This window comes from Salmo salar, chromosome ssa09 (assembly GCF_905237065.1).
Source record: "Salmo salar chromosome ssa09, Ssal_v3.1, whole genome shotgun sequence".
Lineage (NCBI taxonomy): Eukaryota > Metazoa > Chordata > Actinopteri > Salmoniformes > Salmonidae > Salmo > Salmo salar.
Window position 1 is genome coordinate 105,514,858 of NC_059450.1, and position 243,793 is coordinate 105,758,650.

Sequence of the window (243,793 nt, forward strand, 5' to 3'; positions counted from 1 at the left end):
GTAGAGTAGAGTAGAGAACAGTAGAGTAGAGAACTGTAGAGTAGAGAACAGTAAAGTGGAGAACTGTAGAGGACAGTGGAGTAGAGTAGAGAACAGTAGAGTAGAGAACTGTAGAGTAGAGAATAGCAAAGTGGAGAACAGTAGAGTAGACAACAGTAGAGTAGAGAATAGTAGACTAGAGAACAGTAAAGTAGAGAACTGTAGAGTAGAGAACAGTAGATAACAGTAGAGTAGAGAACAGTAGAGAACAGTAGAGTAGAGAACAGTAGAGAACAATAGAGTAGAGAACAGTAAAGTAGAGAACTGTAGAGTAGAGAACAGTAGATAACAGTAGAGTAGAGAACAGTAGAGTAGAGAACAGTAGAGAACAGTAGAGTAGAGAACAGTAGAGAACAGTAAAGTAGAGAACAGTAGAGTAGAGAACTGTAGAGTAGAGAATAGTAGACTAGAGAACAGTAAAGTAGAGAACTGTAGAGTAGAGAACAGTAGATAACAGTAGAGTAGAGAACAGTAGAGAACAGTAGAGTAGAGAACAGTAGAGAACATTAGAGTAGAGAACAGTAGAGTAGAGAACATTAGAGAATAGTAGAGAACATTAAAGAATAGTAGAGAACATTAGAGAACAATAGAGTAGAGTAGAGTAGAGAACATTAGAGTAGAGAACAGTAGAGTAGAGAACATTAGAGAATAGTAGAGAACATTAGAGAATAGTAGAGAACGTTAGAGTAGAGAGTATCATGCTGATAAACCAGTTGAAGCCTTCTTAATAACCAATCTTTCCAGCTCTCCTCAGTCACGTCCTTTAAGCTGACCTGATAAATAAACCGTTACAAAGAAAACAGTGTCCATTTCCACCTAACCCTAATCCAGTCTTTAACACAGCCTGTACACAGACAGGACTATGGGGCATGGACCAGTGTGTGTGTATGTTAATCTAATGAGGAACCTGTATATTTACACTCTGTCAGTCTGCTGCAGGTCTCTGCTCCACCATGTAGTCAATGGAACCCTATTCCCTATATAGTGCACTACTTTAGACCAGAGCCCTATAGAACCCTATTCCCTAATAGTGCACTACTTTAGACCAGAGCCCTATAGAACCCTATTCCCTATTTAGTGCACTACATTTGACTATTGCCCAGAGCGAATAGACCACTTTAATTCCCTGTGGATTTATATATAAATTCTGTATCTCCACACGGTTTAAATGAAGATTTAGATTTCACCTCCTTTCTATCAGCCACATTTAGACTGTTAACCTCTTACATCTAGACGTTCCGCTAGCGGAACACCTGCTCCAATATCCAATGATGGGCGTGGCGCGAAATACAAACTCCTCTAAAATCCGAAAACTTCAATTTTTCAAACATATGACTATTTTACAGCATTTTAAAGAAAAGACTCTCGTTAATCTAACCACACTGTCCGATTTCAAAAAGGCTTTACAGCGAAAGCAAAACATTAGATTATGTCAGCAGAGTACCCAGCCAGAAATAATCAGACACCCATTTTTCAAGCTAGCATATAATGTCACAAAAACCAAAACCACAGCTAAATGCAGCACTAACCTTTGATGATCTTCATCAGATGACAACCCTAGGACATTATGTTATACAATACATGCATGTTTTGTTCAATCAAGTTCATATTTATATAAAAAACCAGCTTTTTACATTAGCATGTGACGTTCAGAACTAGCATACCCCCGCAAACATCCGGTGAATTTACTAAATTACTCACGATAAACGTTCACAAAAAACATAACAATTATTTTAAGAATTATAGATACAGAACTCCTCTATGCACTCGATATGTCCGATTTTAAAATAGCTTTTCAGTGAAAGCACATTTTGCAATATTCTCAGTAGATAGCCCAGCCATCACGGCTAGCTATTTAGACACCGACCAAGTTTAGCCCTGACCAAACTCCGATTTACTATTACAAAAGTTTGATTACCTTTGTTGTCTTCGTCAGAATGCACTCCCAGGACTGCTACTTCAATAACAAATGTTGGTTTGGTCCAAAATAATCCATCGTGATATCCAAATAGCGGCGTTTTGTTCGTATGCGTTCAAGACACTATCCGAAGTGTAAATAAGGGTCACGAGCATGGCGCAATTCGTGACAAAAGATTTCTAAATATTCCATTACCGTACTTCGAAGCATGTCAACCGCTGTTTAAAATCAATTTTTATGCCATTTTTCTCGTAAAAAAGCGATAATATTCCAACCGGGAATCTGCGTTTAGGTAAACAGACGAAAGAAAACAAAGCATTCTGTCGACGTGGGCACGAGCCTGAGTCTCACAGTACTGTAACCAGCCACTACCCAAACGCGCTACTTTTTTTCAACCAGAGCCTGCAAAGCCACGATTCAGCTTTTTGCCCCCTTCTGAGAGCCCATGGGAGCCGTAGGATGTGTCACGTAACAGCAGAGATCCTCTGTAATGGATAGAGATAATCAAGAATGGCAAGAAATTGTCAGACAGGCCACTTCCTGCATGGAATCTTCTCAGATTTTGGCCTGCCAAATGAGTTCTGTTATACTCACAGACACCATTCAAACAGTTTTAGAAACTTTGGAGTGTTGTCTATCCAAAGCTAATAATTATATGCATATTCTAGTTTCTGGGCAGGAGTAATAATCAGATTAAATCGGGTACGTTTTTTATCCGGCTGTGAAAATACTGCCCCCTAGCCATAACAGGTTAAACAAGAACACTGTCCGTATCAGATTTTTCATATAGTTTATGGCCCAACATATTTATGACGGCTTTGCCTGATGTCCTTTCTGGTGGGCTATCTCATGAATTTATGTATGTAGGTGAGCGGACACCTGGGGTGATTGATTTGTGAGTTGCCCTTCATGCATAATCCCATACACTGCCTTGGGGTGGCAGGTAGCCTAGGGGTTAGAGTGTTAGACCAGTAACTGAAAGGTTCTTGGATCAAATCCCCAAGCTGACAAGGCACTGTTCCCCGGTAGGCCGTCATTGTAAATAAGAATTTGTTCTTAACTGACTTGCCTAGTTAAATAAAGGTTAAATAATAATGTGCCTAATTTGTATATAGGTAGGCCAGAGGGGCAGTGCTGATGAGTGGCAACACTCATTAGAAGCACTGGCTTCTCATAGGTTTTTCTTTACAAATGCTGTTTTGAATGAAATAACATTATACATACATGCTGTAAATCCAAAACGTCTGTGTACGGTATCCCTGAGGCAGTAAAACATTTAAGGACATGATTGTACACTCGCAAAGCCGACTGTCACGACTTCCACCTAAGTCGTTTCCGCTCCTTGTTCGGGCGGCGTTCGGCGGTCCACTTTTCATTTTCAATATGTTTTGTCTTGTTTTCCTACACAACTGGTTTCCATTTCCCTCATTATTTGTTGTGTATTTAACCCTCTGTTCCCCCATGTCTTTGTGTGGGATTGTTTGTTGTAAGTGCTTGCGCGTCGGGTTTTTTTGTACCCATATTCTGTTGTATTTTTATGCCGTTGGTTTTTTGGATTAAACTGCTCCGGCTACTACCTAGTTCTGCTCTCCTGCGTCTGACTTCCCTGCCACCAGTTACCCCTTTACAGAATCCCACACCACCATATGGAGTCAGCAGGAGCAGGTGCCCCTGGTATAGGGGTCGAGGAGCGCGTCCAGAAGCAAGTGGCGATGATCCACCATCTCGGCGCCGCCATGGACCGCGTTGTCCAAACCATGGACCACTGGGAGAGTCAGGGAGGTCCTCCAGTGCCTCCACCAGCACAACCAGGGCCTCCACTACTCGCCTCCCCTTCACCCGGTCCCAGTGAGATTCGTCTCGCCCTTCCCCGAGAGTACGACGGGACGGCTGCACGCTGCCAGGGTTACCTATTGCAGCTAGAGCTCTACCTGGCAACCGTCGACCTGGCTCCTTCAGGCCGTGAGAGGGTGTCCGCCCCTCGTCTCATGCCTCTCAGAGGAAGCCTTGGAGTGGGCCAACGCCGTGTGGGGAGAAGGAGACGGGGCGCTGGACCATTTCGAGGATTTCACCCGCCGTTTCCGGGCAGTCTTCGACCACCCGCACGAAGGTAGAGCGGCGGGTGAACGTCTCTACCACCTGAGGCAGGGGACGAGGAGCGTCCAGGACTTTCGGACCCTGGCCGCCGGCACGGGATGGAACGACAGGGCCCTGATCGACCACTATCGCTGCAGTTTGCGTGAGGACGCCCGTCGGGAGTTGGCCTGCAGGGACACCACCTCAACTTCGACCAGCTGGTGGACCTGTCTATTCGGTTGCATAACCTGCTGGCTACTCGCGGAAGTCCAGAGCGGGGTCTGTCGGTTCCATCCCCCAGCACCACCGCTCCGATGCCCATGGAGCTGGAAGGGGCTGTGCACAGGGAGACCGGAGGAGGTTCCATCTCATGCACCATCTGTGGCCGCAGAGGTCACACTGCTGGTCGGTGCCGGGTTGGTTCCACTGGGGATCGAGGCAGTAGGCAGGGTACTCTGGTGTCACCCCAGGTGAGCCGGCACCATTCTCACCCAGAGCCCTCTGTTGCACACATGTTTTTGTATGTCACTTTTCCGGAATTTTCCCCGCATTCCCAGCATAAGGCGCTCGTTGATTCAGGCGCGACTGGGAATTTTATAGACAAATCGTTCGCCCATAGTTTAGGGATCCCCATTGTTCCCGTGGCTGTGCCCTTCCCCGTTCACGCCTTAGACAGTCAACCATTAGGGTCAGGGTTGATTAGGGAGGCCACCGCTCCCCTGGGCATGGTGACGCAGGGGGATCACAAGGAGAGAATCAGTCTCTTTCTTATTGACTCTCCTGCATTTCCCGTGGTGCTAAGCCTACCCTGGTTAGCCTGTCATGACCCCACTGTCTCGTGGCAACAGAGGGCTCTCACAGGGTGGTCGCAAGAGTGCTCGGGTAGATGTTTAGGGGTTTCCGTTGGTGCTACTACGGTGGAGAGTCCAGACCAGGTTTCCACCGTGCGCATCCCCTCTGAATATGCCGATTTGGCTCTCGCCTTCTCCAAAAAGAAGGCAACCCAATTACAACCCCATCGATGGGGGTATTGTACGATAAATCTCCTGATAGACGCCGCACTTCTCAGGAGTCACGTGTATCCCCTGTCACAGGCGGAGATGGCGGCTATGGCAACATATGTCTCCGAATCCCTGCGTCAGGGGTACATTCGGTCATCCACTTCACCCGCCTCCTAGAGTTTATTTTATGTGAAGAAGAAGGAGAGAGGTCTGCGCCCGTGTATTGACTATCGAGGTATAAACCAGATCACTGTGAGGTACAGTTACCCGCTACCTCTCATAGCCATAGTGATTGAGTCAATGCACGGGGCGCGCTTCTTCACCAAACTAGATCTCAGGAGCGCTTACAACCTGGTGCATATCTGGGAGGGAGACAAGTGGAAGACGGCTTTCAGTGCTACCTCAGGGCATTATGAGTACCCCGTCATGCCGTACGGGTTGATGAATGCTCCATCAGACTTCCAAGCCTTTGTAGACGAGATTTTCAGGGACCTCCACGGGCAGGGTGTAGTGGTGTATATTGATGACATTCTGATATACTCCTCTACACGCGCCGAGCATGTGTCCCTGGTGCGCAGGGTGTTTGGTCGTCTGTTGGAGCATGACATGTATGTCAAGGCTGAGAAATGCCTGTTCTTCCAACAGTCCGTCTCCTTCCTAGGGTACCACATTTCCACCTCAGGGGTGGCGATGGAGAGTGACCGCATTTCAGCCGTGCGTAATTGGCCGACTCCCACCACGGTAAAGGAGGTGCAGCAGTTTCTAGGGTTTGCCAATTACTACCGGAGGTTTATTCAGGGTTTTGGTCAGGTGGCGGCTCCCATTACCTCACTGCTGAAGGGGGGGACCGGTGCGTTTGCAGTGGTCGGCTGAGGCAGACAGGGCTTTTGGTCACCTGAGGGCTCTGTTTACCTCGGCTCCCGTGCTGACTCATCCGGATCCCTCTTTGGAGTTCATAGTGGAGGTGGACGCGTCCTTGGCTAGGATAGGAGCCGTGCTCTCTCAGCGCTCAGGTACGCCACCAATGCTCCACCCCTGTGCCTTCTTCTCGAGGAGGCATAACCCCCTCAGAGCGAAACTATGACGTGGGGGACCGGGAGCTGTTGGCTGTCGTCAAGGCTCTGAAGGCGTGGAGACATTGGCTTGAGGGGGCGAAACACCCTTTTTTCATCTGGACTGACCTCCGCAATCTGGAGTACATCCGGGCAGCGAGGAGACTGAACCCTCGCCAGGCAAGGCGGGCCATGTTTTTCACCCGTTTTGTTTTCACCCTCTCTTACAGACCAGGTTCCCAGAACGCCAAGGCAGACGCACTGTCCCGGCTGTATGACACAGAGGAGCGGACCATGGATCCCACCCCCATACTCCCGGCCTCCTGCCTGGTGGCGCCGGTAGTGTGGGAGCTGGACGCGGACATTGAGCAGGCGCTACGTGCAGAGCCCACTCTCCTCCAGTGTCCCGCTGGGCATCTGTACGTTCCGTCTGCAGTCCGTGACCGGCTGATCTATTGGGCCCACACGTCACCCTCCTCTGGTCATCCAGGCATCGGTCGGACGGTGCGCTGTCTGAGTGGGAAGTACTGGTGGCCCACTTTGGCTAAGGTTGTGAGGGTTTATGTTTCCTCCTGCTCGGTGTGCGCCCAGTGTAAGGCTCCTAGGCACCTGCCCAGAGGTAAGTTACACCCCTTACCCGTTCCACAACGGCCATGGTCGCACCTGTCGGTGGATTTCCTTACTGATCTTCCTCCCTCACAGGGTAAAACCACAATCCTGGTTGTTGTGGACCGTTTTTCTAAGTCCTGCCGTCTCCTCCCTCTGCCCGGTCTCCCTACGGCCCTACAGACTGCGGAGGCCTTGTTTACACACGTCTTCCGGCACTATGGGGTGCCTGAGGACATAGTGTCTGATTGGGGTTCCCAGTTCACGTCGAGGGTCTGGAGGGCGTTCAATGAACATCTGGGGGGTCACGATCAGCCTTACCTCAGGTTTTCACCCTGAGAGTAACGGGCAGGCGGAGAGAGTTAACCAGGATGTGGGTAGGTTTCTGAGGTCTTATTGCCAGACCGGCCGGGGGAGTGGGCGGTGTTCGTGCCCTGGGCAGAGATGACCCAGAGCTCACTCCACCACTCCTCCACTAACCTCTCCCCCTTCCAGTGCGTACTGGGGTATCAGCCAGTTTTGGCTCCTTGGCATCAAAGTCAGACCGAGGCTTCTGCGGTGGATGACTGGTTTCGGCACGCGGAGGAGACATGGGACGCCGCTCATGTTCACCTTCAGCGCGCCGTGCTGCGCCAGAAAGCCAGCGCAGACCGTCACCGCAGTGAGGCCCCCCGAACACCGAGGGACCGGGTCTGGCTCTCGACCCGAAACCTGCCCCTCCGCCTGCCCTGCTGGAAGCTGGGTCCACGGTTTGTGGGGCCATTTAAAGTCCTGAGGAGACTGAACAAGGTGAGTTACAGGTTACAGCTTCCCCCCGATTACCGTATTAACCCCTTGTTCCATCTGTCTCTCCTCAGGCCGGTGGTGGCTGGCCCGCTCCAGGAGTCTGAGGTGCCGGAGGTACTTCCGCCCCCACTAGACATCGAGGGGGCCCCAGCATACTCCGTTCGATCCATACTGGATTCGAGACATCGGGCGAGGGGCCTTCAGTACCTCCTGGACTGGGAGTGGTACGGTCCGAAGGAGAGATGCTGGGTTCCGGTGGAGGACGTGTTGGACCCTTAAATGCTGCGGGAGTTCCACCGTCTCCGTCCGGATCGCCCTGCACCTCACCCTCCGGGTCGTCTCCAAGGCCGGTGTCGGCACGCTGCTGGAGCCGCGCGTCAAGGGGGGGTACTGTCACGACTTCCACCGAAGTCGTTTCCTCTTTTTGTTCGGGCGGCGTTCGGCAGTCGGCGTCACCGGTCTCTAGCCATTGTCGATCCACTTTTCATTTTCCATTTGTTTTGTCTTGTTTTCCTACACACCTGGTTTCCATTTCCCTCATTATTTGTTGTGCATTTAACCCTCTGTTCCCCCCATGTCTTTGTGTGGGATTGTTTGTTGTAAGTGCTTGTGCACTTGTTTACTGGTGCGCGTCGGGTTTTTTGTACCCATATTCTGTTGTATTTTTATGCCATTGGTTTTTGGGATTAAACTGCTCCGGCTACTACAGTGAGGGAAAAAAGTATTTGATCCCCTGCTGATTTTGTACGTTTGCCTGCTGACAAAGAAATGATCAGTCTATAATTTTAATGGTAGGTTTATTTGAACAGTGAGAGACAGAATAACAACAACAAAATACAGAAAAACGCATGTCAAAAATGTTATAAATTGATTTGCATTTTAATTAGGGGAAATAAGTATTTGACCTCTTCTCAATCAGAAAGATTTCTGGCTCCTAGGTGCCTTTTATACAGGTAACGAGCTGAGATTAGGAGCACACTCTTATTAAAGGGAGTGCTCCTAATCTCAGTTTGTTACCTGTATAAAAGCACCTTTCCACAGAAGCAATCAATCAATCAGATTCCAAACTCTCCACCATGGCCAAGACCAAAGAGCTCTCCAAGGATGTCAGGGACAAGATTGTAGACCTACACAAGGCTGGAATGGGCTACAAGACCATCACCAAGCAGCTTGGTGAGGAGATGACAACAGTTGGTGCCATTATTCGCAAATGGAAGAAACACAAAATAACTGTCAATCTCCCTCGCCCTGGGGCTCCATGCAAGATCTCACCTCGTGGAGTTGCAATGATCATGAGAACGGTGAGGAATCAGCCCAGAACTACACGGGAGGATCTTGTCAATGATCTCAAGGCAGCTGGGACCATAGTCACCAAGAAAACAATTGGTAACACACTACGCTGTGAAGGACTGAAATCCTGCAGCGGCAGCAAGGTCCCCCCTGCTTAAGAAAGCACATATACATACCCGTCTGAAGTTTGCCAATGAACATCTGAATGATTCAGAGGACAACTGGGTGAAAGTGTTGTGGTCAGAGGAAACCAAAATGGAGCTCTTTGGTAACAACTCAACTCGCCGTGTTTGGAGGAGGAGGAATGCTGCCTATGACCCCAAGAACACGATCCCCACCGCCAAACATGGAGGTGGAAACATTATGCTTTGGGGGGTTTTCTCTGCTAAGGAGACAGGACAACTTCACAGCATCAAAGGGACGATGGACGGGGCCATGTATCGTCAAATCTTGGGAGAGAACCTCCTTCCCTCAGCCAGGGCATTGAAAATGGGTCGTGGATGTGTATTCCAGCATGACAATGACCCAAAACACACGGCCAAGGCAACAAAGGAGTGGCTCAAGAAGAAGCACATTAAGGTCCTGGAGTGGCCTAGTCAGTCTCCAGACCTTAATCCCATAGAAAATCTGTGGAGGGAGCTGAAGGTTCGAGTTGCCAAACATCAGCCTCGAAACCTTAATGACTTGGAGAAGATCTGCAAAGAGGAGTGGGACAAAATCCCTCCTGAGATGTGTGCAAACCTAGTGGCCAACTTCAAGAAACGTCTGATCTCTGTGATTGCCAACAAGGGTTTTGCCACCAAGTACTAAGTCATGTTTTGCAGAGGGGTCAAATACTTATTTCCCTCATTAAAATGCAAATCATTTGATAACATTTTTGATATGTGTTTTTCTGGATTTTTTTGTTGTTATTCTGTCTCTCTGTCACATCCTGACCCGTGAAAAGGGTCATTTTGCCATAGTAGTATGGTCAGGCATGGCAGGGGGGTTGTTTTGTGTGTTTTGGGGTTGGTTTGTTTCTAGGGGAATGTGTTCTAGTTTTCTGTTTCTATGTTTCATTTTCCATGTGTGGCCGAGTATGGTTTCCAATCAGAGGCAGGTGTCTTTCGTTGTCTCTGATTGGAAGCCATACTTAGGGAGCTTGTTTTCCTTTGGGTTTTGTGGTTGGTTGTTTTCTGTTTAGTATGTTAGGATACTTGACAGAACTGTTTGGCTGTCATTTATTTTTCTTTGTGAAGTGCTTATTTGGTTAAAAATAAAAGATGAGCACTCAACACGCTGTGCCTTGGTCTGTTCACTATGACGCCTGTGACACTCTCACTGTTCAAATAAACCTACCATTAAAATTATAGACTGATCATTTCTTTGTCAGTGGGCAAACGTACAAAATCAGCAGCTGTATCTTTTCAGGGGAATGCAATTTAAATTATAGCCAGCTCTGCAATGCTTGTTTGAAAAGGAGAGATACTTTGAAAAAGCATCATTTTCAATTCATTGAAAGGCATAAAGGCAATTTTTAAACAATGGATGAGCTTTTCTTAGTAATCTACTTGAGAACCATTTAGGGTTCAAGAAAAACTTTTGAATAAGTGAAGATTTTAGAGAGAGGTTTAGTGCTTTTATATTTAATAATCTCAACCCACCCAATTCCTATTCATTATATAGATAAGCATGCTTTATTTTGTCTGGTGTAGCGTCCCAGATAAAGCAAAATATTCTTTGCTCATATGATTTGAAAAACAAATCATCAGGAGTAGGCAGCACCATAAGTAAGTGAGTCAACTGAGATATGACTAAGGAGTTCGTCAGGGCAATTTTTCCATAAATAGACAGGTATTTACCTCTCCGTGGTTGCAGGATCTTGTCTATTTTTACAAGTTTTCTATTGAAATTCATTGTGGAGAGCTCATTTATATCTTTTATGACATGTTTACCAAGTATGTCTACTTCACCGTCAGCCCATTTTATAGGTAAACTGCAGGGTAATGTAAAAGTTGTATTTTTTAAAGATCCAATACGTAATATTGTACACTTATCATAATTGGGTTTTAGTCCAGAGAGTCCAGAAAAGTTATCTAGATATTCAATGAGACATTGCAGGGATATAGCTTGCGGACTTAATATAAAACTTGAGTCATCGGCATACATGGACACCTTTGTTTTTAAGCCTTGGATTTCTAATCCTATAATGTTGTTACTGGATCTGATTTTAATAGCTAGCATTTCGTTGGCCATAACAAATAAATATGGTGACAGCGGACACCCTTGTTTAACTCCTCTTGACAATTCAAAACTCTCTGAGAAGTAGCCGCTATTTACTATTTTAGATCTGGGGTTGCTATACATTACTTTTGCCCATTTTATAAGAGACTCACCGAAAAAAAAAAATCCAGGCATTTATAAATAAAATCCAGTCTTACTTTATAAACGGCCTTTTCATAACCCACTTCACCAGGCCTGGCTTCTTAGATGTTTCATGATGTTCTATTATTTCTAGTAGTTGTCGTATATTATCTTCAATGTATCGTCCATGTAAAAACCAGTCTGATCAGGACGAACAATACCTGGTAAAACCCTTTTAATTCTGAGTGCTATGCATTTCGCTTGTATTTTTGCATCACAACATTGAAGTGTAAGGGGCCTCCAGTTTTTTAGATAGACTGGGTCTTTATATTTGCCATCTGGGTATTGTTTTAATAATAGTGAAATCAGACCTTCCTGCTGAGTACCTGACAGACTACCATTTCTATAGGAGTAGTTAAAACAATCTAACAATGGAGCTTTTAGTATATCAAAAATACTTGATATACCTCTACCGGTATGCCATCAAGCCCTGGGGTTTTTCCAGACTGAAAGTTATTTTTGTTTTTACTCTAACTTATTTTGTATCTCTGTAGTATCGTATTTATTGCTATCTACCTATACTATTAGTTAATGTATTTCCCTTGTCAGTCTTGTCTCTTTAGCCAGAAACTGCTTTTTAATTATTGATGAATATTGAATTGAATGACCTCTGAAGGTACATTTAAAGGTATCCCAAACATTAACGGGATTTGCTGAACCTATTTTATACTGGAAAAATACAATTATAAATGTTTTTGTCTTAGTTAAAAATAAGTTGTCCTCTAGTAAACTTTGATAAAATGTCCAATATCTCCGTCCACGTGGAAATTCTTTAAGTTATGTGATGATGATCCGAGTCATACCTTGTGGGATTGGTAATAATCTGAGAAAGATTTAGGGAGTCCCATTGCTTTAGGACTTAGTCAGGTTGTTTAAGCATGTCCCAGTTTGATCACCTAGCAGGACAAATTCAGACTTAGTGTAAGGGGCCAGGAGAGAACTTAGGGCAGGTTGTGTACAGGCCGGTGCTGATAGAGGACGATAGCACCCAGCAATAGTCAACAAAGAGCTATTTGAAAGTTGAGAACTTAAAACCAGCAAATCAAATTGTTTGGGGACAGACTTGGTGGAGACACCCAAGCACTGAAGGTGACCCTTGGTAAAGATTTCCACTCCCCCACCTTTGGAAGATCTGTCTTGCCCGAAAATGGTTATAACCAGAAAGGTTAAAATCAGTATTCAAAACACTCTTCCTTAACCACATCTCAGTAATGATCAACACATATGGATCGGAGCTGTGAACCCACACTTTCAATTGATCCATTTTAGGTTGTGAAGAGGTGCCCTCTTCACGACTGTCTTGGTGTGTTTGGACCATGATAGTTTGTTGGTGATGTGGACAACAAGGAACTTGAAACTCTCAAACCACTCCACTACAGCCACTACAGCGATGTTAATGGGGGCCTGTTCACCCTTCCTTTTCCTGTAGTCCACGATCAGCTCCTTTGTCTTGCTCACATTGAGGGAGAGGTTGGCACCACAATGCCAGGTCTCTGACCTCCTCCCTATAGGCTGTCTCATCATTGTCGGTGATCAGGCCTACCACTGTTGTTGTCAGGAAATTCAATGATGGTGTTGGAGTCGTGTTTGGCCACGCAGTCATGGGTGAACAGGGAGTACAGGAGGGGACTAAGCACACACCCCTGAGGGGGCCCCAGTGTTGAGGATTAGCGTGGCAGATGTGCTGTTGCCTACCCTTACCACTTGGATCCTGGACTTCCGGACCGTCAGTTAGTCCAGGATCCAGTTGCAGTGGGAGGTGTTTAGTCCCAGGGTCCTTAGCTTAGTGATGAGCTTTATGGGTACTATGGTGTTGAACACTGAGCTATAGTCAATGAACAGCATTCTCACATAGGTGTTCCTTATGTCCAGGTGGGAAAGGAAGGTGTGAAGTGCAATTAAGATTGCGTCATCTGTGGATCTTTTGAAGCGGTATGCAAATTGGAGTATTTGTATTTATTATGAATCCCCATTAGCTGCTGCCAAGGCAGTAGCTACTCTTCCTGGGGTCCAGCAAAATTAAGGCAGTTTATACAATTTTAAAAACATTACAATACATTCACAGACTGTGTGCCCTCAGGCCCCTACTCCACCACTACCACATATCTACAGTACTAAATCCATGTGTACGTGTGTGTATAGTGCGTATGCTATCGTATGTGTGTGTGTGTGTGTGTGTGTGTGTGTGTGTGTGTGTGTGTGTGTGTGTGTGTGTGTGTGTGTGTGTGTGTGTGTGTGTGTGTGTGTGTGTGTGTGTGTGTGTGTGTGTGTGTGGTGTATGCATGTGTCTGTGTTCGCATTGCTTCACAGTCCCCGCTGTTCCATAAGGTGTTTTTTAATCTGTTTTTTACATCTGATTCTACTGCTTGCATCAGTTACCTGATGTGGAATAGAGTTCCATGTAGTCATGGCTTTATGTAGTACAGTCCATAGTCTGTTCTGGACTTGGGGACTGTGAAGAGACCTCTGGTGGCATGTCTTGTGGGGTATGCATGGGTGTCCGAGCTGTGTGCCAGTAGTTCAAACAGACAGCTCGGTACATTCAGCTTGTCAACACTTACAAATACAAGTAATGATAAAGTCAATCTCTCTTCCACTTTGAGCCAGGAGAGATTGACACGCATATCATGTGTACTTTTAAGGTCCAGCCGTGCTGCCCTGTTCTGAGCCAACTGCAATTTTCGCAAGTCCCTCTTTGTGGCACCTGACCAAACTACTGAACAGTAGTCTAGATGTGACACAACCAGGACCTGTAGGACCTGCCTTGTTGATATTGTTGTTGAGAAGGTAGAGCAGCGCTTTATTATGGACAGACTTCTCTCCATATTAGCTACTTTTGACCATCACAGTTTAAAATCCAGGGTTACTCCAAGCAGTTTAGTCACCTCAACTTGCTCAATTTCCACATTATTCATTATGAGATGTAGTTGAGGTTTAGGGTTTGGTGAATGATTTGTCCCAAAAACGAAGCTTTTAGTTTAGGAAATATTTAGGACTAACTTATTCCTTGCTACCAATTCCAAAACTAACTGCAGCTCTTGGTTAAGTGTTTCAGTCATTTCAGTCGCTGTAGTAGCTAACGTGTACAGTATAGTCATTCGCATGCATAGACACACTGTCAGGCCCTGATCTGTTTCACCTGTCTTTGTGCTTGTCTCCACCCTCCTCCAGGTATCGCCCATCTTCCCAATTATCCCCTGGGTACTTATACCTGTGTTCTCTGTTTGTACATAGCCAGTTCGTCTTGTTTGTCAAGTCAACCAGCGTTTTGTCACTGCTCCTGCTTTTCCCCAGTCTCTCTTTTTCTCGCTCTCTTGGTTTTGACCTATCCTGACTCTGAGCCCGCCTGCCTGACCACTCTGCCTGAGCCTGCCTGGCGTCCTGTGCCTTTGCCTCTACTCTGGATTATCGACCCCTGCCTGACTTGACCTGTCGTTTGCCTGCCCCTGTTGCTGTAATAAACATTGTTACTTCAACACAGTCTGCATTTGGGTCTTACCTTGATTCCTGATACACACTGGCCTTACTCAAAGCCAGTGGTATGTCATTAGTAGAGATGGAAAAAAGCAAGGGGCCTAAACAGCTACCCTGGGGATTTCCTGATTCTACCTGGATTATGTTTGAGAGGCTTCCATTAAAGAACACCCTCTGTCTTCTGTTAGACAGGTAACTCTTTATCCACATTATAGCAGGGGGTGTAAAGCCATAACACATACATTGTGCCAGCAGCAGACTATGATCGATAATGTCAAAAGCCGCACTGAAGTCTAACAAAGCAGTCCCCACAATATTTTTATCATCAATTTCTCTCAACCAATCATCAGTCATTTGTGTAAGTGCTGTGCTTGTTGAATGTCCTTCTCTATAAGCATGCTGAAAGTCTGTCAATTTGTTTACTGTAAAATAGCATTGTATCTGGTCAAACAATTTTTGACTAAGGGTTGGTAGCAGGCTGATCAGTTGGCTATTTGAGCCAGTATAGGGGGCGTTACTATTCTTAGGTAGCAGAATTACTTTTGCTTCCCTCCAAGCCAGAGGGCACACAGTCTCTAGTAGGCTTAAATTGAAGATGTGGCAAATAGGAGTGACAATATCGTCCGCTATTATCCTCAGTAATTTTCCATCCAAGTTGTCAGACTCCGGTGGTTTGTCATTGTTGATAGACAACAATAATTCCACACTAACTGTACAGAACTTAAAATTACAATGCTTGTCTTTCATAATTTGGTCAGATATACTTGGATGTGTAGTGTCAGCATTTGTTGCTGGCATGTTATGCCTAAATTTGCTAATCTTGCCAATGAAAAAATTATTAAAGTAGTTGGCAATATCAGTTGGTTTTGTGATGAATGAGCCACCTGTTTCAATGAATGATGGAGCTGAGTTTGCTTTTTATCCCATAATTTCAGTTAAGGTGCTCCAAAGCTTTTTACTATCATTCTTTATGTAATTTATCTTGGTTTCATAGTGTAGTTTCTTCTTTTATTTAGTTTAGACACATGATGTCTCAATTTGCAATAAGTTTGCCAATCGATTGTGCAGCCAGACTTATTTGCCATTCCTTTTGCCTCATCCCTCTCAACCATAAAATTTTTCAATTCCTTATCAATCCACGGGGATTTAACCGTTTTTACAGTAATTTTCAGCAATTTCATAAATGTGACAAGTGCAGTGTTTGTTTTCTCCTTATTACACACCACGGACCAACAGATATTATTTACATCATCAACATAGGAATCACCACAAAACGTATTGTATGACCTCTGTCATGATGTGGCCCTTTCTGGGTATAGATCGTGGCTTCCCTCTCTCACTCTCTCCTACACCGAGGTTCTGTTATCTCAGGTCGTAAATTCCTGGCGGAGACTCTCTCCCCCCTTGGCCATGTAGTATGGAGAGAGAGTTTCACAGTGAACAAAGGATTTCACATGTCCGAACTCCTAAATCCCCAAAATTGAAAAAATGAAACAAAATGCCCACTTGTGAGGTGGGAATGGTCCGTGGACACTTAAGGGATGGGTATGACGAGTGTGTTTCATTTGGTGACCTCAGAGAGAACAGGAAGCAAACAACTATATCTCTGAATGTGTACATTTATCAATTATGGGGATTGCATCTAATTCTTGTATAAAATGAATTAGTAAAGATTAAACTATTTGTTAAATGATGTAATGTGATGTTAAACCTTTAATGTGAGAGAATTGTATTCCCTTTAAAGTTTATTTAAGTAATTGGCCCGGCCCCCTGAGCACAGACATGATCAGGCATCATAGAACCGCCTTTTCTACTGTTACGAATAAAAATCACTCCTGAGGAAATCCTCTTCAGACCACGCGTGCCTCGGTGTAAACTGAGGTGGCACTGGCTTGAGTACCAAGACTAGGCAAACCCACAGTGGGAGCTGTGATTGCGAATAGTTATTGAATTCCTAACCATACCACGTGGGGCATTGGCTTCACGACTGGAAATGGTTAAACTCTGAGACTATCAATCCCGACAGAATAAGAGCAAATCTTAGATACTAATTACTAGTCTGCAGCTAGAAATTATGTAAATCTGAGACGAGAATACCGACAACCGCTGAAACATCTATTCTATGAGAACATTTCTGATTGGTACTCTGAATTATCCATTCTAACCACGATCTTCAGGGAAACAGAGAGAGAGAGAGAGACTCGGATGAACTCTCCAGCAGACGGACCGACGATTCCAACAGAGATCACGACAACACATGGGCGTAAATATATATTGATTGCAATTATTGCTGAATTAGGGAGCGCATTTGAATTAATATAATTATGAACTGTGTGTAGTGATCCCTTTTGTCTTTCCCGCTCTTTCTCAGTCCACAACCACTTCCCTTTGTCCACCAGTCCGTCATATCGGCATAACACACTAGGGAATCTTCCCTATCATTTGTTAGTAACATATCTACTGTTCGTTTGTTTATGCATTTCTGTGATTATTTAGTTAGTTAGTAAATAAATGATTAAGCCAATTGGTGTAAGGATGATTCATAGTAAAGGCTGGGTTCATGCAGATAACCAACAATTTACGACGTTTGGAATGAGACTGACGTGAGGTAAAGAATAATTCATTAATTAGAATACTAATTTATCAGATATTAAAATATTATATTCGGAAAATTATAACTTTGTAATCTGAAGATTTTCCGTGGTGCCTTGACTTCCTAGTTAATTACATTTACATTATTAGTTTAATCACGTAATAATAATTACAGAGAATTGATTTGATAAAATAAGTCTTCACTTTTAATTATGCCAAAGACACGACGCCTCTTATACACTATATTAGGCCCAGCCTTTGGAACTTTGGTTTTCCTAGATATGGCTATTATATTGTGATCACTACATCCTATGGATCTGGATACTGCATTAAAGCAAATTTCTGCAGCATTAGTAAAGATGTGATCAATACATGTTGATGATTTAATTCCTGTGCTGTTTGTAACTACCCTGGTAGGTTGATTGATAACCTGAACCAGGTAGCAGGCACTGGTTACATTTTGAAGCTTTTTATTGAGTGGGCAGCTTGATGAAAGCCAGTCAACATTTAAAGAACCCAGAAAATATACCTCTCTGTTGATATCACATACATTATCAAGCATTTCACATGTTATCCAGATACTGACTGTTAGCACTTGGTGGTCTATAGCAGCTTCCCACCAGAATGGGCTTTAGGTGAGGCAGATGAACCTGTAGCCATATTACTTCAACAGTATTTGACATGAGATCATCTTTAATCTTTACAGGAATGTGGTTCTGAATATAAACAGCAACACCTCCACCATTGGCATTTCTATCTTTTCTATAAATCTTATAACCTTGTATTGCTACCACTGTATCAAATGTATTATCTAAGTGAGTTTCAGAGATAGTCAGAATATGAATGTCATCTGTTACTAGCAAATGACTGATTTCATGAACCTTGTTTCTTAAGCTACATATGTTAACTTGTTATGGATAGGGGGCAGTATTTTCACGGCCGGATAAAAAACGTACCCGATTTAATCTGGTTATTACTCCTGCCCAGAAACTAGAATATGCATATAATTAGTAGCTTTGGATAGAAAACACTCCAGTTTTTAAAACTGTTTGAATGGTGTCTGTGAGTATAACAGAACTCAAATGGCAGGCCAAAACCTGAGAAGATTCTGTACAGGAAGTACCCTGTCTGACCATTTCTTGGCCTTCTTTGTCATCTCTATCCAAAACAGAGGATCTCTGCTGTAACGTGACACTTTCTAAGGCTCCCATAGGCTCTCAGAAGGCGCCAGAATGTTGAATGATGACTCTGCAGTTACTGGCTGAAAAACAGTAGCGCATTTGGTAAGTGGTCGATCTGAGAACAATGAGACGGGTGTGCGCGCGTGTGAACGTGAAGAGTCCATTTTACTTTTTCAGTCTTTGAACGAAAACAACGACTCCCGGTCGGAATATTATCACTATTTTACGAGAAAAATCGCATAAAAATTGATTTTAAACAGCGTTTGACATGCTTCGAAGTACGGTAATGGAATATTTTTAATTTTTTTGTCACGATACGCGTCCGCGCGTCACCCTTCGTTACCCTTCGGATAGTGTCTTGAACGCACGAACAAAACGCCGCTATTTGGATATAACTATGGATTATTTGGAACCAAACCAACATTTGTTGTTGAAGTAGACGTCCTGGGAGTGCATTCTGACGAAGAACAGCAAAGGTAATCCAATTTTTCTTATAGTAAATCTGAGTTTCGTGAGTACCAAACTTGGTGGGTGTCAAATTAGCTAGCCCGTGATGGCAAGCTATCTACTCAGAATATTGCAAAATGTGCTTTCACCGAAAAGCTATTTTAAAATCGGACACCGCGATTGCATAAAGGAGTTCTGTATCTATAATTCTTAAAATAATTGTTATGCTTTTTGTGAACGTTTATCGTGAGTAATTTAGTAAATTCACCGGAAGTGTTCGGTGGGAATGCTAGTTCTGAACGTCACATGCTAATGTAAAAAGCTGTTTTTTGATATAAATATGTACTTGATTGAACAAAACATGCATGTATTGTATAACATAATGTCCTAGGAGTGTCATCTGATGAAGATCATCAAAGGTTAGTGCTGCATTTAGCTGTGGTTTTGGTTTTTGTGACATTATATGCTAGCTTGAAAAATGGGTGTCTGATTATTTCTGGCTGGGTACTCTGCTGACATAATCTAATATTTTGCTTGAAGTTTTCTGATTTTTGAGGAGTTTGTATTTCGCGCCACGCCCTATCATTGGATATTGGAGTGGTGTTCCGCTAGCGTAACGTCTAGATGTAAGAGGTTTTAACGTTGGCTATTTTGAGCACTTTTCTTCTGGGATGATTACTTGTTTTCGTTGCTTTACTGGGAAGCTTAGCAGCAGTAGATGTGCTCATGTTATTTATGTTAGTGGAGGATGAGCTGCTCAGTGGATTTCCTCCTAGAGCACAACGGCTCAGTGCTGACAGTATAATTGGTTCATAGGCACATGATTACTGCATACAATAGCTGTTGGATCAGTAGAGGCATTCTGGGCAGTTAAAGGGGCATTCGGGATCGGTGTGTCCCTTCCACGGGATGGTTGAGCTAACGAAGGCTAATGCGATTAGCATGAGATTGTAAGTAACAAGAAAATTTCCCAGGACATAGACATATCTGATATAGTCAGAAAGCTTAAATTCTTGTTAATCTAACTGCACTGTCCAATTTACAGTAGCTATTACAGTGAAAGAATACCATGCTATTGTTTGAAGAGAGTGCACAATTTTGAACATGAAAGTTATTAATAAACAAATTAGGCACATTTGGGCAGTCTTGATACAAAATCTTGAACAGACATGCAATGGTTTATTGATCAGTCTAAAACTTTGCACATACACTGATGCCATCTAGTGGCCAAAATCTAAATTGCACCTGGGCTGGAATAATACATTATGGCCTTTCTCTTGCATTTCAAAGATGGAACAAAAAAAATACAAAAGAACGGTTGTTTTTTTCTTCGTATTATCTTTTACCAGATCTATTGTGTTATATTATACAACATTCCATTTCCATAAACTTCAAAGTGTTTCCTTTCAAATGGTACCAAGAATATGCATATCGTTGCTTCAGGGCCTGAGCTACAGGCAGTTCAAATCAAATATATAGCCCTTCGTACATCAGCTGATATCTCAAAGTGCTGTACAGAAACCCAGCCTAAAACCCCAAACAGCAAGCAATGCATGTGAAAGAAGCACGGTGGCTAGGAAAAACTCCCTAGGAAAAACTCCCTAGAAAGGCCAAAAACCTAGGAAGAAACCTAGAGAGGAACCAGGCTACAGCAAGGAGTCATCATACCAGGTAGTCCTGAGGCATGGTCCTAGGGCTCAGGTCCTCCGAGAGAAAGACAGAAAGAGAGAAAGAGAGAATTAGAGAGAGCATATTTAAATTCACACAGGACACCGGATAAGACAAGAGAAATACTCCAGATGTAACAGACTGACCCTAGCCCCCCGACACATAAACTACTGCAGCATAAATACTGGAGGCTGAGACAGGAGGGATCAGAAGACACTCTGGCCCCATCCGATGATACCCCCGGACAGGGCCAAACAGGCAGGATATAACCCCACCCACTTTGCCAAAGCACAGCCCCCACACCACTAGAGGGATGTCTCCAACCACCAACTTACCGTCCTAAGACAAGGCCGAGTATAGCCCACAACGATCTCCGCCATGGCACAACCCAAGGGGGGGCGCCAACCCAGACAGGAAGACCACGTCAGTGACTCAACCCACTCAAGTGACGCACCCCTCCCATGGACGGCATGGAAGAACACCAGTAAGCCAGTGACTCAGCCCCTGTAAAAGGGTTAGAGGCAGAGAATCCCAGTGGAAAGAGGGGAACCGGCAAGGCAGAGACAGCAAGGGCGGTTCGTTGCTCCAGCCTTTCCGTTCACCTTCACACTCCTGGGCCAGACTATACTTAATCATAGGACCTACTGAAGAGATAAGTCTTCAGTAAAGACTTAAAGGTTGAGACTGAGTCTGCGTCTCTCACATTGGTAGGCAGACCATTCCATAAAAATGGAGCTCTATAGGAGAAAGCCCTACCTCCAGCCGTTTGCTTAGAAATTCTAGGGACAATTAGGAGGCCTGCGTCTTGTGACCGTAGCGTACGTGTAGGTATGTACGGCAGGACCAAATCAGAAAGATAGGTAGGAGCAAGCCCATGTAATGCTTTGTAGGTTAGCAGTAAAACCTTGAAATCAGCCCTTGCCTTAACAGGAAGCCAGTGTAGGGAGGCTAGCACTGGAGTAATATGATACATTTTTTTGGTTCTAGTCAGGATTCTAGCAGCCGTATTTAGCACTAACTGAAGTTTGTTTAGTTGTTTAGTGCTTTATCCGGGTAGCCGGAAAGTAGAGCATTGCAGTAGTCCAGCCTAGAAGTAACAAAAGCATGGATTAATTTTTCTGCGTCATTTTTGGACAGAAAGTTTCTGATTTTTGCAATGTTACGTAGATGGAAAAAAGCTGTCCTTGAAACAGTCTTGATGTGTTCTTCAAAAGAGAGATCAGGGTCCAGAGTAACGCCGAGGTCCTTCACAGTTTTATTGAGACGACTGTACAACCATCCAGATTAATTGTCAGATTCAACAGAAGATCTCTTTGTTTCTTGGGACCTAGAACAAGCATCTCTGTTTTGTCCGAGTTTAAAAGTAGAAAGTTTGCAGCCATCCACTTCTTTATGTCTGAAACACAGGCTTCTAGCGAGGGAAATGTTGGGGCTTCACCATGTTTCATTGAAATGTACAGCTGTGTGTCGTCCGCATAGCAGTGAAATGTAACATTATGTTTTCGAAAGACATCCCCAAGAGGTAAAATATATAGTGAAAACAATAGTGGTCCTAAAACGGAACCTTGAGGAACACCAAAATTTACAATTGATTTGTCAGAGGACAAACCATTCACAGAGACAAACTGATATCTTTCCGACAGATAAGATCTAAACCAGGCCAGAACTTGTCCATGTGCCTTCCCTGTAGCTCAGTTGGTAGAGCATGGTGTTTGCAACGCCAGGGTTGTGGGTTCGATTCCCACGGGGGGCCAGCACAGAAAAAGAAATGTATGAAATGTATGCATTCACTACTGTAAGTCGCTCTGGATAAGAGTGTCTGCTAAATGACTAAAAAATGTAAAAATGTAGACCAATTTGGGTTTCCAATCTCTCCAAAAGAATCTGGTGATCGATGGTATCAAAAGCGGCACTAAGATCTAGGAGCACGAGGACAGATGCAGAGCCTCGGTCTGACGTCATTAAAAGGTCATTTACCACCTTCACAAGTGCAGTCTCAGTGCTATGATGGGGTCTAAAACCAGACTGAAGCGTTTCGTATACATTGTTTGTCTTCAGGAAGGCAGTGAGTTGCTGTGCAACAGCTTTTTCTAAAAAAATTTGAGAGGAATGGAAGATTCGATATAGGCCGATAGTTTTTTATAATTTCTGGGTCAAGATTCGGCTTTTTCAAGAGAGGCTTTATTACTGCCACTTTTAGTGAGCTTGGTACACATCCGGTGGATAGAGAGCCGTTTATTATGTTCAACATAGGAGGGCCAAGCACAGGAAGCAGCTCTTTCAGTAGTTTAGTTGGAATAGGGTCCAGTATGCAGCTTGAGGGTTTGGAGGCCATGATTATTTTCATCATTGTGTCAAGAGATATAGTACTAAAACACTTTAGTATCTCCCTTGATCCTAGGTCCTGGCAGAGTTGTGTAGACTCAGGACAATTGAGCTTTGGAGGAATACCCAGATTTAAAGAGGAGTCTGTAATTTGCTTTCTAATGATCATGATCTTTTCCTCAAAGAAGTTCATAAATGTATTACTGCTGAAGTGAAAGCCATCCTCCATTTGCGAAGGCTGCTTTTTAGTTAGCTTTGCGACAGTATCAAAAATAAATTTCGGATTGTTCTTATTTTCCTCAATTAAGTTGGAAAAATAGGATGGCTCTTCGATACTGCACGGTACTGTCTTTCCAAGCTAGTCGGAAGACTTCCAGTTTGGTGTGGCGCCATTTCCGTTCCAATTTTCTGGAAGCTTGCTTCAGAGCTCGTGTATTTTCTGTATACCAGGGGGCTAGTTTCTTATGACAGATGTTTTTAGTTTTTAGGGGTGCAACTGCATCTAGGGTATTGCGCAAGGTTAAATTGAGTTCCTCGGTTAGGTGGTTAACTGATTTTTGTCCTCTGACGTCCTTGGGTAGGCAGAGGGAGTCTGGAAGGGCGTCAAGGAATCTTTGGGTTGTCTGAGAATTTATAGCACGACTTTTAATGCTCCTTGGTTGGGGTCTGAGCAGATTATTTGCTGCGATTGCAAACGTAATAAAATGGTGGTCCGATAGTCCAGGATTATGAGGAAAAACATTAAGATCCACAACATTTATTCCATGGGACAAAACTAGGTCCAGAGTATGACTGTGGCAGTGAGTAGGTCCAGAGACATGTTGGACAAAACCCACTGAGTCGATGATGGCTCCGAAAGCCTTTTGGAGTGGGTCTGTGGACTTTTCCATGTGAATGTTAAAGTCACCAAAAATTAGAATATTATCTGCTATGACTACAAGATCCGATAGGAATTCAGGGAACTCAGTTAGATTTGGGTATGTCATTTTAGGTGAAAATTGAAAAAAAGGGGCCAATCCTTGTGTCTACTGACGCCCCTGGTATAGTGTACAATTGCTGAAGCGTTATGACAACTCTGCGTCACAATGGTAGGGATTAGCTGAGCTGTGTAACGGTCGTCGTAGGAGGTGGAACAAAATGCAGCGGGTACGTGAATGCTCATGTTTATTTTATTACGAACACCACACAAAAACAACAAAACGAAAAAACGAACGACAGCTAACAGTTCTGCAGGCTAAACATAGCAGTGCACGAATACAACTTCCCACAAAGGAACAGGTGAAAACAGGCTACCTAAGTATGACTCTCAATCAGCAACAACAGTGTACAGCTGTTCCTGATTGAGAGCCATACCAGGCCAACACAAAGAAATACACAACATAAATAGAACCTAGAATACGACACATAGAACATAACCCAAAAACCCCGGAATACTCAAACCAAACACCCCTCTACATAAACACACACCCCGAACCACATAAAACAAATACCCCCCTGCCACGTCCTGACCAAACTACAATAACAATGACCCCTTTACTGGTCAGAACGTGACAAGCTGGACTTGGGTCATTGATAAGTCATTGTCTCAACGCAGCCTTATATTGCTGTGAAAGGATCCAGGAGCACACATGACTTGGGTGGATCCCATCCTCCTTATAAAACATGTTTTGTTTCCAAAAAGTATAAAAAATGTCAACAAAAGTTACACCCATTGATCTACAATAATCACGTAGCCAGTTGTGAAGAGAAAGAACCCTGCTAAAGCATTCAAAGCCACGATTCAGAGAGGGCACAGGGCCATATATGATGGGTCTTTTGTTAGTGTTTAGCAGAGTCAATTAACTCTTTAAAATCCAGTTATAACTTTTCAGAACTGCCCTTCATAATGTCATTAAAACCCTGGCATAGTACATTCGGGAGCAGCTTAGTAATGTTATTTACTTGAGCTCCATGAAAGGACATTGTTTTTGCACCAGGAACGATCACATTTCTTACCATGGAGCTGCCCAGAATCACGGCTGGCAAGAAGGACGAGGAAATCCGCCCAGGATTCGGAGAACCCTTTATGGACGAGTGAGAGGCAGGAAAACTTGAGCCCGTTGCTCCCAGTGCCTGTGGCAGACCTCAGACAGATGGAGAAGCCCCGCTCGATCCAGAGCAGGGACGGAAGGTTGTTGACGTTGACTTCGTAGTTGTAGGCACTGCGGCCGCAGACACAGCACCCCCAGCGACGAAGATGCAGGAAGATTAAGCTCCAGGACTGCAAAACTATTCGTTGTTTGTCTCTTCTCCGGGCCTCTCGTTGGGAGTGTAGACTGCTTTGAGAGTTGTCGCTGTCTTCGGTTTCCACGGCTCGTGACATGCGACCATCGTTGATTGTCTTGCTCCTCTTGCTGTGGTCCTTTGACTCCGCTGGAGTGGGTTAGGGTATCCGATATGATGCTGTTGATGTGAGACCAGCCTTTCAAAACACTTCATGGCTACTGACTTGAGTGCTACTGATGTGAGTGCTACTGACGTGAGTGCTACGGACGTGAGTGCTACTGACGTGAGTGCTACTGACGTGAGTGCTACGGGACGGGTAATCATTTAGGCAGGTTACGTTCGCTTCCTTGGGCACAGGAACTATGGTGGTCTGTGTCGTGTCTTTGGCATCATTAAACTGAAGACTTATTTTTCTCAAATCAATTCTCTGTAATTATTATTACGTGATTATTCTAATCATGTAAATGTAATTAACTAGGAAGTCGGGGCACCAAGGGAAATATTCAGATTACAAAGTTATAATTTTCCAAATACAACTTTTCAGATATTTTAATATCTGATCAATTAGTCTTCAAATTAATGAGTTATTCTTTACCTTACGTTAGTCTCATTCCAAACATCGTAAATTGTTGGATATCTGCACGAACCCAGGCTTCACTATGAATCATCCATACATCAATTGTCTCAATCATTTATTTATTAACTATCTAAATAATCACAGAAATGCACATACAAACAAAGTAGATATGGTTACAAGGAAATGATAGGGGATGTGCCCTAGTGGTCTAAACCGGCATGGCGGCTTGGTAGACAAAGAGACTGAGAAGGGCGTGAAAGATAAAAGACACTACAAAGTTGAGAATTATAACCATTGAAATGCTAAACCTTTGCACATGAACGCTCACTCATTTGGGAATAATTGCAATCAATATATATATTTACGCTCAGTGTGTCGTCGTGATCTCTGTTGGAAGTTCATCCGCCGCTCTCTCTGTGTCCCTGGAGTCTTTGGTTAAAATGGCTACTTCAGAGTAACATTCAGAAATGTTGTTATAGAATAGATGTTTTGGCGGTTGTCGGCCTTCGCATTCGATGGTATTGAATTCCTAGCTGCAGACTAGTAATTACTATCAAAGATTTGCTCTTATTCTGTCGGATCGATAGTCTTTGTTTAACCACGTGGTATGGTTAAAAGATTCAGCAATCTACTCAAACCTTAGCTCCCTCTGTGATGAGGTACTGGTCTCTACTCAAACCTTAGCCCTCTCGTGGTAATCAAGGTAAGCTGGTCCGAAGGGAATTCCTCCAGGTGGGGGTTATATTCGTAACAGTAGAAAGGGGCTGTCCCATGATGCCAGACCAATGTCTGTGCTCATGGGGTGGGACAATGATTTAGTTAAACTTTAAAGGGAATTGGATTCTCTTTCATTAAACAGTTTAAAATCACATTACATAATTTCACAAATAGTTTTATCTTTACTCATTCATTTTATATAACAATTAGATGCAAGCTTCACAACGGAGACTCTTGTATAAACAGAGTTATGGTAATGTGGCTGTATTGTCTCTCATGAGTTTCACAAAATTGTACAAAACGGACCAGTTTGTAGCTGGATTCTCCCCCGACCGTGTACACATACTCCAAAACATGGACATTGTTCAGTTCTCAAGTTCTGTGAAACCTTCTCTCTCTACACTACCTGGCCATGAGGAGAGAAACTCCTCTAGGAATTTATGACCTGCCTAACAGAGCCTGGGTGTAGGGGGAAGAGAGAGAGGTGTGAGAGAGAGAGAGGGGGATGGTGCAGAGCGAGGGGGATGGTGCTCGCTGTACCCAAAGAGGGCCACGTCGTGACATCTGCTTGAAACAAGTAGACATTACAGACTCTGTCAGGGAGAGGTCGAAAATGTCAGTTTAGACACTTGCCAGTTGGTCCGCGCATGCTTTGAGTACAAGTCCTTGTAATCCGTCTGGCCCCGCGGCTTTGTGGATGTTGACATGATTAAAGGTCTTGCTCACATCAGCTACCGAAAGCGTTATCACACAGTCGTCCGGAACAGCTGGTGCTCTCATGCATGCTTCAGTGTTGCTTGCCTCGAAACAGGCATAAAAGGCATTTAGCTCATCTGGTAGGATCGCATCACTGTGGAGCTCACGGCTGGCTTTCCCTTTGTAGTCCGTAATAGTTTTCCAAGCCCTGCCACATCCGACGAGCGTAAGGCGGAGTGATTTCTGCATAGCGCATCTTTAACCTCTCTAGGCTAGGCGGGACAAATTCGTCCCACCTACGTAACAGCCACTGCCAGCCTGTGGCGCGATTTTCAAAACCTTAAAAATCCTATTACTTCAATTTCTCAAACATATGACTATTTTACAGCCATTTAAAGACAAGACTCTCGTTAATCTAACCACACTGTCCGATTTCAAAAAGGCTTTACAACGAAAGCAAAACATTAGATTATGTCAGCAGAGTACCAAGCCAGAAATAATCAGACACCCATTTTTCAAGCCAGCATATAATGTCACCAAAACCCAGAAGACAGCTAAATGCAGCACTCACCTTTGATGATCTTCATCAGATGACAACCCTAGGACATTATGTTATACAATACATGCATGTTTTGTTCAATCAAGTTCATATTTATATCAAAAACCAGCTTTTTACATTAGCATGTGACGTTCAGAACTAGCATACCCCCGCAAACTTCCGGGAATTCGCTAACATTTTACTAAATTACTCACGATAAACGTTCACAAAAAGCATAACAATTATTTTAAGAATTATAGATACAGACCTCCTCTATGCACTCGATATGTCCGATTTTAAAATAGCTTTTGGTGAAAGCACATTTTGCAATATTCTAAGTACATAGCCCAGGCATCACGGGCTCGCTATTTAGACACCCGGCAAGTTTAGCACTCACCATAATCATATTTACTATTATAAAAGTTTGATTACCTTTTGTTGTCTTCGTCAGAATGCACACCCAGGACTGCTACTTCAATAACAAATGTTGGTTTGGTCCAAAATAATCCATCGTTATATCCGAATAGCGGCGTTTTGTTCGTATGCGTTCCAGACACTATCCGAAATAGTAAAGAAGTGTCGCGCGCATGGCGCAATTCGTGACAATAAAATTCTAAATATTCCATTACCGTACTTCGAAGCATGTCAACCGCTGTTTAAAATAAATTTTTACGACATTTTTCGTAGAAAAGCGATAATATTCCGACAGGGAATCTCCTTTTCGGCAAACAGAGGAAAAAATCCCAAAGGCGGGGCGGTCGGGGTCACGCGCATAAGCCCAGTGTCCCTTGATCGGCCACTTGAGAAAGGCGATAATGTGTTTCAGCCTGGGGCTGGAATGACGACATTCTGTTTTTTCCCGGGCTCTGAGCGCCTATGGACGACGTGGGAAGTGTCACGTTAGAGCAGAGATCCTTAGTAAATGATAGAGATGGAAAAGAAGTTCAAGAAATGGTCAGACAGGCCACTTCCTGTAAAGGAATCTCTCAGGTTTTGACCTGCCATTTGAGTTCTGTTATACTCACAGACACCATTCAAACAGTTTTAGAAAATTTAGTGTGTTTTCTATCCATATGTAATAAGTATATGCATATTCTAGTTACTGGGTAGGAGTGGTAACCAGATTAAATCGGGTATGTTTTTTATCCAGCCGTGTCAATACTGCCCCCTATCCTAAACAGGTTAAGGCTTGCTTTAGTGTATCTTAACTTCTTCCAGTAGGAAGTAATTGGTCAACTATACTTTCAGAGTAGCTTCACCAACTCTATTAACTAGTAATTCTATGTATATGGCTTCCTCATTCTAACTCAACTGTGTCAGTGTGGGTGCAGGATTTTGTTCCAGCCAAGCAGTCACACAACTAATATATTCCTCATTGATGAACAGGATTTGATGATTAGTTGAATCAGGTGTCATTGTTTGTTTGGCTGGCCTGCTGCCACACTAGTGCTGCCACACTAATTCTTAGCCCTCTGCAGAGAAAATTGGCACTGTTCTCACAGCTAGCTGATACAGGACAATGCTGACACCTAGTGATCATAAATATAACTACACTCTTCACAACCAAGAGACAAAATGGAGCCTGCTCTTCAAATAATCGTTTACAATGCAATACTTCCTTCAGTTTCTTCTTCCTTCCCTATTTTTATTTATTTTGTCAAAGGTATCAGTTGGTAGATTTATCTCAGAGGTAAAGTATTCATGTTATAAATGCGTTGAGCCAGCGACCCAGGCTTTTCTCTGTCTATACACCGCCATAGAGCATTTCACCTAACAGAGCAGCTGTGAGGTAAAATGGGGTTAACATTAACACTGTAGGTCCTAGTCCTGGACTAAACAGCATGATCAATGGAGAATCCAGGAGTAGGATTAATGTGTTTCCTGCTGGATTAGTCAGGAGCTAGTTCCACACTTGTGAGTGAAGCCACAACAGAACTACAACAGAACTAAAACACAATTGCAACAGCCTTCACACATAATAAAAACTAGAATTAAGACCCAACTAGAACGGGGGATGTAATAACGACAACAAAGTTTTGAGGAAAATTCACAGGACTTGTTTTATTGAAGAATTCCAGAACATCAGAGGGACAGACACGTCAGAGAACCGCTCATCTAAAAAAACATGTGTTAGAAAACCAGCAAGATGGAGAGCTGTCACACACTACTGCTGTGGTCGCCTAGGAGACACGCATGTCACTGTTACCGGATCGTCTAGGAGACACGCATGTCACTGTTACAGGGTCGCCTAGGAGACACACGCATGTCACTGTTACAGGGTCGCCTAGGAGACACACGCATGTCACTGTTACAGGGTCGCCTAGGAGACACACGCATGTCACTGTTACAGGGTCGCCTAGGAGACACAAGCATGTCACTCTGTCCAGAATGTTTCTCATGATCCTCTTCCTCTTTCTTATTGGACAACACACTTTCAACACGCTTAGAACATGTTTAATGTAAAAACAGGAACATTTAGACAAAGCAAGGGAACGTCAGGGAGAACCGTTAATTAACCAGGAATAAGGTAGAACCCTAGGAGAACCAACTGTGGAGGAGGGGGGCACAGGAACACAAGTCACTATGGGACGGGACGCGCTTTGCTTCCTACACAATCATGAAATGCTGTTTAATTAAAAAAGATTTTAGTGTGTTCATCTTGCCTGCAGACACTTTGTTGATATGACCACTGCAGATCTACATTATATTACTCAGCTTTGCTTTGTGCTAAAAATCTGTACGGATAGTAGATAGTATACTTATAAAATCACTGATAAAAATATTCCTCTGTTAACAATATGTCTTGGAGGGGGACCACGAACACTGGGGCAGGCTGGTGGGAAGGGTTGGGGTCGGAGGTCAGGGGTTGGCAGTGTTGCTACTCAGACTTGGCTTCCTCCTTCTCTGCCTCGGGAGCATCCTCAATCTGCAGGGTCAGAGGTTAGAGGTCAGTATAACAACCTGACATTCCTGTTGGTAGTTTCTCATCCTAAGCAGGAGCTTATCTCTGCCATCAAGCTGACCAATGTCTTCTAATGTCCCTTTATGACCAGCCTCATGTCCCCTACAGTCCATGATGTCTTTCTAGTTCCTCCTAGTAGTGTACATAAGCAATAAGGCCCGAGGGGTGTGATATACGGCCAATATACCACGGCTAAGGGCTGTTCTTATGCATGACGCATCGCGGAGTGCCTGGATACAGCCCTTAGCCGTGGTATATTGGCCATATATCACAAACCCCGAGGTGCCTTATTGCTATTATAAACTGGTTACCAACGTAATTAGAGCAGTAAAATAAATGTTCTCATACCTATGGTATAGGTCTGACATACCATGGATGTCAGCCAATCAGCATTCAAGGGTCAAAACACCCAGTTTATAAAGTAGTGTATAGTATAGTAGTGTATAGCAGTGTATAGTATAGTAGTGTATAGTATAGTCATGTATGGTAGTGTATAGTCATGTATAGTAGTGTATAGTATAGTCATGTATAGTATAGTAGTGTATAGTAGAGTAATGTATAGTAGTGTATAGTATAGTAGTGTATAGTATAGTAGTGTATAGTAGTGTATAGTATAGTAATGTATAGTAGTGTATAGTATAGTAGTGTATAGTAATGTATAGTATAGTAGTGTATAGTAATAGTGTATAGATGTGAATAGTATAGCAGAGTATAGCGCAGTAGTGTATAGCAGTGTGTAGTATAGTAGTGTATAGAATAGAAGTGTACAGTATAGAAGTGTATAGCAGTGTGTAGTATAGTAGTGTATAGAATAGAAGTGTATAGTATAGTAGTGTATAGTATAGAGGTGTATAGCATAGTAGTGTATAGCAGTGTGTAGTATAGTAGTGTATAGAAGTGTACAGTATAGAAGTGTATAGCAGTGTGTAGTATAGTAGTGTATAGAATAGAAGTGTATAGTACAGTAGTGTATAGAAGTGTACAGTATAGAAGTGTATAGTATAGTAGTGTATAGTACAGTAGTGTATATTATAGTAGTGTATAGTACAGTAGTGTATAGTAGTGTACAGTAGTGCATAGTATCGTATAGTAGTGTATGGTAGAGTAGTGTATGGTAGAGTATAGTACAGTGTATAGTAGTGTACAGTATAGTAGTGTATAGTATAGTAGTGAATAGAATAGAAGTGTATAGTAGTGTATAGAAGTGTATAATATAGTAGTGTATAGTATAGAAGTGTATAGTTGTGTACAGTAGTGCACAGTACAGTAGTGTAAAGCATAGTGTATAGTAGTGTACTGTAGTCTAGTGTAGTAGTGTACAGTATAGTAGTGTATAGTGTACAGTAGAGTAATATATAGAGCAGTAGTGTATAGTATATAGTATAGTCATATATAGTACAGTAGTACAGCAGTACAGCACCAGTCAAAAGCTCACACGCCTACTCATTCCAGGGTTTCTTTATTTTTACTATTTTCTACATTGTAGAATAATAGTGAAGACATCAAAACTATGAAATAACACATGAAATCATGTACTAACCCCAAAAACCATTTTATATTACAGATTCTTCATAGTAGCCACCCTTTGCCTTGATGACAGCTTTGCACACTCTGGAATGCATTTGAATTAACAGGTGTGCCTTGTTGAAAGTTCATTTGTGGATTTTTTCCCCTTCTTAATGTGTTTGAGCCAATCAGCATGGAACACCGTTTGGGTCTTTGCATGTCAAAAAAGATACACGTCAAATAACGCAATTCTATTCTAGAATGTTGTGTGTGCTGAATTTGCATGTGCAAGCCATGCGCCACCATTACGATCACTGTCAAAGCTGTACAATAGGGCGTTGGTAATAAGGCATTATTTATTCCACCGAATGGGAAAACGTCCTTGTGAGCATTTGAAATTAGATCAGGATCAAATGAGCAGGATCAAACATGTTTGCTAATATCTTTGATACAGATGTTATCAGCAACTTCTGGGGTAATTAGCTAGCTTTAGCTTGGTACATAGCTAGCGCCAATGCAACCAGTCTGAAAACAATGACCAGTAGAAACTAGTCATTTTCATTATTCTTAGCATTGATTTAGGAATCCTTGTGAGTAAGTATAAGCTAGGTAGCCACTTGTTGTTCTCCTATTGAAATAACAAGCTAACCAGCTACTTAATCCTGTTGCCCAAAACTAACGTTATAAGCAGCCAGCTAGCGTCATCTGGCTACAATGGCTTTACCGGACTGGGTTATGTGTTATGAAGCTAGCCACAATGAGGAATAACCACAACAGTGGACTTTGCTGTTCGCCTTCAAAATAAAAGTTTATCTTTAAAAGTGACGTAGAAGGGTACAATTGGTGGAATCATGCCATATTTATACTAGATAATGTTAAACAAGGTTGGTGTTGGAATGTGGAGCAATGAAATGGGGTGTCAGTCTACTCGGTGACACCCACAGAACACAATTGTGAAGAGTTTAGGCAAATATTAGCGTCATAGCTCTTATTGCGGGACTTTGACCGTGGGAAATCACCTCCCCAGTCAGCCTATTATGGGTAATGACATTGGTACAGCCTTAACTAACAATTGGGGATGATCAATGAAATGGGGTATTACATTTACATTTTAGTCATTTAGCAGACACTCTTATCCAGAGCGACTTACAGTAGTGAATGCATACATTTCATAATTTTTTTCTCCGTACTGGTCCCTCGTGGGAATCGAACCCACAACCCTGGCGTTGCAAACACCATGCTCTACCAACTGAGCCACACGGGACCACGGTTATCAGTCTACTCAGTACCCAGGTGATTATTTTCCCCAAAGTTCCCCAAAGGCACCAAAACATCCACCTTGTAGTTTTTCTCCTGGAATAGTGTTCAATACACTTAGTAGGTTGACTGATACAATAAACGTAGCTCAATTCATAGTGGTTTCAGAGTCCTGCAACAAGAGCTACGACACCAATGTTCTCTGGGTGTCACTGAGTAGACTGATACCCCATGTCATTGATCCACAATCCATAGGTAAGGCTGTACAGTGAAATAAGTATGCCCCCAATGCAATTCTAAAGTATAATATATCCAGTGTGATTTCAATAGATTTGTCAAATTATTGTCTTTTGTTGAATTTATATAAGGATATTCCAACCTTGTTTAGCATGATCTATTCAATTATGTCATGATTCCACTATTTGTATTATTTGCATTACTTTCATTGAGAGACGTTTATTTTGAAAGTAAACCGCAAATCGCACTATTGTGGTTAGTCCTTATTGTGGCTAGCTTCACATTAGGTGGGTCCGACCACCATTAATCAAATAACAACTGTCTTATTAATTAGGGGTATTTTAGATGACACCCGGCTAGATAGTTAGCTAACTATAGCTACTGAAACAGATGTCGTTTTGCTATGTTTTTGGGGAAGAACGTTGTTTGCATCCATCAGCTAGCTAGCTTTTTATGACCAGCACTGTCCAGAGCTAGGGGAAGTGTGTCTGCGCTCGTGCGGCAGCGGCAGGTGTGCGAGACAAAACTTTACCAGCATCATAGCATACGTATCGGTGAATCATTGTGACATATGAAACACGAGTGAGTGTAATCAATGTGTAATAACTACGTCAAAAATGTATGAACGTGTTCAATTATTGTGACGTGCAGTCATATCAGGTCCTGATTGGTCAATAAGCTTCTTTGACACGTCAAATAGTGTTATTTGACGTGTATCTTTTTTGACATGCAAAGACCCAAACGGAGTTCCATAGCAAAGACCCCAAACGGAGTTCCATAGCAAAGACCCCAAACGGAGTTCCATAGCAAAGACCCCAAACGGCGTTCCATAGCAAAGACCCAAACGGAGTTCCATAGCAAAGACCCCAAACGGAGTTCCATAGCAAAGACCCCAAACGGAGTTCCATAGCAAAGACCCAAACGGAGTTCCATAGCAAAGACCCAAACGGAGTTCCATAGCAAAGACCCCAAACGGAGTTCCATAGCAAAGACCCCAAACGGAGTTCCATAGCAAAGACCCCAAACGGAGTTCCATAGCAAAGACCCAAATGGCGTTCCATAGCAAAGACCCAAACGGCGTTCCATAGCAAAGACCCAAACGGCGTTCCATAGCAAAGACCCAAACGGCATTCCATAAATCAGTTGTGTTGTGACAGGTAGGGGTGGTATACAGAAGAGCCCTATTTGGTAAAAGACCAAGTCCATATTATGGCAACAACAGCTCAAATAAGCAAAGAGAAACGACAGTCCATCATTACTTTAAGACAGGGTGGGCAAACATTTTGGCTCGAGGGCCACATCGGGATTTTGAAATTCAACTGAGGGACGCATTTTTTGGGGGACCAATTGTTTGTTAATATCAATTTGCGGGGGCCTCCCGAGTGCCGCAGTGGTTTAAGGCACTACATCGCAGTGCTTGAGGCGTCACTACAGACCCGGGTTTGATCTCAGGCTGTGTCACAGCTAGCCGTGACTTGGAGACCCATGAGGCGGTGAACAATTGGCCCAACGTCGTCCGGGTTAGGCAGGCCGAGATTTCCTTGTCCCATCGAACTCCAGCGACTACTGTGGCTGGCCAGGCGCATGCACACTGACACGGTCGCCAGGTGTACGGTGTTTCCACTGACACATTGGTGCGGCTGGCTTTTGGGTTAAGCGGGGATTGTGTCAAGAAGCAGTGCGGCTGGGTCGTGTTTCGGAGGACGCACGGCTCTCCCGAGTCCGTACAGGAGTTGTAGCGATGGGATAAGACTAACTACCAATTGGATACCATGAAATTGGGGAGATTTAAAAAAAAAAATTATGCGTAAAAATAAAATGTTTTATGTCTCTCGGGCCGGACTGAAGTGCCCGGCAGGATGCTCTTTCCCCCCCCTTGCTTTAAGACATGGTTAGTCAATCCGGAAAATTTCTGAAACTTGAAAGTTTCTTCAAGTGCAGTCGCGAAAACCATCAAGCGCTATGATGAAACTGGCTCTCATGAGGACCGCCACAGGAAAGTAAGACCCAGAGTTACCTCTGCTGCAGAGGATAAGTTCATTAGTTACCAGCCTCAGAAATTGCAACCCAAATAAATGCTTCACAGAGTTCAAGTAACAGACACATCTCAACATCAACTGATCAGAAGAGACTGTGTGAATCAGGCCTTCATGGTCGAATTGCTGCAAAGAAACCACTACTAAAGGGCATCAATAAGAAGAACAGACTTGCTTGGTCCAAGAAACACAAGCAAAGGCCATTAGACCGGTGGAAATCTGTCCTTTGATCTGATGAGTCCAAATTTGAGATTTTTGGTTCCAACCGCCGTGTCTTTGTGAGACGCAGAGTAGGTGAATGGATGATCTCAGCATGTGTGGTTCCCACCGTGAAGCATGGAGGACGTGGTGTAATGGTTTTTGCTGGTGACACTGTTAGTGATTTATTTAGAATTCAAGGCACACTTAACCAGCATGGCTACCACAGCATTCTGCAGTGATATGCCATCCCATCTGGTTTGGGCTTAGTGGGACTACAATTTGTTATTCAACAGGACAATGACCCAACACACCTCCAGGCTGTGTAAGGGCTATTTGACCAAGAAGGAGAGTGATGGACTGCTGCATCACATGACCTGGCCTCCACAATCACCCAACCTCAATCCAAATGCGATGGTTTGGGATGAGTTGGACCGCAGAAGGTGGCTACTTAGGAGAATCTAAAATATATTTTGATTTGTTTAACACTTTTTTGGTTACTACATGATTGCTTATGTGTTATTTAATAGTTTTGATGTCTTTACTATTATTCTACAATGTAGAAAATAATACAAATAAAGAAAAACCCTTGAATGAGTAGGTGTCCAAACTTTAGTACAGTTGTGTACAGTACAGTGGTGTACAGTATAGCAGTGTACAGTAGTGTACAGTATAGTAATGTATATTACCTGGTTGGTCTTAGCGCCTCCGTTCTCAGAGTGGTTCTCCTCAGCGGCCTCTGCGTTCTCCTTCGCTGCTGCCTTCTTAGTTTTCTTCTCCTCCTTCTTGTCATTCACAGCCTTCTCTTTCTGGATGGGGGGATAACAGACATTATCCTCATCTATACTGGGCTCCCGAATGGCACAGTGGTCTAAGGCACTGTATCTCAGTGCTTGAGGCGTCACTACAGACCCTGGTTCGATTCCAGGCTGTATCACAACTGGCCGTGATTGGGAGTCCCATAGGGCGGCGCATAATTGATCCAGCTTCGTCCGGTTTTGGCCAGTGTAGGACGTCATTGTAAATAAGAAATTGTTCTTAACTGACTTGCCTAGTTAAACAAAGGTTACGCTTAAAAATGTAAAAAATATGTACCATGACTACTATATGCCTGCTCTTTCTAGAGAGTGGGTTTATAGTTCTGTTTTTTGCGATGCTTCTGGGGTTTGTAGTTCTGTAATGCGATTGCTCTAGAGTTCTATACTGAACAAAAATATAAACACAACATGTAAAGTCCAATGTTTCATGAGCTGAAATAAAATGTCCTAGAAATGTTCCATACGCACAAAAAGCTTATTTATCTCAAAACAGCATGATAATTACATAGGTGAGCCTTGTGCTGGTGACAATAAAAGGGCACCTTTTTATTTTGGTCACACAACAATACCACAGATGTCTCAAGTTGAGGGAGCGTGCAAATGGCATGCTGACTCCAGGAATGTCCAACAGAGTTGTTGCCAGAGAATTTCTCTACCATAAGCCGTTTTAGAGAATTTGTCAGTACGCCCAACCGGTCTCACAACTGCAGACCACATGTAACCACACCAGCCCAGGACCTCCACATCCGGCTTCTTCACCTGCGGGATCATCTGAGGAGTGGAAGGAGGGTGCTGAGGAGTATTTCTGTCTGTAATAAAGACCTTTTTGGGGGAAAAACAAATTCTGATTGGCTGGACCTGACTCCCAAGTGGGTGGACCTAGCTCCCAAGTGGGTGGGCTTATGCTCTCCCAGGCCCACCCATGCCTGCGCCACTGCCCAGTCATGTGAAATCAATAGATTAGGGCATAATGAATATATTTCAATTGACTGATTTCCTTCTATGAACTGTAACTGTAAAATCTTTTGAATTGTTCCATGTTGTGTTTATATTTTGGTTCAGTATATTATGTGCAACCCTGGAGTTTGAAGTTCTGTAATATGATTGCTCTAGCGATTGTAGTTCTATTATGTGCAACCCTGGGGTTTGTAGTTCTGTTCTCTTACCTTTGCTGGTTTCTCCTTCTTGGCCTTGGGTTCAGCCTTGGCTGGGGCTGGCTTCTGGAGAGAGAGAACAAACATCAGTCTCATGTGTTCTACAACCACTGATCATTCCTAGTTCTACTGACCAATAGGAGCTAGGGCTTCAGTGGGACTTTACTGAGAGTTATAAACTGGTTCAGAGTTCTGTAACCTGTTAAATATGTAATACATGTGGAATTAGCTGGTTTAGAGGTGATAAGTGTAGTAGTGTATGATGCTTTAAGAAGGGTTCGTATGTAATACATGTGGAATTAGCTGCCATGTCAAATCAAATTGTATTCGTCACATGTGCCGAATACAACAGGACAGTGAAATGCTTACTTTCAAGCCTTTAACCAACAATGCTTTAAGAAGTTAAGAAAAAATAGAAAATAAAAAGTAACAAATAATTTAACAGCAGCAGTAAAATAACAATAGTGAGGCTATATACAGCGGGTACCGGTACAGAGTCAATGTGCGGGGGTACACTGTCACGTCCTGACCAGAAAAAGGGGTTATTTGTTATTGTAGTTTGGTCAGGGTGTGGCAGGGGGTGTTTGTTTTGTGTGTTTCGGGGTTTATGTTCTATGTTTTCTATTTCTATGTGGGTTTTCTATTTTTTCTATTTCTATGTTAGTTTTGGGAACGACCTCCAATTAGAAGCAGCAGGTTGTCGTTGCTTCTAATTGGAGGCCATATTTAAGTGAGTTTATTTTCTCTTGTGTTTGTGGGTGGTTGTTCCATGTATAGTCTATGTACCTTACAGGACTGTTTTTCGTCGTTCTTTTGTTCAGTGTTCATTTCTTTAATAAATCAAGAAGATGATTCACATCCCAGCTGCAGTTTGGTCCGATCATTACGACGCTTATGACATACGTTACTGAGGTTAGTTGAGGAAATTGAGGTAATATGTACATGTAGGTAGAGTTAAAGTGATTATGCATTGATAATAAACAGAGAGTAGCAGCAGCGTAAAAGAGGGGTCTGGGTAGCCCTTTGATTAGCTGTTCAGGAGTCTTATGGCTTGAAGCTGTTAAGAAGCCCTTTGGACCTAGACTTGGCGCTCCGGTACCGCTTGCCGTGCGGTAGCAGAGAGAACAGTCTATGACTAGGGTGGCTGGAGTCTTTGAACGTTTTTAGGGCCTTCCTCTGACACCGCCTGGTATAGTGGTCCTGGATGGCAGGAAGCTTGGCCCCATGGATGTACTGGGCCATTCGCACTACCCTCTGTAGTGCCTTGCGGTCGGAGGCCGAACAGTTGCCATACCAGGCAGTGATGCAACCAGTCAGGATGCTCTCGATGGTGCAGCTATAGAACCTTTTGAGGATCTGAGGACCCATGCCAAATCTTTTCAGTCTCCTGAGGGGGAATAGGCTTTGTCGTGCCCTCTTCACGACTGTCTTGGTGTGTTTGGACCATGATAGTTTGTTGGTGATGTGGACACCAAGGAAAATTTTGCTCCCAACCTGCTCCACAGCAGCCCCATCGTGGAGGGAGAAGTTGTTGTCCTTGCACCATACGATCAGATCTGACCTCTTCCCTATAGGCTGTCTCGTCGTTGTCTGTGATCAGGCCTACCACTGTTGTCATCGGCAAACTTAATGATGGTGTTGGAGTCGTGCCTGGCCATGCAGTCATGAGTGAACAGGGAGTACAGGAGGGGACTGAGCACGCACCCCTGAGGGACCCCTGTGTTGAGGATCAGCGTGGCGGATGTGTTGTTACCTACCCTTACCACCTGGGGGCAGCCAGTCAGGAAGTCCAGGATCCAGTTGCAGAGAGAGGTGTTTAGTCCCAGGTTCCTTAGCTTATTGATGAGTTTTGAGGGCACTAAGCTGAGGTGAACACTAAGCTGTAGTCAATGAAAAGCATTCTCACATAGGTGTTCCTTTTGTCCAGGTGGGAAAGAGCTGTGTGGATTGCAATAGAGATTGCATCATTTGTAGATCTGTTGGGGCGGTGTGCAAATTGGAGTGGGTCTAGGGTTTCTGGGATAATGGTGTTGATGTGACCCATGACCAGCCTTTCAAAGCACTTCATGGCGGCAGACGTGAGTGCTACGGGTCGGTAGTCATTTAGGCAGGTTACCTTGGTGTTCTTGGGCACAGGGACTATGGTGGTCTGCTTGAAACATGTTGGTATTACAGACTCAGTCAGGGACAGGTTGAAAATGTCAGTGAAGACACTTGCCAGTTGGTCAGCACATGCTTGGAGTACACATCCTGGTAATCCGTCTGGCCGTGCGGCATTGTGAATGTTGACCTGTTTAAAGGTCTTACATCGGCTGTGGATGTGAGTACGTATGGTCACTGTGGGGACGACGTCGTCGATGCACTTAATTTGTAAGTCGCTCTGGATAAGAGCGTCTGCTAAATGACTTAAATGTAAATGTATTGATGAAGCCAGTGACTGATGTGGTGTACTCCTCAATGCCATTGGATGAATACCGGAACATATTCCAGTATGTGCTAGCAAAACAGTCCTGTAGCTTAGCATCTGCTTCATCTGACCACTTTCTTATTGACTGAGTCACTGGTGCTCCCTGCTTCCTATTTTTTACTTGTCAGCAGGAATCAGGAGGATACAATTATGGTCAGATTTGCCAAATGGAGGGTGAGCTTTGTATGCGTCTCTGTGTGTGGAGTAAAAGTGGTCCAGAGTTTTTTCCCCTCTGGTTGCACATTTAACATGTTGGTAGAAATGAGATAAAACGGATTTGAGTTTCCCTGCATTAAAGTCCCCAGCCACTAGGAGCGCCACCTCTGGATAAGCGTTTTCCTGTTTGCTTATGGTCGTATACAGATCATAAAGCAGGTCTACAGTGATAATGTGGTTTAGTGATTGTAGCAGAGATTATAACGGTTTCATAAAATGGATATTAGCTGGTTGTAGCTGAGTTTGGTTTATATTGATAGATGTTATGAAGTTATAAATGTGAAATACTAGGGTGTAGTATATTATCAGGTTATAAAGGTTATAAGCTAGTACATGGCTAATAGATGCATAATAAGGAATCTATCAGTATATAATACCCTGGGGTATAGTTATAAAGCATGTGTAATACCCTGGGGTATAGTTATAAAGCATGTGTAATACCCTGAGGTATAGTTATAAAGCATGTGTAATACCCTGGGGTATAGTTATAAAGCATGTGTAATACCCTGGGGTATAGTTATAAAGCATGTGTAACACCCTGGGGTATAGTTATAAAGCATGTGTAACAACCTGGTGTATAGTTATAAAACATGTCTAATAATATGGTCTAGTTATTGTAGCAGATGTTATTAAGGTGTACATGCTGTTGGAGCGGAGTTTAATTTAGCATGTGTAATTGCCCGGTGTATACAGAGACAATACATGTGTAATTGCCCGGTGTATACAGAGACAATACATGTGTAATTGCCCGGTGTATACAGAGACAATACATGTGTAATTGCCCGGTGTATATAGAGACAATACATGTGTAATTACCCGGTGTATATAGAGACAATACATGTGTAATTACCCGTTATATAGGGTGACAATACATGTGTAACTACCTGCTATATATAGAGACAATACATGTGTAATTACCCGGTGTATATATAGAGACAATACATGTGTAATTACCTGCTGTATATAGAGACAGTACATGTGTATAAGTGTAAAATGATTGTATAGTGATTGTAGCTGAGGATATGGATGTGTCATAAGGTAGTGTACAGGTCATATGATACATCATCAGGCAGTGTACAGGATATATGATGCGTCATAAGGCAGTGTACAGGTCATATGATGCATCATCACGCAGTGTACAGGTCATATGACGCGTCATAAGGTAGTGTACAGGTCATATGACGCGTCATAAGGTAGTGTATAGGTTATATGACACATCATAAGGTAGTGTATAGGTTATATGACGCGTCATAAGGTAGTGTATAGGTTATATGACGCGTCATAAGGTAGTGTATATGTTATATGATGCATGATAAGGTAGTGTATAGGTTATATGACACGTCATAAGGTAGTGTACAGGTTATATGACGCGTCATAAGGTAGTGTATATGTTATATGATGCATGATAAGGTAGTGTATAGGTTATGTGATGCGTCATAAGGTAGTGTATAGGTTATATGATGCATGATAAGGTAGTGTATAGGTTATATGATGCGTCATAAGGTAGTGTATAATGTCTCTATCGTAGCTGGTCTCACCGCTGATAACCGGGCGGATCTCCTCTGGGGCTGCAACAGGAAGAGGAAGAGAAAACATATCACCACAGAAAAACACACGCTGTCAGAGATCAACTATGATGAAACTGAGCTGACAATACGAGTTCATTTATTGAATAGTAATTATAGGGGATGAGTTGTAGTCGAGGATCTCGGTCTCACCTCCTCCTTGGTGTCCCCAGCGGCTCCCTGCTGAGGACAAACACAAACAACGACAAATAAACAACTTTTATCACAACAACAACACTTTATTGGCTTTTATAAGAGCAAGTAACAGTCTACTGTGGCTCAAATTACATATTTCTTCACTGTCAAGGAAGACCCCAGATAACTTTTCAATTTCAAGAAAAAAGTAAAAATGTCATAGATAATGTTCAAATAAATGTGTTTTTAGAACCATTAGATTGAACTGTAATGTAATATTTGAGTTTTGTTAACAGTTTATATGTTTTGGGACCAGTAACAGTGAAAGTTGGGGTCCTAAAGTATCTGTCTGTCTTTCTCCACTCCATCTCTCTCTTCTCTCTATGAGCTCAGGCAGGATTTGAAAAGTGGCGCGGGACGGGATAAGCAAGAGGGAGGAGCAGAGTTAAGCCTCCGCAGCGCCGCCCGGCGGTAGAGACGCGACACTGCAGCCACCTGGGACCATGAACAAAGAGAAAAAATATACATTTTTATCGAAATACGACGACGATTGCATCTTTTAACGATCAGAATTGAAACTAGAGATACGAACGAGAATTCTCGGGGCCATTTTGGGAGGATTGAGGTGAAAATGGCGGTAACTGAAGCGTTTCTGTTCGGTAGGTCGAAGAAGAGAGGGAGACTTGGGCTGCAAAGCATGGCTGCTAGTTGTGCTTTAACTACATGGAGACAGAGAGCGACTTCTGGCTTCCCAAAGGACAGCGACTGCCGGGGGAAAGCAGCCTTTTAAGCCCACAAGCAATCAGAAAAAATATCCATTTAAAACACACAAAAATACATTATTTTTAGAAAATACCCTCCAAATAAATACCGTAAATTCTCCAAAGAAATAGGTTTATAATTAACTAATCGTTGAAGGGATGGTTCTCTACATTCATTTGCACGCTATCAATAGCTACCTGCTTTTCTTATTCCACAATCCTCTCTAAATAGTCACCAAACTACGTACCTTTCTCTTGGGCATGTTGGATTGTTGGAGATTCTCTTTCAGATGGAACTATAAAGTGTTTAGCTCGCTAGCTATTGTGAGTTAGGTGCATGTGAAACCAAGTGTCTGCTGCTGCGTGGTCCGTGTAGTAAACACACAGGAACAGCCACCAGACTGGCTGAATGGGGGGAGGGGTGCGGCTAAACGCATGATTGATGTGCTCTCCGCCAATTACCGAGCGATATTCGCAGCTGCAGAACACGGACAATTTGGGAACCGGTGCTGTTCTTTACGCGCGAAGTGCTTCCAGCTTAGCGAGGGAAGAAAAACCTTGCTAAAATCAAAAACATCTCCATGAAAGAATAGTGAGCGCTTGATTAGTACTGCCCCTGCGAACAGAGAACATGATTTGATGGGGTCTAGAGGTTGGGTTTAATTGATGTCTTATTTCAATGGAACTCAAAGAAAAATAATCTCCCTCTATTCCAAGCATCATAGAACGACTGTCTTTTTATATATTTTATTTTTTATTTAACCTTTATTTTACTAGGAAAGTCACCATCTACTACACCATTTTAACCTCTGCCCAAAATAAGACGAAAAATACATCAACATTTGGCTTCGTGCTTGTGGCCAACATGGCGCCCTTCTAGCTCGACACATTTTTGTTTGTCGGCTTTTCTAAATTCATCTGAGGAGAGGGAATGCATACGTCGCATCGGCCGGGCGCCTGTAGGTGGCTTCAGCTACAAAGCCCAGTGTGAATGAATGGGCTGGTCTCCCTGCACCCCCGGCGGCCGAGGACAGACAGCACACCTCACTAAAACATCCTCAGTCTTCCTCTCTTTTCTCGTCAGACACAGCGAATAGAGATAGAAAGGGCGGAATATGAATGATCACCTTCAAATGTGACCAACTAGCCTTGCATTATATGCTTCTATTAACTATTGTAATTCACAGCCATTATCTCTAACTGGACTAAAATCCCAGAAGGGCCAGATGTACCGGTATTGTAGTGGGAATGCAGTGTTTCATGTATACCACTGGAGGGCCAGATGTACCGGTATTGTAGTGGGGATGCAGTGTTTCATGTATACCACTGGAGGGCCAGATGTACCGGTATTGTAGTGGGGATGCAGTGTTTCATGTATACCACTGGAGGGCGCTCTGAGACGCCCTTTGACCGCCACCTGGTGCGACGTTGTAACCAACTGGAACTGGGTTCGATTATGACGTCATTCTAATGGATGCTTCTTCTTGATACATTGTTGCATTCAGACACAAAGTGGAGCTCAAGAGGGAATTCAATCAGACGGTGAAAATAGACATCCCATTGACAGGACAGACTACAACTAGAAGGTTATATATTTTTCTGGAAAGTTACAGTTCCTGGCTCTTTACGTCCACGCATTTAGGCTGTTGAGTCTGTGGTCGACTTTTTGCCACTGATCAAGTCACGGTGACATGATTCAACGAGAAACGGACGGTGTGAAAGAATAGAAAGAGAACGAGAGGGAGTGAAGAGAAGAGGGGCGGATCGTTCAGACCAGGACTGGAGGAAGTTGTTTTGTGAGTCATCGCTGTGAAACTCACATTATTACTTTTGGAACAGAGCAGAGCAAAGCATCATTCTGTCTGACTGGAGCCTCGGCGACAACGCACTCAACATGGTGATCAAAGTCTATATAGCAACCTCCTCCGGTTCCACCTCGGTAAGAACTGAACGACTTTTACACTTTTCATACGATTTGCAGGGGTCGGGGTTCTGATGATGATGGTTTACTACATGTGGGGGGTCTGGTATAGAGAAGGTAGGCTGCCACAGCTGTAGACTCTAGCTGGGCTGTTTCTTTACCAGACGGAGCTACTGTATATAATAACGATGTGCAGATACTATGTATTTGTAATCAGTAATAAGACATTATTCTCTGACGAGCCTCAGTTGGTCACCCAGTTTGAACTGACACACTGGAGAGCTGGAGCAGGGGCGGAAATCCCGGGGGGGACAGGGGGGACACTGAGCTGGAGACATGACGTCTTTCATATTGTATCAGTCATGTGTTTTAGCCAATAGCAGCCAGAACAGTAGGAGGGTGTGGGCTATACCAGACAGTTATATATAGACTATACCAGCCAGTTATATGTCGGGTATACCAACCATTTGTATATAGGCTATACCAGCCAGTTATATGTAGGCTATACCAGCCAGTTATATGTTGTAAATATGGGGGACAGAGGAAGTGGTAGGCATTCATCATTATTACTATTTCACACACAGTGAGTCCATATAACATTGTCGTCTGTTAAGCCAAATCTTACATCTGAACTAATTTATTCTTGCCTCAACAATGTATAGCCAAAACAAAACACACTGTCCCAATACTTTGAGCTCACTGTATCTCTGCTAGAGCTGACCTTATCTGCTATTGTCCCTTCTCAGTGTACAGGGCTTGAGAGGGATGCCTAAGGTAAAGCCAAACATGTTTAATGTTCAAATCTGCTACTCTTTTGGAATGCAGTATTGTCAAGATAACTACTTTTTACCGTGTGTAAAATTGCTTGTTTCATTTGAAAGCTTTTATAAAAATACAAAAAATGCATGAAATGAAATGTATGCATTCACTACTGTAAGTCGCTCTGGATAAGAGCGTCTGCTAAATGACAAATGTAAATGTAAATGTAAATATGTAGACTATACCAGCCAGTTATATATAGACTATACCAGCCAGTTAAATGTAGGGTATACCAGCCAGTTATATATAGGGTATACCAGCCAGTTATATATAGACTATACCAGCCAGTTATATATAGGCTATACCAGCCAGTTATATATAGGCTATACCAGCCAGTTATATGTAGGGTATACCAGCCAGTTATATATATAGGCTATACCAGCCAGTTATATATAGGCTATACCAGCCAGTTATATATAGACTATACCAGCCAGTTATATATAGGCTAAACCAGCCAGTTATAAATAGGCTATACCAGCCAGTTATATATAGGGTATACCAGCCAGTTATATGTAGGGTATACCAGCCAGTTATATGTATGGTATACCAGCCAGTTATATATAGGGAATACCAGCCAGTTATATATAGGCTATACCAGCCAGGTATATATAGGCTATACCAGCCAGTTATATATAGGGTATATCAGCCAGTTATATGTAGGCTATACCAGCCAGTTATATATAGGGTATACCAGCCAGTTATATGTAGGGTATACCAGCCAGTTATATATAGGGTATACCAGCCAGTTATATGTAGGGTATACCAGCCAGTTATATGTTTGGTATACCAGCCAGTTATATATAGGGAATACCAGCCAGTTATATATAGGCTATACCAGCCAGGTATATATAGGCTATACCAGCCAGTTATATATAGGGTATACCAGCCAGTTATATGTAGGCTATACCAGCCAGTTATATATAGAGTATACCAGCCAGTTATATATATATATAGGGTATACCAGCCAGTTATATATAGGGTATATCATCCAGTTATATATAGGCTATACCAGCCAGTTATATATAGGCTATACCAGCCAGTTATATATAGGGTATACCAACAAGTTATATATGTAGGGTATACCAGCCAGTTATATATAGGCTATACCAGCCAGTTATATGAAGGCTATACCAGCCAGTTATATGTAGGGTATACCAGCCAGTTATATATAGGGTATACCAGCCAGTTATATATAGGGTATACCAGCCAGTTATATATAGGCTATACCAGCCAGTTATATATAGGCTATACCAGCCAGTTATATATAGGGTATACCAGCCAGTTATATATAGGCTATACCAGCCAGTTATATATAGGGTATACCAGCCAGTTATATATAGGGTATACCAGCCAGTTATATATATAGGGTATACCAGCCAGTTATATATAGGGTATACCAGCCAGTTATATATAGGGTATACCAGCCAGTTATATATAGGCTATACCAGCCAGTTATATATAGGGTATACCAGCCAGTTATATATAGGGTATACCAGCCAGTTATATATAGGGTATACCAGCCAGTTATATATATAGGGTATACCAGCCAGTTATATATATAGGGTATACCAGCCAGTTATATATAGGGTATACCATCCAGTTATATATAGGCTATACCAGCCAGTTATATATAGGCTATACCAGCCAGTTATATATAGGGTATACCAGCAAGTTGTATATGTAGGGTATACCAGCCAGTTATATATAGGGTATACCAGCCAGTTATTTAACCTCTATGGGCTAGAGTGTACCCTAGAGTGTATGTAGAGTGTCAGTAGAGTTTTAATAGTATCAGTAGTGTCAGTAGAGTGTCAGTAGAGTTTTAATAGTATCAGTAGTGTCAGTAGAGTGTCAGTAGAGTGTCAGTAGAGTTTTAATAGTATCAGTAGTGTTAGTAGAGTGTAAGTAGAGTGTCAGTAGAGTGTTTGTAGAGTGTTTGTAGATTGTCAGTAGAGTTTTAATAGTATCAGTAGTGTCAGTTAAGTGTCAGTAGAGTGCCAGAAGAGTGTCAGTACAATTACAGTAGGGTTTTAGTAGAGTGTAAGTAGATTGTCAGTAGAATTACAGTAGATTTTTTGTAGAGTGTCAGTAGAATTACAGTAGACTGTCAGTAGACTGTCAGTAGAATTACAGTAGAGTTTTAGTAGAGTGTCAGTAGAGTGCCATTAGAATTACAGTAGAGTGGCAGTAGAGTGCCAGTAGAGTGTCAGTAGAATTACAGTAGAGTTTTTGTAGCATGCCAGTAGTTTCAGTAGAATGTCAGTACAATTACAGTAGTGTAAGTAGAGTGTCAGTAAAATTACAGTAGAGTTTTAGTAGAGTGTCAGTAGAGTTTTAGTAGAGTGTCAGTAGAATTACAGTGGAGTGTCAGTACAGTGTCAATAAAGTGTTAGTAGAGTGCCAGTAGAGTGTCAGTAGAATTACAGTAGAGTTTTTGTAGCATGCCAGTAGTTTCAGTAGAATGTCAGTACAATTACAGTAGTGTAAGTAGAGTGTCAGTAAAATTACAGTAGAGTTTTAGTAGAGTGTCAGTAGAGTTTTAGTAGAGTGTCAGTAGAATTACAGTGGAGTGTCAGTACAGTGTCAATAAAGTGTTAGTAGAGTGCCAGTAGAGTGCCAGTAGAATTACAGTAGAGTTTTAGTAGTGTCAGGAGACTGTCAGTGGAGTGCCAGTAGAATTACAGTAGAGTTTTAGTAGAGTGTCAGTAGAGTGTTAGTAGAGTGCCAGTACAGTGTCAGTAGAGTGCCAGTAGAGTGTTGTAGAATTACAGTAGAGTTTTAGCAGAGTGTCAGCAGAGTGTCAGTTGAGTTTCAGTAGAATTACAGTAGAGTTTTTGTTGAGAATCAGTAGAGTTTCAGTACAGTGTTAGTCGAGTTTTAGTAGAGTGTCAGTAGGGTTTTAGTAGAGTGTCAGTAGAGTGCCAGTAGAGTTTTAATATATCAGTAGAGTGCCAGTAGTTTCGGTAGAATGCCAGTAGAGTTTTAGTAGAGTGCCAATAGAGTGTCAGTAGAGTGTCAGTAGAATTACAGTAGAGTTTTAGTAGAGTGTCAGTAGAGTGTCTGTGGAGTGCCAGTACAATGTCAGTAGAGTGCCAGTAGAATGTTGTATAATTACAGTAGAGTTTTAGCAGAGTGTCAGCAGAATTTCAGTAGAGTGCCAGTAGAGTGCCAGTAGAGTGCCAGTAGAGTGTCAGTAGAGTGTCAGTAGAGTGCCAGTAGAATTACAGTGGAGTGTCAGTACAGTGTCAATAAAGTGTTAGTAGAGTGCCAGTAGAGTGCCGGTAGAATTACAGTAGAGTTTTAGTAGTGTCAGGAGACTGTCAGTGGAGTGCCAGTAGAATTACAGTAGAGTTTTAGTAGAGTGTCAGTAGAGTGTTAGTAGAGTGCCAGTACAGTGTCAGCAGAGTGCCAGTAGAGTGTTGTAGAATTACAGTAGAGTTTTTGTTGAGAATCAGTAGAGTTTCAGTACAGTGTTAGTCGAGTTTTAGTAGAGTGTCAGTAGGGTTTTAGTAGAGTGTCAGTAGAGTGCCAGTAGAGTTTTAATATATCAGTAGAGTGCCAGTAGTTTCAGTAGAATGCCAGTAGAGTTTTAGTAGAGTGCCAATAGAGTGTCAGTAGAGTGTCAGTAGATTTACAGTAGAGTTTTAGTAGAGTGTCAGTAGAGTGTCTGTGGAGTGCCAGTACAATGTCAGTAGAGTGCCAGTAGACTGTTGTATAATTACAGTAGAGTTTTATCAGAGTGTCAGCAGAATTTCAGTAGAGTGCCAGTAGAGTGTCAGTAGAGTGCCAGTAGAGTGTCAGTAGAATTACAGTAGAGTTTTAGTAGAGTGTCAGTAGAGTGTCAGTAGAGTCTTAGTAGAGTGTCATTAGAATTACAGTAGAGTGTCAGTAGAGTGTCAGTAGTGTGTAAGTAGTGTTTTAATAGTATCAGTAGTGTCAGTAGATTGTCAGTAGAATTACAGTAGAGTGTCAGTAGAGTGTCAGTAGAATTACAGTACAGTGCCATTAGAGTGTCAGTGGAGTGTCAATAAAGTGTTAGTAGAGTGCCAGTAGAGTGTCAGTAGAGTGTTTGTCGAGTGTCAGTAGAATTACAGTAGAGTTTTAGTAGAGTGCCAGTACAGTGTCAGTAGAGTGCCAGTAGGGTGTTGTAGATTTACAGTAGAATTTTAGTAGAGTGTCAGCAGAGTGTGAGTAGAGTTTCAGTAGAATTACAGTAGTGTGTCAGTAGAGTGTCAGTAGTGTCAGTAGAGTGTCAGTAGAGTTTTAGTAGAGTGTCAGTAGAGTGTCAGTAGAATTACAGTAGAGTGTCAATAAAGTGTCAGTAGAGTGTTTGTCTAGTGTCGAGTGTCAGTAGAATTACAGTAGAGTTTTAGTAGTGTCAGTAGAGTGTCAGTAGAGTGCCAGTACAGTGCCAGTAGAGTGCCTGTAGAGTGTTGTAGAATTACAGTAGAGTTTTAGTAGAGTTACAGCAGAGTGTCAGTAGAGTTTCAGTAGAATTACAGCTGAGTGTCAGTAGACTGTCAGTAGAGTGTCAGTAGAGTTTAAATATATCAGTAGAGTGCCAGTAATGTCAGTAGAGTGCCAGTAGAGTTTTAGTAGAGTGCCAGTAGAGTGTCAGTAGAATTACAGTAGAGTTTTAGTAGAGTGTCAGTAGAGTGTCAGTACTGTGTCAGTAGAGTGCCAGTAGAGTGTTGTAGAATTACAGTAGAGTTTTAGTAGAGTGTCAGCATAATTTCAGTAGAATTACAGTAGAGTTTTAGTAGAGTGTTAGTAGAGTGCCAGTAGAGTGTCAGTAGAATTACAGTAGAGTGTCAGTAGAGTCTTAGTAGAGTGTCATTAGAATTACAGTAGAGTGTCTGTATAGTGTCAGTAGTGTGTAAGTAGAGTGTCAGTAGAGTTTTAATAGTATCAGTAGTGTCAGTAGTGTCAGTAGAATTACAGTAGAGTTTTTGTAGAGTGCCAGTAGTGTCAGTAGAGTGTCAGTAGAAATACAGTAGAGTGTCAGTAGTGTCAGTAGGGTGTCAGAAGAGTGTCAGTAGTGTGCCAGTAGAGTGCCAGTAGAGTGTCCGTGGAGTGTCAATAAAGTGTTAGTAGAGGGCCAGTAGAGTGTTTGTCGAGTGTCAGTAGAATTACAGTAGAGTTTTAGTAGTTTCAGTTGAGTGTCAGTAGAATTACAGTAGAGTTTTAGTAGAGTGTCAGTAGAGTTTTAGAGTGCCAGTACAGTGTCAGTAGAGTGCCAGTAGAGTGTTTGTAGAATTACAGTAGAGTAGGTTTAGTAGAGTGTCAGTAGAATTACAGCAGAGTGTCAGTAGAGTTTCAGTAGAATTACAGTAGAGTGTCAGTCGAATTTTAATAGCATCAGTAGTGTCAGTAGTGTCAGTAGAATTACAGTAGAGTTTTTGTAAGAGGCCAGTAGTGTCAGTAGAGGTCAGTAGAAATACAGTAGGAGGCTGTCAGGCTGAAGAGGTGTCAGTAGGCCAGTAGAGTGCCAGTAGAGTGTCCGTGGAGGCCAATAAAGTGTTGGTAGAGGGCCAGTAGGGAGTGTTTGCTGAAAGTCAGTAGAATTCAGTAGAGTTTAAGTAGTTTCAGTTGAGTGTCAGTAGAATTACAGTAGAGTTTTAGTAGAGTGTCAGTAGAGTTTTAGAGTGCCAGTACAGTGTCAGTAGAGTGCCAGTAGAGTGTTGTAGAATTACAGTAGAGTTTTAGTAGAGTGTCAGTAGAATTACAGCAGAGTGTCAGTAGAGTTTCAGTAGAATTACAGTAGAGTGTCAGTCGAATTACAGTAGAGTTTTTGTAGAGTGCCAGTAGTGTCAGTAGAGAGCCAGTAAAATTACAGTAGGAAGTCAGTAGAGTGTCAGTAGAATTACAGTAGAGTGTCAGTAGAGTGTCAATAAAGTGTCAGTAGAGTGTTTGTCGAGTGTTGTAGAGTTTTAGTAGAGTGTCAGTAGAGTTTCAGTAGAATTACAGTAGAGTTTTAGTAGTGTTAGTAGAGGGCCAGTACAGTGTCAGTAGAGTGCCAGTAGAGTGCCAGTAGAGTGTCAGTAGTGTCAGTAGAATTACAGTAGAGTGCCAGTAGAGTATCAGTAGAGTGTCAGTAGAGTTCCAGTATATCAGTAGAGAAACAGTAGTGTCAGTAGAGTGTTTGTCGAGTGTTGTAGAGTTTTAGTAGAGTGTCAGTAGAGTTTCAGTAGAATTACAGTAGAGTTTTAGTAGTGGTAGTAGAGGGCCAGTACAGTGTCAGTAGAGTGCCAGTAGAGTGCCAGTAGAGTGCCAGTAGAGTGTCAGTAGAGTGTCAGTAGTGTCAGTAGAATTACAGTAGAGTGCCAGTAGAGTATCAGTAGAGTGTCAGTAGAGTTCCAGTATATCAGTAGAGTAACAGTAGTGTCAGTAGAGTGTTATTAGAGTTTTAATAGTATCAGTAGAGTGCAAGTAGAGTGTCAGTAGACTTATAGTAGAGTGTCAGTAGAGTGCCAGTAGAGTGTCAGTAGAGTTTTAGTAGAGTGTCAGTAGAGTGTCAGTGGAGTGCCAGTAGAATTATAGTAGAGTTTTAGTTGTGTGTCAGTAGAGTGCCAGTAGAGTGTTGTAAAATTACAGTAGAGTTTTAGTAGAGTGTCAGTAGAGTGCCAGTAGAGTGTTGTAAAATTACAGTAGAGTTTTAGTAGTGTCAGTAGAGTGCCAGTAGAGTGTCAGTAGAATTACAGTAGAGGTTTAGAGTGTTCGGTAGAGTGTCAGTACAGTCTTAGTAGAGTATCATTAGAATTACAGTAGAGTGCCAGTAGAGTGTCAGTAGAGTGTCTGTAGAGTGTCAGTAGAGTTTTAATAGTGTCAGTAGTGTCAGTAGAGTGTCAGTAGAATTACAGTAGAGTTTTAGTAGAGTGTCAGTAGAATTACAGTAGAGTTTTTGTAGAGTGCCAGTAGTGTCAGTAGAGTGTCAGTAGAAGTACAGTAGAGTGTCAGTAGAATTACAGTAGAGTGCCAGTAGAGTGTCAGTGGAGTGCCAGTAGAGTGTCAGTAGAGTGTCAGTAGAAATACAGTAGAGTGCCAGTAGAGTGTCAGTGGAGTGTCAATAAAGTGTTAGTAGAGTGCCAGTAGAGTGTCAGTAGATTTTTTGTCAAGTGTCAGTAGATTTACAGTAGAGTTTTAGTAGTGTCAGTAGAGTGTCAGTAGAATTTCAGTTGAATTACAGTAGAGTTTTAGTAGAGTGTCAGTAGAGTGTCTGTAGAGTGTCAGTAGAATTACAGTAGAGTTTTATTAGAGTGCCAGTAGAGTGTCAGTAGAATTACAGTAGAGTGTCAGTAGAGTGTCAGTAGAGTGTCAGTAGAATTACAGTAGAGTTTTAGTAGAATGTCAGTAGAATTACAGTAGAGTTTTAGTAGAGTGTCAGTAGAGTGTCGGTAGAGTGCCAGCTTAGTGTCGGTAAAGTGTTAGTAGAGTTTTAATAGTATAAGTAGAGTGCCAGTAGAGTGTCAGTAGAGTGTTAGTAGAGTTTTAGTAGAGTTTTAATATTATCAGTAGAGTGCCAGTAGTTTTAATTTTATCAGTAGAGTTTTAGTAGAGTGTCAGTAGAGTGTCAGTAGAGTTTTAATATATCAGTGGAGTGCCAGTAGTGTCAGTAGAGTGCCAGTAGAGCATTAGTAGAGTTTTAATAGTATCAGTAGAGTGCCAGTAGTGTGTCAGTAGAGCTTTAGTAGTGTCAGTAGAGTTTTAGTAGAGTGTCAGTAGAGTGTCAGTTGAGTGTTCGTAGAGTTTTAATAGTATCAGTAGAGTGTCAGCAGAGTTTTTCTAGAGAATCAGTAGAGTTTCAGTAGAGTGTTAGTCGAGTTTTAGTAGAGTGTCAGTTGGGTTTTAGTAGAGTTTTAATATATCAGTATATTGCCCGTAGTGTCAGTAGAGTGCCAGTAGAGTGTTAGTAGAGTTTTAATAGGGTTAGGGCAGGTTAGGGTTAGAGGCTAGAAACAGCAAGAGGTTAGGGTTAGGGCAGGTTAGGGTTAGGGCAGGTTAGGTTAGGGTTAGAGGTTAGAATCAGTAGAGTTTTAGTAGAGTGTCAGTAGATTGTCAGTAGAATTACCTTAGAGTTTTTGTAGAGTGCCAGTAGTGTCAGTAGAGTGTCAGTAGAATTACAGTAGAGTGTCAGTAGAGTGTCAGTAGAATTACAGTAGAGTGCCAGTAGAGTGTCAGTAAAGTGCCAGTAGAGTGTCAGTAGAGTGTTTGTCGAGTGTCAAGTGTCAGTAGAATTACAGTAGAGTTTTAGTAGTGTCAGTAGAGTGTCAGTAGAGTGTTAGTACAGTGTCAGTAGAGTGCCTGTAGAGTGTTGTAGAATTACAGTAGAGTTTTAGTAGAGTGTCAGCAGAGTGTCAGTAGAGTGTCAGTAGAATTACAGTAGAGTTTTAGTAGAGTGAAGGTAGAGTGTCAGTAGAGTGTCAGTAGAGTGCCAGTAGAGTGTCAGTAGAATTACAGTAGAGTTTTAGTAGAGTGTCAGTGGGGTGCCAGTTGAATTACAGTAGAGTTTTGGTAGAGTGTCAGTAGAATGTCAGTTGAGTGTTAGTAGAGTGCCAGTACAGTGGCAGTAGAGTGTTGTAGCATTACAGTAGAGTTTTAGTAGAGTGTCAGCAGAGTGTCAGTAGAGTTACAGTAGAGTTTTAGTAGTGTTAGTAGAGTGCCAGTAGAGTGCCAGTAGAGTGTCAGTAGAATTACAGTAGAGTTTTAGTAGTGTCAGTAGAATTACACTAGAGTTTTATTAGAGTGTCAGCAGAGTGTCAGTAGGGTGTTGGTAGATTGTCAGTAGAGTGTCAGTAGAGTGTCAGTAGTGTCAGTAAAGTGTCGGTAGAGTGCCAGCTCAGTGTCGGTAGAGTGTTAGTAGAGTGTCAGTAGAGTTTTAATAGTATCAGTAGAGTGCCAGTAGAGTGTCAGTTGAGTATTAGTAGAGTGTCAGTAGAGTGTTAGTAGAGTTTTAGTAGAGTTTTAATACTATCAGTAGAGTGCCGGTAGAGTTCTAATTTTATCAGTAGTGTGCTAGTAGAGTGTCAGTAGAGTGTCAGTAGAGTGTCAGCAGAGTGTCAGCGGAGTGTCAGCAGAGTTTTAGTAGAGTGTCAGTAGAGTTTTAATATTATCAGTAGAGTGTCAGTAGAGTGTTATTAGAGTTTTAATAGTATCAGTAGAGTGCCAGTAGAGTGTCAGTAGAGTGTCAGTAGAGTGCCAGTAGAGTTTTAATATATCAGTAGAGTGTCAGTCGAGTTTTAGTAGAGTGTCTGAAGAGTCTGTAGAGTGTCTGTAGAGTGTTTGTAGAGTGGTCCCTGACTGGTCCCGTGTGGCTCAGTTGGTAGAGCATGGTGTTTGCAACGCCAGGGTTGTGGGTTCGTTTCCCACGGGGAAAAAAATGTATGAAATATATGAAATGTATACATTCACTACTGTAAGTCGCTCTGGATAAGAGCGTCTGCTAAATGACTAAAATGTAAAATGTAAATGTAAATGTTAGTAGAGTGTTAGTAGTGTCATTAGAGTTGTAGTAGAGTGTCAGTAGAGTTGTAGTAGAGTGTCTGTAGAGTTTTAATAGAGTGACAGAGAGCGTCAGTAGAGGGTCAGTAGAGTTGTTGTAGAGTGTCAGTAGTTTTAGGAGAGTGTCAGTAGAGTGTCAGTAGAGTTGTAGTAGAGTGTTAGTAGAGTGTCAGTAGAGTGTCAGTAGAGTTGTAGCAGTGTATCAGCAGAGTGTCAGCAGTGTCAGCAGAGTGTCAGCAGAGTTTCAGTAGAGTGTCAGCAGAGTGTCAGCAGAGTGTTTGTTGTGTCAGTTTAGTGTGAGCTGAGTCTCACAGCAGTGTGGTTAACAGAGTTCCCCTATACTGCTGACTGACTGAAGAGAGGAGGAGAGCCTGAGAGGAGTTGAACTGACTTAGAGTCACTGCAGCATGCAGGAACCCACCATGAGAACTCTCTGGCGAGAGAGAGAGAGAGAGAGAGAGAGAGAGAACAGAGAGCGACTGAGAAAGAGAGGGAGAGAACAGAGAGCGACTGAGAAAGAGAGGGAGAGAACAGAGAGCAGACTGACTCCCATATTTAGAGTTACTTCCTCTAGTACAGTTCCTCTTTCTATAACTGACTGGTATAATTCTGGGGGGGGTGCTCACAGTGACATTATCGAGTTATAAGTCTGTTATAATGGAGTGAATATATTAGAGACCCACATTAGATGTTTAGGGTCTAACCCTAAACCATATTAGATGTTTGAACTCTTTTCTGTAATGTATACCGTCCACCCACCTCCCCTATCTCCTCTCCTCTCTCCCACCCTCCACTCCACTGCACACCTATCCTCCCTCCACTCCTCTCCACACCCCTCACCCTTCAGTCCCTCCTCTCCACACCACTCCACTCCTCTCCACACCTCTCACCCTTCAGTCCCTCCACTCCTCTCCACACCTCCACTCCTCTCCACACCTCTCACCCTTCAGTCCCTCCACTCCTCTCCACACCTCCCTCCACTCCTCTCCACACCTCCTCTCCACACCTCTCCTCCCTCCACATCTCTCCTCCCTCACCTCCCCTCCACTCCGCTCCACACCTCACCTCCCTCCACTCCTCTCCTCCACACCTCTCCTCCACTCCACACGTCTCCTCCCTCTACTCCTCGCGACCCCTCTCCTCCACTCCTCTCCACACCTCTCCTCCCTCCACACCTCTCCTCCACTCCACACCTCTCCTCCCTCTACTCATCACCCCTCTCCTACACTCCTCTCCATACCTCACCTCCCTCCACTCCTCTCCTCCACTCCTCCTGAGAATTCACTAGTACTTGTTATTATTTAGCCAGCATCCACTATGGGAATTCACTAGTACTTTGTTGGCATTTGTTAGCATAAAGTCATTCCGCCCCTTGTTTGCATTGCCGGTAATACCGTACACCCCAGTATGGTAAAGAAACGGTATGATGGTATGGAAATCTGGATACAGCCCAGCCCTATGACTGGATGACTGACTGACTGGCTGGCTGACTGGCTGACTGACCGGCTGGCTGGCTGGCTGGCTGGCTGGCTGGCTGACTGGCTGGCTAACTGACTGACCGGCTGGCTGACTGACCGGCTGGCTAGCTGGCTGACTGGCTGGCTGACTGACTGGCTGGCTGGCTGACTGACTTGCTGGCTGACTGACTGACTGGCTGGCTGACTGGCTGACTGGCTGGCTGGCTGACTGACCGGCTGGCTGACTGGCAGGCTGACCGACTGGCTTGCTGGCTGACTGGCTGGCTGACTGGCTGACTGGCTGACCGGCTGGCTGGCTGGCTGACTAACTGGCTGGCTGGCTGACTGACTGGCTGGCTGACTGACTGAACGGCTGGCTGGCTGACTGACTGACTGACTGACTGGCTGGCTGGCTGACTGGCCGGCTGGCTGACTGACTGACTGACTGGCAGGCTAGCTGGCTGACCGGCTGGCTGGCTGGCTGGCTGACTGACTGGCTGGCTGGCCGGCTGGCTGACTGACTGGCTTGCCGGCTGGCTGGCTGACTGGCTGGCTGGCTGGCTGGCTGACTGAACGGCTGGCTGGCTGACTGACTGACTGACTGACTGGCTGGCTGACTGGCAGGCTGACTGACTTGCTGGCTGACTGGCTGGCTGACCGGCTGGCTGGCTGACTGACCGGCTGGCTGACTGACTGGCTTGCTGGCTGACTGGCTGGCTGGCTGGCTGACTAACCGGCTGGCTGGCTGACTGACTGGCTGGCTGACTGACTGAACGGCTGGCTGGCTGACTGACTGGCTGGCTGGCTGGTTGACTGACCGGCTGGCTGAATGACTGACTGGCTAGCTGACTGACCGGCTGGCTGGCTGACTGACTGACTGGCAGGCTAGCTGGCTGACCGGCTGGCTGGCTGGCTGACTGACTGGCTGACTGGCCGGTTGACTGACTGGCTGGCCGGCTGGCTGACTGACTGACTGGCTGGCCGGCTGGCTGGATGACTGGCTGGCTGACTGGCTGACCGGCTGGCTGGCTGCAGCTGGACCTCAGAAACTCATTTAGGCCATCTTTAGACCAGTTTGAGACATTATTATTACTACTACTTTACTACATGACATGACATACTACAAGCCACAGTAGAGACTTTAGACCCAGTTTGTCTGTCTGGTCTGGTATATTACTGCTCAGTGGTTAGTTAGGTGATAACAGACCCAGTCTGTCTGTCTGTCTGTCTGTCTGCTCAGTGGTTAGTATCTATCAGTTTGTTGAGTAGACAAGTGTTATATTATTTAATACATCTAATCAGACCTCCTGTTAGACTGATTGACTGCTATGAGTCCTCATATCATATCAGAGATGATTGATCCAGAGTTAACCTGTTGAGGACAGACGTTCCGCTAGCGGAACCCCATTCCGCCTGCAGAACCCCTAGCCAACAGCCAATGGCATCGCACGGCGCGAAATACAAAACCAACTAAAATACCACAATTCAATTTTCTCAAACAATCAACTATTTTACACCATTTTAAAGATAAGACTCTCGTTAATCTAACCACATTGTCCGTTTTTAAAAAGGCTTTACAGCGAAAGCAAAACGTTTGATTATGTTAGGAGAGTACATAGACACAAATAATCACACAGCCATTTTCCAAGCAAGCATATATGTCACATAAACCCAAACCACAGCTAAATGCAGCACTAACCTTTGATGATCTTCATCAGATGACTCTCCTAGGACATTGTCAGACAGGGCACTTCCTGTATGGAATCTTCTCAGGTTTTGGCCTGCCATATGAGTTCTGTTATACTCACAGACACAATTCAAACAGTTTTTGAAACTTTAGGGTGTTTTCTATCCAAATCAAACAATTATATGCATATTCTAGTTTCTGGGCAGGAGTAGTAACCAGATTAAATCAGGTACGTTTTTTATCCGGCCGTGAAAATACTGCTCCCTATCCCAAAGAAGTTAACCCAAGCCAGAGTTTTAATGCCTACACACAGCCAGTGTTTCTACGTCTGTTCTGAGCTGGCTTATCAGGGGACCTGTGTGGAATCACAGCCAATCAGAGTGGCCCTCCCTGCAGACTGATTAAATCATCTTAGAAAATGGAAAGTTCACTTTATTCTGCCATGGTAACACACCCTGTTAACTTATCCTGCCCTAACACTAACCCTATCCTGCCCTACCCTAACCCTAACCTGCCCTAACCTGCCCTAACCCTAACCTGCCCTAACCCTAACCTCTTTCTGTTTCTAACCTCTAACCCTAACCTGCCCTAACCTGCCCTAACCCTAACCTACCCTAACCTTATCCTGCCCTAACCCACCCTAACCTGCCCTATCCCTAACCTCTTGCTGTTTCTAACCTCTAACCCTAACCTGCACTAACCCTAACCTGCCCTAACCCTAACCTGCCCTAACCCTAACCTCTTGCTGTTTCTAACCTCTAACCCTAACCTGCCTTAACCCGCCCTAACCCTAACCCTACCCTAACCTGCCCTAACCCTAACCTCTTGCTGTTTCTAACCTCTAACCCTAACCTGCCCTAACCCTATCCTGCCCTAACCCTATCCTGCCCTAACCCTATCCTGCCCTAACCCTAACCTGCCCTAACCCTAAACTACCCTATCCCTAACCTGCCCTATCCCTAACCTGCCCTAACCCTATCCTACCCTAACCCTATCCTGCCCTAACCCTATCCTGCCCTAACCCTAACCCGCCCTAACCCTAACCTGCCCTTACCCTATCCTACCCTGACCCTATCCTGCCCTAACCCTAAACTACCCTATCCTTAACCTGCCCTAACCCTAACCTGCCCTAACCCTAACCTGCCCTAACCCTATCCTACCCTAACACTATCCTGCCCTAACCCTAAACTACCCTATCCCTAACCTTCCCTAACCCTAACCTGCCCTAACCCTAACATGCCCTAACCCTAACCTGCCCTAACCCTATCCTACCCTAACACTATCCTACCATAACCCTAACCTGCCGTAACCCTATCATGACTATAATGTAATCTTCAGTTGAAGTCAGAAGTTTACATATACCACAGCCAAATACATTTAAACTCAGTTTTTCACAATTCCTGACATTAAATCCTAGTAAAAATTCCCTGTCTTAGGTCAGTTAGGATGACCACTTTATTTTAAGAATGTGAAATGTCAGAATAATAGTAGAGAGAATGATTTATTTCAGCTTTTATTTTGTGGTACCTTCTGGCGTTTGGAAATTGCTCCCAAGGCTGAACCAGATGTGTGGAGGTCTTGGCTGATTTCTTTTGATTTTCCCATGATGTCAAGCAAAGAGGCACTGAGTTTGAAGGTAGGCCTTCTACAGGCACACCTCCAATCGGCTCAAATTATGTCAATTAGCCTATCAGAAGCTTCTAAAGCCATGACATCATTTTCTGGAATTTTCCAAGCCTTGGAACAGTCAACTTAGTGTATGTAAACTTCTGACCCACTGGAATTGTGATACAGTGAATTATAATTGAAATAATCTGTCTGTAAACAATTGTTGGAAAAATTACTTGTGTCATGCACAAAGTAGATGTCCTAACCGACTTGCCAAAACTATAGTTTAACAAGAAATTTGTGGAGTGGTTGAAAAACGAGTTTTAATGACTCCAACCTAAGTGTATGTAAACTTCAGACTTCAACTGTATAAAACCTGGTAACAACCTGTTTACCTAACCTGACCTAACCCTAACCTGCCCTGACCCTAACCTGCCCTAACCCTATCATGACTCTAATGTAATCTATAAAACCTGGTAACACACCCTGTTTACACAATCCTGCCCTAACCCTAACCTACCCTAACCTGCCCTAACCCTATCATGACTCTAATGTAATCTATAAAACCTGGTAACACACCCTGTTTACCTATCCTGCCCTAACCATAACCTGCCCTAACCCACCCTAACCCTATCAGGACTATTATGTAATCTATAATACCTTGGTAACTAACCCTGTTTAACTAACCTACCCTAACCCTCCCCAACCCTATCGTGATTATAATGTTATCGATAAAACCTGGTAACACACCCTGTTTACCTAACCTACCCTAACCATAACCTGCCCTAACCCACCCTAACCCTATCAGGACTATTATGTAATCTATAATACCCTGGTAACTAACCCTGTTTACCAAACCTACCCTAACCATAACCTGCCCTAACCCTAACCCTATCAGGACTATTATGTAATCTATAATACCCTGGTAACTAACCCTGTTTACCTAACCTACCCTAACCCTAACCTGCCCTAACCCTATCAGGACTATAATCTAATCTACTGGATAATAGGACATTCTACAGGGAGGGAGGGAGGGAGGGTGGTAAAAAAATAGAGTAGAAAAAGAGTGAATGTTCAGTCTTCTCTCCCCAGGGCTCTGAACAGGAAGCTTACCCCAGGGCTCTGAACAGGAAGTGATCACAAGTCTTCAAGTTTCAGGGAGAGAGTGGGAGAGGAGGGGAAGAGAGAAGGGAGTGAGAGGAAAGAAGGAGAGAGGTAAGGGAGAGAGAGAGGAAGGGAGGGAGGGAGGGAGAGAGAGAGGGTTTATAAATATTCCGATTTGAAGTAAATGTTTATTGACAGTTGGCCAGTGGAATGCTGCTTCAGATTAAACTGTCAACTCAACGGACCCAGCAACCCACCAGGACAACAGAACAGGGTTGCAACAGGGTTTATAGCTGGAATATCAACCCACTAGATACTATAGGAGCTCACACACAACCCCCTGACCTCTCACCTCTGAACTCTGACCCCTCTCCTCTAACCTCAAGAGGAGCTAGAGAGCAGTCTGGTGGAGTGATGTTATCTGTCTCTTTAGGTGTTGTCCTGGTGTGTCCTCTCCTCTGTCTCCAGAGACCTGACTACTACTACAGCTGACGATGATGTCATCAGACAGGGACACACCTCAGGAACATGAACCTGCCTTCCACTATGCCCGTTAGGCACCTGGTCTATAGGTCGTTTTCAATAAAATGTCCCAATAAGGTGTAGACAAGGAGACCCACAGTCCCGCTAAAACCATTGACAACTGATTATTAAATACATCTGAACTATTTGGTTGTAGAATCATCAACTCTTGAAGAGCATAGTCACACCTACACCATTATTCCATGTAAAACAATAGCACACATTTAGCTTTATCATCAGAGGTATACAGCAAGTGATTGCTGTATAAGGCTCATGGGATTTGTAGTCTTCTAACGTTTTGAATCAAACCTTTAGATCATCAGGCTTCTATTCTCCTGCTGCCTTTTCCTTCATTAGATTACTCTGGCAGTGTTAGACAGTCAGCTGTCTAACAGGTTTACTCTGGCTGTGTTAGACAGTCAGCTGTCTAACAGGTTTACTCTGGCAGTGTTAGACAGTCAGCTGTCTAACAGGTTTACTCTGGCAGTGTTAGACAGTCAGCTGTCTAACAGGTTTACTCTGGCAGTGTTAGAAAGTCGTCTAACAGGTTTACTCTGGCAGTGTTAGAAAGTCAGCTGTCTAACAGGTTTACTCTGGCAGTGTTAGAAAGTCAGCTGTCTAACAGGTTTACTCTGGCAGTGTTAGACAGTCAGCTGTCTAACAGGTTTACTCTGGCAGTGTTAGAAAGTCAGCTGTCTAACAGGTTTACGCTGGCAGTATTAGACAGTCAGCTGTTTTTCTGATTAAAAAGCAATAAAACTGGCCTTTAGACTACTTGAGTATCTGGAGCGTCAGCATTTGTAGGTTCGATTATAGGCTCAAAATGGCCATAAACAAAGAACTTTCTTCTGAAACTCGTCAGTCTATACTTGTTCTGAGAAATGAAGGCTATTCCATGCGAGAAATTGCCAATAAACTGAAAATCTCGTACAACGCTGTGTACTGCCCCTTCACAGAACAGCGCAAACTGGCTCTAACCAGAATAGAAAGAGGAGTGGGAGGCCCTGGTGCACAACTGAGAAAGAGGACAAGTACATTAGAGTGTCTAGTTTGAGAAACAGACGCCTTCCTCAACTGGCAGCTTCATTAAATAGTACCCGCAAAACACCAGTCTCAGCGTCAACAGTGAAGAGACGACTCCGGGATGCTGGCCTTCTAGGCAGAGTTGCAAAGTAAAAGCCATATCTCAGACTGGCCAATAAAAATAAAAGATTAAGATGGGCAAAATAACACAGACACTGGACAGAGGAAGATTGGAAAAAAGTCTTATGGACAGACAAATCTAAGTTTGAGGTGTTCGGATCTCAAAGAAGAACATTCGTGAGATGCAGAAAAAATGAAAAGATGCTGGAGGAGTGCTTGATGCCATCTGTCATCATGGTGGAGGCAATGTGATGGTCTGGGGCTGCTTTGGTGGTGGTAATGTGGGAGATTTGTACAGGGTAAAAGGGATCTTGAAGATGGAAGGCTAATACTCCATTTTGCAATGCCATGCCATACCCTGTGGACGGCGCTTAATTGGAGCCAATTTCCTCCTACAACAGGACAATGACCCAAAGCACAGCTCCAAACAATGCAATAATTATTTAGGGATGAAGCAGTCAGCTGGTATTCTGTCTATAATGGAGTGGCCAGCACAGTCACCGGATCTCAACCCTATTGAGCTGTTGTGGGAGCAGCTTGACCGTATGGTACGTAAGAAGTGCCCATCAAGCCAATCCAATTTGTAGGAGGTGCTTCAGGAAGCATGGGGTAAAATCTCTTCAGATTACCTCAACAAATTGACAACTGGAATGCCAAAGGTCTACAAGGCTGTAATTTCTGCAAATGGAGGATTTTTTGACGAAAGCAAAGTTTGAAGGACACAATTATTATTTCAATTAAAAGTCATTATTTATAACCTTGTCAACGTCTTGACTATATTTCCTATTCATTTTGAAACTAGTTTCATGTATGTTTTCATGGAAAACAAGGACATTTCTAAGTGACCCAAAACTTTTGAATGGTAGTGTAGTTAGAGTTATTAAAGTGACAATGGATAGGTAACAACAGAGAGAAGCAGCAGTGTACAAGGGGTGTGAATAGTCTGGGTAGTCATTTGATTAGATGTTCAGGAGTCTTACGGCTTGGGGGTAGAAGCTGTTTAGAAACCTCTTTGACCTAGACTTGGCGGTACCGCTTGCCATGCGGTAGCAGAGAGAACAGTCTATGACTGGGGTGGCTGGAGTCTTTGACAATTTTTAGGACCTTCCTCTGACACCGCCTGGTATAGAGGTCCTGGATGGCAGGAAGCTTGGCCCCAGTGATGTACTGGGCCGTACGCACTACACTCTGTAGTGCATTGAGGACGGAAGCCGAGCAGTTGCCATACCAGGCAGTGATGCAACCCGTTAGGATGCTCTCGGTGGTGCAGCTGAGGATCTGAGGACCCATTTAAAATTATTTCAGTCTCCTGAGGGGCATAGGTTTTGTTGTGCCCTCTTCACAACTGTCTTGGTGTGCTTGGACCATGTTAGTTTGTTGGTGATGTGGACGCCAAGGAACTTGAAGCTCTCAACCTGCTCCACTGCAGCCCCATCGATGAGAATGGGGGCATGCTCAGTCCTCCTTTTCCTGTAGTCCACAATCATCTCCTTTGTCTTGCTCACTTTGAGGGAGAAGTTGTTGTCCTTGCACCATATGGTCAAGTCTCTGACCTCCTCCCTATAGGCTGTCTCATCGTTGTCGGTGATCAGGCCTACCACTGTTGTGTCATCGGCAAACTTAATGATGGTGTTGGAGTCGTGCCTGGCCATGCAGTCATGATTGAACAGGGAGTACAGGAGGGGACTGAGCACACACCCCTGAGGGGCCCCTGTGTTGAGGATCAGCATGGCGGATGTGTTGTTACCTACCCTTACCACCTGGGGGCGGCCCGTTAGGAAGTCCAGGATCCAGTTGCAGAGGGAGGTGTTAACCTGTTATGGCTAGGGGGAGGTATGTTCACGGCTGGATAAAAAACGTACCCGATTTAATCTGGTTACCACTCCTACCCAGTAACTAGAATATGCATATACTTATTACATATGGATAGAAAACACCCTAAAGTTTCTAAAACTGTTTGAATGGTGTCTGTGAGTATAACAGAACTCATTTGGCAGGCAAAAACCTGACAAGGTTTCAGGCAGGAAGTGGCCTGTCTGACAAGGTGTCGTTCTTCTTGTCTCTGTTTATTGAAGAGTGAGGATCTTAGCTGTCCCGTGACACTTCCTACGGCTGCCATAGGGTCTCAGAAGGCGGTAAAAAGCTGAATCGTGGCTTTGCAGGCTCTGGCTGAAAAAAAGTAGCGCGTTTGGGTAGTGGCTGGTTACAGTACTGTGAGACTCAGGCTCGTGCCCGCGTCGACCGAAAGCTTTGTTTACTTTCCTCTGTTTAGCTAAAAGGAGATTCCCGGTCGGAATATTATCGCTTTTTTACGAGAAAAATGGCATAAAAATGGATTTTAAACAGCGGTTGACATGCTTCGAAGTACGGTAATGGAATATTTAGATTTTTTTTGTCACGAATTGCGCCATGCGCACGACCCAGATTTACCATTTCAGATAGTGTCTGGGACGCACGAACAAAACGCCGCTATTCAGATATAACGATGGATTATTTTGGACCAAACCAACATTTGTTATTGAAGTAGCAGTCCTGGGAGTGCATTCTGACGAAGACAACAAAAGGTAATCAAACTTTTATAATAGTAAACCTGATATTGGTGAGTGCTAAACTTGCCGGGTGTCTAAATAGCTAGCCCGTGATGCCTGGGCTATGTACTTAGAATATTGCAAAATGTGCTTTCACCAAAAAGCTATTTTAAAATCGGACATATCGAGTGCATAGAGGAGTTCTGTATCTATAATTCTTAAAATAATTGTTATGCTTTTTGTGAACGTTTATCGTGAGTAATTTAGTAAATTCTTAGTGTATTCGCCGGAAGTTTGCGGGGGGTATGCTAGTTCTGAACGTCACATGCTAATGTAAACAGCTGGTTTTTGATATAAATATGAACTTGATTGAACAAAACATGCATGTATTGTATAACATAATGTCCTAGGGTTGTCATCTGATGAAGATCATCAAAGGTTAGTGCTGCATTTAGCTGTCTTCTGGGTTTTTGTGACATTATATGCTAGCTTGAAAAATGGGTGTCTGATTATTTCTGGCTTGGTACTCTGCTGACATAATCTAATGTTTTGCTTTCGTTGTAAAGCCTTTTTGAAATCGGACAGTGTGGTTAGATAAAGGAGAGTCTTATCTTTAAAATGCTGTGAAATAGTCATATGTTTGAAAAATGGAAGTTTTTGTATTTTTGAGGAATTTGTAATTCGCGCCACGCCTATCATTGGATATTGGAGCAGGTGTTCCGCTAGCGGAACGTCTAGATGTAAGAGGTTAAGTCCCAGGGTCCCTAGGTTGTTAATGAGTTTTGAGGGCACTATGGTGTTGAACGCTGAGCTGTAGTCAATGAATAGCATTCTCACATAGGTGTTCCTTTTGTCCAGGTGGGAAAGGGCAGTGTGGAGTGCAATAGAGATTGCATCATCTGTGGATCTGTTGGAGCGGTATGCAAATTGGAGTGGGTCTATGGTTTCTGGGACAATGGTGTTGATGTGAGCCATGACCAGCCTTTCAAAGCACTTCATGGCTACAGAAGTGAGTGCTACGGGTCGGTAGTCATTTAGGCAGGTTACATTAGTGTTCTTGGGCACAGGGACTATGGTGGTCTGCTTGAAACATGTTGGCATTACAGACTCAATCAGGGAGAGGTTGGAAATGTCAGTGAAGACACTTGCCAGTTGGTCAGCGCATGCTCGCAGTACACATCCTGGTAAGGCCGCATGGCCACAATATTGTGACAAAGGTTGAGAGAGAGAGAGACACTGGGACCATGAGAGAGAGAAGGGAGAGAAGGAGGGAGAGAGAGGGAGAGAGAGGGAGAGGAATAGGGAGAAATGGAGAGGAAGAGAGAGTGAGGGAGGAAAAGGGAGAGAGAGAGAGAGAGAGATGGAGAGGAAAAGGGAGAGAGAAAGAGATAGAGAGGGAGGAAGAGGAAGGGAGAGGAAGAGGGAGAGATCAGAAAAGAGAGTGGAGAAAGAGAGAGAGGAAGAGGAACTGAGAGAGAAAGGGAGGGAAAGGAAGAGAGCAAGGAAGAGGGAGGGGGAGAGAGGGAGGGATAGGAAGAGAGAGAGATGGAGAGAGAAAGAGATAGAGAGGAAGGAAGAGGAAGGGAGAGGGAGAGATCAGAAAAGAGAGTGGAGAAAGAGAGAGAGGAAGACGAACTGAGAGAGAAAGGGAGGGAGAGGAAGAGGGAGGAAGAGAGAAAGGAAGAGGGAGGGGGAGAGAGGGAGGGATAGGAAAAGAGAGAGAGGAAGGAATAGGGAGAGAGAGCGATGGAGAGGAAGATGGAGAGGAAGAGGGAGAGAGGAGGGAGGGAGGAAAAGGGACAGAGAGAGAGGGAGGGATAGGAAGAGAGAGAGAGAGGGGAAGGAATAGGGAGAGAGAAAGAGAGAAAGAGAGAGAGGAAGAGGGAGAGAGTGAAAGGGAGGGAGAGGAAGAGTGAGAGAGAGTGGGAGGGAGGGAGAGAGGAAGAGTGTGAAAATATGGGACAAAGTCCTTCACAACATCACTACTTTACTGCCTAATTTACCTATAATAAAATGTGTGTCTGTGTTAAGGGAGGGGTTATGTGTTGTCTGAGTCAGCTCTAAGGCTGCTATTTGGTCTGACAATCTGTTCAGTACAGTGGTCCTGTGTTAGAAGAGACCATGTGTGTCTCTCTGTGTGTGTTATGGGTTTTAACCTCTATGGGCTAGGTGGGACGTCCCACCTACTCAACAGCCAGTGGAATCCCGTGGCGCGATTTTCAAATACCTTAGAAATGCTATTACTTCAATTTCTCAAACATATGACTATTTTACACCATTTTAAAGACAAGACTCTCGTTAATCTAACCACACTGTCCGATTTCAAAAAGGCGGTAAAGTCTCATTGTCCTCAGATCGACCAGTATCCAAATGCGCTACTGTTTTTCAGCCATGGCCTGCAAAGTCACCATTCATCGTTCTGGCGCCTTCTGAGAGCCTATGGGAGCGTTAGAAAATGTCACGTTATGCCAGAGATCCCCTGTTTTGGTTAGAGATGATCAAGAAGGCCAAGAAATAGTCAGAGAGAGCGCTTCCTGTTTGGAATCTTCTCAGGTTTTGACCTGCCAAATGAGTTCTGTTATACTCACAGACACCATTCAAACAGTTTTAGAAACTTTAGGGTGTTTTCTATCCAAATCAAACAATTATATGCATATTCTAGTTACTGGGCAGGAGTAGTAACCAGATTAAATCGGGTACGTTTTTTATCCGGCCGTGCAAATACTGCCCCCTATCCCCAACAGGTTAAGAGATACGGTTAAAACAAACAAGTGTCCACCACTCGGATTGAACACACAACCTTCCCCTAACCCTTGAATAACTATTACGGTGGGTCACACGACCTTCCCATAACTCTTCAATAACTAGTACGGTGGGTCACACAACCTTGCTATAACTCTTGAATAACTATTACGGTAGGTCACACAACCTTTCCCTTACACTTGAATAACTATTACGGTGGGTCACATGACCTTTCCCTTACACTTGGATAACTAGTACGGTAGGTCACACGACCTTTCCCTAACCCTTAAATAAATATTACGGTAGGTCACACGACCTTCCCCTAACCCTTGATCACAGGAGTCATGAAAGAGTCAGTCTGCTAGAGAGAGTTGAGTGTTGTGGAGTCAGGAAACCCTTCCCAGATTAATAACCAGGTTTAGAGAGTTAGAAGGCTTTGAAGCTTAGAGTCTGGAGGCTATTGATCTGAAAACTGTGGACTGATGGTCACAGCACGCCAGGTGGAGAGAGAATAACTAACTCCTCTCTGCACCATGCATGCCTCTACCCAGTACTGTTACAGCAGCATGATCATGTCAAGGCAGGCTGCAGCTCCAGGAGTTGAGAAAATGTGTGAGAAAAGGCAGGCTGCAGCTCCAACTGTTCAGAGAAAATGTGTGAGAAAGGAGATGAATAGGTTATTGTACCATAACCCTTCTGTTACAATCAATAAATCAATCAAATGTATTTATAAAGCCCTTTTACATCAGCCGATGTCACAAAGTGCTGTACAGAAACCCAGCCTAAAACCCCAAACAGCAAGCAACGCAGATGTAGAAGCACAGTGGCTAGGAAAAACTCCCTAGAATGGCCAGAACCTAGGAAGAAACCTAGAGAGGAACCAGGCTCTGAGGGGTGGCCAGTCCTCTTCTGGCTGTGCCGGGTGGAGATTATAACAGAACATGGCCAAGATGTTCAAACGTTCATAGATGACCAGCAGGGTCAAATAATAATAATCGTCACAGTGGTTTTAGAGGGTGCAACAGGTCAGCACCTCAGGAGTAAATGTCATTCAGTGTTAGAAACAGTTGGTGCGGTAAAGAAATAGAGTTGAAAACAGCAGGTCTGGGACAGGTAGCACGTCCGGTGAACAGGTCAGGGTTCCATAGCCGCAGGCAGAATAGTTGAAACTGGGGCAGCAGCACGACCAGGTGGACTGGGGACAGCAAGGAGTCATCAGGCCAGGTAGTCCTGAGGCATGGTCCGAGGGCTCAGGTCCTCTGAGAGAAGAGAGAGAGAAAGAGAGTGAGAAAGCGAGAAAGTGAGAGAATTAGGAGGGGTCAGGCGACACTGTGGCCCCTTCCGACTATCCCTCCGGACAGGGCCAACTAGGCAGGATATAACCCCACCCACTTTGCCAAAGCAAAGTCCCCACACCACTAGAGGGATATCTTCAACCACCAATGTAGTACCCTGAGTCAAGGCCGAGTATAGCCCACGAAGATCTCCCCCACGTCACGAACCCAAGGGGGCGCCTACCCGGACTGGAAGATTATGTCAGAGACTCAACCCACTCAAGTGACGCACCCCTCCTAGGGACGGCATGGAAGAGCACCAGTAAGCCAGTGACTCAACCCCCGTAATAGGCTTAGAGGCAGAGAATCCCAGTGGAGAGAGGGGAACCTGCCAGGCAGAGACAGCAAGGGTGGTTCGTCGCTCCAGTGCCTTTCCGTTCACCTTCACACCCCTGGGCCAGACTACACTCAATCATAGGACCTACTGAAGAAATGAGTCTTCAATAAAGACTTAAAGGTTGAGACCAAGTCTGCGCCTCTCATATGGATAGGCAGACCATTCCATAAAAATGGAGCTCTATAGGAGAAAGCCCTGGCTCCAGCTGTTTGCTTAGAAATGCTAGGGACAATAAGGGGGCCTGCATCTTGTGACCGTAGTGTACATGTAGGTATGTTCTAATCCAAGATGGCATAGCAGTCAGACGTCCTTTGTCCTTGTCTTGTCGTGTCCCGTGTATATATATATTTACATATTTTCTTCGCATATCTTTTTAGATATTTTTTTCTAAAAACTCAACTTCAAAACACTCTCCTGCAACCCGCCTCACCAATTTAAAAAAGAATAAGTATTATTTACCTCAAATCTGAAATCCACAACAGAGCTAGCCAGAAGTTAGCCAGTTCACTAGCTAACGTTAGAATTCAGCTAACCACGGTTGGCGGTCATCAGCTATCCCTTAGCTCGAAAAGCTATCGCCAGTTTTGTACAACGCGACTCAGACCAGAGCATACCGGACCTATTTTCTCTCCATATCCCCGAATTTCTACCGCAAGCTCTGGACATTTACACCTGGATCGGTCCCGGAGCTAACATCAGTTATTCCGGAGCTAGCCAGCTGAAGAGTTCCATCAGCCACTCCTGGGCTACAATCACCTATCCGGACCCATTTTACTGCCGATGCGGAGCCCCATCAGGCCTTCATGACTGGACTTCCGATGTTATCTGCCCAAGGGAGTTATCCAACTGGCCCCTCCGTCGCGACGTAACCTGAACGCCCATCTGCGGCCTGCTAATCGTTAGCTGTCTTATCGGCTGCTATCTGAATAGGTCTATCTGACAGTTTTCTTGGGCCACTATAACTATTTTTGCCAATTGGATTGGTCCCCTCTACCACACGGAACCCCACTAATCTACAGACGGAAACGCACGAGGTGGCTAAAAACAGACCTCCCTCCATCTTCTGCCAGCTTGCTACCCATGGCCCGGCTAGCTGTCTGAATCGTCGTGACCGCAACCGACCTCACTACTCACTGGACCCTTTTGATCACTTGGCTAAGCATGCCTCTCCTTAATGTCAATATGCCTTGTCCATTGCTGTTCTGGTTAGTGTTTATTGGCTTATTTCACTGTAGAGCCTCTAGCCCTGCTCATTATACCTTATCCAACCTCTCAGTTCCTCCACCCACACATGCGATGACATCACCTGGTTTCAATGATGTTTCTAGAGACAATATCTCTCTCATCATCACTCAATGCCTAGGTTTACCTCCACTGTATTCACATCCTACCATACCTTTGTCTGCACATTATACCTTGAAGCTATTTTATCGCCCCCAGAAACCTGCTCCTTTTACTCTCTGTTCCAGACGTCCAAGACGACCAATTCTCATAGCTTTTACCCGTACCCTTATCCTACTCCTCCTCTGTTCCTCTGGCGATGTAGAGGTGAATCCAGGCCCTGGAGTGCCTAGCTCCACTCCTATTCCCCAGGCGCTCTCTTTTGATGACTTCTGTAACCGTAATAGCCTTGGTTTCATGCATGTTAACATTAGAAGCCTCCTCCCTAAGTTTGTTTTATTCACTGCTTTAGCACACTCTGCCAACCCGGATGTCCTAGCCGTGTCTGAATCCTGGCTTAGGAAGACCACCAAAAACTCTGAAATCTCCATCCCTAACTACAACATTTTCAGACAAGATAGAACGGCCAAAGGGGGCGGTGTTGCAATCTACTGCAGAGATAGCCTGCAGAGTTCTGTCCTACTATCCAGGTCTGTACCCAAACAATTTGAACTTCTACTTTTAAAAATCCACCTCTCTAAAAACAAGTCAGCGAGCAGGCCTTTCTAATCGACCTGGCCCGGGTATCCTGGAAGGATATTGACCTCATCCCTTCAGTAGAGGATGCCTGGTTATTTTTTTAAATGCCTTCCTCACCAACTTAAATAAGCATGCCCATTCAAGAAATTTAGAACCAGAAACAGATATAGCCCTTGGTTCTCTCCAGACCTGACTGCCCTTAACCAACATAAAAACATCCTGTGGCGTTCTGCATTAACATCCAACAGCCCCCGTGATATGCAACTTTTCAGGGAAGTTAGAAACCAATATACACAGGCAGTTAGAAAAGCCAAGGCTAGCTTTTTCAAGCAGAAATTTGCTTCCTGCAACACAAACTCAAAAAAGTTCTGGGACACTGTAAAGTCCTTGGAGAATAAGAGCACCTCCTCCCAGCTGGCCACTGCACTGAGGATAGGAAACACTGTCACCACCGATAAATCCACTATAATTGAGAATTTCAATAAGCATTTTTCTACGCCTGGCCATGCTTTCCACCTGGCTACCCCTACTCCAATCAACAGCACTGCACTCCTCACAGCAACTCGCCCAAGCCTCCCCCATTTCTCCTTCACCCAAATCCAGATAGCTGATGTTCTGAAAGAGCTGCAAAATCTGGACCCCTGCAAATCAGCCGGGCTAGACAATCTGGACCCTCTCTTTCTAAAATGATCTGCCGAAATTGTTGCAACCCCTATTACTAGCCTGTTCAATCTCTCTTTCGTGTTGTCTGAGATTCCCTAAGATTGGAAAACAGCTGCGGTCATCCCCCTCCTCAAAGGGGGGACACTCTTGACCCAAACTGCTACAGACCTATATCTATCCTACCCTGCCTTTCTAAGGTCTTCAAAAGCCAAGTCAACAAACAGATTACCGACCATTTCGAATCCCACCGCACCTTCTCCGCTATGCAATCTGGTTTCAGAGCTGGTCATGGGTGCACCTCAGCCACGCTCAAGGTCCTAAACGATATCTTAACCACCATCAATAAGAAACAATACTGTGTTGCCGTATTCATTGACCTGGCCAAGACTTTCAACTCTGTCAATCACCACATCCTCATTGGCAGACTCAATAGCCTTGGTTTCTCAAATGATTGTTCACCAACTACTTCTCTGATAGAGTTCAGTGTGTCAAATCGGAGGGCATGTTGTCCGGGCCTCTGGAAGTCTCTATGGGGGTGCCACAGGGTTCAATTCTTGGGCCGACTCTTTTCTCTGTATACATCAATGATATCGCTCTTGCTGCTGGTGAGTCTCTGATCCACCACTACGCTGACGACACCATTCTGTATACTTCTGGCCCTTCTTTGGACACTGTGTTAACTACCCTCCAGAAGAGCTTCAATGCCATACAACTCTCCTTCCGTGGCCTCCAACTGCTCTTAAATACAAGTAAAACTAAATGCATGCTCTTCAACCGATCGCTGCCTGCACCTGCCCGCCCGTCCAGCATCACTACTCTGGACGGTTCTGACTTAGAATATGTGGACAACTACAAATACCTAGGTGTCTGTTTAGACTGTAAACTCTCCTTCCAGACTCACATCAAACATCTCAATCCAAAGTTAAATCTAGAATTGGCTTCCTATTTCGCAACAAAGCATCTTTCACTCATGCTGCCAAACATACCCTCGTAAAACTGACATCAATGATGTCGCTCTTGCTGCTGGTGAGTCCTCGACTTCGGCGATGTCATTTACAAAATAGCCTCCAATACCCTACTCAATAAATTGGATGCAGTCTATCACAGTGCCATCCGTTTTGTCACCAAAGCCCCATATACTACCCACCACTGCGACCTGTATGCTCTCGTTGGCTGGCCCTCGCTTCATACTCGTCGCCAAACCCACTGGCTCCAGGTCATCTACAAGACCCTTCAAGGTAAAGTTCCCCCTTATCTCAGCTCGCTGGTCACCATAGCAGCACCCACCTGTAGCATGCGCTCCAGCAGGTATATCTCTCTGGTCACCCCAAAGCCAATTCCTCCTTTGGCCGCCTCTCCTTCCAGTTCTCTGCTGCCAATGACTGGAACGAACTACAAAAATCTCTAAAACTGGAAACACTTATCTCCCTCACCAACTTTAAGCACCAGCTGTCAGAGCAGCTCACAGATTACTGCACCTGTACATTGCCCATCTATAATTTAGTCCAAACAACTACCTCTTCCCCTACTGTATTTATTTATTTTGCTCCTTTGCACCCATCATTTCTATTTCTACTTTGCACTTTCTTCCACTGCCAATCTACCATTCCAGTGTTTTACTTGCTACATTGTGTTTACTTCGCCACCATGGCCTTTTTTGCCTTTACCTCCCTTATCTCACCTCATTTGCTCACTTTGTATATAGACTTATTTTTCTACTATATTATGGACTGTATGTTTGTTTTACTCCATGTGTAACTCTGTGTTGTTGTATGTGTCAAACTGCTTGCTTTATCTTGGCCAGGTCGCAATTGTAAATGAGAACTTGTTCTCAACTTGCCTACCTGGTTAAATAAAGGTGAAATAAAAAAATAAAAAATGTACGGCAGGACCAAATTGGAAAGATAGGTAGGAGCAAGCTCATGTAATGCTTTGTAGGTTAGCAGTAAACCTTGAAATCAGCCCTAGCCTTAACAGGAAGCCACTGTAGAGAGCACTGGAGTAATATGATACAATTTTTTGGTTCTAGTCAAGATTCTAGCAGCCGTGTTTAGCACTAACTGAAGTCTATTTAGTGCTTTATCCGGGTAGCCGGAAAGTAGAGCATTGCAGTAGTCTAATTTAGAAGTAACAAAAGCATGGATACATTTTTCTGCATCATTTTTGGACAGAAAGCTTCAGATTTTTGCAATGTTACGTAGATGGAAAAAAGCTGTCATTGAAACAGTCTTGATATGTTCATCAAAAGAGAGATCAGGGTCCAGAGTAACGCCGAGGTCCTTCACAGTTTTATTTGAGACGACTGTACAACCATCAAGATTAATTGTCAGATCCAACTTTGTTTCTTGGGGCCGAGAACTAGCATCTCTGTTTTGTCCGAGTTTAAAAGTAAAACGTTTGCCGCCATCCACTTCCTTATGTTTGAAACACAGGCTTCCAGGGAGGACAATTTTGGGGCTTCACCATGTTTCATCGAAATGTACAGCTGTGTGTCGTCCGCATAGCAGTGAAAGTTAACATTATGTTTCCGAATGACATCACCAAGAGGTAAAATATATAGTGAAAACAACAGTGCTCCTAAAATGGAGCCTTGAGGAACACTGAAATGTACAGTTGATTTGTCAGAGGACAAACCATCCACAGAGACAAACTGATATCTCTCCGAGAGATAAGATCTAAACCAGTCCAACCAGTCCAGTTTTTTATATTTTCTGGGTCAATGTTTGGCTTTTTCAAGAGAGGCTTTGTCTGGTAACAGAACATACCCCAGACCTTACCCTTCTGTTACAGTCTGGTTACAGAACATACCTCAGACCTTACCCTTCTGTTATGTTTCAGTCTGGTAACAGGACATACCTCAGACCTTACCCTTCTGTTTCAGTCTGGTTACAGAACATACCTCAAACCTTACCCTTCTGTTATGTTACAGTCTGGTTACAGAACATAACTCAGACCTTACCCTTCTGTTTCAGTCTGGTTACAGGACATACATTACCCTTCTGTTACAGTCTGGTTACAGGACATACATTACCCTTCTGTTACAATCTGGTTAGAGTCTATTAAAAAGCACACCCAGAGAAAATGATTTAGTGTAAAGTTGCTGACTAACTGTAATCTATAAAATAAATTTAAAAACATTGTCGCACGCTGTGTATTAATAAATATATTATGTTACAGTCTGGTTACAGCGAGAATGTTCCAGTTGTAGTTGTGTAATTAGTGTAGTGGAGCAGATGGAGGCTGGAGATCTCATCTAACTTAATTTTGTTTGTCATCTGTACAATAGAGCTCTGTTAACATGGAGAGGAGAGAGGGAAGAGGAGAGGAGAAGGAGTGGAGGAAAGAAAGGGAAAGGAGGAAGTGTGTTTGGTGTTACTGCTGTAGTTTTCCCAGCATGCTCTATGGTCTCTCTCTCTCTCTCTCTCTCTCTCTCTCTCTCTCTCTCTCTCTTTCTCTTTCTCTTTCTTCCCCGCCTTTGGCCCAACAATTCGAACAATCATGTAATGATTCAAACAGCAGAACTGTTCATTTGGAACTCACTCAGCTGAACCAATACTGGATGGAGGAACAGTAGCTGTTATTCTCCTGTTGTGTGGTATGCGTGTGTATGTGGTATGCGTGTGGTTTGCATGTGTGTGTGTTTTGCATGTGTGTGTGTGTGGTTTGCGTGTGGGTGTCTATGTATGTGTGTGTGTGTGTGCATGCCAGCTGTACCAGGCCATATATGGTGTGTGTCTGACCGACAAACTGGTTCCTCTAAAGCCCTTAACTTCCTGACTCCTTATAGGACCATCCTTTCTCCCTAGCCCCACCTATACCGCCCAGGGCTGCTCTGATAGGAACACAGCCTCAGGACCAGCCACTAACCACACCCCCAAACACACACGTGTTTCTCAGTTTGGGATGTTGAAGTGTGGCTTGAAGTCAGTTCCAGTCTAACACATGGATTACAGCATTATCACTAACCCGAACCCAGTCAATACAGCACACAGTACACTACACAGCTCTGAGTGTCTTCACTAACCCAGTCAATACAGTAGACTACACAGCTCTGGGTACCCTCAATAACCCTAACCCAGTCAATACAGTACACTACACAGCGCTGAGTGTCTTCACTAACCCTAACCCAGTCAATACAGCACACAGTACACTACACAGCTCTGAGTGTCTTCACTAACCCTAACCCAGTCAATACAGTACTAACCCAGTCAATACAGCACTAACCCAGTCAATACAGCATGAACTCAGTAAATACAGCACTAACCCAGTCAATACAGCACTAACACAGTCAATACAGTACTAACACAGTCAATACAGTACTAACCTTAACCCAGTAAATACAGTACTAACCCAGTCAATACAGCACTAACCCAGTCAATACAGTACTAACCCAGTCAATACAGTACTTACCCAGTCAAGACAGTACTAACACTAACCCAGTCAATACAGTACTAAGCCAGTCAAAACAGTACTAACACATTCAATACAGTACTAACCCAGTCAAAACAGTACTAACACATTCAATACAGTACTAACCCAGTCAATACAGTACTAACCCAGTCAAGACAGTACTAACACTAACCCAGTCAATACAGTACTAACCCAGTCAAAACAGTACTAACACATTCAATACAGTACTAACCCAGTCAAAACAGTACTAACACATTCAATACAGTACTAACCCAGTACTAACCCAGTCAATACAGTACAATACAGTACTAACTCAGTCAATACAGCACTATCCCAGTCAATACAGTACTAACCCAGTCAATACAGCACTATCCCAGTCAATACAGTACTAACCCAGTCAATACAGTACTAACACTAACCCAGTCAATACAGCACCAACCCAGTAAATACAGTACTAACACTAACCCAGTCAATACAGTACTAACCCAGTCAATAAAGTACTAACACTAACCCAGTCAATAAAGTACTAACCCAGTCAATTCAGCACTAACCCAGTCAATACAGTACTAACCCAGTCAATACATCACTAACCCAGTCAATACAGCACTAACCCAGTCAATACATCACTAACCCAGTCAATACAGCACTAACCCAGTCAATACAGCACTAACCCAGTCAATAAAGTACTAACACTAACCCAGTCAGTTCAGCACTAACCCAGTCAATACAGTACTAACCCAGTCAAAACAGTACTAACCCAGTCAATACATCACTAACCCAGTCAATAAAGTACTAACACTAACCCAGTCAGTTCAGTACTAACCCAGTCAATACAGTACTAACCCAGTCAAAACAGTACTAACCCAGTCAATACATCACTAACCCAGTCAATACAGCACTAACCCAGTCAATACAGCACTAACCCAGTCAATACAGCACTAACCCAGTCAATACAGCATGAACTCAGTAAATACAGCACTAACCCAGTCAATACAGCACTAACACAGTCAATACAGTACTAACACAGTCAATACAGTACTAACCTTAACCCAGTAAATACAGTACTAACCCAGTCAATACAGCACTAACCCAGTCAATACAGTACTAACCCAGTCAATACAGTACTTACCCAGTCAAGACAGTACTAACACTAACCCAGTCAATACAGTACTAACCCAGTCAAAACAGTACTAACACATTCAATACAGTACTAACCCAGTCAAAACAGTACTAACACATTCAATACAGTACTAACCCAGTCAATACAGTACTAACCCAGTCAAAACAGTACTAACCCAGTCAATACATCACTAACCCAGTCAATAAAGTACTAACACTAACCCAGTCAGTTCAGTACTAACCCAGTCAATACAGTACTAACCCAGTCAAAACAGTACTAACCCAGTCAATACATCACTAACCCAGTCAATACAGCACTAACCCAGTCAATACAGCACTAACCCAGTCAATACAGCACTAACCCAGTCAATACAGCATGAACTCAGTAAATACAGCACTAACCCAGTCAATACAGCACTAACACAGTCAATACAGTACTAACACAGTCAATACAGTACTAACCTTAACCCAGTAAATACAGTACTAACCCAGTCAATACAGCACTAACCCAGTCAATACAGTACTAACCCAGTCAATACAGTACTTACCCAGTCAAGACAGTACTAACACTAACCCAGTCAATACAGTACTAACCCAGTCAAAACAGTACTAACACATTCAATACAGTACTAACCCAGTCAAAACAGTACTAACACATTCAATACAGTACTAACCCAGTCAATACAGTACTAACCCAGTCATTACAGTACTAACCCAGTCAAAACAGTACTAACACATTCAATACAGTACTAACCCAGTCAAAACAGTACTAACACATTCAATACAGTACTAACCCAGTCAATACAGTACTAACCCAGTCAATACAGTACAATACAGTACTAACTCAGTCAATACAGCACTATCCCAGTCAATACAGTACTAACCCAGTCAATACAGCACTATCCCAGTCAATACAGTACTAACCCAGTCAATACAGTACTAACACTAACCCAGTCAATACAGCACTAACCCAGTAAATACAGTACTAACACTAACCCAGTCAATACAGTACTAACCCAGTCAATAAAGTACTAACACTAACCCAGTCAATAAAGTACTAACCCAGTCAATACAGCACTAACCCAGTCAATACAGTACTAACCCAGTCAATACATCACTAACCCAGTCAATACAGCACTAACCCAGTCAATACAGCACTAACCCAGTCAATAAAGTACTAACACTAACCCAGTCAGTTCAGCACTAACCCAGTCAATACTGTACTAACCCAGTCAAAACAGTACTAACCCAGTCAATACAGTACTAACCCAGTCAATACAGTACTGACCCAGTCAATACAGTACTAACATTAACCCAGTCAATACAGTACTAACACAGTCAATACAGTACTAACCCTTTCCTACGTCAGCCTTTCTCAATAGCAAGGCTATGCTCACTGAGTCTGTACATAGTCAAAGCTCTCCTTATTTTTAGGTCAGTCACAGTGGTCAGGTATTCTGCCACTCTTTACTCTCTGTTTAGCCAAATAGCATTCTAGTTCGCTCAGTTTTTTTGTTAATTCTTTCTAATGTGTCGAGTAATTATTATTTTGTTTTCTCATGATTTGGTTGGGTCTAATTGTGTTTCTGTCCTGGGGCTCTGTGGTGTCTGTTTGTGTTTGTGAACAGAGTCCCAGGACCAGCTTGCTTAGGGACTCTTCTCCAGGTTCATCTCTCTGTAGCTGATGGCTTTGTTATGGAAGGTTTGGGAATCGCTTTCTTTTAGGTGGTTGTAGAATTTAACGTCTCTTTTCTGGATTTTGATAATTGGCGTGTATCGGCCTAATTCTGCTCTGCATGCATTATTTGGTGTTTTACTTTGTGCACATTTTTTTAAGAATTCTGCAATTTGGTGTTTGTCCCATTTTGTAAATTCTTGGTTGGCGAGCAGACCTCAGACCTCACCACCATAAAGGTCAATGGGTTCTATAACTGATTCAAGTATTTTTTGCCTGATCCTAGTTGGTATGTTGAATTTTATGTTCCTTTTTATATCGTAGAAGGCCCTTCTTGCCTTGTCTCTCAGATCGTTCACAGCTTTGTGGAATTCACCTGTGGTGCTGATGTTTAGGCCGAGGTATGTATAGTTTTTTTGTGTGCTCTAGGGCAATGGCGTCAAGATGGAATTTGTATTTGTTGTCTTGGCAACTGGATCTTTTTTGGAAACCATTATTTTTGTCTTACTGAGATTTACTGTCAGGGCCCAGGAGAAAATGGCCCTTGAATATTTTGTTACACCTGCTGGAGAGCATATCTTTGTCTACACCCATTCAGCATCGTTCACACCCTAAGAAGGTTTAACCCCACCCATCTCTTTAAGGATTCACACGTGATGCCATGTGGTAAACATACAATATGTCAAATCAAATCTAAGTTTATTTGTCACATGCACAGGATACAGAAGGTGTAAACAGTACAATGAAATGGTTACTTGCATAGTAGTAATATCAAAAATAGTGTCCAGATAAAAATATTTGATAAATATTTGATAATTATCAGATTACGCTTACCCCACACACTGGTCTAAATTGAAGGAAACGCTATAACCACCAGCCACATCTAGCTAAGTGGATGAGTCACTATTGTCTAGACATGTACACATGTTCATGAAATACAATAGATGTCTGTAATCACCCCCAGACACACCTGGCTAACTTGATGGGTCATGTAATCACCCCCAGACAGGTTAACTTGATGGGTCATGTAATCACCCCCAGACACCCCTGGCTAACTTGATGGGTCATGTAATCACCCCCAGACACACCTGGCTAACTTGATGGATCATGTAATCACCCCCAGACACACCTGGCTAACTTGATGGGTCATGTAATCACCCCCAGACACATCTGGCTAACTTGATGGGTCATGTAATCACCCCCAGACACACCTGGCTAACTTGATGGATCATGTAATCACCCCCAGACACACCTGGTTAACTTGATGGGTCATGTAATCATCTGGCCAAAGTGAAGTTTTTTGTTTAGACATCTAGCTAGCTAAACAATGAACGAGCATAATCCCAACTCATACTACTACCAATACAAACATTGTTTTAGTTGTAGTATGAATCTGCAGGTAGCTAAAGCTAACAAACTAGATTCAATGTTAGCTAGCTAGCTAACATTAGGCTATACAGTGAGGGAAAAAAGTATTTGATCCCCTGCTGATTTTGTACGTTTGCCCACTGACAAAGAAATGATCAGTCTATAATTTTAATGCTAGGTTTATTTGAATAGTGAGAGACAGAATAACAACAAAAAAATCCAGAAAAACACATGTCAAAAATGTTGTAGACCTACACAAGGCTGGAATGGGCTACAAGACCATCGCCAAGCAGCTTGGTGAGAAGGTGACAACAGTTGGTGCGATTATTCGCAAATGGAAGAAACACAAAAGAACTGTCAATCTCCCTCAGCCTGGGGCTCCATGCAAGATCTCACCTCGTGGAGTTGCAATGATCATGAGAATGGTGAGGAATCAGCCCAGAACTACACAGGAGGATCTTGTTAATGATCTCAAGGCAGCTGGGACCATAGTCACCAAGAAAACAATTGGTAACACACTGCGCCGTGAAGGACTGAAATCCTGCAGCGCCCGCAAGGTCCCCCTGCTCAAGAAAGCACATACATATGCCAGTCTGAAGTTTGCCAATGAACATCTGAATGATTCAGAGGACAACTGAGTGAAAGTGTTGTGGTCAGATGAGACCAAAATGGAGCTCTTTGGCATCAACTCAACTTGCCGTGTTTGGAGGAGGAGGAATGCTGCCTATGACCCCAAGAACACCATCCCCACCGTCAAACATGGAGGTGGAAACATTATGCTTTGGGGGTGTTTTTCTGCTAAGGGGACAGGACAACTTCACCGCATCAAAGGGACAATGGACGGGGCCATGTACCGTCAAATCTTGGGTGAGAACCTCCATCCCTCAGCCAGGGCATTGAAAATGGGTCGTGGATGGGTATTCCAGCATGACAATGACCCAAAACACACAGCCAAGGCAACAAAGGAGTGGCTCAAGAAGAAGCACATTAAGGTCCTGGAGTGGCCTAGCCATCTGTGGAGGGAGCTGAAGGTTCGAGTTGCCAAACGTCAGCCTCGAAACCTTAATGACTTGGAGAAGATCTGCAAAGAGGAGTGGGACAAAATCCCTCCTGAGATGTGTGCAAACCTGGTGGCCAACTACAAGAAATGTCTGACCTCTGTGATTGCCAACAAGGGTTTTGCAACCACGTACTAAGTCATGTTTTGCAGAGGGGTCAAATACTTATTTCCCTCATTAAAATGCAAATCATTTTATAACATTTTTGACATGCGTTTTTCTCGATTTCTTTTGTTGTTATTCTGTCTCTCACTGTTCAAATAAACCTAGCATTAAAACTATAGACTGATAATTTCTTTGTCAGTGGGCAAACGTACAAAATCAGCAGGGGATCAAATACTTTTTCCCTCACTGTAACTAGCAATGCAAATGGATTTCTAATTAGAATAATATTACTACACAGATCAATATTACTACACAGACGTTATCTAGCGAACCAGCTAGCGAACATTCGCTAGCTAACTAACAGTACGCTTTAACTTGAAATAAAAACACATTTCTGACAAAATTAGAAATGTATATCTGAAAATTTAGCTCGACCCTTACCCATATACATGTACATATACATATCTCTCCTAACCCTAACCCTAACCCATATACATGTACATATCTCTCCTAACCCTAACCCATTTACATGTACATATACATATCTCTCCTAACCCTAACCCATATACATGTACATATACATATCTCTCCTAACCCTAACCCATATACATGTACATATACATATCTCTCCTAACCCTAACCCATATACATGGATGAACGCTTCACTACGGACTGGAACCATTTAATTCCGTTCTGTTTGTAGTTACATCTTGTTTGGCCAGCGTTGTGGCATGTCACTCCAGTTCACACTGACTGTGGAAGTAGACCATCAGTTTTTCCAACTGATCTGTTGATAGCACCTGATAAATTCAGGGTATCAATGTTGTTGAGAAAAGTAGAGAAACTTTTGCAATTGTCAATGGCCAATTTTGGTGCGGAAGAAAGAACTATCAACACATACATATTTGGATAACAAAAACAAGTCACATATACTATATATGCTGAAGAGGGTTGGGCTCAAGCTGTATCCCTGTCTCACCCCATGACCCTGTGGAAATAAATGTGTGTTTTTTGCCAATTTTAACTGCACACTTGTTGTTTGTGTACATGGATTTTATAACTTCATATATTTTTTTCCCCAACACTGCTTTCCATCAATTTGTATAGCAGACCCTCATGCCAAATTGAGTCAAAAGCTTTTTGAAATCAACAAAACATGAGAACACTTTTCCTTTGTTTTGGTTTGTTTGTCAATTAGGGTGTGCAGGGGGTGGCAGGTGGTTAGAGCGTTGGCAGAGAGAGATAAAACCCTTATAAACCCTATTGCGGCAGGTAGCCTAGTGGTTAGAGCGTTGGGAGAGAGAGATAAAACCCTTATAAACCCTATAGCGGCAGGTAGCCTAGTGGTTAGAGCGTTGGGAGAGAGAGATAAAACCCTTATAAACCCTATAGCGGCAGGTAGCCTAGTGGTTAGAGCGTTGGGTCCGGTTGCTAGATTGATTCCCCGAGCTGACAAGGACAAAATCTGTCGTTCTGCCCCTGAACAAGGCAGTTAACCTCTTGGCGTTCCCCTAGGATAAAGCGATTTTTGAAAAAAATGAGTGCCCATTTTAAACGGCCTCCTACTCAAACTCAGAAGCTAGGATATGCATATAATTAATACTTGTGGATAGAAAACACCCTAAAGTTTCTAAAACTGTTTGAATGGTGTCTGTGAGTATAACAGAACTCATATGGCAGTCAAAACCCCGAGACAGATGGAAACAGGAAGTGGAATTCTGAATTGCGAACTCAACTTCATCACGTTGCCTATTAATCACACCGTGAGCTATGGTTCATTGAGCACTTCCTATTGCTTCCACTAGATATCCCCAGTCTTCACAAATTGGTTTGAGCCTTCTACTGTTAAAACTGAATGAATGAGACACTGTGGAACGTAGTCACACGGAGAGGGCCATCACCATTATGACGCCGGCGCCCCTGGTTACCCTCCCCTTTCGAAACATTTTGAAACACAATGCAATCGTCCCCCTCGAATCTTATTGGCTCTCTTGTTGAAAAACGCCCTGAAGATTTATGTTATACAACGTTTGACATGTTTGAACGAACCTAAATGAGAAAAAAATGCATTTTCTCGAAATGGCTGTCCCGTGGCCGACGGAAGTTTTGGAGCAGCCTTCAGACGCGCTAACAAGAACAAGTTCTTGGAACATAAAGGAGTCATTTTTTCGAACGAAAATAAATTTGTTGTGGACCTGGGATTCCTGGAAGTGCTTTCTGATGAAGACAACCAAAGGTAAGTGATTATTGACAATAGTATACAAGACTAGATGTGATATGCGATTGTTCCAAGATGGCTAGCCTATTGCTATTGCTAGCCTATTGTTCTGAGTATCGCATCCCCTTTTATCGCAAAGTGTGATTACCCAGTAAAGTTATTTTTAAATCTGGCATTACAGGTGCTTTCAAGAGATATTCATCTATAAATCTTAGAATGACAATATTACATTTTAAAAATGTTTTCGAATAGTAATTTAGTAAATTGTAGCTCTGTTTCATCGGATGCATTTGAGGGAAAATAGTTAGTCAACGTTACGCACCGATGTAAAATGCTGTTTTATATATATAAATATGAACTTTATCGAACAAAAGAATGCATGTATTGTGTAACATGATGTCCTAGGTGTGTCATCTGATGAAGATTGTCAAAGGTTAGTGCTGCATTTAGCTGTTTTTTGGTTATTTGTGATGCATGTGGTTGGTCGGAAAATGGCTATGTGGCTACTTTTACGATATACTCCTCTAACATAATCTAATGTTTTGCTTTTGCTGTAAAGCCTTTTTGAAATCTGACAACGTCGTTTGATTCAGGAGAGGTGTATCTATAAAACGATATAATTAGAAAAAATAATTGAAAAAAAATAATTTATTAAATTTTGTTATGCTCTAATGGCGATATGATTTTTCGCTGGATGTCCGTCCGAGGCCGCACAGGGGTTAACCCACTGATCCTAGGCCGTCATTGTAAATAAGAATTTGTTCTTAACTGACTTGCCTAGTTAAATCAAATGAATACGTGGTCTGTCGTACGGTAATTTGGTATAAAGCCAATTTGACATTTGCTCAGTACATTGTTTTCACTGAGGAAATGTACGAGTCTGCTGTTAATGATAATGCAGAGGATTTTCCCAAGGTTGCTGTTGACACATATGCCATGGTACAGTAGTTATTGGGGTCAAATTTCCCTCCACTTTTGTGGATTGGGGTTGGTTCCAAATATTGGGGAAGATGCCCAAGCTGAGGATGATGTTAAAGAGTTTAAGTATAGCCAATTTGAATTTGTGGTCTGTATATTTTATTATTTCGTTTAGGATGGCATCAATACCACAGGCCTTTTTGGGTTGGAGGGTTTGTATTTTGTCCTGTAGTTCATTCAATGTAATTGGAGAATGCAGTGGGTTCTGGTAGTCTTTAATAGTTGATTCTAAGATTTGTATTTGATCATGTATATGTTTTTTTCTGTTCTCAGTACAGCTGACTCTACACAGTTCTCAGTACAGCTGACTCTACACAGTTCTCAGTACAGCGGACTCTACACAGTTCTCAGTACAGCGGACTCTACACAGTTCTCAGTACAGCTGACTCTAGACAGTTCTCAGTATAGCTGACTCTAGACAATTCTCAGTACAGCTGACTCTACACAGTTCTCAGGATAGCTGACTCTAGACAGCTCTCAGTACAGCTGACTCTAGACAGTTCTCAGTATAGCTGACTCTAGACAGTTCTCAGTATAGCTGACTCTAGACAGTTCTCAGTATAGCTGACTCTACACTGTTCTCAGTACAGCTGACTTCAGTTCCTCACAGAAGAGATAACAAAAAGAAAGACAATATGAATATGAAATTAACACATCCCTCCCCTTCTTACAGATAAAGAAACAGCAGCAGGATGTGATGGGCTTCCTGTCAGCCAATAAGATTGAGTTTGAGGAGTGTGACATCGCTGCCAATGAGGACAACAGGAAGTGGATGAGAGAGAATGTTCCGGAGGAGGCTCGACCTGCTGCAGGGAACCCTCTACCTCCACAGATCTTCAACCAGGACAGATACTGCGGGGTGGGTGCACGATAAGGAGCGATAGTGAATTATAATGGATTGGTATCATGTATTAACTTATTCAGCAGGTGAACGAGCATCATTCTGTTTCTATGTTAGTCTGTAACAGCCCTACTAGAATAGCTTTCATTAGGTTGACCCAGTTTTTCTGTCCAGGTTTAGAGAGTTTAATGTGGGTTCAGCTCAGTCAGTCAGGCATCATGTTGTAGTAGAGGGTTGATGAGGTTATGGTATAAAGGACTAATAGAGGTTATAGTAGAGGGTTGATGAGGTTATGGTATAAAGGACTAATAGAGGTTATAGTAGAGGGTTGATGAAGTTATGGTTTAAAGGACTAATAGAGGTTATAGTAGAGGGTTGATGAGGTTATGGTATAAAGGACTAATAGAGGTTATAATAGAGGGTTGATGAGGTTATGGTATAAAGGACTAATAAAGGTTATAGTAGAGGGTTGATGAGGTTATGGTTTAAAGGACTAATAGAGGTTATAGTAGAGGGTTGATGAGGTTATGGTATAAAGGACTAATAAAGGTTATAGTAGAGGGTTGATGAGGTTATGGTTTAAAGGACTAATAGAGGTTATAGTAGAGGGTTGATGAGGTGATGGTTTAAAGGACTAATAGAGGTTATAGTAGAGGGTTGATGATGTTATGGTATAAAGGACTAATAGAGGTTATAGTAGAGGGTTGAATAACACAAAGAGGAGATGACATGTAGCTCCAGTAAAGTTTGTGCTCTGTAGTAAAGGTGTGTGTGTGTGTGTGTGTGTGTGTGTGTGTGTGTGTGTGTGTGTGTGTGTGTGTGTGTGTGTGTGTGTGTGTGTGTGTGTGTGTGTGTGTGTGTGTGTGTGTGTGTGTGTGTGTGTGTGTGTGTGTTGTAAAGTGACTGTCTTTGCTGTTGGGTGTGAAGCCAGCTTGTCCTGTGAGATAATAAAAAAAAGCTGGACTTGCTAATATTGAATAGCTCCTGTTAACCTTCTCTCTGTCCTTCAGAACTACACGGCTGTAGGGTTTATAAGGGGTTTATCTCTCTCCTTCAGAACTACACGGCTGTAGGGTTTATAAGGGGTTTATCTCTCTCTCCTTCAGAACTACACGGCTGTAGGGTTTATAAGGGGTTTATCTCTCTCTCCTTCAGAACTACACGGCTGTAGGGTTTATAAGGGGTTTATCTCTCTCTCCTTCAGAACTACACGGCTGTAGGGTTTATAAGGGGTTTATCTCTCTCTCCTTCAGAACTACACGGCTGTAGGGTTTATAAGGGGTTTATCTCTCTCTCCTTCAGAACTACGAGGCGTTCTTTGATGCCAGAGAAGACAATGTTGTCTACGCTTTCCTGGGTCTCACCGCTCCTCCTGGATCTAAGGTACCCTAACCCCTACACCTTAATACATAGTCCCTAACCCCTACACCCTAATCCCTAACTCTTCATGGATCTCACTGCTCCCCCTGGATCTAAACTCTAACCCCTAGTCCCTAACCCCTACACCCTAGTCCCTAACCCCTACATTAACTGTCCTTTCCTGGCTCTCACTGCTCCCCCTGGATCTAAACTCTAACCCCTAGTCCCTAACCCCTAACCCCTAGTCCTTAACCCCTACACCCTAGTCCCTAACCCCTACACCCTAACCCCTACACCCTAGTCCCTAACCCCTACACCCTAGTCCCTACACCCTAACCCCTACACCCTAGTCCCTAACCCCTACACCCTAGTCCCTAACCCCTACACCCTAGTCCCTAACCCCTCGTCCCTAACCCCTAGTCCCTAACCCCTAGTCCCTACACCCTAGTCCCTAACCCCTAGTCCCTAACCCCTACACCCTAGTCCATAACCCCTATACCCTAGTCCCGAACCCCTAACCCCTAGTCCCTACACCCTAGTCCCTAACCCCTAGTCCTTACACCCTAGTCCCTAACCCCTACACCCTAGTCCCTAACCCCTAGTCCCTAACCCCTACACCCTAGTCCCTAACCCCTACATTAACTATCCTTTCCTGGGGCCAGGGACGGCGGAACTATTTTTTGACAGGAGTTGTGGGACTTCCTATGATCATTTAACAGTACAAATGTATGAACTTTTAATGTAGCATGAACACAACTATGCATGATGTTTTCATCTGGTTGTCAGACAAATCACTTTAAAAAAAAGCAGACTACCTGCACACGTTCCATCCACTCTATAATGATTCCAGCATCTAGAACAGATCAATGGAAATAGACAGAAAAAGTCTAATGAGAGAGAGATGGTTATTGTCTTTAGGCACACTTGTAGCCTGAATTGATTGAGTTGTCCACTGCTGGCCGCGTGTGTCAAGGTCCCGGCCAGTCATCCCTGCCTACTCAGTCTACTTTTACCTCTGCATATATTTTTCAACATTTTGTAGGCTATTTGTTAGCCAACTTGTCTATAATTAGAAAGGCCTACATGCAGCTTCAATTCTGTCATTACTTGTTAAATAAAGCGGTGCTCACCAGAATAAACCGATAGAATGAATTCATCAATAATCAGCCATCTAGTTGAAATCTGTAAGGTTTTCTATTCCATTTCTGCAGGCAGAGCCAGGACGTGTAGTGCTCTCAGAGCAAGGACGTGTAGGGCTCTCAGAGCCAGGACGTGTAGGGCTCTCAGAGCCAGGACGTGTAGGGCTCTCAGTACCAGGACGTGTAGGGTTCTCAGTACCAGGACCTGTAGGGTTCTAGGGCTCTCAGTAACAGGACCTGTAGGGCTCTCAGTACCTGAAGGTGTAGGGTTCTCAGTACCAGGACCTGTAGGGTTCTAGGGCTCTCAGTAACAGGACCTGTAGGGCCCTCAATGCCATTGGTTGACTCCCGGAACATATTCCATTTTGTGCTAGCAAAACAGTCCTGTAACGTAGCATCCATCTCAGCTGACCACTTCTGTATTGAGCGAGTCACTGGTACTTCCTGCTTTAGTTTTTGCTTGTAAGCAGGAACCAGGAGGATATATGATCCGATTTTGGAGGGCGAGGGAGAGCTTGGTACGTGTCTATGTGTGTGGAGTAAAGGTGGTCTAGTTTTTTTTTCCTCTGGTTGGACGTGACATGCTGGTAGAAATGAGGTAAAACGGATTTAAGTTTGCCTGCACTAAAGTCCCTGTCACTAGGAGCGCCACTTCTGGATGAGCGTTTTCCTGTTTGCTTATGGCCTTATACAGCTCGTTGAGTGTGGTCTTAGTGCCAGCTTCGGTTTGTGATGGTAAATAGACGGCTACAAAAAATATAGATAAAACTCTCTTGATAGTGTGGTCTACAGCTTATCATGAGGTACTCTACCTCAGGCTAGCAATACCTCGAGACTGCCTTAATATTAGACATCGCGCAGCTGTTCTGTCCTGCCGATGCACAGAAAACCCAGCCAACTGTATATTATCCATGTCATCGTTCAGCCACGACTTGCTGAAACAAAATATATTATTGTTTTTAATGTCCCATTGGTAGGATAGTCTCGAACGAAGCTCATCCAGTTTATTCTTCAGTGACTGCACATTGGCTAATAGAATGGATGGTAGAGGCAGATAACCCACTCGCCGCCCAATTCTCACCAGGCACCTTGACCTCCGCCCCCTGTAGTTCCTTATGTTCTTCATGTGACTGATGGGGATTTGGGCCTTGTCTGGGAGCAGCATTATATCCTTCCTGTCAGACTCATTAAAGAAAAAATCTTTGTCCAGTTTGAGGTAAGTAATCGCTGTTCTGATATCCAGAAGCTTTTTTCGGTCATACGAGACGGTAGCATCAACATTATGTACAAAATAAGATACAAACTGCGAAAAAACACAGAAAATAGCGCAATTGGTTAGGAGCCCGTAAAACGGCAGCCATCCCCTGCGGCGCCATTCTGTATCATTTTACTGCAAGACATACTATTATATTAGGCTACATGAGCATTCTAGACCTACAGTCAGTTACTATAGTAGGCTAAAACCTCAGAGGATTGGCAGTCCCACCCACATCCTCTGTCTGGGGCTGAGCACCCCACCAGGCTCTAAGGTAACACACTCTAACATCAACTTTAGTCCAAGGTACACTTAACAAAGAGCTGCAGTTAGTTTCAGAATGGGTGGCAAGGAATAAGTTAGAACTAAATATTTCAAAAACTAAAAGCATTGTATTTGGGACAAATCATTTACTAAACCCTAAACCTCAACTAAATCTTGTAATGAATAATGTGGAAATTGAGCAAGTTGAGGTGACTAAACTGCTTTGAGTAACCCTGGATTGCAAACTGTCATGGTCAAAGCATATTGATACAATAGTAGCTAAGATGGGGAGAAGTCTGTCCATAATAAAGCGATGCTCTGCCTTCTTAACAGCACTATCAACAAGGCATGTCCTACAGGCCCTAGTTTTGTCGTACCTGGACTACTGCTCAGTCGAGTGGTCAGGTGCCACAATGAGGTGCGACAATTGGCTCAGAACAGGGCAGCACGGCTGGCCCTTGGATGTACACAGAGAGCTAATATTAATAATATGCATGTCAATCTCTCCTGGCTCAAAGTGGAGGAGAGATTGACTTCATCACTACTTGTATTTGTGAGAGTTATTGACATGTTGAATGCACCGAGCTGTCTGTCTAAACTACTGGCACACAGCTCAGACACCCATGCATACCCCACAAGACATGCCGTCAGAGGTCTCTTCACAGTCCCCAAGTCCAGAACAGACTATGGGAGGCTCACAGTACTACATAAAGCCATGACTACATGGAACTCTATTCCACATCAGGTAACTGATGCAAGCAGTAGAATCAGATTAAAAAACAGATAAAAATACACCTTATGGAAGCGGGGACTGTGAAGCAACACAAACATACGCACAGACACATGCATACACACACACACAATAACATACGCACTATAGACACACGTACACATGGATTTTGTGTTGTAGATAAGTGGTAGTAGAGAGTGGCCTGAGGGCACACAGTGTGTTGTGAATTCTGTTCTGAATGTATTGTAATGTTTTTAAAAATGTGTAACTGTCTTAATGTTGCTGGACCCCAGGAAGAGTAGCTGTTGCCTTGGCAGGAACTAATGGGGATCCATAATAAAGCCCAGGAAGAGTAGCTGCTGCCTTGGCAGGAACTAATGGGGATCCATAATAAGCCCCAGGAGGAGTAGCTGCTGCCTTGGCAGGAACTAATGGGGATCCATAATAAACCCCAGGAAGAGTAGCTGCTGCCTTGGCAGGAACTAATGGGGATCCATAATAAACCCCAGGAAGAGTAGCTGCTGCCTTGGCAGGAACTAATGGGGATCCATAATAAACCCCAGGAAGAGTAGCTGCTGCCTTGGCAGGAACTAATGGGGATCCATAATAAATGCAAATACCTCACACAAACCATAACCACACACCCCTCACATGAATTAACACTTAACCATAACCACACCCCTCACATGAATTAACACTTAACCATATCCACACCAGTCACATTCTGTCTTCATTCAGTTACACATCTGTATATTATCAAACCCAACTTCAAGCCTGTATACGCCTACCCCAGCCCTCCTCTCTTTGTCTGTCTGTCTCTGCACCCTGGCTCCCCCTCTCTGCCACTCAGGGAACTTCAGGGAGGTGTGTCGATCACCATGGAGATACAGGGGCTTTCTTTTGTCACACTGAAGCTGTTAAAACCAACAGACTTTCCTACTAAAATTCACCACACCTCTTTCCCCCTCCCCACTCTCTCTCTCCCCTTCCCCACTCTCGCCACCTCTCTCTCCCTCTCTCTCTCTCTCTGTCCCGCCCCACTCTCTCTCTCCCCTTTTCCACTCTACACCTGTCTCTCTCTCTCCGCTTCCCCATTCTCTATACCTCTCTCTCTATCCCCCTCCCTCTCTCTCGCTCTCCCCAATCTCACTCTCCTTTTCCCCACCTCTCTCTCTCCCTCCCGCTCTCTCTTCATATTTCTCTCTGTAGGAGGCTGAGGCTCTAGCCAAGAGAGAGCAGCAATAGTTCCACAGTGCTCCTTCCTCCAACCCCAGACCAGACCAGACCATGACCAAGCCAGAGCCTGCTGGGCAGACCATACCATATCATTCTCACTTTGTTAGAGGTCAGGGGGTTCTTTCCAGATGTTTAGTTTAGTTTTGTTGTTGTTGTGTCTCATGCTTCAGCTGTGCCTTATCAGCTGGGTGTGAGGAGGTACTGAAGCAGAGCATGCTGGGTACCCATGAGTCCCTCCGCTGGCCTTAAAGTCTGTTGTCTGAATGTCTCCACACCTGATGTCATGATGCTCCAGTCAGTCTGAATGCATGTCCTCTAGAAGACAGGATGTACTATCAGAGTAGCACTTCTCTCTAATGTTAAACACAACAATGTTGCCTTCCTCCTCTCTCCAAATGTCCCAGCTGTCCTCTTGTCTACTTCTTCCTCTCCCTCCCCTCTTCTCAGCAATCTGACCATGTTCTCCTTCTACAGACACCTAGATGCTAGTTGTTTTATGCCTGAGGCCCTGTGACTTAATGTTTTGATCTGCTTGTTTTGATAGAGATGAATGTGATAAAGATAACATGAAGTAACACAAATATAACATGCCAAAATATATATCTGTAACGGAAGCAGAGAGGTGATGTATTATTGTAAACATGTCTGTATACCGCTAACTACTCTATTCAGATTCACACATACTGGTCAGAATGTTTGTTCATCTTGGTGCCAAAGTATGAATATAATCCATATGATCAGAAATCTCTCCTCTCTTCTTCTCTCTTCTCTGCCTCACCATAATAGTCTTATTTTTATGTACAATAAAGATCTGAGAGTTGTTTTACTGGTTATAACAGCGTTGTGCGTTGATGTTATCACTCACATTGACTGTCTAGAAACTGTATAGGCTAGTGGCAAGGCCTCCACATTTTTTAGATACCCCTACCCAAGGTGGAACAAAACACAACCATGTCTTTTCACATCTCTAATGTCTCCCATTTGTCAAATGGATGGTTGAATGATGTTGTGACACTAATAATGCCTGGCTGGAAGGGGATGGCTACAGAAACTCATGAAACCCAATATTGCAAGCGCTGATATTGCAAAAATGTGGAATACAAGTAATCAGTTGTCTTACATACTTTTAATGCATCTTGTAAATATAGACCTGCAAACACATTTACAATAGGCGTAAATATCAACTATGAATGTTTATGATTAATTTAAGTTTTACTTTTTGGTAGCTGATTAATGTTCTCTCATTCAGTGCTGTATGGTCCTGTCTGACAACAATACACACAGTTACACATGTCTTTTGGTGTAGTGGCTATTGTAATCATTTCTAAGGAAAACAAGTGTGCTCAGAGATCGAAATGCTCCTATGCTGGTCCAGCATAGGTGCTGGTTTGGCTGGCGTTTCGTGGTGCCTTAGCAGCGTTTTCGTGGTGCCTTAGCAGCGTTTTCGCGGTGCCTTAGCAGTGTTTTCGCGGTGCCTTAGCAGTGTTTTCGCGGTGCCTTAGCAGTGTTTTCGCGGTGCCTTAGCAGCGTTTTCGCGGTGTCTTAGCAGCGTTTTCGCGGTGCTTTAGCAGCGTTTCGTGGTGCCTTAGCAGTGTTTTCGTGGTGCCTTAGCAGTGTTTTCGTGGTGCCTTAGCAGTGTTTTTGCAGCATAAGCTGGTCTCAAGTCACATCATGTAGGCTTGCAAAGTGATTTCTAATTCCTATTAGGGATATCCAACAACTGGAATTTTTCTTCACCCACATCATGCATTCAGAATGACTGTCAGGGTTAGAAAGATGAATAAATCACATCACCTAAACCATCTACACTGGAACAACCATTTCAGTAACGGGTGCAATAGTTTAGAGAAATGGATATTATTTATCTTTCGCCTCTAGATTTGTCTTTGTGTAGCATAAGATTAATTAATCAGTCAATGCAAAAACACAACAAACAAAAAAGATATTGAAACAATTACAATAGAGCATTCTGGGAAATATAATAATGATGGGCGTGGTAAGACCAGTTTGACCAACATGGACCAGTTTGGTCACCATCATACCAGCCTCCCCAACATGGACCAGTTTGGTCACCATCATACCAGCATCCCCAACATGACGCTTGGCATTCAAGTCAAAGAGTTTCATCTTGGTTTTATCTGAGTCTTTATGTGCCTTTTGTCAAACTCCAAGCAGGCTGTCATGTGCCTTTTACTGAGGAGTGGCTTCCGTCTGGCCAGTCTACCATAAAGGCCTGATTGGTGGAGTGCTGCAGATATGGTTGTCCTTCTGGAAGGTTCTCCCTTCTCCACAGAAGAACTCTTGAGCTCAGTCAGAATGACCATCGGGTTCTTGGTCACCTCCTTGACCAAGGCTCTTCTCCCCGATTGCTCAGTTTGGCCGGGCGGCTAGCTCTAGGAAGAGTGTTGGTGGTTCCAAACTTCTTCCATTTAAGAATGATGGAGGCCACTGTGTTTTTGGGGACCTTCAATGCTGCCGAATGTTTTGGTACCCTTCTTTGACCTGTTTCGGAGCTCTACGGACAATTCCTTTGACCTTGTGGCTTGATTTTTGCTCTAACATACACTGTCAACTGTGGGACTTTATATAGACAGGTGTGTGCCTTTCCAAATCATGTCCAATCAATTGAATTTACCACAGGTGAACTCCAATCAAGTTGTAGAAACATCTCAACGATGATCAATGGGAACAGGATGCACCTGAGCTCAATTTCGAATCTCATAGCAAAGTGTCTTAATACTTATGTAAATAAGGTGTTTCTGTTTTTTATTTTTAATACATTTGCAAAAATGTCTAAAAACCTGTTTTCACTTTGTCATTATGGGATATTGTGCGTAGATTGATGAGGATTTGTATTTATTTAATCAATTTTAGAATAAGGCTGTAATGTAACAACATGTGGAAAAAGTCAAGGGGTCTGAATACATTCTGAATGCACAGTATGCCAACATCCATGCAAACAGAGGAAAACAACTCAATATGAAAGTTCTAGGGCTCGATTCAATCAGATTAGCGTTGGTTGACACTGTATGGCGGTTGTTTTGTCGGAAGTGGATCTGCATTAGAGCTGTCAAGTCCACAAGCAGCTCCTTGTGTTACCTTATCGCCTACACTACCTTTGAATGCAACGAAACCCAGCAGGTTTATATCCGACAAATCCCATGCAACCGCGTTAGAAGTTCATGCAGACGCGTTAGAAGTTCAAACACTTGAATGCATGATGTTCTATTGTCGGGTATAGGCCCCACTCCTAAACCTAACCCCACCCCACCCCCACCCCTAAACCTAACCCCACCCCACTCCTAATCCTAACCCCACCCCCCCCACCCCTCAACCTAACCCCACACCTACAGTGAGCAGCACTACCATAGGCCCTAATCCTAACCCCACCCCTAACCCCACCCCTAAACCTAACCCCACCCCTACAGTGGTCAGCACTACCATAGGCCCCACTCCTAACCCCACCCCTAACCCCACCCCTAAACCTAACCCCACCCCTACAGTGGGCAGCAATACCATAGGCCCCACTCCTAACCCTAACCCCACCCCTAACCCTAACCCCACCCCTAAACCTAACCCCACCCCTAGCCCCACTCCTAACCCCACCCCTAACCCTAACCCCACCCCTACAGTGGGCAGCACTACCATAGGCCCCACTCCTAACCCTAACCTAACCCCACTCCTAACCCTAACCCCACCCCTACAGTGGGCAGCACTACCATAGGCCCCACTCCTAACCCCACCCCCACCCCTAAACCTAACCCCACCCCTACAGTGGGCAGCACTACCATAGGCCCCACTCCTAACCCTAACCCCACCCCTAAACCTAACCCTAACCCTACCCCTAACCCCACCCCTACAGTGAGCAGCAATACCACCACAGTCAAGCTGATGTTAACCTTAACCCTAAATCCCTATACACAGTGAAAGATGGTTTAATGGGAGTGGATCCAGCACTTACCATAACACCAAATGGCCTGAATGAGAAGTTCTGAAAATGGATTTTAACAGACAGGACAATGGATGGAATATAACATGGTTTTATGAGATTTTATATATCATGTTTTATTATGTTTAGTTTTGTCTTTCCTTTCCTCTCCTTTTTAACAGAATAAAACAATAAAACCAAGTCAATGTATAATGTTGGTTTAATATTCACATAATCAAACAACACTATAGTTGAATATATCTCTTACCATATCTGATCCTGTACTGCCACCCAGTCATTTTAGAACCTACATTTATGATCCTAGGAGGACACCTACTGGCTTTTTAAAGTATTTTATACGAAACCTTACCCTAACCTAACCCTAACCTAAGTTGTTGTTAACAATGTTAACCCTAACCTAACATAAAACCAAACCCTAACCCTAACTTAAAACCTAACCCTAACCTAAGTTGTTGTTAACAATGTCAACCCTAACCTGACCTAAAACCTAACCCAACCCTAACCTAAAACCTAACCCTAACCCGAACCCTAACCCTACCCTAACCCAAACCCCTAAACCCTAACCCTAACTCTAACCCTACCCTAACCCTAACCTAACCCTAACCTAAAACCTCCCAGATAGATGTTAAAATCAGAAGACTAATCAGAACAGAGAAGAATACACTCCACAACTATCAAATTCATACAGACAGATAATGTGTGTGAGGATAACCTCACACACATAGAAAGACTGGCAAAACAACTGTAAAATAACCCACACAGTCATCAAACCAGCAGATAAAGGTTCAGAAATAGTAATACTAGATAAACATCGATACATATGAAGCCAATAGACAATGATCAAACACCAAACATTATAAACCAATATAAAACCGTATACAACCACAGACACAGTTAAGGACAATAATAAAAACTCTTTGACCAACACTACATCACAGCAAAACAACGGGACTTTCTCTACGGTACAGACACCCCACGACCCAGACTATTCTACCTACTGCTAAAAGTACACAATGAACCAGAGACATGGACAATTCCCTTTGAAATTCTTCCAGGTAGACCCATTGTATCTGATTGTAATACTGAATCCTATAACATTTCACAGTATATAGACCATTACATTAACCCTCTCTCCACCAGGCACCCCAGCTTTCTCAGGGACACTTACCACTTCATGGAGAGGATTGGAACCACAGTTGTTCCCTCCCAAACCCACATATTCACAATAGATATTGATAGCCTATACACTAATATAAATACAGCAACAGGAATACAATCAGTCAGAAACATTTGAAGAATTTGAGATTCTGTAGCCACCCTTTTTCTTGATGACAGCTTTGCACACTCTTCGTATTCTCTCAACCAGCTTCACCTGGAATGCTTTTTCAACTGTCTTAAAAGGAGTTCCCACATATGCTGAGCACTTGTTGGCTGCTTTTCCTTCACTCTGCAGAATACTGTGATAGCCATGCTGGTTAAGTGTGCCTTGAATTCTAAATTAACCACTGACAGTCTCGCCAGCAAAGCACCCCCACACCATCACACCTCCTCTTCCATGCTTCACGGTGGGAACCACACATGCAGAGATTATCCGTTCACCTACTCTGCACCCACACACCATCACCTAAACTCATCAGACAAAAGGACAGATTTCCACTGGTCTAATGTCCATTGCTTGTGATTCTTGGACCAAGCAAGTCTCTTCTTATTATTGGTGTCCTTTAGTAGTGGTTTCTTTGCAGCAATTCAACCATGAAGGCCTGATTCACGCAGTCTCCTCTGAACAGTTTATGTTGAGATGTGTCTGTTACTTGAACTCTGTGAAGAATTTATTTGGGCTGTAATCTGAGGCTGGTAACTCTAATGAATTTATCCTCTGCAGCGGAGGTAACTCTGGGTCTTCCTTTCCTGTGGCGGTCCTCATGAGAGCCAGTCATCACAGCGGTTGATGGCTTTTGCGACTGCACTTGTAGAAACTTTCAAAGTTCTTGAAATTTTCCGGATTGAGTGACCTTCATGTCTTAAATGAATGATGGACTGACATTTCTCTTTGCTTATTTGAGCTGTTCTTGCCATAATATGGACTTGATCTTTTACCAAATAGGGCTATCTTCTGTATACCACCCCTACCATGTCACGACACAATTGATTGGCTCAAACTTATTAAATTAACTTTTAACAAGGCACACATGTTAATTGAAATGCATTCTAGGTGACTGCATTCTAGGTGACTACCTCATGAAGCTGGTTGAGAGAATGCCAAGAGTGTGCAAAGCTGTGTCCTGTGTGAATTTAAGAATGCTCCCTCTAATTCTCTCCCTCTCCCCTCCCGGAGGACCTGAGCCCTAGGACCATGCCTCAGGACTACCTGGCCTGATGACTCCTTGCTGTCCCCAGTCCACCTGGTTGTGCTGCTGCTCCAGTTTCAACTGTTCTGCCTGCGGCTATGGAACACTGACCTGTTCACCAGACGTGCTACCTTGTCCCAGAGCTGCTGTTTTCGACTCTCTCTCTCTACCGCACCTGCTATCTCTAACGCTGAATGATCAGCTATGAAAAGCCAGACATTTACATTTACAGACATTTAAAAACATTTACTCCTGAGGTGCTGACCTGTTGCACCCTCTACAACCACTGTGATTATTATTGTTATTTGACCCTGCTGGTCATCTATGAACGTTTGAACATCTTGGCCATGTACTGTTATAATCTCCACCCGGCACAGCCAGAAGAGGACTGGCCACCCCTCAGAGCCTGGGTCCTCTCTAGGTTTCTTCCTAGGTTCCTGCCTTTCTAGGGAGTTTTTCCTAGCCGCCGTGCTTCTACATCTGCATTGCTTGCTGTTTGGGGTTTTAGGCTGGGTTTCTGTATAGCACTTTGTGACATCGGCTGATGTAAAAAGGGCTTTATAAATACATTTGATTGATTTATTGATTGATTTATTGATTGATCAATGCAAAGGATGGCTACTTTGAAGAATCTCAAATATAAAATATATTTAGATTTTTGTAACACTTTTTTGGTTACTACATGATTCCATGTTTTATTTCATAGTTTGTTTTCACTATTATTCTACAATGTATAAAATAGTAAAAATAAAGAAAAATCCCGGAATTAGTAGGTGTGTCCAAACTTTTGACTGGTACTGTATCTTATGTCCAATGGGCACTGTCCATTAGCACAATTTTGGCAATGGACACTGTCCAATTGCAGTGTAACATGTTAAGACTGGCAATGTATTATGTGTAATGGACACTGTCCATTAGCAATATATTACAATGGGCATTTACCATCACAAATTGGACATGCTGTTACATTGCTGAAATGCCCAATTGTCATGCTTGTTGAACTTGGGATTGCCTAGCAGTGATAGTGGTGTTGATTTCTGCCTGATTCTGACAGTGTCCATTGGCCATATGATATATTGCCAGTGCCAATATTTGCGTTATGAAATGTTGGCACTGGCAATATTTAAACTAATGAAGTCCACTACTGGGACACTCTACTGTACAAATACAACTCAAATGTGCTGTCCTTTGACTATTTATAATGATTTTAAGCAATGAGATGGCTGACTTGATTGCTGTCCAAATACAATATCTTACAATGGCCATATGATATATTGTAAGTTCATACTTTCCTTTAAGGATTTGAAAGGCCCTTCTTAGCCTCATAATATCGATATCTGGAGGGGCACCGGTGGCCCTGCACACGTGGCAAAAGGAATTTTGCAAATCGCATGCACGGAAACCAATGTTATCTTTTGGGAACAACTCGGATGTCAAACTAAATGAACAGCCGCGCACAGCTAGAATAACTTTGTTGCTGCTCCATCCCAACCTCCCCACAAACTTTCCAACCACATATCTCTCCTATAGAACTCTCCCAACACAGAACTCTCCCAACACAGAACTCTCCTATAGAACACTCCCACCACATATGTTTCCAATATAACTCTCCCAAGGCATAACTCTCCTACAACACAATCAAACCACATAACTTTCCTAATATAATTTTCCCACCTGATAACTTTCCTGATATAACTCTCCCACCACATTACTCTCCTATAGAACTCTCCCACCACATATCTAACCTAAAAAACTCTCCCACCACATAACTCTCCTATAGAACTCTCCCACCACATATCTAACCTTAAAAAACTCTCCCACCACATAACTCTCCTATAGAACTGTCACACCCTGGCCATAGAGAGGTTTTTGTTCTCTATTTTGGTTAGGCCAGGGTGTGACTAGGGTGGGCATTTTATGTCCTTTTTTCTATGCTTTGTATTTCTTTGTTTTGGCCTGGTATGGCTCTCAATCAGGGACAGCTGTACATCGTTGTCGCTGATTGGGAGCCATACTTAGGCAGTCTGTTTTCCTTTGGGGTGTTGTGGGTAGTTGTTTCTGTTGTGTGGTTTGCACCTGACAGAACTGTTGGCTTTCGTTTGTTTCTTAAGTTCAAGTGTTTCGTATTATTAAAACTTCAATATGAACACTCACCACGCTGCATCTTGGTCCCCTCTGTCAGACGATCGTTACAGAACTACCCACCACAACTGGATCAAGCAGCGTGCTCGGGGGGAGATGGACACCTGGTCTCATCAGGAATGGATTGGGAGGAGAGACTGGACTTGGGGCCAGGTGATCGACAGATATCGGAGCCTACCCGGGAAGAACGAGAGGCAGCCCCCAAATTTGTTTTGGGGGGGCACACTGGTAGTTTGGCTGGACCAGGGGTGAGGCCTGAGTCAACTACCTGTGCTTTTTGCGGTAAGCAGGTGCCTGCCTCTGGCACTCTCTCTCCAGTGCGCCTGCACCTGACAGAACTGTTGCCTTTCGTTTGTTTCTTCAAGTGTTTCGTATTATTAAAACTTCAATATGAACACTCACCACGCTGCATCTTGGTGCTTCTACACCTGCATTGCTTGCTGTTTGGGGTTTTAGGCTGGGTTTCTGTACAGCACTTTGAGATATCAGCTGATGTAAGAAGGGCTATATAAATACATTTGATTTGTTAGACGATCGTTACAAGAACTCTCCCACCACATATCTAACCTAATGAACTCTCCCACCACATATCTAACCTAATAAACTCTCCCACCACATACCTAACCTATAGAACTCTCCCACCACTTTCCTTTTGAACTCTCCTAAGATATCTCCTATAGAACTCTCCCACTGTATAACTTTCCTATAGTACTCTCCCAAATGAAACTCATTAATAAAACTATCCTACAGAACTCTCCTATGGAAGTCTCCTATAGAACTTCCTTTTAGAACCCAACACAGAACTTCCCTATAGAACTCTCCCAACACAGAACTCTATAGAACTCTCCTACCACATAACTCTATAGAACTCTCCTACCACATAACTTTCCTATAGAACTCTCCCACCACATAACTCTACTATAGAACTCTCACACCACATAACTGTCCAATAGACCTATCCCACCACATAACTCTCCTATAGAACTCTCCAACCACATAACTCTCCTATAGAACTCCCCTATAGAACCCACCACATAATTCTACTATAAAACTCTCCTATAGAACTCTCCCACCACATACCTAACCTATAGAACTCTCCCACCACTTTCCTTTTGAACTCTCCTAAGATATCTCCTATAGAACTCTCCCACTGTATAACTTTCCTATAGTACTCTCCCAAATGAAACTCATTAATAAAACTATCCTACAGAACTCTCCTATGGAAGTCTCCTATAGAACTTCCTTTTAGAACCCAACACAGAACTTCCCTATAGAACCCACCACATAATTCTACTATATAACTCTCCTATAGAACTCTCCCACCACATAACTGTCCTATAGAACTCTCCCACCTCATACAGTAACTCTCCTATATAATTGTAAGATATCTCCTATAGAACTCTCCCACGTATAACTTTCCTACAGAACTCTCCCAAATGAAACCCATTAATAAAACTATCCTATAGAAGTCTCCTATATAACTCCCCTATAGAACCCAACACATAATTCTACTATAAAACTCTCCTATAGAACTCTCCCACCACATAACTGTCCTATAGAACTCTCCCACCTCATACAGTAACTCTCCTATATAATTGTATAAATAAGTCTCCTATTCAAGATGGCGATGATGGAGATGGCAGCTTTGCTTCAAGTCATTTACATATATTTTACATTTTAGTCATTTAGCAGACGCTCTTATCCAGAGCGACTTACACTAGTGAATGCATACATTTCATTTTTTTTCCCCCCTCCATACTGGTCCCCCGTGGGAATCGAATCCACAACCCTGACGTTGCAAACACCATGCTCTACCAACTGAGCCACACGGGACCGTCCTTAGTCCTTAGGAAACTGTGCAGTATTTTGTTTTTTTAATGTATTGTTTCTTACATTGTTAGCCCAGAAAAACTTAAGCGTTATTACATACACCCGGGAAGAACTATTGGATATCAGAGAGACGAAATTAGGGCAAGAGTTGCTTTCCAAAGAGATATCCGGGATTGTATCACTCTGTTTCACAGAGACATGGCTAGCTGGGGACATGCTATCGGAGTCCGTACAGCCAATGGGATTTTCAGTGCATCGCGCCGACAGGAACAAACATCTCTCTGTGTTGAAGGAATTTAATATCTTGATGATAATAATCAATAATCAATTCGCCTTGACTAATGCCCAAGGTTTGTAAGATAATGGGTTAAAATAATTAGGCAAGGACTCAGCTTTCTGCAAAAGGTTTCTGTAGCTTTATTCAGAGAAAGTTCTGGTGTCAGGATAACAAAACAGTCATTATATAGTTCTTGCTAACTTACGCACATGCATTTACACACAATCCGTTGGTTACCTGCAACCCCCATAAACTTCTCACACTGTTTATCACCTTCTGGCTCAGCCTGTTCCTTTCCTCCAAGGTTAGGAACTCTCTGAGGTTTTACTTCTCTATCTCTCTATACTAATTGCATACACACATTTCTTTCCCTCTCCAGTGGTTCCTGGACTTTCCAGAACTAATCAGATTAATCGATCCCTACATTGATCATTACATTGATTATTCATTAAACCTGCTGTATGACTAATAATTCATCATGGTTTATTGATTCATTTACCTTTATTAGATAATTCTCTTATCACTCTGGTAAGAAGAAGGGCGGGGGTGTATGTTTCATGATTAACGACTCATGGTGTAATTGTAACAATACAAGAACTGAAGTCCTTTTGTTCACCTGACCTAGAATTCCTCACAATCAAATGCTGACCGTATTATCTCCCAAGAGAACTCTCCTCGGTTATTGTCACAGCCGTGTATATCCCCCCGCAAGCGAAACCCAAACACGGCCATCAAGGAACTTCACTGGACTTTATGCAAACTGGAAACCATATCCTGAGGCTGCATTTATTATAGCTGGGGAATTTATAAAGCTAATCTGAGAACAAGGTTACCTAAATTCTATCAGCATATCGATTGCACTACACCAATGAGTAACACACTCGATCACCGCTACTCTAACTTCCGCGATGCATACAAGGCCCCCCTCCACCCTCCTTTTGGCAAATCTGAGCATGACTCCATCTTGTTGATCCCCTCCTATAGGCAGAAACTAAAACAGGAAGCGCCCGTGCTTAGGTCTATCCAACGCTGGTCTGACCAATCTGATTCCACGCTTCAAGACTGCTTCGATCACGTGGACTGGGATATGTTCCGGGTATCCTCAGACAATAACATTGACATATACGCTGACTCAGTGAGCAAGTTTATAAGGAAGTGTATAAGAGATGTTGTAGCCACTGAGACTATTAAAACCTTCCCTAACCAGAAACCGTGGCTTGATGGCAGCATTCGTATAAAACTGAAAGCACGTACCACCGCATTAATCATGGCAAGGCGACTGGAAACATGGCCGAATACAAACAGTGTAGTTATTCCCTCCATAAGGCAATCAAACAAGCAAAGCATCAGTATAGAGACAAAGTGGAGTCGCAATTCAACAGCTCAGACACGAGACGTATGTGGCAGGGTCTAAATCAAATCAAATTTATTTGTCACATACACATGGTTAGCAGGTGTTAATGCAAGTGTAGCGAAATGCTTGTGCTTCTAGTTCCGACCATGCAGTAATAGCTAACAAGTAATATAACCTAACAATTCCACAACAACTACTTTATACACACGAGTGCAAAGGAATGAATACAAATATGTACGTAAAAATATATAAATGAGTGATGGCCGAACGGCATAGGCAAGATGCAGTAGATGGTACAGGGCACAGTATATACAAATGAGATGAGTAATGTAGGGTATGAAGTCTACAGACAATCACGGATTACAAAAAAGAAACGCAGTCGTGTTCACCCACGACTGCGTGGCCATGCACGCCTCCAACTCAATCATCAAGTTTGCAGACAACACTACAGTGGTAGGCTTGATTACCAACAATGACGAGACAGCCTATAGGGAGGAGGTGAAGGCCCTGGGAGTGTGGTGTTAGGAAAATAACGTCTCACTCAATGTCAGCAAAACAAAAGAGATGATTGTGGACTACAGGAAACAGCAAAGGGAGCACCACCCTATACACATCCACGGGACAGCAGTGGAGAAGGTGGAAAGTTTTAAGTTCCTCGGTGTACATATCACAACAAACTGAAATGGTCCACGCACACAAACAGTGTGGTGAAGAAGGAGCAACAGCACCTCTTCAACCTCAGGAGGCTGAAGAAATTTGGCTTGTCACCGAAAACCCTCACTAACTTTTACAGGTGCACAATTGAGAGCATCCTGTCTGGCTGTATCACCGCCTGGTACAGCAACTGTAGCACCCTCAACCGCAAGCCTCTCCAGAGGGTGGTGCGGTATGCACAACGCATCACCGGGGGCAAACTACCTGCCCTCCAGGACATCTACACCACCCGATGTCACAGGAAGGCAAAAAAAGATCATCAAGGACAATAACCACCCAAGCAACTACCTGTTCACCCCGCTATCATCCAGAAGGTGAGGTCAGTACAGGTGCATCAAAGCTGGGACCAAGAGATTGAAAAACAGCTTCTATCTCAGGGCCATCAGACTGTTAAACAGCCATCACTGACACAGAGAGGCTGCTGCCTACATACAGACTTGATATCATTGAACACTTTAATAAATGGAACACTAGTCACTTTAATAATACCACTTTAAGAATGTTTACATATCTCGCATTACTAATCTCTTATGTATATACTGTACTGTATCCTATCTATTCTTTAATATCTATTGCATCTTAGCCAATCTGTCACTGCTCATCCATATTTGATATATTCCATATTTGGAATATATATTCCATATCCATATTTGATATATTCTCATGCCAGTCCTTTACTAGATTGTGTGTATCAGGTTTTGTGGTGGAATTTGTTAGATATTAGGTTTTGTTGTGGAATTGTTATATATTACCTGTTAGATACTGCTGCACTGTCGGATCGAAAAGCATAAGCATTTCGCTACACTCACATTAACATCTACTAGCCATGTGTATGTGACCAATAAAATGTGATTTGATTCGATTTACAGAACCCACCACAGAACTCCCCTACATAAATCTACCACCACAGAACTCTCCTATAAAAGTCTCTGATAAGAGAATTATCTAATAAGGGTAAATTAATCAATAATCCATCATTAATTAGGAGTTATGGAGCATGGATAATTAATAATTAATGTACTGAACGTTAGTCTCATAAAGGTCTAGTAGAGGCTGGAAAAGGAGAGAAATGTGTGTGTGTATTTAGAGATACCGGGAGGAGCCTTCAAGGTTCTCCTAATCTATGGGGAAAGGAACAGGCAGTGCTGGAACAGTGGTAGCAGGTCAAGGAAGAGATATTGTTCACTTACTGTCTGTGCGTATGTGTGTGCATAGGTCATCTACTTTTGGGTGTGGATGTGTGTGTGTGTAAGCGGAGAGAGGATAAAGTGAACATCTTTGTCATTTGGACCTCAGAACGTTCTCTGAATAAACTGAACAGACCTTTTGCAGAAAGCTGAGTCCTTGCCTAATTATGAACCCAGTGTCTTACAAACCCTGGGGATTAGTCAAGGCTTATTGATTGTTAATTTATAGCATTAGGATATCAAATTCCATTATCAACTGGTCCTTCGAGCCCGGATCTCTATATCTGCCCCTGTCGGTCCAGGGAGACACCAAAACTGTGCACGGGCAAATGAAATATCCGTAGATCAAAGACCTGGCCCCTTGCTGAGGGTTCTTTACAGGCCGGTGGCAAACTGGTATGCGACAGAGGCGGTGACGAGATTCTACCAACATTGAAATCTCAGCTGCAGAACAAGGTCAGTGCGCTTTATTCAGATTTTTGGGGGATAGCACCTGTATGATTACATTAAATGATGAATGAGTGATAGCACCTGTATGTTTGCATTACATGATGTGAGAGTGAAAGGTGGGCGCGATTAGAGGATTTTAATGTACTCTGGGTGTTAGACGCTGGAAATATCCGGACGGGGAAGTTTATAGCTGGTGACCTGTCTTTATAAGTTCGCATAGAGAAAAAATGTTTTAAAGGAAACCAACTATTCTGTGCGAATGGAAGACAGGAATTAGTTGTAAATTCAAAAACTGTGAAACAGGGTCCGTAATGACCCTGGGCAATTGTGGCCACTGCATAAAACTAAACTAGCGCTTATGGTGAGACCTGATAACATAAAAAAGGGTCAACAGACTATAAGGGGATAGTCAGATCTTTAAGGGGGAGTCCATTTAGGTCTAATATCCATGGGAAAAAGGGAAACCTAATATGGCGGAGTGAGATAAGATATTATTGTTAAAAGGGACCAATAGATAAAGACCATTAACTAGGGCTTTACAACCCCTGGAAAGTAGCTTATAATTGCATACCTATGCAACCTAATGTCCGATCAAACAACTCCATAGAAAAAGTTTCGTGAGAGATAGAGTGTTTATTCTAGGATGATTGTTTGCGTGTGAGGTGAATATATTGTTCAGTCAACAGTTGCGAGAAAAGACAGGCAGTAAGACCTAAAAGTAAAACTGGTTGCAGTAAGTATTGTTTGGTCTACGCGTGAGATATAAACAATGTGTCAAGGTCCATACGAATGGTCATTCTAGAGAAGAAATTCTATATTGTGAGAAGTAAATACATAGGGTTGTGATAGACATATAAGTTTTAAATTGACTTATAATTTTAAAAACACACACATAGAATTGGAAGATAATTAGTTGCGGGAGAGATAGATATATTGTTCAGTCAACAGTCGCGAGAAAAGACAGGTATTGGTTTGGTAAATAAGTATAACTTATTGGTTCGTCTACGCGTGAGATATAAACAATGTGTCAGGGTCCATACGAATAATTATTCTTCAAGTCTAGATTCACATAGAATATAAGAGCGGTAAAAAGCATACACATAGAGATTAATCTCTTGGCGTTCCCCTAGGATAGGGGGCGCTAAAGCGATTTTTGAAAATAATTTGTGCCCATTTTAAACGGCCTCCTACTCAAACTCAGAAGCTAGGATATGCATATAATTAATACTTGTGGATAGAAAACACCCTAAAGTTTCTAAAACTGTTTGAATGGCGTCTGTGAGTATAACAGAACTCATATGGCAGGCCAAAACCTGAGAAGATTCTATACAGGAAGTGCCCTGTCTGACAATTTGTTCTCCTTCTAGGGCATCTCTATCAAAAATACAGCATCTGTGCTGTAACGTGACATTTTCTAAGGCTTTCATTGGCTCTCAGAAGGCGCCAGAAAGTGGAATGAGAGCTCTCCAGTCTCTAGGCGAAAAACAGCAGGGGTTTTTGTGAGTGGTCCTTCTGAGAACAATGACACTGGAGCGCGTGTGCACGAGACGATTCCATGTTTTACTTTCAGTGTTTGAACGAATACAACGTCGCCCGGTTGGAATATTATCGATATTTTACGAGAAAAATCGCATAAAAATGTATTTTAAACAGCGTTTGACATGCTTCGAAGTACGGTAATGGAATATTTTGAATATTTTTTGTCACGAAACGCGCCGGCGCGTCACCCTTCGGATAGTTACCTGAATGCATGAACAAAACGGAGCTATTTCAATATAACTATGGATTATTTTGAGCCAAAACAACATTTGTTGTTGAAGTAGAAGTCCTGAGAGTGCATTCTGACGAAGAACAGCAAAGGTAATCCAATTTTTCTTATAGTAAATCTGACTTTGGTGAGGGCCAAACTTGGTGGGTGTCAAAATAGCTAGTCATGATGGCCGGGCTATGTACTCAGAATATTGCAAAATGTGCTTTCACCGAAAAGCTATTTTAAAATCGGACACTGCGATTGCATAAAGGAGTTCTGTATCTATAATTCTTAAAATAATTGTTATGTATTTTGTGAACGTTAATCGTGAGTAATTTAGTAAATTCACCGGAAGTTTGCGGTGGGTATGCTAGTTCTGAGCATCACATGCTAATGTAAAAAGCTGTTTTTTTATATAAATATGAACTTGATTGAACAAAACATGCATGTATTGTATAACATAATGTCCTAGGAGTGTCATCTGATGAAGATCATCAATGGTTAGTGCTGCATTTAGCTGTGGTTTTGGTTTTTGTGACATATATGCTTGCTTTGAAAATGTCTGTGTGATTATTTTTGGGAGGGTACTCTCCTGACATAATCTAATGTTTTGCTTTCGTTGTAAAGCCTTTTTGAAATCGGACAATGTGGTTAGATAAAGGAGAGTCTTGTCTTTAAAATGGTGTAAAATAGTCATATGTTTGAAAAATTGAAGTTTTTGCATTTTTGAGGTATTTGTAATTCGCGCCAGGAACGTCTGTCCCTAACAGGTTAAGGTAAACATTAAACAATTTCCTGGGGAAGCAGACAACTGTACAGGAAATGGGGTTGGCCAGATAAAAGTGCTTAGCCAACCCACCTCGGTTTACCTTAACTCCTGATGAGTACCAGTGTTATAGATACAAGAATGGCATCGAGAACTTAGATGATTTTAATGGCTGGAAAGTAATCGTTAATGTGACTGACTTAGGTTTGAAAGATGAATAGAAAATTCTTAACCTCACAGCACCTATAACTGATGTAGGGTGGGCTAGTACCAGCAAAGGACGCATACGACAGAAATTACCACAAAGGGTGGTTAACTTGCGCCCTGGGGTTATAGGTCCAACCAAGTCGAGTTAGTCATCAGAGGCCAGTTATAGGAGGCTAAAGTAGGCACAGGAGGAGTTTTGACCAGGATGGGAGTAGCTTTGTCTAGATGGATGTTAATGGCATCCTCAGGGAAGTTCCAGATGAATACAAAGCTATGAATCAAATATGTGAAGGCTTTAACACTACATTATTTTGGTGGTTGACAATAAATAAAAATGTGGATTGGATTAATAACATTTTTATAATCAACAGAGATTAATGAATGAAACCGGGGATGCAGAAAGAGGTTCTCTGACCAATTATCCGCCACCTCCCTCATGACCTGGTAAAATAGACTGACTCTTGATATGTTATTGGCAGAAGAGGGCGGTGTAGGTAGAATGATTAGGTTCATTGCTGCACGTACATTCCTGATAACACAGCTCATGTTCGGGAAATGGAAAGGTGTTGTAAGAACTGTATTATGGGCTGCTTTCACCAGTATGAGTGTGTTGATATTGTGTGATTGATGAGTATATGCCAAGTATGAAAGGTTTAATCACCAGGACTCTAGAGAAATCGATGACGCAGCAGATGGTGAGATATGGACCGATTCCACGCTCCGACCAGTGGGATGGCGAATACGGGCCTCCAGGCCTGGAAGATGGCTCCATTTCTTTTAACCTGTTGGGGATAGGGGGCAGTATTTGCACGGCCGGATAAAAAACGTACCCGATTTAATCTGGTTACTACTCCTGCCCAGTAACTAGAATATGCATATAATTGTTTGATTTGGATAGAAAACACCCTAAAGTTTCTAAAACTGTTTGAATGGTGTCTGTGAGTATAACAGAACTCATTTGGCAGGCCAAAACCTGAGAAGATTCCAAACAGGAAGCGCCCTCTCTGACCATTTCTTGGCCTTCTTGATCATCTCTATCCAAAACAGGGGATCTCTGGCATAACGTGACATTTTCTAACGCTCCCATAGGCTCTCAGAAGGCGCCAGAACGTTGAATGATGACTTTGCAGGCCATGGCTGAAAAACAGTAGCGCATTTGGTAAGTGGTCGATCTGAGAACAATGAGACTGGGGCGCGCGTGCACGAGACGACTCCATGTTTTCATTTTCAGTCTTTGAACGAAAACAACGACTCCCGGTCGGAATGTTATCGCTTTTTTATGAGAAAAATAGCATAAAAATTGATTTTAAACAGCGTTTGACATGCTTCGAAGTACGGTAATGGAATATTTTGAAGATTTTTGTCACGAAACGCGCCTGGCGCATCACCCTTCTTTACCCTTCGGATAGTGTCTTGAACGCACGAACAAAACGCCGCTATTTGGATATAACTATGGATTATTTGGAACCAAACCAATATTTGTTATTGAAGTAGAAGTCCTGGGAGTGCATTCTGACGAAGAACAGCAAAGGTAATCCAATTTTTCTTATAGCAAATCTGAGTTTGGTGAGTACCAAACTTGGTGGGTGTCAAAATAGCTAGCCAGAATATTGCAAAATGTGCTTTCACCGAAAAGCTATTTTAAAATCGGACACCGCGATTGCATAAAGGAGTTCTGTATCTATAATTCTTAAAATAATTGTTATGTTTTTTGTGAACGTTTATCGTGAGTAATTTAGTAAATTCACCGGAAGTGTTCGGTGGGAATGCTAGTTCTGAACGTCACATGCTAATGTAAAAAGCTGTTTTTTGATATAAATATGAACTTGATTGATCAAAACATGCATGTATTGTATAACATAATGTCCTAGGAGTGTCATCTGATGAAGATCATCAAAGGTTAGTGCTGCATTTAGCTGTGGTTTTGGTTGTGTGACATTATATGCTAGCTTGAAAAATGGGTGTCTGATTATTTCTGGCTGGGTACTCTGCTGACATAATCTAATGTTTTGCTTTCATTGGAAAGCCTTTTTGAAATCGGACAGTGTGGTTACATTAACCTCTTACATCTAGACGTTCCGCTAGTGGAACACCTGGTCCAATATCCAATGATAGGGCGTGGCGCGAATTACAAATTCCTCAAAAATACAAAAACTTCAATTTTTCAAACATATGACTATTTCACAGCATTTTAAAGACAAGACTCTCCTTTATCTAACCACACTGTCCGATTTCAAAAAGGCTTTACAGCGAAAGCAAAAATTTAGATTATGTCAGCAGAGTACCCAGCCAGAAATAATCAGACACCCATTTTTTAAGCTAGCATATAATGTCACAAAAAACAAAACCACAGCTAAATGCAGCACTAACCTTTGATGATCTTCATCAGATGACACACCTAGGACATTATGTTATACAATACATGCATGTTTTGTTCAATCAAGTTCATATTTATATCAAAAACCAGCTTTTTACATTAGCATGTGACGTTCAGAACGAGCATACCCCCCGCAAACCTCCGGTGAATTTACTAAATTACTCACGATAAACGTTCACAAAAAACATAACAATTATTTTAAGAATTATAGATACAGAACTCCTTTGTGCAATCGAGGTGTCCGATTTTAAAATAGCTTTTCGGTGAAAGCACATTTTGCAATATTCTGAGTAGATAGCCCAGCCATCACGGCTAGCTATTTAGACACCCACCAAGTTTAGCCCTGACCAAAGTCAGATTTACTATTAGAAAAGTTTGATTACCTTTGGTGTTCTTCGTCAGAATGCACTCCCAGGACTGCTACTTCAATAACAAATGTTGGTTTGGTTCAAAATAATCCATAGTTATATCCAAACAGCGGCATTTTGTTCGTGCGTTCAAGACACTATCCGAAGTGTAAATAAGGGTCACGAGCATGGCGCATTTCGTGACAAAAGATTTCAAAATATTCCATTACCGTACTTCGAAGCATGTCAACTGCTGTTTAAAATCAATTTTTATGCAATTTTTCTCATAAAAAAGCGATAATATTCCGACCGGGAATCTGCGTTTAGGTAAACAGACGAAAGAAAACAAAGCATGGGGTCGACTCAGGCACGAGCCTGAGTCTCACAGTACTGTGACCAGCCACTATCCAAACGCGCTACTTTTTTTCAGCCAGAGCCTGCAAAGCCACGATTCAGCTTTTTGCCACCTTCTGAGAGCCCATGGGAGCCGTAGGAAGTGTCACGTAACAGCAGAGATCCCCTGTAATGGATAGAGATAATCAAGAAGGGCAAGAAATTGTCAGACAGGGCACTTCCTGCATGGAATCTTCTCAGGTTTTGGCCTGCCAAATGAGTTCTGTTATACTCACAGACACCATTCAAACAGTTTTAGATACTTTGGAGTGTTTTCTATCCAAAGCTAATAATTATATGCATATTCTAGTTTCTGGGCAGGAGTAATAATCAGATTAAATCGGGTACGTTTTTTTATCCGGCTGTGAAAATACTGCCCCCTAGCCATAACAGGTTAACGAGAGTATTGTCTTTAAAATGGTGTAAAATAGTCATATGTTTGAGAAATTGAAGTAATAGCATTTCTAAGGTATTTGAATAACGCGCCACAGGATTCCACTGGCTGTTACGTAGGTGGGACGATTTCGTCCCGCCGACCCTAGAGAGGTTAATCTAATCACACTGTCCGATTTCAAAAAGGCTTTACAACGAAAGAAAAACATTAGATTATGTCAGCAGAGTACCCAGCCAGAAATAATCAGACACCCATTTTTCAAGCTAGCATATAATGTCACAAAAACCAAAACCACAGCTAAATGCAGCACTAACCTTTGATGACCTTCATCAGATGACACTCCTAGGACATTATGTTATACAATACATGCATGTTTTGTTCAATCAAGTTCATATTTATATCAAAAACCAGCTTTTTACATTAGCATGTGACGTTCAGAACTAGCATTCCCACCGAACACTTCCGGTGAATTTACTAAATTACTCACGATAAACGTTCACAAAAAACATAATTATTTTAAGAATTATAGATACAGAACTCCTTTATGCAATCGCGGTGTCCGATTTTAAAATAGCTTTTCGGTGAAAGCACATTTTGCAATATTCTGAGTAGATAGCCCGGCCATCACAGGCTAGCTATTTTGACACCCACCAAGTTTGGTACTCACCAAACTCAGATTTACTATAAGAAAAAATGGATTACCTTTGCTGTTCTTCGTCAGAATGCACTCCCAAGACTTCTACTTCAACAACAAATGTTGGTTTAGTTCCAAATAATCCATAGTTATATCCAAATAGCGGCGTTTTGTTAGTGCGTTCAAGACACTATCCGAAGGGTGACGCGCCGGCGCATATTGTGACAAAAAATTCAAAATATTCCATTACTGTACTTCGAAGCATGTCAAACGCTGTTTAAAATCAATTTTTATGCGATTTTTCTCGTAAAATAGCGATAATATTCCGACCGGGAGAAGTTGTTTTCGTTCAAAGACTCAAAGAAGAAAATGGACTCTTCACGTGCACGCCCGTCTCATTGTTCTCAGATCGACCACTTACCAAATGCGCTACTGTTTTTCAGCCAGTAACTGCAGAGTCATCATTCAACGTTCTGGCGCCTTCTGAGAGCCTATGGGAGCGTTAGAAAGTGTCACGTTACAGCAGAGATCCTCTGTTTTGGATAGAGATGACAAAGAAGGCCAAGAAATGGTCAGAGAGGGCACTTCCTGTTAGGAATCTTCTCAGGTTTTGGCCTGCCATATGAATTCTGTTATACTCACAGACACCATTCAAACAGTTTTAGAAACTTTAGGGTGTTTTCTATCCAAATCAAACAATTATATGCATATTCTAGTTACTGGGCAGGAGTAGTAACCAGATTAAATCGTGTACGTTTTTTATCCGGACGTGCAAATACTGCCCCCTATCCCCAACAGGTTAGTCTGTCTCTCACTGTTCAAATAAACCTACCATTAAAATAATAGACTGATAATTTCTTTGTCAGTGGGCAAATGTACAAAATCAGCAGGGGATCAAATACTTTTTTTCCTCACTGTAATTTTCTTTCCTCATGATGCCATCTATGTTGTGAAGTGCACCAGTCCCTCCTGCAGCAAAGCACCCCCACAACATGATGCTGCCACCCCCGTGCTTCACGGTTGGGATGGTGTTCTTCGGTCATTATTGCCAAACAGTTCTATTTTTGTTACATCAGACCAGAGGACATATCTCCAAAAAGTACGATCTTTGTCTCAATGTGCAGTTGCAAACAGTAATCTGTCTTTTTTTTATGGCAGTTTTGGAGTAGTGGCTTCTTCCTTGCTGAGCGGCCTTTCAGGTTATGTAGATATATAGCACTCGTTTTACTGTGGATATAGATACCTTTGTACCTGTTTCCTCCAGCATCATCACAAGGTCTTTTGCCGTTGTTCTGGGATTGATTTGCACTTTTCACACCAAAGTACGTTCATCTCTAAGAGACAGAACGCGTCTCCTTCCTGAGCGGTATGACGGCTGCGTGGTCACATTGTGTTTATACTTGCGTAGTATTGTTTGTACAGATGAACGTGGTACCTCCAAACGTTTGGAAATTGCTCCCAAGGATGAACCAGACTTGTGGAGGTCTACAATTTTTTTTCTGAGGTCTTGGCTGATTTCTTTTGATTTTCCCATGTCAAGAAAAGAGACACTGAGTTTGAAGGTAGGCTTTGAAATACATCCACAGGTACACCTCCAATTGACTCAAATTATGTCAATTAGCCTATCAGAAGCTTCTAAAGCCATGACATCATTTTCCGGAATTTTCCAAGCTGTTTAAAGGCACAGTCAACTTAGTGTATGTAAACTTCTGACCCACTGGAATTGTGATACATGTGAATTATAAGTGAAATGATCTGTCTGTAAACTATTTTAGGAAAAATTACTTGTGTCATGCACAAAGTAGATGTCCTAACCGACTTGCCAAAACTATAGTGTGTTAACAAGACATTTGTGGAGTGGTTGAAAAACGAGTTTTGATGACTCCAACCTAAGTGTATGTAAACTTCCGACTTCAACTGTAACTCTCCTATAGAACTCTACCAAATGCAAGCCATGAATATAACTCTGACAGAATTATTCAATAGAAGTCTCCTATAGAACTCTACCACCACAGGACTTTCCGACAGAACTCTCCTATAGAACTCTCCCACCAATTGACTCTCCTATAGAACTCTACCAAATCCAACCCATGAATATAACTCTCCTATAGAATTATCCAATAGAAGTATCCTATAGAACCCACCACAAAACTCCCATATAACTCTCCCACCACATAACTCTCCTATAGAACTCTCCCACCACATAACTGAAACAGACAGTAACAGACATTCTGGAAGGTAACAGACAATCAACAGAGTTACAGACATTCTGGATGGTAACAGACAGTCAACAGACATTCTGGGATGGTAACAGACAGCCAACAGAGTAACAGACATTCTGGATGGTAACAGACAGTCACAAACATTTTGGATGTTAACAGTCAACAGACATTCCTTTGTTTTTACACTGCTGCTACTCGCTGTGTATTACCTATGCAGTCACTTTACCCCTACCTACATGTACATATTATCTCGACTAACCTGTACCCCTGTATATTATCTCTGTACCCCCTGTATATAGCCTCGTTATTGTCATTTTATTGTGTTACTTTTTATTATTTTTTGGTAAATATTTTCTTAACTTTATTTCTTGAACTGCATTGTTTGTTAAGGGTTGTAAGTAAGCATTTCACAGTAAGTTCTACACCGGTTGTAATCGGTGCATGTGACAAATACAATTTGATTTGTAACAGACATTCTGCATGGTAACAGACAGTAACAAACATTCTGGGCAGAGTAACAACAGACAGAGTCATCAGGTCAGTTATTATGGAGTCTGTTTATTGTTGTGTCTGAAACTAGACCAGACAAGGCGTAGTGATAAGTAATATAAAAGGCATTGTGAGCCCAGCAGTTAGTTTAGGATCCTTCCACAGGCACAGGGTGTGGAGTGTTTGTGTGTGTCAGTACAGTTACTCTGGTCCGGTCTCAGTCTCTAGTTCCTCTGATACAGACGACTCATTGAGCTCAGCAATCAATGAACAGTCTTCGTTTATAGTGACCAATGGGAGGTCCTTGTTGGGGTTGACCAACGGTGTCTCGTCGTTGCTCTCAGCCAACGGGGACTCGTGATTGGATGCAGAGTGTGTTGTTAGGGAGATGGAGTTGGCTCCTCCCTCTGGACTCATGTCCCAGTCCTGATCTGCAGGCTGAGGTAGACTGGCTAGGAGCTCCTACACACACACACACACACACACACACACACACACACACAGTCAGAAACACACTATTCTGTTTCGAAATTATTGTGTGTATAAGTGAGATTGTGTGTCTGTCCAGGTTGTTGGTCCGTACAGCAGTCAGAAGATGATTGTGTGTGTGTACCTGTTGTCTGTCCAGGTTGTTGGTCCGTACAGCGGTCAGAAGATTGTGTGTGTGTGTACCTGTTGTCTGTCCAGGTTGTTGGTCCGTACAGCAGTCAGAAGACTCTTGGTGAAGGTCTCCAACTCATAATATCTCTGATTCTGATTCTCTAGTTGGCTCTCCAGATACTGCACCTCCTCAAGCTGAAACACACACACACACACACACACATGGCATACTGGCCTATACACATCATGGTATGGCTGTGCGTGTGCGTGTGTGTGTGCGTGTGTGTTCCATCACCTTAAACTCCAGGAGGTTCTGCATGTTTTCCATATCAGATCCGACCATCTCAACACCACCATCATCATCATCATCATCATCAACCACCTCTATCTTCTGTTAGGAAACACAACCCTATACAATCAGTGGCTAAATCTGTCAGGAAACGCAACCCTATACAATCAGTGGCTAAATCTGTCAGGAAACACAATGTGTATATACTGTGCTAGTGTATCTCTAGTTTAATAACAGTGTACTGTATTAGTGTATCTCACTAGTGTGATAACAGTGTATCTCACTAGTGTATCTCTAGTGTAATAAAAGTTTCTCTAGTGTAATAACTGTAGTGTACAAGCGTATCTAGTGTAATAACAGTGTATTGTACTAGTGTATGTAGTGTAATAACTGTAATGTATCACCAGTGTAATAAGTGTATCTCTAGTGTAATAACAGTTTATATCTAGTGTAATAACAGTGTAGTATACTAGCGTATCTAGTGTAATAACTGTAGTGTACTAGCATATCTAGTGTAATAACTGTAGTGTACTATCGTATCTAGTGTAATAACAGCGAAGTGTACTAGCGTAATAACAGTTTATCTAGTGTAATAAGTGTATCTCTAGTGTAATAACAGTTTATATCTAGTGTAGTAACAGTGTAGTGTACTAGCGTATCTAGTGTAATAACTGTAGTGTACTAGCGTATCTAGTGTAATAACTGTAGTGTACTAGTGTAATAACAGTGTAGTGTACTAGCGTATCTAGTGTAATAACAGTGTACTGTACTAGTGTATCTAGTGTAATAACAGTGTAGTGTACTAGCGTATCTAGTGTAATAACAGTGTCGTGCACTAGTGTCTCTAGTGTAATAACTGTAGTGTACTAGCATCTAGTGTAATAACAGTGTAGTGAACTAGCGTATCTAGTGTAGTAACAGTGTAGTGTTCTAGCGTATCTAGTGTAGTGTATCTAGTGTAATAACAGTGTAGTGTACTAGCGTATCTAGTGTAATAAGTGTCGTGCACTAGTGTCTCTAGTGTAATAACAGTGTAGTGAACTAGCGTATCTAGTGTAGTAACAGTGTAGTGTTCTAGCGTATCTAGTGTAGTGTATCTAGTGTAATAACAGTGTAGTGTACTAGCGTATCTAGTGTAATAACAGTGTAGTGTACTAGCATATCTAGTGTAGTAAATCTAGTGTAATAACAGTAGTGTACTAGCGTATCTAGTGTAGTAACAGTGTAGTGTATCTAGTGTAGTAACAGTGTAGTGTATCTAGTGTAGTAACAGTGTAGTGTATCTAGTGTAATAACTGTGTAGTGTATCTAGTGTACTAACAGTATAGTGTACTAGCGTATCTAGTGTAATAACTGTGTAGTGTACTAGCGTAATAACAGTGAATTGTACTAGCATCTCTAGTGTAATAACAGTGTAGTGTACTAGTGTAATAACTAGTGTACTAGCGTATCTAGTGTAATAGTTTATAACTAGTGTAGTAACAGTGTAGCCTATCTAGTGTAGTAACAGTGTAGTGTACTAGCGTATCTAGTGAAGTAACAGTGTAGTGTACTAGCGTATCTAGTGTAGTAACAATGTAGTGTATCTAGTGTAGCTAGTGTAGTAAATCTAGTGTAATAACTGTAGTGTATCTAGTGTAGTAAATCTAGTGTAGTAACAGTGTGGTGTACTAGCGTATCTAGTGTAGTAACAGTGTAGTGTACTAGTGTAATAACTGTAGTGTACTAGTGTAATAACTGTAGTGTATCTAGTGTACTAACAGTGTAGTGTACTAGCGTATCTAGTGTAATAACTGTAGTGTAATAACTGTAGTGTACTAGTGTAATAACTGTAGTGTATCAAGTGTAGTAACTGCGTAGTGTACTAGCATAATAAGTGTAGTGCACTAGTGCCTCTAGTGTAGTAAATCTAGTGCAGTAACAGTGTAGTGTACTAGTGTAATAACAGTGTATCTAGTGTAATAAGTGTAGTGTACTAGCGTCTCTAGTGTAATAACTGTAGTGTACTAGCGTAATAACTAGTGTACTAGCATAACTGTATCTAGTGTAATAACAGTGTAGTGTACTAGCGTCTCTAGTGTAATAACTAGTATACTAGCATCTAGTGTAATAACAGTTTCTCTAGTGTAAAAACTGCAGTGTACTAGCGTAATAACGGTATTTAGTGTAATAACTGTAGTGTACTAGCGTAATAACTGTATCTAGTGTAATAACTGTAGTACCACGTTGTGAGCCATGGGAGCGCTGCTGCTGTCCTCTACTCCATTCTCTTCTTCTCTCTGGTACGAATCACTGGTCCCATCTAAAACAACAACACTGTTACACTGGACACTGCTACTGGGGGAGGGTGTGTGTGTGTGTGTGTGTGTGTGTGCGCGAGCGCGTCTCACCCTCGGACAGACAGAAGGATGCTCCATCGTTTAGGTTGTCTCCCAACTCTGGCGTTCCAAGCCCCTCCCCATCGGAACTCAGCGCAGAGGGAGACTCCTCCCCTTCCTGTGATGTCAGGAACACGGCCGGCCCACCTTTAGGGGACGGGATCTCAATGCCCATCAGACGGTACTTCCTCCTCCGGTTCCCGATCCACGTCTGTCAAACAAACACACAGCACAACATATAATATACTGTTAAGAACCAGGTCTGTCAAACAATTAATCAATTAATTGCAAAGTTCCTCCTTGCCATGCAAATTAACTGAATCTCAAAAAAACATTTCCACTGCATTTCAGCCCTGCCACAAAAGGACCAGCTGACATCATGTCAGTGATTCTCTCGTTAACACAGGTGTGAGTGTTGACGAGGACAAGGCTGGAGATCACTCTGTCATGCTGATTGAGTTTGAATAACAGACTGGAAGCTTCAAAATGAGGGTGGTGCTTGGAATCATTGTTCTTCCTCTGTCAACCATGGTTACCTGCAAGGAAACACGTGCTGTCATCATTGCTTTGCACAAAAAGGGCTTCACAGGCAAGGATATTGCTGCCAGTAAGATTGCACCTAAATCAACCATTTATCGGATCATCAAGAACTTCAAGGAGAGCGGTTCAATTGTTGTGAAGAAGTCTTCAGGGCGCCCAAGAAAGTCCAGCAAGCGCCAGGACCGTCTCCTAAAGTTGATTCAGCTGCGGGATCGGGGCACCACCAGTACAGAGCTTGGTCAGGAATGGCAACAGGCAGATGTGAGTGCATCTGCACGCACAGTGAGGCGTAGACTTTTGGAGGATGGCCTAGTGTCAAGAAGGGCAGCAAAGAAGCCACTTCTCTACAGGAAAAACATCAGGGACAGACTGATATTCTGCAAAAGGTACAGGGATTGGATTGCTGAGAACTGGGGTAAAGTCATTTTCTCTGATGAATCCCCTTTCCGATTGTTTGGGGCACCCGGAAAAAAGCTTGTCCGGAGAAGACAAGGTGAGCGCTACCATCAGTCCTGTGTCATGCCAACAGTAAAGCATCCTGAGACCATTCATGTGTGGGTTTGCTTCTCAGCCAAGGGAGTGGGCTCACTCACAATTTTGCCTAAGAACACAGCCATGAATAAAGAATGGTACCAACACTTCCTCCTAGAACAACTTCTCCCAACCATCCAGGAAGTTTGGTGGCGAAAATGCTTTTTCCAGCATGATGGAGCACCTTGCCATAAGGCAAAAGTGATAACAAAGTGGCTCGGGGAACAAAACATTGATGTTTTGGGTCCATGGCCAGGAAACTCCCCAGACCTTAATCCCATTGAGAACTTGTGGTCAAATCCTCAAGAGGCCGGTGGACAAACAAAAACCTACAAATTCTGACAAACTCCCAAGCATTGATTATGCAAGAATGGGCTGCCATCAGTCAGGATGTGGCCCAGAAGTTAATTGACAGCATGCCAGGGCGGATTGCAGAGGTCTTGAAAAAGAAGGGTCAACACTGCAAATATTGACTCTTTGCATCAACTTCATGTAATTGTCAATAAAAGCCTTTGACACTTATGAAATGCTTGTAATTATACTTCGGTATTCCATAGTAACATCTGACAAAAATATCTAAAGACACTGAAGCAGCAAACTTTGTGGAAATTAATATTTGCGTCATTCTCAAAACTTTTGGCCAGGACTGAACACTCAATTAGTATTTAGTAGCATTGCCTTTAAATTGTTGAACTTGGGTCAAACGTTTCGGTTAGCCTTCCACAAGCTTCCCACAATAAATTGGGTGAATTTTGGCCCATTCCTCCTGACAGAGCTGGTGTAACTGAGTCAGGTTTGTAGGCCTCAATGCTGGCACACACTTTTTCAGTTCTGCCCACAAATCTTCTATAGGATTGAGGTCAGGGCTTTGTGATGGCCACTCCAATACCTTGACTTTGTTGTCCTTAAGCCATTTTGCCACAACTTTGAAAGAATGCTTGGGGTCATTGTCCATTTGGAAGACCCGTTTGAGACCAAGCTTTAACTTCCTGACTGATGTCTTGAGATGTTGCTTCAATATATCCACTTAAATCTTCTTTCCTCATGATGCCATCTATTTTGTGAAGTGCACCAGTCCCTCCTGCAGCAAAGCACCCCCACAACATGATGCTGCCCCCCCGTGCTTCACGGTTAGGATGGTGTTCTTTGGCTTGCAAGCCTCCCCCTTTTTCCTCCAAAAATAGCGATGGTCATTATTGCCAAACAATTCTATTTTTGTTTCATCAGACCAGAGGACATTTCTCCAAAAAGTACGATCTTTGTCCCCATGTGCAGTTGCAAACCGTAGTCTGGCTTTTTTATGGCGGTTTTGGATCAATGGCTTCTTCCTTGCTGAGCGGCCTTTCAGGTTATGTCGATATATAGCACTCGTTTTACTGTGGATATAGATACTTTTGTACCTGTTTCCTCCAGTATCATAACAAGGTCTTTTGCCGTTGTTCTGGGATTGATTTGCACTTTTCACACCAAAGTACGTTCATCTCTAAGAGACAGAACGCGTCTCCTTCCTGAGCGGTATGACGGCTGCGTGGTCGCATGGTGTTTATACTTGCGTACTATTGTTTGTACAGATGAACGTGGTACCTTCAAACGTTTGGAAATTGCTCCCAAGGACGAACCAGACTTGTGTAGGTCTACAATTTTTTTTCTGAGGTCTTGGCTGATTTCTTTAGATTTTCCCATGATGTCAAGAAAAGAGGCACTGAGTTTGAAGGTAGGCTTTGAAATACATCCACAGGTACACCTCCAATTGACTCAAATGATGTCAATTAGCCTATCAGAAGCTTCTAAAGCCATGACATAATTTTCTGGAATTTTCCAAGCTGTTTAAAGGCACAATCAACTTAGTGTATGTAAACTTCTGACCCACTGGAATTGTGATACATGTGAACTATAAGTGAAATCTGTCTGTAAACAATTTTTGGAAAAATTACTTGTGTCATGCACAAAGTAGATGTCCTAACCAACTTGCCAAAACTATAGTTTGTTAACAAGAAATTTGTGGAGTGGTTGAAAAACGAGTTTTAATGAATCCAACCTAAGTGGATGTAAACTTCCGACTTCAACTGTATGTCCAACGCTTCATCAGGGTATAATGACAAACACTGCGGGATGACTCATTTATATAGTGTCAAAAGACACACACAGGTGTCTGTAATCATGGCCGGGTGTGGCCTGATATCATTGGTTAATTCTCATATATTAAAATAGCATACAAAAAAAACTAATGGATAGCGTATGATCATAGATACAATTTGGCTACATAAGCCTATAAACATTTACAACAGCAAAATCACAATAATCACAAGAATGGCTTCAGATCAAAGTCTACGTTGAGACCGAAGGGAGCAATGGTCTTTAAATTAAAGATCCAGGCAGCCTTTCGTTTTAACAATAAATTGTCGAGGTCACCCCCGTCTGTCAACGTTGGACATAAATATTTTTGCATCTGAGCTCCTAGAGTGTGCGACTCTCCTTAATTATTCTAAGTGTTCCACTCCGCTAGCCAGCACCTCGCCTATATAGGTGTGCGTTTCTTTCGCCTCTACATCAAACTCATCACAACATATAATATACTGTTAAGATCCACGTCTGTCAATCAAACACAACTACTGTTAATATTGAGGGAGTGTGTGATTGGCTGATACAGATGAGAGGAAGCCTCTGATTGGTTGCTACCTTGACTATCTCAGTGTCTACGTTGAGCTGATTGGCTGCTGCGTTGATCTTCTCTCTGCAGACAGAACCCAGACTGGTCATCCCTCGGTCCCAGTACCGCTTCAACTGGCTCAGGTCCACATCACTGAACTGGGTCCTGTCCTGTAGCTACACACACACACTATACATTATAGACACATGAAAGATAATGGAACAGTATAGATGGTCTGATGGTGACAGTGCTCTAATCTCCAAAAGACTGCTAGATGAAGACTTACAGTTCTCTTCCTGGAGTTACTGATGAGCCACGGAGCAGAGGGACTGACTGGAACCTAGACAGGGGAGGAGAAGACGAGAGGAGGAAGGAGGAGAGGGGAGGAGACGAGAAGAGGAAAGATGAGAAGAGATGAGGAGATGAGAAGAGGAAAAGAGAGGAGGAAGGAGGAGAGGGGAGGAGACGAGAAGAGGAAAGAGGAGGAGGGGACGAGAAGAGGAAAGAGGAGAAGAGAGGAGGAGAGTTACTGATGAGCAATGGAGCTGAAAGGCTGACTGGAACCTAGACAGATAACAGCAGAGGACTGCATGTACAGAACAGTAGTAAACTGTTTCAGTAAAGTTATTCCTATCCCCTACCTGTATGCTGGGTCCTACAATAGGTGAGATCTGTAGTGTTGTAGTAACTGGGTAGAATTAGTAGTAGTATTAACCCCTACCTGTATGCTGGGTCCTACAATAGCTGAGATCTGTAGTGTTGTAGTAACTGGGTAGTAGTAGTAGTAGTAGTAGTAGTAGTAGTAGCATTAACTCCTACCTGTATACTAGGGGAGGTCTGTAGTGTTGTAGTAACTGGGTAGTAGTAGTAGTAGTATTAACCCCTACCTGTATACTAGCAGAGGTCTGTAGTGTTGTACTAACTGGGTAGCTGTCCCGAGGGTATGGACCAGGCCTGGAGCTGCTCAGGACCAGGGAGGGGGATGGGAGGATTCTCTCCCCAGATCCCTCTCCCCTGCTGGGGCTGTCCCTCACCCCCTGGCCTCTCTGGAGGTCCCCATGGGCCGTGGCAGCCATGTTGGATAACTCTTCCTCCCTCCGCCACTCATCCTCTTCATCACCCGTCTCCATGGCAATAGAGAGGCAACCAATAGCGTCCGAGGGGTGGGGAGTCTGTCTGTGTTTCTCCAGCCTGCTCCTATCAGAAGGCTGTCCTTGTCCTATTTCCTCCCCTTCCCCCCTCTCTGATAGGCTGAAAACCTGATGAATGCGGGGGGGAGTGGTCTGAAGGGGGAGGGATGGGGTGAGGAGGGGGGGAGGGACGGGGCCTGGGGAGATGAGGTGGGAGAGTCTGGTGGTTGGAGCGAGGCCTGGGCTGGGGCTGGGATGGAGAGGGCCAGGGGCCAGACTGGAGAGAACCATACTGTCTAGCCCAGCTACGAGGGACCCCCCCTCCTACCCCAGCCCCTCCTGCTGCCTCCCCGGCCCTGGCCCCACTTGTGGGGAAACCCACCCTCTTGGACAGGCTGTTGATGGGGGGGCCGGGGGGTGAGGAGGAGGGGGGTGAGGAGAGGGAGGGGGAAGAGGAGAGGGAGGGGGTTTTATAGCGAGGAAGTGGCAAGGTACCTAATCTGGAGTGGAGCTGGAGAGGGGAGGAGACAGAACTGTTCCTCCTGTGTTGTGATTGGTTAAGCAGAGTTTGATGGACATGTGCAGGCAGCTCAGAGTCAGAAGGGAGGGGCTTAACAGTGGGCCGGGAACTAGAGGCAGAGCCTAGAGAGTAAATCCCAGTCAGGATGACATCATTGTTGTTGTTGACAGAGCTAAGCGGAGAGGAGGAAGAAGAGGAGGAGGAGGAAGGGAGGAGATGGGAGGAGCCTCTCTGGATGTTCCGAGCCGCCGCCATCTCCGCTGTCAGCATGGCGCCCGCAACTAAAGCCCCGCCTGCTAGCGTGTGATTGGACAGAGCTACCCCAGCCACGCCGTGATTGGACAGAACTCCCCCAACCATGCTGTGATTCGATAAGGATAAGGAGTGGGATACGCCCGCATTCTGGTCATTCCTCGAGGCCAGCTTCCGTCTCTTGTTCCCCACCCAGGTCTGGAGAGAGACAGAGACATAGTTAACACTACCACTGCTACAACATCACCCAGGTCTGGAGAGACAGACAGACATAGTTAACACCACTACTACAGTAACCCTAACCCAGACAGACACATAGTTAACACCACTATTACTACAACAGTAACCCTAACCCAGACAGACACATAGTTAACTATTACTACTACAGTAACCCTAACCCAGACAGACACATAGTTAACTATTACTACAACAGTAACCCTAACCCAGACAGACACATGGTTAACTACTACTACAACAGTAACCCTAACCCAGACAGACACATAGTTTACTACTACTACTACAGTAACCCTAACCCAGACAGACACATAGTTAACACCACTACTACTACTACTACAGTAACCCTAACCCAGACAGACACATAGTTAACACCACTATTACTACAACAGTAACCCTAACCCAGACAGACACATAGTTAACTACTACTACAGTAACCCTAACCCAGACAGACACATAGTTAACTACTACTACAGTAACCCTAACCCAGACAGACACATAGTTAACACCACTACAACAGTAACCCTAACCCAGACAGACACATAGTTAACTACTACTACAACAACATCAACCAGGTCTGGAGAGACAGCACGACTCTGATTATTAATAACATAGCTACTCGAGTTGCGGTTACCAAATTAGGGGTCACCTGATATGAAAATTGGGTCGTGGGAGAATTTCCCCCAAAATTTAAAAAAAAAAAAATATATATATATATATATATAAAGTACCTGTCAAAAGTTTGGACACACCTACTCATTCCAGGGTTTTTCTTTATTTTTACTATTTTCTACATTGTAGAATAATAGTGAAGAAATCAAAACTATGAAATAACACATATGGAATCATGTAGTAACCAAAAAAGTGTTAGCAGTGTCGTTAACTATGCGTCTGTCTGTCTGTCTGTCTGTCTGACTCTCCAGACCTGGGTGATGTTGTTGTAGTGTTAACTATGTGTCTCTCTCCAGACCTGGGTGATGCTGTAGTAGTGTTAACTATGTGTCTCTCTCCAGACCTGGGTGATGTTGTAGTGGTGTTAACTATGTGTCTCTCTCCAGACCTGGGTGATGTTGTAGTAGTGTTAACTATGTGTCTCTCTCCAGACCTGGGTGATGCTGTAGTAGTAGTAGTGTCGTTAACAATGTGTCTGTCTCTCATTAACTATGTGTCTGTCTCCAGACCTGGGTGATGTTGTTGTAGTAGTAGTGTCGTTAACTATGTGTCTGTCTGTCTCTCTCCAGACCTGGGTGATGTAGTAGTGTTCACTATGTGTCTCTCTCCAGATCTGGGTGATGTTGTAGTAGTGTTAACCTGTTAGGGCTAGGGGGCAGTATTGACACGGCCGGATAAAAAACGTACCCGATTTAATCTGGTTACTACTCCTGCCCAGTAACTAGAATATGCATATAATTATTGGCTTTGGATAGAAAACACCATAAAGTTTCTAAAACTGTTTGAATGGTGTCTGTGAGTATAACAGAACTCATATGGCAGGCCAAAACCTGAGAAGATTTCATGCAGGAAGTGGCCTGTCTGACAAGTTGTGTTTCATCTTGGCTCTTTTTATTGAAGACTGAGGATCTTTGCTATAACGTGACACTTCCTACGGCTCCCATAGGCTCTCAGAGCCCGGGAAAAAGCTGAACGATATCGAGGCAGCCTCTGGCTGAAACACATTATCGCTTTTGGCAAGTGGCCGATCAGAGTCCTATGGGCTTAGACGCGTGCCCGAGTCGACCCTGTGCTTACTTTTCTTTCGTCTGTTTACCTAAACGCAGATTCCCGGTCGGAATATTATCGCTTTTTTATGAGAAAAATGGCATAAAAATTGATTTTAAACAGCGGTTGACATGCTTCGAAGTACGGTAATGGAATATTTAGAAATGTTTTGTCACGAATTGCGCCATGCTCGTCACCCTTATTTACCCTTTCGGATAGTGTCTTGAACGCACGAACAAAATGCCGCCATTTGGATATAACTATGGATTATTTGGGACCAAACCAACATTTGTTATTGAAGTAGAAGTCCTGGGAGTGCATTCTGACGAAGAACAGCAAAGGTAATAACATTTTTCTTATAGTAAATCTGACTTTGGTGAGTGCTAAACTTGCTGGGTGTCTAAATAGCTAGCCCTGTGATGCCGGGCTATCTACTGAGAATATTGCAAAATGTGCTTTCACCGAAAAGCTATTTTAAAATCGGACATATCGAGTGCATAAAGGAGTTCTGTATCTATAATTCTTAAAATAATTGTTATGTTTTTTGTGAACGTTTATCGTGAGTAATTTAGTAAATTCACCGGCAGTGTTCGGTGGGAATGCTAGTCACATGCTAATGTAAAAAGCTGTTTTTTGATATAAATATGAACTTGATTGAACAAAACATGCATGTATTGTATAACACAATGTCCTAGGGTTGTCATCTGATGAAGATCATCAAAGGTTAGTGCTGCATTTAGCTGTGGTTTGGGTTTATGTGACATTATATGCTAGCTTGAAAAATGGGTGTCTGATTATTTCTGGCTGGGTACTCTGCTGACATAATCTAATGTTTTGCTTTCGTTGTAAAGCCTTTTTGAAATCGGACAGTGTGGTTAGATTAACTAGAGTCTTGTCTTTAAAATGGTGTAAAATAGTCATATGTTTGAAAAATTGAAGTTTTTGCATTTTTGAGGTATTTGAATATCGCGCCACGGGATTACACTGGCTGTAATCCCGTGGCGCGATATTCAAATACCTCAAAAATGCAAAATCTCAATTTTAGCCCATAGAGGTTAACTATTTCTTGAACTGCATTGTTGGTTAACCTCCCTGGGCAAGGTGGGACGCTAGCGAAATAGAAATACCTCAAAAATGCTATAACTTCAATTTCTCAAACATATGACTATTTTACACCATTTTAAAGAGAAGACTCTCGTTAATCTAACCACATTGTCTGATATCAAAAAGGCTTTACAGCGAAAGCAAAACATTAGATTATGTCAGGAGAGTACCCTGCCAAAAATAATCACCCACCATTTTCAAAGCAAGCATATATGTCACAAAAACCAAAACCACAGCTAAATCCAGCACTAACCTTTGATGATCTTCATCAGATGACACTCCTAGGACATTATGTTATACAATACATGCATGTTTTGTTCAATCAAGTTCATATTTATATAAAAAAACAGCTTTTTACATTAGCATGTGATGTTCAGAACTAGCATACCCACAGAAAACTTCCGGTGAATTTACTTAATTACTCACGATTAACGTTCACAAACTACATAAATTATTTTAAGAATTATAGATAAAGAACTCCTTTATGCAAACGCGGTGTCAGATTTTAAAATAGCTTTTCGGCGAAAGCACATTTTGCAATATTCTGAGTAGATAGCCCAGCCATCACGGCTAGCTATTTAGACACCCAAAATTGGATTACCTTTGCTGTTCTTCGTCAGAATGCACTCCCAGGACTTCTACTTCAACAACAAATGTTGTTTTGGTTCGAAATAATCCATAGTTATATCTAAATACCTCCGTTTTGTTCGTGCGTTCAGGTCAGTATCCGAAGGGTGACGCGCAAGTGCATTTCGTGACAAAAAAATTCAAAATATTCCATTACCGTACTTCGAAGCATGTCAAACGCTGTTTAAAATACATTTTTATGCGATTTTTCTCGTAAAATAGCGATAATATTCCAACCGGGCGACGTTGTATTCATCCAAAGAGAGAAAGAAAAACATGGAGAATTCACATGAACGCGCATCTCCAGTGTCACTGTTCTCAGTCTGACCACTCACAAAATCTCCTGCTGTTTTTCGCCCAGAGACTGGAGAGACATCATTCCACTTTCTGGCGCCTTTGAGAGCCTTAGAAAATGTCACGTTACAGCAGAGATGCTGTATTTTTGATAGAGATGCCGCAGAAGGAGAACAAATTGTCAGACAGGGCACTTCCTGTATAGAATCTTCTCAGGTTTTGGCCTGCCATATGAGTTCTGTTATACTCACAGACACCATTCAAACAGTTTTAGAAACTTTTGAGTGTTTTCTATCCAAATCTACTAATTATATGCATATTCTCGTTTCTTAGCAAGAGTAGTAACCAGTTTAAATCGGGTACATTTTTTATCCGGCCGTGCAAATACTGCCCCCTAGCCCCAACAGGTTAAGGGCTAAGTAAGCATTTCACGGTAAGGTCTACACCTGATGTATTCAGCATTTCACGGTAAGGTCTACACCTGATGTATTCAGCGAATATGACAAATAAAGTTTGATTTGATGTTAGTTGTAGTAGTAGTGTTAACTATGTTTGTCTGTCTCTGCAGACCTGGGTGATGTTGTAGTAGTGTTAACTATGTTTCTGTCTGTCTCTGCAGACCTGGGTGATGTTGTAGTAGTGTTAACTATGTTTCTGTCTGTCTCTGCAGACCTGGGTGGTGTTGTAGTAGTAGTAGTGTTAACTATGTTTCTGTCTGTCTCTGCAGACCTGGGTGATGTTGTAGTAGTGTTAACTATGTTTCTGTCTGTCTCTGCAGACCTGGGTGATGTTGTAGTAGTGTTAACTATGTTTCTGTCTGTCTCTGCAGACCTGGGTGGTGTTGTAGTAGTAGTAGTGTTAACTATGTTTCTGTCTGTCTCTGCAGACCTGGGTGATGTTGTAGTAGTGTTAACTATGTTTCTGTCTGTCTCTGCAGACCTGGGTGATGTTGTAGTAGTGTTAACTATGTTTCTGTCTGTCTCTGCAGACCTGGGTGATGTTGTAGTAGTAGTAGTGTTAACTATGTGTCTCAGCTAGTGTGTTACTGTTAGAATGTTTTTATATTGACTGCCATAGTCCAATTGGCTGTAAAAAATGTTTTACATGGTTGGTTTCGCAAGATTTTTCAGATATCAAAATTGGGTTTTGGGCTGAAAAAGGTGTGGGAAACCTGCACTAGAGGATAACAGCTGATGGATAAATACCATGCATTAGGGGATAACAGCTGACGGATAAATACCCTGCATTAGAGGATAACAGCTGACGGATAAATAATAATAGGAGTGTATAGATATAGAGAATAGATCGTACCTGCATCATGCTGAATGTATAGATAGAGTGTAGATATAGAGAATAGATCGTACCTAGGGCCCTATAAAATCCACGATGCAGAGAACACAGAAAAAAAGTGGACTCGAAGTGGTTTAAGCATGGTTGTGGACTTAGAAAATGATAGAAAAACAACTACATTGGATGTTCTAAGTGTGATTGAGAGCAAAAACCTGAAAAAACTGGAGTAAACGGAATTTGGGAGAAAAAAAAAAACAACATGACCAGGCAAAACATTTACCGATTTTCTATGTCCCTACATACCCGCACCACACTGAAGTCCAGCTTGGTCTCCTGAGCACACTGAAGGATCAGCTGGAAGCAGCTCTTGCTCTGATTGGTCATACCGTTGTCATAGTAGCTCTCCAGGACTCGCTGCTGCTCCAGTGTGAACACAGACCGCAGGTTCATCTGACGGAGACACGGCATTGGTCAATAAACTAGCCAATAAAAACAAGACAACATTGAGTTCACTAGCTCTTCCCTTCAATCACAAACGTGCTTCTAGTCTATACCCAGTCTGTATGTAGACCTATATAAACAGTGGACAAAACATGCTTCTAGTCTATACCCAGTCTGTATGTAGACCTATATAAACCATGTACAAAACATGCATGTAGTCTATACTCAGTCTGTATGTAGACCTATATACACTGTGGACAAAACATTGACATAGACTGACCAGGTGAAAGCTATGATCCCTTATTGATGTCACTTCTTAAATCCACTTTAAATCAGTGTAGGAGAGGAGACAGGTTAAAGAAGGATTTTTAAGCCTTGAGACATAGAACACCTTCCTAATATTGAGACACACACCGTTTGCCCTCAGAACTAGAGGTCGACCGATTATTCGGAATGGCCGATTTGAAGTTTTCATAACAATCGGTAATCGGTATTTTTGGCCACCGATTTTTACACCTTTATTTAACTAGGAAAGTCAGATTAAGAACACATTCTTATTTTCAATGATGGCCTAGGAACGGGGTTAACTGCCTTGTTCAGGGTGGATTCGGGGATTTGTTTTTGCAACCTTCTGGTTACTAGTCCAACGCTCTAACCACCTGCCTTACATTGCACTCCACGAGGAGCCTGCATGGCAGGCTGACTACCTGTTACGCGAGGGCAGCAAGAAGCCAAGGTAAGTTGCTAGCTAGCATTAAACTTATCTTATAAAAAACTATCAATCTTAACATAATCACTAGTTTATCTAACGTGTCCTGCGTTGCATATAATCCATGCGGTGCCTGTTAATTTCTCATCGAATCACAGCCTACTTCGACAAACGGGTGATGATTTAACAAGCGCATTTGCGAAAAAAAGCACTGACGTTGCACCAATGTACCTAACCATAAACATCAATGCCTTTCTTTAAAATCAATACACAAGTATATATTTTTAAACCTGCATATTTAGTTAATATTGCCTGCTAACATGAAATTGTGTCACTGCTCTTGCGTTCATTGCCTGGCTCGTTGCGAACTAATTTGCCAGACTTTTACCTAATTATGACATACCATTGAAGGTTGTGCAATGTAACAGGAATATTTAGACTTAGGGATGCCACCGTTAGATAAAATACGGAACGGTTCCGTATTTCACTGAAAGAAAAAACATTTTGTTTTCGAGATGATAGTTTCCGGATTCGACCATATTAATGACCTAAGGCTCGAATTTCTGTGTGTTTATTATATTATAATTAAGTCTATGATTTGATAGAGCAGTCTGACTGAGCGATGGTAGGCACCAGCAGGCTCGTAAGCATTCATTCAAACAGCACTTTAGTGTGTTTTGCCAGCAGTTCTTCGCAATGCATTGCACTGTTTATGACTTCAAGCCTGTCAACTCCCAAGATTAGGCTGGTGTAACCGATGTGAAATGGCTAGCTAGTTAGCGGGTGCGCGCTAATAGCGTTTCAAACGTCACTCGCTCTGAGACTTGGAGTAGTTGTTCCACTTCCTCTACATGGGTAACGCTGCTTCGAGGGTGGCTGTTGTCAATGTGTTCCTGGTTCGAGCCCAGGTAGGAGCGAGGAGAGGGACGGAAGCTATACTGTTACACTGGCAATACTAAAGTGCCTATATGAACATCCAATAGTCAAAGGTATATGAAATACAAATCGTATAGAGAGAAATAGTCCTATAATAACTACAACCTAAAACTTCTTACCTGGGAATATTGAAGACTCATGTTAAAAGGAACCACCAGCTTTCATAAGTTCCCATGTTCTGAGCAAGGAACTTAAACGTTAGCTTTCTTACATGGCACATATTGCACTTTTACTTTCTTCTCCAACACTTTGCTTTTGCATTATTTAAACCAAATTGAACATGTTTCATTATTTATTTGAGGCTAAATTTATTTTATTTATGTATTATATTAAGTTAAAATAAGTGTTCATTCAGTATTGTTGTAATTGTCATTATTACAAATAAAAATAATAAATAAAATCGTCCGATTAATCAGTAGCGGCTTTTTTGGTCCTCCAATAATCGGTATCGGCGTTGAAAAATCATAATCGGTCGACCTCTACTCAGAACAGCCTCAATTCATCTGGGTTTGGACTCTACAAGGTGTCGAAAGCATTCAAATCAAATCAAATCAAATTTATTTTTATATAGCCCTTCGTACATCAGCTGATATTCTCAAAGTGCTGTACAGAAACCCAGCCTAAAACCCCAAACAGCAAGCAAAGCATGTGAAAGAAGCATTCCACAGGGATGCTGGCCCATGTTGACTACAATCCTACCCACAGTTGTCAAGTTGGCTGGATGTCCTTTGGGTGGTGGACCATTCTTGATACACCCGGGAAACTGTTTAGCATGAAAAACCCAGCAGCGTTGCAGTTCTTGACTCAAACCGATGTGACTGGCACCTACTACCATACCCAGTTCAAAGGCACTTAAATATCTTGTCCATTCCCCCTCTGAATGACACACATACACAATCCATGTCTCAATTGTCTCAAGACTTAAAAGTCCTTCTTTAACCCGTCTCCACCCCTTCATCTACACAGATATAAGTGAAAATAACAAGTGACATCAAAAAGGGATCATAGCTTTCACCTGGATTCACCTTGTCGGTCTCATGGAAGGAGCAGTTTTGTACACTCAGTGTGTATATAATAGGTATATTAGAATATAAAGGCTAACTCATAGTCCAGCTGGTCTGATTTCTCTAGCCACAGTCTGTATGTATCCAAACAGTATATAATAGATATATTAGGCAACGCGGAGTCCAGCTGGTCTGGTAGTGGTTTCTCTACTTACCGTCTGCAGGCCTCGTTTCTCCTGCCATTCCTCCATACTGCTGCTACTGCAGGGGGGCAGATCAGCCATTCAGCAGAACCACGAGCAGGGCCAGGCCGGGGTGAGGTCTAGGCAGCAGGGCCAGACAGCAGATACCCTCTGTCCGTCCGTCTGTCAGGGGGTTATGGTGGTCTGGCTGCAGTACTGGTCATGCTAGCTCAGTCTCCTGGGCTGCAGGGGCTGAGACATGGTGCGGCGTCTTTGTCTCTCTGAGGTTCTACAAGACACGAGAGTGTCATCAGTTAGAGTGGAATCAATGGAAACTTTATTAACCAGAACATCTCTGTTCAGCTTTTCCATCTTAGACTGCTTTATATGTTTATATTTAGAGTTGTCATATTTTTATAACATCTTCTTCTATGGTGGTGTGTTTCAATCAGAGAATGATAGAGGACTCCTCTTTTATCTGTCCCATTATGGTGTCTGTGTGGGCATGGGCAGCACCATTAAGGCCATCTCCATTTTGAAGTGGTACATTTTCTGCTTCTACTACTTCTATGACTTGGTAAACAAACTGAAAGGGTGCATACTGCCACCTAGAGTATGTTGTTTGAATAGGTATAAAGCCAAGGTTGGCGATTTACTGCCACCTGCAGTTAAAGAATGTTTGCTCACCACTATAATTCATTGGCTGATCCCTCCTGATGACATAAATGGAATTATGTGATCCTTCCTTAACCGATAGGAAGTCCCACCCAGTTGACTACCTAAAAATGGTGGAAGTCCTCAATGGCACTGCCCATGCAAAACTGGCTGTTGGGCGTTAGTGAGCTCTATCAATTAAATTTCAAAATATGGGCTTTTATTGGCATGGGAAACATATGTTTACATTGCCAAAGCAAGTAAAATAGATAAACAAAAGTGAAATAAACTAAAAATGTACAGCAAACATTACACTCACAAAAGTTCCAAAAGAATAAAGACATTTCAAATCTATGGTTTTAATAGACTGTAAGAGAGTGGTCACATGACCATCAAATGATCTCACCTGGTCACATGACATGAAGTTGGACAGGTAACACACACGTGAACATTTCATACACTCAGATTATAAAACCATAGTAGTAGAGTAGAACTAGCAAATTAACTGGGCTCTGGATCAGAGCTAGCTGAGTGGCACCTGGATCAAAGCTCGCTAGCAAGCTAATTGGGACCTGGATCAGAGCTAGCTGGCTGAGTGGGACCTGGATCAGAGCTCGCTAGCAAGCTGATTGGGACCTGGATCAGAGTTAGCTGGCTGAGTGGGACCTGGATCAAAGCTCGCTAGCAAGCTAATTGGGCCCTGGATCGGAGCTAGCTGGCTGAGTGGGACCTGGATCGGAGCTAGCTGGCTGAGTGGGACCTGGATCGGAGCTAGCTGGCTGAGTGGGACTAGCTGGCTGAGTGGGACCTGGATCGGAGCTAGCTGGCTGAGTGGGACCTGGATCGGAGCTAGCTGGCTGAGTGGGACCTGGATCAAAGCTCGCTAGCAAGCTAATTGGGACCTGGATCAGAGCTAGCTGGCTGAGTGGGACCTGGATCGGAGCTCGCTAGCAAGCTGATTGGGACCTGGATCGGAGCTAGCTGGCTGAGCGGGACCTGGATCGGAGCTAGCTGGCTGAGTGGGACCTGGATCGGAGCTAGCTGGCTGATTGGGACCTGGATCGGAGCTAGCTGGCTGATTGGGACCTGGATCGGAGCTAGCTGGCTGATTGGGACCTGGATCGGAGCTAGCTGGCTGATTGGGACCTGGATCGGAGCTAGCTGGCTGAGTGGGACCTGGATCGGACCTAGCTGGCTGAGTGGGACCTGGATCGGAGCTAGCTGGCTGAGTGGGACCTGGATCGGAGCTAGCTGGCTGAGTGGGACCTGGATCGGAGCTAGCTGGCTGAGTGGGTCCTGGATCGGAGCTAGCTGGCTGAGTGGGACTAGCTGGCTGAGTGGGACCTGGATCGGAGCTAGTTGGCTGAGTGGGTCCTGGATCGGAGCTAGCTGGCTGAGTGGGAGTAGCTGGCTGAGTGGGACCTGGATCGGAGCTAGCTGGCTGAGTGGGACCAGCTGGCTGAGTGTGACCTGGATCGGAGCTAGCTGGCTGAGTGGGACCTGGATCAGAGCTAGCTGGCTGAGTGGGACCTGGATCAGAGCTCGCTAGCAAGCTGATTGGGACCTGGATCAGAGTTAGCTGGCTGAGTGGGACCTGGATCAAAGCTCGCTAGCAAGCTAATTGGGCCCTGGATCGGAGCTAGCTGGCTGAGTGGGACCTGGATCGGAGCTAGCTGGCTGAGTGGGACCTGGATCGGAGCTAGCTGGCTGAGTGGGACTAGCTGGCTGAGTGGGACCTGGATCGGAGCTAGCTGGCTGAGTGGGACCAGCTGGCTGAGTGGGACCTGGATCGGAGCTAGCTGGCTGAGTGGGACCTGGATCAAAGCTCGCTAGCAAGCTAATTGGGACCTGGATCGGAGCTAGCTGGCTGAGTGGGACCTGGATCGGAGCTCGCTAGCAAGCTGATTGGGACCTGGATCAGAGCTAGCTGGCTGAGTGGGACCTGGATCGGAGCTTGCTAGCAAGCTGATTGGGACCTGGATCGGAGCTAGCTGGCTGAGTGGGACCTGGATCGGAGCTAGCTGGCTGATTGGGACCTGGATCGGAGCTAGCTGGCTGATTGGGACCTGGATCGGAGCTAGCTGGCTGATTGGGACCTGGATCGGAGCTAGCTGGCTGATTGGGACCTGGATCGGACCTAGCTGGCTGAGTGGGACCTGGATCGGACCTAGCTGGCTGAGTGGGACCTGGATCGGAGCTAGCTGGCTGAGTGGGACCTGGATCGGATCTAGCTGGCTGAGTGGGACTAGCTGGCTGAGTGGGACCTGGATCGGAGCTAGCTGGCTGAGTGGGACCTGGATCGGAGCTAGCTGGCTGAGTGGGACCTGGATTGGAGCTAGCTGGCTGAGTGGGACCTGGATCGGAGCTAGCTGGCTGAGTGGGACCTGGATCGGAGCTAGCTGGCTGAGTGGGACCTGGATCGGAGCTAGCTGGCTGAGTGGGACCTGGATCGGAGCTAGCTGGCTGAGTGGGACCTGGATCGGAGCTAGCTGGCTGAGTGGAACCTGGATCGGAGCTAGCTGGCTGAGTGGGACTAGCTGGCCGAGTGGGACCTGGATCGGAGCTAGCTGGCTGAGTGGGACCAGCTGGCTGAGTGGGACCTGGATCGGAGCTAGCTGGCTGATTGGGACCTGGATCGGACCTAGCTGGCTGAGTGGGACCTGGATCGGAGCTAGATGGCTGAGTGGGTCCTGGATCGCAGCTAGCTGGCTGAGTGGGACCTGGATCGGAGCTAGCTGGCTGAGTGGGACCAGCTGGCTGAGTGGGACCTGGATCGGAGCTAGTTGGCTGAGTGGGTCCTGGATCGGAGCTAGCTGGCTGAGTGGGACTAGCTGGCTGAGTGGGACCTGGATCGGAGCTAGCTGGCTGAGTGGGACCAGCTGGCTGAGTGGGACCTGGATCGGAGCTAGTTGGCTGAGTGGGACCTGGATCGGAGCTAGCTGGCTGAGTGGGACCAGCTGGCTGAGTGGGACCTGGATCGGAGCTAGTTGGCTGAGTGGGTCCTGGATCGGAGCTAGCTGGCTGAGTGGGACTAGCTGGCTGAGTGGGACCTGGATCGGAGCTAGCTGGCTGAGTAGGACCAGCTGGCTGAGTGGGACCTGGATCGGAGCTAGCTGGCTGAGTGGGACCTGGATCGGAGCTAGCTGGCTGAGTGGGACCTGGATCGGAGCAAGCTGGCTGATTGGGACCTGGATCGGAGCTAGGTGGCTGATTGGGACCTGGATCGGAGCTAGCTGGCTGAGTGGGACCTGGATTGGAGCTAGCTGGCTGAGTGGGCCTGCTGGCTGAGTGGGACCTGGATCGGAGCTAGCTGGCTGAGTGGGACCTGGATCAGAGCTAGCTGGCTGAGTGGGACCTGGATCGGAGCTAGCTGGCTGAGTGGGACCTGGATCGGAGCTAGCTGGCTGAGTGGGACCTGGATCGGACCTAGCTGGCTGAGTGGGACCTGGATCGGAGCTAGCTGGCTGAGTGGGTCCTGGATCGGAGCTAGCTGGCTGAGTGGGACTAGCTGGCTGAGTAGGACCTGGATCGGAGCTAGCTGGCTGAGTGGGACCAGCTGGCTGAGTGGGACCTGGATCGGAGCTAGCTGGCTGACTGGGACCTGGGTCGGAGCTAGATGGCTGAGTGGGACCTGGATCGGAGCTAGCTGGCTGAGTGGGTCTAGCTGGCTGAGTGGGACTTGGATCGGAGCTAGCTGGCTGAGTGGGACCAGTTGGCTGAGTGGGACCTGGATCGGAGCTAGCTGGCTGAGTGGGACCTGGATCGGAGCTAGCTGGCTGATTGGGACCTGGATCGGAGCTAGCTGGCTGATTGGGACCTGGATCGGAGCTAGCTGGCTGATTGGGACCTGGATCGGAGCTAGCTGGCTGAGTGGGACCTGGATCGGAGCAAGCTGGCTGAGTGGGACCTGGATCGGAGCTAGCTGGCTGAGTGGGTCCTGGATCGGAGCTCGCTGGCTGAGTGGGACTAGCTGGCTGAGTAGGACCTTGATCGGAGCTAGCTGGCTGAGTGGGACCAGCTGGCTGAGTGGGACCTGGATCGGAGCTAGCTGGCTGAGTGGGACCTGGATCGGAGCTAGATGGCTGAGTGGGACCTGGATCGGAGCTAGCTGGCTGAGTGGGACCTGGATCGGAGCTAGCTGGCTGAGTGGGTCTAGCTGGCTGAGTGGGACCTGGATCGGAGCTAGCTGGCTGAGTGGGACCAGCTGGCTGAGTGGGACCTGGATCGGAGCTAGCTGGCTGAGTGGGACCTGGATCGGAGCTAGCTGGCTGATTGGGACCTGGATCGGAGCTAGCTGGCTGAGTGGGACCTGGATCGGAGATAGCTGGCTGAGTGGGTCCTGGATCGGAGCTAGCTGGCTGAGTGGGACCTGGATCGGAGCTAGCTGGCTGAGTGGGTCCTGGATCGGAGCTAGCTGGCTGAGTGGGACCTGGATCGGAGCTAGCTGGCTGAGTGGGTCCTGGATCAGAGCTAGCTGGCTGAGTGGGACCTGGATCGGAGCTAGCTGGCTGAGTGGAACCAGCTGGCTGAGTGGGTCCTGGATCGGAGCTAGCTGGCTGAGTGGGACCAGCTGGCTGAGTGGGACCAGCTGGCTGAGTGGGACCTGGATCGGAGCTAGCTGGCTGAGTGGGACCAGCTGGCTGAGTGGGTTCTGGATCGGAGCTAGCTGGCTGAGTGGGACCAGCTGGCTGAGTGGGACCAGCTGGCTGAGTGGGACCTGGATCGGAGCTAGCTGGCTGAGTGGGACCAGCTGGCTGAGTGGGTCCTGGATCGGAGCTAGCTGGCTGAGTGGGACCAGCTGGCTGAGTAGGACCTGGATCGGAGCTAGCTGGCTGAGTGGGACCAGCTGGCTGAGTGGGACCTGGATCGGAGCTAGCTGGCTGAGTGGGACCTGGATCGGAGCTAGATGGCTGAGTGGGACCTGGATCGGAGCTAGATGGCTGAGTGGGACCTGGATCGGAGCTAGCTGGCTGAGTGGGCCCTGGATCGGAGCTAGCTGGCTAAGTGGGACCTGGATCGGAGCTAGCTGGCTGAGTGGGACCTGGATCGGAGCTAGCTGGCTGAGGGGGTCTAGCTGGCTGAGTGGGACCAGATGGCTGAGTGGGACCAGCTGGCTGAGTGGGACCTGGATCGGAGCTAGCTGGCTGAGTGGGACCAGCTGGCTGAGTGGGACCTGGATCGGAGCTAGCTGGCTGAGTGGGACCTGGATCGGAGCTAGCTGGCTGAGTGGGTCCTGGATCGGAGCTAGCTGGCTGAGTGGGACTAGCTGGCTGAGTGGGACCTGGATCGGAGCTAGCTGGCTGAGTGGGTCCTGGATCAGAGCTAGCTGGCTGAGTGGGACCTGGATCGGAGCTAGCTGGCTGAGTGGGACCAGCTGGCTGAGTGGGTCCTGGATCGGAGCTAGCTGGCTGAGTGGGACCAGCTGGCTGAGTAGGACCTGGATCGGAGCTAGCTGGCTGAGTGGGACCAGCTGGCTGAGTGGGACCTGGATCGGAGCTAGCTGGCTGAGTGGGACCTGGATCGGTGCTAGACGGCTGAGTGGGACCTGGATCGGAGCTAGCTGGCTGAGGGGGTCTAGCTGGCTGAGTGGGACCAGCTGGCTGAGTGGGACCAGCTGGCTGAGTGGGACCTGGATCGGAGCTAGCTGGCTGAGTGGGACCAGCTGGCTGAGTGGGTCCTGGATCGGAGCTAGCTGGCTGAGTGGGACCAGCTGGCTGAGTGGGACCAGCTGGCTGAGTGGGACCTGGATCGGAGCTAGCTGGCTGAGTGGGACCAGCTGGCTGAGTGGGTCCTGGATCGGAGCTAGCTGGCTGAGTGGGACCAGCTGGCTGAGTAGGACCTGGATCGGAGCTAGCTGGCTGAGTGGGACCAGCTGGCTGAGTGGGACCTGGATCGGAGCTAGCTGGCTGAGTGGGACCAGCTGGCTGAGTGGGACCTGGATCGGAGCTAGCTGGCTGAGTGGGACCTGGATCGGAGCTAGATGGCTGAGTGGGACCTGGATCGGAGCTAGCTGGCTGAGTGGGACCTGGATCGGAGCTAGCTGGCTGAGTGGGACCTGGATCGGAGCTAGCTGGCTGAGTGGGACCTGGATCGGAGCTAGCTGGCTGAGGGGTCTAGCTGGCTGAGTGGGACCAGCTGGCTGAGTGGGACCAGCTGGCTGAGTGGGACCTGGATCGGAGCTAGCTGGCTGAGTGGGACCTGGATCGGAGCTAGATGGCTGAGTGGGACCTGGATCGGAGCTAGCTGGCTGAGTGGGACCTGGATCGGAGCTAGCTGGCTGAGTGGGACCTGGATCGGAGCTAGCTGGCTGAGTGGGACCTGGATCGGAGCTAGCTGGCTGAGGGGTCTAGCTGGCTGAGTGGGACCAGCTGGCTGAGTGGGACCAGCTGGCTGAGTGAGACCTGGATCGGAGCTAGCTGGCTGAGTGGGACCAGCTGGCTGAGTGGGACCTGGATCGGAGCTAGCTGGCTGAGTGGGACCTGGATCGGAGCTAGCTGGCTGAGTGGGACCAGCTGGCTGAGTGGGACCTGGATCGGAGCTAGCTGGCTGAGTGGGACCTGGATCGGAGCTAGATGGCTGAGTGGGACCTGGATCGGAGCTAGCTGGCTGAGTGGGACCTGGATCGGAGCTAGCTGGCTGAGTGGGACCTGGATCGGAGCTAGCTGGCTGAGTGGGACCTGGATCGGAGCTAGCTGGCTGAGGGGGTCTAGCTGGCTGAGTGGGACCAGCTGGCTGAGTGGGACCAGCTGGCTGAGTGGGACCTGGATCGGAGCTATCTGGCTGAGTGGGACCTGGATCGGAGCTAGATGGCTGAGTGGGACCTGGATCGGAGCTAGCTGGCTGAGTGGGACCTGGATCGGAGCTAGCTGGCTGAGTGGGACCTGGATCGGAGCTAGCTGGCTGAGTGGGACCTGGATCGGAGCTAGCTGGCTGAGGGGGTCTAGCTGGCTGAGTGGGACCAGCTGGCTGAGTGGGACCAGCTGGCTGAGTGGGACCTGGATCGGAGCTAGCTGGCTGAGTGGGACCTGGATCGGAGCTAGCTGGCTGAGTGGGACCTGGATCGGAGCTAGCTGGCTGAGTGGGACCTGGATCGGAGCTAGCTGGCTGAGTGGGACCTGGATCGGAGCTAGCTGGCTGAGTGGGTCCTGGATCGGAGCTAGCTGGCTGATTGGGACTAGCTGGCTGAGTGGGACCTGGATCGGAGCTAGCTGGCTGAGTGGGACTGCTGGCTGAGTGGGACCTGGATCGGCGCTAGCTGGCTGAGTGGGACCTGGATCGGAGCTAGCTGGCTGAGTGGGACTAGCTGGCTGAGTGGGACCTGGATCGGAGCTAGCTGGCTGAGTGGGACCAGCTGGCTGAGTGGGACCTGGATCGGAGCTAGCTGGCTGAGTGGGACCTGGATCGGAGCTAGCTGGCTGAGTGGGACCTGGATCGGAGCTAGCTGGCTGAGTGGGACCTGGATCGGAGCTAGCTGGCTGAGTGGGACCTGGATCGGAGCTAGCTGGCTCAGTGGGACCTGGATCGGAGCTAGCTGGCTGAGTGGGTCCTGGATCGGAGCTAGCTGGCTGAGTGGGTCCTGGATCGGAGCTAGCTGGCAGAGTGGGACTAGCTGGCTGAGTAGGACCTGGATCGGAGCTAGCTGGCTGAGTGGGTCTAGCTGGCTGAGTGGGACCTGGATCGGAGCTAGCTAGCTGAGTGGGACCAGCTGGCTGAGTGGGACCTGGATCGGAGCTAGCTGGCTGAGTGGGACCTGGATCGGAGCTAGCTGGCTGATTGGGACCTGGATCGGAGCTAGCTGGCTGAGTGGGACCTGGATCGGAGCTAGCTGGCTGAGTGGGACCTGGATCGGAGCTAGCTGGCTGAGTGGGACCTGGATCGGAGCTAGCTGGCTGAGTGGGACCTGGATCGGAGCTAGCTGGCTCAGTGGGACCTGGATCGGAGCTAGCTGGCTGAGTGGGTCCTGGATCGGAGCTAGCTGGCTGAGTGGGTCCTGGATCGGAGCTAGCTGGCAGAGTGGGACTAGCTGGCTGAGTAGGACCTGGATCGGAGCTAGCTGGCTGAGTGGGTCTAGCTGGCTGAGTGGGACCTGGATCGGAGCTAGCTAGCTGAGTGGGACCAGCTGGCTGAGTGGGACCTGGATCGGAGCTAGCTGGCTGAGTGGGACCTGGATCGGAGCTAGCTGGCTGATTGGGACCTGGATCGGAGCTAGCTGGCTGAGTGGGACCTGGATCGGAGATAGCTGGCTGAGTGGGTCCTGGATCGGAGCTAGCTGGCTGAGTGGGACCTGGATCGGAGCTAGCTGGCTGAGTGGGTCCTGGATCGGAGCTAGCTGGCTGAGTGGGACCTGGATCGGAGCTAGCTGGCTGAGTGGGTCCTGGATCAGAGCTAGCTGGCTGAGTGGGACCTGGATCGGAGCTAGCTGGCTGAGTGGGACCAGCTGGCTGAGTGGGTCCTGGATCGGAGCTAGCTGGCTGAGTGGGACCAGCTGGCTGAGTAGGACCTTGATCGGAGCTAGCTGGCTGAGTGGGACCAGCTGGCTGAGTGGGACCTGGATCGGAGCTAGCTGGCTGAGTGGGACCTGGATCGGTGCTAGACGGCTGAGTGGGACCTGGATCGGAGCTAGCTGGCTGAGGGGGTCTAGCTGGCTGAGTGGGACCAGCTGGCTGAGTGGGACCAGCTGGCTGAGTGGGACCTGGATCGGAGCTAGCTGGCTGAGTGGGACCAGCTGGCTGAGTGGGTTCTGGATCGGAGCTAGCTGGCTGAGTGGGACCAGCTGGCTGAGTGGGACCAGCTGGCTGAGTGGGACCTGGATCGGAGCTAGCTGGCTGAGTGGGACCAGCTGGCTGAGTGGGTCCTGGATCGGAGCTAGCTGGCTGAGTGGGACCTGGATCGGAGCTAGCTGGCTGAGTGGGCCTGCTGGCTGAGTGGGACCTGGATCGGAGCTAGCTGGCTGAGTGGGACCTGGATCGGAGCTAGCTGGCTGAGTGGGACCAGCTGGCTGAGTGGGACCTGGATCGGAGCTAGCTGGCTGAGTGGGACCTGGATCGGAGCTAGCTGGCTGAGTGGGTCCTGGATCGGAGCTAGCTGGCTGAGTGGGTCCTGGATCAGAGCTAGCTGGCTGAGTGGGACCTGGATCAGAGCTAGCTGGCTGAGTGGGTCCTGGATCGGAGCTAGCTGGCTCAGTGGGGCCTGGATCGGAGCTAGCTGGCTGAGTGGGACCTGGTTCGGAGCTAGCTGGCGTTGTGGGCCTGCTGGCTGAGTGGGACCTGGATCGGAGCTAGCTGGCTGAGTGGGACCAGCTGGCTGAGTGGGACCTGGATCAGAGCTAGCTGGCTGAGTGGGACCTAGATCGGAGCTAGCTGGCTGAGTGGGACCTGGATCGGAGCTAGCTGGCTGAGTGGGACCTGGATCGGAGCTAGCTGGCTGAGTGGGACCTGGATCGGAGCTAGCTGGCTGAGTGGGTCCTGGATCGGAGCTAGCTGGCTGAGTGGGTCCTGGATCGGAGCTAGCTGGCTGAGTGGGACTAGCTGGCTGAGAAGGACCTGGATCGGAGCTAGCTGGCTGAGTGGGACCAGCTGGCTGAGTGGGACCTGGATCGGAGCTAGCTGGCTGATTGGGACTAGCTGGCTGAGTGGGACCTGGATCGGAGCTAGCTGGCTGAGTGGAACTGCTGGCTGAGTGGGACCTGGATCGGAGCTAGCTGGCTGAGTGGGACCTGGATCGGAGCTAGCTGGCTGAGTGGGACCTGGATCGGAGCTAGCTGGCTGAGTGGGACCTGGATCGGAGCTAGCTGGCTGAGTGTGACCTGGAACGGAGCTAGCTGGCTGATTGGGACCTGGATCGGAGCTAGCTGGCTGATTGGGACCTGGATTGGACCTAGCTGGCTGAGTGGGACCTGGATCGGACTTGGCTGGCTGAGTGGGACCTGGATCGGAGCTAGCTGGCTGATTGGGACCTGGATCGGAGCTAGCTGGTTGATTGGGACCTGGATCGGAGCTAGCTGGCTGAGTGGAACCTGGATAGCCCTGGCTGGCTGAGTGGGACCTGGATCGGAGCTAGCTGGCTGAGTGGGTCCTGGATCAGAGCTAGCTGGCTGAGTGGGACCTGGATCGGAGCTAGCTGGCTGAGTGGGTCCTGGATCGGAGCTAGCTGGCTGAGTGGGACCTGGATCGGAGCTAGCTGGCTGAGTGGGCCTGCTGGCTGAGTGGGACCTGGATCGGAGCTAGCTGGCTGAGTGGGACCAGCTGGCTGAGTGGGACCTGGATCAGAGCTAGCTGGCTGAGTGGGACCTGGATCGGAGCTAGCTGGCTGAGTGGGACCTGGATCGGAGCTAGCTGGCTGAGTGGGACCTGGATCGGAGCTAGCTGGCTGAGTGGGACTAGCTGGCTGAGTGGGACCTGGATCGGAGCTAGCTGGCTGAGTGGGACCTGGATCGGAGCTAGATGGCTGAGTGGGACCTGGATCGGAGCTAGCTGGCTGAGTGGGTCTAGCTGGCTGAGTGGGACCTGGATCGGAGCTAGCTGGCTGAGTGGGACCAGCTGGCTGAGTGGGACCTGGATCGGAGCTAGCTGGCTGAGTGGGACCTGGATCGGAGCTAGCTGGCTGAGTGGGACCTGGATCGGAGCTAGCTGGCTGATTGGGACCTGGATCGGAGCTAGCTGGCTGAGTGGGACCTGGATCGGAGCAAGCTGGCTGAGTGGGACCTGGATCGGAGCTAGCTGGCTGAGTGGGACCTGGATCGGAGATAGCTGGCTGAGTGGGTCCTGGATCGGAGCTAGCTGGCTGAGTGGGACCTGGATCGGAGCTAGCTGGCTGAGTGGGTCCTGGATCGGAGCTAGCTGGCTGAGTGGGACCTGGATCGGAGCTAGCTGGCTGAGTGGGTCCTGGATAAGAGCTAGCTGGCTGAGTGGGACCTGGATCGGAGCTAGCTGGCTGAGTGGGACCAGCTGGCTGAGTGGGTCCTGGATCGGAGCTAGCTGGCTGAGTGGGACCAGCTGGCTGAGTGACACCTGGATCGGAGCTAGCTGGCTGAGTGGGACCTGGATCGGAGCTAGATCGCTGAGTGGGACCTGGATCGGAGCTAGCTGGCTGAGTGGGCCCTGGATCGGAGCTAGATGGCTGAGAGGGACCTGGATCGAAGCTAGCTGGCTGAGTGGGACCTGGATCGGAGCTAGCTGGCTGAGGGGGTCTAGCTGGCTGAGTGGGACCAGCTGGCTGAGTGGGACCTGGATCGGAGCTAGCTGGCTGAGTGGGACCTGGATCGGAGCTAGCTGGCTGAGTGGGACCTGGATCGGAGCTAGCTGGCTGAGTGGGACCTGGATCGGAGCTAGCTGGCTGAGTGGGACCTGGATCGGAGCTAGCTGGCTGAGTGGGACCTGGATCGGAGCTAGCTGGCTGAGTGGGTCCTGGATCGGAGCTAGCTGGCTGAGTGGGTCCTGGATCGGAGCTAGCTGGCTGATTGGGACTAGCTGGCTGAGTGGGACCTGGATCGGAGCTAGCTGGCTGAGTGGGACTAGCTGGCTGAGTGGGACCTGGATCGGCGCTAGCTGGCTGAGTGGGACCTGGATCGGAGCTAGCTGGCTGAGTGGGACTAGCTGGCTGAGTGGGACCTGGATCGGAGCTAGCTGGCTGAGTGGGACCTGGATCGGAGCTAGCTGGCTGAGTGGGACCTGGATCGGAGCTAGCTGGCTGAGTGGGACCTGGATCGGAGCTAGCTGGCTGAGTGGGACCTGGATCGGAGCTAGCTGGCTGAGTGGGTCCTGGATCGGAGCTAGCTGGCTGAGGGGTCTAGCTGGCTGAGTGGGACCAGCTGGCTGAGTGGGACCAGCTGGCTGAGTGGGACCTGGATCGGAGCTAGCTGGCTGAGTGGGACCAGCTGGCTGAGTGGGACCTGGATCGGAGCTAGCTGGCTGAGTGGGACCTGGATCGGAGCTAGCTGGCTGAGTGGGTCCTGGATCGGAGCTAGCTGGCTGAGTGGGACTAGCTGGCTGAGTGGGACCTGGATCGGAGCTAGCTGGCTGAGTGGGTCCTGGATCAGAGCTAGCTGGCTGAGTGGGACCTGGATCGGAGCTAGCTGGCTGAGTGGGTCCTGGATCGGAGCTAGCTGGCTGAGTGGGACCTGGATCGGAGCTAGCTGGCTGAGTGGGCCTGCTGGCTGAGTGGGACCTGGATCGGAGCTAGCTGGCTGAGTGGGACCAGCTGGCTGAGTGGGACCTGGATCAGAGCTAGCTGGCTGAGTGGGACCTGGATCGGAGCTAGCTGGCTGAGTGGGACCTGGATCGGAGCTAGCTGGCTGAGTGGGACCTGGATCGGAGCTAGCTGGCTGAGTGGGACCTGGATCGGAGCTAGCTGGCTGAGTGGGACCTGGATCGGAGCTAGCTGGCTGAGTGGGTCCTGGATCGGAGCTAGCTGGCTGAGTGGGTCCTGGATCGGAGCTAGCTGGCTGAGTGGGACCAGCTGGCTGAGTGGGACCTGGATCGGAGCTAGCTGGCTGAGTGGGACCTGGATCGGAGCTAGATGGCTGAGTGGGACCTGGATCGGAGCTAGCTGGCTGAGTGGGCCCTGGATCGGAGCTAGCTGGCTGAGTGGGACCTGGATCGGAGCTAGCTGGCTGAGGGGTCTAGCTGGCTGAGTGGGACCAGCTGGCTGAGTGGGACCAGCTGGCTGAGTGGGACCTGGATCGGAGCTAGCTGGCTGAGTGGGACCAGCTGGCTGAGTGGGACCTGGATCGGAGCTAGCTGGCTGAGTGGGACCTGGATCGGAGCTAGCTGGCTGAGTGGGTCCTGGATCGGAGATAGCTGGCTGAGTGGGACTAGCTGGCTGAGTGGGACCTGGATCGGAGCTAGCTGGCTGAGTGGGTCCTGGATCAGAGCTAGCTGGCTGAGTGGGACCTGGATCGGAGCTAGCTGGCTGAGTGGGACCTGGATCGGAGCTAGCTGGCTGAGTGGGACCTGGATCGGAGCTAGCTGGCTGAGTGGGACCTGGATCGGAGCTAGCTGGCTGAGTGGGACCTGGATCGGAGCTAGCTGGCTGAGTGGGTCCTGGATCGGAGCTAGCTGGCTGAGTGGGTCCTGGATCGGAGCTAGCTGGCTGAGTGGGACCAGCTGGCTGAGTGGGACCTGGATCGGAGCTAGCTGGCTGAGTGGGACCTGGATCGGAGCTAGATGGCTGAGTGGGACCTGGATCGGAGCTAGCTGGCTGAGTGGGCCCTGGATCGGAGCTAGCTGGCTGAGTGGGACCTGGATCGGAGCTAGCTGGCTGAGGGGTCTAGCTGGCTGAGTGGGACCAGCTGGCTGAGTGGGACCAGCTGGCTGAGTGGGACCTGGATCGGAGCTAGCTGGCTGAGTGGGACCAGCTGGCTGAGTGGGACCTGGATCGGAGCTAGCTGGCTGAGTGGGACCTGGATCGGAGCTAGCTGGCTGAGTGGGTCCTGGATCGGAGATAGCTGGCTGAGTGGGACTAGCTGGCTGAGTGGGACCTGGATCGGAGCTAGCTGGCTGAGTGGGTCCTGGATCAGAGCTAGCTGGCTGAGTGGGACCTGGATCAGAGCTAGCTGGCTGAGTGGGTCCTGGATCGGAGCTAGCTGGCTGAGTGGGTCCTGGATCGGAGCTAGCTGGCTGAGTGGGACCTGGATCGGAGCTAGCTGGCTGAGTGGGCCTGCTGGCTGAGTGGGACCTGGATCGGAGCTAGCTGGCTGAGTGGGACCAGCTGGCTGAGTGGGACCTGGATCAGAGCTAGCTGGCTGAGTGGGACCTAGATCGGAGCTAGCTGGCTGAGTGGGACCTGGATCGGAGCTAGCTGGCTGAGTGGGACCTGGATCGGAGCTAGCTGGCTGAGTGGGACCTGGATCGGAGCTAGTTGGCTGAGTGGGACCTGGATCGGAGCTAGCTGGCTGAGTGGGTCCTGGATCGGAGCTAGCTGGCTGAGTGGGTCCTGGATCGGAGCTAGCTGGCTGAGTGGGACTAGCTGGCTGAGAAGGACCTGGATCGGAGCTAGCTGGCTGAGTGGGACCAGCTGGCTGAGTGGGACCTGGATCGGAGCTAGCTGGCTGATTGGGACTAGCTGGCTGAGTGGGACCTGGATCGGAGCTAGCTGGCTGAGTGGGACTGCTGGCTGAGTGGGACCTGGATCGGAGCTAGCTGGCTGAGTGGGACCTGGATCGGAGCTAGCTGGCTGAGTGGGACCTGGATCGGAGCTAGCTGGCTGAGTGGGACCTGGATCGGAGCTAGCTGGCTGAGTGGGACCTGGAACGGAGCTAGCTGGCTGATTGGGACCTGGATCGGAGCTAGCTGGCTGATTGGGACTTGGATCGGAGCTAGCTGGCTGATTGGGACCTGGATCGGAGCTAGCTGGCTGATTGGGACCTGGATTGGACCTAGCTGGCTGAGTGGGACCTGGATCGGACTTGGCTGGCTGAGTGGGACCTGGATCGGAGCTAGCTGGCTGATTGGGACCTGGATCGGAGCTAGCTGGTTGATTGGGACCTGGATCGGAGCTAGCTGGCTGAGTGGAACCTGGATAGCCCTGGCTGGCTGAGTGGGACCTGGATCGGAGCTAGCTGGCTGAGTGGGTCCTGGATCAGAGCTAGCTGGCTGAGTGGGACCTGGATCGGAGCTAGCTGGCTGAGTGGGTCCTGGATCGGAGCTAGCTGGCTGAGTGGGACCTGGATCGGAGCTAGCTGGCTGAGTGGGCCTGCTGGCTGAGTGGGACCTGGATCGGAGCTAGCTGGCTGAGTGGGACCAGCTGGCTGAGTGGGACCTGGATCAGAGCTAGCTGGCTGAGTGGGACCTGGATCGGAGCTAGCTGGCTGAGTGGGACCTGGATCGGAGCTAGCTGGCTGAGTGGGACCTGGATCGGAGCTAGCTGGCTGAGTGGGACTAGCTGGCTGAGTAGGACCTGGATCGGAGCTAGCTGGCTGAGTGGGACCAGCTGGCTGAGTGGGACCTGGATCGGAGCTAGCTGGCTGAGTGGGACCTGGATCGGAGCTAGATGGCTGAGTGGGACCTGGATCGGAGCTAGCTGGCTGAGTGGGTCTAGCTGGCTGAGTGGGACCTGGATCGGAGCTAGCTGGCTGAGTGGGACCAGCTGGCTGAGTGGGACCCGGATCGGAGCTAGCTGGCTGAGTGGGACCCGGATCGGAGCTAGCTGGCTGAGTGGGACCAGCTGGCTGAGTGGGACCTGGATCGGAGCTAGCTGGCTGAGTGGGACCTGGATCGGAGCTAGCTGGCTGAGTGGGACCTGGATCGGAGCTAGCTGGCTGATTGGGACCTGGATCGGAGCTAGCTGGCTGAGTGGGACCTGGATCGGAGCAAGCTGGCTGAGTGGGACCTGGATCGGAGCTAGCTGGCTGAGTGGGACCTGGATCGGAGATAGCTGGCTGAGTGGGTCCTGGATCGGAGCTAGCTGGCTGAGTGGGACCTGGATCGGAGCTAGCTGGCTGAGTGGGTCCTGGATCGGAGCTAGCTGGCTGAGTGGGACCTGGATCGGAGCTAGCTGGCTGAGTGGGTCCTGGATAAGAGCTAGCTGGCTGAGTGGGACCTGGATCGGAGCTAGCTGGCTGAGTGGGACCAGCTGGCTGAGTGGGTCCTGGATCGGAGCTAGCTGGCTGAGTGGGACCAGCTGGCTGAGTAGGACCTGGATCGGAGCTAGCTGGCTGAGTGGGACCAGCTGGCTGAGTGGGACCTGGATCGGAGCTAGCTGGCTGAGTGGGACCTGGATCGGTGCTAGACGGCTGAGTGGGACCTGGATCGGAGCTAGCTGGCTGAGGGGGTCTAGCTGGCTGAGTGGGACCAGCTGGCTGAGTGGGACCAGCTGGCTGAGTGGGACCTGGATCGGAGCTAGCTGGCTGAGTGGGACCAGCTGGCTGAGTGGGTCCTGGATCGGAGCTAGCTGGCTGAGTGGGACCAGCTGGCTGAGTAGGACCTGGATCGGAGCTAGCTGGCTGAGTGGGACCAGCTGGCTGAGTGGGACCTGGATCGGAGCTAGCTGGCTGAGTGGGACCAGCTGGCTGAGTGACACCTGGATCGGAGCTAGCTGGCTGAGTGGGACCTGGATCGGAGCTAGATCGCTGAGTGGGACCTGGATCGGAGCTAGCTGGCTGAGTGGGCCCTGGATCGGAGCTAGCTGGCTGAGAGGGACCTGGATCGAAGCTAGCTGGCTGAGTGGGACCTGGATCGGAGCTAGCTGGCTGAGGGGGTCTAGCTGGCTGAGTGGGACCAGCTGGCTGAGTGGGACCTGGATCGGAGCTAGCTGGCTGAGTGGGACCTGGATCGGAGCTAGCTGGCTGAGTGGGACCTGGATCGGAGCTAGCTGGCTGAGTGGGACCTGGATCGGAGCTAGCTGGCTGAGTGGGACCTGGATCGGAGCTAGCTGGCTGAGTGGGACCTGGATCGGAGCTAGCTGGCTGAGTGGGACCTGGATCGGAGCTAGCTGGCTGAGTGGGTCCTGGATCGGAGCTAGCTGGCTGAGTGGGTCCTGGATCGGAGCTAGCTGGCTGAGTGGGACCAGCTGGCTGAGTGGGACCTGGATCGGAGCTAGCTGGCTGAGTGGGACCTGGATCGGAGCTAGATGGCTGAGTGGGACCTGGATCGGAGCTAGCTGGCTGAGTGGGTCTAGCTGGCTGAGTGGGACCTGGATCGGAGCTAGCTGGCTGAGTGGGACCAGCTGGCTGAGTGGGACCTGGATCGGAGCTAGCTGGCTGAGTGGGACCTGGATCGGAGCTAGCTGGCTGAGTGGGACCTGGATCGGAGCTAGCTGGCTGATTGGGACCTGGATCGGAGCTAGCTGGCTGAGTGGGACCTGGATCGGAGCAAGCTGGCTGAGTGGGACCTGGATCGGAGATAGCTGGCTGAGTGGGTCCTGGATCGGAGCTAGCTGGCTGAGTGGGACCTGGATCGGAGCTAGCTGGCTGAGTGGGTCCTGGATCGGAGCTAGCTGGCTGAGTGGGACCTGGATCGGAGCTAGCTGGCTGAGTGGGTCCTGGATAAGAGCTAGCTGGCTGAGTGGGACCTGGATCGGAGCTAGCTGGCTGAGTGGGACCAGCTGGCTGAGTGGGTCCTGGATCGGAGCTAGCTGGCTGAGTGGGACCAGCTGGCTGAGTAGGACCTGGATCGGAGCTAGCTGGCTGAGTGGGACCAGCTGGCTGAGTGGGACCTGGATCGGAGCTAGCTGGCTGAGTGGGACCTGGATCGGTGCTAGACGGCTGAGTGGGACCTGGATCGGAGCTAGCTGGCTGAGGGGGTCTAGCTGGCTGAGTGGGACCAGCTGGCTGAGTGGGACCAGCTGGCTGAGTGGGACCTGGATCGGAGCTAGCTGGCTGAGTGGGACCAGCTGGCTGAGTGGGTCCTGGATCGGAGCTAGCTGGCTGAGTGGGACCAGCTGGCTGAGTAGGACCTGGATCGGAGCTAGCTGGCTGAGTGGGACCAGCTGGCTGAGTGGGACCTGGATCGGAGCTAGCTGGCTGAGTGGGACCAGCTGGCTGAGTGACACCTGGATCGGAGCTAGCTGGCTGAGTGGGACCTGGATCGGCGCTAGATCGCTGAGTGGGACCTGGATCGGAGCTAGCTGGCTGAGTGGGCCCTGGATCGGAGCTAGCTGGCTGAGAGGGACCTGGATCGAAGCTAGCTGGCTGAGTGGGACCTGGATCGGAGCTAGCTGGCTGAGGGGTCTAGCTGGCTGAGTGGGACCAGCTGGCTGAGTGGGACCTGGATCGGAGCTAGCTGGCTGAGTGGGACCTGGATCGGAGCTAGCTGGCTGAGTGGGACCTGGATCGGAGCTAGCTGGCTGAGTGGGACCTGGATCGGAGCTAGCTGGCTGAGGGGGTCTAGCTGGCTGAGTGGGACCAGCTGGCTGAGTGGGACCTGGATCGGAGCTAGCTGGCTGAGTGGGACCTGGATCGGAGCTAGCTGGCTGAGTGGGACCTGGATCGGAGCTAGCTGGCTGAGTGGGACCTGGATCGGAGCTAGCTGGCTGAGTGGGACCTGGATCGGAGCTAGCTGGCTGAGTGGGACCTGGATCGGAGCTAGCTGGCTGAGTGGGACCTGGATCGGAGCTAGCTGGCTGAGTGGGTCCTGGATCGGAGCTAGCTGGCTGAGTGGGTCCTGGATCGGAGCTAGCTGGCTGATTGGGACTAGCTGGCTGAGTGGGACCTGGATCGGAGCTAGCTGGCTGAGTGGGACTAGCTGGCTGAGTGGGACCTGGATCGGCGCTAGCTGGCTGAGTGGGACCTGGATCGGAGCTAGCTGGCTGAGTGGGACTAGCTGGCTGAGTGGGACCTGGATCGGAGCTAGCTGGCTGAGTGGGACCTGGATCGGAGCTAGCTGGCTGAGTGGGACCTGGATCGGAGCTAGCTGGCTGAGTGGGACCTGGATCGGAGCTAGCTGGCTGAGTGGGACCTGGATCGGAGCTAGCTGGCTGAGTGGGTCCTGGATCGGAGCTAGCTGGCTGAGTGGGTCCTGGATCGGAGCTAGCTGGCAGAGTGGGACTAGCTGGCTGAGTAGGACCTGGATCGGAGCTAGCTGGCTGAGTGGGACCAGCTGGCTGAGTGGGACCTGGATCGGAGCTAGCTGGCTGAGTGGGACCTGGATCGGAGCTAGCTGGCTGAATGAGTCTAGCTGGCTGAGTGGGACCTGGATCGGAGCTAGCTGGCTGAGTGGGTCCTGGATCGGAGCTAGCTGGCTGAGTGGGACCTGGATCGGAGCTAGCTGGCTGAGTGGGTCCTGGATCAGAGCTAGCTGGCTGAGTGGGACCTGGATCGGAGCTAGCTGGCTGAGTGGGACCAGCTGGCTGAGTGGGTCCTGGATCGGAGCTATCTGGCTGAGTGGGACCAGCTGGCTGAGTAGGACCTGGATCGGAGCTAGCTGGCTGAGTGGGACCAGCTGGCTGAGTGGGACCTGGATCAGAGCTAGCTGGCTGAGTGGGACCTGGATCGGTGCTAGACGGCTGAGTGGGACCTGGATCGGAGCTAGCTGGCTGAGGGGGTCTAGCTGGCTGAGTGGGACCAGCTGGCTGAGTGGGACCTGGATCGGAGCTAGCTGGCTGAGTGGGACCAGCTGGCTGAGTGGGTCCTGGATCGGAGCTAGCTGGCTGAGTGGGACCAGCTGGCTGAGTAGGACCTGGATCGGAGCTAGCTGGCTGAGTGGGACCAGCTGGCTGAGTGGGACCTGGATCGGAGCTAGCTGGCTGAGTGGGACCTGGATCGGAGCTAGCTGGCTGAGTGGGTCCTGGATCGGAGCTAGCTGGCTGAGTGGGTCCTGGATCGGAGCTAGCTGGCAGAGTGGGACTAGCTGGCTGAGTAGGACCTGGATCGGAGCTAGCTGGCTGAGTGGGACCAGCTGGCTGAGTGGGACCTGGATCGGAGCTAGCTGGCTGAGTGGGACCTGGATCGGAGCTAGCTGGCTGAGTGGGTCTAGCTGGCTGAGTGGGACCTGGATCGGAGCTAGCTGGCTGAGTGGGTCCTGGATCGGAGCTAGCTGGCTGAGTGGGACCTGGATCGGAGCTAGCTGGCTGAGTGGGTCCTGGATCAGAGCTAGCTGGCTGAGTGGGACCTGGATCGGAGCTAGCTGGCTGAGTGGGACCAGCTGGCTGAGTGGGTCCTGGATCGGAGCTAGCTGGCTGAGTGGGACCAGCTGGCTGAGTAGGACCTGGATCGGAGCTAGCTGGCTGAGTGGGACCAGCTGGCTGAGTGGGACCTGGATCAGAGCTAGCTGGCTGAGTGGGACCTGGATCGGTGCTAGACGGCTGAGTGGGACCTGGATCGGAGCTAGCTGGCTGAGTGGGACCAGCTGGCTGAGTGGGACCAGCTGGCTGAGTGGGACCAGCTGGCTGAGTGGGACCTGGATCGGAGCTAGCTGGCTGAGTGGGACCAGCTGGCTGAGTGGGTCCTGGATCGGAGCTAGCTGGCTGAGTGGGACCAGCTGGCTGAGTAGGACCTGGATCGGAGCTAGCTGGCTGAGTGGGACCAGCTGGCTGAGTGGGACCTGGATCGGAGCTAGCTGGCTGAGTGGGACCAGCTGGCTGAGTGACACCTGGATCGGAGCTAGCTGGCTGAGTGGGACCTGGATCGGAGCTAGATCGCTGAGTGGGACCTGGATCGGAGCTAGCTGGCTGAGTGGGCCCTGGATCGGAGCTAGCTGGCTGAGTGGGACCTGGATCGGAGCTAGCTGGCTGAGGGGGTCTAGCTGGCTGAGTGGGACCAGCTGGCTGAGTGGGACCTGGATCGGAGCTAGCTGGCTGAGTGGGACCTGGATCGGAGCTAGCTGGCTGAGTGGGACCTGGATCGGAGCTAGCTGGCTGAGTGGGACCTGGATCGGAGCTAGCTGGCTGAGTGGGACCTGGATCGGAGCTAGCTGGCTGAGTGGGACCTGGATCGGAGCTAGCTGGCTGAGTGGGACCTGGATCGGAGCTAGCTGGCTGAGTGGGACCTGGATCGGAGCTAGCTGGCTGAGTGGGTCCTGGATCGGAGCTAGCTGGCTGAGTGGGTCCTGGATCGGAGCTAGCTGGCTGATTGGGACTAGCTGGCTGAGTGGGACCTGGATCGGAGCTAGCTGGCTGAGTGGGACTAGCTGGCTGAGTGGGACCTGGATCGGCGCTAGCTGGCTGAGTGGGACCTGGATCGGAGCTAGCTGGCTGAGTGGGACTAGCTGGCTGAGTGGGACCTGGATCGGAGCTAGCTGGCTGAGTGGGACCTGGATCGGAGCTAGCTGGCTGAGTGGGACCTGGATCGGAGCTAGCTGGCTGAGTGGGACCTGGATCGGAGCTAGCTGGCTGAGTGGGACCTGGATCGGAGCTAGCTGGCTGAGTGGGTCCTGGATCGGAGCTAGCTGGCTGAGTGGGTCCTGGATCGGAGCTAGCTGGCAGAGTGCGACTAGCTGGCTGAGTAGGACCTGGATCGGAGCTAGCTGGCTGAGTGGGACCAGCTGGCTGAGTGGGACCTGGATCGGAGCTAGCTGGCTGAGTGGGACCTGGATCGGAGCTAGCTGGCTGAGTGGGTCTAGCTGGCTGAGTGGGACCTGGATCGGAGCTAGCTGGCTGAGTGGGACCAGCTGGCTGAGTGGGACCTGGATCGGAGCTAGCTGGCTGAGTGGGACCTGGATCGGAGCTAGCTGGCTGATTGGGACCTGGATCGGAGCTAGCTGGCTGAGTGGGACCTGGATCGGAGCAAGCTGGCTGAGTGGGACCTGGATCGGAGCTAGCTGGCTGAGTGGGACCTGGATCGGAGCTAGCTGGCTGAGTGGGTCCTGGATCGGAGCTAGCTGGCTGAGTGGGACCTGGATCGGAGCTAGCTGGCTGAGTGGGTCCTGGATCAGAGCTAGCTGGCTGAGTGGGACCTGGATCGGAGCTAGCTGGCTGAGTGGGACCAGCTGGCTGAGTGGGTCCTGGATCGGAGCTAGCTGGCTGAGTGGGACCAGCTGGCTGAGTAGGACCTGGATCGGAGCTAGCTGGCTGAGTGGGACCAGCTGGCTGAGTGGGACCTGGATCAGAGCTAGCTGGCTGAGTGGGACCTGGATCGGTGCTAGACGGCTGAGTGGGACCTGGATCGGAGCTAGCTGGCTGAGGGGGTCTAGCTGGCTGAGTGGGACCAGCTGGCTGAGTGGGACCAGCTGGCTGAGTGGGACCTGGATCGGAGCTAGCTGGCTGAGTGGGACCAGCTGGCTGAGTGGGTCCTGGATCGGAGCTAGCTGGCTGAGTGGGACCAGCTGGCTGAGTGGGACCAGCTGGCTGAGTGGGACCTGGATCGGAGCTAGCTGGCTGAGTGGGACCAGCTGGCTGAGTGGGTCCTGGATCGGAGCTAGCTGGCTGAGTGGGACCAGCTGGCTGAGTAGGACCTGGATCGGAGCTAGCTGGCTGAGTGGGACCAGCTGGCTGAGTGGGACCTGGATCGGAGCTAGCTGGCTGAATGGGACCAGCTGGCTGAGTGGGACCTGGATCGGAGCTAGCTGGCTGAGTGGGACCTGGATCGGAGCTAGATGGCTGCGTGGGACCTGGATCAGAGCTAGCTGGCTGAGTGGGCCCTGGATCAGAGCTAGCTGGCTGAGTGGGACCTGGATCGGAGCTAGCTGGCTGAGGGGGACCAGCTGGCTGAGTGGGACCAGCTGGCTGAGTGGGACCAGCTGGCTGAGTGGGACCTGGATCGGAGCTAGATGGCTGAGTGGGACCTGGATCGGAGCTAGCTGGCTGAGTGGGACCTGGATCGGAGCTAGATGGCTGAGTGGGGCCTGGATCGGAGCTAGCTGGCTGAGGGGGACCAGCTGGCTGAGTGGGACCAGCTGGCTGAGTGGGACCAGCTGGCTGAGTGGGACCTGGATCGGAGCTAGCTGGCTGAGTGGGACCTGGATCGGAGCTAGATGGCTGAGTGGGACCTGGATCGGAGCTAGCTGGCTGAGTGGGACCTGGATCGGAGCTAGCTGGCTGAGTGGGACCTGGATCGGAGCTAGCTGGCTGAGTGGGACCTGGATCGGAGCTAGCTGGCTGAGTGGGACCTGGATCGGAGCTAGCTGGCTGAGTGGGACCTGGATCGGAGCTAGCTGGCTGAGTGGGACTAGCTGGCTGAGTGGGACCTGGATCGGAGCTAGCTGGCTGAGTGGGACCAGCTGGCTGAGTGGGACCTGGATCGGAGCTAGCTGGCTGAGTGGGACCTGGATCGGAGCTAGCTGGCTGAGTGGGACCTGGATCGGAGCTAGCTGGCTGAGTGGGTCCTGGATCGGAGCTAGCTGGCTGAGTGGGACCAGCTGGCTGAGTGGGACCTGGATCGGAGCTAGCTGGCTGAGTGAGACCTGGATCGGAGCTAGCTGGCTCAGTGGGACCTGGATCGGAGCTAGCTGGCTGAGTGGGACTAGCTGGCTGAGTGGGACCTGGATCGGAGCTAGCTGGCTGAGTGGGTCCTGGATCAGAGCTAGCTGGCTGAGTGGGACCTGGATCGGAGATAGCTGGCTGAGTGGGTCCTGGATCGGAGCTAGCTGGCTGAGTGGGACCTGGATCGGAGCTAGCTGGCTGAGTGGCCCTGCTGGCTGAGTGGGACCTGGATCGGAGCTAGCTGGCTGAGTGGGACCAGCTGGCTGAGTGGGACCTGGATCAGAGCTAGCTGGCTGAGTGGGACCTGGATCGGAGCTAGCTGGCTGAGTGGGACCTGGATCGGAGCTAGCTGGCTGAGTGGGACCTGGATCGGAGCTAGCTGGCTGAGTGGGACCTGGATCGGAGCTAGCTGGCTGAGTGGGACCTGGATCGGAGCTAGCTGGCTGAGTGGGTCCTGGATCAGAGCTAGCTGGCTGAGTGGGACCAGCTGGCTGAGTGGGTCCTGGATCGGAGCTAGCTGGCTGAGTGGGACCAGCTGGCTGAGTAGGACCTGGATCGGAGCTAGCTGGCTGAGTGGGACCAGCTGGCTGAGTGGGACCTGGATCGGAGCTAGCTGGCTGAGTGGGACCTGGATCGGTGCTAGACGGCTGAGTGGGACCTGGATCGGAGCTAGCTGGCTGAGGGGTCTAGCTGGCTGAGTGGGACCAGCTGGCTGAGTGGGACCAGCTGGCTGAGTGGGACCTGGATCGGAGCTAGCTGGCTGAGTGGGACCAGCTGGCTGAGTGGGTCCTGGATCGGAGCTAGCTGGCTGAGTGGGACCAGCTGGCTGAGTGGGACCAGCTGGCTGAGTGGGACCTGGATCGGAGCTAGCTGGCTGAGTGGGACCAGCTGGCTGATTGGGTCCTGGATCGGAGCTAGCTGGCTGAGTGGGACCAGCTGGCTGAGTAGGACCTGGATCGGAGCTAGCTGGCTGAGTGGGACCAGCTGGCTGAGTGGGACCTGGATCGGAGCTAGCTGGCTGAGTGGGACCAGCTGGCTGAGTGGGACCTGGATCGGAGCTAGCTGGCTGAGTGGGACCTGGATCGGAGCTAGATGGCTGCGTGGGACCTGGATCAGAGCTAGCTGGCTGAGTGGGCCCTGGATCGGAGCTAGCTGGCTGAGTGGGACCTGGATCGGAGCTAGCTGGCTGAGGGGACCAGCTGGCTGAGTGGGACCAGCTGGCTGAGTGGGACCAGCTGGCTGAGTGGGACCTGGATCGGAGCTAGCTGGCTGAGTGGGACCTGGATCGGAGCTAGATGGCTGAGTGGGACCTGGATCGGAGCTAGCTGGCTGAGTGGGACCTGGATCGGAGCTAGATGGCTGAGTGGGGCCTGGATCGGAGCTAGCTGGCTGAGGGGGACCAGCTGGCTGAGTGGGACCAGCTGGCTGAGTGGGACCAGCTGGCTGAGTGGGACCTGGATCGGAGCTAGCTGGCTGAGTGGGACCTGGATCGGAGCTAGATGGCTGAGTGGGACCTGGATCGGAGCTAGCTGGCTGAGTGGGACCTGGATCGGAGCTAGCTGGCTGAGTGGGACCTGGATCGGAGCTAGCTGGCTGAGTGGGACCTGGATCGGAGCTAGCTGGCTGAGTGGGACCTGGATCGGAGCTAGCTGGCTGAGTGGGACCTGGATCGGAGCTAGCTGGCTGAGTGGGACTAGCTGGCTGAGTGGGACCTGGATCGGAAGCTAGCTGGCTGAGTGGGACCAGCTGGCTGAGTGGGACCTGGATCGGAGCTAGCTGGCTGAGTGGGACCTGGATCGGAGCTAGCTGGCTGAGTGGGACCTGGATCGGAGCTAGCTGGCTGAGTGGGTCCTGGATCGGAGCTAGCTGGCTGAGTGGGACCAGCTGGCTGAGTGGGACCTGGATCGGAGCTAGCTGGCTGAGTGAGACCTGGATCGGAGCTAGCTGGCTCAGTGGGACCTGGATCGGAGCTAGCTGGCTGAGTGGGACTAGCTGGCTGAGTGGGACCTGGATCGGAGCTAGCTGGCTGAGTGGGTCCTGGATCAGAGCTAGCTGGCTGAGTGGGACCTGGATCGGAGATAGCTGGCTGAGTGGGTCCTGGATCGGAGCTAGCTGGCTGAGTGGGACCTGGATCGGAGCTAGCTGGCTGAGTGGCCCTGCTGGCTGAGTGGGACCTGGATCGGAGCTAGCTGGCTGAGTGGGACCAGCTGGCTGAGTGGGACCTGGATCAGAGCTAGCTGGCTGAGTGGGACCTGGATCGGAGCTAGCTGGCTGAGTGGGACCTGGATCGGAGCTAGCTGGCTGAGTGGGACCTGGATCGGAGCTAGCTGGCTGAGTGGGACCTGGATCGGAGCTAGCTGGCTGAGTGGGACCTGGATCGGAGCTAGCTGGCTGAGTGGGTCCTGGATCAGAGCTAGCTGGCTGAGTGGGACCAGCTGGCTGAGTGGGTCCTGGATCGGAGCTAGCTGGCTGAGTGGGACCAGCTGGCTGAGTAGGACCTGGATCGGAGCTAGCTGGCTGAGTGGGACCAGCTGGCTGAGTGGGACCTGGATCGGAGCTAGCTGGCTGAGTGGGACCTGGATCGGTGCTAGACGGCTGAGTGGGACCTGGATCGGAGCTAGCTGGCTGAGGGGGTCTAGCTGGCTGAGTGGGACCAGCTGGCTGAGTGGGACCAGCTGGCTGAGTGGGACCTGGATCGGAGCTAGCTGGCTGAGTGGGACCAGCTGGCTGAGTGGGTCCTGGATCGGAGCTAGCTGGCTGAGTGGGACCAGCTGGCTGAGTGGGACCAGCTGGCTGAGTGGGACCTGGATCGGAGCTAGCTGGCTGAGTGGGACCAGCTGGCTGATTGGGTCCTGGATCGGAGCTAGCTGGCTGAGTGGGACCAGCTGGCTGAGTAGGACCTGGATCGGAGCTAGCTGGCTGAGTGGGACCAGCTGGCTGAGTGGGACCTGGATCGGAGCTAGCTGGCTGAGTGGGACCAGCTGGCTGAGTGGGACCTGGATCGGAGCTAGCTGGCTGAGTGGGACCTGGATCGGAGCTAGATGGCTGCGTGGGACCTGGATCAGAGCTAGCTGGCTGAGTGGGCCCTGGATCGGAGCTAGCTGGCTGAGTGGGACCTGGATCGGAGCTAGCTGGCTGAGGGGGACCAGCTGGCTGAGTGGGACCAGCTGGCTGAGTGGGACCAGCTGGCTGAGTGGGACCTGGATCGGAGCTAGCTGGCTGAGTGGGACCTGGATCGGAGCTAGATGGCTGAGTGGGACCTGGATCGGAGCTAGCTGGCTGAGTGGGACCTGGATCGGAGCTAGATGGCTGAGTGGGGCCTGGATCGGAGCTAGCTGGCTGAGGGGGACCAGCTGGCTGAGTGGGACCAGCTGGCTGAGTGGGACCAGCTGGCTGAGTGGGACCTGGATCGGAGCTAGCTGGCTGAGTGGGACCTGGATCGGAGCTAGATGGCTGAGTGGGACCTGGATCGGAGCTAGCTGGCTGAGTGGGACCTGGATCGGAGCTAGCTGGCTGAGTGGGACCTGGATCGGAGCTAGCTGGCTGAGTGGGACCTGGATCGGAGCTAGCTGGCTGAGTGGGACCTGGATCGGAGCTAGCTGGCTGAGTGGGACTAGCTGGCTGAGTAGGACCTGGATCAGAGCTAGCTGGCTGAGTGGGTCCTGGATCGGAGCTAGCTGGCTGAGTGGGACCTGGATCGGAGCTAGCTGGCTGATTGGGACTAGCTGGCTGAGTGGGACATGGATCGGAGCTAGCTGGCTGAGTGGGACCAGCTGGCTGAGTGGGTCCTGGATCGGAGCTAGCTGGCTGAGTGGGACCAGCTGGCTGAGTGGGACCAGCTGGCTGAGTGGGACCTGGATCGGAGCTAGCTGGCTGAGTGGGACCAGCTGGCTGAGTGGGTCCTGGATCGGAGCTAGCTGGCTGAGTGGGACCAGCTGGCTGAGTAGGACCTGGATCGGAGCTAGCTGGCTGAGTGGGACCAGCTGGCTGAGTGGGACCTGGATCGGAGCTAGCTGGCTGAGTGGGACCAGCTGGCTGAGTGGGACCTGGATCGGAGCTAGCTGGCTGAGTGGGACCTGGATCGGAGCTAGATGGCTGCGTGGGACCTGGATCAGAGCTAGCTGGCTGAGTGGGCCCTGGATCGGAGCTAGCTGGCTGAGTGGGACCTGGATCGGAGCTAGCTGGCTGAGGGGGACCAGCTGGCTGAGTGGGACCAGCTGGCTGAGTGGGACCAGCTGGCTGAGTGGGACCTGGATCGGAGCTAGCTGGCTGAGTGGGACCTGGATCGGAGCTAGATGGCTGAGTGGGACCTGGATCGGAGCTAGCTGGCTGAGTGGGACCTGGATCGGAGCTAGATGGCTGAGTGGGGCCTGGATCGGAGCTAGCTGGCTGAGGGGGACCAGCTGGCTGAGTGGGACCAGCTGGCTGAGTGGGACCAGCTGGCTGAGTGGGACCTGGATCGGAGCTAGCTGGCTGAGTGGGACCTGGATCGGAGCTAGATGGCTGAGTGGGACCTGGATCGGAGCTAGCTGGCTGAGTGGGACCTGGATCGGAGCTAGCTGGCTGAGTGGGACCTGGATCGGAGCTAGCTGGCTGAGTGGGACCTGGATCGGAGCTAGCTGGCTGAGTGGGACCTGGATCGGAGCTAGCTGGCTGAGTGGGACCTGGATCGGAGCTAGCTGGCTGAGTGGGACTAGCTGGCTGAGTGGGACCTGGATCGGAGCTAGCTGGCTGAGTGGGACCAGCTGGCTGAGTGGGACCTGGATCGGAGCTAGCTGGCTGAGTGGGACCTGGATCGGAGCTAGCTGGCTGAGTGGGACCTGGATCGGAGCTAGCTGGCTGAGTGGGTCCTGGATCGGAGCTAGCTGGCTGAGTGGGACCAGCTGGCTGAGTGGGACCTGGATCGGAGCTAGCTGGCTGAGTGAGACCTGGATCGGAGCTAGCTGGCTCAGTGGGACCTGGATCGGAGCTAGCTGGCTGAGTGGGACTAGCTGGCTGAGTGGGACCTGGATCGGAGATAGCTGGCTGAGTGGGTCCTGGATCGGAGCTAGCTGGCTGAGTGGGACCTGGATCGGAGCTAGCTGGCTGAGTGGCCCTGCTGGCTGAGTGGGACCTGGATCGGAGCTAGCTGGCTGAGTGGGACCAGCTGGCTGAGTGGGACCTGGATCAGAGCTAGCTGGCTGAGTGGGACCTGGATCGGAGCTAGCTGGCTGAGTGGGACCTGGATCGGAGCTAGCTGGCTGAGTGGGACCTGGATCGGAGCTAGCTGGCTGAGTGGGACCTGGATCGGAGCTAGCTGGCTGAGTGGGTCCTGGATCGGAGCTAGCTGGCTGAGTGGGTCCTGGATCGGAGCTAGCTGGCTGAGTTGGACTAGCTGGCTGAGAAGGACCTGGATCGGAGCTAGCTGGCTGAGTGGGACCAGCTGGCTGAGTGGGACCTGGATCGGAGCTAGCTGGCTGATTGGGACTAGCTGGCTGAGTGGGACCTGGATCGGAGCTAGCTGGCTGAGTGGGACTGCTGGCTGAGTGGGACCTGGATCGGAGCTAGCTGGCTGAGTGGGACCTGGATCGGAGCTTGCTAGCAAGCTGATTGGGACCTGGATCGGAGCTAGCTGGCTGAGTGGGACCTGGATCGGAGCTAGCTGGCTGAGTGGGACCTGGATCGGAGCTAGCTGGCTGATTGGGACCTGGATCGGAGCTAGCTGGCTGATTGGGACCTGGATCGGAGCTAGCTGGCTGATTGAGACCTGGATCGGAGCTAGCTGGCTGATTGGGACCTGGATCGGAGCTAGCTGGCTGATTGGGACCTGGATCGGACCTAGCTGGCTGAGTGGGACCTGGATCGAACCTAGCTGGCTGAGTGGGACCTGGATCGGAGCTAGCTGGCTGAGTGGGTCCTGGATCGGAGCTAGCTGGCTGAGTGGCTTTAGCTGGCTGAGTGGGACCTGGATCGGAGCTAGCTGGCTGAGTGGGACCAGCTGGCTGAGTGGGACCTGGATCGGAGCTAGCTGGCTGAGTGGAACCTGGATCGGAGCTAGCTGGCTGAGTGGGACCTGGATCGGAGCTAGCTGGCTGAGTGGGACCTGGATCGGAGCTAGCTGGCTGAGTGGGACCTGAATCGGAGCTAGCTGGCTCAGTGGGACCTGGATCGGAGCTAGCTGGCTGAGTGGAACCTGGATCGGAGCTAGCTGGCTGAGTGGGACTAGCTGGCCGAGTGGGACCTGGATCGGAGCTAGCTGGCTGAGTGGGACCAGCTGGCTGAGTGGGACCTGGATCGGAGCTAGCTGGCTGAGTGGGACCTGGATCGGAGCTAGCTGGCTGATTGGGACCTGGATCGGACCTAGCTGGCTGAGTGGGACCTGGATCGGAGCTAGATGGCTGAGTGGGTCCTGGATCGGAGCTAGCTGGCTGAGTGGGACCTGGACCGGAGCTAGCTGGCTGAGTGGGACCAGCTGGCTGAGTGGGACCTGGATCGGAGCTAGTTGGCTGAGTGGGTCCTGGATCGGAGCTAGCTGGCTGAGTGGGACTAGCTGGCTGAGTGGGACCTGGATCGGAGCTAGTTGGCTGAGTGGGACCAGCTGGCTGAGTGGGACCTGGATCGGAGCTAGCTGGCTGAGTGGGACCTGGATCGGAGCTAGCTGGCTGAGTGGGACCTGGATCGGAGCTAGATGGCTGAGTGGGTCCTGGATCGGAGCTAGCTGGCTGAGTGGGACCTGGATCGGAGCTAGCTGGCTGAGTGGGACCAGCTGGCTGAGTGGGACCTGGATCGGAGCTAGTTGGCTGAGTGGGTCCTGGATCGGAGCTAGCTGGCTGAGTGGGACTAGCTGGCTGAGTGGGACCTGGATCGGAGCTAGCTGGCTGAGTGGGTCCTGGATCGGAGCTAGCTGGCTGAGTGGGACCTGGATCGGAGCTAGCTGGCTGAGTGGGACCTGGATCGGAGCTAGCTGGCTGAGTGGGTCCTGGATCGGAGCTAGCTGGCTGAGTGGGACTAGCTGGCTGAGTGGGACCTGGATCGGAGCTAGCTGGCTGAGTGGGACCTGGATCGGAGCTAGCTGGCTGAGTGGGTCCTGGATCGGAGCTAGCTGGCTGAGTGGGATTAGCTGGCTGAGTAGGACCTGGATCGGAGCTAGCTGGATGAGTGGGACCAGCTGGCTGAGTGGGACCTGGATCGGAGCTAGCTGGCTGAGTGGGACCTGGATCGGAGCTAGCTGGCTGAGTGGGACCTGGATCGGAGCTAGCTGGCTGAGTGGGTCCTGGATCGGAGCTAGCTGGCTGAGTGGGACTAGCTGGCTGAGTAGGACCTGGATCGGAGCTAGCTGGATGAGTGGGACCAGCTGGCTGAGTGGGACCTGGATCGGAGCTAGCTGGCTGAGTGGGACCTGGATCGGAGCTAGCTCGCTGAGTGGGTCCTGGATCGGAGCTAGCTGGCTGAGTGGGTCCTGGATCGGAGCTAGCTGGCTGAGTGGGACTAGCTGGCTGAGTGGGACCTGGATCGGCGCTAGCTGGCTGAGTGGGTCCTGGATCAGAGCTAGCTGGCTGAGTGGGACCTGGATCGGAGCTAGCTGGCTGAGTGGGTCCTGGATCGGAGCTAGCTGGCTGAGGGGGTCTAGCTGGCTGAGTGGGACCTGGATCGGAGCTAGCTGGCTGAGTGGGACCAGCTGGCTGAGTGGGACCTGGATCGGAGCTAGCTGGCTGAGTGGGCCCAGCTGGCTGAGTGGGACCTGGATCGGAGCTAGCTGGCTGAGTGGGTCCTGGATCGGAGCTAGCTGGCTGAGTGGGACCTGGATCGGAGCTAGCTGGCTGAGTGGGACCTGGATAGCCCTGGCTGGCTGAGTGGGACTAGCTGGCTGAGTGGGTCCTGGATCGGAGCTAGCTGGCTGAGTGGGCCTTGGATCGGAGCTAGCTGGCTGAGTGGGACCTGGATCGGAGCTAGCTGGCTGAGTGGGACCTGGATCGGAGCTAGCTGGCTGAGTGGGACTAGCTGGCTGACTGGGACCTGGATCGGAGCTAGCTGGCTGAGTGGGACCTGGATCGGAGCTAGCTGGCTGAGTGGGACCTGGATCGGAGCTAGCTGGCTGAGTGGGACCTGGATCGGAGCTAGCTGGCTGAGTGGGACCTGGATAGCCCTGGCTGGCTGAGTGGGACCTGGATCGGATCTAGCTGGCTGAGTGGGTCCTGGATCGGAGCTAGCTGGCTGAGTGGGTCCTGGATCGGAGCTAGCTGGCTGAGTGGGTCCTGGATCGGAGCTCGCTGGCTGAGTGGGACCTGGATTGGAGCTCGCTGGCTGAGTGGGACCAGCTGGCTGAGTGGGACCCGGATCGGCGCTAGCTGGCTGAGTGGGTCCTGGATCGGAGCTAGCTGGCTGAGTGGGACCTGGATCGGAGCTAGCTGGCTGAGTGGGACCAGCTGGCTGAGTGGGACCTGGATCGGAGCTAGCTGGCTGAGTGGGACTAGCTGGCTGAGTGGGACCTGGATCGGAGCTAGCTGGCTGAGTGGGACCTGGATCGGAGCTAGCTGGCTGAGTGGGACCTGGATCGGAGCTAGCTGGCTGAGTGGGACCTGGATCGGAGCTAGCTGGCTGAGTGGGACCTGGATAGCCCTGGCTGGCTGAGTGGGACCTGGATAGCCCTGGCTGGCTGAGTGGGACCTGGATCGGATCTAGCTGGCTGAGTGGGTCCTGGATCGGAGCTAGCTGGCTGAGTGGGACCTGGATCGGCGCTAGCTGGCTGAGTGGGTCCTGGATCGGAGCTAGCTGGCTGAGTGGGACCTGGATCGGAGCTAGCTGGCTGAGTGGGACCTGGATCGGAGCTAGCTGGCTGAGTGGGTCCTGGATCGGAGCTAGCTGGCTGAGTGGGATTAGCTGGCTGAGTAGGACCTGGATCGGAGCTAGCTGGATGAGTGGGACCAGCTGGCTGAGTGGGACCTGGATCGGAGCTAGCTGGCTGAGTGGGACCTGGATCGGAGCTAGCTGGCTGAGTGGGACCTGGATCGGAGCTAGCTGGCTGAGTGGGTCCTGGATCGGAGCTAGCTGGCTGAGTGGGACTAGCTGGCTGAGTAGGACCTGGATCGGAGCTAGCTGGATGAGTGGGACCAGCTGGCTGAGTGGGACCTGGATCGGAGCTAGCTGGCTGAGTGGGACCTGGATCGGAGCTAGCTCGCTGAGTGGGTCCTGGATCGGAGATAGCTGGCTGAGTGGGTCCTGGATCGGAGCTAGCTGGCTGAGTGGGACATGGATCGGAGCTAGCTGGCTGAGTGGGACTAGCTGGCTGAGTGGGACCTGGATCGGTGCTAGCTGGCTGAGTGGGTCCTGGATCAGAGCTAGCTGGCTGAGTGGGACCAGCTGGCTGAGTGGGACCTGGATCGGAGCTAGCTGGCTGAGTGGGACTAGCTGGCTGAGTGGGACCTGGATCGGAGCTAGCTGGCTGAGTGGGACCTGGATCGGAGCTAGCTGGCTGAGTGGGACCTGGATCAGAGCTAGCTGGCTGAGTGGGACCTGGATCGGAGCTAGCTGGCTGAGTGGGACCTGGATCGGAGCTAGCTGGCTGAGTGGGACCTGGATCGGAGCTGGCTGGCTGAGTGGGACCTGGATAGCCCTGGCTGGCTGAGTGGGACCTGGATAGCCCTGGCTGGCTGAGTGGGACCTGGATCGGATCTAGCTGGCTGAGTGGGTCCTGGATCGGAGCTAGCTGGCTGAGTGGGACCTGGATCGGCGCTAGCTGGCTGAGTGGGTCCTGGATCAGAGCTAGCTGGCTGAGTGGGACCAGCTGGCTGATGAGACCTGGATCGGCGCTAGCTGGCTGAGTGGGACCTGGATCGGAGCTAGCTGGCTGAGTGGGACCTGGATCGGAGCTAGCTGGCTGAGTGGGACCTGGATCGGAGCCAGCTGGCTGAGTGGGTCCTGGATCGGAGCTAGCTGGCTGAGTGGGACTAGCTGGCTGAGTAGGACCTGGATCGGAGCTAGCTGGCTGAGTGGGACCAGCTGGCTGAGTGGGACCTGGATCGGAGCTAGCTGGCTGAGTGGGACCTGGATCGGAGCTAGCTCGCTGAGTGGGTCCTGGATCGGAGCTAGCTGGCTGAGTGGGACCTGGATCGGAGCTAGCTGGCTGACTGGGACCAGCTGGCTGAGTGGGACCTGGATCGGAGCTAGCAGGCTGAGTGGGACCAGCTGGCTGAGTGGGACCTGGATCGGCGCTAGCTGGCTGAGTGGGTCCTGGATCGGAGCTAGCTGGCTGAGTGGGACTAGCTGGCTGAGTGGGACCTGGATCGGAGCTAGCTGGCTGAGTGGGTCCTGGATCAGAGCTAGCTGGCTGAGTGGGTCCTGGATCGGAGCTAGCTGGCTGAGTGGGACCTGGATCGGAGCTAGCTGGCTGAGTGGGACCAGCTGGCTGACTGGGACCTGGATCGGAGCTAGCAGGCTGAGTGGGACCAGCTGGCTGAGTGGTACCTGGATCGGCGCTAGCTGGCTGAGTGGGTCCTGGATCGGAGCTAGCTGGCTGAGTGGGACTAGCTGGCTGAGTGGGACCTGGATTGGAGCTAGCTGGCTGAGTGGGACCAGCTGGCTGAGTGGGACCTGGATCGGAGCTAGCTGGCTGAGTGGGACCTGGATCGGAGCTAGCTGGCTGAGTGGGACCTGGATCGGAGCTAGCTGGCTGAGTGGGTCCTGGATCGGAGCTAGCTGGCTGAGTGGGACCTGGATCGGAGCTAGCTGGCTGAGTGGGACTAGCTGGCTGAGTGGGACCTGGATCGGAGCTAGCTGGCTGAGTGGGACCAGCTGGCTGAGTGGGACCTGGATCGGCGCTAGCTGGCTGAGTGGGACCTGGATCGGAGCTAGCTGGCTGAGTGGGACCTGGATCGGAGCTAGCTGGCTGAGTGGAACTAGCTGGCTGAGTGGGACCTGGATCGGAGCTAGCTGGCTGAGTGGGACCTGGATCGGAGCTAGCTGGCTGAGTGGGACCTGGATCGGAGCTAGCTGGCTGGCTGAGTGGGACCTGGATCGGATCTAGCTGGCTGAGTGGGTCCTGGATCGGAGCTAGCTGGCTGAGTGGGACCTGGATCGGAGCTAGCTGGCTGAGTGGGACCAGCTGGCTGAGTGGGACCTGGATCGGAGCTAGCTGGCTGAGTGGGACTAGCTGGCTGAGTGGGACCTGGATCGGAGCTAGCTGGCTGAGTGGGACCTGGATCGGAGCTAGCTGGCTGAGTGGGACCTGGATCGGAGCTAGCTGGCTGAGTGGGACCTGGATCGGAGCTAGCTGGCTGAGTGGGACCTGGATCGGAGCTAGCTGGCTGAGTGGGACCTGGATAGCCCTGGCTGGCTGAGTGGGACCTGGATAGCCCTGGCTGGCTGAGTGGGACCTGGATCGGATCTAGCTGGCTGAGTGGGTCCTGGATCGGAGCTAGCTGGCTGAGTGGGACCTGGATCGGCGCTAGCTGGCTGAGTGGGTCCTGGATCGGAGCTAGCTGGCTGAGTGGGACCTGGATCGGAGCTAGCTGGCTGAGTGGGACCTGGATCGGAGCTAGCTGGCTGAGTGGGTCCTGGATCGGAGCTAGCTGGCTGAGTGGGATTAGCTGGCTGAGTAGGACCTGGATCGGAGCTAGCTGGATGAGTGGGACCAGCTGGCTGAGTGGGACCTGGATCGGAGCTAGCTGGCTGAGTGGGACCTGGATCGGAGCTAGCTGGCTGAGTGGGACCTGGATCGGAGCTAGCTGGCTGAGTGGGTCCTGGATCGGAGCTAGCTGGCTGAGTGGGACTAGCTGGCTGAGTAGGACCTGGATCGGAGCTAGCTGGATGAGTGGGACCAGCTGGCTGAGTGGGACCTGGATCGGAGCTAGCTGGCTGAGTGGGACCTGGATCGGAGCTAGCTCGCTGAGTGGGTCCTGGATCGGAGATAGCTGGCTGAGTGGGTCCTGGATCGGAGCTAGCTGGCTGAGTGGGACATGGATCGGAGCTAGCTGGCTGAGTGGGACTAGCTGGCTGAGTGGGACCTGGATCGGCGCTAGCTGGCTGAGTGGGTCCTGGATCAGAGCTAGCTGGCTGAGTGGGACCAGCTGGCTGAGTGGGACCTGGATCGGAGCTAGCTGGCTGAGTGGGACTAGCTGGCTGAGTGGGACCTGGATCGGAGCTAGCTGGCTGAGTGGGACCTGGATCGGAGCTAGCTGGCTGAGTGGGACCTGGATCAGAGCTAGCTGGCTGAGTGGGACCTGGATCGGAGCTAGCTGGCTGAGTGGGACCTGGATCGGAGCTAGCTGGCTGAGTGGGACCTGGATCGGAGCTGGCTGGCTGAGTGGGACCTGGATAGCCCTGGCTGGCTGAGTGGGACCTGGATAGCCCTGGCTGGCTGAGTGGGACCTGGATCGGATCTAGCTGGCTGAGTGGGTCCTGGATCGGAGCTAGCTGGCTGAGTGGGACCTGGATCGGCGCTAGCTGGCTGAGTGGGTCCTGGATCAGAGCTAGCTGGCTGAGTGGGACCAGCTGGCTGATGAGACCTGGATCGGCGCTAGCTGGCTGAGTGGGACCTGGATCGGAGCTAGCTGGCTGAGTGGGACCTGGATCGGAGCTAGCTGGCTGAGTGGGACCTGGATCGGAGCCAGCTGGCTGAGTGGGTCCTGGATCGGAGCTAGCTGGCTGAGTGGGACTAGCTGACTGAGTAGGACCTGGATCGGAGCTAGCTGGCTGAGTGGGACCTGGATCGGCGCTAGCTGGCTGAGTGGGTCCTGGATCGGAGCTAGCTGGCTGAGTGGGACCTGGATCGGAGCTAGCTGGCTGAGTGGGTCCTGGATCGGAGCTAGCTGGCTGAGTGGGACATGGATCGGAGCTAGCTGGCTGAGTGGGACTAGCTGGCTGAGTGGGACCTGGATCGGCGCTAGCTGGCTGAGTGGGTCCTGGATCAGAGCTAGCTGGCTGAGTGGGACCAGCTGGCTGAGTGGGACCTGGATCGGAGCTAGCTGGCTGAGTGGGACTAGCTGGCTGAGTGGGACCTGGATCGGAGCTAGCTGGCTGAGTGGGACCTGGATCGGAGCTAGCTGGCTGAGTGGGACCTGGATCAGAGCTAGCTGGCTGAGTGGGACCTGGATCGGAGCTAGCTGGCTGAGTGGGACCTGGATCGGAGCTAGCTGGCTGAGTGGGACCTGGATCGGAGCTGGCTGGCTGAGTGGGACCTGGATAGCCCTGGCTGGCTGAGTGGGACCTGGATAGCCCTGGCTGGCTGAGTGGGACCTGGATCGGATCTAGCTGGCTGAGTGGGTCCTGGATCGGAGCTAGCTGGCTGAGTGGGACCTGGATCGGCGCTAGCTGGCTGAGTGGGTCCTGGATCAGAGCTAGCTGGCTGAGTGGGACCAGCTGGCTGATGAGACCTGGATCGGCGCTAGCTGGCTGAGTGGGACCTGGATCGGAGCTAGCTGGCTGAGTGGGACCTGGATCGGAGCTAGCTGGCTGAGTGGGACCTGGATCGAGCCAGCTGGCTGAGTGGGTCCTGGATCGGAGCTAGCTGGCTGAGTGGGACTAGCTGGCTGAGTAGGACCTGGATCGGAGCTAGCTGGCTGAGTGGGACCAGCTGGCTGAGTGGGACCTGGATCGGAGCTAGCTGGCTGAGTGGGACCTGGATCGGAGCTAGCTCGCTGAGTGGGTCCTGGATCGGAGCTAGCTGGCTGAGTGGGACCTGGATCGGAGCTAGCTGGCTGACTGGGACCAGCTGGCTGAGTGGGACCTGGATCGGAGCTAGCAGGCTGAGTGGGACCAGCTGGCTGAGTGGGACCTGGATCGGCGCTAGCTGGCTGAGTGGGTCCTGGATCGGAGCTAGCTGGCTGAGTGGGACTAGCTGGCTGAGTGGGACCTGGATCGGAGCTAGCTGGCTGAGTGGGTCCTGGATCAGAGCTAGCTGGCTGAGTGGGTCCTGGATCGGAGCTAGCTGGCTGAGTGGGACCTGGATCGGAGCTAGCTGGCTGAGTGGGACCAGCTGGCTGACTGGGACCTGGATCGGAGCTAGCAGGCTGAGTGGGACCAGCTGGCTGAGTGGTACCTGGATCGGCGCTAGCTGGCTGAGTGGGTCCTGGATCGGAGCTAGCTGGCTGAGTGGGACTAGCTGGCTGAGTGGGACCTGGATTGGAGCTAGCTGGCTGAGTGGGACCAGCTGGCTGAGTGGGACCTGGATCGGAGCTAGCTGGCTGAGTGGGACCTGGATCGGAGCTAGCTGGCTGAGTGGGACCTGGATCGGAGCTAGCTGGCTGAGTGGGTCCTGGATCGGAGCTAGCTGGCTGAGTGGGACCTGGATCGGAGCTAGCTGGCTGAGTGGGACTAGCTGGCTGAGTGGGACCTGGATCGGAGCTAGCTGGCTGAGTGGGACCAGCTGGCTGAGTGGGACCTGGATCGGCGCTAGCTGGCTGAGTGGGACCTGGATCGGAGCTAGCTGGCTGAGTGGGACCTGGATCGGAGCTAGCTGGCTGAGTGGAACTAGCTGGCTGAGTGGGACCTGGATCGGAGCTAGCTGGCTGAGTGGGACCTGGATCGGAGCTAGCTGGCTGAGTGGGACCTGGATCGGAGCTAGCTGGCTGGCTGAGTGGGACCTGGATCGGATCTAGCTGGCTGAGTGGGTCCTGGATCGGAGCTAGCTGGCTGAGTGGGACCTGGATCGGAGCTAGCTGGCTGAGTGGGACCAGCTGGCTGAGTGGGACCTGGATCGGAGCTAGCTGGCTGAGTGGGACTAGCTGGCTGAGTGGGACCTGGATCGGAGCTAGCTGGCTGAGTGGGACCTGGATCGGAGCTAGCTGGCTGAGTGGGACCTGGATCGGAGCTAGCTGGCTGAGTGGGACCTGGATCGGAGCTAGCTGGCTGAGTGGGACCTGGATCGGAGCTAGCTGGCTGAGTGGGACCTGGATAGCCCTGGCTGGCTGAGTGGGACCTGGATAGCCCTGGCTGGCTGAGTGGGACCTGGATCGGATCTAGCTGGCTGAGTGGGTCCTGGATCGGAGCTAGCTGGCTGAGTGGGACCTGGATCGGCGCTAGCTGGCTGAGTGGGTCCTGGATCGGAGCTAGCTGGCTGAGTGGGACCTGGATCGGAGCTAGCTGGCTGAGTGGGACCTGGATCGGAGCTAGCTGGCTGAGTGGGTCCTGGATCGGAGCTAGCTGGCTGAGTGGGATTAGCTGGCTGAGTAGGACCTGGATCGGAGCTAGCTGGATGAGTGGGACCAGCTGGCTGAGTGGGACCTGGATCGGAGCTAGCTGGCTGAGTGGGACCTGGATCGGAGCTAGCTGGCTGAGTGGGACCTGGATCGGAGCTAGCTGGCTGAGTGGGTCCTGGATCGGAGCTAGCTGGCTGAGTGGGACTAGCTGGCTGAGTAGGACCTGGATCGGAGCTAGCTGGATGAGTGGGACCAGCTGGCTGAGTGGGACCTGGATCGGAGCTAGCTGGCTGAGTGGGACCTGGATCGGAGCTAGCTCGCTGAGTGGGTCCTGGATCGGAGATAGCTGGCTGAGTGGGTCCTGGATCGGAGCTAGCTGGCTGAGTGGGACATGGATCGGAGCTAGCTGGCTGAGTGGGACTAGCTGGCTGAGTGGGACCTGGATCGGCGCTAGCTGGCTGAGTGGGTCCTGGATCAGAGCTAGCTGGCTGAGTGGGACCAGCTGGCTGAGTGGGACCTGGATCGGAGCTAGCTGGCTGAGTGGGACTAGCTGGCTGAGTGGGACCTGGATCGGAGCTAGCTGGCTGAGTGGGACCTGGATCGGAGCTAGCTGGCTGAGTGGGACCTGGATCAGAGCTAGCTGGCTGAGTGGGACCTGGATCGGAGCTAGCTGGCTGAGTGGGACCTGGATCGGAGCTAGCTGGCTGAGTGGGACCTGGATCGGAGCTGGCTGGCTGAGTGGGACCTGGATAGCCCTGGCTGGCTGAGTGGGACCTGGATAGCCCTGGCTGGCTGAGTGGGACCTGGATCGGATCTAGCTGGCTGAGTGGGTCCTGGATCGGAGCTAGCTGGCTGAGTGGGACCTGGATCGGCGCTAGCTGGCTGAGTGGGTCCTGGATCAGAGCTAGCTGGCTGAGTGGGACCAGCTGGCTGATGAGACCTGGATCGGCGCTAGCTGGCTGAGTGGGACCTGGATCGGAGCTAGCTGGCTGAGTGGGACCTGGATCGGAGCTAGCTGGCTGAGTGGGACCTGGATCGGAGCCAGCTGGCTGAGTGGGTCCTGGATCGGAGCTAGCTGGCTGAGTGGGACTAGCTGACTGAGTAGGACCTGGATCGGAGCTAGCTGGCTGAGTGGGACCAGCTGGCTGAGTGGGACCTGGATCGGAGCTAGCTGGCTGAGTGGGACCTGGATCGGAGCTAGCTCGCTGAGTGGGTCCTGGATCGGAGCTAGCTGGCTGAGTGGGACCTGGATCGGAGCTAGCTGGCTGACTGGGACCAGCTGGCTGAGTGGGACCTGGATCGGAGCTAGCAGGCTGAGTGGGACCAGCTGGCTGAGTGGGACCTGGATCGGCGCTAGCTGGCTGAGTGGGTCCTGGATCGGAGCTAGCTGGCTGAGTGGGACTAGCTGGCTGAGTGGGACCTGGATCGGAGCCAGCTGGCTGAGTGGGTCCTGGATCGGAGCTAGCTGGCTGAGTGGGACTAGCTGACTGAGTAGGACCTGGATCGGAGCTAGCTGGCTGAGTGGGACCTGGATCGGCGCTAGCTGGCTGAGTGGGTCCTGGATCGGAGCTAGCTGGCTGAGTGGGACCTGGATCGGAGCTAGCTGGCTGAGTGGGTCCTGGATCGGAGCTAGCTGGCTGAGTGGGACATGGATCGGAGCTAGCTGGCTGAGTGGGACTAGCTGGCTGAGTGGGACCTGGATCGGCGCTAGCTGGCTGAGTGGGTCCTGGATCAGAGCTAGCTGGCTGAGTGGGACCAGCTGGCTGAGTGGGACCTGGATCGGAGCTAGCTGGCTGAGTGGGACTAGCTGGCTGAGTGGGACCTGGATCGGAGCTAGCTGGCTGAGTGGGACCTGGATCGGAGCTAGCTGGCTGAGTGGGACCTGGATCGGAGCTAGCTGGCTGAGTGGGACCTGGATCAGAGCTAGCTGGCTGAGTGGGACCTGGATCGGAGCTAGCTGGCTGAGTGGGACCTGGATCGGAGCTAGCTGGCTGAGTGGGACCTGGATCGGAGCTGGCTGGCTGAGTGGGACCTGGATAGCCCTGGCTGGCTGAGTGGGACCTGGATAGCCCTGGCTGGCTGAGTGGGACCTGGATCGGATCTAGCTGGCTGAGTGGGTCCTGGATCGGAGCTAGCTGGCTGAGTGGGACCTGGATCGGCGCTAGCTGGCTGAGTGGGTCCTGGATCAGAGCTAGCTGGCTGAGTGGGACCAGCTGGCTGATGAGACCTGGATCGGCGCTAGCTGGCTGAGTGGGACCTGGATCGGAGCTAGCTGGCTGAGTGGGACCTGGATCGGAGCTAGCTGGCTGAGTGGGACCTGGATCGGAGCCAGCTGGCTGAGTGGGTCCTGGATCGGAGCTAGCTGGCTGAGTGGGACTAGCTGGCTGAGTAGGACCTGGATCGGAGCTAGCTGGCTGAGTGGGACCAGCTGGCTGAGTGGGACCTGGATCGGAGCTAGCTGGCTGAGTGGGACCTGGATCGGAGCTAGCTCGCTGAGTGGGTCCTGGATCGGAGCTAGCTGGCTGAGTGGGACCTGGATCGGAGCTAGCTGGCTGACTGGGACCAGCTGGCTGAGTGGGACCTGGATCGGAGCTAGCAGGCTGAGTGGGACCAGCTGGCTGAGTGGGACCTGGATCGGCGCTAGCTGGCTGAGTGGGTCCTGGATCGGAGCTAGCTGGCTGAGTGGGACTAGCTGGCTGAGTGGGACCTGGATCGGAGCTAGCTGGCTGAGTGGGTCCTGGATCAGAGCTAGCTGGCTGAGTGGGTCCTGGATCGGAGCTAGCTGGCTGAGTGGGACCTGGATCGGAGCTAGCTGGCTGAGTGGGACCAGCTGGCTGACTGGGACCTGGATCGGAGCTAGCAGGCTGAGTGGGACCAGCTGGCTGAGTGGTACCTGGATCGGCGCTAGCTGGCTGAGTGGGTCCTGGATCGGAGCTAGCTGGCTGAGTGGGACTAGCTGGCTGAGTGGGACCTGGATTGGAGCTAGCTGGCTGAGTGGGACCAGCTGGCTGAGTGGGACCTGGATCGGAGCTAGCTGGCTGAGTGGGACCTGGATCGGAGCTAGCTGGCTGAGTGGGACCTGGATCGGAGCTAGCTGGCTGAGTGGGTCCTGGATCGGAGCTAGCTGGCTGAGTGGGACCTGGATCGGAGCTAGCTGGCTGAGTGGGACTAGCTGGCTGAGTGGGACCTGGATCGGAGCTAGCTGGCTGAGTGGGACCAGCTGGCTGAGTGGGACCTGGATCGGCGCTAGCTGGCTGAGTGGGACCTGGATCGGAGCTAGCTGGCTGAGTGGGACCTGGATCGGAGCTAGCTGGCTGAGTGGAACTAGCTGGCTGAGTGGGACCTGGATCGGAGCTAGCTGGCTGAGTGGGACCTGGATCGGAGCTAGCTGGCTGAGTGGGACCTGGATCGGAGCTAGCTGGCTGGCTGAGTGGGACCTGGATCGGATCTAGCTGGCTGAGTGGGTCCTGGATCGGAGCTAGCTGGCTGAGTGGGACCTGGATCGGAGCTAGCTGGCTGAGTGGGACCAGCTGGCTGAGTGGGACCTGGATCGGAGCTAGCTGGCTGAGTGGGACTAGCTGGCTGAGTGGGACCTGGATCGGAGCTAGCTGGCTGAGTGGGACCTGGATCGGAGCTAGCTGGCTGAGTGGGACCTGGATCGGAGCTAGCTGGCTGAGTGGGACCTGGATCGGAGCTAGCTGGCTGAGTGGGACCTGGATCGGAGCTAGCTGGCTGAGTGGGACCTGGATAGCCCTGGCTGGCTGAGTGGGACCTGGATAGCCCTGGCTGGCTGAGTGGGACCTGGATCGGATCTAGCTGGCTGAGTGGGTCCTGGATCGGAGCTAGCTGGCTGAGTGGGACCTGGATCGGCGCTAGCTGGCTGAGTGGGTCCTGGATCGGAGCTAGCTGGCTGAGTGGGACCTGGATCGGAGCTAGCTGGCTGAGTGGGACCTGGATCGGAGCTAGCTGGCTGAGTGGGTCCTGGATCGGAGCTAGCTGGCTGAGTGGGATTAGCTGGCTGAGTAGGACCTGGATCGGAGCTAGCTGGATGAGTGGGACCAGCTGGCTGAGTGGGACCTGGATCGGAGCTAGCTGGCTGAGTGGGACCTGGATCGGAGCTAGCTGGCTGAGTGGGACCTGGATCGGAGCTAGCTGGCTGAGTGGGTCCTGGATCGGAGCTAGCTGGCTGAGTGGGACTAGCTGGCTGAGTAGGACCTGGATCGGAGCTAGCTGGATGAGTGGGACCAGCTGGCTGAGTGGGACCTGGATCGGAGCTAGCTGGCTGAGTGGGACCTGGATCGGAGCTAGCTCGCTGAGTGGGTCCTGGATCGGAGATAGCTGGCTGAGTGGGTCCTGGATCGGAGCTAGCTGGCTGAGTGGGACATGGATCGGAGCTAGCTGGCTGAGTGGGACTAGCTGGCTGAGTGGGACCTGGATCGGCGCTAGCTGGCTGAGTGGGTCCTGGATCAGAGCTAGCTGGCTGAGTGGGACCAGCTGGCTGAGTGGGACCTGGATCGGAGCTAGCTGGCTGAGTGGGACTAGCTGGCTGAGTGGGACCTGGATCGGAGCTAGCTGGCTGAGTGGGACCTGGATCGGAGCTAGCTGGCTGAGTGGGACCTGGATCAGAGCTAGCTGGCTGAGTGGGACCTGGATCGGAGCTAGCTGGCTGAGTGGGACCTGGATCGGAGCTAGCTGGCTGAGTGGGACCTGGATCGGAGCTGGCTGGCTGAGTGGGACCTGGATAGCCCTGGCTGGCTGAGTGGGACCTGGATAGCCCTGGCTGGCTGAGTGGGACCTGGATCGGATCTAGCTGGCTGAGTGGGTCCTGGATCGGAGCTAGCTGGCTGAGTGGGACCTGGATCGGCGCTAGCTGGCTGAGTGGGTCCTGGATCAGAGCTAGCTGGCTGAGTGGGACCAGCTGGCTGATGAGACCTGGATCGGCGCTAGCTGGCTGAGTGGGACCTGCATCGGAGCTAGCTGGCTGAGTGGGACCTGGATCGGAGCTAGCTGGCTGAGTGGGACCTGGATCGGAGCCAGCTGGCTGAGTGGGTCCTGGATCGGAGCTAGCTGGCTGAGTGGGACTAGCTGACTGAGTAGGACCTGGATCGGAGCTAGCTGGCTGAGTGGGACCAGCTGGCTGAGTGGGACCTGGATCGGAGCTAGCTGGCTGAGTGGGACCTGGATCGGAGCTAGCTCGCTGAGTGGGTCCTGGATCGGAGCTAGCTGGCTGAGTGGGACCTGGATCGGAGCTAGCTGGCTGACTGGGACCAGCTGGCTGAGTGGGACCTGGATCGGAGCTAGCAGGCTGAGTGGGACCAGCTGGCTGAGTGGGACCTGGATCGGCGCTAGCTGGCTGAGTGGGTCCTGGATCGGAGCTAGCTGGCTGAGTGGGACTAGCTGGCTGAGTGGGACCTGGATCGGAGCTAGCTGGCTGAGTGGGTCCTGGATCAGAGCTAGCTGGCTGAGTGGGTCCTGGATCGGAGCTAGCTGGCTGAGTGGGACCTGGATCGGAGCTAGCTGGCTGAGTGGGACCAGCTGGCTGACTGGGACCTGGATCGGAGCTAGCAGGCTGAGTGGGACCAGCTGGCTGAGTGGTACCTGGATCGGCGCTAGCTGGCTGAGTGGGTCCTGGATCGGAGCTAGCTGGCTGAGTGGGACTAGCTGGCTGAGTGGGACCTGGATTGGAGCTAGCTGGCTGAGTGGGACCAGCTGGCTGAGTGGGACCTGGATCGGAGCTAGCTGGCTGAGTGGGACCTGGATCGGAGCTAGCTGGCTGAGTGGGACCTGGATCGGAGCTAGCTGGCTGAGTGGGTCCTGGATCGGAGCTAGCTGGCTGAGTGGGACCTGGATCGGAGCTAGCTGGCTGAGTGGGACTAGCTGGCTGAGTGGGACCTGGATCGGAGCTAGCTGGCTGAGTGGGACCAGCTGGCTGAGTGGGACCTGGATCGGCGCTAGCTGGCTGAGTGGGACCTGGATCGGAGCTAGGTGGCTGAGTGGGACCTGGATCGGAGCTAGCTGGCTGAGTGGAACTAGCTGGCTGAGTGGGACCTGGATCGGATCTAGATGGCTGAGTGGGACCTGGATCGGAGCTAGCTGGCTGAGTGGGACCTGGATCGGAGCTAGCTGGCTGAGTGGGACCTGGATCGGAGCTAGCTGGCTGGCTGAGTGGGACCTGGATCGGATCTAGCTGGCTGAGTGGGTCCTGGATCGGAGCTAGCTGGCTGAGTGGGACCTGGATCGGAGCTAGCTGGCTGAGTGGGACCTGGATCGGAGCTAGCTGGCTGAGTGGGACTAGCTGGCTGAGTGGGACCTGGATCGGAGCTAGCTGGCTGAGTGGGTCCTGGATCGGAGCTAGCTGGCTGAGTGGGACCTGGATCGGAGCTAGCTGGCTGAGTGCGACCTGGATCGGAGCTAGCTGGCTCATTTGGATTAGCTGGCTGAGTGGGACCTGGATCGGAGCTAGCTGGCTGAGTGGGACCTGGATCGGAGCTAGCTGGCTGAGTGGGACCTGGATCGGAGCTAGCTGGCTGAGTGGGACCTGGATCGGAGCTAGCTGGCTGAGTGGGACCTGGATAGCCCTGGCTGGCTGAGTGGGACCTGGATCGGAGCTAGCTGGCTGAGTGGGTCCTGGATCGGAGCTAGCTGGCTGAGTGGGTCCTGGATCGGAGCTAGCTGGCTGAGTGGGTCCTGGATCAGAGCTCGCTGGCTGAGTGGGACCTGGATCGGAGCTAGCTGGCTGAGTGGGACCAGATGGCTGAGTGGGACCTGGATCGGCGCTAGCTGGCTGAGTGGGACCTGGATCGGAGCTAGCTGGCTGAGTGGGACCTGGATCGGAGCTAGCTGGCTGAGTGGGACCTGGATCGGAGCTAGCTGGCTGAGTGGGTCCTGGATCGGAGCTAGCTGGCTGAGTGGGACTAGCTGGCTGAGTGGGACCTGGATCGGAGCTAGCTGGCTGAGTGGGTCCTGGATCGGAGCTAGCTGGCTGAGTGGGTCCTGGATCGGAGCTAGCTGGCTGAGTGGGTCCTGGATCGGAGCTAGCTGGCTGAGTGGGTCCTGGATTGGAGCTAGCTGGCTGAGTGGGACCTGGATCGGAGCTAGCTGGCTGAGTGGGACCAGCTGGCTGAGTGGGACCAGGATCGGCGCTAGCTGGCTGAGTGGGACCTGGATCGGAGCTAGCTGGCTGAGTGGGACCTGGATCGGAGCTAGCTGGCTGAGTGGGACTAGCTGGCTGAGTGGGACCTGGATCGGAGCTAGCTGGCTGAGTGGGCCCTGGATCGGAGCTAGCTGGCTGAGTGGGACCTGGATCGGAGCTAGCTGGCTGAGTGGGACTAGCTGGCTGAGTGGGACCTGGATCGGAGCTAGCTGGCTGAGTGGGACCAGCTTGCTGAGTGGGACCTGGATCGGAGCTAGCTGGCTGAGTGGGACCTGGATCGGAGCTAGCTGGCTGAGTGGGACCTGGATCGGAGCTAGCTGGCTGAGTGGGACCTGGATAGCCCTGGCTGGCTGAGTGGGACCTGGATCGGAGCTAGCTGGCTGAGTGGGTCCTGGATCGGAGCTAGCTGGCTGAGTGGGTCCTGGATCGGAGCTAGCTGGCTGAGTGGGTCCTGGATCGGAGCTAGCTGGCTGAGTGGGACCTGGATCGGAGCTAGCTGGCTGAGTGGGACTAGCTGGCTGAGTGGGACCTGGATCGGAGCTAGCTGGCTGAGTGGGACCAGCTGGCTGAGTGGGACCTGGATGGGAGCTAGCTGGCTGAGTGGGACCTGGATCGGAGCTAGCTGGCTGAGTGGGTCCTGGATCGGAGCTAGCTGGCTGAGTGGGTCCTGGATCGGAGCTAGCTGGCTGAGTGGGACCTGGATCGGAGCTAGCTGGCTGAGGGCGGCTAGCTGGCTGAGTGGGACCTGGATCGGAGCTAGCTGGCTGAGTGGGACTAGCTGGCTGAGTGGGCCCTGGATCGGAGCTAGCTGGCTGAGTGGGACCTGGATCGGAGCTAGCTGGCTGAGTGGGACCTGGATCGGAGCTAGCTGGCTGAGGGGGACCAGCTGGCTGAGTGGGACCTGGATCGGAGCTAGCTGGCTGAGTGGGACCAGCTGGCTGAGTGGGACCTGGATCGGAGCTAGCTGGCTGAGTGGGACCTGGATCGGAGCTAGCTGGCTGAGTGGGTCCTGGATCGGAGCTAGCTGGCTGAGTGGGTCCTGGATCGGAGCTAGCTGGCTGAGTGGGACCTGGATCGGAGCTAGCTGGCTGAGTGGGACCAGCTGGCTGAGTGGGCCCTGGATCGGAGCTAGCAGGCTGAGTGGGACCAGCTGGCTGAGTGGGACCTGGATCGGCGCTAGCTGGCTGAGTGGGTCCTGGATCGGAGCTAGCTGGCTGAGTGGGACTAGCTGGCTGAGTGGGACCTGGATCGGAGCTAGCTGGCTGAGTGGGACTAGCTGGCTGAGTGGGACTTGGATCGGAGCTAGCTGGCTGAGTGGGACCAGCTGGCTGAGTGGGACCAGCTGGCTGAGTGGGACCAGCTGGCTGAGTGGGACCTGGATCGGCGCTAGCTGGCTGAGTGGGACCTGGATCGGAGCTAGCTGGCTGAGTGGGACCTGGATCGGAGCTAGCTGGCTGAGTGGGACTAGCTGGCTGAGTGGGACCTGGATCGGAGCTAGCTGGCTGAGTGGGCCCTGGATCGGAGCTAGCTGGCTGAGTGGGACCTGGATCGGAGCTAGCTGGCTGAGTGGGACCTGGATCGGAGCTAGCTGGCTGAGTGGGACCAGCTGGCTGAGTGGGACCTGGATCGGCGCTAGCTGGCTGAGTGGGACCTGGATCGGAGCTAGCTGGCTGAGTGGGACCTGGATCGGAGCTAGCTGGCTGAGTGGGTCCTGGATCGGAGCTAGCTGGCTGAGTGGGACTAGCTGGCTGAGTGGGACCTGGATCGGAGCTAGCTGGCTGAGTGGGCCCTGGATCGGAGCTAGCTGGCTGAGTGGGACCTGGATCGGAGCTAGCTGGCTGAGTGGGACCTGGATCGGAGCTAGCTGGCTGAGTGGGACTAGCTGGCTGTGGGACCTGGATCGGAGCTAGCTGGCTGAGTGGGACCAGCTGGCTGAGTGGGACCTGGATCGGAGCTAGCTGGCTGAGTGGGACCTGGATCGGAGCTAGCTGGCTGAGTGGGACCTGGATCGGAGCTAGCTGGCTGAGTGGGACCTGGATCGGAGCTAGCTGGCTGAGTGGGACCTGGATCAGAGCTAGCTGGCTGAGTGGGACCCGTTCAAACCTTCCTTGGTAGCATATGAGATGTGACGGATGTGTCTGGCCTCTACTACCAATACAGCGTATCGATTATGTGGAGCCATGTAACTACTGTTACGCATTATAACTTGGGAGGTTGCAATAACTCAACTTGATAGATTGCTAGTTAGCAATATTTGCGCGATCAAGTCAGTAGCTAGCTATAGCTAACGTTAGCCCACCTCAATCAACACAAGCTAATGCTAGCTAAGTGTCAGCATCCCAAATATATCTAGCTACTAGTTAGCTAGCTAGCTATGCAGTACCAAAGTTAGAGAAAATAGTCTAGACGCGTTGTTGAAAATCTATTTGTTTTGATGATGATGCTGTTGCTAACTAGCTAGCCAGACAGCCTCTTCTAACCCAACAGCAGCGGGGCTTGTGGCTTTCCACCTTCACCCTCCCGTTTCAGCATTTTGGCAAGCTCACTGCGCATGGCCACTGAATGAAAAAATTGAAACATTGCAAAGCGAATTGATGTAGAAAACGCACATCCACCCATTCCGCCACAAGGGAAGAGAGAGGAGCAGATTAAGAATTCCCACACAGGAAGCGGAATGATCTAACTTTCCGACAGCTAGCTTTCAGACCATCAACAACCCGTTGAAAGCGCCACAACACAACAATAACGCAGAGAACACGTCATACCAGCAAGACAGGCCGTGGCAGCCATAGCCAGGCCACTAGAGCCGAATAAACTTTTCCTTTAAATCCCGTCCTAACATGGTCACTCTCTCTGACCCCTGCCTACAGCGAACTGAAGCCGGAACTCGTCGAAATCTTGCAGTGAAGTATGAAATCATTTTGGCATGTACCTGTTTTTGTCGTCAAATCAAACGACCGCACGAATTCATCAGATTTCTTCAGCAGTCCCCTAGCCAGACAATGAAATCAAAACGTCCGATCATCAATTCTAATCATGATCGTGACGTATACGCAGACAGGAGCCAATTAGATCTCGAAATCAGGGCTGTGACATTCAACCCAGTGATGTCCCGCCCAGCGATGACTTTGTGGGGAGGAGAAAGAAAACATTTATACTGAACAAAAATATAAATGCAACATCCAAAGTGTTGATCCCATGTTTCATGAACTGAAATAAAATATCCCAGAAGTGTTCCATACCCACAAGAAAGCATATTTATCTTATTTTTTACCAAATTTGTTAACATCCCTGTTAGTGAGCAAATCCCCCTTTGCCAAAATAATCCATCCACTTGACATGTGTGGCATATCAAGAAGCTGATTAAAGAGCATGATAATTACACAGGTGCACATTGTGCTGGGGACAATAAAATGCCACTCTAAAATGAGACTTGTTTCAGGAAACTAGGCGTATGTCACACTTCACTACTTCACAGGAGGCATTTGAACGTAAACATTATTTTTTTTCTCCAAATGCGTTGTTTGACAGAAATGCCTTCTGGAACATTTGAACTTGAAAAACCATAACCCACTGCTCTTGATAGTATCACTGATCTTTAATAAGCTTACGCATCGGCCTCACGGCCTTCGTCAGAGCTTGTGTGCCTTAATAACAAAGTTACATGCCATCTGTAAATCCGAATACCATTGTTAAATGACATGCCTAGTTGGTTTGCCACGGGGGGAAAAAGACAGGAACCTTCCCGCTAGCCATGATTGGCTGAGTTAATGGATGGGCTAGACATGTCAAGAGATGAGTTCAGATTGGTCTGATAGGCTAGACATGCCGAGAGATGAGTTCGGATCGGTCTACAATGTATCATGCTTTTGTCTATTACATGATTTGCTCAGTATGTGTCGGTAATCCTTTCTAACGCTGCTTTTTTAAAAGATATCACGAAGAACTGCAACGTGGAAGTTGACTGAGTTATAAAATTAGTGGAATGCCCGGTGAAAGCACAGTATGATAGCTAAGGAGATGGAGAAATTCTGCCATTTGATTGCAAATGTTATGCGCAGGGAGTCGAGAAGAGAACACCTCTCTCCGGATTACATCTTCAAACTATGGGTAACCATGGCATCCGTGACAGAGAAGCATTCATCCATGTATAAGGGTAAGAGAGTCTAGCTAGGGACATTTTCAGATATTATATGTTTCTAATTTTGTCACAGTCATTTTCATTGCAAGTTAAAGCATACTGTTAGCTAGCTAGCTAATGTTAGCTGACAGGCTTGCTAGCTAATGTTACATGTATGATCTGTGTAGTAATAGTATTCATATCTCAGAAAGTGATTTGCATTGCTAGTTATTGCCTAATGTTAGCTAGATAGCTACCATTGAACCTGGTTGGTTAAATTCAGTTACCTGCAGATACATGCATGGTAGTAACATTATGAATTGGGAGAATGGTTCATTGTTTAGCTAGATAGCTAGCTACATGTATAAACAAAAGACTCTACTATGCAAGTAACCATTTCACTGTACCATTTACACCTTCTGTATCCTGTGCATGTGACAAATAAACATTGATTTTATTTGATATAGTGTGTGCTTACCATAGACGGTAATGCGAAGAACAACATGACCTGCACCAAAGTCAAATTAGGATATGACATTAGGCCAACGGGACAGTGCCCATGTTCTACAATTTTTCCAGTAGAATGCCCTGCTTTTATTTCGTCACACTCACAACCGTAAGCTATTTTCTGGAATTAGCTCGCCATTAACTTGGAAATAATTGTCTTTTTGTGAGTTTATTTTCCTGTAATAATTAATACAATTTTGCTAAAGTTAAGATGCTGTCAGCTATGATATGGTCATTATTTGAACTGGCTAGCCAGCTAACTTAACGTTAGCTAGCTAACAAGCTAGAAACAAACCAAAACATTGTTTAGAAAGTTGCTTTTAGGTGCCTGGTTTGCTAGATTGACAAATCCTAAATTCATTTTTAACAGATGGGTTACTTGGTGTTAAAATACACCAGTTATGCTATTTTGAACGACCAGGCTGATGATGCCATACAGCCTGTCGTTTTTGTGTTTATACTTTTTCATAGCAACAAGTTTGATGTCGAACGACAATAGAATGTTCATGATGTCACTCTGACAACTGTCTATGTCGATAGAAGTAGTATAAACCAGCCATTAGTCTTGAAATCTTTGGTTGTTTAGCACATGGCCTCACATGGGTGGGGCTAAGGCTTAAGAGGGTGTGAACAATGCTGAATGGGTGTAGACAAAGAAGAGCTCTCCATTAGGTGTACGAAAACATTCAAGAGCCATTTTCTCAAAAGTGGGGTTACAAATGTATTAGCCCTGCACCCCCCACAGCAACTCGCCCAAGCCTCCCCCATTTCTCCTTCACCCAAATCCAGATAGCTGATGTTCTGAAAGACCTGCAAAATCTGGATCCCTAACAATCAGCTGGGCTAGACAATCTGGACCCTCTCTTTCTAAAACGATCTGCCGACATTGTTGCAACCCCTATTACTAGCCTGTTCAACCTCTCTTTCGAATCGTCCGAGATTCCCAAAGATTGGAAAGATGTCGCAGTCATCCCCCTCTTCAAAGCGGGAGACACTCTAGACCCAAACTGCTACAGACCGATATCTTCCTTTCTAAGGTCTTCAAAAGCCAAGTTAACAAACAGATTACGGACCATTTCGAATCCCACCATACCTACTCCGCTATGCAATCTGGTTTCAGAGCTGGTCATGGGTGCACCTCAGCCACACTCAAGGTCCTAAACGATATCATAACCACCATCAATAAGAGACATTACTGTGCAGCCGTATTCATAGACCTGGCCAAGGCTTTCGACTCTGCCAATCACCACGTTCTTATCGGAAGACTCAACAGCCTCGGTTTCTCAAATGATTGGCTCGCCTGGTTCACCAACTACTTCTCTGATAGAGTTCAGTGTGTAAAATCGGAGGGCCTATTGTCCGGACCTCTGGCCGTCTCTATGGGGGTGCCACAGGGTTCAATTCTCGGGCCGACTCTTTTTTCTGTATACATCAATGATGTCGCTCTTGCTGCTGGTGATTCTCTGATCCACCTCTACGCAGACGACAACATTCTGTATACCTCTGGCCCTTCTTTGGACACTGTGTTAACTAACTTCCAGATGAGCTTCAATGCCATGCAACTCTCCTTCCGTGGCCTCCAACTGCTCTGAAATGCATGCTCTTCAACCGATCACTGCCCGCACCCACCCGCCCGTCCAGCATCACTACTCAGGACGGCTCTGACTTAGAATATGTGGACAACTACAAATACCTAGGTGTCTGGTTAGACTGTAAACTCTCCTTCCAGACTCACATTAAGCATCTCCAATCCAAAATTAAATCTAGAATCAGCTTTCTATTTCGCAACAAAGCAACCTTCACTCATGCTGCCAAACATACCCTCATAAAACTGACATCCTACCGATCCTCGACTTCAGCGATGTCATTTACAAAATAGCCTCCAACACTCTACTCAACAAATTGGATGCAGTCTATCACAGTGCAATCCGTTTTGTTACCAAAGCCCCATATACTACCCACCATTGCGACCTGTACGCTCTCGTTGGCTGGCCCTCGTTTCATACTCGTCACCAAACCCACTGGCTCCAGGTCATCTACAAGTCTCTGCTACGTAAAGCCCCGCCTTATCTCAGCTCACTGGTCACCATAACAGCACCCACCCGTAGCACACACTCCAGCAGCTATATCTCACTGGTCACCCCCAAAGCTAATTCTTCCTTTGGCCGTCTTTCCTTCCAGTTCTCTGGTGCCAATGACTGGAATGAACTGCAAAAATCACTGAAGCTGGAGACTCATATCTCCCTCACTAGCTTTAAGCACCAGCTGTCAGAGCAGCTCACAGATCACTGCACCTGTACATAGCCCATCTGTAAATAGCCCATCCAACTACCTCATCCCCATACTGTATTCATTTATTTATTTATCTTTCTCCTTTGCACCCCAGTATCTCTACTTGCACATTCATCTTCTGCACATCTACCATTCCAGTGTTTAATTGCTATATTGTAATTACTTCACCACCATGGCCTATTTATTGCCTTATCTCCCTTATCCTACCTCATTTGCACACACTGTATATAGACTTTTCTACTGTATTATTGACTGTATGTTTGTTTATTCCATGTGTAACTCTGTGTTGTTGTATGTGTCAAACTGCTTTGCTTTATCTTGGCCAGGTCGCAGTTGTAAATGAGAACTTGTTCTTAACTAGCCTACCTGGTTAAATAAAGGTGAAATAAATAAAAAAAAATTAAAAAACTGAGGAGTATTTCTGTCTATAATAAAGCCCTTTTGTGTGGAAAAACTCAGTTTGATTGGCTGGCCCTGGCTCCCCAGTGGGTGAGCCTATGCCCTCCCAGGTCCACCCATGGCTGCGCCCCTGCCCAGTCATGTGAAATCCATAGATTAGGGCCTAATTTATTTATTTCAATTGACTGATTTCCTTATATGAACTGTAACTCCGTAAAATCGTTGAAATTGTTGCATGTTGTGTTTATTTCTGTTCAGTATAGTTGCCAGGATCCTAAATACAAATTCCAACTCGACACTGCTGCCCTGTATCAGGGATGGAGTGGTATAGGACCTTAATAACATGTATCAGGGAGGGAGTGGTATTGGGCCATAATAACATGTATCAGGGATGGAGTGGTATAGGGCCATAATAACATGTTGTATCAGGGATGGAGTGGTATAGGGCCATAATAACATGTATCAGGGATGGAGTGGTATAGGACCATAATAACATGTATCCGTACCTTCAGGCTCTGATCAGTCCCTACACCCAAACGAGGGCACTGCGCTCATCCACCTCTGGCCTGCTGGCCCCCCTACCTCTGAGGAAGCACAGTTCCCGCGCAGCCCAGTCAAAACTGTTTGCTGCTCTGGCACCCCTATGGTGGAACAAGCTCCCTCACGACGCCAGGACAGCGGAGTCAATCACCACCTTCCGGAGACACCTGAAACCCCACCTCTTTAAGGAATACCTGGGATAGGACAAAGTTATCCTTCGAAACCCCCCCCAAAAGATTTAGATGTACTATTGTAAAGTGGTTGTTCCACTGGATATCATAAGGTGAATGCACCAATTTGTAAGTCGCTCTGGATAAGAGCTTCTGCTAAATGACTTAAATGTAAATGTAAATGAGTGGTATAGGTCCATAATAACATGTATCAGGAATGGAGTGTTAACCCTACCTCACCTGAACCCTACCTCACCTGAACCCTATCTCACCTGAACCCTACCTCACCTGAAACTACACACAGCAATCCTAGCACCCTATCATCATTTACCTGCATATGCTACAATGTGCAAATCTCATTATGAAATGCGTTGATAATACAATGATCTACTATGAACTCTTAGAAAAAAAGGTGCTATCTAGAGCCTAAATGATTCTTTGCCTGTTCCTATAGGAGAACCTTTGAAGAACCCTTTTTGGTTCCAGGTAGAATCTTTTTGGGTTCCATGTAAAACCCTTTCAACAGAGGGTTCTACTTGGAACCCAAAAGGATTCTACCTGGAACCAAAAAGGGTTCTCCTATGGGGACCGATGAAGAAACATTTTGGAACCCTTTTTTCTAAGAATGTAGACATATCCGTACCTCCTATTCCTCAAAGTGGACTTGAACAAATCAAAATGGGACACTCAACCGCAATTACGGGAACCCTAATGAAGCTGAACACGACTCAAACACACCATCTTCACAGGGGGATCTAATAACCTTGTACACATCACGGGAACTTCACGAATGGCTCATTCTAACCCTTGGGACTTCTAGTCTTATCTGCAATTCACCCGGAACCCCTCGGACACCCACAACGCAAATGGTACCTCAAACTACAAGGGGCTACCACCCTATGTAATTACCCATATGAATCAATGGAGGAGGCCTCTACCAACACAAACGGGTTAAAGACCCTGCATCTAAAGCAACTATCCCATTGGATGATCACGGCCATGCTCCTCACATGTACACTGCATGCATGCCTCCTGCACCAATAGGATTCTACTCACCTGGAGAGCACGCCCCCCTCCTTTCCTATAAAAGAAGAGCATCCCTCAGTCTCAGCACCATTGGGTCGAAAAACTTTTTGAAGACACTTTCACCTGGACAACATGCAATTTCGATCTCTCAACTTGCAGCGAATACATTTCACTTTGGACCATTACTTTTTACCAAACCACCAGGCCCCAGCCTTATGTTACACCCCGAATTTTGATACCTTCAACCTGTTTTAATCCTTGCGACCACCATTTTTTTGGGATTCCTACATCACAGTGCTTATATTCCAACGAATCTACGCCCCTTTTGGCATTCATTACGGAACTTCATCGAACTTTCAGACTATAGAGTCTCAACCTCCACGACACTCACCCACATATACCCACACACACAAACTATTTTTCCGGTCCAAAAAACGCCCTTTTCCCGTACTACGACCGAGTGCACATTTTGGCACATTTTGACTTTTTATCTCCCTGCTGCCTGATGAAGCCGAGTAAGGCAGAAACGAGTTGTGGCTGGGATACCTCTAGATCCGCTGTGTAGCTGTAAGGAAGGCAGGATCCACACGGACGTCGGAGGTATCTCCTTTTGGCTACCTATTTACTTTGTACTTTTCTCTCCCCTTACTTTGAGTTTTACACAGGGACACATAACATGGAAGACTCACGACATAGCCGGGACTCTAGGCACTCTAAGGTCCACCTTTGACCCCAAACGGCACTCCGAAACAGGCCCGAAAATTTCGACGGGGCAGAAAGATTCATTTAAGCCCTCTACATATTTTAAGAGGAGACGCATAGAGGGGCCACCTTTGACCCCAAACGGCACCACGAAACAGGCCTGAAAATTTCGACGGGGCAGAAAGATTCATTTAAGCCCTCTACATATTTTAAGAGGAGACGCATAGAGGGGCCGGCAACCGAGTCTGACTGTGGATACGTCGTCTCCGTTACGTACAGAGCCACATTTTCGGGCTACAACACACCAAGAAACTCATCCCACACCGGATGAATCTTACCCCTACCAGGACCAATATTTTTACCAACTTACAGAGACTGATGAGCCTGAGCAACCCGATTACAACACCCCAACATCATCTAACATTGGATGGACGAAAGAACCACTGGCAACGGGACCCCACAGCAAATCCCACACCATGAGACTCCAGGACCTTTCAGACACCTAGCTCCTCGAAAGGAAACGTCTCAAAACCTGCCAAACATGTTCACTCTTCTACAACAAAACATAGTAGAAAAATGAAACCTTTCCAAGAAAGCGGCCAACCCCCACCATACCCGGGGACCCAGAGACCCGGCCATACCCCGACCAGGGTGGCACAGGGAGGGCTCCTTTTGGGGAACACAAACCCTCCTAACCTACCCCCACATCATACCCTGACAAGGGTGATTGAGGGAGAGGAGAAGAGGCAGAGTGTTAAGGTGGCCTCTGAACTTTCATTTCCGTCCCATACCCAGACCAGGGTGGTATGGAATGAAAATCAGCAGGAGCAGGTTACAACTCCGCAACCATCCACCTCCATATACTCTTCAAAGTCAACAAAATTATAACAATCATCATGACCTACAACTCACCAAGCTGCCGGGTGGCGACCCAAATTAAGAAGAGGCTACTCTAAAAGCAACTACTTCCTCTCCACACACCCATCCAGACCTTCAAAAGAAATACCAACCTGAGGGATACCTGGGTACGCAGCCGTCTCCAAAGCTCTCACAAAGAACCAAAGAATCTCACCAGGACCTTCAGTCTTAGGATGGCCCTCCACATCCCTATGGATATTAATACCACTACCACAAGCTGAATCATCACCGAAACTTCAAACAACAAGGCACTCCTGGACACACACTACACCTAAACAACACAAACCCCACATCCCTTAAAAAAAGAAAGGGGTTCATTAGGACCATAAAAACAGATCTTTAATAGCATTTCAGAGGTTACCGTGACCACGGACTCTTAAAAATCTATTTGAAATGTATCCTAAATGATCCCTTGGATCCTTTAAAAATAACCATTAGGTAACTAATATATATTTAACAAAATTCTATTTTCTCCTCTTGGGGTTACCATGACCATGGACCCTAGGATAATAGGATAATTTAATATTAACCCAAAACATCCTCTAACTAACCTACCATCTTCCCCAAAAATATTTCAAGGTCTGTTTGTCAACGGAAGTGGAAAGTATAGTTCAACCTAGGAGTTACTCCCCATCGGATCCTTCTTTTTATCTCCACGTTGCCTATGTATTTACTCCTTGTCCGTCTTGTCTGTAGTCCTGGATGTTTTCAATCACAAGTAGAATTGAGAGTTATTCCCTTCCAGGATCCTAACTCCCAATTATCCCATGTCTAGTCAAATCCAGCTAGTCTGTATGGGCAAACTCGATGTAGGATCATGCAAAATCCCTTGAGTTGCGTACCTTGTGCAGGTCCGGCCCTCAGTTGGTTGCCATGTGTCCCTGTCGAATGGTAGTCATTGGTGTTTAGGTACGCTTGTCAACGGATGTGGAAAGCATAGTTCAACCTAGGAGTTACTCCCCATCTGATCCTTCTTTTTTTTCTCCACATTGTCTATGTATTTACTTCCGTGTCCGTCTGTCTTTTTGTCCTGGATGTTTTCAATCATTTGTATAATTAAGAGTTATTCCCTTCCAGGATCCTAACTCCCAATCAACCCATGTCTAGTCAAATCCAGCTGGTCTGTTTGGGTATACTCGGCGTAGGATCAGGCAAAGGCCCTCGAGTTGCGTACCTTATGCAGGTCCGGCCCTCAGTTGGTTGCCATGTGTCCCTGTCGAGTGGTAAGTCATTGAACTTCCAATGGTTTGAGCAGACAAAAACCCAAAGGGCAAGCCCTCTCTACGGTTGTCATGCATCCGCCCTTTGAGTTCCGTCCAGCGTCCTTGTAGATACATGGTAGGTTTAGGATCAGGCAAAACCCTTGAGTCGCGTACCGTATGAGGGTCCGGTTTCTCGCTTGGTTGCCATGTGTCCATACCAGCCATGTCAGTCTGTCATACTTGTGAGTTTCAGCAGACAAAAAAAAGCCTCAAGGAGGAAACCTCCCAGTTGTTGTACATCCTCCCCAAGTGTAGTCCTAGGTCATCCGGTGGTTTGGGTGGCAGTGACCAATTGGGCTACTCCCTTCCAGGATTAGGGTTAGGGTTAGGGGTTAGGGGTTAGGGTTAGGGTTAGTGTTAGGGTTAGGGGTTAGGTTAGGGTTGGGTTATGGGTTAGGTTTAGGGGTTAGGGTTGGGGTTAGGGTAGCGTTAGGGTTAGGTTAGTGTTAGGTTAGGGTTGGGGTTAGGGTTAGGTTAGGGGTTTAGGGTTAGGGTTAGGGTTAGGTTGGGTTAGGGTTTAGGGGTTAGGGGTTAGGGTTAGGTTGTTGTTTGGTGAAGCAAACAAAGAGACAGACACGCATGCAGGAAGGCAGGAGAGAGAAGCTATGAACAGCAGACAAAGACGTGACTGTGGGCTTTGTTCCAAGCTGAATATCGTGCGGATAGACCGACATTTCAAGTCTGTCCATGCACTTAAGCCTGCTACTATAGAATGGAAGCGTGCTATGCAATCTAGCCGGCGTTCAACTGAGAGACAACAGCCCGAATCATTGCATTGTATGCAGCCTAACAACGGTGATGTACCGCAGCTGGAGCCCTGGGAGAACCCTGGGTATTTGCAGTGTGTTGAAAGTCAGTTGTCCGTGGAGCAGCAGCTGGTAGACGAGGGTGAGCAGTCCGCGGTGGTGGATCAGCAGCTGTGGGACGAGAGTGAGCAGGCGGCGGCAACTGCGCCGGTGCAGTCAACCAGTCAGATCGGTGGTGAACCATGCTCGGAACCGAGGGAGCAAGGCTGCGTCGTGGCGACTTCCACGGAGAGCGAGAGTGATGAAGGCGGCGGTGTGTCATCCAGAATTGAAGGTTGGAGGAATGGAATTTTGACTGAATATGAACACTTTGCTATGGGTAAAAACCCTTCAGTTAACCTGTTGGGGATAGGGGGCAGTATTTACACGGCCGGATAAAAAACGTACCCGATTTAATCTGGTTACTACTCCTGCCCAGTAACTAGAATATGCATATAATTATTGGCTTTGGATAGAAAACACCCTAAAGTTTCTAAAACTGTTTGAATGGTGTCTGTGAGTATAACAGAACTCATATGGCAGGCAAAAACCTGAGAAGATTCTGAACAGGAAGTGGCCTGTCTGACAAGTTGTTGTTCATCTTGGCTCTTTTTATTGAAGACTGAGGATCTTTGCTGTAACGTGACACTTCCTACGGCTCCCATAGGCTCTCAGAACCCGGGAAAAAGCTGAATGATATCGAGGCAGCCCCAGGCTGAAACACATTAGCGCGTTTGGATAGTGGCCTGTCAGAGGACCATTAGACTGGGGCTCGTGCACGAGGGCACGAGATGTTTTTATTTTCCCTCTCTTTGAACGAAAACCACCACTCCCGGTCGGAATATTATCGCTTTTTTACGAGAAAAATGGCATAAAAATTGATTTTAAACAGCGGTTGAAATGCTTCGAAGTACGGTAATGGAATATTTACAATTTTTTTGTCACGAAATGCGCCGTGCTCGTCACCCTTCTTTACCATTCGGATAGTGTCTTGAACGCACAAACAAAACGCCGCTATTTGGATATAACAATGGATTATTTGGGACCAAACCAACATTTGTTATTGAAGTAGAAGTCCTGGGAGTGCATTCTGATGAAGAACAGCAAAGGTAATAACATTTTTCATATAGTAAATCTGACTTTGGTGAGTGCTAAACTTGCTGGGTGTCTAAATAGCTAGCCCTGTGATGCCGGGCTATCTACTGAGAATATTGCAAAATGTGCTTTCACTGAAAAGCTATTTTAAAATCGGACATAGCGAGTGCATAGAGGAGTTCTGTATGTATAATTCTTAAAATAATTGTTATGTTTTTTGTGAACGTTTATCGTGAGTAATTTAGTAAATTCACCGGCAGTGTTCGGTGGGAATGCTAGTCACATGCTAGTCACATGCTAATGTAAAAAGCTGGTTTTTGATATAAATATGAACTTGATTGAACAAAACATCCATGTATTGTATAACATAATGTCCTAGGGTTGTCATCTGATGAAGATCATCAAAGGTTAGTGCTGCATTTAGCTGTGGTTTGGGTTTATGTGACATTATATGCTAGCTTGAAAAATGGGTGTCTGATTATTTCTGGCTCGGTACTCTGCTGACATAATCTAATGTTTTGCTTTCGTTGTAAAGCCTTTTTGAAATCGGACAGTGTGGTTAGGTTAACGAGAGTCTTATCTTTAAAACGGTGTAAAATAGTCATATTTTTGAAAAATTGAAGTAATAGCATATCTAAGGATTTGAATAACGCGCCACAGGATTCAACTGGCTGTTGAGTAGGTGGGATGCAAGCGTCCCACCTAGCCCATAGAGGCTAAAATAATTGTTATGTATTTTGTGAACGTTCCAAGAATTTCACCTCTAGCGGCACAATACGAATGCCCCTGGCCGTCCCTCTTAATCATGGCCCCAGTTCAGAAGAAAAACCCACAAAATAGAACCGGAGTCCTATTCCATTATTCCTAGCTACGGTATTCAGGCGACCGGGCCTGCTTTGAACACTCTAATTCTTTCAAAGTAAACGCTTCGGACCCCGCGGGACACTCAGTTAAGAGCATCGAGGGGGCGCCGAGAGGCAGGGGCAGGGGCTGGCGGCCAGCTCGATCCCGAGATCCAACAACGAGCTTTTTAACTGCAGCAACTTTAAGATACGCTATTGGAGCTGGAATTACCGCGGCTGCTGGCACCAGACTTGCCCTCCAATGGATCCTCGTTAAAGGATTTAAAGTTCAATGTAGCAACACTTCGTCGAATTGTACCGAAGGTCACTTTACTTCCAATGCCAAACTCTGCAAATATCTGGCCCACATACTCACAGAGATTGCTGTGAGTTTTTTTTATAAAAGTTTTTTTTATAAAAGTGATAATATTACGCCCTGGAATCTGCGTTTAGATAAACATACAAAGGAAAACAAAGCATTCGGTCGAAGCGGGCACGCGCCTAAGCCCATAGTACTCTGAGTGGCCACTTGCCAAAAGCGATAAAGTGTTTCAGCCAGAGCCTGCCTCGATATCGTTCAACGTTTTCCCGGGCTCTGAGACCCTATGGAAGACGTAGGAAGTGTCACGTTATTGCACAGATCCTGAGTCTTCAATAAAAAGAGCCAAGATGAAACACTACTTCTCAGACAGGCCACTTCCTGCTTGAAATCTTCTCAGGTTTTGGCCTGCCATAGGAGTTCTGTTATACTCACAGACACCATTCAAACAGTTTTAGAAACTTTAGGGTGTTTTCTATCCAAAGCCAATAATTATATGCATATTCTAGTTACTGGGCAGGAGTAGTAACCAGATTAAATCGGGTACATTTTTTATCCAGCCGTGTCAATACTGCCCCCTATCCCCAACAGGTTAAGAATTATAGATACAGAACTCCTTTATGCAATCGCGGTGTCAGATTTTAAAATAGCTTTTCGGCGAAAGCACATTTTGCAATATTCTGAGTACATAGCTCGGCCATCACGGCTAGCTATTTTGACACCCACCAAGTTTGGCGCTCACTAAACTCAGAATTACTATTAGAAAAATTGGATTACCTTTGTTGTTCTTCGTCAGAATGCACTTCCAGGACTTCTACTTCAACAACAAATGTTGTTTTGGTTCCAAATAATCCATAGTTATATTCAAATTGCTCCGTTTTGTTCATGCGTTCAGATCACTATCCGAAGGGTGACGCGTGAGCGCATTTCATGACATAAAAATTCAAAATATCCATTACTGTATTTAGAAGCATGTCAAACGCTGTTTTAAAATCAATTTTGATACTATTTTTCTCGTAAAATAGCGATAATATTCCAACCGGGCAACGTTGTATTCATTCAAAGGCTGAAAGAAAAAAATTGAGTAGTCTCGTGAATGCGCATCTTAGTCTCACTGTCCCCGGCCGTGCAAATACTGCCCCCTAGCCCCAACAGGTTAAATCAGTTGGCTCTTTGTGCACGTATTCATAGAAGACTTCACCTGTGGCCGATTGGACTCCTTCCACGTCAAGCTCGAAATCTATGACACTCATCGGGAAACCATGCTAGGGTTACAAAAGAATGTCGATGTCAACTGCCTGTGGAAACCGAAGCTGCACCAGTCCTGCAATTGCACCCATGCTCTGCTCCACTTCGCAAACCCAGATGGTCTGTGCTCACCTACATGCATCACGACCCCGTTCGCACACCTGTCAAAAGGAGCCGAGGGCAGCAACAACGACTGGATGCTAGAAATTACACACCAGGAGCCCGATGTCTCGGTCAAGAACCAGGGCAGGGTTGTATATGGCTCGGTCGCACCTAAAACGGAACGCTTCTGTCTAGTCACAGTGTATGCGTTTGCCCTCTTGTCTGGACCAACACGAGACAACCCGTACGCTCCTCTAGACATGATGAGATGTGATGTCGTACTCGTCGACTTCGAGGTCATAATGGAACACCTTCCCTGGAGTCTCAATGATCAGTACTTGCCCATAGACGTACGATCCTTATCGAAGTACAACAATGTGAAAACGTCCCAGGTGTATATACCACTTCAGGCCGAGGATACCCTGAAAACTATCATCCGTCAGGGCTGGGGGGGTAAGATAAGTGTGAAGCTTAGCTTCATACACTCCATCCGACCCGACCCCTACCAGGAAGAGCTGGCAGCTGTACTTGACTGGATATTAATCTTGCAGTCCCAGTTGAACCGAGGTCCTTGGGTGATAGTCATCGACGTTCACATCGAGACAGTAAAGGCGTCGGACTTTGATATTATCAACAACCTATACGGATCAAAGTTAGAGTTGATACCTGGGATCTCAGCATACCAGATTGCCGATGTCATAAGGACCAAAAGATACTACACCGATTACAATGTGGAATACACAACTACGTACAATTACTTTAAATGCAGTAACACAGAGAAATGCTCTGGACCTATAACCATATATGACAAAGATAACAACATCCTCTACAATAGCCCTGAGGATGTCCCCATTCCAGCCTGTCATGACACACCAGTAACAGGCATGAACTGTATAGTGTGTAGGGATAGATTCATAATTATCATCTGCCCCAAAGTCAATCATCCAGTAGACATTGAGGATGTAGAAGGGGGTAGTTTGCCGTTTCAGCAGTACACTCCCCGTCATCAGTATGGCAATCACACACAATCATACCCTTTTGAGTCTGAGCAGGAGCAAGCAGAGACTGAGCTACAGCAATTGGGTCTACTCGTGGCGTCATATGGAGCCTTTCTGAACCTGGACACTATATCCATATTCACTCAGCCGAAGACAGGGTGTGAGCGGGTAAGGCCTGGTCGCTGGACCGTAGGAGAGTACACAGCCGGTGACCCGTACACAATCAGGTTACCCCGTGAGGACGAGTACCCGGAGAGGACAGGATTATTGGTATTTGAGGAGCTATGCAAGATATCGAACAACCGAGCCGGGATAGTGGTGACCATGCCGTCGAGCGATTACACACCAAACATTGACTGCAAGTGGCCGCTGTTGCTCAACAGACATGCCAAACCTGACCATGTTGTCTTGGTTGACAATAGGGTCCATTATTCTATGCGAGACCTTGCTGGGATCATAGCGGATATGGCCAAGTGGGGTGTGTGTAGATACTCCCTGGGATACCTTGACTACACCTTTGGTAACACCAAAGGCCTGCCGACCTTCACGGAGCTCTCAAACATAATCAACCTGACAGCCACCAAGTTCCGCACTTTACATTACCGGTACACCCGAAACTCAACGTTCGGAGACGGAGCATACTCTTATGCTCAGGTGGATGGTGTGTACAAACTGGAAGGTTCAATGTTTTTCCAGCACGCCACCCAGGGGATACCTCTCAGTAAAAGCCTTGTCCTGGTTCCCGATATGCCTGACCTGAGATTGGGCTTGTCCTCAGACATGAACGTAGGTGCTCCTTTACCCGTTAGTGAACACATCATCCGGAGTGCTATCGAGAGGGTTAAGTTTATACCCTACGGCTCACAGGCTATCAACTTGAATTATAAGGATACTGTAGCCTTCGTTGATCAGGATAGGGACATGATTTGCATCCATTCACATTCTACCATTGTAAGGAGCAATGTCCTCCCGTTCCCTTCATTTGGAATACAGAGTGAAGCACAGGAGAACCTCACAAAAGGTTGTGACAGCTACATTAGCGGGTCTGAGCATCGTGCAAGGCTATTGGTACCATTACCCATCACCAGACATTTGAGACAGGCTGTTGTCCAGAGTATAGTGGACTGGAGCCGCTGGCTCGGAACACCTTCACTGACTCGAGAGGAAGAAGATTGGCTGTCCAGCAAGCAAGTAGTGACAAGAGGCGTCACCCTGCCCTCTCACCAAGGCTCCAAGGGCTTGTCAGCAATCATTGACAGTATGTACTTGATATCGAAAACGGTTGAGTGCATAAGAGGCTCCAGTTCTTGCATGGAGCTGGGAGACTACATTGATAACAATTGGCCACAAGGGGGCACCGGGTATCCGATTGCAATCTCTAGCCATATGGAATCATCAGAGGAAATCTTTATTAAAATTATAATCCATGTTAATCACGGTGCGAAACGCGTTACAATCCCATGTGAACTCGAACCATTCTCCTTCAGATCGGATAAAATGTCCTTGCCTCAGCCCAGGCCGGGTTACTACATGCACACAGAAGAGCCTCTCGTCTCCAAGGTGAAAAAGTATATTACAACAGTGGGACCGCTCACCACACAGATTGTCCAACCCCTAGCGTTACTCTACTGCCCTGAAATTGACCTGATTCGGGCTGACCACTTACCGTACTCCGATGCGTTCTTTCAGAACACCTACGATTGTGTGAATACAATGAACCACTCTGTCAAGACTCGAAGTGATGTCTTCTCTCAACTCGGTACTTTGATCGAAGAGAATGAGAAGATTACGGGCAGACAGTGAAGTGCTTAATGTCTATGTCAACCCACACCTCTGCATTATCTCTGAGCTCCACTGTACTAGCTGTACTAATCAACATTAGCATACTCACAATGCTTTGCTATATGTGTCAAGGAAGCCTCTATAGCCAACAACGCTATAGGAAACTGCTGTGAACCACAACACCATGGACATGACGAACCACAATGCACCCTCGCTCAGATCCATGTATATGATACTGTCAGCTCTGCTTCCTATTGGTCACCTCGTCTCTAATCAAGAATCACCATCAACCGCAGGTGCCAGGACCCCCAGAGGGGAAGGTCTAGCTTCAGGACCTGTCCGTTTCATCTGAAACGGTAAAGTGTCTCCCGACTCCCTCAACCACAGGGTGATACTCAGGCCAGGCAGATGGAAGATATGCACACCGGAGAGGCGCAGCTCCTACACTGCCTACCATTTCTTTATAGGCCTCAACTGGACCGAACTCGAAGTAAATTACCCGAAGAGTTCCCAGGTAGCCTGCAGAGGGTTACCTGAGTCTCATAAAGGTTGTGATAAATTGTGTTATTCTGGCAGCTGGCACAATGCAACTATGACAATGTCAACAGTCACGCGGGAATACAAATGGGCCATGACATTGCTGCACTCAGCCTTCAACGATCTGGCCGCTCTCATGGACACCCGTGTCGGCAACAACCACAACGTTGCCGTGTCCGACTCCGTTTCCAAACTGTTATCATACCAGGATAAGGGATTTACTTCTAACCCTCATGTGGTGGATGTGATGCGATACTACAGGACGTTGATCGAAGGAGCCCTGGAAAATGTAGTCAAAGATTTCCCCAGCACTTTATCATACTCTCCCCTCAATGCAGATCATGTCCTGTACAATCAGCCACATGGGGGTTCAATGATGCCAGTAGGTTGAATAGGTTGCTTGACACCTGGAAGAGTGGAGCCTTCAACTTGGCCATACAGCTCAATACCATCACGTTTGCCCTCCAGGGAGCACATCAGCGCTTACTCTCGTGCGCTCAAGGTGTACTGCGGTCAGATATGACTGGGTGCGAACCGGGCTTCATCACAGAATCTTATACCGATATACCAGTTGCAAGCCGTTCCCAGTCCTCCTCTAGGCTAGTGATGGTAGTCAGGAGGGACACTTGGAAACCCGTCGTGCTCTCGTAATGGTACATGGCCTTCATAGATTCCTCAAGGGGCAACAGGACTTGTTGGCTGGACAGACACATGGTAAACAACACAAACTACAACTACAGGATGCCCCAGTGTGACTCGAGGGGAGTATGTGAAGATCTGAACCAGGATGATATTGTATCAGCCTGTGAAGTGAACTACAAGGACGAGATAGGCTTGGAATGTCCCCTGGTGTGTGGCGACCCGTGCTTCGGACCTATCTGCTACAAGGCAAAAGCAGACATGTTCACCATGAGGAGCACATCAGCTGGAAAGCCTGATACCAACACAGTAAACGACGTGAGTGTGGTCCGGATGACCAAGAGTCCTAGGATACTGTCGAAGGTCTACGCTCTCTCCGATGTAGACATACTCAAGTCTATCGCTAGCATTCGGAACCGATCCGCTCAGTTGATTCTGTTGCTCCAGCAAGGACTGACCGTGTTAAAGGACATCATCGCCATGGATGCCACGGTTCAGAAATACATTGACAAAGTGCGAGCCGATACAGCATCGCAGTCACAGGGAAACAAATATTTTGACTGCGAGGTCATGATAAGCAGCAGTCGGTTCATGGCTGCTGCTTCAGTCATCCTCTCAGCTCTAACCTGCCCCTTATTGATCATTTTAGTTGTAAAAGTGATGGTTGTTACAAAGACTCAAGATGTCCCGATGAGGACAAACAGAAGAATTCAAGATCCAATCCTGTGAATGTAGGGTGGATGTGCGGGTGCGAGGGAAATCGCTAGTCTGCACTGTGACAAAAGCCAAATGGTGTAGGCGAGAACCATCCAAAGTGTAATCGGTAAGATGATGAACGGACCATCTTGTTATTGCTCCATCCAAAGACTGATATGTCAGAGAAACTAGGTTGTATATCTAAAGTAGTAGTTAGGGAGGAATTGGGTATTGCCATATTTAGCCTATAAAGGGTCTGAGGTATCCAAATCATCTCCAGTGTTGGTTGTTACAACAATGGCGTTGTCAGTTATACCCTTGAGCTATCTACTTGTTACCCTATCAACTGCCACGATCCTGTCTGCAGAGGATCAGCTACCAGTCTCTACTACTTCATTACCCAACACATATGGCTATCTAGCAATTAGGCCTAGTATGGCAGTAACCAAACATGCAGCCTTTACAACCGGACCTTGGAATGTTGGCACTACAACTGAGACTGTGGATGCCAGTGGTGATATGGCCACGGCCCTTAACCTCTCTGGGCTAGGCGGGACGAATTCGTCCCACCTACGCAACAGCCAGTCTAATCCAGTAGCGCGATTTTCAAATACTTTAAAAATCCTATTACTTCAATTTCTCAAACATATGACTATTTTACAGCTATTTAAAGACAAGACTCTCGTTAATCTAACCACACTGTCCGATTTCAAAAAGGCTTTACAATGAAAGCAAAACATTAGATTATGTCAGCAGAGTACCAAGCCAGAAATAATCAGACACCCATTTTTCAAGCTAGCATATAATGTCACAAAAACCCAGAAGACAGCTAAATGCAGCACTAACCTTTGATGATCTTCATCAGATGACAACCATAGGACATTATGTTATACAATACATGCATGTTTTGTTCAATCAAGTTCATATTTATATCAAAAACCAGCTTTTTACATTAGCATGTGACGTTCAGAACTAGCATACCCCCCGCAAACTTCCGGCGAATTCACTAACAATTTACTAAATTACTCACGATAAACGTTCACAAAAAGCATAACAATTATTTTAAGAATTATAGATACAGAACTCCTCTATGCACTCGATATGTCCGATTTTAAAATAGCTTTTTGGTGAAAGCAATTTTGCAATATTCTAAGTACATAGCCCAGCCATCACGGGCTAGCTATTTAGACACCCGGCAAGTTTAGCACTCACCAATATCAGATTTACTATTACAAAAGTTTGATTACCTTTTGTTGTCTTCGTCAGAATGCACTCCCAGGACTTCTACTTCAATAACAAATGTTGGTTTGGTCCAAAATAATCCATCGTTATATCCGAATAGCGGCGTTTTGTTCGTGCGTCCCAGACACTATCCGAATGGTAAATAAGGGTCGCGCGCATGGCGCAATTCGTGACAAAAAAAATCTAAATATTCCATTACCGTACTTCGAAGCATGTCAACCGCTGTTTAAAATCCATTTTTATGCCATTTTTCTGGTAAAAAAGCGATAATATTCCGACCGGGAATATCCTTTTAGGTAAAGAGACAAAGGAAGAGAAAGCTTTCGGTCGACGCGGGCACGAGCCTGAGTCTCACAGTACTGTAACCAGCCACTACCCAAACGCGCTACTTTTTTTCAGCCAGAGCCTGCAAAGCCACGATTCAGCGTTTTGCCGCCTTCTGAGAGCCTATGGCAGCCGTAGGAAGTGTCACGTTATAGCTAAGATCCTCACTCTTCAATAAACAGAGACAAGAAGAACGACACCTTGTCAGACAGGCCACTTCCTGCATGAAATCTTCTCAGGTTTTTGCCTGCCATATGAGTTCTGTTATACTCACAGACACCATTCAAACAGTTTTAGAAACTTTAATGTGTTTTCTATCCAAAGCCAATAATTATATGCATATTCTAGTTACTGGGCAGGAGTAGTAACCAGATTAAATCGGGTACGTTTTTTATCCAGCCGTGTCAATACTGCCCCCTAGCCCTAACAGGCTAATTTCCTTACACCTCACACAGAGGCCAAGATGTTACCACCGAGCCTCTTTCTACTACTTTCACTTCAGTCCCAAGGATTAACCTGTTGGGGATAGGGGGCAGTATTTGCACGGCCGGATAAAAAACGTACCCGATTTAATCTGGTTACTACTCCTGCCAAGTAACTAGAATATGCATATAATTGTTTGATTTGGATAGAAAACACCCTAAAGTTTCTAAAACTGTTTGAATGGTGTCTGTGAGTATAACAGAACTCATTTAGCAGGCCAAAACCTGAGAAGATTCCAAACAGGAAGCGATCTCTCTGACTATTTTTTGGCCTTCTTGATCATCTCTAACCAAAACAGGGGATCTCTGGCATAACGTGACATTTTCTAACGCTCCCATAGGCTCTCAGAAGGCGCCAGAACGTTGAATGGTGACTTTGCAGGCCATGGCTGAAAACAGTAGCGCAATTGGATAGTGGTCGATCAGAGAACAATGAGACTGGGGCGCGTGCACGAGCCGACACCATGTTTTTATTTTTTCGTCTTTGAACGAAAACAGGGTTTCCCGGTCGGAATATTATCGCTTTTTTTACGAGAAAAATCGCATAAAAATTCATTTGAAACAGCGTTTGACATGCTTCGAAGTACGGTAATGGAATATTTTGAATTTTTTTTGTCACGAACGCGTCGGGCGCGTCACCCTTCTTTACCCTTCGGATAGTGTCTTGAACGCACAAACAAAACGCCGCTATTTGGATATAACTATGGATTATTTGGAACCAAACCAACATTTGTTATTGAAGTAGAAGTCCTGGGAGTGCATTCTGACGAAGAACAGCAAAGGTAATCCAATTTTTCTAATAGTAAATCTGAGTTTGGTGAGTACCACACTTGGTGGGTGTCAAAATAGCTAGCCTGTGATGGCCGGGCTATCTACTCAGAATATTGCAAAATGTGCTTTCACCAAAAAGCTATTTTAAAATCGGACATAGCGATTGCATAAAGGAGTTCTGCATCTATAATTCCTAAAATAATTATGTTTTTTGTGAACGTTTATCGTGAGTAATTTAGTAAATTCACCGGAAGTGTTCAGTGGGAATGCTAGTCACATGCTAGTCACATGCTAATGTAGAAAGCTGGTTTTTGATATAAATATGAACTTGATTGAACAAAACATGCATGTATTGTATAACATAATGTCCTAGGAGTGTCATCTGATGAAGATCATCAAAGGTTAGTGCTGCATTTAGCTGTGGTTTTGGTTTTTGTGACATTATATGCTAGCTTGAAAAATGGGTGTCTGATTATTTCGAGCTGGGTACTCTGCTGACATAATCTAATGTTTTGCTTTCGTTGTAAAGCCTTTTTGAAATCGGACAGTGTGGTTAGATTAACGAGAGTCTTGTCTTTAAAATGGTGTAAAATAGTCATATGTTTGAGAAATTGAGGTAATAGCATTTCTAAGGTATTTGAATATCGCGCCACGGGATTCCACTGGCTGTTGAGTAGGTGGGACGCAAGCGTCCCACCTAGCCCATAGAGGTTAAGGCTCTTCCTAACCGCACTGCTACACCTCTGCAACTTGTATGTCCAAACTCGAATCCTCACCACTTTATGACCACTAGCTGGCTTATCTTGACAGAGGAAAACATAATGTACAGCTTATATCACATCGAGCAACAGGGCCATGTCTCCAAATACAAGGACTGGTACAATATACAGTCAGAGATGAAGGTTACCCATAACGTAACAAGTAAAGACACTCTAATGATATATGGTGATATGTGCAACCACACTGCAACCTACCAGTGTAAGAGGTCGGCTAGAGTGGGCTACACCAATGAAGTGCACAGTTTCTCTGTTTCAAATTGCACCGTTGCGAGGAAAGTACACATTGGATCCCATGTTAATGTTTTTGCCCATGTTAATGTTTGCCCCTGTAAACACATCACCATGTCTGACAGCGGCCAGTTTCCCACTGGCTATAGGACCTATAGTGTGGTTCATCTCTATTTATTAACCTTGCTAGCTTCAACTCCCGTATCCTGCATAAGATACCACCTGCGTCCCTGACTTGTACATTTACATCGTGTTAGGACTCCACTCGGGAGACATAGAATGGCTTCTGCTAAACCTCCTACTGCCAGAACCAGAGCCCCTGCTAAGGTTACTGGTGTGCCACCGAACCCGTTACCCTTGATCCCCGAGCATAACAAATATGTCTACAAGCCAGCCCCGATGAATTCCTTCGTACATGACATTGTAACGAGAGCACGTGCCAAGAAGGTGAAGATTGAGATCCCTACGACCAAGTACGGCACTGTCAAACTGGTGCATGTCCTGTGCGCCACTTCAGATGCCAACGTCTGGAGTCCCGAGTGTGAGAAAGCCTTGGTGAATAGTCTCCCCTTGAGAGAACACCACAAAGCCTTCCTCTCACACAACATGTCTGTGACCATGATCGGCGCTGTGGTTGCCAGAGCTCTAGAACAAGCAACCAGGACTTGTGAAGACACTCTGGACCTGCTTGCCGATTGCTACTATGTGAGAAGCATTGCGTGTCATGACTCTAGCAAGACAAGTGCAATTGAAGCAGCTGCGTACTCTGGTATCATGGCCGTACACATGGACAAGGAAGCCGCGGATGTAAACAAGAGGAAACGGATCCTGCTCAACAAACGTTACGGAGGTAACCAGACCGAAGAAGAAGTACAAGCATGCTCACTGGAGAAGCTGTATATTGACAACACGGATGACATGTCAGCCATGGCAAACATTGGATTCAAGTACCATTATGAGAAGAACCCCCATCACCCTGAGCACTTTCATCAGGATGAGATGGAAGATATGAACCTGGTGGAAGCAATCGTCGATGGCTTGGCCTGTATATTCGAAAGAAACACGATACACACAAATGTGAAAACCTGTCTGGACATGTACAATGTCGAGAGGTTTAAGGGTCAGAATAAGGACCTTGCCGTGAACATCATAGAGGCTCTCGGGATGTATATCACGGCCGCAGATTATACAACCCTGCAGACCTTCAGGGGCTCCATATTTTCTATCATTGGAGAATCTATCCCATGGTCCCGTGTGACGATGACGGAATGCTGCAATCACAAAAGGGAGCCCGGTAACCCTTTAACCAGGCGTGATTTTGCACCATGTTTGTAACTAACAACTAACCTCACAGATGATTTGTTTACTTGTTCTGTGTAACCTTTGAATCTTTATTGAACCCGATATGCTGTTAACCTATGTTATTTGTGGCATGTATATGCATTTAAGTTAGTTTATACAATGCTTTGTACAATGAATAAAGAAATCGTGACTCAATGTAGACCTGTGACATGTCTTTATTCCTTTCGGTGTTGGTAGTCCCATTGAGTACATATCATTTCCTACTGCTAGTGGGGAATAGCCGTAGTTGCTATGTCACAGCCCCTGACACACTAACAGAGTACAAGGACAATTCCAAGTCCTGAGGCAACACACATCGTCCTTCAGACATTCACAAGTCTATCTGAACCAGAGGTTATTGCCATTAGGCTTGGTCGGCTGTGTAGCTCGAGGTCGGAAGGGCTAGTCGTTGCTTGATGCAACTGGTAAAATTAAATATCCAAAATGGTTATAAAGGGTGAGGATGTGAACTAGATCTTACACTCAACATCACCTGGTGTGATGATATTGAAATGGAACCCCTTAATGGATATTGTCAACAAGCACAGTCTTGTACTGTAACTGCAACAACAACAGTTACTCAGATCAAGTCCAGGAGGAAACAGCACCTTGTCCCCCGTAAGCTGTTCAGGTACGAGCAAGACTGCACTCCGTTCACCCCTTTGGATCGCCACGTGTTCACATTTCCAAAATTGGACTTTGGTATGCCAGAGATGGGTAAGGTTGAACTGGAGCGAGCCTTGGTGGACCAATTGTCTCTGCACAGTACAAACACTGCAAACGAGACAGGGGTGGATCACCCTAATCCACAGGAGCTAACCAATGAGACCTTCACCGACTACCAGAACCATCGGTTAGCGGCCGTTAGCTGGTTTTCTAACATGATACCGGTCGACATGATCTACACCCAGAAGCACCACTCTGTCTTTATGCCGGCTGTGAATGTCATGGACCGATACATAACCACCTGTGTAGACCTCGGAGAGGACCTGTATCAGCTGCTGACAAACATCTCTAACAAACGAGCTGCATGCCTATCGCTCTCGATTAAGATGCATAGTGTGAACACAATATGTAATCTAAAGGGAATTGTCAAGCACAGGGACTGGGTAAACAAGGCATGTGTTACAGAATCTTCCAGAGACACGGATAACCCAAGATTCAACGTGTACATCTTGTCAGATGTACAAGATGTCCCAACGTGTACATCTTGTCAGATGTACAAGATGTCCCTTGTACATCTTGTCAGATGTACAAGGGATAGAAGAGGCCGAGAAGCGGATAATTACCAAGTTGAAAGGATCCGTTTTCCCCGCACACAGTGAAAACATGATCAGTATACTGTGCAAGTATCTAATCCTGGAACATGTCCGAGAACACACTTCCCGTATCCTGTCACCTATCCATGTGCTGAATGAAAGTATCACACTGGTAGCTGCCAAGCTGTTCTCTAAATGTGCATTGGACATTAGGTTGTTACGCTTCAAGAGTTGGAAGTACATCGCTGTATGCTGCCTGCTCGGAATGATCAAGGTGTGCATTATGGAGGAGGGACTCCGGCTGGAAAGCAGTTTGATGTCGCTGTTGGAAAAGCTTAAGCCTGGCGAGTTCACACAAAAGGATCTGTGTGACCTTAGTGAGATCTTGACTCAGGGCTGTGTGGTATGCAGCAGTTCCTTTGTCAACCCTGATGTGTGCAAGACTCTACGTAAGATATCATCTACATCTTGCGCCAAGTGTAGGAAGACCACTCTCGTAAGGGGAAATGATGATGACCATTGGACTAGGCAAACAAGGGGAAAGGGGGTATCTAATAGTAAAGTGGCACGGTACTCTGTTTAGTTTAATAACACTTGGTCTATAGTGTGACTATGTAACCTATGTATCTAATGATGATATATGTCAATGTCTATATGCCTATGAAATAAAGTCATAACAGATCCTTAAACAATGTTTCAAATAAAATGTTTTATTATTCCCAAAGTACAATACAGTCACATCACGTGTATATAGATAGTGTCAACAACTACAGAGAGGAATGTTGCACCCTGACATCCCTCAGACCGGGTTACCATTGTCAACTTATACATTGCCTATGTGTGCTCGAATAAAATAGCTCATTGAGATTCCCACCCTGAATGTGATATTGACTCCCAGTTTGGACGTCCCATCCCCAGTCCTATGGCTTGCCTTAGACTGGATACGGCGCTCCTCGTTGGATTTACTGAAATTGGGGACTTTCCGATCTCAGTCCTATGGCTTGCGTTAGACTGGATACGGCGCTCCTCGTTGGATTTACTGAAATTGGGGACTTTCCGATCTCAGTCCTATGGCTTGCCTTAGACTGGATACGGCGCTCCTCGTTGGATTTACTGAAATTGGGGACTTTCCGATCTCAGTCCTATGGCTTGACTTAGACTGGATACGGCGCTTCTCGTTGGATTTGCTGAAATTGGGGACTTTCCGATCTCAGTCCTATGGCTTTGTGTGATCTCTACCCCCATCCTCCCTGAGAGCCGTAAGGTATAAAAGCAACTCATATTGCCACATGTAGACAATGTAACTAAGGGATACCACGACTTAGTCTACAAAGGATACCATGACTTAGTCTCAACCTAGAGATGGGTCTATACACAGTGTCAGGCTCTGCAGTAGCATTGACTGGGATTCTAGCCCTAGTGTCTAGGGGACTGACCCAAACTCAAGACACGTTATACTTCACTACGTGGACAGGTAACTGGGAAAATCTAATGCCCCACATGACTGCTATCAAGGAACAGGCAAACTTCTTCCATAAGAACAGACTGGTTTTGGACGCTGGGACAATGGATCACCTGAAAAAGGCCGGTGTTGTGGAAGAGAGTAGAGTTGTCATGGAACTGGATTAGGATGTGTTCACTAAAGCAAAATAAATGATGACAATGATAAAGGGGCCGGTCGATGCCAACTCAATTGTACAGCATTACGACAATCTATATGAAGCTTACCAAGAGTTGAGAGGCAACAAGTTCTACGCATCTGCTTCCAATGTCCTGCTCTTTATCGCTTTCACTGCATACGCCAATCAGGCTGACCACTTGGTCTATCACGATGCCGATGTTCGCTTCAAACCTTTAAACCATGATCATAAAACTGACCTGGGATCAGGTGCAGACATGAAGGCTGTCATGGTAACCTCAACCAAGCGTATTGATGAAGCTCTAGCCACTAAACTCTCGTTTACTATTAGAAAAATTGGATTACCTTTGCTGTTCTTCTTCAGAATGCACTCCCAGGACTTTTACTTCAACAACAAATGTTGTTTTGGTTCCAAATAATCCATAGTTATATTCAAATAGCTCCATTTTGTTCGTGCGTTCAGGTCACTATCCGAAGGGTGACGCGCGAGCGCATTTCGTGACAAAAAAATTCAAAATATTCCATTACCGTACTTAGAAGCATGTCAAACGCTGTTTAAAATGGAGAATTCTCGTGAACGTGCATCTCAGTCTCACTGTCCCCAGGCTGACCACTCACAAACAGAGCTGTTGTACTTTGCCCAGAGACAGCAGACAACCCATTCCACTTTCTGGCGGCTTTAGAGAGCCAATGGAAGCCTTAGAAAGTGTCACGTTACAGCACAGATGCTGTATTTTTGATAGAGATGCAACAGAAGGACAACAAATTGTCAGACAGGGCACTTCCTGTACGGAATCTTCTCAGGTTTTGGCCTGCCATATGAGTTCTGTTATACTCACAGACACCATTCAAACAGTTTTAGAAACTTTAGGGTGTTTTCTATCCAAAGCTAATAATTATATGCATATTCTAGTTTCTGGGCAAGAGTAGTAACCAGTTTAAATCGGGTACATTTTTTATCCGGCCGTGCAAATACTGCCCCCTAGCCCCAACAGGTTTTAAACCATGATCATAAAACGGACCTGGGATCAGGTGCAGACATGAAGGCTGTCATGGTAACCTCAACCAAGCGTACTGATGAAGCTCTAGCCAATAAACTCTTGTTTTTGGAGCCTAGTTACTTCTACGACCGCACAGTGTACCCTCAATACACCCAGTTCAACATAGATTTGATCTTCATGCGGAAGGCAGCTGCTTCAAGTTCGGCTTTCGACATCAGAATGATGCAGTTGAACACTATAACTGCAAGCCAAGTATCACCGGTTGACAAACTCATTGGGACTGAAAAACATAGAATGACCTTGCATGAAGCAATTCTTACAACTCTCCCTGAAGAGGCTACATTTTCAATACGTGAGGAAACATGTAGCTTGCTCTACAGACACCTACAGACACCGTAGAAACGGACGGCCTGAGCACACTCCTGGACAGCTGAAAAGTGCCTACGTAAGCGCTGTAGGCCTGAACCCTTTGGACGTTCTCCTCGAAAGAAAGATGGACGTTTGTTAGACAGCTACCAGTCCACGATCGGAATATATCAAGATAGGAGGCGAGAGCTACCTTAGAATGGAAATTTGTACCTTCCTTCGAATCCTAGAAGTGAAAGGTGAAACTCATGTCAGGAAGATGTTCATATCTGAATCTGCACTCAACCCGGCCGATATCGGAGCCGTAACACGTCAAGACGCTCAAAATTGGTACGGAGATAATAAGCGGGATGATCATCCCCATGTGCCAGTGTATACACTGGAAGAAGAAGCTACCAACACTCGCTCAAACGGATCCCCCTTGTCTTCTCCAAAGCGATCGAGACCCTCCAGTCCCGAACTGCTTGAATTCGACACCCCTGTCGAAGTTAGTCCTCTGCTAGAGCCCGGTCTCGTAGATGTGAAAGGCATAGTCCTGAAGTGAACGGCCCTGGTCCTGAAGTGAACGGCCCTGCCCCTGAAGTGAACGTGGACATGAGCATGCTCTCATTCGGGTCCAACAGACAGCCCCATCACGTCAACCCAGAGACAGAAGCCGAAGTGTTCCAGCACGAAATAGGAGCTTGTGGGCTCTATAGCAAGCATAGACGCAGGGCTGCGGCTCGCTTTTCCCTCTATGAGGAGGAGAACGTCTCTACCATGCACAATGGTGAGTTTCTCTTTAAAGACAAATGGCCCGCAAGATTTACAAGAGAGGAAGGGGCTCTAAAGATGATAGTGGAATCCACTGTGAATGCGAAGAATGTCTTTACACGAGTTGTTACCAAGATTCCAGGCGCTCTGGTCAAAGCGTTTATTCAGAAGCGGAAGGCGATAGTGGAAATGGCCCGCACTCAGTTGGAGTCAATGATGAACAACCCCGAAGTAGAAGCAGCAATGTCCGAGGCTCACAATGTCATTCCCAGTAATCAACGGCGAGCGGTGAAGCGAATGGGCTCTGAGTATGCTCGAGCTGCCACAACCGGTCCTAAGTCACAACTAGCAGTCAAAGCCTGGGTCGTTGGAGCCCGAGTCTACGGGGTCTTCACCAACATCGGGGCCCTGGTTTACGGAGACCACTTGGTGAAAACATTTGCGGCCTTAGATCTTAGTCAAACGGTAAACGGTTACATGGCTCACAAATTGGGCCAGTACGCAAAGACCAAGGCTCTGTCTGAGACTTTGGAGCTGTTAGCCAACAACCCTGTCATGAATATGGCCGGTGCAGCAGCTAACATATTCTTCTTTGCTCAGAACATCCGCAACGTTGCCAACGGACACCACACTCCTAGTGACTACTACTGGCTGACAAGATCCTCTATGCAGATGATAACCCTGGTATTTGACAGTCTGAACCCTGCAATGTTACCCATGGTCTCCGTGGATGTTCTAGTCACACTCATAACACAGGGGGAATATGCGACTCACGTGGTGAGGTCAGTCGCTAACAAACTGCCTCTTAGCACTAAGGAGATGTGGAGATTGGGGGCGACAAGTTTTTTTGGCTCTACATCGTGGTTGGACTACTATGAGAAAGTGGCCGATCTAGAGCGTGTCAACTGTGCACTTGCAAACTCTTTGCTTCAAGCCTTATGCACGGTAAACGTGGTAGTTGGCTTCCCTGTAGCTACAGTGATCGATGAGGTTAAACCTCTCTAGGGTAGTGGGACGAAATCATCCCACACTATTCAAAAGCCAGTGAAAAATCAGAGCGCCAGATTTAAAACCACAAAATGTCATAATTCAAAGTTCTCAAACATAGGACTATTTTACACCATTTTATAGATACACTTCTCCTGAATCGAACCACGTTGTCCGATTTCCAAAAGGCTTTACAGCGAAAGCAAAACATTAGATTATGTTAGGAGAGTACATCGACACAATAACCACACAGCCATTTTCTAAGCAACTAGCAATAATCACAAATACCCAAAACACAGCTAAATGCAGCACTAACCTTTGACTATCTTCATCAGATGACACTCCTAGGACATCATGTTACACAATACATGCATTTTTTGTTCGATAAAGTTCATATTTATATCTAAAAACAGCATTTTACATCAGCGCGTGACGTTCAGAAAATATTTTCCCTCAAATACTGCCGGTGAATCAGCGCCACAATTTACAAAAATACTTGTCATAAACATTGATACAAAATTAAACTGTCATTCAAAGAATTATAGATTAACATCTCCTTTATGCAAACGCTATGAAAGATTTCAAAAAAGCTTCACGAGGAAAGCACTCTTTGCAATAATCTGAGTACTGAGCTCAGAAAAATACACTAGGCTATACAGATAGCCATCTTCGAGTCATCTAAAATCATACATTGCATTAGAAATATTCCCTTACCTTTGATCATCTTCATCAGAAAGCACTTCCAGGAATCCCAGGTCCACAACAAATGTTTTGTTCGATAAAGTCCATAATTTATGTCCAAATAACTCCTTGTTGTTCGTGCGTCCAGTAAGCTACTCCAAGTGTAGGAAGCGCACAGACGATGTCGCGACGAAAAATTTAAAAAAGTTGTATTTACGTCCGTTTCAACATGTCAAACGTTGTAAAACATCCATCTTTAGGGCCTTCAGAACGTGAAGATTCAATAATATTTCAACCGGACGGTTCCTGTGTCTTGATAAAGGTTTTGGAACGGGAGGATCCTCCCTTGTGAACGCGCCCCAAGAAGTGATGTCACCCCCTGCCTCAACTACTTCCCCTCCTTGTCATTCGGGCTCTGTTCATCGTAGAAGCTTCAAACAACTTTGTAAAGACTGTCCACATCTAGTGGAAGCCGTAGGAAGTGCACAAGTATTACTACGTCACCGTGTATTCAATAGGAAACGACTTGAAGAGAGCCCATGCATCCAGATTTCCACTTCCTGGTAGGATTTCTCTCAGATTTTTGCTTGCCATATGAGTTCTGTTATACTCACAGACACCATTAAAACGGTTTTAGAAACTTCAGAGTGTTTTCTATCCAAATCTACTAATAATATGCATATCCTAGCTTCTGAGTTTGAGTAGGAGGCAGTTTAATATGGGCACATATTTTTTCCGAAATTGTCAATACTGCCCCCTATGTTAATAATCAGCAAGGCCAGCAATGTGGGGAGAGAACAGTCGAGGTGTGGCCTGTGTTATTCGACTTAGATACACCGGACCTGACTCCACACCCTGAACTATATCAGGTGAATTTTTCAATGGAGCACAGTGTGCCCCTGAAAGAGGTATACATAGGGAACATTGAGACCCAGCACCTGTGTTACAAATTGGCCCGTAAACACTGTAACAATCCCACACAATCAGGGTTCGATAAGTTCATGCAGGCATTGAGTCGACAAGTTGCGGCATTGCCGACCAACGAAGAATGTGCGTTCTACGACCGGACTATACCCAATGCCACTGATCCCTGTGGCAACATGGATAGACATATAGAAGACGCAATTGAGAGAAAGAGGTTTGTATCTGTAACCACAGAAGTAGGACATCCTCTTATGGAACCGCAACTGAGAGCCTTGACGGTCAAGGCCTACAAAGCCGAAATGATTTCACATCCTCTCGGATGGCTGAAGGAATCATGCAAGTGTTCCAGATACATTGATATGCCAGGAAACGGGATTCCCTTATTACTCAGGAGCAGAGCCACAGATGCTAACATCTTCAAGGGCAAATGTAGGAGCCTGAGAGTGTATTACTCGCAGGTATATTGGCACAGACAAAGAGGAGATCGTCAAACCCTATATTTTTAAGAAACGGGGCCCAGTGAGCCAAGACATAGTGCTCTATGCAAATGCTCCTATTGTGAAGATACCCTCACATAGAGCGAGGAAGATTGATCACATAAGTAACTATACTAAGATGTTGGTGGCTAAACCCGATATGCCTGCCTTGATTATAGTGGATGGCAGAGGCATTTATAAAGGCGCCACAAATGCTACCAACGTCTTCCTGCTATCTGAACACAGTAGATCGTTCGTAATCGGCGGCGATGGTGTAGACACAGTGATAATTGGGAGTCCAGAAAAGCTGAAGATAAGTATTATGAGAGATGTGAAGAGGAATAAGAAAACAGGCCGTGATATTAGAGTCATGCCCTTGTCCACAGAGAGCATCAAGGCTGCCAAATCATCTGCTAACGTGGTATTGGAAACCCAAATGGACCTGCACCTAGGTGACAATTCCCACATAGAGTTAAAGCAGGGGAGCCAGTTCTGTACACTGGAATTGGGTACAAACTCATCTGTTACAGTGAGCGATCATATGACCCTCTCTCTTCTGCTAGCACATGGCACCACGGGGGAGACCGTGAGTGCTTCCCAACAGTTGGACGTGGACGATATCACCTTAGTCCTACGACCACATACTAGCTTGGTGCCTCAACCAGAGTGCCTAAAGTGTGCATGCTCGATGACGGACCATGGACTACTGTTACACGGAGCGGTGCTGTACAGGAATGGGAGCTCAGCCGTGTCCATTGACCCAGAAGGCATCATGCTGACTTGCAGTGGGACCGGTGACACAGTATATCGAAGTGCCTACAAGGATCTCACTACCAAGGAAGGAGATAAATTTGAAGCCCAGGTGTGGAGGGAGAAACTGGATTCCCTAGTTCATGCTGGTTTGGATGACATGACTGTAACTACACCTAATGGGGTTAAGATTGTGGCCACAGCATCCCAGCAAACAATAACCAGGGTGGACAAAAACACTACAACTATCCACCAGAGCCTCACACAGGGCTCGGTTTTAACCTGTTGGGGAGAGGGGGCAGTATTTGCACGGTCGGATAAAAAACGTACCCGATTTAATCTGGTTACTACTCCTGTCCAGTAACTAGAATATGCATATAATTGTTTGATTTGGATAGAAAACACCCTAAAGTTTCTAAAACTGTTTGAATGGTGTCTGTGAGTATAACAGAACTCATTTGGCAGGCCAAAACCTGAGAAGATTCCAAACAGGAAGCGCTCTCTCTGACCATTTCATGGCCTTATTGATCATCTGTAACAAAAACAGGGGATCTCTGGCATGACGTGTCATTTTCTAACGCTCCCATAGGCTCTCAGAAGGCGCCAGAAAGCTGAATCGTGGCTTTGCAGCCCATGGCTGAAAAACAGTAGCGCATTTTGTAAGTGGCCGATCTGAGGACAATGGGACGGGGCGCGCGTGCCCGAGTCGACTCAATGTTTACTTTCTCTCTCTTTGAACGAAAACCACCACTCCCGGTCGGAATATTATCGCTTTTTTACGAGAAAAATTGCATAAACATTGATTTTAAACAGCGGTTGACATGCTTCCAAGTATGGTAATGGAATATTTAGAATTTTTTTGTCACGAAACGCGTCGGGTTCGTGACCCTTATTTACCCTTTCGGATAGTGTCTTGAACGCACGAACAAAACGCCGCTATTTGGATATAACTATGGATTATTTCTGACCAAACCAACATTTGTTATTGAAGTAGAAGTCCTGGGAGTGCATTCTGACAAAGAACAGCAAAGGTAATAACATTTTTCTTATAGTAAATCTGACTTTGGTGAGTGCTAAACTTGCTGGGTGTCTAAATAGGTCGCCCTGTGATGCCGGGCTATCTACTCAGAATATTGCAAAATGTGCTTTCACCGAAAAGCTATTTTAAAATCGGACATAGCGAGTGCATAAAGGAGTTCTGTATCTATAATTCTTTAAATAATTGTTATGTTTTTTGTGAACGTTTATCGTGAGTAATTTAGTAAATTCACCGGAAGTGTTCGGTGGGAATGCTAGTCACATGCTAGTCACATGCTAATGTAAAAAGCTGGTTTTTGATATAAATATGAACTTGATTGAACAAAACATGCATGTATTGTATAACATAATGTCCTAGGTGTGTCATCTGATGAAGATCATCAAAGGTTAGTGCTGCATTTAGCTGTGGTTTGGGTTCATGTGACATTATATGCTAGCTTGAAAAATGGGTGTCTGATTATTTCTGGCTCGGTACTCTGCTGACATAATCTAATGTTTTGCTTTCGTTGTAAAGCCTTTTTGAAATCGGACAGTGTGGTTAGATTAACAAGAGTCTTGTCTTTAAAATGGTGTAAAATAGTCATATGTTTGAGAAATTGAAGTAATAGCATTTCTAAGGTATTTGAATATCGCGCCACAGGATTACACTGGCTGTTGAGTAGGTGGGACGCAAGCGTCCCACTGGCCCAGAGAGGTTAATGGACTTGGTAGTGGACCATGACGTAGCCCACAGTGAGATATACTTATACAGGTCTGGGTCAAGTATTACCTATTGCTGTACTGGGTCTGACTGTGTCCCAATTATGGTTATGAATGTAAGTAACTGTGACCTATTGCTAGCTGGAATATCCCCAAATGGGTTTAAAACCTCTTATAGCTCTACTAGCAAGGTGACCATTACAGCTAAAGGGTTTGGGCTAGTCGCCCTCAAGGTTAGACAAGGTAGTCAGTATGAAACACCAGAGGGATTGAAACTTCATTTAAGTTCCGAAAATGCCAATGTCATTTGACTGGTGTTATATGAAAATGTGATTGTTGTGTTCCGAGATTACTTTTCAGGAATGGAAAGGGCTATACCTGTTCAATATGGAGAAGTACTGTTGAAGAGGATGTTATGATGCACATTGATGGAACATATGACACATATAAGTGTGCTGATTGTAACATAGTACTGTCTGGATACAAAAGAGGTGACCCTGGAGTAAATGAACACGTGCAGCACGGGGAAGGGCAGTGTCGCTATGTGAAGCTCCAGTACAGGGGACGTGAAAAGGAGCTTCTCATCCTACAAGGGAGGCTGAGGTTCCAAAGTGGGATGCAAGCATTCCTTGACTTCGTGTTGTACTCGAACGATGGCTACGTTGCAATCGCAGGTACAAAACATTGCATCATCTGTGCATCGACACCAGACCAAGATCATTACATGGCCTGCCCTGACATTGGTAACCGCTTCAAGGCAACATTGAAGCATCTGAAAGTGGCAGGGTCTATCGAGAGCGCTCCTTTGTTCACTAGGAGAGGACCTGGACATGAGTACAGCTGGGGAGACCTTGAATTGGATAGCTCCTTAGCTCAGGCACCAAACACTTTGGTGTACTAGGAGAGTCTGCCAACATGTACTACCTTCCAAATACGGTTGACACACACACAAATGTTTCATGTGTAACCTCGAAATCAAGGACTTTGTTGAGAACGATACCCTGCTAGGTGAGCACATCTTTCATGTATACAACACAAGCGGCCGCTGTAAGTACCTTACCGATAGGTACACGAATCGAGAAGACGAGCTAATGCTCTTACTGGGGAAGGAACGGTACAGGAGGGGAAAGACTGCATTCCCTGATAGCATCATCACCAACTCGGCTTATGGGTACACTTCAATCAGCGGCCTGAACCGCTGCGTTGTCTGCAGCGCCCTCACCATCCAGGGAAGGTACCTACCCTCCCAGGGACATCACCCTCACTGCGATGAAATGACCAAAGAACTTCGGATGAGGCTGAAGACTTTCACTTTTATACCTTGACATGTTACTCTTCTTTTGTTGTTACACATTACCTTCTACTGTAACAAACATAAGACATTCTATGAGCATAGGTGATATAATGATTGTAGTGTTGCTGTATTTAAATAAACGTAACATGAAGTACGTCTTTGATATCCTCTTGTCTCTTTGACCTGGCCGACTGCACAAGGCCGATGTTACCCCTGGTGTAATAGTTGCATTCTGTCAGTGTTAGAGCTAGCGTGAATAACTCCCATCGTGTATATATAAGTGTCAGGCTACCAGCGACTCATAAATGCACACAATGAAGATATCACATCAGGAAACATACCATCACCAGACCGGAGCCCTGGACATAGACACCAGGCAACTCATTAAATGTGTCCTAGGACAATGTACGGGACTTCTGAAACCTAGGTGGAACGAAAGCAAAGCTGTGTCAACAATGAGTAGAGTTATTGGGCAATTACTGGAGAAGCACAGATACACATACCATGGTAGGTATTGTGTTATGATACCAACAGCTAACATAAGCCAGTGACAAAGTCATTAAACATTTGTTGCACTATCGAACTTACAGGTATGATCAACACACTCTATGTGGATAACAGAGGGGATGACGTGAAGTTCAGTAGCCCATATCATCTTTGAAGACGGGACCGTCAACTGGGGCCGTGTTGCCAGCCTGATGTCTTTTGGGGCTGCGGTGTGCCAGTACTTGAGAGTCAAGGGGAGAGACGACTGTGTTGGCGTGGTGGGAGAAGAGATATCAGAGTACCTGGTCACTCACCACACGGACTGGCTAGTCAAACATAACTTCTGGGTACGTTCAGTAATGACTGAGAGATGCCACCATTGTCTTGGTATACCTGTAATCTAATATTTATTTTGAAATGTTCCAGAATGGGTTCGTGGAGTTCTTTCCAGTAGCAGAACCTGAGTCCAGATGTAGGAACATCATCATGACCCTTTTCGGATTGGCTGGTATTGGGGGCAACAATGACCTTCTTGGTTATGTGACTTTCAGAAGAGTCCTTTACCTGTTATCACTTTGTGCTTGATGCTTCTCACAATAGTAGAGATTGAGTATGATGTTAGGAATATGTACCGTAAAGGCTAATAAAGTAGTGAACCACATTTGTGTTTGGTGTCTATCGTGATCCTGTGTCAGTTGTACAAAATAACATATGACTGCAGTACACAACTACTACACAAGACAAGTACATCAAGGTATAGAATTTATTTGCAATGGTTTACGACAACAGTGGAGTTACATAGATGTTTACAATGGTATAATACAACAGTGGATGTATGGATATGTACAATGGTGTAATAGAACAGTGTGGATGTGTACAATGGTATAATACAACAGTGGAGTTACAGACAGAGTGCAGTCATATGCAGTACATCAGTGGTAAACTTGGGTATAGGCCAGGTACTGTCCTGTTCACAATAGTCCTGTTGGAAACCAAATACTGTTTCAGGGTTACTGTCAGTCCTCATCTAACCATAATAAGGACTCTAGTAGACTGTCTGTGTTGGTCCAATCAACCCTGCCCTCAGGAATGTTCATCAGGATGTCCTGAGTATCAAAGGTGTCAGTTGGCAGGTCCTCAGTGTCTATACACAGCACTTGGCTTGTGTGAGAGTCTCTCAGCATGCCCTTGTACCCGGGAAATGCATTGTTGATGTCTATACACTGCACTTCACCATTGGTACAGTCTTTCTGTGTACCGTTCCACTCCATCGGGAGGCACACTGGCTCTAATACGGAATTGGTCTCTAAGATATAGGACTCTGATATCACGGCATCATTGTCAACATAAAGCAACTGGTATTCAGAGGAGTCAATCTGGATGATCTGGGTATCAGAACCAATGGCATTAGGGTCAATGTACATACCCTCTGGTAAGCTATAGGACTCGGATATCACGGCATCATTGTCGACATAAAGCAACTGGTATTCAGAGGAGTCAATCTGGATGATCTGGGTGTCAGAACCAATGGCAATAGCGTCAATGCACATACCCTCTGTTACATTATTTTCCATGACCTGGCCTTCAGAGGAATCACCCCATATCCTTTCCAGAGTCCGTTTCCATTGGGAGTCCGAACACACCGAATTTGGCGCAGATGTGTAGCATCCTACCTTCCTTTTTATCACAACACCAATTACGTTCAGCACCCGGAAAATATCATACATCCTACGTGGTGGAATATCAAATGTCTTGACCAAGTCCTGCAAGGTGAACATCTGGTCAGCGGGGTGGTGGCACTGGAATCCTCATCTCTCCCAAGTGGACATTCTCTCTTTCTCTCCTGACCCATCTGTCTATCTCCTCCTTTGAATCCCATGCTGTCACAATCACTAGCCCATTCAAGCTTAACATCCTTACCATTTATTGCCCTCCAGGTTCCCTTGGAGAGTTCATCAATGAGCTTGACGCCTTGATAAGTTCCTTTCCTGAGGATGGCTCACCCCTCACAGTTCTGGGTGACTTTAACCTCCCTACGTCTACCTTTGACTAATTTCTCTCTGCCTCCTTCTTTCCACTCCTCTCCTCTTTTGACCTCACCCTCTCACCGTCCCCCCCTACTCACAAGGCAGGCAATACGCTTGACCTCATCTTCACTAGATGCTGTTCTTCTACTAATCTCACTGCAACTTCCCTCCAAGTCTCCGATCACTACCTTGTATCCTTTTCCCTCTCGCTCTCCTCCAACACTACTCACTCTGCCCCTACTCAGATGGTATTACGCTGTCGCAACCTTCGCTCTCTCTCTCCTGCTACTCTCTCCTCTTCCATCCTATCATCTCTTCCCTCTGCTCAATCCTTCTCCAACCAATCTCCTGATTCTGCCTCCTCAACCCTCCTCTCCTCCCTTTCTGCATCCTTTGACTCTCTATGTCCCCTATCCTCCCGACCGGCTCGGTCCTCCCCTCCTGCTCCGTGGCTTGACGACTCATTGCGAGCTCACAGAACAGGGCTCCGGGCAGCTAAGCGGAAATGGAGGAAAACTAGCCTCCCTGCGGACCTGGCATCTTTTCACTCCCTCCTCTCTACATTCTCCTCATCTGTTTCTGCTGCTAAAGCCACTTTCTCCTCCTCTGTTTCTGCTGCTAAAGCCACTTTCTACCACTCTAACTTCCAAGCATCTGCCTCTAACCCTAGGAAGCTCTTTGCCACCTTCTCCTCCCTCCTGAATCCTCCTCCCCCTCCCCCCCTCCTCCCTCTCTGCGGATGACTTCGTCAACCATTTTGAAAAGAAGGTCGACGACATCCGATCCTCGTTTGTTAAGTCAAACGACACAGCTGGTCCTGCTCACATTGCCCTACCCTATGCTTTGACCTCTTTCTCCCCTCTCTGTCCAGATGAAATCTTGCGTCTTGTGACGGCCGGCCGCCCAACAACCTGCCCGCTTGACCCTATCCCCTCCTCTCTTCTCCAGACCATTTCCGGAGACCTTCTCCCTTACCTCACCTCGCTCATCAACTCATCCTTGACCGCTGGCTACGTCCCTTCCGTCTTCAAGAGAGCGAGAGTTGCACCCCTTCTCAAAAAACCTACACTCGATCCCTCCGATGTCAACAACTACAGACCAGTATCCCTTCTTTTCTCTCCAAAACTCTTGAACGTGCCGTCCTTGGCCAGCTCTCCTGCTATCTCTCTCAGAATGACCTTCTTGATCCAAATCAGTCAGGTTTCAAGGCTGGTCATTCAACTGAGACTGCTCTTCTCTGTGTCACAGAGGCTCTCCGCACTGCTAAAGCTAACTCTCTCTCCTCTGCTCTCATCCTTCTAGACCTATCTGCTGCCTTTGATACTGTGAACCATCAGATCCTCCTCTCCACCCTCTCCGAATTGGGTATCTCCGGCGCGGCACACTCTTGGATTGCGTCCTACCTGACAGGTCGCTCCTACCAGGTGGCGTGGCGAGAATCAGTCTCCGCAACACATGCTCTCACCACTGGTGTCCCCCAGGGCTCAGTTCTAGGCCCTCTCCTATTCTCGCTATACACCAAAGTCACTTGGCTCTGTCATATCCTTACATGGTCTTTCCTATCATTGCTATGCAGACGACACACAATTAATCTTCTCCTTTCCCCCTTCTGATAACCAGGTGGCGAATTGCATCTCTGCATGTCTGACAGACATATCAGTGTGGATGACGGATCACCACCTCAAGCTGAACCTCGGCAAGACGGAGCTGCTCTTCCTCCCGGGGAAGGACTGCCCTTTCCATGATCTCGCCATCACGGTGGACAACTCCATTGTGTCCTCCTCCCAGAGTGCTAAGAGCCTCGGCGTGACCCTGGACAACACCCTGTCGTTCTCCGCTAACATCAAGGCGGTGACCCGATCCTGTAGGTTCATGCTATACAACATTCGCAGAGTACGACCCTGCCTTACACAGGAAGCGGCACAGGTCCTAATCCAGGCACTTGTCATCTCCCGTCTGGATTACTACAACTCCCTGTTGGCGGGGCTCCCTGCCTGTGCCATTAAACCCCTACAACTCATCCAGAACACTGCAGCCTGTCTGGTGTTCAACCTTCCCAAGTTCTCTCACGTCACCACGCTCCTCCGCACACTCCACTGGCTTCCAGTTGAAGCTCGCATCTGCTACATGACCATGGTGCTTCCCTACGGAGCTGTGAGGGGAACGGCACCTCCGTACCTTCAGGCTCTGATCAGGCCCTACACCCAAACAAGGGCACTGCGTTCATCCACCTCTGGCCTGCTGGCCCCCCTACCTCTGCGGAAGCACAGTTCCCGCTCAGCCCAGTCAAAACTGTTCGCTGCTCTGGCACCCCAATGGTGGAACAAGCTCCCTCACGACGCCAGGACAGCGGAGTCAATCACCACCTTCCGTAGACACCTGAAACCCCACCTCTTTAAGGAATACCTGGGATAGGATTAAGTAATCCTTCTAACACCCCCCCCCCAAAAAAAAAAAAGATATAGATGTACTATTGTAAAGTGGTTGTTCCACTGGATATCATAAGGTGAATGCACCAATTTGTAAGTTGCTCTGGATAAGAGCGTCTGCTAAATAATGTAAATGTAAATGTGATTGCGCACATGCAGGTAAACAGTTCCAATGTGTTTCTTCATACTAGGTTTGCTAAATACCGGACTCTGATACCTTTGTCGTTTGCATGTGTATACCTTCCTATCTTTACTCAGAAGTCCAATACCTTCCAGGGCACAGAGTACGTTGTATAGTCTGCTGCTGCCATTGGTGTCTAGATTCAATAACGGTACGAGAGACATGTAGGTGAAAGTGTTCAATGTCTCCATTAGATGTAGGGTCTGTTTTGTAAGTGTGTCCAGATGGGCGTCCTCAGGTACTGGTGACTGAGACATGGTTACTACTACTATGACACAGGGTAAGGTAGTACATTGTCTTTGGGTGGATGTACCCTATGCTGCCTAGTAGAGAGACTCAGTGTGTGGTGTTACAGTCTGGCAAACAATGGCTTTAAAGGGGTTTCCAGTAGTCCATTCATCCAACACCAACCATGTGTATCAGCCTTGCCTATAGTGACTTGTCAGACCAGGGCTATAGTATCCAACAACACCCCTTGTCCAACCAAAGCTGATCCCTCCACACATGGCTACATGGCAACTACGACTCCTATCCACTTAAGACTTGTATATCCAACCCAGACTGACTCCTCTAGCCATGCCTAATTCAGGACTGCTTAATTGTTACACCCTGTCCAACCATGAGTTTCAGAACGTGCCTATAGTGACCCCTCCAACCAAGGCTATGGTATCCAACAACACCCCTTGTCCAACCAACGCTGACTCCTCCAAACATGGCTACATACACGCTTGTCCAACCAAAGCTGACTCCTCTAACCATGGTAACTAGGGCTCGTATCTGCTTAAGACTTGTACAGCCAAGCAAGAGTGATCCCTCCAAACAAGGCTGACACCTCGAACTATGGCTAATTCATGCAACCAAGGCTGAATATGTCAACCCTGGATAGTTTACAAGGACTGCTTAGTTGTTCAGTAGCATAATCAATGGACCCTGCTCTTGCACTGATCACAGCCAGCCCGGTCTACATAGTCCCTTTGTAATCATTGTGAACCATAAGCAACACTACTGTGTCTTTGGCCGTTGCTAATAGGACCCACTACGCTACTTTGTCTTCTGTAGATGTTGTATCTAATGGTGTACAATAGAACCCATGGACACAGAATACCTCTGGTATCATTGTTTATTTCAATGGCAATTACAACATATGGGGCACAATCATTTCACGACACAAGCAAAGTCTATCAGATTAAGCACAATCTGGCAATTAACAAGGTGCCTGAGACTTTAAACAACGGTATGTGTCATAAAAATAATCAAACTCTCTCTTCGACTGGAGATGTGAATATGAATAAAGATGTCCCCAGTGTTCGATCTTGTCAAGCATCCGACAGCCGTCATTCCGCAAGTAGCTGTAGACAGTGTATCCTTCTGGGTAAACAGGGACACTTCTCACCCCATTACACTTGTTGAATATGTGGTCGCCGGTGCAGAACAGGAGGCCTTGAGTGGTACATTCGTGATGCTTTTCTACCTTGTACAAGGTACACGGGATCCCGACCAGCTTCTCGACCTCATCGAGTGTCATAGGCATCCTAGTCTCGAAGTAGCCACGGATTGTAGTCTGCTGACAGTGACACTCAGTTAGGCCCATAACATGACATTCGCATAACAGGTCCAGACCCTGGTCTCTGCCAGACGGGTACACCCAGATGTGTATGTAACTGCACGTGAGGTTGTTCAGTCTGGCACCTAGAGCCTCTAAGGCAGACCGGAGGTACGGGTCCACGAGAATACGCCACTTGGTGGAACACGTCATCCGGGAAGACCTGGTAACAACACCATTCGGCTTCGATTGAGGCTTAGATTGCCTCAACATGGTTTCTCCTTCCATTGTCAAACTCGCTATACCTTGCATTACTGCTGTATGGTCACACTCCATTGATCCAGTATACATAGAGCACAACCCCCTTCTTGGTATAGAGGTTGAATACAATTGTGAGTACACAGATAGAATCAGACTGTATATAGTTGAGTCTGGTCAACGGACCCCTTGTACAGTGACACTACCCTCTCCATACCCACACTGAAATATCCAGCGTTGGATACGTCCTCCCCCTAAACACAGTGTCGGTTGGCTATATGAACCCTAGCTTGACATGTCCTACTGTCATATCTGTGCTTTATTACTACTCTCCACTCTATAACTGAACCTTTGTCAGGTAATCCAACCTCTCATAGCTGTGTCTCACATCTTCTAGGCTATCATGTTTCCTATAAAAGCTAGTGGTGTTGATAAAGGAATTCTATATCTTGATGATAATAATCAATAATCAATATGCCTTGACTAATGCCCAAGGTTTGTAAGACAATGGGTTAAATAATTAGGCAAGGACTCAGCTTTCTGCAAAAGGTTTCTGTAGCTTTATTCAGAGAACGTTCTGAGGTCAGGATAACAAAGCAGTCATTATATAGTTCTTGCTTACTTACGCACATGCATTTACACACAAACTGTTGGTGACCTGCATTCCCCTTTAACTTCCCACACTGTTTATCACTATCCAGCTCAGCCTGTTCCTTTCCCTCAAGGTTAGGAACCCCTCGAAGTTTCTACTCCCTTTATCATCTGTCCCCTGCTCTCTACACTAATTACATACACACATTTCTTTCCCTCTCCAGTCGTTCCTGGACTTTCTGTGACTAATCAGACCAATCGATCACTACATTGATCATTACATTGATTATTCATTAACCATGCTGTAAGACTAATAATTCATCATGGTTTATTGATTAATTTACCTTTATTAGATAATTCTCTTATCAGGTGTAGATACTCTTTCAACAGTAGCTTCTGAAATGGCATCGAACCCAGGCTTCAATTGCAAACCCACACAGGAGCCTTCAATGTTACCACTGGGATACCAAGGTAGCAATCGCTTCCTGATGTTAACTGACGAAAGCAGCCCCTGGACTCGGTCTGAGACGAGTGATACAGCCGATATGAACGATGCAGAGACTGATATGTTCAACCGTATGCTCCAGTTTGCTACATCAGGCCCTCCTTTCACATTAACTTTCAAAGTGATGATGTCAGGCTACCACAGAGTCAATACGTCGATCTTTGTGAAGGGCAACAGAAGAATGATGGCCCTTGCGCGGGATATACACGAGTGCCCGAATAGGCACACCACCTATCACACCTATCTGTATAGGGCTCACATGGAATGTGAATCATTTCTAAGCGCTGTATGTGCTGCTGCTGACAAAGCTCCAGGAACGTCTTCTTCGGTGTCAAACGGCGTCAGCGACGTCAAACGACCAACCGAAGACGACTTTGATGTTTGCCTTACCGTCGAGATCGATCAAACTCTACAGCAACAGACTAGGATTGAGACTGGTCCTAAGTGTCCCAAGAACATGATACTCGTCTTGAACAAGGGACCGGTTTATAACATGGAAGACATCTGGTGCGCAATGAAGAATGTGGTGTATCGAGTGTTCCTCTCTACCTACCTGCCACTATGTGGAATAGATGGAATTGGGAGAAATATGAGCAAGATGATGGAATGAGCAAGTGTGGAAGGGGCAAGAGCGGAAGGAGCAGGTGTGGATATAGGACAACCTGTAGCTGCCACTGATGAAGGGTCCGGTGTGGATGTAGGACAACCTGTAGCTGCCACTGATGAAGAGTCCGGTGTGGATGACAGCGGGTGACATTTAGCAAACAGCCCAATATCTATTGCCAGGATATGGGAAATGATGGTCTAAGCCTAGGGTAGAGCAAGCTTGCTTTTATTATGTATCACTTCTATTGTTGAGAATATAACCATGTCAATGTACCATTGTGTCTGTATCCATTGCAAATGAACAATAATAAACTAATGAAATGCTACAGAAGTGTGTATGTGTGTGTGTGTGTGTGTAATAAAACTCATGGACACAGAGTGCATCTGGTAACATCATGTATTTCATGTACAACTACAGCAGAAAGTGTTCACAAGCATTTACTGTGGCAGAACAAGTGTCATCTGGAGCCATTTGTTCAAGTCTGGTTAACAAGTGTGTGGCACAGGTACAAGTTACAGCCTGGATCCCATAGCCGTCTTAGTCTCAACTTAGCGGTCGATTGTAGCAGCGGGTAGAGAGTGTCACTCAGTGGTTATCACATCATGCGGAGCACTTTATATATGCATCATGTCCAACCCAGTACATAGTGAGAGGGGAGTAAAATAGAACAGTATTGCCATTTCCAAAGCAGCCAAAGCCTTGCCTTCTTCACAACCAAAACAGATTGTACCCTCTGTGTAAATAGACAGACCCGGACATGCTATGGTCCCGAACTGGGAGTCAGTGAGATCTCTCACGGCGATATATCCACTCAGGCAGAATGCAAGTGGAACTCCGTTATCCTGGGGTATCTGAACCTTGGGGAGACAGAATCAATGTGTTACACAAGCTCACTACCTTACCCTTGTTAATTTAACACAGTGACAGTGACAGTGTATGACTTACAGCGCAATCAAGGTATTTCCTAACGCGCATCTTACGGTCTGTCTAACCCTTGGAGCCTGGTCCATTGTCAAAGGGTGTGTTCTCTAACAGTGTCTCTATGGACAGGATACTGAGAATGTTCCATTTATCTGGAAGTGTAGGTGAGACCGGTATAAGTGCTGTTCCATTCTTGCAGGATAACAGCACCCTTTGATAGTGAGGGAAGATAGAACAGGTGTTTTGTAGGACAGGTCCTCAAAAACTATGTTCCAATTACCAAGCTACAGGCATCATCATGGTTATATTGCAAATTAATGGTTGGACTGTCCAGGCCTAATCGGTTCCTCAAAAAGGATCCATTGTCGGATTACCAAGCTTGAGGCAGCATCATGGTTGACTTGTGCATCTGTGGTTGGATCGGTCAGACAGATGCGGAATACACAGCACTGTTTGGTCAGACTACTTAGACCATTAACAACCCCCCTCAAAAGTCAATGATGCTATATATAAGCTACTACAACTGAACCACTATACCAATCAGAATGGAGAAATACAAGAGAGGCCCTGTTTTAGGCAGCGGTGCATATGGAACCGTGTACAAAGTGACTTGTCTGACAACTGGGAAGGAGTATGTCTTGAAATATCACAACAGCAACAGAGGCATAGAGGACACAATAGTGAGAGAACTTTCATGTCTCACTGCACTAAGGGGTCACCCATATGTGATCGACATGCACAATTGTTTTGTAGATGATGGCAAGATAGCCATGCTTATGACCTACGCACCCTACACGTTGAGCGACGCTATCCACAATGGATACGGTGTGAAGTCGTACTACGAACAAGACTGTTGGCTACAGTGTCTCCCTTTGAGTTTCGTTGCTCACTTTAGTACACAAGTGGCTAATGCCCTGTCATACATGCACAGAAAGAATATAATACACAGGGACATTACGCCTTACAACGTGCTGCTGACAGAAAATCTCACAGTGAAAGTGGCTGACTTGGGCCTCTCTAGACTTTCCGTGGAAGTGATGAGCCCAAATGTGGTCACGGCGCCCTACAGGGCGCCCAAATTGTTTTCCCAAAGACATACATCTGCAAAGTACACATGTGCCATAGACATGTGGAGTCTAGGGGTTATGATAGTGGATGCAATGCAAGGGAGGTGTGTATTCATTGGCAGTAACATCAGATGTGAGAATAAGTCCACCTACAAGATCATCACAAGGACTCTATTTCCCAAAGAGAAACACAGTGCATCCACAAGCACACCCTGCGACCCTGACAACATAATGCCTAAAGTGATGCAGTGTGAACTAGTGAAAAGGATAGTCTTCAGATTGCTCACTGTCCGTGACACAGAGAGAATGTTGGCTCATGAACTGCTTCAGGACAGAGAATGGATGCGTGCTGCCGATATGACCAAGGAAGACCAAGATATAGTCAGAGGCCAGATACAGAGAAATAAAAGTACAGAGTGTGCGAAGTGAAGACAAAACACTAGCTGGACAGGGTGTGATGAGTCTTTAACATGTTTATTCTGATGTTTCTTTTAAATGTATATTGAATATCCTTAAACAGTTATGATTATACATTCATGATTAATATGGTATCATTGTAGTGTCACAATAGATGTACAGGCAGGTATATTGTCAATAAACGATGTAATACCAAAGGCATCACATGCATCCTATATGTCAGTGGTAAATACACAATACCAAGAGTATAGGTAAATTATTGCTTGCACTACACAAGACACACTATAAGGCAACATAAAAAGTCAGTACATGAGTAGATTATTCATGATCAGAGTTGCCATCGTAATGAACAGTGGTATCAGGATGTGTGTGTTCAGGTTAGGTCCAGCAGACGGCCAAGACTTTTCCAAATCGACTATCATCCTCTTCAAGGTCCGTATACCTGCAGGGTGAGAAACAGGGTTAGCCCAATGCAAATAGTAGTAGTAGTAGTACTGTAATTAAAAGGAAACAACGTTCAAAACACTGTCACTGATGTTGAGCAGTTTCACCGGTCTCCTCACATCCTCCAACTCCTTCAGATCTGGCATGGTCAACATTGGGTTTCTTCGGGTTGTTGTAGTGGTGGTGGCACTCGCCGAGGCTGCTAGTTGTACATTGGAGCATGACATGTCAGCTTGCCCATGTCTCTGATACATGAAATAATGGTATTGCTTATCACCATATCCCCCGAATGTGGTTCCTTCATTGATAATGAAACAGCACTGGTGTGAGCTAAACCTCTCTAGGGAAGGTGGGACGAAATCGTCCCACCTACGTAACAGCCAGTGGAATCCTGTGGAGCGTTATTCAAATACCTTAGAAATGCTATTACTTCAATTTCTCAAACATATGACTATTTTACACCATTTTAAAGACAAGACTCTCGTTAATCTAACCACACTGTCCGATTTCAAAAAGGCTTTACAACGAAAGCAAAACATTAGATTATGTCAGCAGAGTACCCAGCCAGAAATAATCAGACACCCATTTTTCAAGCTAGCATATAATGTCACATAAACCCAAACCACAGCTAAATGCAGCACTAACCTTTGATGATCTTCATCAGATGACAATCTTAGGACATTATGTTATACAATACATGCATGTTTTGTTCAATCAAGTTCATATTTATATCAAAAACCAGCTTTTTACATTAGGATGTGACATTCAGAACTAGCATACCCCCCGCAAACTTCCGGTGAATTTACTAAATTACTCACGATAAACGTTCACAAAAAACATAACAATTATTTTAAGAATTTTAGATACAGAACTCCTCTATGCACTCGCTATGTCCGATTTTAAAATAGCTTTTCGGTGAAAGCACATTTTGCAATATTCTCAGTAGATAGCCCGGCATCACAGGGCTAGCTATTTAGCCTCTCTAGGCTAGGCGGGACGAATTCGTCCCACCTACGTAACAGCCACGGCTATCCTGTGGCGCGATTTTCAAAACCTTAAAAATCCTATTACTTCAATTTCTCAAACATATGACTATTTTACAGCCATTTAAAGATAAGACTCTCGTTAATCTAACCACACTGTCCGATTTCAAAAAGGCTTTACAACGAAAGCAAAACATTAGATTATGTCAGCAGAGTACCAAGCCAGAAATAATCAGACACCCATTTTTCAAGCCAGCATATAATGTCACCAAAACCCAGAAGACAGCTAAATGCAGCACTCACCTTTGATGATCTTCATCAGATGACAACCCTAGGACATTATGTTATACAATACATGCATGTTTTGTTCAATCAAGTTCATATTTATATCAAAAACCAGCTTTTTACATTAGCATGTGACGTTCAGAACTAGCATACCCCCGCAAACTTCCGGGGAATTCGCTAACATTTTACTAAATTACTCACGATAAACGTTCACAAAAAGCATAACAATTATTTTAAGAATTATAGATACAGACCTCCTCTATGCACTCGATATGTCCGATTTTAAAATAGCTTTTTGGTGAAAGCACATTTTGCAATATTCTAAGTACATAGCCCAGGCATCATGGGCTCGCTTATTTAGACACCCGGCAAGTTTAGCACTCACCATAATCATATTTACTATTATAAAAATGTCATTACCTTTTGTTGTCTTCGTCAGAATACACACCCAGGACAGCTACTTCAATAACAAATGTTGGTTTGGTCCAAAATAATCCATCGTTATATCCGAATAGCGGCGTTTTGTTCGTATGCGTTCCAGACACTATCCGAAATAGTAAAGAAGTGTCACGCGCTTGGCGCAATTCGTGACAATAAAATTCTAAGTATTCCATTACCGTACGTCGAAGCATGTCAACCGCTGTTTAAAATCAATTTTTACGACATTTTTCTCGTAGAAAAGCGATAATATTCCGACAGGGAATCTCCTTTTCGGCAAACAGAGGAAAAAATCCCAAAGGCGGGGGCGGTCGGGGTCACGCGCATAAGCTAGTGTCTCTTGATGGGCCACTTGAGAAAGGCGATAATGTGTTTCAGCCTGGGGCTGGAATGACGACATTCTGTTTTTTCCCGGGCTCTGAGAGCCTATGGAAGACGTGGGAAGTGTCACGTTAGAGCAGAGATCCTTAGTAAATGATAGAGATGGAAAAGAAGTTCAACAAATGGTCAGACAGGCCACTTCCTGTAAAGGAATCTCTCAGGTTTTGACCTGCCATTTGAGTTCTGTTATACTCACAGACACCATTCAAACAGTTTTAGAAAATTTAGGGTGTTTTCTATCCATATGTAATAAGTATATGCATATTCTAGTTACTGAGTAGGAGTGGTAACCAGATTAAATCGGGTATGTTGTTTATCCAGCCGTGTCAATGCTGCCCCCTAGCCCTAACAGGCTAATTTCCTTAATTACCACCAAGTGTGGTACTCACCAAAGTCAGATTTACTATAAGAAAAATGTTATTACCTTTGCTGTTCTTCGTCAGAATGCACTCCCAGGACTTCTACTTCAATAACAAATGTTGGTTTGGTTCAAAATAATCCATAGTTATGTTCAAATATCCTCTGTTTTGTTCCTGCGTTCAAGACACTATCCGAAGTGTAAAGAAGGGTGACGCGCCCGACGCGTTTCATGACAAAAAAATTCTAAATATTCCATTACCGTACTTCGAAGCATGTCAACCGCTGTTTAAAATACATTTTTATGCCATTTTTCTCATAAAAAAGCGATAATATTCCAACCGGGAATCTGTGTTTTAGCTCAAAGAGAGAGAAAATAAAAACATGGGGTCACCTCGTGCACGCGCCTCAGTCTCATTGTCCTCTGATAGACCACTTACCAAAGGCGCTAATGTTTTTCAGCCAGGGGCTGCCTCGACATCATTCAGCTTTTTCCCGGGTTCTGAGAGCCTATGGGAGCCGTAGGAAGTGTCACGTTACAGCAAAGATCCTAAGTTTTCAATAAAAAGAGTCAAGAAGCCCAAGGAATGGTCAGAGAGGGCACTTCCTGTACAGAATCTTCTCAGGTTTTTGCCTGCCATTGAGTTCTGTTATACTCACAGACACCATTCAAACAGTTTTAGAAACTTTAGGGTGTTTTCTATCCAAAGCCAATAGTTATATGCATATTCTAGTTTCTGGGCAGTAGTAATAACCAGATTAAATCGGGTACGTTCTTTATCCGGCCGTGTAAATACTGCCCCCTAGCCCTAACAGGTTAACATTCTGCTCATAATGTCATTCCACACTTCAATTAAACTCCACATGTTGCGATTTCCAGGTTCTATGTAGAACATAGAGATTGTAATGACACCATTCAGCGGCTTAACAAAGGCTGCCCTCTTAACCGAGTCAACCTTGGCAGTGTAGTAGAACATAGCACGTGTCTGCCTTCACACTCAGAGTAAAGGTCTCATTTCCTATCCTGTAAGTGCCTTCGTCGGTGCACGTGATGAAGCGAATTATAACCTGGGACCCCACTGGGGTTTGCGTAACCTCATATATGTGTTCCCTAGCATACACAACATTATTGTCTTTATAGAAAGGCTCAGTGGGACTCTCGAAGCATCCCGGCAACTTGACAGTGTTTCCCATTGTTGCTAGAATGGTGATGGGTTCAGGTCTCTCATGTGTAAGAACACACAACACTCAAATGTACTTGCTGCAGTGAACAGCATACACATGTTGATAACAATGTGCATTTCCATAGTGACCGGTTATATACAAGTGCTAGACAGAGTGGAGTCTTGACTGTGTTTACAGAGAGGGCAGCCTATGAATGGCTCCTGCAGGAGCAGTTGCTTCCTTTTATACCCCATAAAAACACATCCCCCTTCCCCTGACATCTATGTATCATCCACACATGGCTGATTCAACCTACCCAATGTGAAGTCTATGAGGGGAAGGATTAAGCTACATACAACTGACAAGTCCACGTACATGGGTTCCAGAGCTCCATCCTAGCTCTGTCACCAAAACACTGATAACATTGTAGCTCTGGATGTGTAAAGTGAGTGGTTACCCTATATATCACACCAATGAATGTTGACACAGGATCAGGTATGGGAATGCTGGACTAGTAGCAAAGTGTTGAGTGTGAAACGCAATACAAAGTCTCATACACAGGTGTCACTGTTTATTACAATAAATTATACATATAGACCCACATGTATATGCTACATAGCCTACTCAATCAGGATCAACATATATACGCTAACAAGGAAATAAGTTTGTTCAAGAGAAACACACTCTTCAAGGAGTGAAATTCACGGATAAAGACAATTCCACCACAGGGCTGTACCACATACTGACAGTTACTCCTCCTCTCGAACACTCCAGCCTTAGATCTCCACTGTAGCCTAAGACGTGCCACATACTGAGACATTGTGATATACGTGATATGGCCCTCTTGTATACAGGAGATACGTCTCCAATTGAATGTCCTCTTCCTGCTCACCAGACATGAGTGATAAACGTTTTGCGTTGATCAAGGGCACAGGTATGTAACTGTCCAGAACAGCATCAGCATCCAGCAGATAGTCAGGGAGCTGTTGTTCAGCACTCCACTTGTCCACAAACACCGGGTTGCACAATGACTCTCCGTTCACCACATACACCTTGTTGAAACACTTGAAAAAACAGCATATCATCTCCTTCCTAGCTCCTGTGATCGAGATCAAGGGTCTGGGTATGTAACTGGAAGACACAAACAGTATGCGCCGTTCCTCCTGCTGGCATGTGCTTTCAAAGTCCTTCAGTCTATTGGTTATGTACCGTGTGTATTCATGAACAAGAAGCTCTTGGTCCAGAATAGAGCTGTACTCTCCCCTATACGATGAGTCCAGGTCTACTAAGAAGTCGTACTTGAAGTCTTTATCCATCACAGTGTCATTCATAAACAGACCATGTGAGTCGAGCTCCTGTTTACCCCCTCTAATTACTACATAATCCACAGAGAAAGTACCGTAAGCACCTCTTGTGTTCGACTTTATATCACCTGTACGGACTGTGCTGGGATTCAACCCAGTTGCAGTATTATTATTACTGTTAGGTATATGAGTTACGGTTGGAATGATGTTACACTCCCTTGGCAAGGATGTATCTGTTACAGTAATAGTATATTTTAGAAAACCAAGCCATATGATAAAAGCGCTTCCATGAAACATCAAGTCACAAGGCACTATAGGGGTAGTGTTAGGAGCACAGTTAAAAAGACTGACAGTTATGAACACCAGGTAATTCATTCACACATAGACACACATGTACCACATATAGACCAGTCATGCCTTCTGTGTGTCGTTCACTGGTGTCCGTCTAATACCGCATGGAAGGTGTTGAACAACACATAATAGACAACCCTCTCCATAGACCTCCAGACCTTACAAAGGTCCTCATGAGTGCCCATTTTAAAGGTCTCCTTGAGAGGATATGAGCAGTTGTTGTTGACCTCAATGTTGGTGTGATGTGTGAGAGCTTGATCAACGCTTAAGGTGATTGTTAAATCGAAGTCTCCGTTGTCCATTTTTCTGGGGCAGATGAACTCCGAGCTGAGCGGAGTTTGAGGCTCACTGACGGCACATCTCCCCTTCTCCAGATAATAAACACATGGTGCTTGTACCTCGTGCATAAAGCGGTGAAACGTATGGTGTTCAGAGCGCAGTGTCTGTATCTCATTCAAGGTTTTAGTCAATCCCGGAAAACCTAGACAGGTAATAGTTGTCTTGTATCTGGCAAAGCCTGAAAGTCTCACGGTGTAGTTCAGTTTGAAAATGGGTGGCGGTATACCCTGTTCGATCATATGGTCTAGAAGCTCCCGAGTATCTCTTTCCAGCTTCGATCGAGTGGAACACAAAGCTATCGGTACAGTTTGTTTCCCTGTGTCAAGGCCATGGCGCTGCTGGTCCATCAGGACTTTGGCCATCATAGAATATGCAGTAGAACCTAACTATCTGCTACGATCTGGAATGAGATTGTGCTGTCAGCAAAAAAATGGAGACGGTAATAGGTCAGAACAGTTCCTTGTGCAGTTGAAAGACAAGAGGTTGGACAATTGTAGAGATATACAGCAAATGGGACTGTGACTAGTGGCTCAACAGAGGCTCATGAACTACACCACCTTTCACATTTACGAACGTCTGCTGTATATAGCCAGACTCTCGCGACACCCATAAGAGTGCTTCTCTCTACACATATCCAAATGTGCAACTTTTTCGAAACAATCACTAATCTGTTCCAAAAGACCACCAGGATTGGTATGGCCATAGACACACATTTCCCCTACCAGTACAATGTACTGCCCTTTGAATGTTTGGATAAGTCCTTCGTAGCCAATAGCATGAAAACAGGGGTATATAAACATCAAGGTGTCCACTCCAGTGTATTTGTCAACTGCGTCGACACAGGACAGTTTTTCCACCATGCCGTGAGGAGGCTCGATGTCCGTGATATGAACTGTCTTTGCACTAAGTACCTTGTAAGCAATGTAGCATTCGGTTAACATGAACCTGCTGCCCACTGCTAGGATGTCATTCATCCCGGACACAGTTAGATGTGACATGTTTTCTATCAAATCGGTAAAACAACTGTTTCCGTATTGGAAACGTAGAGGTGTTTCTTTCAAAATACTGTCCATGAACACAGCTGCACCTTCCCAAAAGTCATCACATTCATCATCAACACCAGCCTTGTTCAAGTAAAGCTTCTTGATCATCTCTGAAGAGACTGGTTGATGACTCACATGCCCACACCATGCATCACATGAGAAGGTGCTGTCCACAGACACACTATCCGCCATAGTAGAGGTGAAGGGAGAGGCCGATATCACTTATGAGGTGTGTTAAATCTAGACGTTCCGCTAGCGGAACACCGCTCCAATATCCAATGATAGGGCGTGACGCGAAATACAAACTCCTCGAAAATCCGAAAACTTCAATTTTTCAAACATATGACTATTTTACACCATTGTAAAGACAAGACTCTCCTTTATCTAACCACACTGTCCGATTTCAAAAAGGCTTTACAACGAAAGCAAAACATTAGATTATGTCAGGAGAGTACCCAGCCAGAAATAATCAGACACCCATTTTTCAAGCTAGCATATAATGTCACAAAAAACAAAACCACAGCTAAATGCAGCACTAACCTTTGATGATGTTCATCAGATGACACTCCTAGGACATTATGTTATACAATACATGCATGTTTTGTTCAATCAAGTTCATATTTATATCAAAAAACAGCTTTTTACATTAGCATGTGACGTTCAGAACTAGCATTCCCACCGAACACTTCCTGTGAATTTACTAAATTACTCACGATAAACGTTCACAAAAAACATAACAATTATTTTAAGAATTATAGATACAGAACTCCTCTATGCACTCGATATGTCCGATTTTAAAATAGCTTTTCGGTGAAAGCACATTTTGCAATATTCTGAGTAGATAGCCCGGCCATCACAGGCTAGCTATTTTGACACCCACCAAGTCTGGTACTCACCAAACTCAGATTTACTATAAGAAAAATTGGATTACCTTTGCTGTTCTTCGTCAAAATGCACTCCCAGGACTTCTACTTCAACAACAAATGTTGGTTTGGTTCCAAATAATCCATAGTTATATTCAAATAGCGGCGTTTTGTTCGTGCGTTCAAGACACTATCCGAAGGGTAACGAAGGGTGACGCGCGGACACGTATCGTGACAAAAAAATTCAAAATATTCCATGTCAAACGCTGTTTAAAATCAATTTTTATGCGATTTTTCTCGTAAAATAGTGATAATATTCCGACCGGGAGTCGTTGTTTTCGTTCAAAGACTGAAAATGCAAAATGGACTCTTCACGTGCACACACGCACCCGTCTCATTGTTCTCAGATCGACCACTATTCAAATGCGCTACTGTTTTTCAGCCAGAGACTGCAGAGTCATTATTCAACGTTCTGGCGTCTTCTGAGAGCCTATGGGAGCCTTAGAAAGTGTCACGTTACAGCAGAGATCCTCTGTTTTGGATAGAGATGACAAAGAAGGCCAAGAAATGGTCAGACAGGGTACTTCCTGTACAGAATCTTCTCAGGTTTTGGCCTGCCATTTGAGTTCTGTTATACTCACAGACACCATTCAAACAGTTTTAGAAACTTTGGAGTGTTTTCTATCCAAAGCTACTAATTCTATGCATATTCTGGGCAGGAGTAATAACCAAATGAAATCGGGTATGTTTTTTATCTGGCCGTGAAAATACTGCCCCCTATCCATAACAAGTTAACACTCATCAGCGGCGTTGAGCCTGTTGCAAGGGTGTCGCCGCTCTGATTTGGTATCCGCGCAGCAGCCTCATGTAGACTGAGTGATAGCTCGGTTGCTGATTCTCCAGTGTGTGGAGGACCGTACCCTCCCATGTCTTCCCTCACTTGGACAAGATAGCTGTAGTCAGACATAGGTGCCTTGCTAGCACATACCATATGAGGTCCGACATCACAACCGCGGTAGGCTGTCCCAAATACATTTTTACACAGGGGCTGTGGCTGTAACAACGGTCTGGGGATGGATGAGTTGGCTCTAGTTCTACAACCCAGAGGCGTTTTGGATACAAGGGTTCCCGTTGGCCGGTTACGCTCTGGTTGGACGTTATGTCCATTTGCAAGGAAGCTGAATGCCTTGGCTCTAATGGCACACAACTTCTCAGTTGACTCCTCCCTATATAAAGCCAGATCCTCCTTTTGATACCCATAGAAATCTGCCAGGAGAGCCAATCTGATCATAACTTCAAACCCCTGCATCTGAGACAACTCCTCTTTGCTTGGCAACACAGTACTCGACTCTTGTGATTCAATCAGGGCCTGAGACAGTTCATCCCAGAGCTCCAAACAGAATTTGTAAGCGTCACCGCATTCCGAAGTCCTTGTCTTAGACGTCAACATCTTGACTAGTTTAGTTTGTAGTCGTGGAGTAGACCCACTATCTCTCTGTTTAGAATGACAAACTGTGTTAAGACACTCCAGGTAAGCCTGCAACAGGATGGATTTTGCATAGCGACGGGACCACACGATTCCGGTATCGTCTACCCCTGCCCCACAACCCCATTTGCTCCAGTGCTTCTCAAGTCCCCAGTGGTCTTGCATCTCCATTGCCCAAACGTCTTCCCCGACGAGGTGTTGAAGGTGCACGCAGAACACCTAGGGCACTTCTTGGCGTTACGGAACGTTCCTAAGATAAACCGGGACTTCGAATCGACCATGTTTCTCAGCATGTGCGAATTGTTCACTCGGAACACTGTCCTCTCTCTGTACGAGAACACCCTGACTGACGAGGCTCTGCGTGAGAAAGTTCTTAATATAGCCTCCAAAGAGGAGGGTGGGGACGACTCTCACCCGAGTGTTTTTGTCAACTTCCACAAAAGTAAGGCAAGTCAGATTCTGTCCTTACTGCGCAAGTTGCTCGACCTGTTCGACCTGGACGATCTCCGCGATAGCAATATAGTTCACGAACAAAGAGAGGAGCCTAGACACATGGTATTCCTGTACCTGATTCAGTTACTTGCTATATTCGTGAGCAGCTGCATGGAGGACAAGGACCTTGCTACCATAATGAGTGTTGCGTCTGCCGCCTTCCTTGAGGTGAATTATTGTGACCCCTTGTGCGCCGCAACTCTGGTGAAGCCCATGTTCATTCCCTACTATGATCAGCAAGTGGGTGGTAAGAAACACAGAAAAGGTGAGACCGAGGGGATCACAGAAAGCAACCCCGAGGCAAGATTGAAATATTACAGGCTGTTCACGGGGTATGAACTGGACACTAAGGTCAAGATGTTGTCAAGATGTTGATGTGTCCAGCGGGATGGATTTGACTATTCGCTGGACCGATCACAGTATACTGCAGCGTATGCAGGGGTGCAAGATCGTAGAAAGCAAGAGCAAAAAGTTTTGGTTCGTGGCTCCTCAGATGGGCGATGGTTAACTTCTTACGACAACCCGATCCCGTCACCGGGACTGAGTTTGACAATAGCCAGTGAAAAATCAGAGCGCCAGATTCAAAACCACAAATCTAATCATTTCAATTTCTCAAACATAGGACTATTTTACACCATTTTATAGATACACTTCTCCTGAATCGAACCACGTTGTCCGATTTCAAAAAGGCTTTACAGTGAAAGCAAAACATTAGATTATGTTAGGAGAGTACATAGACACAAATAACCACACAGCCATTTTCCAAGCAACTAGATGCATCACAAATACCCAAAACACAGCTAAATGAAGCACTAACCTTTGACGATCTTCATCAGATGACACACCTAGGACATCATGTTACACAATACATGCATTTTTTGTTCGATAAAGTTCATATTTATATCTAAAAACAGCATTTTACATTGGCGCGTGACGTTCAGAAAATATTTTCCCTCAAATACTGCCGGTGAATCAGCACTACAATTTACAAAAATACTCGTCATAAACGTTGATAAAATATTAATCTGTCATTCAAAGAATTATAGATGAACATCTCCTTTATGCTAACGCTGTGAAAGATTTCAAAATAACTTTACTGGGAAAGCACACTTTGCAATAATCTGAGTACTGCGCTCAGAAAAATACACTACGCAATACAGATAGCCGCCAATTTGGAGTCATCTAAAAATATTAAATAGCATTAAAAATATTCACTTACCTTTGATCTTCATCAGAAGGCACTTCCAGCAATCCCAGGTCCACAACAAATGTTGTTTTGTTCGATAAACTCCAGAATTTATGTCCAAATAGCTCCTTGTTGTTCGCGCGTTCAGTTCAGCTACTCCAAATCTAGGAAGCGCGCCAAAAATTTCATGATGAAAAGTCAAAAAAGGTTCTATTTACGTTCGTTCAAACATGTCAAACGTTGTAAAAAATCAATCTTTAGGGCCTTTAGAACGTGAAAATTCAGTAATATTCCAACCGGACGAAACCAGTGTCTTGAAAAACGTTTTGGAACAGAGCTACCTCTCGCGTCAATGCGCGCCAATGAACTGATGTCCTTCCTTGGGTCACCAACTTCCCAGCCTTCTTGTTCGGTCTCTGTTCATCATAGACGCCTCAAACAACTTTCTAAAGACTGTTGACATCTAGTGGAAGCCTTACAAAGTGCACAATGATTTCTGAGTCACTGTGTGTTCGATAGGCAATGACTTGAAAAGAGTCCACCCATCAGATTTCCACTTCCTGGTAGGATTTTTCAGCAGGTTTTTGCCTGCCATATGAGTTCTGTTATACTCACAGACATCATTCAAGCAGTTTTAGAAACTTCAGTGTTTTCTATCCAAATCTACTAATAATATGCATATCCTAGCTTCTGAGTTTGAGTAGAAGGCAGTTTAATATGGGCACGTATTTCATCCGAACGTGAATATACTGCCCCCTACCAATATGAGGTTAAGAATATCGGTCTGAAACTCATGGGAGGACAGACAGACACCAAAGCCCTGAAGATCTGCTCCTACCTGATGTCAGATAACATAATGGCTTACATCCAGTGTGGCGTATTTGTGCTGTCTATGCCATATAAGCCTGTTGCGGTTACCAAGGTGGCAACAGATGCCTTTTTCTACGGCCGATACCACCACAGGTTTAACACGGGCAAATTCACAGAGGTGGCCTGTGTTAAAGCCATGAACGACCCCAGGTACAACAACCTCGTACACAAGGAGAATCTTAGCAACAGCAGCAAGTATCAGCTAACCTTGTCCCATGGAGCCTTGCCAATGTGCACACTCACCCTGGCCATGACCATAAGACAGACTGTGATGACGGTAATGGGGTTCCTCTGCACCGAGCTGGCCCATGTCATCTATGCCCCGAAGACGACCGAGTCTAACATATGCAAACATGTTATCTCGTTATCGATGGCTGGGAAGTTCAGACACGGAAAGGACGAGGATGAGAACACAAACGTGTTTGACGCATCCTATGGCACATTGATAAAGCTGACTGGACCAGCCTTCGGCAACCCTGGTATGAAAGGTGTCAACTACCACGAGCTGGATTCTATGGAGTGGTTGCAAGCCCATGACAACTGTCTCCCCGATTACATCCACAGGTCTCTGAATAAGATAGGGGACACGAAAAAAGAGGTCAGAAGGATCATGCAGGAGACGAACATGTCGTATAACAGGGTTGTGTTTATTGGCGAGATGGGTGCCATGAAATTTGCCACTGTCTTTGCAAACGAGGAATACATGATCCACATGCCCATGATGCTCATGTCCAGCATGAGGGTATTCTCGAACAACAGCAACAACAACAGTTACGGCTCTGTCAAGCTGTGTAGACAGGGTAGCTACTACCCTGTCAAGGTGTTCAGCAATAGGTGCGTCGATACAACCCTGTACAGTTCCCAGGGAGGTGGAAACGTCAACTGTGCCAGCGAGAACAAAAGTACGATCAACAAAATGGTGGAGAGGATCAAGGGAGGGGTGTCCTGCGTGTTGCCCAGGATAGATGTAAACCGTATCAAGGTGATGACGCCTGAGCTGAATGAAAAGGAGTTTGGCCTACTCGTGTCAGCTGTTAAGAATAACAACATCGAGGTGTTTGGACAGGAGCCATGCTCTTACTCCTCTTCTGCGTCCTGTTCAACATCATCAGAAGGGAACAGCCATGGTTCATACCGGGCCAGTGGTATGAAACGACCTACAGAGGAACTCGGCGACGGTAGCCCTGAGAAGAAGAAGAATAAGAAGGCCAAGGTGGAAAACGAACTCACAATATATGACACCGAGGTGGACTTTGGCTTTGACGACTCTGACTGATGATTGCCTTTGTTGTACCTCACATACACAGAGTGACTCTTTGTATGCATTTTGTATACCTGTATGTGTTTTACTGATTGGCTGTGTGTAGCCTATATTTCTAAGACTTTGCTGTCTTGTAGTTATGAAATAAAACTTTTAAACAGAAACATGGCGTGATGGTAACATTCTTTATTACACATATACAATAACCAAGGGTGACAGTGGAACATGACATGACACCCCCCCTCCAAAAAACAAATCTATGAATATATGTAATGTATCATGTTTAGGTGTAACAGTTCAACTAAAACCATCATCTGCACAGGCGAGCGTGTGTAAGTCTTCTCTCATGGTGAAAATGAATCGATTCTCCATGCTGCCGATTGTACTGCCCAAGTCGACCTTGTGCACTCTCGGTACCCTCATTTTACTCCTGCAGTCGAGTCTAGCGAACTCCTCCGTGGCTCTGTGGTAATCTGACTCACCACAGTGAGTGAGATCCAGCTCCCCGTGGTCAACCCGAGCGCTGATTAGCGGATTGAGTATCCCACTGACTGTGATAAGTCTTTGAGAGTTGGAATTAGAGTTCTCCTGAGGACATGACAGCTTGGTAAACTTGCAAATAAGAGTCTCACCCTTGTGCTGTGAGATCCTGGTTACATTGGGTGGGTCAAAGGAACACATTCCATATATGTTCATAAAGTCATAGGAGGATGAGGATGTGCTCATGGTTTCCACGTGCTCTCTCACCAGACCCTTTATATCTGACAGCGCTTTATTCCTCAGTTCACAGTAAAGACGTCTGTATTCATCATCAATAAGTCCCAGGACACAGACTCTTTCCCTTCGTTATTCAATCGGGGTCTCTTTTCGAGTGAAGGCCCTGCGCCTCCAGACAGCCCTCTCTGGTCTCTGGAGTCCTCCCAACAAGGTAATTTCCTGTTGCACGCTTTAATGGCAGTTACTACGAAAAAGAGTTCAGGGACCCCTTTGCTTGACCCCATAGGCAGATGCCCCGGCCCGCACGTGGACATAATAAGGTACGATATCTATATTGGGTACCTAATGGACAGCTCTCCGTGTCAATACTGATATTCCAAAACGGAATCATTGGGAAGGATACTCGCAGACGCTGCAAGGCCAAAACCGTGAGGAGACACTCCTCCTACACCGTTTAACTTCTTAAGGTATAGGGGGCAGTATTTTCACGGCCGGATGAAAAACGTACCCAAATTAAACTGGTAACTACTCTGGCCCAGAAACTATAATATAGATATTATTAGTAGATTTGGATAGAAAACACTCTGAAGTTTCTAAAACTGTTTGAATGGTATCTGTGAGTATAACAGAACTCATATGGCAGGCAAAAACCTGAGAAAAATCCAACCAGGAAGTGAAAAGTCTGAGAATTGTAGTGCTTCTTTTGAATCTCTATCGAAACTACAGATTCTGTGGGGTCACGTTGCACTTCCTAAGGCTTCCATTGGCTGTCAAAAGCCTTCAGAAAGTTCTTTCAGCATTCTCCTGTTACTGGGCAGATACAGTGCCTTGCGAAAGTATTCGGCCCCCTTGAACTTTTCGACCTTTTGCCACATTTCAGGCTTCAAACATAAAGATATAAAACTGTAATTTTTTGTGAAGAATCAACAACAAGTGGGACACAATCATGAAGTGGAAGGAAATGTATTAGATATTTCAAACTTTTTTAACAAATAAAAAACTGAAAAATTTGGCGTGCAAAATTATTCAGCCCCTTTACTTTCAGTGCAGCAAACTCTCTCCAGAAGTTCAGTGAGGATCTCTGAATGATCCAATGTTGACCTAAATGACTAATGATGATAAATAGAATCCACCTGTGTGTAATCAAGTCTCCGTATAAATGCACCTGCTCTGTGATAGTCTCAGAGGTCCATTTAAAGCGCAGAGAGCATCATGAAGAACAAGGAACACACCAGGCAGGTCCGATATACTGTTGTGGAGAAGTTTAAAGCCAGATTTGGATACAAAAAGATTTCCCAAGCTTTAAACATCCCAAGGAGCATTGTGCAAGCGATAATATTGAAATGGAAGGAGTATCAGACCACTGCAAATCTACGAAGACCCGGCCGTCCCTCTAAACTTTCAGCTCATACAAGGAGAAGACTGATCAGAGATGCAGCCAAGAGGCCCATGATCACTCTGGATGAACTGCAGAGATCTACAGCTGAGGTGGGCGACTCTGTCCATAGGACAACAATCAGTCGTATACTGCACAAATCTGGCCTTTATGGAAGAGTGGCAAGAAGAAAGCCATTTCTTAAAGATATCCATAAAAAGTGTCGTTTAAAGTTTGCCACTAGCCACCTGGGAGACACACCAAACATGTGGAAGAAGGTGCTCTGGTCAGATGAAACCAAAATCGAACTTTTTGGCAACAATGCAAAACGTTATGTTTGGCGTAAAAGCAACACAGCTCATCACCCTGAACACACCATCCCCACTGTCAAACATGGTGGTGGCAGCATCATGGTTTGCGCCTGCTTTTCTTCAGCA

The 243,793-nt window shown here is 47.2% G+C and overlaps 4 protein-coding genes and 2 long non-coding RNA genes across 7 annotated transcripts; 2 read left to right on the plus strand and 4 right to left on the minus strand.

Moving 5' to 3' along the window:
- Positions 1–29,685: 29,685 nt before the first annotated feature.
- Positions 29,686–43,376, minus strand: LOC106612316 (non-histone chromosomal protein HMG-14A-like). Of its 2 annotated transcripts, none has more exons than XM_045724291.1 (6): positions 43,212–43,376; positions 42,221–42,250; positions 42,041–42,070; positions 37,832–37,885; positions 36,537–36,656; positions 29,686–30,577 (listed from the first exon to the last, which is right to left on the minus strand). In XM_045724291.1, exons 1-6 carry the CDS (start codon positions 43,224–43,226, stop codon positions 30,530–30,532), a joined length of 297 nt encoding a protein of 98 aa, XP_045580247.1. In that variant the 5' UTR covers positions 43,227–43,376; the 3' UTR covers positions 29,686–30,529. The 2 variants fall into 2 exon arrangements, with proteins under 2 accessions (XP_045580247.1, XP_045580248.1); XM_045724292.1 differs by having other exon boundaries at positions 42,221–42,247; positions 43,212–43,374.
- Positions 43,377–44,436: 1,060 nt separating this feature from the next.
- LOC106612303 (SH3 domain-binding glutamic acid-rich-like protein) lies at positions 44,437–92,834 on the plus strand. Its single transcript, XM_045724290.1, has 4 exons — positions 44,437–44,902; positions 85,851–86,036; positions 87,321–87,401; positions 91,975–92,834. Exons 1-4 carry the CDS (start codon positions 44,858–44,860, stop codon positions 92,008–92,010), a joined length of 348 nt encoding a protein of 115 aa, XP_045580246.1. The 5' UTR covers positions 44,437–44,857; the 3' UTR covers positions 92,011–92,834.
- A 23,046-nt stretch (positions 92,835–115,880) lies between these two features.
- LOC106612304 (highly divergent homeobox) lies at positions 115,881–182,038 on the minus strand. The gene is given in 12 exon segments (XM_014213346.2): positions 115,881–116,293; positions 116,504–116,626; positions 116,727–116,822; positions 118,943–119,022; positions 119,111–119,309; positions 122,849–122,995; positions 123,106–123,159; positions 123,707–124,114; positions 124,116–124,919; positions 130,293–130,439; positions 133,295–133,550; positions 181,905–182,038. Coding segments are annotated over 11 exon segments (2,388 nt in total). The 5' UTR covers positions 133,364–133,550; positions 181,905–182,038; the 3' UTR covers positions 115,881–116,032.
- Positions 182,039–185,748: 3,710 nt separating this feature from the next.
- LOC123724137 (uncharacterized) lies at positions 185,749–193,919 on the minus strand. The gene is made up of 3 exons (XR_006756825.1): positions 193,534–193,919; positions 188,463–188,465; positions 185,749–185,773 (listed from the first exon to the last, which is right to left on the minus strand). It is a non-coding gene; the product is annotated as an uncharacterized lncRNA (long non-coding RNA).
- Positions 193,920–217,160: 23,241 nt separating this feature from the next.
- Positions 217,161–218,125, plus strand: LOC123724138 (induced myeloid leukemia cell differentiation protein Mcl-1 homolog). The gene is given in 3 exon segments (XM_045687083.1): positions 217,161–217,624; positions 217,626–217,818; positions 217,898–218,125. Coding segments are annotated over 3 exon segments (399 nt in total). The 5' UTR covers positions 217,161–217,577; the 3' UTR covers positions 218,057–218,125.
- Positions 218,126–228,055: 9,930 nt separating this feature from the next.
- LOC106612361 (uncharacterized) lies at positions 228,056–229,035 on the minus strand. The gene is made up of 2 exons (XR_006771101.1): positions 228,544–229,035; positions 228,056–228,459 (listed from the first exon to the last, which is right to left on the minus strand). It is a non-coding gene; the product is annotated as an uncharacterized lncRNA (long non-coding RNA).
- Between the last annotated feature and the right edge of the window lie 14,758 nt (positions 229,036–243,793).

Bases quoted from the DNA above. Each gene is read 5' to 3' on its own strand.
- LOC106612316 (XM_045724291.1), bottom strand. The intron at 37,886-42,040 runs GTGAGACCAGCT...CTCTCTCTCCAG, and splicing joins GATCCGCCCGGTTATCAGCG to AAGCCAGCCCCAGCCAAGGC. The intron at 36,657-37,831 runs GTAAGAGAACAG...CCCCCCATCCAG, and splicing joins AGAAGGAGAAACCAGCAAAG to AAAGAGAAGGCTGTGAATGA.
- LOC106612303 (XM_045724290.1), top strand. From the start codon at position 44,858: ATGGTGATCAAAGTCTATATAGCAACCTCCTCCGGTTCCACCTCG. The intron at 44,903-85,850 runs GTAAGAACTGAA...CCCTTCTTACAG, and splicing joins CCTCCTCCGGTTCCACCTCG to ATAAAGAAACAGCAGCAGGA. The intron at 87,402-91,974 runs GTACCCTAACCC...TTCTCTCTGTAG, and splicing joins CCGCTCCTCCTGGATCTAAG to GAGGCTGAGGCTCTAGCCAA.